Source organism: Struthio camelus, chromosome 5 (genome assembly GCF_040807025.1).
Source record: "Struthio camelus isolate bStrCam1 chromosome 5, bStrCam1.hap1, whole genome shotgun sequence".
Classification (NCBI taxonomy): Eukaryota; Metazoa; Chordata; class Aves; order Struthioniformes; family Struthionidae; genus Struthio; species Struthio camelus.
In genome coordinates this window covers 76,029,117-76,317,474 of record NC_090946.1, presented here as the reverse complement: position 1 = coordinate 76,317,474, position 288,358 = coordinate 76,029,117, and the positions used below count along the sequence as shown (strand labels likewise).

Here is a 288,358-nt window from a genome sequence, read left to right as displayed (position 1 = left end):
CATGCACCTCTTTGCAGCCACCAACACCACAGCCACTGGTACATGATAGCATGCCAAAATATTTTTAAAATATCAGACAGGGATACGTTCACTTTCCATGTATCTAGCTGCAGGATGCTTGGTTTCACTCCCATAATGTGATTTTGTGTTTACTTTTGTCACACTGATTAGTTTCTCTTTTCCATGTAGACCTACCCTATGCCATTCAACATGTCTATGTATAGTGTGAAATCGTTGATAGTGCTCAGTGTAGGGAAGATGTTTTTTGATTTTATCTCAGATTTATTTGTTCTTTGGGGATTTTGTGAGATTTTCAGTTACTTTCTCCCTCTAATGTTTTTAGATTCTGATAAAAGTAGAAGGAGGTTCATTCTTTTAATACTGAGATAATCCAAATGCTTGTTTAGAGTATATTGCTTAGTTTAGAATATATTAAACTAAACTATTTCATATTTCATATGAAAATTACCAAAATGAAGAGGGAGAGATGTCACACCTATATTATTCTTGCTTGGCCTTCCTCTTGAGAAGCATGTGATCTAGTCAGATCTGTTTGAAAGAATTTATCCTAAATTCTGGATGGTGAACAGTTGTATGGATTTCAGATACGGGAGGAAAATGAGATGCCATATATATAAGCTTATTTTCCTTAGTCTAATTTTATTTAATGCACATACTTATGGTATTTAATGCAAAAGAGCAGGCTGTACAGAGTAGTTTGATTTCAGTAGTTTGCTGAAATAGGATTTCAGCATATTCTTAAATGCTGTGCTGATTTTGACTTCATAGATAGAATTAGTCTGGAACATTTTTGATAAAATTGTGTGAATTCGCAGCTACAGCATACCGTGGAAGTGAATTGGTTTTGATGATATTTTCATTAGAGAGGAATAAAGTGTGGGAGAGACTAAGAATCCATAACCAGGAGTTAGGAAGCTGGCTGGGCTCATGGGAGACAGCTCTTCAAGTCCTTACCCTGCCTGAGTCAGAGACCTCTGATGCAAAGAGCTTGACTGTGAACCAGGCATACTCAAAGCATTGAACCTGGATCTTTCCCATTCTTGTCTGATGAATGTGAATAAGGTAGAGCTGTGTCAGGTTTACTTCTGTGGCTATATTTCAATTTAGAAAATTTCCCCTGATGGGGCTGTCTTTATCAGTGTCTTTTATCAGTGAAGATGAGTGACTCAACTTCCAGCACAGGCCCAGGTCCTGTCTTAGTGGCTTTGTGAAGTGCCTGGAGAGAAGACGTGTCCATGAGTATTTCATGGCTCATGAACCCGTATTTCCATCTGGATATTTGCATAAGAAAAGAGGGGAACTCTCCATGAAGCAGAATTGCTGTGCTCCAGATAGGTGTATTCCCAAACACGCATGAAAGGAGCAATGTCTGACGTTCTTGGTCTGTAGTGACACCCTGGAGGGAAAGGAGATTGCACTCTGCTAGGTGCATCCCTCAGGGAGGGATGTTTCCAAAACACAGTTGTGACGAGAGAAAGAAGGAGCATTGCAGCAGAGTCTGAGAAGAGCACAGGGTCCAAATAGGCCCCAAAGAGGATGGGGAGAAAAAAATTCCTTGGAATTATGGGTTTCCTGAGACTGAAATGTCGTTGGGCAACCCAAAGCCAAGCCTAGAGGCCGGAACTGGCCCTGCCAAGGTGCAATGAGAAGGTAGCTGATAAACCCTTTTTTACTTGTCTTTTACCTTTCTTGCTCATCTTTGGTTGTTCTTTCTTTAAGAAGTGTTCTGCCTTATAATCAAATAAAACCTGTCTTTTTTTTTTTTTCTTGTTCTACAAGGTGGAAAAAGCCTGGGCAGGCCCACTTCAGAGCTCTGATTCATATGGGCTTCTGTTGCAACAGTGTTGAGCTCCTGACCAAAAGCTGTCATTTTTTGATAGTGCTGAGTGTCCTGCAGCTCCGTGATTTTTTTTTTTTTGGCCTATCACTATTTTTTCAGAGCCGAACACTTTATTTTGGCCAGTCATAGAGAAGGGGACTTTCTTTATCAGTCATTTGTGTGTATATTTAGCTTCGTCTTTATCCTGCTCTTGCTCCTGCATGTTCTATAATTCCACTTTCCTCAGGCTTATGTTATATGTGGTGTTCTCTGTTTGGAGGCAGTTGTTTAGGATTTACCTAGGCTCATGTAAGCTAGGAAATCCCACCTTTTTACAGGAGCATACCTGCTGCTTTGTAAGCTTGCGAAACTTGCAAAGATCTGATTCCTACTAGCCTTCTCATTTAGAGGTGTAGACATAGGCCTGCCTGATGCTTTCCTCTCTAAAACTGCGGGTATTGAGTTGAATGAGACATACAGCGAAGGAACGATTTAAACCTGGATAGGAATTTTTGGTTGCCATTCAGATTCTTGCAATTAGACCCCCGATATATACACCTCATAGGAGCATGAGTCATCCATTTTAAGCTTGTTTGTGGCTGAAAGTCACTTCCCTGCAGGCTGATTCCGTATTGCCATAGCCATATGAGGTGAGGCAAATGCTAACTTCCTGACCAGGAGTTTGCATACATTTTTGTTCAATGAAAATAAGCTCATATTGAGCATCATTAGTAACTCCCCTGTGCATGAATTACAAATGGGTACACACTTACCCTACTCACAAACTAAACCCAAAGTATTTCTGAAATGCGATATAAACTTGTTCTGCTTCCACCACCTCCTTTACCGCCATCTCAGCAACCTCCTTCTCCAGGCAGATGGTTCCCACCCCCTCTCAGTTCCCCTTGACACCCTGCCAACACCATGCCCAATCACCCTTGTCATCTGTCTCTTGTCTGTAACCCAGTTCCCTCAGATATGACAGACTACGGTCTCCTCCTTTTCCCTAAAAAGAAACGCTGCACCAACATGCCAATACCCAGAAAATCTGGTCCAAAAAAATTGAGCTGGAGATCAGAGGGGGGGTGGAAGGTTCCCTATGGAAATTTTTTGACTTTTCAACTGATAAAACAGGAAACTGAAAATCTTTAAGCTATTTTTCCTCCTGTTCAAAAAAGCAACAACACTCCTGCACTCCTTCCCCCCTTCCCCGAGTCTAGTTAGAAATGCTGCTGAAGCAAGGCAGGGGAGCTCAGGTTAAATGCTTTGTGCATCCTTTCTCCTCTGAGACTTCCTGACCCACCTCCTCCCAAAGATCTCTGCTGAGTCACCTGAATCCAGCCTCCATTCGGCTAATCAGAAACCCAGCCCAAAGAGATGGTGAGAGCAGGTGGCGTTTGAACATCATGCTAGTCAGATGTCATTTTTTGGCTGAAATTTGAGAACTTTTCAAATTCCTAGTGCTTCAGTTTTCCATTTTCTTTAAAAACCTCTTTTTTTTTTCAAGACAAGCAGACCAGACCTCCTGTTTTTAAGGAAAAAAGCAGGAAACCCTCTCTCCTTTGGTTTCTATTGAAAATCATTTCAACAGAAAGGTTTTGATCAGCTTCAGAAACAACCTATCTGCTGCAGTGTGTAAGGCAGCCATAAAGCCTGCCCTTTCCGAAGATTTCTCTCTAAGATCTGCTCGTTCCAAGCTCGACAGGTTTTTTGTCTTCAGCACTACTGAAATTATCTGATCATAGTATTCCGGTCAAGTTTTCTTTATGCATTGAAGAACGTAGTCTTCTCATCTCCCAGCATTAAGTTTGCACATAAACCTTTGTAAGTTGGCCCCAGGAGATTCTGGGCAATTTATAATCAGAATCTTAATATATTTTCAGTAAAGCATCTTCATATAAGATTTTACATTTGAAGTTAGACGCATACCTTTCTAGTAAAAGGAAGAAAATGGCGCATCTGACCTCAAACTCACGTTTGTCAACTTTGGTCTCACACGGACTCCCCCTAGGCATGCAAATATATTGGGCTTTCAGTGATTTGTTAGGCAAGACCTTGCCCTTTCTCTCTGTTGGTCTCTTGTTTGTTTAATATATTTTGCATTCCTTAGTCCCGCAGTAATGCTTTTCCTAGGTTGTATTTGGCTTGGCGATACTGAAGGTGGCATTTTTGAGAGATACGCTTGATTTTTCCTACTCATATTTATAACACCTTGATATGGAAGTTCTGTCAATAGGATAGTGACAGTACTGCATGGGGTCGCTAGAGAAGCACTCTTAGAAACACTGTGAGGTTTTCCTATGCTTGAACTAATATATGTATGAATACACAGCCTCAGCTAAGGAAGCATAAAAAGTAAAGGCAAAAGATGCCATGGTATGTCATCACATCATATGGATACATGTAATCATCATGTGAATAGGTATATATCTGTGTCTTAAAAGCAGGCCAATCGGTGTAGAGGTGTTAAGGCACATCTCCATGGGGATGCTGACTTCTTAACATGGAATTTATTAGCTTAGGCATACCACCACATTCAGTGTGGGTTCGTTGTGGCCTCTGGCTTGTATCTGGCCAAGCTGGGACGTGAGCAAAGAAGCTGTGGTGTGCCTGTACCTATGTGTCAAAAGTGATTTGCCCAAGATGATGTGAGGATTGATAGAAACCATAACCCAGGTCTCTTGAAGCCTTTACCAGCGCTCCACATGAGTACTCTTCAGTTGCTTTCTTTCATGTAAGATAAACCTAGGAAGCCATCCCAGCTATTCTTGTTTTTCTTACAAGTTTTGATCTGTGTTTCAGGCAGACAAGGGCTGAAAAAGGGAACGAAAAGCAGAAGCTGATACTGGACACCATCAAGTCAATGTGGCATGACAAATAATCTGAAATGGTGGCACCTTTGTGCAGTGATACCTGGGTTGATGGATGATGTAGAGGGGATAGATAGCATTCTGCTTCTGTGCCAATGTGTCTCATCCATGCTTTACAAAATGAAACTAGTGAAAAGTCTCATCTTTTCACTATTTAATTCTAGCCACAAATCTCCATCTGTATTCACACTGCACTCCTCATTGTTATGTTATCTATGGGGATAGCTGTTCTCTTCTTGTGAATTTTCCTTTGCTTTTATAGCATATCCACAGAGTTATTGACGGGAAACAGGACCTTAAGTTTTGGGGTGAATCTATGCTAAGCATTTGAAAACCTCACTAATTCCATTTATAAGCTTAACCGAGGTCATAGGAATGACCATTCCTAAGGAATGGGAAACAGACTGAGAAAGTGGCTTTATTCTGAGCTGTTATCAAAACTCTATATGGCTCAAAATCCGTATAAGAATACAGATTTGCACTGCACTATTTTCAAAAGCAGCCAGGTGTCCTGGGTGACCATTGCTAGAGTGAAAATTAGTGATACTTTTGCTCCTAGGTCATTTAGACTAAGAAAAAGTCTCCATGTGTATTTCATTTGATGCTAAAACTGAAGCAGACAAAATCATGAAAGTGAAAGATGAGTCAAAGAGACAGTACTGTTGTTTCCATGAAGCTGAAACAATGATTGATTAGGCTGGGTTTCCACTTCCCCTAGAACCACTGAAGCTATGGAGAAAAGAATTGCATGAAAGGTCTTGATTTTTGGCTTTTGTGTAATTCATCCAGCAATACTTTTTAAGATGCTATTGACTTTCATTGATTTTTACCAAAACTAGATTTTTACCATCTAGTTTCATATTTCTTTCACGTTAGACAATGAAAATTACACTGACCTATTTCTAGCCACAAAAAAAAAAATTGTGGTTATCATGTAGCAGTCCAGCAATACCAGTGGAAATTGGGAAGATATTTTAATTTACAGGACTTGATAAATCTTAGCAAAAAAAACTGCTTGTATTTTATATTTGAATTGCTTGAAAGGGTACAAATCTGCCTTTCTTTAACCGAAAAAATGTCGTATTCTTAATGTAGATGTGAAGTAGAGAAGAAAATGAATAATAATAATAAATTGGAACCCATGATCAGGGTCTTTATCTTTCCTCAACCTCTTTTCTGAGCAGCTAAGCATGTAATGCTATGAAAAAGCAGGTGAATAAGCTAAATGCTGTCTTTCAGCAGCAGCTTCCTCTAGGACACAGTCTAACTAGCTTTGTTTGGAAAACTTCAGGCTCCATGATGTAATTTCAACAAAATATAAATTTAGCGTTCATATTGCAGAACAAAGAGAAAGTTGCCCCTATATAGCCAGGCTTCCCTTTTCCACGCAGAGGTGAAGATGGTGAGAGTTCTGCTCACGATGCCATGGGTAGTGTCCAGAAAAATGGTCATGACTGGAAGTGAAAACAACTCCCCATTTTCCCTCCAGTCATTCAATAAATATTTGGCCAATTAATAAGTGCTCATTATTTTCAGCAGTGGGGTTAGCATAAAAAGGGAGGATAGAAATTAATTTGTTCTGACTGGGACAGCAAACTTACTGGCTACCCAACTGTGATAAAGAGCTACTAAAAAGGGAGCAGACATTCACACTCATCCCCAGAGAGCATAAATATCACTGGACCTGTGTAGATAAAATATTCATTATTGTTCCATCTAGCAACGAAGAAGCCAGTCTGGGAATCAAGAGTTGGATAGTTCAGGTAGCCCACGCTTCCTTTCAGCCCCATCCAAAAACCTGCTAAGCAGCTTTCGAGAGAATGAGTCTACACCAACGTTAGCCACCCAGTGGTCAGTGGGGACCCTGTTTTCAGTGGAAGCTCTGCCAGTTTTTCTCCCTAACTAGCATGTTCCTATCACCCAAATGCTGTCCTCCTCACCAGAGATGGAGGAGGAGGAGCTGAGGCCATTTATTCCCACCCAGTCCTGCAGTTGCAGCCCAGACTTTGGGAGACCACAAATATTTATCCTCCTCTGTGTAGGCCTGCACAAATGGTTGAGAAAGAAAGCTTCTTCGTGCTGTCCTAACCCCAGTGTCCCCAGTGTCCCCAGTGACTGAAGCGGCCTGTGTAGTACTGAGCATCTCCTGGAATTTTGTCCTATCTGTTTTCAGAGAAGAGGCAAATGTTTGTGGTGAGACACTGAGATGCTCTGAAAGTGAGGTTTCATGATCAGTTTAAGCTGATCAAAGCCTACATTGCTGCCAAAAGCTGGGGTCTTACCCTCCTCAGTCTTTATCCCCCCCCACTGGTTTCTCAGCCTAGTCCACTGTGTGCCTGCCCAAAGGGCTGGGCAGACGCAGTGGGGCAGCAGAGGGTGGCCTGAGGGCAGAAGCAGGTAGCTGGGTGTGTGTGGATAGGTGCACCAAAGAGGTGGATGTGGTCCCCCCACAGGCCAGGCACAAGGGTGAGTGTGACCTCTGAATATCACAGGCAAGGTGCTGTCAAGTAGGAGTTGGCAGAGGTGGCGTTAGCGAGGCCATTGCTGGAATACACTGTTCAGTTCTGATGGCCATCCTAAGAATGGCTCCAAAGAAACTGTGGGATTGGTGTAGGCTTTGGGGTGGGGTGGGGGAGCTTTGGTCGACAAGCTATGAGAAGGTAGTATAAGGCTCTGAACAGTTCTGTGCTCCTCTAGAGGGGAGGTTTTGTTGGCCACAATATTTTTTCTTTACATATGTAGGGAATTTCTCTGTGTCTTCTTGGAATGAATAAAATGCTAATCTTAATGCTACGTTGTTTTTCATTTAGAATTGCAACATTTGAGAGGATTTTTTTCCCCTTAGAAACGTCCTTTTTTCTGTTTTTATAGCCTGGAGGTTTTTTTTTCTCTTTATTATTTATCATCTCATATTGCTATGGTTTGAAGATATATAGCAATGACGCAGGCTGCTGTTGAGTTTTGGTTCTTTGACTGTTTTCTATTTTTAGACCGTTCTTCGCTGCACTGAAAACTAGAAACAGCAACTGTATTGGCCCCAATATATAGCAGGATTTTTGTTAGAAGTTACATTGTGAATTATTTGCCCTATATTTGGGGACTATGCAGAATGTGACCCTTTCAAGGAACACAATCTACCTTTCTAAGTAATAGGTCCTACAGTGGCCACCCCAATCTTCCCTGGACAACAGAAACCGGAATGAATAACCTTGGCTCAGCATCCTTAGCAATGTGCAGCGCTGCAACCAGCTGCAGCATGAGCTCACCCTACAGAAATGGTGAACTATAGCTCTTCTGCTGATGCTGCTTAACTGGCCATGAGATACTTAGCAGGGGCTGGAGCGCAGATGTAACGCTTTGCAGACAGATGCACTAGCCGGCCCGGAGGATTATCCTCCCAGTCTCTTTTGCCCGCAGTTTGGTTAAAAAATGGAACATCACCTCCAAGTGGGTAAGAGTCTGGCACCTAGATCCTAAAAACAGTTAGAGACTGCAGGAGAGCCGGGATTAACTCTTTTGTCCGAGTTTGGCAGAGCAATGCCTTTCCCTCAGCCCCCCACCCTCACCCCAGCCCTGCTGCGCATCCTTCATGCAGTTAATCAGTTCTCTCCTTTTTGCCACTGGGAGAGGAATCAAAAAAATGCTGAACCCTTGGTTTCTCCCCAAGTATGATGGGAACGCTTGGGAGTTCCCAAAATTTCCGTAGGGTAAAATAAATAAATTTTTAAAATCCCTGCTTGGTACTTGTTTTAGTTCTGTATTAGTGTTTCTGCTTTAGAGAAATCAGAAATTGCCCTTTCAAGCAGCCACCTTGTATCTAGCTCAAACTCCCTACCAGAAAAACCTCCACTTGAGACAAATAAAACAAAGCAGTTTTGCCAGCAGTTTCCTGTATAAGCAGCTTTGTCTGTGAAAGACTTGTTGAAATAGATTTTCCTGATATGTGGTTTCCTTTTTTTAGCTTGAATTTCCTCTGAGGTTTCATCCCTATATTTTTGGCTGCATTATATGAAGTAAGAAAGTTTTAGCTGTGCTGCTTTTGAAGAAAGAACATTAGTATTATGAGAGAAAGATTCTGCGTGAAATTGTCATTGCTACCATAAAAAAATATTCCTCAAGTTTGGATCATCAAGGGGAAGATGTTAGTTTTGCTTAAAGACAAAGGGTTTTAAAAAGTGATTAGAAAAAAAAAAGGAGTATACATTCAACAGAAATGTATACTTAGTTGTGGTACACTTTTTGAATAGATTAGAAAAGACACCTTTTCCCTAGCAGCGTAAAAACATTGTCAGTGCCAAACATTTAATGCTACGACACAGCCCTCTTAGCTATATAAATCCCCAAACTGCCTTAGTTGGCATGATAGCCTTTTGTGTGAGCTGGATTATTTCTTGTAGTTTCACTTGATTCTTCTTTGTAGTCGTGTTCCCAGGTCTTGCAGCCCTTGCGCATGTGGCTATTTTGAAGTGCAAATTTCACCGATCACGCCACGTCCACGCTGCAAAGTGCTACCCCAAGCTCTCTCTCGAGGCCTAGCTGGTGGCGATCTGCTTGCGTACACACAGCCAGGACCCCAGTGCAGGCATCAGTCAGACACCTTGAGATTTATCAAATGGAAAAGGCTCAACCTGGACCCAAACTCCTCCACGCCACGTGGATAGATCAGACACAGTTCAGGTAGTGAAATGGAGTATCTGACAGCTCTGTCCCCAGCAGGTATCTTCATAAGCACCTGTTTTAAGTCAGTCCCACTTAAATCTGCTAAGAGCCAACAATGTGGTCAGCACATACATGGAACATGTGTCCTAGTATGTTTTATTCCACTTGACATCCTGGTGCTATCTCGCTTTCTCCATCACAGATCAAGCCCGCGGGCAGAGACTAACAAGACAGAATCTTTTTGTGTCTTATCTTCCATCTCAAATCAGACTCTCAAGGACATTTCCTTTCTGACTGTTTCTGACCTAGGTTTCTGCTTTGACCTTGCGGGATGCCGTACCTGCAGTTCACCTTCCCAGTTTTGTGCCTGTTCTTTGTTTTGCATCACTTTAGCTTCTGAGAAATTAGGGTTTGAGGTGGATGCTCCCAAGGGAAGTTACAGTGGAAAGAAGTGCCAATAGTTCTTCCTTTTTCAGGGCTTTTGCTGCAGCACAGACTTGCCTGAAATGGGAGTGACAGCCAGGGCTGGGGTGTGAATGCAGCCCTGCTGAGGAAGTTTATTTAATGCTTCCCTGGCTATAGCCTGAAGTTGTGGGTCCAGAACACCAGAGAGCAGGGTAAAAGGTCAAACACTCTGTCTCCTCCCTGGAGGCTTCATCCCTTAAGAGTCCTTACATGCTCAGGGAGATGAGGTTTGGACTTCCCTGCACCAGAAGGCTGTGAACTAAAAAGCCATAATTTAAATCCAGAAGAGGCTGTTTATAATACTCTAGTCTCAGCTCCTGCCTAACAAGGGCCAGAGAATGCCACCCGGTAATTCCTGCCTTGTGCTTTGTGTCCTAACCTCTGTTTGAGCTAGAACAGATCTCACAGGAATAAGCATTTAGTCTTGATTTAACAACGCTATGAGATGCAGAGCTTGCTACTTTCCCGGTAATCTTTCCAGTCTAATCTAGTGGGAGAATAGGCCTCAGAATATTTTCTAACAAATGGGAACTTTAAACTCTTTTATGAATTTTGCTGAAATACTTTTTGAAATAGATTTGCTGACTGTTAGGAGCTTAATCTTATTATTCTTCATTGGGAAAAAGGTCATTTGACTTCGGAAGCAGAGCTGGCACTCACTGTAAGTCTATTTCATTTTGCTTTTTTCTCTGGATAGCTAAAGAATGCTATTACTATCACGGATTGCTCCACTATCTTGAGGTTATTCTTGCAGCCATTAGCTTCTCCAGTAACACGTGTGTGTGACTGGTGTTGATGCTGTTAATTAATCATATTCATTATTTTAATCTCCATCGGTAACATGGAGTCTTGTTGCTTATGCAGATGCCAGTCAGTCAAGCAATCAGAACCCCCAACCCCGAAAGACAAGCACATGATGGATTTCAGTAGTCATTGCATATGCATTTGCTGATAAATCTGATCCTTTCCCTGCACCATTGGCCAGCAGCTTGAGTCTCCTGTTCTTTCTTCAGTAGCTGGTACAACGTCATTTTGACTTTGTTTCCTAGCTGCAGCCAAGGAGCTGGGGGAGACTTTGGCTATGCAGGTAGATGAACTGACTGCCCTGAAATTCAAGAGTAGTCATGGAAGTGAGCTGAAGTGCTAACACTGTATTCCCAGACCTGTCTGCCTAGCCACAGAGTAGCCTTCAGGGCTCTGTCAGGTGTAAAGATGCTCAGCCCAGGCCACACCAACGAGGTCCCATTTCAGTTCAAAGAATTTCACTTCTCGGTTTCACTAAGAGCGAGGTCTGGGCAGCTCCCAAGATCTCCAAATGAGTAACTGTGGTTAGCAGGTGTCCTTAGCTATCCAAGCTTTTCAGACTCTGAGCCCCAGGACAACATGCTGAAATTCCCTCTGCCTTCAAGGGGAGCAGGGTGGGGTTGAGGAGGCAGCAATTCATCAGTGTCCCAAGAGACAGCAAGAAAAAATAGGTAGGTGAAAGAGTTCCCTCAGAAGCTATTGAGCTGAGAGGGCAAGATCAAGCCTGTTGCAAAGATTTTGTGTGCCCTAAGCAGATTAGAGGTCCTTTAAAGTGCCGGACATACTTACTGAAAATGATGTTGTTGTGTGTGTGCACAGTTCAGCTGTGTGGTGCATGTGAGTACTGGGTCTGCGGTACTCGTGTGATTTATCTGTGCATTCATAGCAGCTGCTTTGGAGGCCAGATGTCCAGCAAACAGCGGCTGCTGCAAAAATTTGGGAAAACCTATGCCCCTGATACTTTTCTCAAAAGATACTGTGTTGGTGTATATAATAGGGGAAGCCTTGTATTCTTCGGAATATCTGGCAATCGAATCAATCTGAGATCTCTTTCTATCTGAAGACAAGAGCCTGAGCTCCCTGGCACTATGGCATAAAGCAGCACTGAGCCATGTGCAGAGGTTAAGTAGTCCTTGAATTGCATAAGGAAGCAGAAAACAAGGGGTGGAAGGAAATAGGGATGAGGGGCCCAAATTTCTGCACCAGGGTATTGCTCAGTGCCAGACAAGCCGAGGTGATTCTTCTTTTGGTGACATTACTAGATCCTCTGTAGTGTAGACATTGTCATATTTCAGTCCTGCAGCTGGTGCTTCACCATGAACACTGCTTTGTTGTGATTCAAAGCTGTTGGCTGCGAGTGAGGGGAGAGCTGGGAGCCCACTGACATCAGAGAACTGACTGCAGCACACCCAGGTTTTCCTTGGGAAATATGATGTCAATACCTGCAAATGTCTTTCTGCTTGAGTTATCTGCATCATTTTAAACTTCTGGCCTCACATCTGGAAATTGTCACAGTGTTCATGCCAGATTAAGATGCAGCCAGCAAGATTGCTAATGTGATCACCAACGCAAAGCGGTGAATGTTTGTTCCCAAGGATAAGAATAGGATCTGAGATGTTACCAGTAACTCTGCATATCCACTAGTAAGTTTGAACTGTTATTGTGGTGGCAATTGCACCCTGTATCTCGTTCATTTTTCCAATTTTTTAGAAACCAAACTATTTAATCACTTTTAAAGCACAGTCAGGCCTCATATCTAGTTACAGAATACACACCTGGCAAGTTCTCTGTAGAAACATGTTTCTTCCATCAGTCCTGATGAAAGCCTACCCTTCATTTCACAGAGTTAAGAATCTCTAGGGGTGCGACAGCAGAGTGAATGGCATTTGATTATTATAAACCGGAGGTGGATTGTGCAGCTGCAGTATTCACAAGGCAGAGAGGGTTTTCCAGAAGCCCGTTACATGCACTCCTATCAACTTGCGCATCTCCCCAATTCTTTCCCAGTGTATTAATGCCTCCCCAAGAATGCTCCTTAAAAACGCATTGAAATGACATTAGGGGAAGCAGACTGATGAAATAAGAGCTACTTCAGATCTTGCCCTCCCAGTGCCCCCCAACCTGTTACAGGAGTGGTAAGGTGGTCCCACTGTGTATTTGGTAAGGTGGTCCCACTGTGTATTTCCCTGTTCAGTTCTGCCTGGCCCCCTCTCAGCCTGCATGTCTATGCTATGAAAGAAAAGAGGTGCTGTTCCAGCTGAGAAATCACTTCTGCAGGATTTCTAAGCTGTATGACAGAAGTGACATGCTCTACAAGTCTTAGCGCAACATCTCAGCTTTCTAGTGATTCTGGTTCCCAGCAGCCCTCCAAAACTTTTTATATCCACTCTTTGTTAACTAGAACTAATACTCCACTTACAGTACCAAATTCACTTACTTCTTAACCTAGATGAGAGTTTCTTGTTCTCCTGTATGGAGAAGTGGTTACCAAAAAGTATGGTATGTATATCTTGGTGCTATACATATCCTGCTGTCATTCTGTAGAGTTTAAAGCAATCATAATTACCTGGTTTGGTCTCCTGTAGAGGGAAGCTTGTTCTTTTTGGAGCCTGATGCTTTATGATTGAAATAAAGCATACATATGTTTTAGTAAAACATCTGATCTTGACTTTAAAAGGCCAGATGATGTTGTATGATATTATCCCCCTTTATATTCTGCTACAGATCTTAGTTATTTTCATTGATCAAAAAGTATCTTATTCTGTATTTGAATTTTGCTGACTTTAGCCTCCAAAGCGTTGGACATTGTTATGTTTGCTGGTTTAAAGGGTCTTTTGCATGGGGCCTCTTTCCACTGTTCTTTTCTCTTGCCTTGATATGAATCACATCTTAAGTTTCTCTCTCATAAAGAAAGTAGCATAAATGCAAATTGGAATTTCTGTTCCAGAAGAGATAATGGATTGTGACATTTATTTTAATTGGGTCAGAGCACATCCTAAATTAAAATGTATTACAAAATTCAGGTGATCTGTTGGAGTAACATCAAACTGGAATGTTTTGATATGTCTCCAGTGCTTCATTCTGTGTATTTTTAAGTGAAATTTCATTTAAAATGACAAGCATATGTTGAAAACTTTTCTTATGAAGGAAAGATAATTTGGGGTGTGACATCACGCTGCTGGAAATTAGTGATTAGTCTGAGGTCCTTCTCTCGTCTTCATATTATGTCTTCAAGATATGCAGCTTTCTAACATCCTTTCCAAGGTGTGGACATTCCTTCAGTGAGTACCACTTTAAAGATACATCCAAGGACCTTTTAGGTCTTTATGTATTTTTCCTCTTAGTTATACTCCTTGCACTAGCCTCCTTTTCCATGGTGTTCCGTATTCTGTTGGTCAATTACACAAATGAGCTGCTAAGAAAGAGATTTACTCTCTCCTAATGTCATTGGTGTGCGTATCTGGACTTGCGATGCTACCTTGCTTTGAGTCTTTCTGCCACTTATTCTGTCAAACGCAACTTTAATCTATTTTTAATAAATGCGGTTTTAGTGGTCTTATCATAAGCAATTTTATTAGCCAATAAACCACTTCTCAACTACTTATTGCCTTCAGCTTTATATCATGATCCGCTTGGGAACCAAATTATTACTTCATAAACCGTTCTCATTTCTTTTATGAATTGTAGACATCTGTGTTTTCTTTGTATATTTTTACAAGTGCTTCTTACCCTTATCATTTGGTACGCAGCTGATTGTCAGTATTGGTACAAATCCACAGAGGTCAGACTATTCTCAGCATTGAGATGCTGAGTACTTGGTCCCATTAAATTTCCCCTCCAGATGTTGTACACTTTATTTTCTGCTTACCTGGCTTTAACAATGGCTCCCTCCTGAGTATGTTCTGAAATGCATTCATTTCACTGCTAATCATGCATAAACCTTTCCTGTGGAAGGAAACCTGGGGAAAAAGCCCAGTGCGAAAGGGCTGCTTTACCAGGTATGGGTGAAAGGGAAGATGGGGGCCATGCACAGCGGTTACTGTGCATGGCTGCTTCACCCAGTAGCCTCACGTGGAGACCCTAGGAAGTTGAGATGCACACCGCATCACCGTGGCGGTCTTGATAAGTTTCCCTCTGCTCTCGTGCTAGTTCTGCAGTCATCAGAGTCAATGCAGCCATGTTGGCCCTATGTACAGGTATGTTTTGGTGGGAAAACTAATGTTTCCTTTGACTATCGTATTTGCTTTTATTATTGTATTTATAACTCATGGTTAGGGACAGGAACTAGGACTGCGCCTGTCCCACTCAGGCTATGATATTTGTTCCCAGCTGGTTTACCATTCTAGATTGGACCGATGCGTACCTTGTGGACAAAAAATCCTGCTTTTCATTAAATTGGAATCTTTTGATATGCAATTGCAGCCGGTAACTGGAAAGGATCTTAGTCACAGGCAAAAGGACTCAGGATACTCAGGATAAAGCCATGTCAATGACAGGAGATTCAGAGAAAGAGCTTTTTCTTCTTTGGAGTGTATTTCTCTCTCTAGTTTCATTCCTCAGATGAATTTATTTAATTTCTAAGTGACAAATGGCTGCTTCAGGATGTTTGTTGGTTTACTTTACATATCCTGTTGTGCTGACGCACAGACTTGAACATGACTCTTCCCTATTCTTGGGGAGTGAGAGTCCTAAATGTGGGTGTGCAGAACTGCTGCCTCCCCCCGACTGTAATACAGAAGGGAATAGCTCTAACAAGAAACATGTAGAAAGAGACAGACTGTCCAAGCAGTCCCAGGGTTTGATTGTGAGGACATTTGCCTAGACTGTGGGAGAGCTGGTGATCCCGACTGATATCCAGTATACCAGTAACAGGCATACTCATATTCTTGAAGAATAACCTTGTTAACAAACGCTTTCCTTTTTGGGTGGGGTAAAACACTGTGTCCCTTTTGAATCATTGATTCTGCCCTGGCGCTAATAAACCTTACATGACCAAAGTTTTCATGAAAAGTGAAACTTCCTTGAAAGGGTTCAGCTTCAGTGAATCAGCAATTTTTGATGAAAAATAATTTAATTAAAAGAAAAAAACCCTTCCAGGCAGGTCTCCTAATTGTATGTCTAGCAGAAGATTACAAAATCTTGTTAAATATGCAGTGGGAGCAGATGGGCTCCAAACTTCCAGAGATCCTGTGTTCATCCCAATACCAGGATGTATAGCCCAGGATATTGCGTAAGTACGTAGGCTGTTGATGATAAAGATAGTACAGGATTGTGCCTAGAATAGACAGAAAAATACAGAAAATGATTTGTCAGCAAAATTATAACCAGGCATATTGGAGAATTTTCCATGAGTCATCAGGAAATCTTTGACTTAAACTCAAAAAATATTATTTTGCCTTTCATTATGAATCTTACTCACACAATGACATTTTAAGTTCACTTTAGTGGAGTCTATGCCATAAGAATGCGACATGAGTTCTCCTGTGACAGCATTAGATCAATCATGTTTTAAAGAATGCAAGTAATTGCATCTACTGTCTTCTGAGATAGTCCAAAACTGATGCTCTCAGTTCACTTCAACCTGAGTTGCTAACACAGGTTGGAAAGTGAGAGAAGTCTCCCAAAGTTGCATTTTCAATATTGTCTTTTCTTAAACAAGTTGGTTTCAAAAAAGGGGGGGGAGGAAGAAATAATATGAACAAAATGCTTTGAATTAATTTTTGAAAAATGCTGTAAGACTTGGGGACTTCACTGAACAGAAAGCCCTGTTAGCCTATCTCAAACATATGCTAAGGTTGTAATTTTAATTGGTAGGTCAGGCTATTTGAAGTTTAGATGCCTGCAGTAACCTCTGTGCACCGGGTCTGTAAAGGGAATCTTTACTACACAGATCTAGAGAACAGCAAATGCCATATGGGTGTAACTTACTGATGTATTCGTTTTGAAGCGCTAGTATACATTGTCTATGAAGAAAAAGGATTACAAGCCCAGTGAAAGAGTTTTCTCTCTATCTGTACGAGTTCCTAATAGTAATCATGATATGTGCATCTTTGCTAAACTTGCGCTTCCTCTTCATAATCTTGTATGCAGGAACTGGAAATTCAAGCCAAGCCAAATTCAAACTGGAAACAGACAGCATATTTTTCATAGTGATGGCAAGTAATCACTGGAACAAATGCAAGGAGTTCTTGTCAGCTGTCTGTTGCTGACATTTCTTAAACTGAGGGATTAGATATTTTTCTAAAACAGAGCTGTAGTTTAAATGGGGAGAAATGCCAGGAAGTTCTAGGTTCTGCAATATACAGAAAGTTAGACCAGATAATAACAGTGTTTTCTCCTGACCTTGTACTCTAAAGATGTATTACATACCACACGGTAAAGCTGTAGTACTGGAGAGGATGGCTGTGACACAGAAGCAATTGTGATGTTTTGCACTGCTATCAATCTACATTCAGAGAGCACTCCCTCAAGCTTTAATGCTAGTGTCCTGCTAACAGAAATGCCCTACATACATCTCCTTCTTGTCTCATATCCCATGAGAAGTCTTGCAGAACGAGTCAGGCAGTTTCACTGAGGAGGCCTTCTATAAGCATCCTGCACCTTCTGAAGGCTAAGCTGAGCGCTCCTGTTGGTGCAGGGGGATGAGAGACTCTATGCCAGCCATTTTATTTCCTTCCCTTTCCTCTTCTCCAGATGAAGCTTATCCAGAGCATTTTTCTCAGGCGGCAGGAGAGTGGGCACCAAAAGCAGGAAAGATTGAATCTTCGTAGTTCTTTGGGGTTTCTTGTAGGTAGCAAGTCAGGATGGCCCAGCACAAGTCCCACCACACAGAGATGGAGAGATAAAGGCCAAGGAAATGGTACAGGCACTAAACTTTCTCTTTCCCACTTCAAAATGCTCCCATTAGCCTGCTCAAGATCTGCCCACAGGAAAAGACTGATAATTGGTAGTCATGGGTAGTGACTAGACCATGAGTGTAAAATCTGTGCCAAGCCTAGAGGTACTGAGGACATATCCGAATAGTTTTGTCTCTTCTCTGTGCCTTAAACACTGCAGTTTTCTGCAAAGAAATGAGAAACAAAAGGTTATATTGATAAACTTAATCATCTGAATCTGTTTTGTGTGTGCCCTTGATACTGAAAAAATCAAAGCACTGCACTCCTGCCAGGCATTAAAATGCCAGATTTGCGGGTCATTAAATGCAGCAGCGTGCTTAATCAGGAGCCCTGTAAGAGCAGCACAAAGCTGCTCCTCCCTTTCTGTACATGATTTATCTTTTAATAAGGGTGACCAAGATGGCAGCCTCTGGAACGTAATGTGCTGTGTGAGTTGCTTTATAACAGGACATGATGATTTGCAAACTCTTTCTGTGCTGTAAATGTCTCCGTGAACAACTTTGAGAAAGCAGCGCCTTGTTATTGCTTAAATGCTTTCGCTAGTTTTATAGGCCTTTCTCATCCTGGGATAAGAAGGGAGTTGCAGGACTCATTATGCAGATATGAATTTTTAAAAGGTGTATCTTTATTACCTTCTGGTTTCCTACACAAGCTCCAATACTGGCTAACCGAAGGTACAGAAGCTCACTCCCTTGGTCTTTGGGGAGCTATCTGGCCTTCACTAGAAGGCCAGATAGTTCCCAAACTCCCTGCTAACTGGTCTTTATGGCAGGCCCAGCTTATTAGCTTCATGCTCAATAGCAAGGATATTGGATATGGGACTAGATGAATCTCAGGCTGAGTTCTTATGAGAGCAAAATACAACACGGCCAGCTGTAGCCAGCTGAAGGTTGAGCCACTGTCTTGGTTCACTGGTACTCCAGGACTCCAAGCCCTACTCTGCATGACCTGCTGTTAGGTCTTCATCCCTTCAGACAAGATTGACTGTCCCCTGTCCTCATCACCATGGCCTCCTTTCCTGGGGGCTGTGTTGTTCTTGCTGTCTCTTCTCCCCCATTGCTGCCAGCTCCAGCCTGGTTGTCCCAGAGCTCAAATTAACAAGCCCAGCAGCAGCAGCGCTTAGCTTAGGCTGGAGCCGGCAGTGAGCTTCAGTGGTTAGGGACCAGTGGTTTACACCACATGACCCTTTTACAGGTGTGCACCCAACATGACTATTTATCTGCTGGCAAAAGTGCTGCATTTAGACCAATGGTCTCAGGACATGAACCTGTCACGCATCAGGCAGAATTCTGCTAAGACACCTGGCAGGTACCAGAAGACTGCAAAGCCAGAGACTGAACCTCCTCTGTCTTCCCACCTTTCCTGCTGTGGTATAGATGGCTATTATGCTCATCTTCATGGAAAGAATGAAGTTTTAAAGTGGGACCTGTGGTTCATTTTTGTAAACTGAAGATTAATTGTGAGATTTTTTGCATGTATGAAACTATCAGAAGGGATAGAAATAGAGGGAAGAACATCTGAAAGGACAAAATAGTAGAATGGGGAGACAGAGAGAGAGAAAAAAAAGGTTGTTGGGTGAAAATTTGCACTAACGCCAGGTGAATGGATAGAATAGAGACTAGAGAGAAACCTGGAGTAGGGGTAGGCTATTTTAGGTGCATGTAAGATTTTCTAGAGAGATAACTTGGGAGAAATTATTACAAACTAGAATACAACCTTGGAAGACCCAGAGCAGACCAAACCTTAGGAGTGAGTACAACTCTCCCTCACACCCATTACAGGAATGGTGAATGGGAAGCCTTAAATGCTCAGGAGGAGAGCAGGAGGTGGAAGGAGAGGGCAGCCACAGCAGTCAATGGCAGTCAATGACATGTGAACAGCACACAGGTAAGTTAGGCACTGAAGGCATTTTCAAATGTTAAAAGTGTAATTTGGGACACCAGTTAAAAGAGACCATTGGGAGCTTTTAAAGCGGACAGCTGGTGCTTACTTACAGGCCCTTTGTCTCTCTGATCTTGGCAGCATCCAGAAGTTGTCATATTCAAATGGCTGAAGGATTAGGAGAAGAAGTCCCATATGGTGGACGAAATAAAGATCACGCTTGCCCTTTCCCTTCAGCTCTTCTTTTTTCATTCTGAGTCTTTGCTAAATGAACAAATCCTCATACTCTGAATTCCCATTTATTTGTCTGTATTTTAGACATAAACATGCCTCTGTTCTGTGGGCCGAGGAGTCCATTCTGAAACCCTGGGGAAATGCCGTTTGGTATCTAATTTCCTAGTGGCTTAAGGCAAAGGTCTTCAAACATATCTAATGACTGTGGGCAATCAATGCGAGGGAAACATAATGGGAACCTGCGACTCAGAAAATGCTGAGCCTTTTAGAAGCTATCTGCTTAGAAAGAATTTGATGGAAGGAAAAAAAGTTTGCTGCTTTTTCTTTTTTAAGCTTGCAGATGGATTTCGACTCTTGTGAGAACAGGGGATGAGTAGCATGGATATGAGCCAGACATAGGACTGGTAGGCTGTGTTGCGACTGCCCCAGATAGATGTGTTGATCCTTTGGCGTGAAGCATCCTCTGCTGTTCCCATCCCAAACAGCTCCTGATCACAGACTAACAGCTGAGCTGTGGTGTTGATTATCATAACACACAGGTTAGGTTATAAAGGAGCCTGCTTTTCATCAGAGGCTGAAATGGGAGAGTTCATTTCCCTCTAGTCAAGCCAAAGTTTTCAGACCAGTTGGGTTGTTTTAATGATCTTGTTGCACAAACTCATCCCGCTTGTATGGCCCTGACAGTGAAATGTTTGAAGATTAGCCTGTGTTTGCTAAGAATGCACGGGCTGGTTCAAAGATGAAGACAGAAGCCTGAGGTTCCTCTGCCTTTTGTGCTGAAGAACTTCCTAAGCTATAAATACCCTACACCACTGAAGTGAAGCCAATTTTAAGGTACCAGGTGGATGTCCTGATGAATGGAAGAAGCCAAGACTGAATTTTGTAATGGCTATTATCTAGTCATGGGTACACAGGTGGCTAACCAAGGGCTGGATCAAGTGGTGTCTTGATGACAAGATTTTCTGTGAAGTATGGAATGACCCACGGCACAAACAGGATTTAGCTCTTGTCTGAAAGATCAAGGATCCTTAAACACTTGGTATTCCATTTCTGTATTTGGGAATACTGAATATAGACTCTGCCAGGTTTTGAGCTTCTGCCTAAAAAGCATTAATATACTTCAAGATGTGAAGTGTTATAATGATGCAAGGTATTTTGCTGTATGTATTTCACAGTAATTAGCAGGCAGAAAACATGTTTCCACCAGCTTGGTAGTTCCTTCCCTGCCTCTTGTTTTTTTAAAAACCCTATCCTGCCCCAAAATCAATCCCAAATCTCCAATAGGCAACACTCACCACAGCATATGAAAAGCTTCCAAGGGAAATATTTTGAAAATGTTGCAATTTGTTATTGAAAAAAAGAATATTCACTGTTATTCTGCCAGAAGAGTTTGGCTTGGCTTATCTGTACTCTTCCTTCTTATGCTGGTCCATGCCAGGGAAGGGAAACTGGGACCAGACAACCCAAGCCAGCAGTTCCCCATGCTTCCCAGTCCAGGGACAGTTTGAGGGCACTGGCCCAGGGGCACTGATAGCAACACAGGCCTGAAGCGACATCTAAGGGATGGCTTGCCTGGTCCCATCACTAGCTTTCCACATTACTTTTGGCATGGAGCCTTGTCCTTCTGTCTGTATTGCCCTACTAATGCAACACAGGTAATACTTAGCAGCTTGCTTGTGAAGGGCTCTGAACATGCTGTATTTCATCATAACTGTGGAAAATGTGATTATTTTCTTCCATAGCAGAGATGAAGCTCAAGGTTGCAGTAAGGTGACAAAGGTGGTGTAGCAGATATAGGCAATGTCAGGCTCTGGCTGCCTCTCCTTGAGGAATGTGGGAAGAGGGCAGCTACATTCGTCTGTCAAGAGAAAGTGGTTTTGGAAAAGCTGAAGGTACTTTCTCCTCTCCCTCTTAGAAGCCATTAATTTCCCCCCCCCCTCCTTTTTTTCCCTAAGTTCTTTACAGTCTGGCGTATGTAATATTCAAAATGTTTAGTTGTTTTTTTTTTTAGTAAAACATAAGATAAAAGGGCAGATTGGTAATGTTGGAATAAAATAACTTCAACCATTTCAGAAGGATCTTTTGACTGTGACTAAGGTGGAAAATTTACATTTTGTTTGGAATGATCTTTTTGTTCTGTGAAGTTATTCTATCCCTCGGAACAGGAATGCTAAGAAAAACTGACAGAGCTGCGATAGGACCACAGAAAAGGCTTCCTCTGAATCAGTGCTGCTTGCGTGGCCTGAAATGGTACTAGATTTCTGTGTACTTGCATGATTAACACATAGAAGTGTCAAGGGGGATACAAACAGACCAGAATTTGACTGAACAGACATGGAAGATGCATACATCCCCTGGAAGAAAATCTCCCAGAAGGGTCTGGATGTGTATAACACGTTTTGACCATTCAATTAGCTTTAAATTTCTCCCAGACTTCTTTTACCCTAAAAATAATGCTTCTTCCTAAAGAGCCTTCTGCTGTGCTGATGAGACCATCCCAAACAGGAGCACATTAGCACTAGCTAGTCCACTTAATGAATATTCATAATTAATGAATTTTCCATAATTTGTATGCACTCTGCTGGTCCCCAGTATGGTGGCATTGAAGTGGATACAGAGGTTTTAAATGTGAAGGGTGACTAAGAGGTGAGGGGAAGGCAAATTTCACACTTTAGTTAATGCTTTTGAGTCAACGCTTCGGTTGCAGATTGCCTAACGCAATTGGCTGCTCCCCGCAGCTGCTGCTGAACATGAGAAGCAAGCCAGCTTGCCCTGAAGTCTCTGGTTAAGAGCAGAGGTCATGGGAAAGCAATATTGTGGTATTTGACAAGTTAACACTGCAATTAAAGAAAGTCTAGGAAATAAAACCCTGCTGATGGTTGGCTTGTAAACGTAGGATCTCTGCATTCTAGCTAACATTCAGGACAGACGCCTTACAAAAAGCAAATGAAATCCATCCCTTTTGCACAGCCAGCAGAAGGAATATGAGAGAGGCACAGATATGAGTCAGAGCCTCTCAAATGCACACCGCAGCCGTACCCTGGCAACACGTCGCTTTGCTGCAAGAGGTGCTCAGCATCCTGCAGTGGCCTCTGTGGACTCTCCAAAGAGGCATCTGGCCATTCGGTCTTTCCCTCTGTCCCCAGCTTCATGGTTGCAGCCTCTTTACCTCCCCCATTTTCTACCCTGTGCTCAGTTAGACATAACTCAGTGAGGAGACAGAAGGCCCAAGAAACTAGTGATTTCATAGAGGTAGAATGGGGACAGGTGAACACAATGTGCTCTGATACAGGCCACATTTGCAGCTGTCTTCAATTTGGTCCCCATAGGTCCAAAAAGGTATCACGTTGGCTTCAGGGAAGGCAGCTCACTGCAGGGGCTGGGAGGCATGCTGGGACCTCTCCTGGGGTGGCAGAAGCCTTCCAACAGCCCTTTTTGGCTTTTATACCACTGTGATGGAGAGAAAGTGCAGGGGCAGCTTAGACCTCCTTGTTGTACTATCTCCCCTCTCTCAGATGTGGCTGCATATAACAGAGCAGGCTGATTTCAGTCCAAGCCCATTTGAATCCAAGCTGATTTTCTCTGTGATGTCCAGCGGCTGGAGTGGAACAACGTGTCTTTGTGCTGCCCCAGTGTGGAGCCTTCTCGCCCTTCTCTTGGACGCACTCAGGTTGGATTGAAGTTTTAGCACTATGTGATGCTCATCTCTGGAACTCTCCGCTTTGTCCCCCAGCTGAGAAACATGCACTATTTTGAGATGTGATGTTTATCAGTAAGGGAACAAAGGAGACCGTTCAAATGCCCTTAAACTGTGCAAGCACTTGCGCGTGTTGGTGGGGAAGTGACTCCTCAAGGTAAACTCTTCATGCAGATCTCCTAGGGTGCTTCATATCCATTGCCCCCACCTCCCAGGGGGGCGCTGAGCTCATGCAGACCGCAAGTGACCACAAAAACACCTGTACTGGCTGTTTGCTGCAGCAAAACTCTTCAAAGTGCCTTGCCATGAGGTAGAGGAGCCTCATGCTGACTCTCCAAGAACAGCAGGGTCTGCTTAGGAGAGAAACGTGCTCCAAATCCATGGGTAAAGAGTGTGCCTCTAAACACAAGTTAAAATTCCTAGGGCTTTCGCTCCTCTCTTTCTCAGATACAAATCATTTCTTTTTGAATTAGCGGGAGGAATAAGATTAAGATATTTAAGTTATTGAACACAAGGACAAAACAATCATGATCCAGTCTGTCTCTGCAAATTTTTTATGAGTTTCACTGAAGCCTGCAATGGGTAAATGGGTTTCCACAACTCTATTTCCTTTCATTTCCTTCTCTTCTAGTGCTCTCTGAAAAAGGTTTCCTTTTCTTTGGTTTATTAGATTTCCTTGAACTTGGCTTTGCAACATTTTAAGTGACCAAGACTTCTCCTGAATATTATTGCTAGCTGATGCGCTGGGTGCAGCTCACTGCTGTTGCCCAGGAAGCATTCCTTAGTGCTTAAGCTGTGAGATGGAGAGGAAATATTGGCTGCACAGGGTGCCTGTAGTCTCAGTCTGCAGCATGTCTAGCTCTGCTCAGCTTTCTCTGGTAGAGGCTGTGGCTTCCTTTATTTCTTTTCAGAACTGTGCTTAAAGCCGCTGTAACAGCTAGATAGGGTAGTTTTTTGGGGTAGAGGAGATAACTTTTAGATGCTATTTCTGAAACTGCTTCTCTTGATGGAGAAGCTCCTTTCCATCTATGCTTTTTGAAGGCCAGTCATTGTTTGAATGACTTGGGTACTCTGAATGATAATCCTTTATATCACATAGGCAGAGGGACACCATTTGTGCTGATAGGGACACCTGGATGGGAAGATTGTACCCACATGGAGTTATTCACCCACCTTTGCAAGCATGGAGGCGCTCTGTAACATGAATCCTTCTCTTACTGCTAACAATCAGCTTTTCTAGGCAGGGGCATATAGCCCACCTTATTAGTATCGAAGATGCAATTTTATTAATAGCTTATCACCAGTTCTATATTAGATCACCATATATTGAAAGTATTTAGCTGAATTAAACTAGACCAAATGTAAAGCTGCTATCAGAATTTCCAAATTTTTAACTGGATTTTCCATTGTCGTCCTGTCTTTATAACCGCAATGAAATTTTCCTTAGGATGCTGCCTTCACAAAATACAAGGCTCTTACAGAGAGATAATAAATAACTTGGCACACATTTCTCCCCTGCCCCACCCTCTTCTGTATGATTGAATTTTTCAGCACCTAATAACAGTTCTTGCCAGCACAGCAATATCATTTCTAAATCTCAACACACACAAAAAAGTAAGTTTAGACAATATTGAAGTGAAGCAACTTTAAGTTGGAATGAAGTCTTGGCACTGACTGTGAAGTCTGTCATTTATTCAACTTCTAAAACATCCCAGGCTCCCTTTCAGAGCAGGCGATTGCGGACATTTTAATTCAATGTCTGGGGACTTTGTGACTTCATTTGGGGCTTTTTAAAAGTCTATTAAATGTTATTTTCCAATTACTTTTGCAGAAATCACAGTTGTCCTGTGTGACTGACTACTTTTTTATTATTGGGTGTTTTCTTTTTTTTACTCCAGCCTCAATAATTCAGACCTGTTAAGTACTGACTGATCTTTTAATGTCTTGAAGAGACAACAGCAGCCCTACGCTTTCAGCTGGATTCTGTAGCTAACTCTTTTGCACTATGAACATTCACAGGATTTCCAAAAGACCTGGCTTGTTCCCACTCATGATGAGACTGTGCCAACTGATTCTAACACTTTTGACAGAGATGCAGTGATTGGTGAAGGCAAGTGAGTGAGAGTAATGTATCACCAGAGTATAGGATCAGTCAGCTATAGCAACAACAAAATCCAGCAAAGCTGTCCTCACACTGGTGAAATAGAAAGTAATATTTTCTGAAGTAGCCACTTTCTTCTCAAATGCGAGTTGCTTGCTCCAAATGGCATGCACGCACAGTTCCACATACCTATAGGGTTATCACAATATAAGCTCGATAACAAACATTTGTGCCTTTACAACACTTACTGTTACACAAACTGTCTGCTGCACAGTGCCTCAGATATCTCTGCATGGCTTGTAACTCTGCTTGTGTCCAGAGCTTTTATTTGCTTTTCTTACCCAGGCCAGGCATTGAATTCACCTAAATGTACCAAATCAGAAATGCTGGAGTGAGATTTCCATAGGAACTTCCTATCTCTTTAGGTAGGAGGTGCAACACTGCCTTGGTGGGGGGGAGTAGGTAAGGAGTTTAAATGTGTCATCTATATTAATGGGAAGGGAAATGAATAATGAAATGACTCAATGTCTTTACTGATGAAATTAGATGCTGTGACCAGAAATGGAATGAGCTGGAAGTGAATAGACAGTTCAAGAAGTGGGCCGATATATGAAAAGAAATCTTGTCAGTTGTCTGACAAGATGTCAGTTCTGGAAGAGGCTGGGTAGTATGGCAGCCGTCCTAACGATAGACCATTAGATGCCTCAGGAAAAGGGGGCTCCTCTCACACCCAACCTGTTTAGTCAGATCTTCAGTGAGATTTATTACCACTGCTGTCATATAACCTTAATAATAATGATATGTAGGTTTCGAACTGCTGAATGGAGAAGGGTTGGCTGTTCCTGTGCAGCAAGCAGATGGAAAAGAGGGACGTGACCTGTATTACTCAGCAGGCCAGAAGCAGACCTGAAACTAGAGAGCAGATTTGTTTGTTGCTCTAACCACTACAAATTGATGCTTTCTCTTACTACATGGGATCTTGGGAGAGCTACAAATGAAAACTCTAAGAAATACTACCACAACAAATTTGCATGTTGCCTTTTTATACGGTATTATACAGTGAGTATTTAAGATGACAAAGCTGATTGTAAGTAAATCAGCTTTATATAGCTATTTCATGGCTCTTGGGATCTCACTTGTGTCTGTATCCATATGGATTAATTGACCCTTTGAGAGAATTTGCCTAAGATTTATACTGATGTAATCAAAATTAACAGCTGTCCAGTAATGCTGCATTCTTGCCTGAGTCTGTAGTGTTTGAACTGCAGAATTTTACTCCAGAATGGCCAGCTGCATGCTACTGTTGATGCAGGTTTTGCAATGTACTAAAAAATGAGCATAATTCTATTTGGCATGTGTCATATTTTGAACATAAAAATATGCAACTAGCAGCTTTGGTCCTGAATGCCATGCATTGGTTCATACCCTGATGAAAGGAAATAGCTGGGGTTAACTGCCCACTCAGACCATCTCTTTGGACAGCTAACAGCTTCTGTGCTCTTTCAACATCTGATCTGATCTCCTTCAAAATTGCAAAGATCTGTGATGGTAGAGAAGAGCTCCTGTTGGAAAATCGCACCTACACTTCTATTGCAAGACAATCTCAATTTCTTTTCCCGATAAACTGCATGACCTAGTAGAACACCTTTGTCTAATGGAACAAAGACCCTTTCTGCCTGGCAGCATTTTGATGTTCTTTCAGAAGAATCTGAATATTAGTCATAGAGATCATATCAAGCTCTTTGGTTTGCTTGGAGCTAGACTGCTAACAGTGATAAGACATTTATGTTGAAGTAGCCTTAATATGCTGATGCCGTTGCAAAGCCAGTCTCTGTTATCTTTGGTCATGGTAACTAAAAGAGGTTCTAGAGGACTGGAAGAAAGCGAATGTAATCCCTCTCTTTAAGAAGGGCAAAAGGAGGGCAGGTTGGAGTAGATGATCACCTGAGGTCCCTTCCAACCCCAACTATTCTGTGATTCTATGATATCCAGCAGTGTATGAAGCAGTGATGTCACTATAATGAATGTTCATCCAGACTCATTGACACTCAGTCCAAATGGGAATGTACCTGTTTAAGGTGGGCTCAGTTCAAGAACGGTTTTGAATTGGTCCACACAGAGGCTCAAATGCCTGGATATGTAGCATGATGTTTAGGTCACCTTTAAGATCTTTAGGTCCTGAGAGTTCATAGCATAGAACTAGAATACAGAGAGGAGAACTGGGTTTACTAGAGTAAACCACACAGGGCCAAGGCTATCACAGATTTTCTGCTTGTGGCAAAATAAAAGGTTCTGCAAATGTTATTTCACTGGAATAAAGCATCCACTCTCTAAGCAGCCCAAGAAGCAGCCTGCTCAGAGGGCAGAAAGCTGAAGGTGAGGATTGCTGAAGTTTCTTAATTTCTTTTTTCTTGGCCATTGATTAACAGACTGTTGAGGCTGTTCTTCACTTACAGCACCACAGCACTGGCAGGTATAAACAAGACAAATATTGCTTTAAATGAACTTGACTGGGGCAGTCCACAGTGACCCTCGAGAACTTGTTGGGGGTGTCGTTGCTAATGTGCTCTCAGAGCATGAGCACTTCAGTCCATTAGGGTGGTAGCCCATATCTAACAGAGGCAGGAGGCCAAGTGATTCTGTGCTAGAGGGTGTTTTCAAAGATTGGAGGCTGAATATTTTTATTCCTTGCTCATTCTGATTTGGTGACTAGCAATCTTTGGAATGTGCCATCTAGTGCGAGGAAAATAAGCTCCTTGCTGACCGTAGGTGCTAGCTGGTGGAACTAATTTTTGGAATGCTTTACAGCTTTGACTCTTCCTTTTTAAAGGAAGAATTAATGGACTGTGGTCAGACTGGATGGTTTGCTTGCAAGGCAGCCCCGGCACCGCCAGGGGTCTGCAGAGGCTGAGCACTAACATACAGTCGTGACTATTTTTCTGCTGCGTTGACTGGCATAGAGCTCAATACTGTAGGTCAGAATGACAGAAGCTGAGGAAAGTGAAGGCAGAGAGAGCCCATCTAGATGTAACCACTAGTAAGAACAAACAGCCCAAGCACAGCGTTTTCAGAGGTGTCGTTTTCAAAGTGAGTGGCTGTTCTAAAGAGAAACTGTGGTTCTTGTGTCTCTGTAGCAGTGTCTGTGACTGTGTCTCTGCCATTTATTTATTTATTTGCTTTACATTTTGTTCTGAGCTGAGCTAGGTCTAGGGTTAGATCTAATACCTTGAGCTTGAGACATGCAATAAAGAGCATTTCCCAGCCACAACTTCACACTCCTCCCTCTCCTATGACTTGCTGTGGGGCTCGGGTGTCTGTTGGCTGAAACAACAACCCGCACTCACACTGGCAAACATAAGTATTGCGGGTGAAGGTTTCCTCAAAAGGAGGGACCAACAGGGGTACAGATCCCCTCTCAGCCTCCTCCCCATGGTCATCGCCTAAGCTCTGAGCTTACTGAAGTCTGATTGTGGGCCACAGGTTTCAGCTTCAGGTCTTGATCTTGTCTCCTGAAACAGCATTGAAAATGCTCAGCGTGGTCTATATTAGCTTATAAAGAGCCATTAATATCTATCCAACAACTTTTAATGAGATCTGAATGCTCATACAGTTAATACTGTTTCCCTGTATTCCTTTCCATCAACCTGCTACTGTTATTAATTAAGTACTTCTGATTGGAAAAGTGAAAATAATATACATCTACTTTAATACCTATATTTTGACAGCTGCCCATTTAAATAGTTTGCCATGTGTTTAATGGAGAGCACATATATCCTACCATTAATATTCCAATATTGTGAAAATGGAGTACTTGACACTGACAGAGCATTGATATTTTATATGCTACAGAGCTGGCAGTTTGGAAAGAGAATTTTTGAGAAAGTAATGCCCTGGACATTGGAAAGTTTCACATACTTGCTGGATTGTGTATTACCCAACATCCAACAGCTATTCCCCTGTTAACAAATGTATCCACTGAAGTTGTGAATAGCTTCAAAATGAATTACTATGATATTTCAAGTTATCAAAATCTTTTCCTTAAAAATCTGTGGCATAAAATATGGTGTGGTAGTTTGGATATTGTTTAAAAGCAAATGAATTTGTGTCTTCTGTGTGGATGTTAGAATGTTTGTTCTATTAGCTGAAAACTTTATTGTATTACTAATTTATGCTTCTGGGAGGCTTCCACTTATGGATCATAGATGACTCTCCTAAGCGTTGGACAAAGTATAGCAGAAAAGATTTTTAGAAGATGGTTGTTGTTACTGGGAATTACTCAATATATGTGTACTGGAGTGTCACTAGACTCGCACACTGTACTGACCTCATGGAGAGAGCATATGTCCATACGTGAAGCAGAAGCAAGTGAAAATGTATCAGACTAGAAAGCCCACACTCTCACTGCAGTGTTTCTAAGTGCAAAACAAGTGAGATATTTTTCCATGCAATACTTTTCCTATTTTCAGAGGCTGGAACTGAATTGCTTATAAAGCATATTACGCAACCTGGCATTGCAGTGTTAGCCATTGTTCTAGGGAAGCTGGAAGGTAGGAGGTGGTAATCAGGATGAGTGGGCCATAAAGCCTTCCTAAAGGACTGTGGCTACTAAAAGAGTGGCTTTTTAATGACACACTTGAAATGCTGCATGAAATTGCTCTTGCATATAAGGAAACCTAATGTTCCAAGCAAAGTGCAAGGCAACTAACATCTGGACATTTCTATATAAGATTTAGCTCTCCTCCTCTGCCTTAAACCCTTGAGAATTGTGCTCATGGTGGTATCAGACTAGAATGAGTGCAAGAAAAGCTTAGCTAGGTATTATGGAGCATTTTTTAATGCATGGAGCCCAGTTTTTAAGTAGGCTCACTTGATATACTAGAATTGTCAGGTTCATTTATAGCTGCAGTATAATCTTAGCAGCATGCTAATGTTTTGTCTCATCTTGGTGGATTAGTTTTGTACATTTAATGAAGAATGAATGAAATAGAAAAACATTGGCTTGGAAGGGTCACCCAGGGCACTGAATGTGGTCTTTTGCAAGAACAGGACACGAAGCCATAGGGAGCTAATTGAGGAAAGTCCATAGAACAGCTACTCCTCATACAAGAAAGCACCATAAAATGTGTCCCATTTGTAAACAAACAATCTCAGACCTGTAGTAGGTGAGCAAGTGCCATAAGTGTATGACTGGGAGAGAACAGTACAGGATCTTGGAATCACCAGTGTCTTATGCCCCTGTGATACCAGAGTACTTGATAAACAGATTTCCCTTAAGGTTGTGGAAGAGAGATCAGACACACCAGAGGCAAGCTAGAAAAGCCTCCAAATTTCCTGTCAATCTGACCTGAAGGGAAGATTCCTTCCTAGCCCAAAACCTGGCATTCAGCTGAATGTAAACACTGCACACCTCAGAGAGCAGAATGTCATAAGGAGTCCCAGCAAACCAGTTTAATATTGAAATTTAGCTGCTCTTCAGCGCCCAGAAGAAGCAGAAAAAAACCCAGCCAACCAGAAATTAAATTCTACATCAAGAGAAGAAAAAAAAATCCTTGCTGTCCATTGTATTCAAGCAGTAGCAGCCCTCAAGTACGAGACTTGTTTCACATGGCTGTAGAGCTAAAATAGAAGTCACTAGTCACCCTGTCTCCTCACAAACCTGCTTGTACATATTAACAAATCAGATAAAATGCTTTATTCTCAGGGACAATCCAGGGTGACAAAAATGGAGCATGAAGTTTTGTCTTCTGGTGGTATAAGACAGAGAATCATTCTTGTTTGTATTTCAAGAGTGAATCTGCAAAACATTGCTGGCTTTTCTCTTTTTTTTTTGACAATGAAGTAATTGTCTTAATTGCTCTCAATTTTGCAAAGACTATAACTCCCTCAGTGCATGTGGAGTTGAGTAGTTGCTCTGCTACCTGACCAGGGCTGTCTTTCCTTTTTAGGCTGTTTTGTTCTTTCTCCCTTTAATAGGAAATGGTATGGGCCAGGTCTCCTCTGTAAGTCCAAGCAATTTGGCTGCTGGAGCTACACTTTCTAAAAATAATTGGTTGAAGATCGGTGATGGTCAGGCATAACTTGAAGCATGCTGTATACTGCTTTGCTGATCGCTTTTGGAGAATGGATTTCTGTTTAGAAAGACCTGGACCACCCATTCTTTTATCGAGGTGGTATAATTTCACAATGGACAGAACTGCATGCAGTCAGCTGAAAAGAGAGGAATTTCCATGGTGAATTGCACCCAATCTTGGGCCAGGAATGTAAGAGTGCTACTTTTATGCCCACCAAAAATCTCCCTCAGATGGAATGGGAGCCTGTAGGTATTTGTTCACAGTGGATTTTAATCCCAACATAAGGATTTGAACCATCTGTCTACCTTCACCACCAAACAGTGCAGAAGTCCAATCAAACAGATTCACTAGAGAGGAGCTTTCCCTTTTGTTGCATTGTAAGAAGGTACTTCTTCTCCATTCCTGCTGGGGTTTCCTTATAAAAAGAGTGAAGCTCAGAGCGAAAAACAGTGTTGCAGCTATGTCCTTCCAGATTTACAGTTTTCCTTTCATGCCTGACTAATAAAACCGCAACAGAGCTTCTTTCCAAGACATCATCTCCCACCCCTCCAGCAACCGCTCTACAGAGAGTGGCTTCAGTTTCTCACATCTGTCATCTTTTAACCTTTTTTCGTAACAGGGTCTGTACAAAGCACCTGCTCCTTTACTGGCTTCTGTCAATAAGCTTCAGGCAGAGCTCATGTATGCATCTGCCCAGCTTCCAAATGTGCAGATAGATTGGCAGCTATTGTATCAAATGATCCTTGGATTTCAGGATAGAAACTAGCAATCCTTGCTTTCTTCTGATCTCTGCACCTTTAACAAACCCCCTAGAAGCTGCTTTGATATACAGATGTGACTAACTGTTTTCCTTTTGCGTATGGAAGAGTTCACTAATGTTTCCTTCAAATAAGGCCTGTTTTGGGGGATATGGGGTGATAAGTGGGCAACTGAGAGATGATATTTGGGGCCAAGGAACTTGGCAGAGGCATAGTATCCAGTACATTAGCTCTTCCTGTGATCTGTCAGATAAACTGAGCCTTTCAAAATATCCATAGGTGGTTTCTCAGAAGAATTTTCTCTGCACACAGCTCCTTGCATCTCTACAGCAGCCCCCACTGCTGAGACCCATGTATAATAGCATTTCTTCTGCCAGCTTTGCCTGTAAGCAAGGAGCCAAAATAGGGAGAGATCATCCCACTGGGGTGACTAGATAAGTTACGCGGACTCTGCTTGTCCCACCCCCGAGATTGTGCATGGCAGGAGGAAGGGCACTGCTACCAGAGCAGCTATTTGGATTCATGGAGGCTTTCAAACAAAAGTCAGAGGTGTTCAGGACCCTCTTTCCTTCCACCTACCCGCTGGATGCTTTGTGCTGTTATTAACTTTACCTAACAAGATAAAGCAGCTCCCTGCTAAATAAGTTTGGCTTCAGACCTTCAGCCCAGGAATGGAGTGGACTGTGGAGAAGTCCTGAGTCAAGAAGACTGTGTGTTCTTATCAGTACCTATCTTTTGGGGCACATGTTTACTTTGGAACTTGGCTTTCCCCAAGGGGTAAAACTTTGGTGTGACTTATTTTAGCCTCAGCACTGGATGATGGCAGAAGCGCCAGAGAGTCAGCAATGGCTGTGGTGAAACAAGCCTGAGGTGCTGAAGCAGTATAGCATGGCACAAGGAGGTGCAGTGGATGGAGGCCACTACGCACCTTAATTTAAAGTGTTGACTAAAAACTGAACTAAAACTTAGGCCTCAGATTTTTTTCTTCTGGCCCAGTATTACTCACTGTTAAAACAGCCTTCGTGTTTTCAAATGAAAAATACACCTGCCGGTGTCACCTTATAAAATTTGCTTTGGAAGAGGCATGAATTCAATTTAGAGGCCTCTGGCCGAATTCATCGGTAGCCCGACCATGTGCCCAAAGCAGGCAGGGAGCCAAAGCAATATAAAATGCCTGTTCTCTCTGCTTGTGCAAGAAGATCTAAGGAGCTAAGCAGTGAGGGCTTGGAAGGGGCGTGCAAGATGGTGCTGAACCAGGTACACATATGCCACTTTCATCTCTCTAAATCTGGCCATTGGGTGGTGCTCCTACTCCGCTTCCTTCACCCCTTTCTCCCCATCTCTTCCTACTGCTTGCTGTGAAGTCTCACCTCCTCCTGCTGTCTCAGGGGTGTCATCATGTACACTCAGCATTAGGCTCAGTATCCAAATGTGGCTGCAAGGCAGCAGAGTGGCTGCTGGATCACATGCTTGCTTTCAGGGTGGATCTCTGGAAGGGAGGAAAGCATCTGAGTGGTACAGGAATTGGTCCCATCTCCCCCTCATTGAGACATGGATTTTCCTAAATGAAAATAAAAGTCCTCTGTGCTAAGAATTTTAAATGTCTTCTCGGTTTACACAAGCAATGGGCTAGATCTTAAAAGTTAATAATTTGGCTGAAAGAGAGAAAAAGAATCAGCAGCTAAAGTTTGGAAATTTTAGTGTAGTTACCAAACTGCTTGGTCACTGGGAGAAGGATGGCTGATGAGTGATTAAAAGAGAAATGAGGAATTAGGACTCAAAGGTTCAATACTCAGCTCTGACTCAACTGGTAATGTATGAAATGTTACTTAACCTCTTTATGCCTCGGGTTACCATAATGGTACACAGTAGCACTTAGTTATCTCCTGGGCATTTGGAAGATTTATGAATATGATGCTTGAAACGTACATTGCCATCACAGAATGAAGAATGTCATATACAGATGCTAAGAAGCATTTGTAGCCTCAGCACTTCTTGTGAAGGCTGAACATAGAAAACATTCAGAAACAATAACAATAAAAAAGGAGGCTGTTAGACTTTCCTGAACATCCGAAAAGATATGATGCAGTTGGTTTTTGAGACATGGACCAAAGTTTTGGTAAGTTTACCCATTGCTAATCTAAATCCTCTCATCCTTGCAAAATCTGTTTTACCACTGCTGGAGAAAAATAACCACGTGCTATTCATCAGTTGTTACGTGGTATTTACAATATAATCGCTGTGCACAGAAAGGCAGCACAAGGCTATGCATCATGTAGATTGGACTGGAGCCCTTCAAAAGAGATGGGTGAGCACCACAGAATTCTTCTTGAGACAAATTTGACCAAAACCAAACTGAACTAAAGCACTAAATGTTAAAGTCTGAAAATCTTTAAATGACCAATTGTCCCCTTAAAGCCTAGAATTTAGGGCTCTATTTTTAGGAATTTTAGGTTTAACTGACTAACCGTAGTCAGTACAATACTCCTTTTTTAGGTACTGCAGATATTGCAAGTCCCATCCTCTTCTAATACTCTCTTGCTAGGAAAGGCAGCGTTTGATTTCTGTTCAGGCCGTTCACACAGCAGTGAACAAAGTTAACCAAGATCCAAACACTCACAGAGCAGAACTTATCTGAGAAATGTTTCCTGCATTGAACTTGTGCTCTCTGTCCTTTTTTTGACTCACAGGAGTGAGGATCAAGCCTAGCTGGGGTTGTGATGGAGAAGTAGCAAGAATAACGTGTAGCTTTGATTACTGCTAGCTGAGCACTACAGATGTTGAGGTTTTTAGAGGCTTGTAGAGCAGCAGGCTGATGTCTGTGATATGAACAGTTTCTCCTCCAAGCAAGGAGCGAGATTTACTCCTAGGCCTGTAGGCAGGTAGGTGCAGAAGAATGAATTCACCTCTGAAATGGTCCTGCGGCTGTGGGAAGACAGGACTGAGTATCCGGTTGGACAATGACCCAAGATTGGTGGCAGTGGGGAAGTGCCATGGCATAGTCTGTACATCTTCCCATCCCGCCTGACTATTCTTTATTCCTAGAAGAGTTAATATTTCTCTCAATTTCTCTCGAGTGCCCAGGGAAAACTCACTGCAATGCATGACATAGATTAATGGTCTTTCAGAAATGCCATAGCAAGTGATGAAAAAGAGAGTCTAGTGAGAGATCAGGGCCTATTGGAGAGAACATGTGACCTGATAGTAAATGCATCCTCAGGAGGGACCGCAGCAACCAGGTTTTTAATTGCAAACATCCTTACATTGCTCAGGTTGAGTCCTACCATGCTGACCAAGATGCCTCAAGTTCCCACAGGCTTCTTTGTGAGGAAGGCTCACCTGTCCAAGTTAAGGCAAACAGTCGAGTAGACCACAGCCCGGCACACAGAATCTGTGTAGCGGCTGCATGAATGAAATAATCAAGGTGGAGCTTCTACTGACATTAATAATTTAATTCAGACTTGAAATTCAGAGTTAAGGGAAGCTTTTGACATACTCCTACTCATAGGTAGACACTAGAGACACGGAAATAAAAACACATATGCCAAAGTCAGAAATTGCTTGTTGCTTTAGGCTTATTTTAATTTGTTGCTCAGTGGGGAATGTATCAGCCTTTCACTTTGCTGGTGCAGCTGAAATTATTAGTTCTTCAACTTTGTTTTTTGTGGCGGCTCTGAGACTAAGAAACTCAAAATAACTAATGTGCCATCTGCCGGCAAACTTAGCTATTCTTACTTCCTAAGAAGAATCCTAACCAGGAGTGTATGTGACAAAATGAGATGGTGTTCCTAAAAAGGAAGAGTGAAAAAGTTGAGCAGATTAAAAAAAAAGGGGGAGAAAAGAAGTTGAGGACGCTCTGAGCAAGGTGAGATGCTGGAGCGTATGAACTTATTTGACTGTTTACTCACCACCTTTTCTGTGGTGCAAGGAGTGTGTCCCTGTTAGGTAACTCATGAAAGGATCTATTCCCATCACGTAAACTAAAGTGAAGGCCATGTCTCTGTCGTGTGGCTTGATGCTCATAATGCAGCAGAAGATATGCTTCCCATTTTCCTCTCCTGGGACAAGTCAGCTGGGGGCTCAGTAATCCTGAGAAAATTAGTGGTATGAGAGGGAGGAGACCGGGAAAATTAAACATTTTGTTTCTAAAATCCGGGGTCAGAAATTATGTTCTGAAGAATGTGCTTGGAAATAAGAGCATCTGTTCTGTCCCCAAATCCCTACAGGTGCAGCTCATCAGATCTCAGTTTTGCACTTCATTTCAACCTGGCAGTTCACTATTTCTAGTAGCAATCTGTCACCCTGCCATATTAGACAATGATGAACTATTCATCCAGCAGCTGTGGCTTTTGGTTCTTTGAAAATGCTAAGCCACTGTGTGCACACACTGCATCAACTCTACTTTACATGCAAGGGGAGGTTGGTGCATCAAAGTCGCTTCTCTTCTGACAGAAAGCCAACAAGTGCAAAACAGTAAGTGGGGTTAGGCTGGTTGCAAGTGCAGAGGTTGTCTGCAGCGTGTGCCTCCACAAACCTGGCATGTGTTGTGGCCAAGGTACTACTCATGAGGTTCTCCTGTGCTGATTAGTCTCGGCAGTTGCTTGTTTGGCTTTAGCTAAATCGATATCCTCCAGTGCTTCTCTTTCCAGTTTGGGAGATGGAAATCACAGTCTATATTTCTTCTTTGTGTCCTTGAGGCAGGAGATGCTTTATGTGTTATAACTGCAGAGAACCTATGGCTGACTAGCAGAATAATGAAAATGACTTGTTATAGAGCTGTCTTTTCGGGCTTTGCACTGGACTGACTAGTCATTCAGGCTAGGAAGCCAGAGATAGCTTGTTTGTCATGCAGTCCCTTCCCCTCCCTTGTGTCCTATTGGCTCCAGGACAAGTCAGACTAATGAGAGAGGTTGACTCAAAGTGACCATAGCATGTTATTAGTACTCAGTGTCATTCAGGAGGATAACACTCACGTGAACCCAAGGAAGCAGGGACTTGATGAGCTGGTATGCAGATCACTACATGATAGTTTGGGACCACCTGCCTGTCTGTTCTTTTCAGCAATAAGACCAAAAAGCCTGAACCCTCAAAACACCTTTGCAGTGAAAAAGGTGATTTGACTTTGATGTAATTCCATTTCAATGATGTTCTACCTTCTGTAATACTGAAGATGTCTCATCTGGCTGCAGTGCCTTGCTCTTAAACGTCTCTCTGAGAAATCTCATTCCTCAGAGTTTGGAATGTGTGTCTGGAATCAGAAATAAAACAAATCCAAAGGCTAGTTTGAGCCTCCGGCTCACTGGAAACCATGGTTGTCATCTCTGCTGCATATCTTCTTGATTTGTAGAAGGAAAGATCAGGGAAGTCTTAGGTGTGCACTTGTCTGTTTATTCCTTGACAAAGCCTTTCTCAAGTGTCCATTCATTTTATATTTGATGTGTTTGTTCATTTCCAGCACACTCACCCTGACTTGTCTTGTCTGGAACAGGCTTTTCAAATTCCTCTGCTGCTGCGATAATCTTTTAGAGTAAACATGGTTTCTCTGTTAATTTAGTGCACGTGGCAAATACTGCATTTTTTTTCTTTACAAGTTACATGCTCCCTTCCTGCCGCTATTAGTGGACATCCACTCTGTGTATTTTATCTTCCTGTGCTGCTGAGGGTCATAGACGTCCAAACCACTTCCATAAAAGTTAGCATAGCTGGAAATTGTTTAGTTAGATCAGGACGCTGCTTTATAGACCAGGATTCATTGGCTTGGAAACAATGCCATGGCAATGCACCTATATGTGATCCAAGCTAGCACCTCTGCATGGTGCTGCTCTGTGCCACATGGATCTAGCAGTATAAATCATCCATGTCACTTTGCCTGGTGACTGCACTGACTCTTGACACAGCCAGGTCTTGACCCTGGATGTTGGACCCTACTGCCACATATTCTCTTTATGCCTAGGTGAGGGGGTCCATTTCAGAGTCCCTTCAGCTTTGCACTGCATCTGCTAGCTACAGCTCTATTCAAGTTTCAAGCCTGGGTGTCCTTGCAGTATCTATCCCTGCGTGTTGTGAGCTCCCACAAATCCCCTTCCTTCCCCAGCCTGTCATGCCTTCCAGAACAGCCCCAGTCCTGGGAGGATCCTGGGGCATGTTAGGAATATTGGAGCTGAAAAAAAGCCCCATCAGGATTCAAAATGATCATGAAGTATCTTCACATTTATATCTAGTTATTGATTTATGCTGTCACGTCAACATACAGACTTTTTTTTTCGCTCTGCTGATCCACTGATTTTAGTAGTGCTGGGAAGCCATAAAAGAAAATGAATTCAGTTTAATATATTTGATACATTTGTTAGAAAACCCTTCGTTGAGTTTGAATAATTAGAAATAGTTCATTTTATCTCCACTGTCAGGTCCTGACTCTGCCAATATGAGCAGGTTATAGAGATCTAAAGGTAGAGCTGAAGCGAGTAACTTATTGGGCTATATTCTTATTGGAGCCAAAGCATAATAAATTGTTCATAAATCGCATCACAGAAAACTGCTTATTATGTCTTTGAGTTACATCACTGTCTCCCTAATTGGCTTTGATATTGCTCTCCTTATTTTAGGACATTTCTGATGACTGAAGGATTTTCTTTCTTCCACTTCGATATAAATGCACTGTCTGAAGTTCCTTTTTGCACCCAGTTCAAATTTTACCCTGATGTTGTTCAAGAGATTAAACCAATTGCATTGCATTAACTTCTGGCTGTGTGATTGCTGCCCCATATCCGTGGGCATCGAGTAAATCATTAGTTAGCAATAAGCTGAAGAAATTTAACATACATATTAAAATATTTACTGAATAGTGTCAGGTTCACACAGCTGCTTTGTCCTCGACTGATTCAATGGGCTCAGCTCCCCTGAACAGATCTGTGAAGTTTGGCCTTGCACCAGTTAAAGACGTAGATCTACTGACAGCATTTGATATGCAGCCCTCATGGAATGAACTTAATACCTGGAGAAGATCAAACTTGGCCAACTCGAGACCACTCATAGGCCTCTGAGTGCTCAAACGGGGGAGCTGCGGTCATTTTCCCTCTAACGTGCTCTCCTGCTGTCCTGTAATTCTTATGCTCCTGGCTACACAATGTCCCACCTTGCATGGAAAGGCGGTGAGTGTCCCCCCAGCCCACACCTCACCCAATAGCCCCATTACACTGCAGCCAGGTGGCTAAACTATTTTTTCCTGCGCAGCTGACATGGGCTGAAAGACCTATAACTGAGGCTAGTGCTGGCCAAGTCCTCTCAGTATTAGGCTGTTATGTTCAAAGGTGCTCAGCTTGCCTACAGAGACTGTGCTTTTCAGTGAGCATAAAATGCTGAGGCTTTTGAGAGTCAAGAAGAGCTCACTGATGGATTGAAGAAGAGAGAAAGGGTCTGGGAATTCCTCCCCTAAATCCAAACCACAGGAGAGTTTAGCCAAGAGAGAGTTGTCTTTTCCTGGGAAAGCTCAGGGAACTCTCTAGCAACCTCAGGGGGCATTTAAGAGATTTGGTGATTAAGCAGCACTGAAGAGTAAGCAGACTATATCAGTTCTGGGACCTGAGCAGGCTAGGCAGCCTGTGCTTCACCTGTGGGATCTGACTGAGGAGAAAAAAGAAGCAGAAGAGTGTGCTCACTGTCCATCTTCGCTCATTTCAGCAGCATGTGTCCTCTCTTGGGCCACGGGAAGAGACTGGCTGGAATTCCCACTCTGCTTTTGAATATACGGTGGTTGACTCATTATGTAGCAAATAGGTAAAACATTCAAAAATGAAAGTACCAAGTCCTAAGAAACAGAAAACAGTGATGAAACTGCTGCAGCTAAGGGGAGAAAGCTGCAGCAAACAACTCTTCAGAAAATTATAGGAAAGGAAGAAAATCCCTCTTGTGTCTGGCTGAAAATGGGGATGCTGTGGAGGGAACTTGGCCAGCTGAGCTTTACCAACAAACAGAGAGCAAGGAGGAAGCAAGGAGTCAGGAAACCTGTTAGCTCCTTAGTCTGTTGTATATCTCTTCTGTCGCATTGCTTTGATTCCCATTGTTCCATGGTTGCTGAAGGGCACAATGCCTTTATTTTCCACTGTAGTCCCCACTGCCCTCACTCTTCCCTCTGCTGATTCACTGCGGAGTCCTACATTCACTTACATTCACCTACATTCACCTACAGTCACCTACAGTCACAAGGTAACTTTAACTCCTGCATCTGGGTAGCAGTCATATTCTTCTGAGCATGAAGACCTAGTTGGCTCGGTTGCTTTGTGAAAGGATAAGAACAGGCTCCTGAATGGTTTCTTGCTACCTTTACTGTCCTTACACTGCAGATGCTGCAGCCCACAGAAGGGCTGAAGAGATGCTAAGTCACTGTCCACCAAAGGAACAAATGTGTTCTGTGGTCCAAGCCTGGCCTTGTGTGCATTTAGCCAGCTTAGTGAAATGTGAGCAGTTTTTTGAGTCACAAAAAGAGCTGGCACTTGGGAAGATGAGGAGCAAAAGGTGTGCAAAGAGAATTGTCCTGAGCAGCCAGGAAGACTATGTCTCTCAGTCCTCTTAAAGAATAGCATGTCTGTATGTTTATAGCGCTCTACTTCATTAGATGGCATCTTGGCTTTGAAACACCCTTTGTCAATTGAGTCTGCGCTCTTGTATGCCCTAGGAAAGCTCTCAGGAAAATAAATAGGTGGTTTTCAGTGATTTCTGCCCTGTAAATAGAGGCATCCTGTGTTTTCCTTCCAAAAATGATATAGAGTTCAATAGCCCACATGAATCACAGTGACACTCTCAAATTATTTCTTTCAGCAATGTGAGATGGGCTTGACACAAGATATTAATTACTGAGATCTATCTTCATGTCAAACACATAATCAGCAAAGAAATCTGACAAGGGGAAAAAGGAAACCATGATTTCCAAACTGCACCTCCTGAAGGATACCTCCCAGGGTAGATTCCAGATGTCATTTCCAGCCTGTATTTCTCATGCAGTGCAGAGCCTTCTGGCCCAAAATATTGACTACATGGAGAGTTTTGGCAGAGACTATCCCAACCAACCACCCTTTGTGGGGAGTAGTGTCTCAGAGAGGTTTGAAGGACACTTAGAGCACGTAGAAGCATGGAGTGAAGCATGGAGGGAGCAAAGGGCCCTTTCAGGCAGGTCCAGGGTCATGACCTCCCCTACTGCGCTTTAAGACATACAGAACATCGCAGCACTGTGCACGTCACCCACACTGTCACAAATCTAGTATAAGACTTCTTCCATGCTTACTGCAGATATTAGTCCATGAGAATATTGCATAGGTCACCTCCAGAGCTACAAAGATGGGCTGCAGAAAGAGAGGAGCTGGTTTCATTATGCTCCGGCTCCTAGCTTTGATGGAGCACTTCAGTTAGCTATTTATTTTAGTTTTTCTTTCTGCACTCCCATGTCACTGGAGAGACAGCCAAGACTCGTTCACTTAGATCAGCTCCCAGTGAAGCTCATGTTACAGCTGCGAGCCATTAGCTTGCTGCACACTGGAGGTCTGCGCTGTGCCATTGTGGAGTGATTAATGCGGCTCTTGGGCATGTCCAGTTCTGAAATGCTAATGGAGTTTTGCTTGGAGAGGAGGAATCTTGCAGAGTGAAACTCAGTTGTGTTTGATCAGTGCCAGGGAGAATTCTGGATGGCATTTCCTGATCTCCTATTTCCAGTAATTGACTATACATGTTGATGTGAAGCTTTGGCAAAAATTTCATGTGAAAAGTTATTAGCTAAATGTTTGGAACAGAGTTTCCACGTATCCTGAGCCCTAATGAACTACCTGTGTGTCCTCCTGATGCCTCTAGGTGGAAAATCAGAATGCATCTAGTAAATAAATTGCTTTCCACAGCTGCCTTCAAGGCTGTGAGTCCTTTAAATGAATATGGACCTGAAACACAGCTGTGAACCTATGCCACAATTTTTCATTTTAATCTGTGATTTTAACCAAAGCAACAGTCTTCTCGAAGCTGGCTTCATCACAGCTGAACTATTGCTAATACAACTAACAATTGCTAATACAACTTACGAAATTTTCAGTTTGCTGGGAGAACTGTTTGTTGCTGCTTTGCATTCAGGGTTAGCCATGTGTTGCTGTTCAAGCTCTTTCCACTTCCTCCAAGATTCATATTTAAGTGGGGTCATCTCTCAGGAGGAAGGCTAAGTTAACTTGCTGAAAAAGCAAAGAGCTTTCTTTTAATATAATGAAATTGCAGGTCTGTTTCAATCTCATTTACATTGCTGTTACACCAGTGTAGACACCCAGTTTACAATTCTGCCTGATTTACACCTCCCTGAAATCAGATTTAACCCTAAGAGTTTCCTGAGTAAATGCAAGTTGAAACACAGCTAAAAGAAAAGACAATGGAAAGGAAAATGCAGTGCAATAGCTGCTAATGATAGGAGTAATTAAGGATAATTGATGATGCAAGACACAGCATGGTGGAAGTAAAATAGCTGCACTTAGTTTTGTTAGAAGGTGAACTACGCCCAGGTGCAACAGCGGGTGGAGGAGTGCACCCACCTTCAAATGTGAGCTGTGCTGCACGCTGTGCCTAAAGCTAAGCTTGTGTGGCATCGCTTTGCTAGGCTGAGATCGAGGAAATCGGAGTTTCTCCTTCGGTGCTCTCATTTTCATGTAGTGTCATGAAGAACTTGGCAGTCAAATAGAAACCCGCTTCCTTTCAGGTTGTAAACCTGACGAGAGAAAGGAAAGCAGTGACGTGCTCTGATTCTGAAGCCCTTGACTCTAGTGATTCACTGCCTGGCTGAATCCTTTCTTTTGAAAGGTGGTTTGCCTTTTGTTGCTTAGGATTACAGTGAGTTGGCACCAAAACAATGAGGTCAGGAGTCCCAAATTAAGCAAATAGAAAATACTTCAACCATTCTCATCAACTTTTACATAATCAAGTTTTCTGCAAATATGTTTCTCTATGAGAACAGATGGTTCCATCATTTTTGCTCCTGCAGAGTGTTTTGTTTTGGTAGGATACAGTTGTTGGCACTGTCTCTATTGTTTTGCTTAAGCTCTATGTTTTATGTCAATTTTCACCATTATCACAGCTCCCTGGGTGTATTAGATCCTATCTCTGCGACAGCAACACAGAAATAGTGGCTCTACAAATCATTTTTGTAATTGCTTAAAATATTCAGGCTTTTCGTTCAGATTTGCAATGAAATACCAAAATTTCCTGCCGTTAGCAATTCTCATCAGCTTTTATGCCAAAGTGGTAGGCCAAGGGACACGATTTAAAGCACTAGATAAATAACCTGCGTGCACTCCACACATTGAAAGACGATGGATTGCATGTGCTTCCCTCTCTCACCTTTGTCTTTCAGACCATCTTGTTTGATAGACAGCCAAGCAAGGGCTGAAATGTGTTACAGATACACTTTAGTAGTTTTTTTTCCCTTCTTGACCAATGGGATTTAATTTGCAGTGTTTATTGCTCAACTATACACTCCATTTGGTGCAACTTGAAGAGCACAGTAATTACAGGAATAAGTCACCAATATCTGATCACTGTTTGTGGAAATGAAGATTATAAAGCACTAGAGAACTTCAAGCACTAGCAGCTAGAGAAGACATGCTGCAAAGTATTTTCATACTAAAGTTACCTCCCTAAGGAAGAGAGGTAATTATCATAACAATTTTCTTATTCTTTATTTTCTTTAGGGGCCAAAACATTGGAAATGGGTTAATAGATGTGTGAGACCAGAACAGAGGTGGCTCTGGGAATTGTAAAGACCAATATTATAAGTAGAGAAATCCAGAAATGCCCCCAAACATCACAAGAGTGGCGTTCAAGGCATTGCTTTTCAGAAAGAAGAACGTGGGAGAAACTTTTCTTCCTAGACTATCTCAGACACCTTTGAATGCTGACCTTTAAACATATTCTAGCTTTCAGTTCCTATGGAAAGCAATGGAGGCTAAAATGCACAGTGGGTGTTTATTTGTGCTTTGTAAAATCATTTTTATGCACTGCCGTCTTGAGGGATTCATGGCTCACCTAGATTTGTATCCAGGTTCACTATAAAACAGACAAGAGTTTGGATGGCTTAGCGTGGGATTCAGAAAACCCTCAAGCCTGACCAAGATGTCCTCGACACTAACAGTGTGCCATGAGCACACCTTTTTGTTTGCTGTTTGCCTCTGCTTTCTTTCTTGGCAAGAGCATAAGGACACCTCTCCACCTATGGGCTCTCTGATCTAGCTATACTCTGTGCTCTTTGGGACAGTCTGGCCTCTCACAGTGCCTGTACAGAGTCTTACACAAGATGGTCCCAGCATCAGTCAGAGCCACCCGAGAGCAGTACAGTACCCGAGGGAAACCAACCATCCTTTAACTTCTCCAGCTGGAGCTGCAGCAGGAGGTAGAGATAAATACCGATCAGAGATCAGATGGTACTAATCTCTTTCTACTCCACCTTCTCTTGTCCCAGTTGTAAGCATGATAACACTCAGTACTGTAGCAACTAACACCTGTAGACCCTGTCCCCAGCTGTGGCTCTATTCAGTAGATTACTCAGGAGGTCTACAGAAAACTTTCTGATTTGTATACAGTCACCCAACCTTGTTTTTTGGCTCAACATGCACTAAAGCAAGCAGGAGCTCAGCTACTGAGGAGAGGTAAGACAGTTGTTCAGATTAAATGCATCACTTCATCATACTTGAGGGTTTTTGCTTTGGAAAGACTCCAAATTTCCCCTACGCTTTTTGGAAGATTCCCCACAAAAGGATTAGATATTCTTCTTCCAACTCCAGGAGGTAGTTTGACTCCAGTGCCAGCCAAGAATTGAGGGTCAGGGTAAGAAGAGTGATAGCTGATAAGCCACAACCAATCATAAATGAGATACTTGGAGGCTTTTTAGACAGTCCAGATACATTACTCTTGGACTGTAAGGATTGTGCTTCTGCAGGCTTCAGCTGACCTACACTGAAGGAAGAGTGCTACTGCCTTATTGGTATTGATTTAGACTGTCTGGCCAAGGAAAAGCTTGTTACCCAGGTGGGAGTATATATATCCTCAAAGTAAAACATTTCATAAATGAGAGCAAGTGTCTAACATTTGTATCACTGGGCTGGCTATTTTCTTTCTATGATAAATGGCAGTGCTGAAAGGTAAATATTTCATTCAGAACAAGAAACAAAGTCTTCTCTGTTCTGTAAAAGCATGGATAAGAGACTGTGAACAATTTAAGTTTGGAACCCCTGGAATGCTAATAAACATCAAAAACAATATATTTTTAATGAATATACTTCAATATTAATACAATAAGTTATTATATTATGCAACATGTTACTATTATATTATTAATACCTATTAATACAATGCTACTCATTCATTTTGCTTCCTGATCAACATAAGAACAAATCACTTTGCTGACATTTTCAAAACAAACTGGGGCAACCTAAATAAGTCATTTATTATTTTTTTCTCTAATATTTGGTTGAAACCAGTGTCCTTTCATTTCACTTTCAATGAAACCGTAAGGAAAATGTTTTCTGGCTAAAATATTTCAGTCAGCTCTGGGATTGAAAAGTCGTGGAATAACATTTTACAGACAGTGAGATCTCTTTCCTAGGAAGATCTCCCAATGGCTGGTGAACACTGGGGGATAAAACCAACATTCACAAGTCTTAGGATAAAATTTCTGTCACCAATAAATCACTGTCCTAGAAGTACCTAAATGGAAAGTGACAGAGGAGATACTGTAGGACTATGATCATGTGAATTTATCAGAATTCAGATCTTGCTGATGTAGGAAAGATGTTCTTGAGGAACAATAATTCACATTACTTTGGACTAGATAGATTAGGAAATGTGGCATCTTGCGTTAGCTTTCAGAACTGGTATTTTATATGCATAGGAAAAGCAAAATTCGCTATGCCAGTGAAGAACAAAGCTTTAGTGGAGAGAAAATCTGAGGCTTAGCCCAGACTTTCAAAGTGAATAGTGACTCTGGATTACTTAATGGAGTCTCATTTTTGGAGGAGTTTTCTAGAAACGTCTGTGTCTCTTTAATGTATCTTGAAAATTGGGCATCCAAAAATTGAGGAACGCATCCTGATTTAATAAATTTTAGTCTTCATGATTAGTTCTAAACTCTCACTGAAAGAGAAAGCCAATGCCAATATTTCTCTGGTCAAAAATAGATTGTATGTTTGTAAGTAATTTAGCTGTTGTCAACAACGGTTTACAACAAGAGTAGAAAATCACAACAAATAAGTATTTTTATAGGATTTTTTTCATCATCTTAGTTTTTCATTTTCAGATACCTTATTCTAAGAACCTTTACGTATTGCCCAGAAGTGGTCTTCGTTAAGTTCATTTGCATGGTGTCAAGTGACATCAAGTGGTCATTTGAAAAAATCATTTCTGTATTTCCTTCAGAGCAGTAGTCGTAAACTGCTTTGCAGACCCCTGAAGGGTGAGGTGCACAGAACAGTAATAAGAGTAAGTATTGTAAGTAAGTAAGTATTGGTCCATGCTGCTGTATTAAAAACAAACATTGATAAATGTTTCCATCCTGCGCAGCTACCCTGTACACTCCACTAAAGGCTAAAGTCTTCCCAAAGTTTCACTGAACCAGATGTTTGGGAACCGAGGTTGCCCAGAGAGTTAGTGGCGTCTGCGTCTTTGGAGATATTCAAAACCCAGCTGGGCACAGTCCTGAGCAGCATGCTCTAGCTGACCCTACTTTGAGCAGGGTGGTTAGACCAGATGATCCCCAGAGGTCCTTTCCAACCTCAACTGTTGTGTGATTCTGTCATTCTGTTTGGTTGCAGTAATGAAATGCTTGTTTTTGATAACATTCTGGTCAGGTTTTTTTTTTTTCCCCCAGAAGGTCCGCATACCCACAAAATGGTTCCAATCAGTTAGAAGGTCATTTTCTGGTGTGGAAGCAGTTTTTCACAACACTTTAACTGACTCCACTTCCCAGAGCTACTAGGTGATAAAAAATTCCAAATCCATAATAATCTGCCCAGTTCTGGGGGGCACCAGTACTTGAAACACCAGTATTTGAAACGTTGCTGCCTAAACTAGTTCTAGGTTCCTAATGTCTGATATATTGTTAACTAGATTCTGTGTGTTTTTCAGGGAGGATATTATAAATGCAATGCATTTTTTTTAACACAGATTGTTACCATCTCAGAGTTCTGGTGATAATTAATTGCAGCAATTTTAACATTTTCATCTGTGCTTTTAACAAGTACTTTACATTAAACTAGTTAGTAGGTTTATTAACTTTAATCTTATTCATTTTTCTGGTTTCCCTTGTGATACTCTGGTGAGATTATGCAGCTTCAATCTTTTTCAGTGGTTAAAATTGTATCGGTAAGTATGTAATCGCACAGAAGTGAACAGTGTATTACAGGTGCTGTGAAGAAGTTGTGTATCAAAATTGTTTATTGTACCTGTTGTTTTTCTGACCTATTTGAAAGTGATTTGTTTTTCCTCAGCATTTGAATTGAGGCATGTTAAAATCATTTTAGATGTAAATATTAGGCCTGACACATCCCTCTACCTTAAGTGGCTTTTAGATAAGATGAGCTAGTTTATCTAGAAAGTGGGAATACTGACACATTCAGGCACTATTTGTGACTCCATAACGTTCATTTTTACCAAAGATTCCCTATGTGCCTGGTATGTGAAAGAAAAGAAGACAGAAATTTCCTGCAACTTTGGAGAAAATTGTGATGGAGATTAGTGCTCTGTGGTTACGGTACGCCTCCAGTCCTTGCGAGAGGGACCTCCAGCTGCGAGGGTCTAGAGAGAAGCTGTAATGCTCATAGGGTATTCCAGATAGAGTCCATTCCCATCATATCAAGCCAGATGCTGAATGGTACCATGCTATAGCAATGTAAGATCATCAAGACAGGGAGAGCCACAGTTCCCTCCCTTTCAGCACAGAGTTAGCTACAGCAGCTCTCCGAGTCCTCTTTCCCCCCTGGGCAGCAGAAGACAGGGACTGAAGTCAGCAATCCCCCTGCTGCTCTGCTACCTCTCCGTCACCAGTGGTTTACGGCAGAAAGCACACTGGGTGCAAGGAGCAAGCTCCAAACTGCTTGGGCTTAGAAAGACAAGAAAAAGTCCTCAAAAATGGAGTTGCTTTATTTTAAAAATATTGCCAGAGAAGAAAGACCTTATCCTGTAAGCATCTGTTAGCTGTGGCTCTGAGCCGAGCAGGTCTTTCTGGAGAGAGTCACTGCCTCCCTTAATTTCTAGATGTCTAACCAGCTTTCAGAAGGAAAAGTCCAGGTATTGGGATGAGTAGTTTTTGAGCTGGGCAAAAGAAGAAATGTCAGGAGGTATCTGGAGGATGTCAACAGTGTGGTGTTGCTAGTGAACAGAACTTTCCTGACTTGTAATTCTGGACTTTGGGTCAATTTTGGATCTGTCTCCTGCTTTGTTCACCCCCTCCTGTAGGAATAAAACAACTTTAAAGACTACTTGAAAGTAGCAAACTCTTTTATCATAGAATCACAGAATGGTTGAGGCTGGAGAGGACTCTGGAGATTATCTAGTCCAAACCCCCTGCTCAAGCATTTATGCTGCTCATGCTTAGACAGTGGGAAGCTTTGGAGCAGTCCCTCAATGAAGGTCTAGTCTTTGTACGATTTATCTGAATATAGGTACATCCACAATTGTAGGACAGAGAAGATAAAAGGCAAGAGAATTTGGGAAAGGAAAGAAGATGTTTTCCAGCTTCCAGTTCTTGAATATTCACAGTATTTTGCCTGGAATGGGGTATTCCAGGACTCCTCACAAACGTCTCCTGTATGTGTGGTATAAGCCTTTGGTATAGGCCACTGTTCTGCTCTGGAAGAGCATTTCCATGTGTGACTTCCTTGCTTTCTGTTCCCCTCTTCAGCACCTACAGTACAGTTTTCAGATGTCAGTATTTTAATTACAACTCATAACAATTTAACCTTGGTAACCAGCAAGTGAATCAAACCTCCATAACATTCCCCTAGAGTACTAATATTTCCATATAAAATTGTATTTGTATCTGTTATTGATCAAACACTCAAAATGTCAGTGCCATTTACTGTTTTTGCAGGAACTTTCTCGTGTCCTTTCCCTTCCCATCTTGCTCAGGCAGGAAGTCACTGAATCCTTTAGACATGTGAATTTCTTCCGGACATTTCAGCCTCTTTTAAACCTGTGGTTTTACAGCAGCTGTAGTGTATCTCCCAACAGGTAAAACTACTTCTATTCCATGTCTGTATTTGCTGAGCATTTAATAGCTAGGTCCTACAGATTGAATGAATTAGTGCTTTTTGAAAAGTAACAGAATTTTTTTCATAGGTGGGAATATGCCAGTATTTTAATTAAGTGAAAAATAATACTCATTACATCTAACAAAGACAGTAGAAAAGGTTTGTGTTTTATCCAAATAAATGAGCAAACTGCTCAAATCCCAAAAGCAATAGAAAGAAATGGAGTTAAGCTGCCTGCGATAGTTTTCCCCGCAAAATAATCATTCCCTGCTACTGTATCACAGCTGCTTCCTTTTTTCAATTTATTTCTTAATTACATTTTCCTTTCAGAATTTTCTCTCTGACTTCAAGTGCCATAATTCATCTATCTCTTTTCCTTCCTTTCTAAAAGTTACCTTAAACTCAGTCAGAAATGCAAGTGGGTGAGCAAGCTGGAACACTGATTAAAATGGAAAATGGCATCACTTCTTTATTGAAGTCCAAAATAACAAATGGAAAAGTTTCCAAAAGGTGAAGGAAAAAAAAATCAGTCAGGTATGCAGAATGCCATCAAAATTGACACAGTACCCTTTGGCTTGAATCAATTTTGTCCTATACTTTACACCACTTCCATAGAGGAGTCACCAAAAGACCTGGCATGTGGAGAGGGTTTAATGTGCTTGCAAAGCACAGCAGGACATATGACCAAGCCTTGCTGCATGGGAGTGATTAGGTGCGTGAGAAGGATGCCAGGCTCTAGGGCCAGACTCTAGGATCCGGCATGCAGGCACCTCTCCAGGGCTACAGGCAGAAGATCCACAGCCAGGAATTCACTCCTGCAAGCAGAGTCTTACAGAAGCTCCATACTATGCCTCCACCCCAGGCATAGGCCTTGCTTTCCAGCAACGCCAAGCTGCTCTGTGTTTTCAGAGCAGTGCTAGCAATGTAGCAACATCCTGCCTTTTGCCAGGCTTTTAGGGTCTATCTATGCTGTTAAATGAAAGAAAGCCAGGGAACAAGCTTAAGTGCTGAACCTCTATCTTCCACATTTCTTAGCTGTTTAGTCACTCCCTAAGTCTGCTTTAGACCTCTCCAACTCCTTTCTAGACAAATCTGGGACAGAAGTGGTTAGCTCTGAACAGCATAGATATGAACCAGCCAGTTCCACTTGGTGTAGCTCTCTGGGGCACTTTTCTTTAGCCACACGGCCACAGAGTAAGTAGCTCTCTGGAGTTGCCTGATCAGAGTCTTATTCCAAAATAACGCTTGCAATTCTGTAGGGTGGTAAGTTATCAGTACTGCATCGAGTTTAGGATCTCTGTTCATGCCAGGAGCTTCACAAAGGGGCGTGTGGAGCAGCTTCCAGTGTCAACAGGGCCTGAAGTCTTTGACATCTGTGGGAGACTTTGCCCTGGCTCCATATCTGACCATTTGCTGCAGAACTGTTCCACGGACTGCTGTTGAGACCAAAGGTAGGCTGGCTGTACATTGGTTTCCAGGAAAGATACCCACAAGGCACCCGTGTCAGCAGCAGCCTTCTGCATATGGCCTGGCTGTGTTCTGACCAGTTGAAAGAAAGCAGAGTTTTTGAGCAGTCCATCATAATGTGTTAGTGCCTTTTCTGTCCTGTTTGTACCCCACAGGCACTGTGCTCTATTGAGATGTATTTTTGCTAACAAAATCTGAAAGCCTATTAGGAGTGACTTTTGTGTCTTTATCAGCGAAAATGCAGATTTAATCTGATACGAAAACTACTAATCCACTAGGACTTGGACGTTCCATTAGTATGGAGAGAACCTTTTATTGCCTGCTCAAGCTCATAAACTTGTCTCCAACAGTAAGGGAATAGCATGTAGTTTGAAATCTCAGAGTTGGGTAGTACACGTACTCGGGTGCCATGTCAATCTCATTTCCCCCAGGCAATGCTCGTAGCACTGTACTAAGCTAACCTTAAAGGTCGTACGAGGAAAGACTGCTACTCTTCATGCTGCTCTGCAGCCAGCAGCTTTGCCTCTGCAGTTGGTATTTTGGTATTCTGGTGTTACTTGGGAAAGAGCTGTTTCAATAAGGATGTATGCAAAGCTGCCCCAATGAGCCTCTGACATCAAGGAGGCAGAGAAAAAGGAAAGGAAGAGTCATTTTTTGAGACTCATCAATGAGGACTCTGACAGACTTTCCAGCCAGCAGCATGAATTCCTTCCTTAGCGGGCTGAAATACTGGGTGACTTACTGGAAGATGTCCTGAGTCCTTTCTTCCCACTGTAGCTCGATGCTATCCCACTCATGCTCTGCTCACGCTCCCTTTGGTTCTATATTGCCCTCACCAATGCTGTGCCTCCTTTGCCCTTCTCCTGTCTCTGCCTTTGCATATGCTTTTCTGTGCTTTCTTACTCCACTATTCCTTCTTTCCCATGGTTCAGCTAGGTTTATCCTCCTTCTCCGCTTTTCCAGTCTTAGGAAGGATTCTCCTGTCTTAGCTCTCCTCCATAAGCTGTCAACAGTATAGATTGAAGAGCCTTGAATGAAGGTACCTTTTTCAAAGTGCTGCTGGAGTGGAAAGGGATGTGTAGGGATGGGTCTACTCCTGAAATGAAACCTTCCATCCACTGTTTTCTCCTCCTGACTTGATGCTTCATCTAACATTAGAAAAGACTGTGCATAGGCAAATTTCTGTCACAAACATGGTATAGATCTGTTGCAGGAAAATTCATGTATACTATTGGTTTAAAATGCTAAGAGCTGGGTTCTGCTGCATCTTTTATTACTGTTACTTAGGTCATGGAGCTGCGCTTATGGGATGTCAGGGGAAATTTGGTGAACATTGGTGCAAGTAGACCCCATCACAATCAAAATAGGGATGCTCTAAGAACCCTAAGGCTGGAAGAGGGTTATTCAAAACACCTAACATTAGGCCTCTAACCGTGGAGGTCAGCCCCGCTGTGTTGTCAGTGTTTCTGTATTGCCAATGGAGAGAGGCTGCCTCCACCAGAGAGCAATTTAGAGTACCGATATTACTTCTTCAGACCTGCCTTCCCATTTATTAATAGAATACAAGGTGAGAGTCATCTGAAGTCCCTCAGTCTCTCAGATGGCTACCTGTTAAGTTATACCTTTAACTTAACTCCTGAGCAGTCTGGTAGCTGAGATACGTTGATGAAGTAAAACTTAGTTACCTGATACAGCCAAAAAATAGCTGGTCCTGATCCAAAAAGTACATGATGCACTAACAGAAAGACAAAATAATCAGCATATTTATCTGACCACTTGAGCTGTTACACAACAGCTATTTGCAAAGCCAGGGCTGTGTCTCACAGCTGGTGCAGCCTGGCTTAGATAAATATAAAACTTGCTGTAAGGGAATAGCTCGTAATTAGGTTATGCACAATGTTTTAATTAGATTTGCGTAAATGCATACAATGCATTGCAGAAATCAATAGTTTGAAGAGCTTCTTTGGTTTTATTGTTGTTTGATTCAGCAACATCAAGTCAGCTGAATTTAATAGCATGCTTACATTTACCCCATCCCTCTAAAATGGCACTCTGAATATGACTGATGATACACTTGAAATGTTTGATGCTGTACTACATAATGAGGTCCATTGAACTAGCCCATTGTACAATGTCCTTTTATATTAGCCTGGCCGCTTGCAGATTCCTAAGGACAATACCTTGCCTGTACAAATGAAGGAGGTGAGAAGCGTTTTAATTCTAGGAAGAACTTAAGAGTTAAGCATAAGCTATGTCATCCAAAACAATACAGGCTAAGAGTAGTTAATCTGACTTGGTAGACTGACATGAGCTCATCAGCGACAGGGGATGACGCAGTTAATATCCTGCAGTGGGTAGCAATGGTAGAGAATAAAGCAAGGTATTTTGTTACGGCTAGAAGAGAAAGGCTATAAGCTATACATGTAACATCATATTTTATTCAAAAAGGTGTGATGATTTTCTGTAGACTTTTTTTACACAAAATATGTGTGAGACTTTTAGACTGGCTCGGTATTGCTTTCACTTACAGTCAAGGGAAAGCAACCGCTACGAAGTGCTTCAAAAACCTTACTTTAAGCTATCATTTGCTACAGAGAAAACTCTGACTTTCAAAGAATGTCATCAAATGCAGTGTTATGCACTCAGAAGTTAACTGTCAGGTTTATAGAGCTTACAAAAGGTCTGTTTTTACAGGCTTTTTGTGATACCATTTTTAATTGACTGATCACAGTCTAATCCTCTGCTTTCTTTGGTACTCTGAAGGACACAGATCATTTCTCCTCACTGGATAAAGCATAGTTCCAAGCCTTATTTACTGCTGCTATTGAATCCCAGCGCATTATTCCTCACTCACTGTGTTCACTGCTGTAGTAACGGATGACCAGATTTTGGGGTGTCTGAAGATGCTCAGAGAGCTGTGATGGAAATTTCTGAAGTATCATTCCTTACCCTTGGAAATTGTGACCAGATTTTTCTGCTCTTCTGTCTACAAGCCTGAGCTCTTCAGGTCTGACCCTTCAACCTATTTTTGGTCTCTTTTTCCTATTTCATTCAGTCCCATCGCATCCCTTTCTCGCAGGTTCAGACACCATCTCAACTTCTTCAACTTCCATTCTCTCACTGTGCCCTGTTCCTCTTTCCCCATCCACACTCTTGTCTCTCCTTTTGCTTGCAAAGCTTGTCCCAGCCCCTATTGCTGCCCCATAAATGCTATACTTTTTGATGTATTTCATCCCCTTCATCTTGGCTGCACGTCATTCTCGCTTTCCTCATCCAGACTTTCCACCAGCCCAGTCAACTGCTACACAGTCCTTCAGTCGGACACTGCAAAATCTTTTCAGATTGAAGCTACAGTGTTCTATAGTATCAACAATTAAAGTCAGAACATCCACTGCATTGGGCCTTATAATTTTGTGGATTTTCACAGCAACAGGAAATGGCAGAGCTATGACCCAGGAGGTAACACCTTTGCTAAACTCTAGCATGTTAGTGGTTTCTAACGAAACAAAACAAAACAAAAAGAACTGCGATATTATTTTAAGACAGCAAAGGAAAATAAGTTTCCTCTTCCCCACTTTTCTTGTTCTGAAGTTCTGAACTTTATTCTGAATCTCCTTTGGGGGGAAAAAAAAAAAAGGCCTAAAAAGCCTAAGCAATCCCTGCCTTATACCAATTCTCAGAGTAGGAAGTTGGGTTATTATGTATGGCAAAGTTATAAGCAGCTGAAAACAAGGTCTCTTAAAGGAAGTATTGGGGTTATCAGGCCTAACGTACCCACACAAACACACACCACATATTAAAATAGGTGTGAGACCATCTTGCTTTCGATGGGCGATATTCTTTATTAAGCAAGAGAAATTGATAATAATAATAAATGCATACTGTTAATTTAATTTTTTAAAAAGCCATGTAAATCCTCAGCGATGTTTGGAGCTAACACTGCTTTCTACAATCATAAAGCTAAATTTAAAGTTATTAAAAGGATGGGAATTGTCATTGCTGAGGGCTAAAGTTTTCATTCTATCTGGAGTGTAGCTAAAGAAGAGCAGTGAAGAGCAGTGGCACAGTTCACAGAATCACAGAATGGCTGAGGTTAGAAGGGACCTCTGGAGATCATCTAGTCCAACCCCCTGCTCAGGCAGGGTCATCTAGAGCACATTGCCCAGGATCGCGTCCAGACGGCTTTGGAATATCTCCAAGGAGACCCAACAACCTCTCTGGGCAACCTCTTCCACTGCTCAGTCACCCTCATAGTAAAGAAGTTTTTCCTCATATTCAGATGGAACTTTCTATGTTTCAGTTTGTGCCCGTTGCCTCTCGTCCTATTGCTGGGCACCACTGAGGAGACTCTGACAGTTACCCTTACACAGGCTAATGTATGGGCTATATGAGGTCCATGAAACCCAACACTTGTCAACAGAAGTAAAATTATTGGACCAGCTAGTTTATAAGTTTCAGTATTTGCCACTTAGTTCAGTTCATTTTTCCTTCTCTTACCTTTTTTCCTTTTGTCCTTCATATGATAGTGTTACCCACAGCCACACTGTATTTCCAGAAAAGATTCAGTGTCTGATGAGGCATCTGTTCATGCAAAACTTCTGCTAAGTGGACCAATGTCATGGCCAGAGGGATCCAGGTCAATATTGTTTTCCAGAAATACAATGGAAAAGACAGTTAAAGAAGTTCTGTTCATGTGAGTCTTCATTAGCTGTATCCTGAAAATTATCTTGGTTATCTCAATGGATTATACATTGTGATCTGGTGACCAAAAGGTGCTTTTCAGGAAGGGAGATAGAAGGTACCATTTATATCACAAGTCTTGTGCTGACCAAGAAAACTTACAGTCACTAGAGCTGTGCAGATCAGTCTTGAAAACTATCATCTCAACTAAATAGATTTAAATTGGGGGTAACATAGCTGAGATACAAGGAGTCACCTTGGTTCTATAAAGAGCAAGCAGATCACAACCTGGCCGTAGATGCAGAATTTGCACGCAACATGACGCACATCCAAACATGCCAATGAAGTATTCAAAATGAAAATAGCAACCGCTAAAATAAAAAATCCTTCAGGTCTCTGGAAGAATGTGACATAAATTGCTTTGTGGAAACCTGAAGGTATGGTAAACCAAGAAATGTATCAAAGGAAATCTGATATGAGGTGAGAACATGCATCTGCCCTACAAAAACAGTGCTTTTTATGGAATAAGATGATCTTCAATGAGATCTTTAGGAGTCATTTTAGGCAGAGAAATCCTAATGTTATTCTGTAAAGGAAGTTGCTGAGCCACAATAAGTCCAGTCTGGACCCTGTCCCATAAAGTCTGCCTAGTTAAAACAGGAGTAAGCTGATGCATTTTCATTGCCTGGATTTGAACTGTAGGCTCCCAAATAACCTGACTGGATAGCTGCCAGATAGGGAAGCAGGAAGAAAAGCTGAATCTTCAAAAGAAGTGTGTCTTGTATTCATTGGATTGGTATAGACCAGAGTAGGGCAGTTTGAAACCTGAAAAAAGAAAGACCAGGAAGAGCAGAAGATGGTCCCAATCACAAAAAGAGAGAAATTAGGATCAATGCTGTGGTGGGCTTGACAGATTCCCTGAATGAAAAAAGGAAATTGGTTCCACAGCACAACTAGGAGCCAATTACAAGTGAATGAGAAGGACAGCAGCTGCAGAAGAAAGTAGAAGAAAGAAATTTCTGGCCTAAGAACATAAAGAAGTGACACAAGGACATAGACACTGGACAATACTGCTTAGCTGTAGTTTTGCTTACTTGCAGTACGTGGTAGGTAAAAATACTGCATCCTGAAGTCTTCAAAATAAAGTCACTTTGGGTGACTGGTGGAGTGGTGTATCCCCCTCTTTGCAATTAGTTTCATACTGAGGAGAACAGCTACTTGCTCCCATTGTGAGGATTCACTAACCACCTCTGCTGAGCTCTAACCGAAGCCTAGACAAGAAGTGTTCCTTCAGCTGGCCAGTCCAGCTCGAGAGGATGAGCTTTCCCTCCATCAGCTGGCCAGGTTTGTGAGTTGTAGTGGCCCTGAACTCGTGCCTAACAGATTAAGCAATGCAAATCCTTCACTTTTTACTATCATCCTTTTCATATTTCATTACTCAGCCCTGACTTCTTCCAGCTAAAACTGTTTTGACTTTATAGTAGGGCTAGATTTTTCTGTTACAAATCTTGTGAAAATCCATAAAGCAGAATTTTCAGAAGCAATGCTGTTGGTTTTCAAAGTAGACTGCTGAGGCTCTAAATTAATCTGGGGGCAATACCCTGTGAAAAGTTGCTGAGTAAGGAGCTCACATACACCTGTACAGATAATTGATTACATTTTATTGATTTTTTTTGTTTGTTTTTCTGTTTTAAGAGCTCATACAGAAGAAAGAGTTATCAGGCTCGTCTGCATCATTGGGGTCTGATAGTAGTTATTCCTGACGTTTGTCATATCACCCAGGAATTCCCTCAAAAGATATCTTCTCCCAAACTTTCACAGTCCATGAGAACAGAATATCACCACGCTGTAGGCAGTGCTGTGGCTTGTGGCACTTCCCCAGGAGATGGGTTTGTATTGTGCCTGGCTAATGGTTGCTGATGATAGAGGTCCAAAAAGGTGGTAGTTAGAGAATGAGTTTAACAGATCTAGGCCAGAAAGAGCTATTCTGATCATCCACAGACTCACCACTTGTACAATGAAAGCCAGACTTGGGCAGTAATTTTTGTATGAAGATCATAACTACTCTCAGAGTTGCTTTAAATGATTTTAAAAGAAGTTCTGTGTGTTCTTAAAGACACCAAGGGATGCTACATCCACCCATTGCTCAGCTATCAATTTGGAAAGTTGTCACTGTCAGCGTGACGGTGGTGCTCGCTGGCTTTTGAACTATCTTTCATAACCAATACAGCAGTTACTGATTATCAGGCACACCGTTTCCAGAGCATCTTGTAGGCTATGATCTTCACAGCTTTCTCTTGGTTTAACTGAATACATTGCACCTAAGTCTCTGTGACTCTATTTGTATTGTGCAAACTTACAGGTTGCATGCCAGAATCGACAACGATTGGCAGTGGTGCCTGAGCAGATACCAGACAGGGCCCTTTCCCTCTCCCCAGTGCTGCCCTCTCACCAGAAGAAGCAGAAAAAAGTAGTTTGGAAGTAAAATATTTTAGTTCATTTCACCTTAATGTTCATATAACGTGTAATGTTTTTTAAACAAAAATAGAAATGTTCATCTACAAAAATTCTTTGAATGGTTTGATATTTTCTGCTTTCCCTTTATTTCTATTTTCTTCCAAAGATTAAAAATCAACATGATTTCAGTATTGACCCATGCTCCTATTGAACTATGGCAAGCTGCCCATGGAGTTTGCTGTAGTTACTTACATTCAGGTAGACTTTCGGAAGACTTTCAGAAAAATACAAACTTGTGTGAATTCTTTCATGGGAAAGGCTAACCACATGGTTGGGGCTGGAAGCTCCATTTGATCAATAAGGGAAATAAATTGCCACCCTTTCTGTTAAACCCTTTCTGTTAATTAAAGTGTGGTATTATTCACTTTAATTATTGCCAGTTATTTCAGTGACACTATCTGCCTGGTAAGGTACTTCTAAATGTTCAGAAGAGTGATAGAATCCAGCTCTACCTCATTACCACAGCTAGACTGAAATGGTAAAGGCAGAATAAATTGCCTGGTATAATTATGTATATGCCAGATGTTCTTAATCATTCCACTTCAAGCCTCCTTTGCTAACTGCAATTTTGAGCCTTTTCGGAATCTAAAGGAATTGGTAAACACGAGTAATTAAAAATAAATTAAATGGATTTTAGAAGTGAATTACTGTAGTTCCTGCAACACTATATAATATAATTAGCACCTCTAAAATCAATCTGGGCCAGAAGATGTGCTTTATGTGGCACGATGGATGTTTCGTTTGTTATTTTCGCTAAAAACTCAGTCGTTGTGTTAGTGTGGTTAAACATCTCTCAACAGAACCATACCAGGCAAGTAAGGAGAAATCTATTTTTACAGCTGATTCATTAAAATAGAAGCAGAAAGTCCTATCTCAGCTGGTGTAAATCACAGCATTTGCACTAACTGCTACATGCTGAACTTACACCAGCTGAGCCTATTGCCTGTCCTCTGTTTGAATTCATGCAAGTGAAAGTCTGTTGGTAGCCCTGTTCATAATAAATTTTTTGGGGGTCTATAGCGAGAACTCCTCTTTCGGATGAAATGAAGTTCCTGTGGCTTAAAGCAGGAGATGCCCTGTTATTAGTTCATTTTTACTTTTTATCCTGTTGATATTTGGAACCTTCTTTTCTTCCCCTCCAGTATTCTGAGGGAATGAAGAAAATAGTCCAACTGTAACATAGGTTGTCCCAAAGAAAATAGAGTTCAGTTCGGGAGCTAAACCCTTCTGATCTAAATTTTCCTTAGAGGCTCAAAGACACCTGTGTCGTGTCTGACCTCTGTGACATCCCACAAAAGCTGCATTTATCTCGGAGAAGGCAAGCATTATCTGACAGGAGAAGGTGGGTAAGTATGGGAGACCTGTTACAGGAATCACAGATTCATAGTGTTGGCTGAGAAGGACCACTGGAGCTCTACAGTCCAAATTTTCTGGTTGGCTATAGCTTTGTCTAGGTGTTTTTTGAAAAAGCCAAGATGGAGATTACAGCACCTCCCTGAGCAATCTTCTCCAGTTTTTCAGCACCTTCCTTGTGAAAAAGTTTCTCCTAATATCCAGCCTGAACCTCCAAAAGGGCAATTTATGGGTGTTGTCCCTTGTTTCAATAACTACCCCTACTGAGAAGAGTTTGGCTTCATCATCTTTGTAACTACCCTTCAAGTAGATATATGCTGCCACCTGACCCCCTCCCCCCTTAGCCCCCTCTCCACAGGATGAAACAAGCCCAGGTCTCTCAACATCTCACTGTGGGTCATGTGCACTTTAACTCACATTCAGCTTGGAGTTCACCATCACCCCCAATTCTTTTCAGCAGGGCTGCTGCTCAGTCAGTCAGATCCCAGCCTACACCAGTGAGTCGGGTTATTCCAGGGGCAGAACTTCACACCTCTCCATGTTGAGATTTATGAGGTTTCTATTGTCCTCGTTGAGTTTCTCAAGGTCCCTCTGGATTGAGGCTCTGAAGAGAAGCATCACAAAAGGTAAGAATCCTTCTCTGTATATTCAGTTCTAAACACAAGGCCCATCCTTAATTTACACTCATCAAATTCTTTGCTTGTACTTAACTATCTTCACTCCAAACTTTAAAGTTTTTCCTACAAATTGGGAAGGATGCAAGACTATTTCTGTTCTTTAATGCCTGGGATTTTTCAGAGGTTAGAGTACGCAACTAGTCTGCAAAAGCATTTAGTATAGATCGGGGGTATTTGCCTCCTTTCACCAGGTTGCAAGCTGACAAACTGAAAGTCACTTCGGTCATCTGTGTCCTAGAAGCGTGAGGACAGTGTGAAAGGAAGCTTCTTTCGTTATACTGGTGAGATGCTTGTCTGTGACTTTTCAAATACTGTGGACCAGAGCTGCTGCTGCTGTTGAATTGGCTTTTGCTACACTGAAGATATTGAAGATTGACAGCAGGGCCAGGGCAACAGTACTGCAATGTTTTTTGCTGTATTTAACTATTACTATTTGCTACAAGATCCATTCATTAGCTGCAGCATAAAGTACAAGTATTTTTATTGGGTTTTCAGCTTTCCTCTCCTATTAGAAGGTCCTGCTTTCAAATGAATATTAGAAGAACATTAAGGTCTTAGTTATCCCTAATCTTTATGGTTTCATTCTGGTTCAAAATGTATCTTTTGGTTTATGCTATGAGCTGGGAGCTGTCTGTTTGAGGGACTTAGTCCAAAGATACAGTATAAGCTGATAGTTTAGTTAAGCTGATTTATGCTGTTCAAGTGAGTCTAATGCACATCATGACTGGGATTATCTTTATACTTGCGGTTAAATTTGACAGAATTTGAGCAATCTCTGTATGTTGCAGGGTACATTTGGAAGAGAAAAATAGCTAGGTTAGTGGTTTATACATAAAGGATTGTTTGAACTTCCTATTGATCATCTACATTTTCATTCTTCTGTACATCAGTCAAGGAGAAAATAAATATTTTGGCAGCTTAGATCTTGTGGTAGGCAAATAAGAGACCTCATTAATTCAGGTATTTCAGATTTAACTACAGCACAAAAAGAGGGATTATGACTGCCCAATGTGATCCAGCTGGAAAAATCTAAAGCTAGACCAAGGTCAGGTACCTCACAAATGAAAGAACAAGGTAAAGTGTACTTAATTTCCTGAGAAGTGTGATGAAATCAAGATAGGCACCTTGGGAAAAGAGTCGAATGTATCACTCAGCCCTACCAAGCCTGACATGTTTACTAGGTATGTCATAGCTGATTTGAAAGGATGATTTCTAAAAAACCTGCACAATTTTCTATTTCTATTCCTTCAAGAGTTCCTATTTTCCTGAGTAGGAGCATTCATAGAGCCACATGGTACGCAGTAGTGCAATATTATTTGGCCAAAATATCTGTGCTCTTTTACCTTAACTGGGGACAAGGCTAGACAAGGCTAGACTCATAGTTCTTTAGTAAGAACTATGAGTTCTACAATGAGCTGGGTTTTCCCTCCCGTGTGCTTGCAAACCATAGCACTGCAATGTGCTTTGCAGTCAAACATTGAACCTTTGCTTTCCCTTCAGAGAACAGAATAGCTCATAGGAGAAAAGACCCTTCCTCATGAATAATGACAGCAAAAACGGGGCCTTAGGGGAGTCCTGTACTACTGCTGTTGAGAACAATTTCCTTAAGCTTAGTTTATTTTACAGAGGACAGAAAGGAGGGAGTAACACTAGGTAGTGGAGAAACAAAGGCAACAAAAACCTTACAGCTTTGCACTGCCACCTCCTTGGCAGTGGTCCTAAGCAAGCCTTTTATTCCAGTGGGTGAAAAGTTGCCATCTTCTCTTTTTTTTGTTGTTTGTTTGTCTTCTCTCTTGAGCCAATCTCTTTAATAACTTTCTTTGCATGTGGATAAGTGCGCGCGCGTGTATGTGTATGTATATATATATATATTTATACTGGGGGTAGGTACGTTGTGATTTGAACTGAAAGCACATTGCTAGTATCTCTTATAGACTAAGTGCCCTTTTCTGAACAGCAAGTGTCATAAGCATTTGTTCCCACTTGAAAATAACACCGGAGATTTTCTTAGCTCTTATTAAATCAGATTAAGGGAACACTAGGAAAGAATTTCAATTGTCCTCTAACCCATGTCTATTTTTCCTTCCTGCTTTCACAAAGGTTAGACAAATCTGTGACAGCTGATCTTTGTGTTCTGCCCACTTCTTTGTTCTCTTTACCTAGGTAATGAAAAGCCTCTGTCCCTCTCCAAAGCCCAGACTGTAAGAGCTGGCTCTTCAGCTCAAGTAACAGCAGTCAGGAGCGGAAGCATTTTTGATTGAAAGCAACAATTGATGAAAGGGGAGGATGGCAAAATACCTGTAGACCACTGAACATTTTCCAGTAGTAATTCAGCTATAATGAGCCGTGAGTGCTAATGACAGACATTGCATCATTGACCTATTATTAAAAAGAATGTGAAATGGTTCTGTTTACCTTTGTTGCATTTAGTACAGCTTGCAAAAGGAGCTGCCTCTCCAGGGCATCCGGGCTTTTGTTAAGTGTGTTGTATGTCCTATGCTGTACCTGGAGCACAGCTCAGGCAGTAAGTGAAGAATACAGTAGTGCTAGAGAGTCTTGAGGGCTCAGCGGTGAACTGAAAATTCATTTGTGCTTTGAAAAAGAAGTCGTCTTTGCTGTGAAATACAGTCATGCAGAGTTCCTCTCACGCACGCATGCATATCAAAGCCAGATTAAGTTAATGTTTAAAAAGCAAAGAAAATCAAGGTGCTTTTAGAACACCAAATTCAGTGTTTCTCCTCCATAGCAGTGTTGTTAACACTGCATAATCAAAGATCATAAGACAGGTTTCCTTCAGAGTTCATGCAGTTATAAAGGCAGTAGACACAGCGTTCTCTGTCATAACTTCATGTGCAAGTTCACATGTTTTTCTCAAAGACTGGTGGGACATAAATTTACATTAGGATATGCAAGTGATAGCTCTGATTTGTTCTTATTACTGTAGGGTCTAGCACCTTTCCAGCTCCCAGCCATCAAGAAATTTCTCATAATAATAATAATAATAATAATATAGAATCTAGTGATTTTATAACCCTTAGCCTAACCAGGTCACTAGGCTGGCCTAAGCCCTGTCTGTCCTCTGCATACCTGTGTCACATGTTTGTTCTAAGGTATAGAATTTAATTTTAAAATCTTCAGTTGTCTTCCTGTAACTATCAATTTTCTGTAATAGTAAGTCTGGAAGGGCTAAAAAAGATTTGTCACCCCAAAAGCTGTCCCTCCTTCTGCTCTCAGGCATCAGAAAAAATGAGAACAATCAGTTCTCCTTGCGTAGTGCCAGCAGTGGCGTGCAAGCGTGTGTGTGTGTGGAATAAGCCCCATCACAGCAGTTGGACACCTTCACTGTAGGGGAAGAATGACCAGGCCATCGCAACCATCCTTAGGGAGAAATTACACAGCTCTTGAGGTTTTCAGTGATCTTCTAACAGATAAGCCAAGCTCATCTTCCTTTGCTTCTCTAAGAAACATTTCTCATGGGATTTCCAGTCACAAGAGTGCCCCAATTAAGAATTTGACGTTTGTTACATCTGAGCAGAGAACAACTTGTATCTCTCAGAAATGCCAGCGTAATACAGATTTTACACAGAAAGGATCAACTGAATGTCCTGTGCTGCCTGTTTGGAAAGCACATTCTTATGTGTGCCCTGGGGAAAAATGAACCCAGGGCTTCTCTAGGACTTTGAAGGTGGCCTTTACTGGCACATGGAAAAGAGGAGGGCTGCTTCACCCATGATCCTGGCAGACTGACATGGTGTCTTGGAAACATGGTGAACGAAAGCAACTGTGTAGAGAAATAATGCAAACTGCTTCACGATGGGTTAGAAATATAAGCTGGAAATAACAAATGAGTGACTAATCACATGAAACTTGTCAAGGAAAAGATACTCACAAAGCACCAGCGCTGAAAAAGGTTCTACTGCCCACTGTTTAAACATACATTTAATATTAAGCATGTGAGCCTACCAACAGTTTAATATGAATAACCTAGGCAGTAAATGTTCTGGTAGCCAAAAGATGGAACTAAACCAAGAGAAAGAGCATGAACTCAACAGCCAGGCTGCTGTAACCAGTGACTGGGAGCACTTCTGTACTGTCTGCGGGCCTGGGGGACTGGCAGTTCACAATTATCTGCTGGTGACAGATAAATGTTTTGCCAGAGCAGAGCCTCAAAGAATGGGTGGGATATACCCATCCAGAGGCAGACACCTACACCTGCGTGAGTTCCTACCTTCTCAATTTAAACCAAGGGAGGAAGAGACACTTGTAAAGCGCTGTTCCTCTGACCTATCCAGGTCGAATGGGCAAGGCCAACGTTACGAGTCCTGCAGGGTGCAAGGCTGGGTAAGCACATGCACGTGGGTACTGATGGGCCCTGGGTGCAACTGGACATACCCTGAAACAGAAAGGGAAGCACATAGGACCCTCAGGGTGGAGCACCAGCTCAGCGGGTTCAGGGAGCGCTAGCGCCGGCTGTGCGTCAGACTCGGATGCTGGCCCCTCTTTGCAACTTCAGCCTGAAGCTCGGCATCGATTTTTAAAGCATTCGGAAGCAGTGAAAGGTTCTCTGCACCTTGCTGCTAATGAGATTTCAATGTAAGATAAAAGGAACCGTGTCTAACCCAGATTAAACTCACGCCTGAGTTATTTTTAGCTTACCTAAACTCTTTCAACTCTTTTAGTAAAACTCATCAAAATTCACCTCTACAAAAAGGATGTAACTTCAAAGAAGTCATATGCATTAAATGTCAACATGCTTTACTTATTATAAATTACAGTATCATTGAATCTAACATGAGTTAAAATGAGGAGGATTTAATTTTACCATCTTTAAAATGAGAGCTTTTTAGCTAGGGAACTAACTTTGCTTTCAAAACGATTTTTTAAAGTAAAAGTTAGTATAGAAGGTTTACTTTAAATTATCTCATATTTATATATAATAACAAAGACAAAAACACTCCACTGTTCTTATGAAGATGTGGAAATAGTAGCTCGCTTGTGCTCATTTTGCAATCCTCCTTTTGGATACACTTCTAATTTGAACTCTGGAAACGGAAAATGTTCCTTTAAAACCGGTTGTCATGGTTATAAAGTCCCAAAAGAAATGATGTGTGTCTGCATCTGCTGAGGGAAACATTTATGGCATGATTTAGCCCCCCCCCCCAAAAAAAAGGGAGAAAACAAAAAAAGCAACCACCCACCACAATGCATTTTCAGGCTTGCTTATTACATTACTTGATAGTAATTCATCTCCCCTCCTCTGAAAAAACACAGAAAGGATTCTCACATATTTTTCATTGCATGCATTTCATTAGCAAATATCATATGGTGAGGGGTTAGTTCTGTCAGGTTCTAACAGGTTGGGGTTTTTTGTTTGTTTTCCTTAGTTGTCTTTGTTTTAAGCAAGTTTATCTAGAAATATATGGTGCGCTAGACTACTAGAGTACATTTACTGTCACAATCAATGTGTTGGTTTCCCTCAGTTTCTTTCTTTCCCTACTACAGTTAGAACATCCTTTGGCCAGAATTAAAAAGCTAACCTTAACCTTGAGAGTCGAACAGGATTCTGTGAGAACAAAATCCCCCATTTTTTGATGGAGCTCAAAATAAAAAGAGGAAAAGAGGAAGCAAAAAAGAAAATGAAAAGGAAAGAAAAAAGAAAAAAAAGTTGTAACACCTTCCTATGTTCCCAAGATTGAACTTTCACAATCTTTTGGAGCTGTAGTTTGTACTAGAAATGGGTTTACATTGTGCCAGGCCATATCTCTTGCAGAGATTCAGAAGCCTGCACAAGTCTTGGGCGCTTTCATTTGGCACTTTTCATTTTTCACTCAGAATAGTTGATTATATATGTAATTAAAAAAAATAGTGCAAGACTGAGGTAGCATTCGTTTGATCTTTAGAAGGAAAGAGAAAGACAAAGGGCGGGTGATCTATTAGCTGGAGGAAATCACGGCAGCTCCTGGCTCTGCTTCACAAAGTAAATAGAAGATAAGGAGCTTGTGGGCATTTTAGATAAATAATATTGTTATCAGATAAATGTCATCAGATTGTGAAGCACAAATGGGACCCCAGGGGTCTGATTATACCTGTTTACCTGGGGATTCCCATATCCACAAGCTGGGCCTGGAAAAGAAGGTTTGGTATCCTTAGTGTGAAGCAGAAATCCTTTTGAGAAGGTTTAGAAAACCATGACAGGCTGAGCTACTTCTGAAAGACCGTGGATATTTCCAGACACATATGAAAGCATATTTGCCCCCTGGCACACACAATCCCTTTGACCTTCCCACAACCCCAAAATAAGGCATGCTATTTTTCACTGTTTCATTTCAGTGGAAAATTATTTTTAATAAGTATTTTCTATACTCCCAGAACAAGCCAACAATTTATAGCATCTGAATGGAAGAATTTAGGACACTGGAGGAGAGGGGAAGCACCAGAGATAGGAATATGCCTCTTTAATCCTCTTACCTCCCTTTTCTCCACAACAAATGCAAAAGCTTTCCATCATTCATGAATCCCTTAATGTCAGTTTGTCACTTCAGGTAGTTTATGTATATGCTGCATTTTCCTGGATTCGCCTTCCTGCGTTTTCCCTCTCTACCTGTTAGGTGAGAGATGTGCTTTCCCATGTGCACGCTATCTGGGCCTCCCTGAGGCTCCCCTCAGCTCCAACGGCTAGAACAAACCGTAGGCAAGCAGTTTTCTGTGCCTGCATCCATCCAGCTCCACACAGCGGGTCCCAGTGGTGCCTTCTGCCTCCATTACAGGTGTACTGTTGAGTTGTGATGTGGTGGAGATGGTGTCTCTGAATGTTACGACAGTATATGTATATTTAAAAAAACAGCCAAATACAGGCAAATTCTGCTGTCATGTTGAATATTGCTTGTTCTACAGTCATAGCTGTTAACATACTAATGTGGTAATTTTTGAGTAGCGTTTATATCACTGATTTGTAATATCAATCTAATGCCTACATATAAATAGATGACAGTTGATCAATCAATCAAATCTATCTGTCCATCCATCTCTGTCTATCTATCTGTCTTCCTTATTTTCCCATCTGTGCTTTATTTGCCAATCAGGCAATAAATGGATTCAGTCCTTATATAATCTCTCATCATTCCAGTGCTAATTATCAGTAAATAGATGCAACACACTCTGCGATGGTTACCCTGTGCCTTGTGCTGTGGGATAGTGCTCTCACCTGATGGCAGCTGAGACAGGCCATCAAACCATCCTGCCTCCATCAGGAAAGCATTGCTCTCTCCAGGGCCTGACAACGCTCTGCTTCACTGCAATCAGATTAATTTAGAAGTATGTTACTTTCCTTGAGAAAATGTCACAAAATTACGGAGGCTAGAGATGGAAGAGGTATATTAAACCAGCCAGTCCATCCTCCTGCCAATCAACAACCGCTCCCTACAGCACATACACTAGGCTTTGGTCCATTTTAAAAATGCCTTAGGATGTGCTGCCTACCCCTGCTCCTGAGGACTGTTCACTGCCTGCAATGTCCTATGCTCAGGAATATTTAGCTGGCTGTGTATCCTGGCTCCTTGTAGGTTGTGTTCTTGCCAATTTATTCCCATTTGTGAACTGCACAAGTGTACTCTGCAGAGCATCTCCTGGTCGTTAAAGGAGTTTTTAAGTAACATTACTTCTGGCAGCAGCGCTTGTAAAGCCAGAAGGCTCCTCTGGATATGGACACCTTGCTGTTCATCAAGGCTGTTACCTTAACACCTCAGTGGCCTGTTTCCAGCTGATATAGCAGTACTCCCCACCATGCCAATAGGAAACATGAGATGTGGTCTCAGAGCCTTTCCTATAACGTTTAACCTGTTGTAGAGTCTTTGCCTTCTAAGCCTCTCAGTGAGAACCTATTAAAAAAATTTTTTTAATTGCACTGGCCTAATTAGAAATGCACTCTTCATATGATCTGTATAAACAAGGAATTAACAAAAGTGCCTATGAGATCTGAGCAGCTTTGAAATCCAGTGGGAGCTGGGCACTTGCTTTCAGTTTTGGGAACCTTGTTTGCAATAGACACAAATTATTACTGACTTTGGCTTTCCATCCTAACCCAGCGCTGGTTTATCGCTACTGCCCAAGGACTAGTCTTATGTGTATTGCCAAGATCTGGGCTTATATGAATATGAAAGCAGTGTGTAACACCCACAATACATCATGTCACTGCCAAGACTTTATTTTGGTTTGTCCCACGGAGAAGAGTTCGTTAAAGAAAGCATACTCAGACACTCTGGGTCTTCACTGATTTTATTAAGAGCACTGTTAGAGTCAAGGCAATCTTTCCATGTCTGTTCAACACAGCTGGCCTGTCTGAACAGAAAAAGAGCTAGTGGACTTGAACTCGCCCTGCCACCCTTAAGACCCTTGGGACCAGAAAGTTAGGAGCAGTACAGAGATAACTGGATACACCTAGAGTAGGTCCAAATGCTGTCTAGACAGCTTAGCACATCTCTACACCCAAATTAAGAGGCTTTGCCGAGAACTGGGGCACCTTACCCCTACCTCAGCCCTAGGCTAACACAGCTGACTTGCACTCTGCCCTCAGCACATGAGTCCTTTTGGTGTGGGGTTTGTGATGATTTACTGACTCAGGTTTCCACAAGCTGCTGCAGAAATGGCTGGCACGGCCCATCTGAGTTGTCAAATTGCTCCTTCTTCCTAGGAGTCGCAGACTAGTCTTCCAGCAGCAGAAATCTGCCTCTTCAACTGATTTTGGTTGTTCTCATCCTTGTTTTAGCATCTATGAAAATCAGAAATGGAGCAACCAGATTTCTAGAGAAAATTCAGGTTTGGGGAATTCAAGGCTGAGGTCTTTGCAGCCACCCAAAATTACAGGCTAGCTTTAAAATTGTGCTCCAGAATATGGACTAGGTGAATACTCAGCTCTTTTTCTCTTCTGTTTAGCTCTCACAGAAATGACAGGCAGCGCTGATGGTGGCTGAAATTGTTTTGAGGTAGCCAAGTCTTCAGGAGCTGAGCTGGAACAACCAACTCGCATGCATGGAATGAAATTAAGAGACAACAGGCAGTAATGAGTGCCGTGCCTGACTGACCTCAGCCAGAGGGCTTTTGCAGACAGGAGCTGTCAAACAGATTTGTGCTTTCCTGCTGCTTTAGTTATTGGGCACTTCTAAGCAGAGAGACTTGTCATTTGTTGGGGAAGATCAGCTCACTTTCCTTTGCAGACATAAGTGTTTTCAAAAAGCCTGGGCAGAAGCATAGCTTTCTTCCCAGCATAACTCCATTTCTGATCTTCTTTTCACCAATTAAAAAAAAAAAAATCGTAGATCCTTTCTTGACCAGCCTGCTTGTGCCTGAAGACAATGATACATGAACTTATCTTAAGTGTTACTGGATGAGCAAGAAACTACTTGGGTAGACCTGGCTAGATGGGAATCATTGGTCAGGATAGGGAAGTGCCTCAGGTGGCCACCAAAGTAGCTGACGTCAGTGGCATCTCTATCTTTATCCCTTTTCTGAGCCATGCACCAGAAAGGTTCAGATAGCTTTCAAAGGCCTGGCTCAATTTGTGCTCTGAAATGAGCAGGTGTTTTATGGCTATGCAGCAAAGTCAACAGCGGAAGAATTTCCAGCATAAAAGAGCTTGCTTACTCCATCTTCATTACTTTGCCTAATCAGAGGTTCAAGATGATAATTTTAGCCTCATTCTCTTCTAAATAACATCACTGCAGACAAATTAGAAAAGAAATCGTTATAAGAAGCTGCCTGTCAAAGTGTGCACTGATGTGAGGAGCAAGGCAGAACCAAGCCAGGGTCTCTGCGCTGTGTTCCCAGCCCATGTTAGTTTGTATGCATTGCTCATTGCTGGGTACTAAATTAGTGGGAGCAGCAACCCAGGAGAATAAATTTTCAGCCTAGTGTGCTGGATGGTGGTAATCTCTCAAAGGAAATGAGATGTGCGTATATATTAACTCGTTTCCCTGCTTTTCAGGGCGTGTTTAGATAGACTTAACAGGCATAGGTATAGCTCGCTGTAATTTGCTCTGCTGCAACTTGCCAAAGGGAACTTCTTAAGTAGCAACTTAAGAACTTGCTTAAGAAGCAAGGGTGCTTCTGACCTACCTTCGGCCATTTAAGGCAGTCACTTAGACTTCCTCCAGCAGCAAGGGAAAGAGCAGGGCACCTCCAGGGAGAGATGCTGCTTTCCCACCTCAGCCCCATGCCATGGTATGGGGGGGGGACAGTCCCCAGCACAAAGTGAAACAGGCACTTCATGTCCATCGGTGCACCTCCGCCAGTGTCCTTGCAGCCTGCTGGGGCACACACCAGACTTCCAGGCCCAGGTGCCTGAAGGGGCTCTCAGGTGAGCCCACTGAGGGGCTGCTGATGCTCACTCTTGTGTAAATGAAGCCCCCGCACCCGTGCATGAAAGCCGGCAGCGGCACACACAGAGCTGTGCCTTGCAGTGCTTTGTGCTCTCAAGTCCAGCGGACGCAGGCCGTCCTCGCTCGCATGCAGCAACAACCGAGGCAGGACGCACGAGGCTGGCTGGAACGACAGCTCTGCTGTGGCCCTGGCTCCATTGCTCTGCTGGGACATTGGCAGAGCAACGACCTGACCCCATCCAGGAGGTGAAAGGAAGTTTGGGTGCTGCTGAGGACCAGTCTTGTGCGTAATGACAGAAACTGCCCGCCTGCCCACGCACAGCTGCACAACACCACGCAAACTGATGGTGGCAGCCGGTAACAAATTCGCTCCTGCAAATAAATCTGTTATTGCTTCATCCTTTGGTCTCCCGTCAAGTGGTGCTGGCAGCTCTCTGGTTCAGCATGGCTCCTGGAGCTGGGAAGCACAGCATTAACATGGTTGCAAACACCCACTTGGAAAAAGCCGCTCCACCAACGCTGCCAGCTTCCTATCTGGCCAAAACCGACCCTAATTACGATAAAAGATGAGCAGCAGGAGCAGTTTCTGCCGTCGGGTTTTCAGCGATGAAAATTACGGCCCATTCTAACAACGCCTGCCATCAGGTATTTAAGCTATCCTCTTTCCCGTGCTGAGCCCCGGTGTCTTCTCCATGCAGCTGGCGATGCCGGGGCTGCCTGACAGCCCAGCGTGTCAAAAAAAGAAAAGGTCAGTGATGGGTACTTTTCATCATAAATAGGAAACATTTTCTCCCCAGAGAGCCTGGCTCTGTAGATGGCAACACTATTTTGGGCCCTGCTGGTGCTAAGGGGAACACAGCAGCAGCCCAGGCAGGAGGGCTGTGTGCAGGGACACGGCCCTGTGTTGCTGCTGCAGCACTCACGTGTCCTCACGCTCCCACTGGAGACACTTGGAGGAAACGGCTCCTCCAGCCAGCTGGCGTGAGGGCTGGTTCTAGGTTTGCATACACTACAACTACAGGCATTTCTAAAAGGAGGATTAAAAAATGCACAAATTTAGGGTTTCTATATGTATGCTTTAAGCTGCCTGATAGCTGAGGAAGATGTAGCGTATATATTCCCTGGAGTTAATGTGTTTTTGTAGTCCTGGCTTTGGTAGGGTTTTGCCTGATGAGACAGTTTAGGCAAACAAGTCAAGCCCTGGGCTCCACGGACTGTGCTGAGCAGGTCCCATTGACTGTCACATTAATTTCGATTCTGAGCATGCATGTAGAAACCTACTTGTGGACAACTAGATTTGGCTGTCTGACGTTCAAACCAAATTCATTCCAATCTGTTTGTCGTAGCTCTAAATGCTCCTCTTCCACACCGGTACCACCATGGACTGAGACACAGCCTGTAGGCTTGGCGCCAAAGCCATGTGCAGGGCACAGAATAAACTCCACCAACTTCCATGCACTTTGGTTTTAGGGTTGAACCCCTGTCTGAGCAACCATGGGCTCAGGAACACACCTGGAATCTTCTGAGGAAACATTGGTATATTTTTTTTGGTCAGAAAAATGACTGACACCTTGGTGCAGGTGATTCCTTGGAGAATACCACTTCAGACAAAGCTAATGATGTAAGAAGTGCAGGGAGGAAATGTCTTAGAAATTACTATTTCCAAATGAAACCCTCTGCCTTCATCCCTCCCCCCACCAATAGATTTTTCATTTGAAATGCAATTAGCGTGTGGATTGTTTTTTGAAGCAAAGTTATATATTTGCACTAATTAAAATGGAATGTTTTATGAGCAGAAGGTTAAAACCAGATTCTTACAATCCACTTTCAGATAAAAGCAAAGTAATTGTTGTTTATTCTGATTTGCTAAGGGGGAAAAAATACTAGAAAAACTTTATGGATGAAACAACTGTGCCCAGCTCAGCTCTATTTATTTCCTATTGCCTGCCGGCTAGTGAGGAGGAAGTCCAAGTATTGTTCCTATTATTCAGTATTCAAGCTCTATCCTAACAATGGATTTACAATGGATTTATCCTAACAATGTGTGTCCTCTCCCCAGCCTCCTAAAAATAAGGTTATGTTTTGCTCATTAATCCCAACAAACTGCATTCTGCTTTAGCCAGGAAAACATGAGCTATTGCTTTTATGGTGCCAGAACTCAAGAGAGGTAGCGACACAGACACACAAGGTCAATAAAATGCACTTTTTATTCTGTATCAATGAAAATATAGCCACATGTAAATAAAGATGTGTGGAAAAAAAAAATCAAAGTTGATCCTCCCTGAAGAAGTACAGTTCATTGTGCTAAAACCCATAATCCTCTTGGGTTAGAAACAGTTGTCTGCCAATGCTTTTAAAGTGGACCCACATTTTCCTTGTTGTTGAATTTTAGCAAACAGAAGAGTGCAACAAGAAACTTGCTACGGATTAACCAGTTTCAATCTGTCACCCATGGAAATGTCCAAAAGTGACGCAGGAGCCATGTTTACTCAAAGCATTCCCGCACAGTCCTCCTCGGCAGTCACGTGAGTGGTCAAGGGAGCACCCACTCCGTATGAACTGATGCATGATTTTCAGTAGAAAGATGGTCCTTGCTTGATGCAGTTCATGATGGTTTTGCAAGTTTCGGATATGGTAGCAGAAGTGCATTCTTTTTATAGCTGTTCAATTTCAAATGCTTTATTTTTTTTTCTCTAGCTTTTTATAAGCTTCCTGCTGTCAAAATACAGTTCTTAATTGCTTTTGTAGAAATAATCCTGAAAGGCAGAGGCATTTAAAATCCCCCCAAATCCTCAGTATATTAACAACAGCAAAAAAGATAGCTGGGCTGTTCAAAAATGTCATCCGTAACGAGTGCCGTTTGCATTAGCTAGTGTATAAAGAGCAGCAAGTAGTAACAAAAGAAACGTTACCCCAGCAGTAGCCCACCCCCCCCCCCAATTTCTCCCTTGCAAAAACCAGTTTTCCCAGATATTTTGTTCTTCCCCCTAGTCCAGTGACCGTGAATCACATACATTCAAAAGCTGCAGGTACTTTATGGATCAGGTTTTTTTTCCCCAGTATGAGCTTTTAAAACCAGTTGTTTCAAGTGCTCCTCTATGACGGCTGCACAAAGAGGATTATACTGGCTGGTGCTTTTTCAGCTAATGGAACACCTTGAAATTTGAAATCAAAACTAAGGACCTCAGGGTAAAAAGGGGGCTTTTAAGCCCATTATACTCCTCTGACTAATCCTCGCTGGGGAAGGAAGTCCTGCTAATTTTAGTGGAACGGTTCGCACAAACAGGGACTAGCGTCGCAGGACTGGCCTTGTTAGGTGCTCAAGGATGCAGAGCGAGAAGTCACAGCACAAACGCTGGCCAGCGAGTGCTGGCCTAGCAATACAAGGCTGCCTGGTCCCGGAGAAAAATTAGTTGCATCTTGGCCATACAACTGCATTTTAGCAGAGAAAGAGGAAGAGAAGGCAGGTTACGCCTAGGACCGGCGCTCAGCATAGACTGTGTGGGTATCTAGTGCGGGTGGGCTGGGGTGGTTTTTGGCTTCTGACTTTACCTACGCGTGCTGCTGGTCTAGCAGCTCCTGGCTCAATTCAGTTTCAAGTTGTCATTGTGGGTGTAGGGGAAGCCTAGGAAAAAAGGCTGGAAAAACAGTACAATGTGTTGATTGTAATGAGGTCATCTACAACGAGGATGATCAGTTTTGAAAAATAGCCACCGGCCACTAATCATGCTATTCGCCTGAGCATGCTATTACATGGATACTGTCACCGTACCTCATTTGGGAGCTGGGGGATGCCCAGAGACAAATGCAAGGTCATGCCCACCCCTCGTGCCCCTCTCTCCACGTTAAAGCATGTTCCCCAGAATCTTTTTTGTACAAGTTACATTAGGCTATGAAGACCACACTACACCCCTTCCTTCTCCTGCCTTTTCAGCTGAGCTGCCTGCACCGAGAGCCTAGGAGGACTAGTTGCCAAAGCAAGAGTGGGAGCTCACAGGTGTTTTTAAGGGTTGGATGAGGGGGGAGGAATCCTAACACCGGTACCGAATTCCCGTGGCCTTCACAGAGCCGGGAATCCTGGTCATGGGGCTATGCTTCATGAAGTCCTGTGCAAGCTGCTGCCTCTCCATGTGCTGCTCTGCTCTACACCAGACATCAGGAAACATAAACAGGGCTCAGAAGACCAACATTTCAGTGCTTGGATGCAGAGGTGGCCGGGCAGGATTCAAATTCTTACAATACCTGGTGCACACCCCCCGTCTTTGTCATTTGCTCTCTCTGCGGTAGTAATAATAAATAACTTTATTTTTAACCATGCTTCTCCCCAGAGAGAGTTTACACAGCTGATGTACGTATCTGGCTCGTACAAGAATATTCTAGGCAGTCATGAATTTTGAGCAGTTAATTTGGATGGAGATTACTGACAGTTCAGACATCGAGAATAAGTCATTTGTATTCAAATATGTATTAATTAAAAAGTGCCCCCTTTCCCTGATCAGTTCAGCTGATTTTATGGCAATTTACCTAGCTGTCCCAATCTTCAAACACATACTCTACACTTCTGCCTGCATTTGGCATGCAGCGTTTTGTAAATCATGAAATCTTGGACCCATTTGCATTTAGAAAAGGGCCTGAAATTAAAAATCTGGCTCCAACAGTTCTTTGTTTTGAGAAAGCTCAGCGCGCCCAGGTACTCCTTGCTTTGGTCCCACTGCAAGAACCTGGGTTAACGTTGAAGTCATAGAAAGATTCCCTGTAAACGGGAACGTTTACACAAGATGCTCAGAGTCTGAAAATATTCATCTTCAAAATGAAGAAAACACTTCAGAAGATAGGCTTTTCTGAACCACTTGGTCACTGGCTGGTATTTAAGCAGAACATTAACAAATCAGCCCTAACCACAATTCCTATTTGTATATTATTTCTTCTGAACACAAATAGCAAAGCAGATCATTATGTCATTAAATCTGCTAGTGCAGCTTTACTTAATCCATCTTCCTGTTTCTGCAAGTTGCTAGCCTTATAATTTCAGCAAGAAATCATGCAAGAAGTCAAGAAAGAAAGAAGTCAAAAAAGAAAGGGAAGGATGGAAGGAAGGATGGACAGAAGGAAGGATGGACAGAAGGGAGGAAACCACTGCTTTTCAGCAAGGAAAATAGTCTTCGTATGACGTAGCTTTCAAAACACGCAGAAAGCATCACGAGATATGCAGCTACACCTGCATGCAAGAGCCCCAGTCAGATGTGCGGGTTTTTTTTTGTTTTTGTTTTTTTCCAAGTGTAACAGCAGTAAATAGATATGTAAAGTTTATGAAGCGTATCATGGCCTAATTCATGTGCAACGGTTCGCCACATGCCCCCCAGCAAAACCAATGGGATTCTGGCACAAAAGCTGCGCACACAGTCATTGGAGCTTTGGACAGCTAGCAAGCGTGTTTTTACTGCTGGCACGTTTATTTAAAAACATGGTGAACCCTCAGCTCCCCTGCATCCCTGAAAGCTGTAGGTTTATCGGTTGCTCCCTTATGGGGTCACAGTTTCCCTAAAGGGCAAATAATAGGCAATCGGCAATAAGCAAGGAAGGGAAGGAACATGCCCTACGAGAAATACTGCAGCACAAGCTTCAGGGATACCTCTGAATCACTGTAAAACTACTGACAGGAGAAATAAATACACTGAGGTCAGCCGGGAAATGTGTCCCTCCTGTAAAACAGTGGTTAACTACCACGTTTGGGGAGAGAGATTTTGCTTGCTAGTTTTCTGAGAAAGCTGATTTGCCAGTTCTGTGCTCCACAGAAACAAGCTTTCCTTTCCCTAGTCTGAGTACAGGGATTTTATTGGGACAGCTGAAAGGTGCATTTACAGAGTTGCTTTGCACTTTAACGCTAATGAGCTTTTTCATTGGTATCAATAAATTCTCCCGCTTTCACGTTTAGCATTCCTTTGGCATGCAGCGCACTGCCAGATAAATCCTTTATTGTCTTTCTGGTAGCTTGCCCAATTCCCGCAAGGCAGATATTTTTAAACCCCAAATCCTGCCTTATTGCTAACTATTGCCTCTCCCACTCGATAAATTGAATTTACCACTTGATAGAATTATGCAGTTTGTGGCCCTCAGCCCTTCCCTGAAGTCAAGAAAGGTGGCTGGGAGCCCCCCAGCACATCCAGGGGCAGCCGGAGGAGCTGGGAGGTGCCATCACATCCTTGCAGCCACTGCCTAGCGATGCCGGGAGGAGGAAGCCCTCACTGATGTCCCGACGGCCCTGAAGCCTTGAGCTCTCAACATGCAGAGATTGCAGTGGAGCTGCTGGTGCTCAAAACGCTTTAGGCTACTAGTTTAAGGGACATTTCAGCTCTGTAGTTTTTAAGCACCACCTGACTGAACTTGTTTGTAATACCAGGACTCGTTATAATATATTTTAAAAAAAAAGTGGCTGTGGCCTAACAACACCTGATGATACTTGTGGAGAAGGCGGTAATTAACTCTGCAGGGACAACAGAGGACTAATTAGCAGTGGAGAGCAAATTTTGTTTTGATCTGAAAAAAAAAAATCTTTTTCCATGAGAGCTCGGGTAAGACACCCAATTTACAAAATGAACTGCAACTTTGGCTAATGGTCTTGAAAGCAGCCTTGAATGCAACTGGATTCCCCGCTGACCAGGCAAAAAGCACAGCATCCCGCACAGCTCCTGGCCTTCTTACAGTGAGTCATGCACGTCTTTTCCTGCACCACCAGCTGGAGGAGGTGTGCACCAGCACAAAAGATTTCTTCTCTAAGAAAACAACGGGGTGACAGAGAAAAAAGGTACAACAACTTGGGAAATTCTTCTGAAACCAAGCCCAGGACGGGAAAGTGCCTGAGTGTCCTGGCATAACATACATGGAAATGTTGAGCAAAACCCTAGGGTCTGCCAGAGGAAATGAAAAGGACTTTTACTAGCGCTGGATGGCATGAGTTCAAAGTGCTGCCTGTGCTAAACTTCTTCTCGGGTGCAACTGCAGGAAGAAATCAGATGAAACGGTCACACGTGGTAGATGCTAGCCCAAGTTTGAGACCGATTCCTCTCTTGAGCTCCACTTCTCAAACCAGATAATTCAAAAAAGTAAATACGCCAGTCCTGGCTATTCCTACCACACACTATAATATTCAGGATTGTACAAAAGGACCCCAAATAAAATAAAAACTAAAGTTTACTTACTAAAATAATGCCCTGAGAATGGTAGAAGGTTTGCCCTCGTAGCCTTGATTTATTTGGAGACTTGCTGCTAAGCCACAATTTGAAGAAGATTTTTTTTGACTAACCCTGTGAGGCATCATGGATATGTAGAGGTTATAGCGTCTGGACAAAAACAGCTTTTCAGTTAAACCTAATATGGCAGAGAGCAAAGCTTGGCATGTGCCTGTAATATCACCCTCGAAAAATAGGGAAGGTGAGCCTGGGAATGGGGCTGGCACTCTACGGATGTGCACAGGCCCCAGGGATGTACTGGACCCTACGGACAAGCCCAGGCAGTCTGAGCCGTGGTGGCAGCACACTGGCAATGAAAGGCCAGAGTGGAAATGAATGAATGAAACCAGAGTGGAAAGCACAACCCACAAATCCAGCTGCTAAAGAGAAACCTACTTGTCACTGCCCTTCACACATTTCCCATGGTCTTGGATGTGCACATCTGCTAGTGCGACACTGAAAAGCAGCTCAAACGCCATGTGATTTCTGAAAGCATTTTCAAACACCCAATTCACCTTGCACTGGAATGGTCACTGAGACTTTTTTTTTTTCAGCCTTTGGCATGAATTGTGGATGTTAGCTGATGCCCGTTAGCTGATGCCCAGTGAAGGGCTTCATTTATTTATATGCTGTAGCTTCAGAATATGCCAAATTTCTCTGGTGTCTACTTGATAAGTATCAGCTCTTAGAAACATGTTTTAACTTGAAAATGGACACCAGATACCTCAGTGTCACATTTAAGCAGAAAACCAACAAATAATGACACATAACTAAGAACCTTTGAATCCTATCTCCTCTCTATCTGTGCTATTAAAACCTCATTGCCAAATGGTATAATAACAAAGGTTGGAAGGGACCTTTGGAGGTCATTTGGTCCAATCCCCTGCTCAAAGCAGGGCCAACCTCAAATATAGTGTCCATACATTATAATGAAAAACAGGTTTTACAGGTCTTTAGAAAGTCTTTCCTGAAGCCAGACTGCATTTTTCCTCTGGGCATCTATATTTGATTTTCCTCAAAGAACTTTGCCTGTCCCACAGGTGTCATCCCCAGAGATGGCAGCCAGCCTCATCTTCAAATGCTGCCTGTGGGAAAGACAATTCTGCCAACTTCCAGAAAAATTAATTATAAATGCACGAACAGCCGCTACACAAAAAGTAAATACTGACATCAGTGGAAGATTTTCACCATTTTCAGACCCTCATTCTTTATATACTTTCACCTCCCTCTTCTTTCTCCCACCCTTGCACAGCACAGCCCCAGAGCTCCACTGCCCTCTAGACAATCACCTGACAGCCGGTCACTCTCTAGCTAACTTGGAAGCTCTCCACTACATTTCTTCCCTTTGCCGGACATTTCCAAGTCTTGGCCTCTTTCCAATGCAAGAGACAGTTAAGCTATGAGGCCTCCTAACACCTTTTAATACTCCAGGAGAGCCAAGGATCCCAAATAGATGGCAGTCCTTCACTGGCCAAAATGATAAGTGACAGGTGGCTTCACACAGTACTTTGGCATTGCACGTTGCGATGAAGAGCATCACAACTGCTACATACCTGTGAAAATGGGCATCCAAGTCCCTGGACTATCATGTCATGGCACTGGGGCCAGAAGTTAAAAACCTCATCACCGCAGGCCAAGAACTAGGCATCTAACGTCTTTATGGATCTATCTTGAGTGGTTTAGGAGCTGAACACTTTGTCTCTAGCTGCATGCTAAGACCTTTCCATTTTCCCTGTACTGCTAGTAATATCAGTATAACAGTGCTTCTGTGCTGGAAAGGTGGTAAGTGGTCCCTTTCAGTGGCATCTTTTTAAACAAATGGGACCAGGCTAGACGTTTGGGTTATGGGTTAGATTCACTTCATTCATTTACTTGCTAGCAGCCTTCAAATCAAGTGCCTAATCTAAAGTTTTACTCTACAGTAAAGGTTGAGACACTGACACCTCCAGAGCACAATTTATCCCATCTGTCTGAAACAGCTCTCTTAAAATGGGTCAGATCTGTTTTCATTCCAAATGGGTAGCTAAACCTATATATATGCATACATATCTATGTATACATGCATGCATATACATATGTATACATAAACACCTCGTAGCATGTCTCTACATCCTTTGCAAGCAGGCCTAAGTACACCCAGCCATTGCTTGGCACTGACCTGAATTAAATCTGCTCTGGACATGATAGTGCACAGCTGTATCACTGTGGGGCTAAGCCTGAACTAATACAGACGCCTTTTCTTAGGGCTTTTTATTAAGGGTTAGCGCCACATCAGTGGCAGAAAGCCAGATATAGAGCTGGTGAACACCAATAGTCTCAGACTGTGGGCCAAACAAGCTTATATTTCCAAGCAGAAAATTACGAAGACATACACTTAATTGCTTTATAGACAGTGGATAAATAGGCTTGTGAGAGTAGTACCCCAGATGCCTGATTCCACCCTCTTTGCATCAAGCAGCTGATTAATATAACATAATAAATTAATATAATTGATTTATCATGGCCTGGTCAAGGGCTTTTTGAATCATGGTATCATTTGAGTATTCAAAATTAATGTATGCTTTCTTGTCACACTGTACAATACAAGGTCAATTTTCTGTACCACTAAATGAACCAACAGTAAGGATGATTTTATTTCATTTGTCATTTGTTAGGTATCACAAAGCTGATATCGTTGCACAGTATTCTTCACAACAGTAAGAAAATATGCTGCTTTTCTGCCAGAAATAATATGCACTTCTTGTCTATTTTAGCTCCATTCAGCATTTTGTTTTAAGAATGTATTTGGCTTTGAAATGCATTATAACGTATTAAAAACAAGAAAACATCTAGAAAACATCTAGAGATTTGGTCAAATGTTTGTACCAAAAAAGTAAGGGTAAAATTATATAAAATATTGTCAGAGGTGGAAATCTAGCTGTGAACTCAGCCTGATCAAACCTTCCCTCCCTGTGGACTCCACAGAGGAGGAGAACGGACACAGGCGAACGACTGGGGCCATCCAGGAAAAAGAACAGTGTCAATTGTTCTACTTCCTTCCCTCAATTCCCTGTAGGAATTCAGTGTAGATCCAGAATTGGCAAGGAAAATGCAAACTACTGCTGTTTAATGCTCAGAGTGCTCACTCCAGCTCAGCGTTAGGGACTTATAGAGCCCCGTTTACCATGAAGAAATGCCCTTCTCCAAAGGAACCCCAGACCCACCACTTCTCAAATGCTCTCTAACAAGTATTTTAGCAGCAAGACTACAAGCCTATAGACCTGAAGATATTTGTTTGCACAGGTGCTTCTGCAAAAAAAAAAAAAAAACCAAAAAATCAAAAAAAAAGTAAAAGAAGCCTTTAGATGCAGCCTATTAAAAACAACTGTAACAAACTGTTAAAACGCTTTTCCATAGGAAAATGGTACTTCAACACTTTTTTTTTTAAATAGGTATCATTTTGATGTCCCCTCACTTAGGAAAAAAAAAAAGAGATTTATTTTAACAAACGATCTGTTTAATTGTGACATACAAAGATAGGGTTGGGTTTTCTAAATGCTCAAAATCCAAGTAAAAAAGTGTTAAGTTACCATAATATCTCCCATTAGCTTCTCACTCCCAAATTGCATATTAAACTTCTGACTTTTCTTTTTCTCCCTCCTCCCCCTTTTTTTTCAGTTCAGGACTTCTTTTCCCCCTAAAAATCTCCAAGCCATTTTATGGACACATCATCTGTTTTCTGACCCATGCCCATGGTGAGATCCATATAATGGTCTCAGTCACTTCTCGAGGGACTGCCCATAGCTTACAACTAGCACAGGGTTATTTCTGCAGCTGCCAGTTCTCTAAAATTGCCCTGCAATCCAAAATATACTTTAAGGTCCAATATGCTCATCAGGTTCAACCTCAGTTCGCACCTGTATAACAGGGTTGCTTTCAACCTGGTTGTAAATGAGGGCTGAATTTGGATCTAGCGATTAAATGAGACTTCAATGCCAGTAGCACTGAGTCCCTATAGTTGTGCTACTTCTGCAGAACAGGGAATAGAAAAATAGGCAAAGCTTAAGTTTGTCGCTTACAGAGTCAGTTCTGCTCTAACCCCTATCCCCTGGCAAAGACAGAAAGATGGGGAAGAAAAAAAAAAAAAAAGACTTACAAATACAAAACCAGAAGAATTGAGAGAGAACTCCCTTCTAAATTTTCACTACAATAGTTAATTTTTTTCAGCTATTATCCTGAAGTGCTGCTCTATCTTGTACTTGCAACATTACACAAAAAAGGTACTGTAGTTGATCTGCTTTGGAAAGAGCTTACTATTCTGTACACGTTTTATTTCTATTAGTATCTTGTCCAGAAAGATAAAATCCACTTGGTGTGTTGGTAAAAATGCTTTGAACACATAAAGCGCGAGGTAAGTGCTACGAACACTTACCAGCATGCGGCAGGACCGTTTGTACAGGTAGACAGCTCTTGAAAGGAACTAAAAGCATGCAGCTGAGCGCTCCCTCTGCATGGGATGTAACTGCTTGAGCGCTGACTTAGGTAGCTCGGACACATTTGTTTCCTTATTGCACTTACTAGGGATAGGTGCTTGCTTTCAGCCACGTCTGAACATTACGACTCATGCGTTAACAAAATGGGAATGCTCCGGTTGGCAGCGCACTCGATCGCATCATGCACAACCACAGAAGGACGAGGGAACGGGAAAGCGGAACAAGCACCCTGGTAGCAACTCCATGAAACAACGTGTAATCTGATCACAAAACGTAGAGGCAAAGAATTGTACAAGCCGAATTTTCAGAGCAGTAGTCACCACAGTTCATCCTGCAAACTGGGTTCGCAACGGTCCCCGGCAGTGGATAAGGCCTGGGATAGCCTATCTGCAGGCTCCATTTAGCACGCTTGCGAGATACCCACTGCACGACTGCCTTGTGCGAGGTACAGCTGGTTCCACTGAACTGGTGAGGAACAACATTGGAACAGCAGAGTCAAAGCAGCACTAGGACAAGTGAACCCGGAAACACTGTGTTTGTTTCATGAACTTGCTATTTTACACTATGTATAGTGTAAAACAAAACTTTTAGCCAGTATGCATTTTCACCAGGCTAGTTGTACTTGAACTGTAATAGACACGCTGGGCTCAAATGGTTTTCAAGGTCAGATTAATCCTCTTACATGTGCTCTCATTGTCAAGCGGCACAAAGTTACACCTGACTTGCAAGATAAATCAAAATAAAAATCCCTTTGCATGCCATGCAATTCTATCTAGAATTAATATCAGTTACAGAGAAAATAAAAAAAGTCCTTCGTAAAGGCAGAAGAATGCCACTAAGGCTTTCTAACAAAGTCACCCCCATTGCCCTGCTGGCTGTGTTGCAGCATCACATAACAGCGCAGTCATGCATTCAAGAAACTTTCTCATCAAGACTCCAGCCCCAAGACAGCCTGAGTAACTCAGCTATTCACTGGACAGTTCCGGTCACAGAGAGGAAGACAAATTCTCCCTGTTAAGTTAACGATGCAGTTCTGAAAGTATCCCTGGGAGGGTAAGAGACGATCTGGGAAGCAGCCAGCGATCACCTTTGCAGGCCCTACCACATTCTCAGTCCTATCATCTAGGCCAAAAAGCAAAGAGAGCTGACTGGGTGGTGCACGGACAGATTGGCCGGGGGGGGGAGGGGGGGGGGACGCAACAAAACTTGCCCCCGTGCCCCATCCTGGATGTGCCATTCATCCCTGTGCTGCCATTTCTTCCTGCACTGCAAAAATCAGACAGGTTCATGTGCAGCCAAGCCCAGGTTCATGGGCAGCCAAGCCCAGAAGGCTACAGCCAAAAGTACAGCTGTTGCTGGGCATATTAATTACCAACCTGGAAAAGGCTAGGCACGTTGTACGTCCACTGTGGGAAAGGAGGCTGCTGTGTGTCTGTCTTAACTAATAATTCAAACTGGGCAAGAGGGGTTAAATCTTCAAAATTTGGCACTTAAGTTGTACCCATAAGATCTGTGCAAACACCAGCAGCCTGCAGAAAGCCTGTTAACTCCTTCACATATAAACTCTACAATCATTTCAGAGTTGCAGGGTAGGATTTAGCGTAGGACCTTGTAGGTCCTTCTGTTCTGCAAGCACAGCTTGTCCCAGCAGACCAAAGCGTGGTTGCACACTTAAGGATTTGCACTTGTGTCAGAAAAGCAGCTGCAAAATAGAGCTGCAAGTCCTGCCAGCAGCAACTGCAGCTGCAGAGGAGGAAGGAGGGAATTGCCCTAGGTGAGCTGGCAGCATAGCCACCAGTCTTTGGGACTTGTCCCTTTCCCTAACCTAAATGGAGCCTTTTTATTATTCCTTCTTTGTCTATGATTTCCTAAAGGAAGGGACTGGAGGAGGGGCAGAAAAGGGTTTGGAAAGCACCAACAACTAAGACAGACCAGTGTTTTCTAAAAAGCCTTCATGAATTGACGCAACAAAAGCAATGACTTCTTTGGCTTTCTTATGATCTTTTTGGGGACTAGAGGTTTGGATTTCACACTAGGAGACGTTCACCCTGGGATGCAGGTTCCCAGTCGCCACTACTGCCAGTGATGGCTTTTTGGCTTTTCAGGAAGTGCTTTAGAGTAGCTCAGTTTCCTGATGCAAAGCAATGGGTCTGGTATTGGTATTTACTAAGGATGCCCACTAATTATAAACATGCCTTTTATTTACCTGATGGAGAGCGATGCCTTGTAGTACATATATATTTTACTCCAGGCACTTTTAAAAACATGGGATCTTGATGCAAGAGGTCATTTACGCGTGGTGGGGAAATCCTTCGCTGAAGGAGCCACTACAGCCTGGTGTGTCAGTCTCGAGCCACAGCGCTGCTCTGAAGCCACGATGGCCATTTCTGCTGGGAGTCGTGTATGCCTGGACTCTCACCTGGTGCAAACTTAGAGGCAGGAGAAAAAAAAAAATCCTACCACGCTCAAGCACAGGCTCAGGCAGACTCCAAAAAAATCTCAGTTTGCATAAGCAGAAGAAAGAGGATCTAGTGCAAGCACCTGCCCTGCTGCAGCCGCAGCACAGCAAAGAGAGGGCTGCTGTAGGCTGGTCGGTGGAGGTGTGATCTGAGCATGGGTCAAGGCTGGGAGATGCCGAAGGGGGTGGGCTAAGAGAAGGGCCAGAGCATCTGACGCAGACCTAATGCCCTTAATATGGCCTAATGATTCACTGTGAGCACTGCAGTCCTGACTGGCAGGATGACCCCTAGTCCACTGAGCCTATCTCCGAGTCCAACGGCAAGAGTAGCAGGCACCTGAGGAGGGATTTCATCCCCCTAGCAGACATACACACCGTCCCCCGATGCTATGGGGTGAAGGGATTGCCACCATTACCAGCTACACATCCAGACTCGGCCTTTCTCTGTTTCTCAAAGGCAGTTTCAGATTGATAAACATCCTCAGAAAAGGGAGTGGACGGGGATTAACTGCAACCATTTGGCTTCAGGCTTTGAAATCTGTTCACACAGCTCCCAAGGAGCTGAACAAAAATTTCTCTCTCCCTTGCTAAGACCTCGTGCAAAGCCTTTCTGCCAGGAGCAATGGGGGAGGATGGAGGAAAGCAATGCTCAACCCTGCAAAACCTGGACTTCCTAATGAAGATCCTGACAGACTGAGACGCTGTCTCTGAGTGTTGTGAAGAGAATCTACGTAATGTTGCCCTAACAGCTCAGTACAAATGGCATCAATAACAGGAGGCTTTCAAGAAACAGATTACCCCCGTAAATACACAGGGAGTGCAGCTGCGTTTGTTTGTTCCACTTTGTTACATAAATCATCATTATTATTGTTTCTTACTTAGGATGTTAAAAGAGCAGGAGGATACTTGAAATAAAAGGCTGTGCATGCACAATACCCACACTAACAATTCCAGTGATCTACCCAGGCGCCTGCCACAGCACCCTTCCCTGTTAACTGAGCTGGACCCTCCCTTTACGGAGGAGGAGGGAAATCTATCACCAAATATACAGTATATTGTAATGGAATGATACCAGGAAACAGTAGTAATCAGAGTCTGAACGTGTGCTCCACATCATGTTAATCTATTGTTTAACTCGGCAGAAAAGACAGTGAGGAAATAAAAGCTCAATTCACCCAGCCTGAGATCAAATCTGTCATGGCAATATTGGCAGGTGAGACCCTGATTCTTTAAATAGTACATTGCCTTTGTTAAACAAAAGTCATTCTTTTATTTCATAATAGAGATTATAAATAAATGTAAAGTGTGCATGCAGTCAACTGCATATTATACAAGCAATATCTATGTTAATAATTGTTTTCTTTGGCAGGCCAGAATCCAGCTGGACATGCAATATTTACATATCAAAACCCTTGGTGTGTTCAAGTCATATTGGATGCAAGTGAAAATATATATGTATATATATTTACCGTATACACACACACACATATATATGTATAAAGGTATATATACACCGCTGCATATATACTGTATACATATATAAATATAGGTATATGCTAAAAGTGGATTTCATCTTTTTCTGATTCGGGTGATGCAGGCCTTGAAACACTAAAAATATCCTGACAGGGTATCTGGGAGGGTAACTGGGGTGATAAATGAGACTTGGGGGAAGAGATCTGGGGTACGTTCTTTTCAGACAATATTTTTAAAATTTCTGCCACCTGTTTCTCAAGGGCAGCCATCCTGCTGCTTAGCAGCTGGATATCTTCTTTGAGTTCGTGTTTGACTTCCTGGAGGGTGGTTTGTAAGGCCTGCTCAGGAATAGGGTAGAAAGGATGCCTAGCATCAGCCTGAATGGGGCTATGCTCCAGGGGGCTGCGAGTCTCACCAGCTTTATCCAAACGAAGGTCACTTTTTGTTATTCCACTGTCACAAGAGTCTGTTTTCCTCAGTGGGTTTTTATTTACACCGTTCTCCGAGTCATTGCACTTGGGGTCCTCAGACAGCAAACCCATGGACTCAGCCTTTGTGACATTATTCCAGTCTTCCTTTTTCTCCTCATGGGTCCCCATGGTGTTCTTTAGTCGAAGCCACCCTTTACCATTCCCATTTTTCATCCGCATGGGACTGTTCACTCTGAGACACTTCTGGTCTCCGTTTCCATTTGGCTTGAGCTCCATGGCATCCCGGTTGTTCTGCTTCACAGCCTCACTGGTTTTCACGTAGGCTAGGGAAGTCTGGATCGGCGTGATCTGAGACACAGTGACCACGCTCGTGCCTGTGATGGAAGCCCCATTCTGCATGGTACGGCTTTCCACTTGAAGCTGGTTCCTCTCTGGGTCAATGTGGGTTGAGCCTTGATTACGCATCTCCTTTTGCTGCTTGAACTTCTGAAAGAGTTTCCGCACAGGATGGTCCACAGGGATGCTCAGCGTCACCTCGTTCTTCTGGCGCAGGCGTTCCTCTTCTTCCTTCTTGACATCACTGATTTTCCGGAAGATGATCTACAGGGGATAAATCCAAAACAGAGTCAGTACCCAAAGGACGTCGCATACAGGACTGTGGCTAAGGTCACTGGAAGATGAGGATACAGAATGGCCCTCATGGGGGAACAGCCACTTCTCCTTCCTTTCTATCACAGTTTCCTTGTAGCGAAGTCAAACGAAGTGGCTCAAAACATCATAACCTTAGATGTATGCCACTGCCTAGATGGTGTACATACAGGCACATACTTTCTTAAAAGTATAGATTAAAAGTGAGTTTCACCTTTATTTTTGATGCAGAAGATATAGCCCTGAAGAACTAAAAATATCCTGACAATGAGAGAAGGAAAGAAACTAAACAAAGAGAAAACAGAAAGCGAACAAGAACCCAAACACAGTGATACATATCTACCCATTACTCACATTCATACCTGCTCAACTACCATCTTTAGGGTAGATCAGAAAGAAACAGTAATTCAGTGGAGACTACACTACTGCAACTTTAACTCAATGTACACACCGTTCTGGAGATTTGAAAAATTCGAATGTGTGCACTCCTGTTGTAGCACTGCTTATTACTAGTTTGTAGCAGTGGCTGGAGGGTGCAATTAGGTTCCCTGTGTGCTGTGTAGCGTGGCTTCATATAGCAGCACAGGCATTTCCTCAAGAGTTTATACGTCTAATACGTGGGTGTACTGGGAGCACCACGGAAAAATACCGTAACAGGAATGTGTGATTATAAAAACTAGCAATATCCACCCTTTCATGATGCCACGTCACTCAAAAGAGGAAGGTATTTCGTGCTGCAGAGATTTTGCCCTGCAGCATCTCCTGGGCCTCTGCAGCAAAAGGAATCTAAGCCTTAAGCTGTGGCAGGTTCCACAGAGTTAAAACCTTTATGTTGATTTTATGCATGTTACTTGTAAGAAATCTCTCCTTTTTTTTTTTTTTTTTTCCACCTCTATTTAGGTTTGTGCAGTTTTCTTGAATGTGGGATTGGGGCAGGATGGGGAAACTCTGGATGATGATAGTAAGATGAAAAGGAGCATGTGGTTAGCTGCAAATACAGATCGTATAGGGATAGTGTTGGTAAGAAAAATAAATGAAAGCCCCTGGAACACACAGAAGAAAAGGCTGTGACAGTCAGATGTAGGTTTTGAAGTATCTGTTTGAGTATCTATATTTCAGTATCTATTTATTTTTCAAATAAAGGCTTTTCACGCCTGTCCATATTTGCAAAGAAGGAGTTGCTTTCAAGGCCCATACCTTCCAAAGACAGTGGAGGAGGGCCATAACAGCTACATCTAGTCTCCTGCATGAATCTAGAACAACCTGGACTTCAAAGCTTCATTAGAGGGCTTTCAGATGCAGTAAATATATTCTTATGTGTTCCCGATAGATGCAGTTGCTTGTAATAATTTGGAAAGTTAATATGTTTATTAGAAGCCCAGTTAAAAAAACAGAGAAACATGGAAGATGCTTTCATCTGACTCCTCTGACCTAGATGCAGCTACATATATATTCATTTGGAAGCTCCCCTTCATTAGTGCCTACCCTCATGTAGTAACTGTCTCTCTCTCAGGCAAGTCACAGGGGACAGCAAATAAATGTGACAGAAGTTGCCCTTGATTCAAATAGGGAAGTAATTACATTTAATTGAAGCCATACCCTAAATGAAGATTCAGAAGGTGGGTCGTGTAGCTTTGTTTGTGCGTTTTTTTCCCAGGAGGGAAGCGTGGCACCTTTGGCAGATCTCGCAACACTGAAAATGCCCAGCCGCTAAGTGCCGAGCAGAGAACACGTCTCCCAGAAAGACAGCAGGTCCCTCCCGTGGGCTTGCTGGCCAGCTGTGCACCTTCTGCGCCGTGCAGGGCGCGGGAGGACTCTGCTCCAGAGTGACAACACCACAGACCACAGCAGCACTTTCTCATTTGCTCTTTATTCCTCCTCACCAAACACTTACACCTCACTGAAAACTATCCTCAGCTCCTTTTTTTTCAAGCACAGAATACAATTAATCGTGGTCGCTGCTTGCTTTCTACAGAAGAAAAGCCATGACTTGGCTGATTTGACACGGACCATAGCACGTACCCAGCACTCCTGAAGTGGGCCTTACCCAAAGCTAGGAAATCAGCACGTTTTTCTATACCGGAAGCTTCATTCCAGAACCACTTAGCCAGATGCCACTCAGATTAGCTAAATCCAGCAGCAAGGGGGTCTGAAGTCCGAGTGTGCTGCACTACCGGCTCTCAGCATGCAGGCAACGCGAGGTCTGGGGAGCCTGAACGCATCCACACTGCAGGGACAGGCAACCACAGCGCGGGATGCTGTGACAAATGCCATCGGATTTGCAATGCAAACCAGCCTCGTCCAGGCAGGGACACAGGTGTCCGTATGCCAACTTTGATTGTTTTGCCTTTTGTTGAGGAAAGTCATCCCCAGAGTTAAACCTCTACCTCATAAGCTGCAAGACCTGAGCTCACGTCTCTGCTGTGTTCCAACTTATGTGACCAAAGGCTCTGTACTACATGTCCCTGCCTGCAGGATGGCACTCCCCAGCCTCCCAGGGACACCATGATGGTAAATACATTAGAGGGTGTGAAAATCCCAAGTGTCAGAGCACCAGCTGCAGATAAAATTATTGCCCAGCTTGCGTCACTCTGCAGGGAAGCAGGACTTCTGAGCTGCTGACTCCACAAATGGTGTTGGTAAGATTCACGTAGTACCAGCGGAGGACGTCCCCGCAGACCTCTCACTGAGGTCAGTGCTAGATTTCAGCCAGAGGGGCTTAGGTCTGATGCTCACTGCAGAGCTCTGGCCGAGACCAAGGACCCAATAACCTCGCGCAGCCATGGGCTTTCCGCCATCTCAGGCCCACGTGGTGGAGAAGGCACACTCCCCAAGACCTGCTATCGCCCATCCTCTGCCACTGTCCCCAGGGAGAGAAACTCCTGCCACCTCTTCCGAGCCCCCATCAAGAGTCTGGCAGAGTGTGGTTCTTCGATAAATCCTTCCCTCTTTTTCCGCCTGCTTCAAAAAGTGCTAAATCCTGCAATGATTACAGGGAGCTTCTTTAAAGAAGAAAGATTCCTGCATGCACAGAATTAGAGCAGAAAATGCATAGGGAACTAAGAAATTCAGGATTACTTGGGAATCCAGAACTCTGTTGATCTATCTTGGTGGAGTCATATTTCCTACAGAGACATATTTTCAAGGGGGCAAAGGCTGGCAGAAACATATCCCCTGCACCCACCCTCCCCTCAGCTTTCTCATGAAAAGTGGATGTGTCCATAGGCCTTTGCTGTTTACAGTTTGGCTCTGAAATGCATAACCAGACATGACCAGTGCTGAAATGCATAACCAGTGGCATGTACAGCACTTCTCAGGGAGTAAAGAACCACACTCCTGTCTCGTGGCAAGTGCTGAATCCAATAACATGATGAGGATTTGGTGTCAGAATTCATTTCCTTTATGGAAGGGATTGTGAAAGACTGTGCCGTGTGACACACAACCTGTTCCATGAGACCAGGTTGCTGTTTTTCTTTCTTTTAATGTATTTATTTTGGGAAGGAGGAGGAGTGGGGGGTGACGTGAATTATTGAGCTGGCAAAGGTTAAGTAAAGGTTAACTGATTGTCAGCCCAGGGAACTGAAGTATTTGGTTTATCTAGAAGGCAGGCACAGAAGAGAAGAGTAACGTGAGATTCCTCGCTTTGGTATTAACCCTGTTCATCTTTCCTTCCCCAGTGCACTGAGAGATAACTTGGTCCAACCATGAATCTAGCCCAGTGCTGTGCCACTCCCAAAGAGAGACCCTACCTAAGGCCACAAAGTTTAAGCAACTGCTACACTACATCCCTTTGAGGTGCCAACTCGTGCAACCAAACCCAAAGCTCATCCAGATATAAGCCACAGGAACGAGAGGTGGAGAAGCCAGTTCAAGGCTGAGACATGCAGTTTGCCCATTTCCTTCTCTTGCCAAATTATTCAGTAAAAAGTGATGACCTTTTCAGCCACTTTGAAATGCATCCCTTGCCTGTGGCCTTTTTTTGGATCAGTACTGTGAAAGTCATCAATCCATGACCTTGTTCTGTTTGCAAAGACCCCCTAATATGTGTTTCCAAGGAAAAAAACGTGGGTGGATTGAAGAACTCGCAAACGTCTTGAAGACGTTTGAAGAAAATTAAAATTAAATTGAAGAATTATAGTTTGTTCATAAAAGTGGCATATATTTGACCACAGATCATCCTGTCCTATTCCTAGAATGTCTCACTGTTGTTACTGGTGTTCAATACATGCCTGCCCCTCACCATGGAAATTCATGGAAATATATTACTGTATAACAAAAGGGCGCTCAGTTGTCAAGGTGACGAATACAGCTGGTGTGCATTGACTGAGAGAGGTAAAGCTAGATAAGACCATCAAGGCAAAGATTTCCAAAGTGACTAATAAATCCTGGGTGCCCAAACGGAGACATCATATATAAATGTGCCCGATTTCCAAGGGAGGCTGAACTCCTAAACCAAGTGCAGAGCCTGTACTGGGCGAATTCACCCAACTGAGCTCCCAGCGCATTTCAGCAGCTCCAGAAGCTGAACCTGGGAAAGCTTGGGTTAACACTCATCATTCATGCTTCCTAATTGCTCACTGTGAAGGCCTCTGGCCACAGTCAGACTCAAGCCCAGAGTAAACACAACAGTTCAGCACCTCCAGCTATTTTGTTTCCCACTGCCACGTAAAGCAGAATGGGAAGCCCTGCTGGACTGGATAACCATAAAAACTCTGTTATTCACCATTGCTGGATAACCCTAATAATTCCCCTGTGCCCTCCCACAGAGCAGCCAAGCTGCATACTGAGATTGTGCAGGACTATGTATATGGCCAGGAGATGCCCATTGACCAGCTGCTACCAACAGGCTGCAGAGCAGTTCAGATCTGTAAAGTTTTCCTTAATTATGGCACTAATTTAGATATGTATCCAGTAATAGACTTTTCAGGAATTTAATTATCTTTGAAATTTCCTTCCTCAAAGCTGGCAAATAGGTTCAAAAGTTTTTGGGTGATGCGATGAAGAAACCGACCAGACAGACAAACACTGCAATCACACATACATCATTTTTCTAGGGAAAAGGCTAAAAAAAAACCCCAATAAGTGCAATTGAAAGAAAGGAAAGTTTAATTCATGTCCAAGCCGAACAATATAAAGCAAACTTTTGTAAAGATGTTTGCAAAAATACTATTAATTTGCATATCTCAGAGCGCACTGTACAAGAGCAATTGCCATTTTCCTTACATTAATGAGGGAGACGAATTTGTGTAAGACTCAATCCCAAATCCATGCCATGCTCAGACTACTGCATTCTTTTTCTGATTCCAAGAACACACTGCAAAAAATACAGCCAATTTTCAGAGCTCAGCCACTCAGAACAGGGTTCACCTACAAAGCAGATGTCTGCATCTGAACTCATCCTCTAGGAGCCACGTACAGTCAAGGAAGAGGAAAAAAAGCACTTGGAGGGTGACTCATTTCACCTGCAGCGAGATGTTAAAGGAGGTCAGAAGAGCGGTGCCCTGAGCTGCCTGTTTGTCTCCTGCGGCTATAAAGGGAGCTTTGTGCAAATCATGTAGATGCAGACATCCTCAGCACGACCATGGAGAAGAAGAACCCAAATCTCTCTCACAGTACAAGTATCAAGGTTTGGAGCAGATCATGCAAAAAGCCTTCCCTTAAAGCTTTTATATATGTGTGCGTGCATTCTTGCCTTCACCTGATGCTATTTTTATTCCCTCCGACATGCTGGGCTTTTGCCAGTTCCCAGCTGGGAGGTATTCCCTACCCAGCCTCAGAGACCAGTTAGTCCTTTCAGGTAAACACTATTATCTTAAAAGGTGCAGAGGGAGAACACAGAAGAGCTGCACAGAAGACCATGCCAGGCTGGTGGGTCCGAGAGAGAGCTTATGAAAAAACAGACATTTTGGCTGCCTGAGGAATCAGATGACCCCCTAACGTGGTGGCCAAAGGCTCCCTATTCTCACCCTCTTCCCGAGGGAAACCCTCCCCGGGGGTGCTGAGGCCTCAGACACCCAGCAGGTCAATGGGGAACTCGGCCAGCCGCCCAGCAGCTCCTGGGAAACTGCCAACAAAACAGGGCATATTTGGGGACTCTCCTGTTTGATATTCTTAGAACTAGGCCAAATCAAGCCCAGTACCTCACAGGTAACCTTTCATAGATAGGCTTGCTCCAAACCCCAAGTGTTTTTTAAACCTAAGCAGGTCACACAGAACATGATTCACTGTTGGTACTTGGTTGTTAAAATGTTCACAAATCTTATTCTTTTCAGTTGTTAAATAATTACCAAACATTTTAATTTTTAACACGTTAAGAAGCTTTCATTTTAAAATACGTGAATTAAAATGTACTCAAATTTAATATGTTAAACCATTGAAAAAAATGGATAGAAATGAATGAATAGGTAATTACATTTACATAACACTAGGCTTTGCAATTAGGCAGCAGCTGGAGCCCTGGGACTTGGGCTAACAGAGCTGTGAAACATTGTGCAGTCTAGTATAAGAGCCATGGGCTTTCTCTATTTGTTCTTCACCTGAAAGCCTGGCCTGTGAGCCTCAGAGTGAACCAGAGAAACGTGAACGCTCAGTGTTAATTCAAACCTTCCTTTGGGAAGGATATAAAAACGCTGCTGAAATGCACTATGGACAAACTCACTGTGTCTGGACTAGTTCCCTGCTCCTAAAGTTTGTTTCTGGGCAGTTTTCCTACCCTTCCAAAATGGAGCGGGCAATGGTAGCATCCCTCACAAGATGCAATTTTGGCTCTTAACCCCAAGAGAGTGTTTGGAGTAAGGCCCCCTCCTCGGTCAGGGCATGGCAAGGGGGTAGGAAGAGACAGCCTAGGACGTGAAGACGAAGCCAGCAAGACCAGCAAACGCCAGCAAGGAACCAGCAAGGAGCACTGGCTCCAACCTAGCTGCCATTAACAGCTTTTCGGTAGGGCTTGTGAGCAGAAGCAGCCTCCGACCGTGGTGCCCTGTGTTGGCAGGACCTCTGCAGCCAACAGCTCAGCTGGACACTCTCTCCTTTCCCTAATAGGGCAGCACAGAGAGTCTGGCAGAAAAGGGAGGCAGCAGAAGCCACAAGAAGTAAAAGCGAGCAGAGAGACTAAAGCCAGGGTGCCTCTTTCCAAATGCAAATGGCATGTAGGCTGCTTCACCTAATTTACCCCTGTAAATCTTCACTCTCTTTATTAATCTGCACTCTGAGGATGCAGAATAGATGGTCTGGGATGATTTATTGTTCTCCTGCACTACGCTCTCTGCAGATATCTTTACTTTGATGTGAAATTCAGCCTCAAAACCAAACTGTTCTAACAACTATTTTAATTGCTCTCTAGTAAATTCTGCTTAATCCTCCTGTCCCAAGAACTGTTTTGTGTTAAAGCACTGCTCCAGCTGCGTGTGGGAAAGGAATCACTGTCCTTTGCTGTGCAGTGAAAATGACTGACTGCTGAGCAATTAGTTAATCTCTGAGATAGGAATGTTTCACTAAACAGTCTTTCATGCTGGATTTTGGAAGAAAAGAAGATTTCTGTAGGTTAGTCTGCTGGCTGCTTGAAAGAAACAGTAAATAATAGCCTTTCTGCAAATTTTCATTGATCTTGACTTCACAGATACAGCAGCATGCAAAGGCAAAAGCTTCCTACCAAGCACATTTTAATTTTGCTGTGGAGAAACTGTACTCATGTAGTTTCTTCCTAAGCTATTACAGAATTGACTTGTAAGAGATGCAGAGATTTCCAATAGAAATGACAAAGATATGTCATTTCAGGGCAAGGAGAATTATTTCTGTGAGGCTGAAAAAGCCCTTTTAAGGGAAATTTAATCATATTTTTATGGGCAAGAGAGGGGTTAATGCTTTCATCATCACTTAATACTGATCTATATCCCTGAGTTGCTCATCTAAAGAAAAAGCCGGGCATGCGGCATGTGAAGGAGAGACAGCTCAGAAGATCTCCACTACATCCTACGAGCAATTTCCCAGAGCCCAGAGCTTCCATCACCTTGCTACTGCTTGTGCTGTGTGTTAGAAATTGGATACGGTAGGTCAAATTTTAATCTGGTTCCATTTTGTGTTAGCAATCAATTTGCACAGCACCCAACTACTCTTACAGAGAGACATCTGTGCATACTGACAGTCAATTAGGCTGATCTGCGTTTGCGAACAAGCATGCCTATTAAAAAGAGAGTGCTTGTGGATTCGCCTCATCTATTTTATACTTGATATGGACCTGAAGTTATTCTGCATTACTTTAAAACATGTCTAGATTGAAGAAGAACAAGATGAAGAGAAGCAGGCAGAGATCCAAGTCACATCTGTCACATCCTGAAAGCATCATGGCCCATCACCTACATACAGCACTAGACTGGGATTCAGGAGAATGGATTTTACTGCTGGCCCTGCCTTTGAGCACGTGCGAGGTCTTGTGCAAATCACACTATCTCTTCATGTCTCCATCGCTCCACGTATAAGATAGAATAATAATATTGCCCTGCTTTCGGCAAGTAATTGGAAATCCCTATGACTAACCAACTATTTGCAACTAGGAAACCAGGAGACTAGGACCCGTGGCTGATAGCAGAGAAGGGCTAATATTTTGGCTTAATGCCAAAACTGAGATAGTTTATTTAAAAAAAAAATCACAAAAAATACATAAACCTGTTTATAAATTCAGCTCAAGACTAAGGTCTCAAGTCTGCTGTGCTGAGACAGCTAGGCCAGTGCACAGTGGATGCGCAATGCTGAATGAAGGCCTTTCCTGATGCCCTGATACATCAGTCAGACCCTGACAAACGGTGGCTTTCCCACTCACTTTGCAAGGAAGCATCAGTCGAGACCCTCAGCTCAAGCGAAGGGCACTGACTCTCCAAAGTGCTGCGAGAGCAAGTTTAACTAAGGGCATGCTGTACTTTGATGCTAAGGAGTTAGACTTCCAAAAGAAATGCCAAAGCCCCTTCCCCCGTTTGCACAATTGCACACTTTTAGACCCAGCCTCAAGGCATTTTGTGAGAGCAGGTAAGTCCCTGAATCAGCAGCTCTGACTTAGGCACTTGGTCAAGCTCTCTCCAGACGAGCTCCTCTGCTGTTCACAGGCTCTTCTGCTATTCCAGTCACCCAGAATATGAGCACCTTCTGGCCATACATCAAGCACTTATGGAGGCCTCCCTGTCTTGGCACCCCAGGGGAAGACAATGAACGCATTTTCTCTTGGTGCTGGCCTAGCCGCTCTATCTGATGTCTGCTGGGCTCTGCATCTCTGTCGGTAAAGGGATGCTGAAGGGCACTGCGTGGTTTGGGAAGTGGAGAGCTTTGCCACGGTTTTTAAACAAGACTCGGGAATTGAAACTAATCACTTTTTTTCCTGTTTTCGCTTCATGGTTTTCTGTTTTGTTTTAACCAAACAGCAGATGCCTTAGCACATTCCAGAATAGCCCAGTTTGGACCTATTTCTCCACTACTGTCAAAGACAGCAAAATGCACATTCCACATACAAACACAGTTATTTTAGCCAATAAACCAGCAAAGCTACTTTTTTTTATGAATTTATGGGATGCTTAATTAGAGTACATTTCAGGTTGGTCTAGTTTAGGGTCAGTCCATTACAGAGGGCAGCATTAATTTGTGCTGCCTGAGCAGAGACTAAACTGTGCCCATGAGCCAAAGAGGCACAGTTTCTTCTCTGTTACACCCCAGGGGGTACAATGAAACCCAGCTTTAGACTCCCAGTTCCTATTAAGGACCCTAAGTCTTAAAATTGAACTCAACATGAAGACTAAATTGGACTAGAGGACCGAAATACTTTGTTGAATCGGGGCCTATTTCATTTTCTTTATGCAAAATAAAGATGGTTAAACATGGGGCAGTTGAGCAGAGTAGATCTTTTGTGGTATCTACTTTATGAAACTATTACCAACTAATGCCTCATGGGGACCTGCGTTCCCTCTCACAACTTGGATGTATCCACTGTGGGAATTTAACCCACTACCTCCCTTTACTCCATAATAACTCTCCCGTGTAAACAAGTCCAGCCTTAGCCAGTCAGTCCGTTGTTGAGCAAATGAAAAGGCTCCTCCTACTTTCTGCCTCCTTCTACAGATCTTTTCTTGCAGACGTCCTGTCAATGCAGAGCATCAGGTATTTATTTCTCGCTCACCTCCTTTTCTCCTTCTGTTCATCACTGAAGCAGAGGGAGCACAGGGCAGGGGGAATCTTTCTCCTCTTTATTTCTTTGCCCGGCCTTAGGGCAGAGAGAAGAGCAGATTTTTCACCCCCTTTTCTTTCCTCCCATCTTGAGGATGTTTCCTGCTCTGTATAGCACAGAGCTCCTGTAAGAATGAAAGTTGAGGTACTTGTAGAGAGCTTGGTGGATTTTCAACCCCCGGGAAACAGCAGCCCCACAGACGGCAGCACTGCAGAAGTTTTACCACTGACCTCAGTGGACCCAAGCTTTTCCACAGGATCTAGAAGACACAAACAAGACTGCCTCTGCCCACAGTAACAAAACTACCTCTTGACTTTTAGGAATCCACCTGACCCTAAGCAGCTGATGCCGTGGTTCACCAAGCCACACGCTCAGACCATGCTGCAGCCACCAGTCCGGCAGGCGTTTCACCCAGGGCTCCATAATTAATGGGACCATCCCATTCCTTCCTAGTCTGACAGGAGGACGATGTGCTTTGCTTCTTGCGAAGCAATGCCCGTTCATGAGGACAGGTTCAAGCTAGATCAGGCAGGCCTGGTACTTGCAAACTTATACTGGTCACTGGATCAATCTCTGCTATTGGCATTGGCCTAACGAAACGTCACTGGCAACGGCAGCGTGGAGCACTGCCAATTGATTAGGGCTTTGCTGTGGTGCAGAAGTGGTATGGTCTGTCCGTTTTAGTAACAGATGATTAAAAAAAGATACTCCTCAAAGAAAGCAGCCCTTGTTTTGCCCAGTGCAGTATATTTCTTAGAGTGACAGACTTCTGAGCATAAACAGGGAAGGATACTTCAAAGCCTCCACATGACAGCACACTGGTTTGAGCTTGGGGCAGGCTGCAGTAATGGTGCTCTCTGTGACAGGGAAAAGTGCCAAAAGACTTTTCAAGCTGCTCTTCAGCCTGATTTAACTTGGAGCAGTAAATCAATCTTCAATAATAATATGCAGCACTAATCTAGCACGCTTCTTTCCCCATACTGCAATGCTTTGGAGAAAGCTGGATTCACGTCAATGCCTCTTTCGCCAAATGTCAACACCAGGGCACAGAGAGGTCGTATTACTTGGCCAGGGTCTTTGAGATGCTTAGTGGAAAAGCTAGGGATGGAATTAAGGTTTCCAGGCTCCCAGCCCAGAGCCCCCACAGCAGCAAAAGCCATAGTGCAAAAAGATTAAATACATAAATATAAAGGCATATAATAAATAAAAAGTTATATTAATATAATGATAGGCTTTCTTCTCACTGCTGCTCAGTATACTGGAAGTGTAGTGAGATTTCAAACAGCTCAAAGCTGGAAGGGTTCAACTGTAATTGCAGTTAATTGCTGAAATTAAATCTGGTCCAGCACAACTTTACTGCTCTACAGGTTTGTGTTTGGGGGGGGGGGAGGGGGTCTGGGTAGGGGGGCAGCATCATCTCTGGTTCTTAATGAAAATTTTCAGAAGGTCTTTGCTTTATTCCAATGCAAAATGGCATAATTCTCACTGGTTAGCCTTACCTGTGACAGATCCAGTATTCCTGCATATCCCTAGCATAAAGCCACAGCAAATCTGGGCCCAGAGGATTTGCAGGAATCTTGTTTTGTTCTTTGCATTCATGCCTCTTACTGGTTTCTATCTGAAGACTGAATGGGGTCAGTGAATGCCTGACAGCAACTCTCAACTGCAAAGTAATACACCCGCAAAAGAATTTCAAATAGTTGCCCAAAAGAACTATTCTCTCCTCTCTACTTTAAGCAGAAATTTAAATTAATTTTAATCATTATGGCTTTTTTCCTTAAAAATTACTGTACCAGACTATAAAGCACCTGAAATTTAATCTGAAATCTTCAGTTCTGAAGACGGGCTTTGCAACTGAAAAGCTTGTTGTTTTTTTTTTTCCAGTTATATCAACAGATCTGACAAAAGATACTACCTCTCTCTATACACCTTGCTTCTGACATTAAAGACATTCTAATTGGCTTTAAGAAACTCCAGTTTTAAATAGAATATGCTACAAGTTACTCTGTTTGTTCACTTAGTCATTTTCAAGGTTTCATTAATTTATTGCAAAGCTTTTATATCAGGAGCTTAAATTAAAATAATGCATTTCCAGTGCCACGCAATGTAGAACATAATTAGTTTTGTTTGGAAATGATGAGTCAGAAATGAAGAAATTATTTTAACGGGCAGTACATATGAACAATAGACCCAATTAAAAAGGGACAACGAACATCAAATCTGCCTTTGCTCTAATCCAAGGCACCAAAACTTGTTTTAGCTTTCCATGTTACAAAACAGAGAGGTCGAACTTGCGCTGCTCTGTCAGTCAGACGTTCCCGACCCAAATAAGTCCAATAGCAATGACTAGTTTAGTGGGGAGGGCCCCCAGGTACAGACGGTAGTCAAGCTAATTCAAGACCACGGTAATATTATTGGGTGGAGCAGATTTAGGGATCCAGGTCAAGGACCTGATCTTTTAAATGCTCGTGGGATTGAAAGTGAGGGCATGTCTATGCCACACCACAGAGTAGGGCACAAAGATCTCTGCTGTAGTATTATAATAGTATGTCCCTGCAGAAAGGCAGAATTAATTAGCCTCCGTGCACTAACTTGACCGTGCTGCTTTTCAGGTCCTATGTTCTTATGGCTGCATGGTTCTGCTTTTAGCCATACGGACGTGCCTGAGGTACTTCAGAGTTACTTCTCTTCCTTTTTGATCCATAAATACAGCCTATGCACATACCAAAGAGGAGAGAACTTTTCTGGACCAGCTTTTGCGGTACTGGAAGATAAGTGCTGCCAGTGCTCCCTCCCTTTCTACAGCTCTTTTGGATGAAGCCCAAGCTTAAACTACCACTGGGCATATCATTGTGCCTACCTTCCCATGAGACATCCCACAATCAAAGCCAAAGGAACTCCGTGAGGGAGAATGAGTTGGGGTAATTCAGCAACTCACTTCTCAGCTTCTCAATTCAGAGATGCAAGAACAAAATCCACTGGCAGTGTGACCTTATACTTCTTTTACAATGAAATCAAGACCCAGCAAATCACGAACACCTGTAGCAGATTGCTCATTGACTGAAAGACAATGGTTAGCCCACTGCATGATAGACACAAAATAAGTTAGTTCAGCCATTAGCAAATCCCAATTTAACAGGAAAAAGGACTGAAAAGTTATTTAAACTTTTAATATCTACCTCACTGAGATATAAAAAGTTCTGTGAAATAACCTTAACAAGTATCCCTGGGATTCTTCAAGGGAAACATCTTGCCCAGTAGGGGCTAAATTTTTCCCTACTGAGAGCTCTCAGTTGGCAGCCTGAAAGTAAGGAGTACTGGTTGTTGAAACTACTGTAATCTCCTTTAATATGATTACAGCCACTAGCACAGCAGGGAAGAATCCCCTAGGGACAGAAAGAGACCCAAGATATAAGCACGCAAAGACTGAAGAGTAACAAGTCAAGAAAAAATATTCTATGAAAAGGACATGCAACCTCCACCTAAAGATGAAGCCTCCTTTCAACCAAGAGCGGTCGGTGTAGAGCTGCCACTGTGTATTGTAGCTCAGAGACTGAAAGATATACAGTTTTTCAGAGGCATCAGTAATTGTCAGCTGAACAGGAGCCTTCAATTTATGACATACATAAATGAAACCTTTTTAGAGAGCAAAGAGTTCATTTCAGTGATTTTGGTAATGTCTTCTTGCACCTGATTCAGCGCCAGCTACCACCTCGCCCTTTCTAGGGGCAGAAACTGCAAGGGAAAGGATGCAAAGACTTAGTTCATACTCACTATTCTTTGACCAAAATTGCCCAGAAAAGCCTGCAGAAGGAGAGTTTTATCAATCAACTAGACAGCTACCTGTGACAGCAAGGAAATACTACAATAGCCATGAAAAATTTAAACGGCAAAGTCTACTGTCCCCTGAAGCTTGCTTTCTGAGGAAATGAAGCTGTTAATGACAGTTGTATCAGAGCTTCTCTAGGGCAAAGTCAGTGGGCTGCCTATGTGACGAAGACCCTCCCCAAAGGGACTGTTGCATGTTTTTTCTAACCTGAGAAGACGTGACTGAAGAACTCAGCAAGTGGGCAACTCTACAGACCTTTGTATTTACTTATGAAGGGTATTAGCAAGAGGAAGAGCCAGCACAAAAGGGTTAACCAGTGGGGATATGGGGATGGCATAAACAGATGGTGTGGTGAAGAGCCATTTCCTTCCTATTTAAATGCTGCCTGCATTAAAACAATCCCTGGGCTTCCATGCCAATAAACTAAGGCTCTGTTAGGGAGGATTTTAGTGATCTGGCTATATTCTAGGTGCGGGTATCATTCTATTGTATGCTGGCATTTCACCTACTCTCAGGGAAAATGGGCCTTCATATTTCTCTACGTGATTCTTGGAGATCTTCCCTGATACCAATATTGCAGTGACTGCCTTTTCTCTAGATGTGGATCTCTGTAAAGCTCATCAGCACTGCTTTATGTTCCTATCCATGCATTTAGGCACTAACACAGGATGCTCCTCAGGGGCTGAGCCTGCTGTTTTTGCAACCTTAGCTTATCTCATTGCTCCAGACCCAAACAAATTAGTTTATAATCCTCAGTACTGTATACTTTGGCAAATCTGGCTTTAAAAGTGATCACAAATGACCTCCTGATGTAAAATTGGAGTCAGTTCAGCTGATTTGTCCCTTTTTTTTGTCTGGGACCAGTAAGAAAACCCTGTACCTTCAAACTTAACAGGTCTTTGCAATCTATACAATTGACGATTTTGTAGTTTCCCATTTCTGACTCTGCTGCACCCTGTTCACACACTATTAGTATCCTTTCTACCATTCTCTGAGCACACACAATTAACAAAACATCAGCTGGTACAGGATAAAAGCTGCTGCAAGGACGCTGAGCAGCTCCAGATGGAACGAGTACAGATCTCTACCTCTGGCTCCGCTACCTTTTTGTCTCAGATACCCCGTTAGCTTCCAAGCGTTCCTTTCGACCTCCAGGGGTTTGGCTAGAGCATCCTCTCTGGTTTTCTCTGGCTCAATTTTTCACTACACCTCAAAGTACAGCAGAGGTTATCTGGTGTCCAAAAAAATCAAACTATAGGTCCTGACCCTCCCACACCAGACGGGCAGTTCTTCAGTCACCTTTTTGCAGAAATGTCTTGCCCAGGCCCTCCAAGGAGTCTGACTTTCCACAGTGCAGTGCAGCACCTTCCTTAGATGCTGGAGGATGCCTGCAGATGTGCAGCTATGCCAGATGTTCCACCCATGGGGCAGCATTGAGAAGGATCTGTGGGACAAGAGCATCTGCCTGTAAGAAGCCTAGCAAGGTTAAAGGTGGCTGCCGGGGATTTTGTAAGGTCAATCTCTGTCTCAGCAGAGTCTTTATCTGCTCCGTTAGCAGCTATCCGACATGCTGGACTGAATTTCGGACAGTTGGTCTGACAAGAAGTTCTTCATGGGACGCATTACTCATGGATCACAAGGCAAACAGTGCCTTCGTTCAAACTTGTTGACAAATGCTTTAAATTAGGACTGATGTGGATCAGCCTCGTGTCTGTTTGCTATATTCTTGTATGGCTGGATTGTGCTTGGAAATTACTATATTATTTCTATTATTATTTATATACTTTTGTAGAACATCTTGAGGTTACTGGAGTAAGTCCTTCCATAAATGGGGACAATGACACATGAAAAACATGTATGATTCAGTTCATCCATTTACTTTTCTACTGTAGCCTTCTTTGGCAGGAGGGCTAATATAGCCTAAGAAGCAGGAGGCTAGGAGAAGGATGGCGGTCATTCATAATTTAGCTGCTTTGAACTGCCAACAACTGTCTACTTAAAAATGGACTTGCCGTAGACACATAATGGAGATGGACATTCATTACATCTGTCATTTCATAATGACAGAAAGTCAAGGAAGGCAGAACAGGTGGAAATAGGGAGTTAGACCTAGAAATAAAGTGCTGAGGTGTGAGGATGCTCTGGTAAGAACTCTGCTGCCCGGGTGAGGGAAATGGAGAAGGAAATCTGGACATGTGCACGCTGAAGGGCAAGCAACGAAAAGGAAAACTAACCTTAATGAAAACGCTGCATTTCAGCTGACTAGAGAAATAACTGGCTTAGAAATGGCTGTTCTTTCCCTTTATGAGCATCTGCTGGTTGCTGAGGTCCCCATCTTCATGTTTTGCAAGGGACAGTAAAGCGTTCCAGACACTCAGAAAAAGCCAAAGGCTGTTCTTCTGGAAACAGAAGTGCTCTTCATAATAAAAAAGCAGAGGACATACACTGTATCGAAAAGGGATATGTTCTCAGAGTGAGCTTAGAGGTAAAGCTCCCCCTAGCCACAGATATACAGTGACTGATGGAAATATCTAGATAAGATGCGTTATACAAAATCTTTTTGGCAGCTGAGACATTATCTGCGAAGTATCTAACTTTCAGCTAGAAGTCCAAGGGGAGGCTTCAAAGTTCAAAAGGTCACTGACAGTTTAACTAATGAAGTTAGGAGAATCAGAGACTCTTTTAGAACTCCTTACACTATGCTCTTTTTTTAACAGTAACTTACCTCTGGAAACTATATTCTGCTTTTGTTATCTTTAGGAAGGGAAATAAATTAAGATTAAGGGCTGTGGAGATTGAGAAGTAAAAAGATGAGGAAAATACATGGTTTAATAATAAATATTCCTTCCTTAATGCACTAAAGTGTTTTGCCTTTCACCATGTTGCTCAGAAATGTAATAATAGGGGCCTCAGATTATTTTGGGTGCTTCCCAGAATCCCCTTGTTCCTCCTGACAGCTATTCCCACACCTCTGGCATATATGTAAATCAGCTACTCAAAAAATTGCTCTTCCAGACCTTCCTTTCATGGGACCTAAACTGAGGCAGCTTGCTAATCACAGCAACTGGCTGACAATTAAAAAAGGCACAGTCAATCAGCTATCATTAAGTTAGAAGTGACAGGCTGGGTTTTATTTTTAACTAAAACTAGTGGGATCCATACTAACTTTTCCACAAAGTTTCTTTTGCCCTTTGTGCACAATTTCACACTTTCCTACAAGCACAATTTCTTTGCTGTAGCACGCAGCCCAAAAATAGCATTCAATGTAAGGTAATTTTTTCAGGATTTGTACTACTGCAATAATTATCCCATGCTGATCCAGCATGTTTGGTATTTTTGCATCTGTGAAGCGTGTGCTGCAAAACAGTAGATGGATGGATTTACACTTGCAGAAAAAAACCTCATGCAGGGAGTTTTATTTAGCATTGTATAGGTTTATGGTATATAGCTGCCGAGGAGCCTCTCTGTGCAAGCCAAGCAAAAGAACTGTTGGGAGAGGAGGTGCAAGGATAAAATCAGAGCCCTCTACAGACTAAAACAGCTATGAAACTGTTTGTGATCTTTCTACGCTGCACAAAACTGATCCCATTTTGGGCAGAGCCAGAAAGCTCCCACGTGGGTGAATGCTAAAGCTCTGATAGCTCCTTGTGAAGCCTATGAGAGTTCATTTAGATGATCCCAGTAAACTGGCAAGGGTTCCTTTTCCCCAGTCATGGTTCAGGGTGCATTCCAGCTGGCATCCCCAGTCTTGCAGAAGTAAGGTTTGGACGAGTAAGAAGTCAGGTGTGAAAACTCATTTTTATACTTGAAAGTCATGCTGAGTTACTAAAACGTCTAGAGTTCGGGTCCAAGAATCAATGACAGGAAGCAATGAGGGAACTTGGAATTGATCATCTCAGCTTTGTAACATTTCCCTCTTTTTCTGTGGTAATTCTGTTGGAAAAGTTGTAGCTCTACCTGGTAATTAGGCCCCACAGTCCATGCAAGAAAAAATCTATTGCTCTGGGCTAAATGTTTGGAGCAGCATTGGAGAACCTTTTCTGTGCAAATCCTGCCTGTTAGGATGCCTGTGGCCTTGGAGTTAGTAGGAGTTTTGCTCAAGCAGAGATGGGCCACAAGCAGAGAACCACCCGTAGCAGTGGCACGTCCTGGGAACGGCTAAGGACATCACAAAATAAACTGGCTACCGTCAACTGTAATACAAATAAATGCATTTGTAATTCTCTTGGAATCCTCTTGACATCCTGGGCTTGGCAGAGAGGTGGCAGCCATAGGGGGGAGCTTTAGTAAGTCCTGTTTTCATACACCAACAGTGCAGCTCTTCAGCAACATCAGCATACAGTACCCGGACGAGACGCCAGGCTCTGAAAAACCCTTTCAGATACTTTTGATGAAGGGACTAACTGGCATGTTTCCAAACTCAGAAATTGATGGGTGCTGAAGAGCAGATTTAGAGGGAGGAGGTGAAGGTAAAGGGATTGTAGCTGGTTTCTACCTCCTACCCAGCAGTAGTAATGCCCAAAACATGGTTCCTCTCTCTAGAATTGATTAGCCATCTCACTTCTGCAGGCAATAGAGAGAGAAGCAACTCAGAAAACAATCAATTCCACCAATCTCACACCCATCTTAAAGAAGGATGTGTCACCATCTCAAGTCCCTCTCAAGGGGCAGGATGCAGCGTGAGCACAACCTGTATCAGATACCGGAGCATCTACACAGCAGAGCACTGCAGGAATTGCTCCAGCTGCAGGAGAGGCTGTAACTGGGACTCACAGCTTAGGAGGCACTGGAGGAGCCACACCCTATGGCAAATCCAGCTTCATTAGGACAGTTGCTCAAGAGATGACCCATCGGAGAACTAAGCCTGGCAGAAATAACAAGCCATGAGAGAGCCTCGGGGCGCTCCAGCAGTAGCATCAGCTCTGCTGCCGGCTGAGCTGCCGGTGCCAGTGTTCATCATAACTTTAAAACACAGTGCTACCCACGACAAGAGGCTTTTCAACTGACAGTCAAAAATGAAATGGCAATGTTGCTTCCCATAGCACCATGCACTTTCTCTCCCCTTCTTTAGCAGTTGGAAGAGAGTAAAAGCATCAGTTCTGTGGGGAGGTGAACACAAAATATATTTTTTTAATATTTACAAGATTAAAAACATTAAACCTTTGATTTTTTTTATCAATATTCAAATCATGCGCAAGAAACACTGCCCTGAAGCAATATGAACAGATAGCCTGCAGAAGGGTTTTTTGAGTGAACTAAAAAGACTACCTTAATTATGACAGTTTTTAAAAAAGGAAAATAATATTAATTCACAAAGAGCACATCAGCAAATCACCCTCAGTCTGGATCTTCCCTCTAACATAGCTTTTGTTTTTGTTTGTTTTCCTATAGAGGCTGCCCATCTCTGATGTTTCCTGATCAGTATCTTGTCCACAAACAAATAAATCACGCAGTTTACCTTTCCCTGGCTAGCTGAAGAAGAGATACCTGTACCTTTAGCTGAAGTAAACTAGCAGAGCTTCTTTTATGACAGTTGCTGACCTGAGTCTCTGCGTGCAGAAAACAGCGCACATGATTTTCTTCTGCAAGCATTTTTTTTTTCTGCAGCCATATCATGCTGTTCAAAGATCCTTGAATGACAACTATGCTAAATTGCCTTGCATTTCTCAGCAAAAACCAACAGCAAAATAAAGGCCTGACAAATGACATCAAATGCCCTTTTGATTTAGATTTAGACAGAAGCTATGTGTCCATGAAAAAAATAAATCTACTCTTGTAATGCCAAAGGATTATAAGGATTGGGCTCAGTCCTACTCTTAACAGAGTTGGTGGTGTTCTGCCTCTCACTCTTCAAGAAACAAGATCAGGACCCTCAGGGGAAGGTATTTAACTTAGAGACTATTCAAAACAGAATAGCAGTCTGTGTTACCCAGCAGGATTAATGTGGCTCTGAAACGCTATTAAAGATAACAGTGCATTTGTTAATCTCTGCATCTGTCTGCAGTCTAAAGGCAAAATATAGATCCAGGCTGTGCTGGGAATCTGCACTACACAAGGCCTTCCAAAGACCTCTGAGAATATACAGTGCCCTATTTTTCAGGTACGTATTTATACCCTCAGTAAGGTACCCAAGTGCTTGAGGTGACAAGGAGAGGAGAGATTTCAGGCTTATCATCCACTCCACCACCAGTGCATGAACATGGTCGCAGCCACAGGAACATACTCTGCTGCTGGGTGCAGGTAAAAGCCCCTGTGCTCCCACTGTGCCTCCAGGGAGGGCTTTGGAGGTACAGTTGCTCCCACATTCCCATATCGTCAATTCCCTGATGACCCGAATGTAGCACAGAAGAGACCACTGTAAGGGAGAAGATAAAGGGAGGTTGTAAAAATGAGGAGGAAGAGAGGGAGGGAGTCACATGGAAAAGAGTCAGCTACCAATAAAAGTGAGAAAGAAAACCTACTGACAGCTTTTGCAGCAGGCACTCTGCTTAGAGGCAGCTGTCCCATGTTGTCTTGCAGAGAGGAACAAAGGGGTGAAGATAATGCTGATGTAGCTTTCTCTTTGAATTTTTATGCTGCTCTTCTACCTAGTAAAGTCATGAAGCACCCTCCAAGGACTTCTTCCTGGCTTTGACTGCCTCACACTCAAATCCTTGTGCCCCAGAAGAGGAGCAAAGCCACAAGGAGTTGCTCAGGGGAACGGGAGACTAGAGAAAAGAGTTACAGAAAAACTCTAACTTCAAATCTGTAATCGTTACTCACATGGCAGCACATGGGCCTCAGTGGAAGTAAGCGTAGCATGGACTACGCTGGGCTCTCTGGAGTCACACAGCTACGAATACACTACTCCAGCCTCTGTATTCATAAATTCCTCACATGGATTTGGCTCAAGCCCATTAGCACTCCCTCCAAATTGTTGGGCACAGCTAAAAACACAGGGACTGTCAGGGACCATTGTCGACACGCGCTTTGGATGAGGCCACGTTGTGTTAAATGTTGGAAAGTTGAATGGTATGGAAGTAGGTTCTCCTGCCTCATCCACATTTAATATACAAGTCTAGGCACCATCAGATATGTTACCAGATCTAAACTAGTGAAATAGGCCTTAAGGAAACACCACAATGGAATATTAAGATATCGTACTGCCATTTAGTCTGAGGATCCCTGAGAGTACATCTGATGATCCTGCTTCTCAAAGGCTGCTCTGAAGTCAAGAGCTGCATGGCATGAAGGGACCTATAGCAGGAATCTGAAGATAGCTGGGAATACAATGAGATAACAATAAAAAACATTTCGTCTTAAGTGAAAGCTTCTTAGAACATAATAGAAGCTGCAGGGTCTGCTAAGATGTGAACAAAATGAAACCATATTGATTTTTGAGGGTATAATTTATCTGCTGTGTAATCTTGCTAAAGTGTAGCTACAGCTAAACTGCAACTATTGGACTTTATTTTCTGGGACAACACACTCATATAAAAAGAAGAAAAAACCCAGACAACTAAAGACCAGAGAGAGAGACACGAAAGGGCAGGAGCATCCCGAGGTGAAGTAAAACTATCTTTCCTTTCTCACATGGAGATGAAGAAAGGAATTTGATGAAATTCAAGGCAAGGCTAGTCTGTGAGCTCTACTATCTCTTTGAGCCATGGAGCCAGAGGAGGTAAATTCCACCTTTACGCCCAAATTGCTCTGACTTTATAGGAAAAAATAACAGCAACAACAATAACAACGACCTAAAACCCATGAGTAAGAAATTGTTTTGCTTCTGCTAGAGTGATGGGTGAGCAGAGAGTGAGGAAGACAATGAACAGGGGACACCTTTGGCTAACACAGCTGAGAAAGGTGTCCTTTGCCGTGATCACAGGTGAGTTGCCCGTTACTGCCATAACAAAGCAAGAAAGACTGTAAATACCTAAACACAGTGCGACGGGGAGCACAGCTGGGGGCTGTGGCTCTGTTTTGCCCTGGGCGAGGAACCCTCTGTGCCCCCTTGCCCTAGCTAGGGACAGCAAGCAGCGAGATTTATCAACCTGCAGATGCTTCCCTAAAAGCCACAGACAGGGAAAGTAAACAAGTCATACACTTTTTCTGGTATTTCTGTGGAACAAATAACAGCAAGAAGTAGATCTAATTAATTTCCTGTAGGCTTAAGCAAGCCACTGAGTTGCAAACAAACTCCGAATTAAAAGTCAGGCCAAAAGCCTGCTGGCCATATAAGCCATAATATAAATTGATCTGCTGGATCTGCCCTTCCGGAGGTTTGATCCTGCACTCACTGGGATCCTGGCCACTGGCTTTAACCAGCAAAGGAATAAGCTGTGCATGCAGAAGAGCAGTATGGAGAGCGAGAGATGGACAAGAAAGGAGTGGCAGCGTGGGAGCGGGCACAGTCTCCCTCACAGAACGAGAACCATGGACCCCGCTGGAGCCTCCTCCACTGATTGATCTACGTTACTAGTCACAGCTACCCCCTAAGCAGCATGGTTCTTGTCATTAACAATGCTGAAGAAACTTGTTTTGCCCAGATAGGTTTTGCCATCATCACTATCCCAGAGGGAGAAAGCTCCCAGTGAGAGTCACTATTGAGAAAAAGGGTCACTGAAGATGGACCACTGGGAAGAGGAGGTGCCCAGCATGTCCTGCTCCACAGTTTCTCCCACAGCTTGCAGAGTTACACAAGGACCATGGTCTGATCCATTTCTGTGCAGGCAAACCTCTCCCCAAAAGTGAACAGGACTGAGTGTGAGTAACAGCTTGCAAAACAGAAACAGCTCTGACTTAAGCTGCCATAATAGTGAAAGGCTTTCAGATCTCAAAACCTGCAAAAGTCTACAGAATCACCAGAATACCAGAACATTCAGGAGCAATGGCCAATGCACAGAGCTACGCTTTCTGCCCAATATCTTTTCTACATCTGGATACTTGCTAATGTGGCCTGCTTACCAGAGAGTCTTAAACATGAAAAGAAAGGGGATCCTAAACAAACAAACACGGGTACGATCTTCATTTTTAGGAGATACTAACACAATTCAAATTAAAATAAAGCTTTTCTAAAAATTCTATGCCATAGAAATGATGTGTGATTCAGTCAAAAAACAACATACGCTTCATAAAACCTCAAGCAAAAAACAGAAAACCAGTTTGAAAAGAAATTATTTTGACCTGAAATAGAAAGAAAACCAGGACTGCAGCGTTAAGACAGTCTGATGGCCTTGCCTTCTAAAAAGCCTCAGAGCTTCACACTGTGTTGGAGGAATTACATAACATCAGTCACTCACAGTATTGTCCCTGGCCTCCAGAGCTTCACAGAGATCAGAACCAAACTTTTCTGGATGATGTTTCACTGCTTTAAAGGTACTTGTTTTTCTTTGCACTTCCGTGACTTCCAGGAGCAAATGTCCCAGAGATTCTATATGGACACTTGCCCTCTTCACTGGACGTTCCGGGTTCATTTCTTTAATACAGCTCATTTTGCTCTTGGTAGAAAACAGCAGTATGTGACTGTGCACCTTAAAAGCTGTAGAAGAAATCTTTGCTTTACTGAGATGGAGGAGAATTTTAGTGTTTATTTCAGAAGGGCCAGAATTTCACTTTGACTTTTCTTGCACATACACAAACTGTGACAGTCTAACAGTTATCTGGAGATGGTGGATCAGCTGGTGCAGACGAACCAACCACGAGAAAAGGAAAAAAAAGCATTACAAATATTTCAGCTAAATGTTTGTTCTCCATAAGAATGCATTAGATAACGCAGTGCAGGCCCTCCTTTCTGAATTTTGACCATCAATAAAATACATTCACTCATACGTGTCTGAGTCTCCTAGAAACTTGTCTCGCTCCCTTCCTTGAGCCAGACTCCATGGCTGAAGCTTACAGGGGAGGTCCTCACTCTAGCTGGGCAAAATCTTGAAAGGCACTTAATGAATTAGACATTATTAATATTCCCTTCTAACATCAGAAATCAGTAATTAACTCTTTGAAGACTCATCCCAAGCACTTGCTTTATAACTTTCAGTCCTCAGAGGAGGCTATGTAATCTCATTGTGATTTCAAAGAATAACTTTCCAGATTAATTATTTTCCCTACTTGGAAAAAAAGTTGAAAGTCCTGGTTCTGCCTTGGAGTGCGCATTAGCGATGTTAGGTGTGCCATAAAGATTTCAGTGCACGAAACAAGATGCACTGCAATAGTTTGCAACTACAGATTAAAAGTCACTTTGCCACCCTGAGCAGGAGAGATGACTGCAGGTTGAAAAGCTAGCAAGCACTCTCATTTCATGGGCTCATAAATGCAGCACAATGTCTGAGCTACCTTACACACAGAAAAAGAAAACAAAAATCCAGAGTTGATAATAGCATGCTGAGCAGATGCCTTAAGTAGGTCATTTGATATGCCAGGCCTCTAAATGTTATTTGGGAGTGAGAAAACATTATTTTCCCACTTCAGTGAGATTGTCTCTTTCCTGTCATGTGGAACTAACCTTTTGTGCTCAGTACTATTATTAATTTATTAGCTTTCTGAACATCTAAATTGTTACACAGTCTACGGACTACATCTTAGTGCTTGCTGAGGAAGAACGCTTTAGCAGTACAAATATGTGTGTGTGTGTGCGTGTGTATGTACATACCCACATACCGCATATTTCGAACAGCAGACCTGATGGAAAATGCAATTCTATCTATGTATTTTTGACAGCGAGAACAAGCAGCCGTTTTCTCGAGTACAGAATCACAAGGAGTGTATTTTTGTTATAATTAAAAGCCAAACCTTACAAGTGATTACTAAATAGAAAAAGTGCTAAGTATATTTCCATTGAAATCAATTAAAGGAGATAATGATTTTCTTTCAGTTTAGATTACATGACTCCAGCACAAACTCCTGCAGTACGGTGCTGCTCTGTCAGCCCCGTCTCATTACCTGAACAACAGCTTTCTGTTCACCTGATGGAATGGTGCGCTGGATGATGCTACGTTTCCTAAGAGATGAACTCAGAGTCAAATACTTCCGTGCCCAACGGGGAATCACATATGCTTTTGACAGATGTGAGGTCTGAGACAATCTCCTGAATACTTTTATGCAACAGGACTTGGGTTGTGTCCCTGGTGTTGAAGGTAAGGTTATCTATTTTGGGCCTAGGAACAATACACAGAATTTTTGCAATGCAGGCTCTGGTTTAGCAAAAGTTACTGCAATACTAGGAATAAGCCTTCTTTTCCCGAAATGACTCTTGAGTAAAACTGTAGGAGCCATCATAGGTGCAGATCATCGGCTGTACCTGTATTTAAAAGTTAGTGATCAAGGACTCTCTCTAAAGTCAGCAAAGACAGGACAATTTTTCCCTTTCTAGACTAGGCACACAAGAACAGGGGGATGATTGCCCTCTGGAGGTACCATTTTTCATGGACTATGAAGGTGACTGGTGACTAGCTTGGTGCAGGTGAAATAAATTCCACCCTGTGCGTACCATGTTGATGCAATCTTTCTTTGACTGTCCATCTGCTCTCTATGTCTCACCTAATGCTAACACAAGCACCCAACAGATACATCACTCTTCTTCTGCAAAATCCAGCCTTTCTTTAGAAGTGCTGTTCAGGTCCTGCTTGCTTTCAGTCGCTGCCACTGTGGAAAAACGCATGTTTCTAACACTGAGCTATGCAGTGGGTGACCTGAGCTCCCCAAGCATCGCCACCGGAGCGAGCAGTGACTCCCTATGCCAGAGCCCTGCAGGGGAACCAATTTGGCTGAAAGCAGGCATGAGGGAGAGAAGAGTCCACAAAAAACATCCAGGAGACTATTCCCCGTATGCACCCCAGAACTGCTGAATTGCAAGCCAGAACATTGCCCTGTCAGGAAAAGATCTGTGTGTGCTTTTCCTGTACACAACCTTGTCACGGCTAATGGCAGGTAGAAGGGTCCTACGAAGCTAGCTGAAGTGACAGTTTCACTGTTTTAAGAAGCAGAGAATATTTTGACAGAGTGTATGTTGTTTTATCTTGTCCCATGAAATCACCTTCCAGAAGCTCGAGCAGAATTTTCCTCTCGGGACCTGCAGCTCGCGGCACATTGCAAGTAGGCGAGACTGGCAGGGGAGGGATGCTTGGAGGACATCTTATCAATAGATAACTGAAAAGCTGGAAACCCCAAACCAGCTTTCAAGCCCAAAAGCCCTTCTTCAAGTCTGAAGCAGAGTTAACATGCTTCAAGCCAGAGGTAAGCTGACAAGCTGGAACCAAACCCGATTATAGCTCAGCTCTTTCAGGCTCCCACACAGACAGAGGAGGTCTGCAATCCTATTGCAACTGCTTTTTGCCAAGGGTGTTTCATGCCACATTTGGTATATTAATGAGCACAAGGAAAGCACTAAAAATTAAATCTCCTTTAAAAGAAGTATTTAGAGACTAGACGCAGAGAAATAAAATTCTAGTTGTGTTAAACTCCTGCTTCCACAGAGCCTGAAATTGTCTTGTAAAATATTGAGGTAGCTTCAATACAGTTTCAGGTGAGATTTCTTAGGTACAGCTACAGGGGAAAAAAAAGTGTTTCTGCAGCTAAAGCATCTCCGTTAACGCTCAGTAATCTATAAATCATTGTTATGAGATTTCTCTATGCAAATGAAATTTATATAACCCTCATCAATCTTAAAAAAAAAAAATCATAAAGATTAAAATTTGCAGCCGCAATGCGAATTAAAGAATCCCTGAACCTGTTTTCAAGATACATCTTTATAGCTAATTAATTTTTAGATGAAGGGTTCTTTGAAAGGCCTAATGGAGAGTGAGCATTGCTGATTGATTATAAAATGGACAGGAGGGTTTAAAAAGTGAGCTGTGAATGTAAAATCAGTACCAAGCTTTATTAAGCTTGCCATATTAAAATTCTAAACTACGTAAGTGAGAGAAGCAGGTATTAAAATAATACTTCTGCTGCGTACCATTTTTTTTATTTAACATCAATAAATTTCTCTTAGTTGGCCTATGCCAGGCTGATTTACCAGGCTGGACCTCTGGCTTATATTTAGGCAGGTGAGAGCTGAAACTTTACCTCAGAGGAATTCAGAATTCGTATTCTATAAAATTTAACTTCATACATTACGCAGTGGGAAAAAAACCCAGTAACTGTAAAGAGAAGGAAAAGAAAAAGTAATTCCTATGTCATCCTGCTAGAGCTGCTACTCAGAGCTGCAAATCCATGGGTAGCTTCTACTGAGACATCATTAACAAACAGCTACAGCATTTATTGAAAGGCCAGTTAATCTGCAATGACCTGAAAACATCAAGAGTCAACTGGGGATTGTTAAACACTGCAAGCAGTCTGCAAGAGTTTCCAATCTTTTGTTACTTAAGAAAGATGAAAACAAGACCAGCTGCCTTACCCGTTTCCTCAGATTGCAGGTGAGTGTGAGATTCCTTGAGAATGAGTTTGCAAAAGCAGTATAAAAGTCCAACACTTTAAGCAAGGCTTCTCGTTTAATAATATGTAAATCGCAGTATGTCAGAGCCCGTACATTGGCACATGCGTGGGCTAGACTAGTTTCCTTCCAGAAGATATCACCAAACACATCCCCTTTACCTGAAAAACAGCAGGAAAAATCTGTTAAGGGTTAATGCTTATACAGTGTTCTTCAGCAAACAAATGAATTCTTCCCAAAATATTTTCCGATTCCAATTATTCAATCATCAGCTTCCATCTCTGAAAACTAGTAAGGATAGAACTTTAAAAACTACCTGAGGTACTTGAGTCGCCTTAGCAGTAGCCCCAGGCTTTCAAGATATTTATAGGTTGCTCTGTGAAGTGCCACAAACCATGAAAGCCAGACTGTAAAGGTCTCACTGTAGCTGAAGATGCAGGTAATGGATTTTTCAAAAGCTTCTGAACATAATAAGCACTAAACTAATGTCAAATTTATTTTCAGGTGACTGAATATTTCTATGGGTTTGTCCCTACGTTGACTTAGGAGCCCCAATCTCACTGAAAGTCCATGTTGTTTAGGTTCCTACATCACCACAGCTTTGCAGTGCTGACTGTGTTAAGGGCTGGTTTGCAGGGCCCAAGGACCACATTTTAAAGGATGTTTAAACATTTCCAACTCGATGAGAGCAGCAACTTTTTCTGAAAACCCACCAAAATCCTTCCTGACACTTTTAACTTCTAAATATCTGGCTCTAAATCAAAATAGATCCAGAAGTCTAGCTCTAAATCCAAACGCAAGTATTTAAGTAGAGTCTAACACTTAATCCTCTATTTAAATGTTTGCTGAATAAGGGTTTGACCCCTTAAACACCTGCACATGTGAAAAACTTCAACTAGACGTGAAAATTTTACACAGAGGCTAAGTCTACCTTGGCAGACAGTGCAGACAAACAACAGATGCTGAGGACCTGACATTCACTCTGCACATTTGGAGGACTTAGGACTCACTCTGGTCTGGTCCCACGGACAGGATAGCTACAAGTGGCAGAAGTGCCTTAGGTGCTTCTCCGCATCCTCTGGTTTGGTGATGATGATGGACATCACCTTCAAAAACACACTCCTGACCCCACTAAAACAGCAACGTAGACACAGACACCTGATGCATTTTCAGGTTTTGACCCTGAGAACAAGTAGCAGCAGCAGCAGCAGAAAGCCCATTTAAGGATCCAAAAGCTGTCCCTTCCTGCCAGGCTGCTTCTGGGCAACGTGCTGGGCTACCACCATGACAGGCAGTTCATGGCTGACAGCTCAGGTTCTGAAGTAGACGCCATGGCACAAAGGGAAGCTACAAAATAAGGTTGCTTCCAATTCTAATAATATCCAAGCTCTTTATTTTAGCAGTTATTAAAAGGAAATTAAAATGAATTGAACAGCGGTGGTATCTCCATTGATTCTCAGTACCTCTAGTAGCCCCTTGTTGAAGGTTAGTGATTTTATAGTCTTGGGACAGAAAAGGCAATATGTTTCAACGCTTCCTTCTTTTAAGAACTTGCAGCATTTCACTCAGCTCTATTTTGGGAACACAAACCAGAGTCATATTTTATCTGATCTTATTACTCTTCGTGGTCAGAGACTCTACTTCTGCCTTAGGTATTGCATCCAGTAAAACCATTACGAACATTTCTCATGTAGAGTGAAATAAAATTTGCGAGTACTTAATTTCCTTGTTTTTATTTTCCAAGAAATAAAATAAAATCTATAATGTAGAATCATCCCTTAGAAAGGTTATAACTGCATTCTTATTGAATTGCTTTTAAACAATGCTATGTGTTTTGAAGTAATTAACTGCAACACATAATACACCTGATATACTTTATAAAACAAGTTGCCTTAAAATGCTCTCCTTATCACAGAGTAACATATCCTTTATCTAACGTACTGTTTGAAATTACCCTTTACAGTTAATTGTCCTTGCCTATAACCACAATTCAAAACCTGGTTTACAGACATACTCGGCACAGTTACATAATTTACAGAAAATAGACCATTTCTGAAATGCACAAAATTGCTTAATGGATTTGTTCTCTGAGGTGGATGCTGGACAGAATTGAGTTCTGCTTTCAGCAGCTGCAGACTGCAGTTAAAAAGCCAGAATTCAGTAATAGGGGCTATTATGGTTTTCCCATTGAAATGTGAGCAAAATACCTGTTTTCTTTGTAAATGTAAGGTAATACATAGCTAATTTAAGCCAAGAGGTTGAATGCAGAGGATGCTCCCTCAGAAACCCTGCATGATGTTCTTTGTGTTACAGAGAGTATCCAAATGAGATATAAATAAAATCACCATTCACAATCTTGAGAAGATCTTTTCGTTGTCTTTGGTTCAGCGAGATAGCAATTATACCAGGTTCCTCCAAAAGGGGCTGAGACATGCTAAACACTGAATTTATTCACTTCCTCATGAGTCACCAGCCATCTGATTTCAATGGTGAAGCGGTTACTTGGAGAAGGAGACAATTTAAAAGGTAAAGTTGCTATCTGTCCACTGCCAGTGCTCACCGTTTCTCAGAAGGTAAACAGAAGTGGGACATTAGCTCCTGAGTATTGTGGTTTATCCTCTTCAGAAAGTATAAAATCTTGGAGGTGTTTAAGAGCTTTTGAATGTGCTATTTACACACACACACACACACACACTCTTCTGAGTCTCATTTGTCCGTTATAAATACACCAAGGAACGTACTGAAAGAAAACAAAACCTAACAAATCCTCTAAAACAACGTATGTTTTCTCATAAATCCGGAGATTAATGTATTATACTTTGGCCCTATTAACTGTAGTTCGCAGCATACAGAGTAGTAATTATCCATTCAAGTTTTATTTTAGACAGCATAACTAACTGAAAAAACTCTTTCACAACAGACAATTTAACCGGTAGGTCTCAAACACCAGCTACTTAAAGCAGCAGTCTTTATATCCCTGCTGAATGGGCGGCAAAGCTCTGCGTGCCCAGTCTTTTCGGGGAAGTCCTCTTCTCCCTGCTCTGACAGTGCCCTAAGCATGCATGAAAAAGGGAAAGCAGTAAAACGAGACCGGGAACCTTTTACATACTTTTTCTGCTTGATACGAAGAATTACACAGAGGAGAGGGTAGAGGAGAGTCAGGAACTGGGTGTTACTGGAATAAAGCTGGCAGGCCCACGGGTGTATGGATTTGGGGGCTGACAGAACCATGGAAACCTGGAGTACCCATGCAGAGATACTGGTCATGGGTATAGCTTGTACTGAAATAGCTACGCTGGAATCATCCTCAAGGAGAACAACCATGTGCTGGTACAATAGGTACATATGCCTGCATATAAACATACACATGCATCCTTGCCTGTATGCATGTATGTACATAGAATATATATATGTGCATATATGCATAGCGTATGTGTGTGTAGGCATATGTATAGTACATGTTTACGGAGAGAGATCTACACAGTATAGAACTATGTACTAGATAATTACATGATACACAAGCTTCTCTCCTATATAGAAGCAGCGATGCTGCTAAAAAGCTTCGTCCCCAGGCACCTACTCTGCAGCCAGGCAGCTCTGTAACGTGCATAGCACTGCGTGCTTTTATAAGGGTTGTATGTACACTCTCGAAATATTTAAAATTCTAAGTTAAAAGTTAAATTTAAAACTTAGAAACTCTTTCTTCTTTTTCATCACCCATCACTCCTTCATCCCCAGACAGAGATTTAACTGGTAGCAGGGGTATGACTGAAAATGTCAGGAAACGGGGGGATTTCTGGGGCCAGATATTCTCCACAGCTTTACTCAATGGACTGACTTGCCAGTTCGTGAGACTCTGCATTTCACGCTTGGACTGCTCAAGCAGACCTAATCTTAAAGGCCTAATGAATCCCCAGGGGCCTGCAAAGGGAATGAAAAAGTCCTTGGATTCACAGAGGGGAAAGACTCTCATTAAACAGCGTCTCAGAACCTGTATATATCTATAAAAAGACAAAATTTACTGTTCTATAGCTGGGGACAGAAACTGAGCCAAGAAATATCCTAGTAGACGTAAGAACCTGATGGGGCCTTTGGGAAAACGTTTGGACAAGCAATTTTTTCATTATAATAAATATAAATATAATAAATTCCAGGTGGAAAACAGCTCTGAGAAGAAAAACTCATAGAAGGGGCCAATACTCTGTCTCAAGGTGACAGGTCTTGGGAATGGGAATAAATTTGGAAAATATATGCTGTGCAGTCTTAGCTAAAAGACTAACTATCCCTTCCTCCATTTTCAAAACATCTCCCAAGACCCATCAGCCACACTAGCAAGGCCAAATGTTTTGGATAAGTAGGCTTTCCATCATGATATGCTCAAATGTTGCGTCGCTTAGGAAAAGCATAGGCAACACATGCTTTTTTTATTGTAGCAACCAGTTGCTTTTTCAGATGCCCGGGCATCCAGGAAGCAGCTCGTGCGTGCACTCAGACACATCTCAGATGGACCGTGAAGTTGCTTTACCTGAATGCAGCCAATCCCACATTCACATTTACTGCACAAGCACAGAGCGGCCCTATTGGTCATTTGAAATGTGCTGTGATCTCTGGGCCTGCTGATGCCCCAAATAAGCATATTATTACTAGCATATGCTAACCAGGACCTTCTAAATACCATGGTTAGTCCCCATTGTAAACATGAAAAGCTGGACCTGGGGCAGGACTAAGAGTAAAACTGAATTACAAAAACTGTACAAAACTGTATCAATACAGATACAAAACTGTATCAATACAGAGAAAAACTGATACAAAACTGTATCAATACAGAGAAAATGTTCATCTAATTAGCTCTGGTACCAAAAGCAATGAAGTGATGGCAGCATGCACAGATGTGGAGGACAGTGATCAAATATCAAGTCCCTGCAGCCATAATCACACCGCTACTGATACGTATGTGGCTGCATGTGACTATGTATCTACAATCAAACCTCTGGCTGCAGGACAGATATATCCCAAATTAATGGATGAACCCAATGAGCAAGGAAGGAACCCTCTCCTTTTACTCACAGGGCCTCTGTGATGGTTTGGCAATAAGTAAGCTGTGCAACTCCTTGCCTGGAAGCTAGCTGCAACGATTCATAAAATGATGGGATGAATTCATGGAAGAAAATCCATCTATGGTTATTAAATACAAAGCTCTCCTTTTGGGTGAGGAAGATCCCGAGACACAATTTACTGGAGGGTAGGAGAATATTCTCGGGAAGTATCACTGTATGCTTTATCTTTCTACTTTCTCCTATGCATCCATTACTGGTCATTTTTGGAGATTCATTCAGGCTACTGGGCTGGCTGGGTTTGTGGACCTAGCTGTTGGTGTCCAAAGAGGCAATTTGGAAATGAGCAATATGTGCTGAAATGACTACTAGATTGTGAGAAAGGGCTCCTTGCCTCTGTCAGTGTTTTAGTCAAAACCTCCCTAGGGTATCCAGAACTTCCTTGAAAATCACTTCAGAGCTGGGCACTGAACAGTCAGAAATTCCACTCTACACAACTGCACATAAAGTTCAGAATGATGGGAAAAAACAGCATTTCTAGCATTTGAAACATTTTCCAAGTGGCCAGTAAAGAAATCAGTAACAAGAGACTGTCAAAGCTCCCAGTCCATGCTGGCAAAGCTGCTTTGCGTTATTTAATACAGTGTAACCTTCCCCACCAGCACCTAAAACAAACAAAAAAACCTTTCTTCATACAAAGAGGACCAAATGACTACTCCAAGGAGAGCAAAAGGTCTATACAGACACTCCTCTATTAGTGAAGGCTTTATGATCCCCACCTCTCACACTTTCACTGCACGTCTCCCATTACTTCATATTTTCCTGAAAGCCCTAGCTCCTGGAGACAGTGAATCTCAGTTTTGATTTTATATAAAATTAAGTTTCTATCCTTCCTGGCCGAAGAAATAAATTTGAAAGTATCATTCCCACCAAATTCAAAACTCATAAGGCAAATCAGATTGCCTCAAACTGTTAGCCTGATTTAAAAGAAATATATCACATGATTTTTAATAACTTTCCTTTTCTTGGGCTGCCAAGACTTTTTTGGCTTTGGCAATGAAGCGTGCAGGTCTAATTCAAAAACACCTCAGTTCAGGGGAAGGAATCTTTCTGACATTAGAGGGTGCAGATCACATCTATAATACAGAAGCTGGCATTAAATTAAGATTGATGCCTCTTTTTATATTTAACTATTGTGCAGATAGAGATGAAAACATTCTAAACTTACAAAATAATCTGAAAAATAGAGCATTCTCTTCAACTTTGTCAGTAAGAGCTAACAACACCTCGAAACAAGCATCAGGAGGACTAAATCTTAGGTGGTACTATGTATGCTAACCTGGACCTGCAAGATGGGACAGCTCATTATTATAAGGAACATGCTTAATAAGAATTGCATGTCACAGAGCCACAAGCCATTGGTTCTGAAATTAGCCCTCATTCAAGCATCGTACAAAACATTTTAGAAGGTTCAGCACTTAAAAAACAACCTACATCACCTTAATTATTGCAGTCCTGCTAACTTTAAAAAAAAATTCTTTCTTTTATAGATCATTTTCTTCTTAGTTAATTTACAGCTTTAATTCACTGGAACAGAATGGACTCTTCCTACAGCTGAAATGGGACAGAGGCTGTTCCATAAATTACTGCCAGGTGCATATTGCTCACCTGGGGAAACTCTCACAACTAGTTTGTCTTGTCTTACTTTACATGAAAAACAACAACAACAAGAAATATCAGGAGCTGATTTTACATAGGGGCAAACTGTGCTGCCTTCATTCCATTTGTAAAGTAACCCATGCTGGCAGCTAAACTAATTAAAACTATAGAATTAGCTGCTAATACTGTGAGATGGCATCAGACTGGCAGTTTTTAATGCCATACTGTGTATCACACAGAGTTAGTCTTGTCTTGTGCAAAGCGTAAGCCCACCTGTGAAACATCAAGGAAATTCAAAGTTTTGACGCACAGATTCCTAATACTGCATTACTAATACCCACGGACGAGAGCTATGGAGCGCCTGAGTTTCCTGCTCACGTATGGCAGTTGTTACTTCCTCAGCCCCTAAAAGAACTTTCCCCTGTGTGATTGGGTTAATCTTCTGACCTCCAAATACATGTAAAATTAAGAGTGGAAAAAGGTTAATCCCTACTTTCAACTATGTTGCCAAAAATCAAGAAGCTATCCCACTTGTTCTCTTGCTTTCCTGAATGTCCCTAATAAAGGGTAATATTCCCTTTCCAGGCCAAACAATTAGAAGTAATTCATGGAGCAGTGCTTTCCTAAGTGAAACTCTGGCTCCTCTAAAAATAATAAATCCAATAAACACCATGGTTGCACTGGGACTATATGCAGAACATGCTTAGAATTAACATAAATCACATAATGGAAAGGAACAACCTAACTGAATGCATATGGGAGCAGGCCCCTAAGCGTGGCTAAAACATGAGCTATTAGATCTGAATTCACCCTGGTGTGACTATCAAAATTCAATTCATGGAGCAGCAGCCCCCACTAGGAGGCTCAATATATTTTTATTGCTATGCCGTTTGAGCAATATTTTTGATCAATTCCTACAATCAACGTTTGAACGTAGTGGGTCATTAGTTTTCTGCTGGCAAAAAGACTTCTTTAAGCCTCGTTAATCAATCTTCATGGTTTAAGTTACTCTACAACTTATGCAGTCAGCAGTGCTACCACAAGAAGCTGGAAAGCAGCTTCCAGAAATAGGTGGTTGGCACTGCCACTTACACAAAATGCCTTGCCAGGAGCAAATTCAGGTTAATTGCAGCAGGGTGGATTGCTATCTGCCCTATGCTAGCAGATGCCTGCTTTCATTAGCCTGAGGGGCTTCGAGCCCTCTGTCCTTCCTAAGACTTCCCCACTGATAATACTTCCCCATACAGAGCAGCGCTAGTTAAATTGTTTACTCCTACTTGAGCCAGTGGAAAACTACTGATGTGGCTTCTCAGGGTCACCTTGCTTTTGCTAGCAAAGTTTTGGGAATTAGAGCCAAGACTCTTTGTCCTTCCCCGTCATCCTGGCAACTGCAGACAAGCTATGTTAAAATGGCTGGACCTTGTTTTCTCCAGCAAAGTAGCTCCCCTTTGCACCAGCTCCAAATGCAGTGCCTTCTCTGTTGGACCAGCAGTTAGGGCACGGGAAAGGTAGGAGACTGTCCCCGAGAAATGAAGATAAGGCATGTAACAGGGCACCTGGGTACCTTCATTAATGAATCCTACAAACTGCAGATCTCTAGGCCCAATTAGAATCATCCTCCTATTTGACTGATTTCTGTAATGTTTATTACTGCAGCAGCTGGGCATCTGGATTACATACAAACGAGAAAAAATTCAAACCAGGGGAGAACAAAACGTCACAGCACTGCAAGCTGCCCTGTCAGTCACTGGGTTTCACCTGTGTTCAAGGCCAAGAAAGGCCAAAGCTGGGGCCTTTGAGCCAAGAAAACTGCTGCTAAACAAAGAGAGGGTTTTCTCAATGATATAGACTGCTGAAAGCACCTGGCTGGGATGGTAAGCCTACTGCGGACAGAGTCTCAGCAGGCAAGGAGGTCAGTCAGTGTCTCTGGCCATGAGGGTTCATTTCCCCTTATCTCCCCGCTTTTCCTTGTCCGCTCTGAGCCACACTGGTCCGTGCTCCTCTGGTACTAGTCCTGGCAGTTGCTGGATCCCTCCATGAGCCAATTTAACACATGAAAATGGCAGAAAATTGTCCTGTTGCAATATAGGTGGTTCCTTTGCCGTTTTCACACATTAAATCAACTCCCAGAAGGGCCTGAGAAACACCAGGGAGGGCAGAAGGATGGGATTGCAGCCGAGAGTATCTTCCCTCTATGGGTGAGCACGGTGAAGAAACAACAATACCCTCGGATGAAAAACACTATTAAGAATAACAAGTACTGTTAACAAGTTGCAAAGTACTAAGTCCTAAGCAAGCTCAAGAGGCCGAAATGGATGGCTCTCTGGGGAGTGCAGGCTGGCGTACGGCATGTCCGACAGTGGCAGCAGTTCCTTGGTGGGGGGAGAGGGAGGCACGCGGCAACTGGGGAGAAGGGGCAGCAGCAGGAACAGCAGACAGCCCCATATGGATCATGAAATGCCAGCCACACTTCTGCTGTGACCTGACGCGTTAACTGGGACCAGTTTCCAATGGATACGTATCCTACTTCCATTCTAGGTTATTGCTGCGGGATGGGGAAGATTGACAGTATAACTCTGTAAGTTGACTTTTCCTTGGAAAAACAGTGCAAAAGCAGATGCTCGGAGTATTCAAGACACACTACACAGGTTTTCGTGCCTGGCAGAAGTTTTCAAACCTGGACTTCCTCTTACGCAGATTCACTCTCCTTGTGCCTGAACTTCTCAAGATGGAAGCAATCAATAGCAATGATGTTCTCAAACATTTGATCTGCGGTCCCTATTTCAGATGCCATAGCTGTCTCTATAAATGTCTTCATAAATACATCTGAAAGGCATTTTCTTCCGCAAGTGAATTTTTGGATAGGACATCTCATAATTACTCAATTTACTATTGTTTTAAATAACGTTAGAGCATGGGAAAACTCCTCAGTTTGCCTATTACTAGCAGTGGCAGTTTATCTTGCTTTAAGTCAGATTTATACCTTCTACCAGTCCGTGTATCACATAATAAATGTAACTCTGAGTCAGTGAATTGGCTGTCAGCCGTCATAGCAGAATCGAAGGCACTTGGGGTAATTAAAGCCAATTCACTTTAGATACAGTTAAAAGTCTCCCCAGTCAAATGGAGAATATCATAAATACTAAATTCACAATATCTATCAGGTAGGAACAACAAATTCTCACTGTTATTCCAAACACACAATATTCATTAATAAATGCAATAGTTTTGCATGTAATCCACTTAGTGATGGTTTCCAGTTTAGTAAATTGCACATTTACTCTTTATTTTCATTTTAACACCCTGAAAACCATTTATTTAGTTAAATGCTGCTACTTATTTTTAAAGCTTTTCTTTTTTTTAAATCGCTGTAAGCCAACATAAGAGATCCTGTCGTGACTAAGATTAATAATGAAAATGAAATGGCCTAGTGAGCTGAAGTACAAGGAATATTTTACTATGGAAACTGCAGATTTAGGAGCTTTCAGCATAATGACTTCACATCTCAATAAGATAACATATTCATTCTTACATCAAATCTCTCTTTTTAAAGCCCATAATATATTCTAGAGTACAGAAAACTGCACCAGGTATTTCAAAAGAGTGTGGATGTGCATCTTCCTGAGTTCATACTCTCCAGTTGGGAAGACTTGGGTATATGCCCTTAGGAAGCTGTCTCCATGCAGTCCCATCCACACACCTGCACATGCAACCTGTCACACACTAGCGCAGCGCACGTGTACACAAACTTGTATGGCAACACATCAGGAATCTACTTTGGCTACATGCTTGTCCAAATTTCTGCTTTCCTCCCTCTTGCTGCCAGCCGAGGAGGATCTGAAGCATTGATTCATGACCAGTAACGACTCCCAAGATCTTCCCTTCTTTTTCCACATGCCAAAACAACGCACAAGTGTAATTACCCACCCTCATCTCCCCAGGCAACTGTCCCCATGAGATACAAGAGGAAGCCACAGAGTCCTCCAGAGCCACCCCACTGAGCTGCCCTTAAAGAGAAGAAACAGTATGGAGACTCAGTGAGGATGTAAGTGGTCCCCAAGGACAAGACTGCCCAGAGGATGTGCCTTCAAAGAGCCACAGCTCTAATTTAAGAGAAGTTAATATTCAGCAGGAGACCAGTTCTGCTGTCTAGGAATCTATTTTAAACAGCCAAGACAGGTTTTGGCCAATTTTCAAGGAGAGCCACCAGCTCTTCATCACATTGCTCTGGTGACTAAGGATGATTCCTGCCTCAAAGCTACTGCTGACCACTCAGTCCTGCCATCAGCTACACCAGTCCCAATCTCACAAAGGTTAGTGAAAAGTCTGCATTAGGCTCTTTCCCACCCACTGCTGGCAAACCAGACAACACAGTGGAGTGACTTGGTGACTGACCTGGAACTTCCTCCATTTTGGGGATTTCTCCCTCCCTACTGTGGCACTGGCTGGAACAGATGGTACATTCCTGTCTTGGCATGGTCAAATCCCACTGTTTATTTTCTCTGAAGCCAGTTCACTAAAAGTGACAATTCTGCTACCCTGAGGAGACTGCACGTGTTAGTCTGGGCTAGAGTACAGACAAATGAAAAGGCCAGGGTGAAGGTTAACATGGAAATCCTGAGACTGATATAAAACAATGGGCATTTCTTCTGGTAGGATATTCAAAGAATTTCAAGCACATTCTCTTCTGCCCAGAGACTCTGTAACTGTGACCAGTAAGCCATACTGGGCAGGAAGAGCATTCTCAGTGGAATAAAAGATGAAGGGTTTGTGGCTCCAGTAGTATCTCTGGAGACATCACATCTCCATCTTATGACAACCACTAGTCTCCTGTAGTCCCAATTGACACTAGTTATTATTTGAAGCTATGCAAAAGGAAAATATATCCAAATGACACTGGTCAGACCGCTTCTGCTTAGATAAAGCTCATTCCACACAGAATATGCTGATACTGCTCTGTTCCCTGAGTTCCTAGCTACTATTCTAGGAGCAAACTGGTCACAAGGTAAAACTATAATTAGAGTGATCCAAGGCTTTCAATGTCTATTTTTTTTTCATAGAGAAAGAGCCTTTTTTCTTTCCTCATGTGGCTGCTCTGAGTTACTAAAGCTGTGTATCATAATTTCATTAGTGAAAAAGTGTGGGGCAGGGAGAGATTTCTAAAAGTTATACATGAAATAATCGTAAACTAATAACCTGTGAAATGCAGGGAGCAGAGCATATTTTCCCTCTTCAATAGCACGGCCTCCCTTCCACAGTAATGAGATTTACATTTTTTCCTTTAAAGTTGCCACCCGAACACTGTTGGCTTTTGTGGCAAACTGGAAGTTCCTTCATGAGTATGTTTTCTCCTCCCTTCCTGCGGTGCTGGCTCTAGCAATTTGTTCCTACTACTTTATGTTCGAAAAGAAAACTCTGTTGCTAACTCCTTTATTCCCTACAGAAATACACGTCCTATTTGTCTCCTCCTACTATTACCTCTACTTCAAGGTTTACCATACACTCCGTAAGATGCTTCAACTGAAACAGAATGAAATAAGACACCAAACTGCTGGACAACACCGCATTGATGTCTTTACAGCTGTAGACCATCTTACCAGAGGACCATTAGCCTGACCTTGATATATCTGTTTCAGTAGAAGACCTATCCCCTGGTATAGGGAAACAGACCTATCCTCTTTTTTCAGTCACAGTCTAGCAATAGCATATTCTTAGGCCAAACAAAAACTGGGGAGACCAGAGAAAGAGACAGCATGAAAGGAAAGGGAGAAGGAAAAAAAGAATGGAACAGAATGAAATTCAACTAATGCACATGCAGGGCACAAGTGAAACTGTGAGGATGCTGCTGCTCAGACTGTATTCAAGTACAGCCTCAATGGCTGTGCAGAGCTTGGATACATGGTGACAAGCACATCCTGTTGAGATGGACCATTAGATATTGCCAGGTAACCTTCACATCACGCAGGATGATCAGATGAACCTGACAAAACAGCCGACCCATTACTCAGAGAGTTAAGAAGCGTTTCAGTAGAGAAAACAGTACCTAAAATAGCCACCACCTCGTCGTCCTGGATGACTTCTAGAGATCCTGAGACCACAAAGCAAAGAGCATCAACGCTTTCCCCGGCATGATAGATGAGGTCTCCTGGGGCGCAATGGATTGTCTGAAACTCCACAGCCAGGGCTCGCAGGCAGCCATCACTAGCCAGCCGAAAGGCAGGGTGTTCATTAAAAACTTTCCGGTTTAGGTGTACACAAATATCTGCTCTCATGTCCTTTGGGCAAATTGAGAGAACCTGAATAAAAGAAAGATGAAAAATAATCAGCTGGGACTATGACGGTGGGTCAGTGCGTGCTTTACGAAATAACTGAATGCATCGTTTCACCTGTGTTGATCTCAAGCTTCTGGCAGGAGTTTTATCTTGAATGGGGGTAGTATTACTCATCTACCTATCTCTTACTTTGAGAATTGCTGGCAAAAGGGTGATGTAGAAGAGAAGGACTACTCTGTTATTCTATTCTTAACACTCCTTACACTTGTTTTCCAGAATTGCAAGTGGCACTACCTTGACCCTTTTATGGTTATCTCTTTAGACCCAGCACCCAGACTATCTGCCACTGCTATGTTCAGTCACTGCAGGAGCAAAGAACGGATGCTCAGAGCTACAGCAATCTGAAGACATGCAGAGATGAACCATTCGCAACGCAACCATGGTATTTTGCTCACACACTGAAACTCGAGTCTTCAAAAATTTCAGTGACGCTTACCAATGTGTATCTAAACACACCTAGGGTTTAGTTTCAGTACTGTACAGACTTACAATAAGATACCTGCCCTGGAGGGCTTACAGACTAGAAAAGAGTTTGAGACTAGAGGAAAAAGAAAGTATTATGAAACTTTATGCAAAGTAAAGGTGAGTGAAAAATTGCCCTGTGAAAGATGTCTTCTTAGCAGACCAATTAAATAAGACCTTCAATTAAATTCTTACCTTAAGAAGCTTTCCCTATTGAAATAGTATCACAAATACATCTGAAGAAAGAAACTGAAGACCTGTGGGTCCTTGTAAACTGCATGTTTAATATTTGCACATCCTTCTAAATCCACTAATTTCTTATAATCCTAAAATACATGTCCCCCTCTGCATGACAGCTAATTGCACTGAGAATCACAAAAAATCTTTTAAAGTTTTGCTAGCATAAAAAACCAAAAAAAGCGTAACATTGATTGCACTCTGGAAGTCTCCTATAAAGGAGACTACAGATCAATAGCACTGGCTAATTTCTCATTGTATGGAATTAAGCTGGCAGCTTGCTCTGGAGACAACGCAAATAGGTGTTCACACATGGATGTACAGATTCTCAGGCAGGGGTAACTGTAAGCATCTACAGTAACCTCTTGCACTATGGATCAAGTCATAACTTTCGTATTAATTCCAGAATATCTAGTAGAACTGTAGCTTTGCTTTTAAAAGACCTTGATTTCACATTTTCAAATGATAGAGGTTAGTTCTTCCAATAGATAGCTACTCTCTCAGTCTAACACTGTGAAGCGCTGGATGTCCTTGGTCCATCCACATAGCATGAGGTCTTCTCTCTTACAACCTTCTGAGATCAAGCAGCTAATTAGTTTTTATTCCACTTGATACAGACTAAGTCCATTTTGTCTAGTGCTGTTTTCTTTACTAAAACATTACATAGAACAGGTTCAAATCCCTTGCCTAACTCTATTTTATCATAACAACTAATAATAAATGTTTGGCATGACATATTTTTCATAAACCATAATTTTGCATGCCTTGCCTGAGCCTCTGCAGCCCATGTCCCATATCACCTTTTCCATGATTTTATTAGGGGTAGAGGTCAAATTTACTAACTTATACTTACCTAAATTATTCCATTTACCATTTGAAATAGGGACATACAATAGTTTTTCCAGTTTAAAAAAAAAAACAAAAAAGTTACTTTTGAGGGTGATTGTTTCATCTCAGCCCCACTTCTGGGTCATACAGAAAGCTTATCTTTATTACAATAAAATAGGAAGATGCCATCTTTCTTCTTTTCAATAACAACTTCATGAAAAATTCTGCTTTCATTTGCATCATGATTGATGATTTTTAACATTCTTATCTACTATTGGGCCTAAATCTTTGTTAGGCGTTTTTTATGTCCCTTTAATGCTTTCAATAACATAAGTGCTTCTGACCTTAAAAGGCCATGAGCTGTGAATTCTCAAACACTGCTCTTACAGAAAAGCGTGTGTATTCATATATGATTTTGATTTCCAAATGTTATGTTTTAAGCTTTCAAATTTCAGGAAAAACAACTGAAGATTTTTTTTAAATGCATCCAAAAAGTGGTTAAACTACTGCAGAGGATGCTGGGGTTAGGACCCAGAGAGATTCCCAAAATTACGGGACCCTTTGCTTTTGTACTGTAAATGAACTGTGTTCCTCCAGAACACAGCATGCAAAGACGCATATTATTTCCTCACAAATGCAGAGTTAAATATAGATATTAAAAGTGAGCACTCCAAGAGTTACTCTTTTTATAGTCACAACACCGTATCTATCATCACACATTGCAATCCAAAGAGACAGTAAAGACTCCACTGCGTTGAAAAAGCCAGGCTTAAAAATCGTAATTCAGGCATTTACTGATGTCATGATAAAGTGACTCTCCTAACGACATATTACTGTATATAAACGGAGAGGGACATTCATTTACAAGTACAACAGTAAAAGAGTTAGCTAGGGATGAATATTCTTTATTCCAGGTCTATTGTATGCTACTCTGCTAGTACTGAGAACAGAGAAGAAAACAGATGACAACCAAAATAAATAGTCATTATTAAAAGATTTGACAAAAGTGCTTTCTATGTAGATATATCTACAGAAAAAAAAAGGAGCAACAAGACAGATAACCTCAATATTCAGCTATGTGTTTACTATATGCTCCAGGTAAAGGACTACACCAGCTCTGACTTGGCTTTATGGATCTTCTTTTTGAGTTTACTAAAAACAATGTCATGAATCCAGAAGGATTCTCGCAGAGGCCACCAACTTCTCTTAGGTAAGTAGTAGTTGTACTTTAATAAGGGCATGGTGGTGGCACAGCTCAGAATCTGTAGTGATTTTCTTGCTCCCGTAAGAGACACATAATATGATACAGGATCACAGAGAAGCATTTGGAAGCTAATGATAAATCTTTCAAAGATCCTACAAGCAGAAAGAGATGCAGAAGCTGAGCACTTCACTTTCAGACAAAAATTCTTCTGGAAATGATCCTCTATTGCTAAAACATAAATTGGACACTTCTACTGTGAAATTCTCTTACTGACATCGCAGCATTTTTAAGATAGCATGTACCTAAATTGGATACCAATTAGTAGCAACATGTTTGCATTTGAGTCCAAAAGGTCATATAAACGCATGTACATAGGTGTAAGACAGAGAAATTCAATTTAAGGGCGAAAATATCCTGTAACGCTCAAGCTATTGTTTCACTATTAGAAAAATGCCTTCCAGCACTTCATGTTGGTAGAATTAAAGTTCATCTGGAAAACTTGTTCTATTCTGTGCACTATTTCAGCAGCCTAGCAAAAAAAACATCAGGACAAATTTCCAAAGAGGAAATTTCCTTGGAGATTTCAAGATCCTTCTCGGTGAAATCTGCAGTTTATAAACAAGGCAGGATGTTACGGTTGCTGACTCTGGTGCTTTACTAACTGATAGCTTTGGAACACACAACTCAGAGCAGCCGGTCTGCGGGGACCAGATGCTTTGTGCTTCTGCAAAAGTTGCTCTGTAATAAATCTGTAGCCACAGACTTCGCAGTCAGCTTTTCCTTATGCATCCAAGCATCATAAAAGAAGAGAACTTGCTACGTTTCAGTGCAAAATCAGAGGAGAAAGTTGCATTCTCCCTAAAGAAAAATCTTCGCTGAGTGAATAAGCTGTGTTTCTAACAGAAAAGAAGCCAGGCTCCATGTCACACATGAACAGCGCATATTTGTGCATGAAGACCCGAGCTACTATAAAGTTGAGAGAGGAGAAAGAAAAGCACAGATTAACATGTATCACTTCCCTTCTCTGTACAGAAAATTAAACCTGCTCAAAGTCATTATCAAACAACTGCTCGTTTCTGCTGTCATTGCCCCGTACTGATCAGCAACCAGCCAACACAAACCCTAAGACAACAGCAGTTAACGGAGAGATTCGACACGTGCAGTCACCTAGAGCAGAACATGCCAGGTCCCACCCCACAGCGTGCGGGAAATGTCGGTGGCAAGTGAAAAGTCTGTGGTTGCTGCTAGAGATCCAGGACAGCGGTAACCTGCTCTGGAAGGCTCAGAGGGAATTGGCACACCACATCTGTCCATCTCTTCTATTTGAGGTCTGGGAGGGGAGAATACAATTCCCTGGGAGGTTCGATCTGATTATTTCCTCTCCCGTTCCTTTCCCCCACACGCTCAGGCACTTTAAGATAAGCCCCCAGAATGGTCCAAAGAGCTCTACAGGGCGCAGAGATTATGAAGAACTCAAGGAAGAGCAAATGTATTGAAACAAAAACTGTATGGATTAAGAGTGTGTCCAAATAATAGCCTTTAGGAAGAGTTTAAATATTTTTTTTTAATCTTCCTCAGCTTGAAAACACTGCAGGACGGCTTAGCAAATATTACAGAATCTGTTAAGATTTGTTTACAAAGAGTACAGAGGCTAGTGAATGATGAATGATATCTATTTGCAATTCCTGTTCAGCACACACAATTCTCACTTTCTCAGGGTTGTAGCTAGAGGATATATTGACTGCTGTTAGAGGAAAGGGCTTAAACAGTCTTAGTGGTGGAATAACAAGGACCATTTGCTGGGTGAATAACAGTAATGAGTATCGGAGATATTCAGAAATGTCAGTCAACTTTGACACTAAATAAAATAAACTCCTCCAACTGCTAACCAGTTACAGTTCACAGAACCATTCTTTTTATTTCATTGGGAAAGGCCACTCTAGGCTTCAGACTTTCTCAGCAGTGATAATCAAGGTCAGATTTCTCCCAAGAGCACAACGCCCGCGAGACACCTGACCCAGTTATCTGGTTTTTTAGAAGGATTTGGCTTTGAGTGTTGAAGACTTTTGCTGACCTGCTAAAAGTGTTACATTTGGCGCTGGAGTGGGGCCAAAGAGACAAAGGTAAGAAAACAGATGATGGACAAATCACAGAGCATTTTCCTATAATAATCAGATAATTTTGTAAGTAGCTCAAAGGTGATGTATAGAGCTGATCAGTTATTAACCCTACATGCATTAGGGTAATCTTTAATATATCATATTGAATGTCTTGGCACTAAAAATTTAATTGAAGCAGGGATGGTATGCTACCTTTAACCGCCCTGACTAAAATCCAAGGTCACTGGGATTTAAATCCTTTTTTTAAATGCTCAGAAACTGAGATTCTGAAAATCGAGTCTAATTAACTGAGTTTGGTTTATTTTTTATTAGCAATATATGAGCTGAATCAGTGTTCAAAATGCCTAGATTTAGTGCTACATTAACAAAAATAACTACTTTTTAACTGAGTAACAATAACCAGCATTGAAGATTTTCAAAAATCCCTAAATACAGGGTTTAGATTACACTAAATTCAGTATTGTCAACACAGCTCAAATACAGCTAAATGCCTGAAAAACATAGTAAGGATATGTCACACCATCATGTGTTTTAGGGAAACAATTGGCTCACCAGTGCAAGGTCTGCTGGTTTGTCTGATATCATTTAATGCACTGAAAAGCACAGCAGGAAGTACACTAATGGCATCCACTGATGACACAAAGTAGAAGACCCTAGGTTGTCTAAGGGTTGTAAAAGTTTCAGAACAGTAGGTTTCAACATTTTCAGTTTTGCTATATATCTATCAAAAACACAGTCATTACATGATCATCTGATGGGGTGAAAGATAGCATACTACAGGGATTTCTATCATTACAAATCAGCTTTTTAGCTAATAGAAATAAAACATCAGAAAAAGTATAGTTTACATTAAAGAATCTCTCAAGTCACAACATTGTTTGGACTGCCAACTTCCGGCACAAATTATCATCCCTGGAAAGACGGAGTTGATCAATGCGTTATTTTAGCTTGTGCTTTTGCTGGTGGTGGCTTTATTAAGCATGCAGCATTAAGTAAAGAAGTCACTGAAAGGTGAAAGAATTAAGAAAAGAGATCTGGAGAACACCTTCCCCTAGATGTGGTCTCTGGAATTACAGTCCCTCTGTAAACTACATCACCTTGGTGGCAGAGCTCAGGAAAACACATGGCTCATCTAGGTAGGTACTTCCTCCCCTAAGAAACAAGTTTAAGAGCTGTTCTACAGCTGCGGTTTATAGAGATGGCTCTTTTACCTCAAGCATTAGAGACTCATACTTTCATTTGCGGCAATCCCAAATTCAACGCATCTTAGAGGCAAGATAACCGTGGGCCTAATCTTTCCTGGTTCTGCACAGTGAATTCAGGAGGTAAATAATCCATGCCCTCCATTAAGATGAAAGAGAAGGCCCCACTGGTGCACAGGCCCTGCTTTTGGACCTGTGTGAAAGACAGCGAGTCCATGACCGTCTCTCCTGCATCCCGCTCTCCAAAGAACCGTGGATTGCAACTGTACCTGGTCCTAGCTCAGCTCTGTGAGGTGAGGGGAGACTTCTGGTTCACCTGTTCCATCTGCAAGGAACGACCAACAACCCAGCCTCTACAATAAAACAAAAACACTTGTCCAAACGATTTTTACCTTCCCTCTTCAACAGGGAATTGTATGTAGCTGTCACATCTAATTTTGCAGATGTTCTCTTTGGCCACGAAGCTTGAAAGCCTTCCACCTCCGGTCATCCAGGATGAAATCCAGCCAGCACATATAGAAACATCTTTGTGATGGGACAGTGTAGGAACAGCAGCCTGATTCCTCTATTGGTGTTAGGATATCACTAATACTTTCTATAGCTCTTGAAGACCTTATTAATAGCAAACAGGACTAAAAGGTACTGTACTCTCACAGAATAAGGTTTAATAGAGTTATAACCTGGGTCTATTTACCATAAATCCATCTCTCCTGTATGGAAGCCTAGTGGGCCAGTAATGAATAGTTTTATACCGTGTTATTTTCCTATGATTTCCATTTCAGTCATTGCAACTTGGAATTGGCTCAAATTATTTGACTCTCCATTGATGCTCGGGTCGAGGCTAAATAGAAGCCTTCTTTTCTTTCAACCTATGGCTTTTCTGAAGGAATTGACTGTTAAGACATGATAGACATTTATTCAATTGCTTTCTGAGCAAATCCTAAGCCATACAACAGCATAGAGGTCAAGAAGAGAAAATCTTTGGGCTTTACTGACATTTCAGAATGTTATCATTAGATGAGAGACCTTGAGACATTTGCATGTAAGTTAATGGTTGTTCTGCTTTCATGTATAATGACCTATTTCTTACAGGAGAGCTAGTATCTATAAATTTTTCATTCGCTGCCTAGCAGATTTCAGTAAAAACTAAGAAGTTTGATTTCAGGGTGTATGTTTCATATATCAGATTATTACTGTAGATATTTTTTTAATTGCTTTAAAAGACTATACACAGAGAAGGCTCTGGGTCCTTTTTCCTCTCTCACAAAGCCCCAGATTTTGCTGGGTGAGTGATACTGTTTAAGTATATAACTGCTTCTTAGCTTTTGCATGCTTTTACCTGTGCTTACTCCTAGATGAATAACCCAGAAACCTGTACCTTTAAACATAAAAGTGAATTCCATCTTATGTTTGAGCCACTGTTACTACACAAGATAGAGGCCATGTGCTTGTATTACATGTATCATCCTAGTTGTCAAAGGAGGGCTCTAATGTTTAAGTGATTTAAGATCATGGATCACAGGTCGCTTGCTTCCCCTTAAGCACTAATAATAAATACACTCGTGCTTTTAGTGTCATTGTTAATTCCTTATTTGTGAACATTTAAAGACAGGCTGAAGTGTTTTGAAGACAGCATTTGCAGATGAACCATTTCCAAGGAGCACAGTGAAGCCTTAACTCTGTGTTTAATGCACCATCTCTTCAGTATGGGAGAACAAGACTTCTTCCACACATACTGAGGACAACAGACTGGGGCCTTAAACCAAAGCTTTGCTTAGGACAGCTTGCTTGCACAAGCCAGCATGAACTAGAACTTCATTAAATCTTCTCTATGCCAACTTCCACTTTGCTTCCACTGCACATCTAAAACAGGACCTATCCTTCTCAGTTTTAGGCAAGCTCTGCTCTTTTGGAGGACTAAACACTGAATCTGTCATTCAAGGATAGATACTTGAACTTTGAAGCAGCAAAACTACGCAGTAATTCCAATCAAGCTTATATCAAAATTTATATTTTAATTTCAATCATATGGATTTAAAATCTTTAGTTATGCACATGTGTTTATTTTTTACTACGTCAAGTTGTTAGGATTGTTCATCACCACAGGAACCTACAGTAACACTCAAATAAGAAACCTCGTTCTTTGTTAGCACATGAACCTTCTTGTCCTTTGAATTTTGCTTTCAAAACAAAGCCATTTCAAAATGCTGAATGACTGAAAGAAATGTACTCTATTTGTGGCATATGATGTTGTAAAACACATTCCAGTGTGATAATGCAGATATACTTGGAACAGCAGAGGATGTAATAATGTATGTTTGGAAGAAAAACATCTCTGGATGATGGAAACTGTCAAAGTTTAGAAATTCACCACTAATTGTCATCTGTCATCAGCACGTGCCTTTTGCTGGATAATAAGAAGCTTATTGAAAGGTTCATAAAAATTAAGGAGAATGGGAAATAATGTGACACAAAGATATCCAGACTACTGACTGGTCAGAATCTCACTACTGCAGCTTTTAAAACTAGACTGGAAGGAACAGCTAGGGCCATGTCCAGGCTGTCAGATGGAAGCACTGCACAGAAGCTAGTGAAGGCCTGAGGCAGTAATTGCCTATTCCAACATATATGTTGGAGCACTATCTGGATTTAGCAGCTCAGCTGCAGGTGCAGTGTAGTCCCATTAGCCCCACTGCATTTAAGATAATAAATCTGACGTAAGTCTGTATATTTTGGAGGCCCCTATAGCGTCCTCTCCTCCAGTTGCTGCTCTACGGTTAGTACAGACGGAGAGAGCTCAGTCAGTCTGTGCACCCCACAACGGACATTTCCTCATCATTCTTGGGAACTACTGTATTGTGGCCTGCAGACTAATCACAGATACCGCCATTCTTCCCTCTCTCTTCTGCGGCACGGTTTAACATCTCATGACCAAGAGATGGAATATTTTTCAGGGCAGAAAGGGTATCGGGCCACAAAGAAAAGGCATCAGGCCCTACTAAGATATTGACCTCTCAGCTCCCAAGCAGCTTATTGAAATACCTCCGTGTCTTCATTGTGACTGTTACGTTACACATCCACCAGGCAAAAAATACCAGAATGGCGTGCCAGATGATTTACTCAATATTCAGTGTATATGCAGAAGGTCCTACAACTCCTTCTTTGTGCCGTACAGGGCTTGAAAGGGTAATGAAAGAACTAACACAACAGGAACAATCCACTCTACGTGACTAGTCTCTGGGACTGCAGCACTGTTCCTATCATTTGTTAGCTCAGCTTTGCACCATTTTCTCATTTGTTTTGGTGAAGCATATCATAACACCTTCCAGAGTGGAGGTAAGGGTAGGAAGGCTGCCTGGCCACCAGAAAACCTTCCACTCTTTCCCAAAAACAAATCTTCGCTTTGGCTAAGACCCGGCGGCTGAAAGCACGCTGCCAGCTCCTTACACATGTACAGACTCAATGACGCTCAATGCAGGCACTACAGGCCGCTGGTGCTGACTTGCAGACTTGCAGGCTGTAGGGGATACAAAATACCAAAATATTCAAACCGGTGCCCAAGTTCTTATGTTTATCTTGTCTCTGGTCTTCTATAACACTGGCTTGGGAAATTCAATTATATGCAACTGTTAATGTCCTGATCCAGAGGTTACTGAAATTCTTCCACTGGTTTAAACAGGTTTTGGATCCAGGCCTAAGATTTGGCAAGTCTTTACCAAGGGAAACCTGATAAAAATTCACAGATTTAACAGACATATTAATTATCTAGCTAAGCAGCCACTACTACCTTACAGACCAGAGAACACTGCTTAATATCAACCAATGATTATAGCTCTAACTGCATTTTTATAATCCATAAAACCGGACTTGCAGAAACTATGGAAGGAAATTTCAGTAATTAAAGCAAAAGTTCTTCTAATTAACTGCAAAGCATCATTAAATCTAATGAAACTGTAGAAGAATAATACAGGATTCTGGCTTAATTGCAAGAAAATAAATATAAATACAAACAAAATTTGAATTTTCACATGTTTTTTGGTTTACGCAATAGGATCAAATGCATTTACAGTAATTAACAGCAACAAAACTTATTTTTAACACTGTATGGATCACCGTTTGGAAGTTAGGATATTAGTGTTAAAGAAATTAACATATTAAAGAATGTGGCATATTGAGGCAGAAGAATCCAAGAAATACAAATCCTTATCAATTACAATAGTCACATTTGGGATAGTTAACCAAATTTCACAGCAGGTGATTAATGTGATAACTCTTGTTGCACAAGCATGACGTAAGTCAAAATTTTTCAGTGCAGAATTTTTATCATGGCATATGTGAACAAGGTGCATCATCACATACCATGCAATAGATGAAGAAGAAGCAAGACCTTCAAAGCTCTGTAAGTGCGGTATGCTGTAAGACACTATTCTGCCATTACACTTCCTTGCCCTCCCTGGGACAATTGCCTTTAAAGCTCTTGGGAGAAAAATCTTCATGAAAAGCTTGAAGGCCTAATTCCAGTCAACGTATATTATCTCCAGAGAAGTCAAAAGAGCATAACAATGTTTACTGAACAAAGATTTAGGCCGTAAATTACACTGCTGTATTTTACTTACGGTCAAGGTATTACAGCTGGCATTGCTCCCATCTGACTTCAGCCCTCTGAAGTTTCCAATCAAAGGCTATACAGACTTACTGTACATACCACGGAAAAAGATAGACCTAAAGGACAATTCAGCTGGTCTGCCTTAGCATAGGACACATCACTCTTTGAAGGTGACCTCGCTCTTGAAGGAACCCAAGTGACCAGTCCTTTCTGGGGGCTAGTTAGGCAGGATTTCCATCCAGAACGGCTACCACCAGGACCGCTTTTTTGTATCTCCCTACTAAAAAACTTAAGTTCTAGCTGAGAGAATTTAGCTCAAGGAGGCCAATCTCTACTGCCATTAAATCCTATACTAATCGTGCTGATGGATAAATGGATGGCCTGTGCATCAGCAGAAGGTATGAGCCAATCAAACTCATGCAATTGTAACTCACAGGTGCCAACACTTTTCAGACTAATACTGATGTAGGTTAGATACTAAATGATAACCTAGGATTAATCTGAAGATCAATTTCTAATTGATGTCAATGGTTAAATGCATTAAGAGTATTTAGTATTTTAGTAAAGTAAGACTGGAAAGCATACAACGTTGACCATAATGAAAAATATAAGCATATTTCCAAAATGGTAAAATAGTCCTTTTTTAAAAAATCCAAATTTAAACCCAAATGCAACCATAATAATAGAGTAGCATGCAGTTAAGAAGTTTTTAGCAAGTTATTTGCTTTTGTACAGTTCCTGTTTCTAAGAAAGCATACAATGTGTACAGACTCTTGCTGTCTACATTGTTATCTCATGTACTCATACCTTCTCTGTGTCAATTCCTTTAGACATGGACCAGGTTGAGACAATATAATCCATGACTCGTTCACTAAGGCCTTTTGGGACTTGATACAATTTTAGGAAATCCCGCACATTGTTCAGCATCTCATGGTATCGGTTGGTGTTGGCATACATTTGCTGGAAAATGGTGGTGACGTTTCCAAAAATAGTTGCATAAAGAAGAGCTGAAAAAAATGAAAGGTAATTAAAAATAAATACATACGCTGTAGTAAAATGCTACTCATGATTCAAGAATAACGTCAAAGAAAGTGACATACAGTTACAAACTACTTCAAATGCATAGGTGTAAATTGAAAATTTCTAGTTATACACACACACATACATGCATGTGTACAGCGTGATTTGTTGAATTTACCCATATAATTCATATAGTCACTCAAGGTGCATTAATTTACAAAATCATTCATACAGAGAATGTCCATGCACAGAGTTATTCAAAAATAGCCACTATGGATTAACCTTTTATGATACATTAATTCAAACTAATTTTTTAGCGTAGCTGTAACCTACCACTAAACCTTGAAGGCACTATCCAAGGAATCATACAGATTTCATGTAAGGATCAGCTCAATAAACTCGTGCTATGAATAGAGAATGGGTCAGTCCCAAAGAAGAGATGGATTGGAGGAGAAACGAGCCTGGGCAGTCTAGCAAGAAGATATCTAATTTAAATGGGGCCCTGCAAGAGTGGCCAAGGTATACACAATATAGATCAAGTGCTGTCTTTCACAATCCTATTTTACAGTCAGCCACAGCTGCAGACTTGGCTATGTCGTATCAACTCTAGGTACCAGTTGCTAATGATTTCAAAGAGAGAAAAGGGGATGAGCAGTGCAATGCCCCAAATTTATTGCATTGCTTTGGGCATACCCCAGGGCAGGAGGAGGACACAGCAGAGTAGGAAGCACTAGCCCAGACACACTCCTGCAGTTACCTTCTCTTCTGGTTTGATTCTCCCCTTTCCAAGCACGCCACCGTGACTGTCAACCTCAGGCAATCAACTTTTGCAACACCAAAGAAGCACATTCCATATTTCAGAAAATCACACTTTTTCAGTAAGCCTTTCCAACTGAAAAGGGCATCCAATTCAGTATACTATTACGTGTGATACAGCGAAAAGCTATTTGATGGAGAACAACTAATTTCTCAAGCCTAAATTCAGTAAAGCATTTAAGCAAAAGCATAAATGTATACCTGTGCTAGTGCTTTCTTGAATAGTGGTGGATTGAAAGGTGTTCTTAAGTTAAGCAAGTTTAAGGTGCCATACTGAGTCACAATCTAACTACCCTTGCAAGAAAGCCCAAAATGACATTCTTCCACTAGGCATTACAGATTCTGCAGAAAAGAAAACTATTCTGATTTCTCATAACACCAGTGCGCTGCACTTTACTTCTGCTCTTGACGTTATCAAATACACAGAAACGTGCCTGTCATTTTTAGTAATCTTTGCTTGGAGGTACTGTATAGGAGAGTGCAGCTATGCATTTCCATACTGCTTTTTTTAAAAAACAGCCGCAGCCTACAAATGGCAAACAATAACCCATTGTGAAAGGATAAATGCCTTCCATCTCAATGCATAATGTCTTCCCTCTACACCACACACTTCTCCCTCATTCCAGAAAACTGACTTTGTTTCATACTCATTTACTATCATCTATCACCCTTATCTGAGAGGTGGCACTTCTAAAGAAATACAGTGTTGTCTTAAAACCTAAATAATTGAAAAATTGTACTTCCATTTCTCATTATGCCTTTTACTATGTCAATGTAAAAATGAGAAGTTGAAGTTCATCAGAAACAGGATGTTCATTTCATCAAAGACTGGGCTTTCTGAATCCCAGCAGACAAGATTGTATCAAACAAGGTCACACAGTGGGTAGCGCAGATGAACACAAGGTTTCAATTTTAGAAAGCTTAGTAATGTTCTACATGTTGTCCAGAAATAAAACTCTGTGCAAACAGAGGTTTTTTTCCCCTTGATTTACTGATCGTTGTATCATGTCTCCTAGCTACTATTAAAAGGTTTTCTATATCTCTGTGCCCACTGAGATATATATCAACACTATAAAGATTATAGAAGCATGTAGATTTTAAAAAAGTCTAGATGGATGAATGTCACCTGACTTTTTGTTTGTTTGTTTTCTCTGCTCCTCTGGACTTTTGATGTTGGTCAAACCTGATGAATTGTCACTTCTTGTAAATGCAACATCCCTCATTGCTCTCAAGAACATTTGCCAATTTATCATGAACTTAGTTTATCAGATATGTGAGTGCAGACTGTTTCCCGTCTTGCTTTCTGATGTCAAATACACCTGAAGCTGATTGTGACCAACTATAAATGTAAAGAAAAATCGTAAAAATCGCAACTGTTCCAGCAACCCTGCCCTGCAGCATTTCTGCACCAATAAAATCTGTGCAAACCTATAACTACATCTACACTGCGTAGGCAATTGCAATGCATGCAATTCAACTGCAAACCTGCGCAGAAGATACAGAGGCTGACGGAAAATTGTGACATAATACCCTGTTAGATAGGAAAGAAGAGATTCAACTCTCACACCTGCCAGGTTGGAAAAAGCTAAGAATGTCATGGTGAAAATAGCTTGTCTGAAGCAACTGGTATTTATTTCCTCCTCTGCAAAATACGACTCTTTGGCAGAGACAATTTGTAGAAAATATGCAGCCAGCAGGGAAACTCTGTCCCCGGTTATACATCTCTTAAGAGATGGACTTGGAAAGTTGCACTGAAAAAGAAAATGTCTGTTCAAGAAATTAAGGATAGAATAAATCATTGGAACAAGCCTGCAAAATTGCTGGAAACATTACCCAATAGTACCTCGCTAAACCAGAATTCATTAGCCTACAGGCCATAGAGTCTGCACAGGCAAAAATGGCATTAGCCTTTGTTTGAAATCAAAGTTTTCCTTCGACTCATATTTTAAATGATAAAGATACATGGCTGAGCTCATCTAAATACTCCATTTCTCTTACAGCTTCATGCAGTGTGGGCCTCTGGCAAACATCTCAAGGGAACCTACTTAGATGTCAGCAGCTTTGAAGCTGTGCCTCAAGGACTCTCCTTGCTTGTGGATCTTCCCTACTTCAGCGCTGGCCACTAGTGGGCCTGGTTAGCTGGGTTTCAAGGGGGAGCACATTTTTCATAATTTGGCACAGAAAAATCCACCTCTTTCTGGAAATGAGCTCCCCATCTCTGTTTTCTATATGATACCTAGCAAAGAGGGTCATTTGAAAAAGCTAGTGTTTATTGCTCGGCAGGTCCTGGTATGCAACCCAGTAAGTTTCTGCTGATAAAGAAATCATTTGCATCACATTTGTTAAACATGTTGTGACACTGTCTTCTACAGGGAAGAGTCTGCTTGGGAGGGTTTAATGCCAAGAGGTTTAATTTATCTTAAAAATACAAGTTACCTGGCTTTGCTCTTCCCTGCCCAATACCAGGCTGGCGTGATTTCATCAACAGAAAATACAAAGGAAGTTGGACTGGAGTAAGTATCTAGACAGATGACCTGGTCAGCTCCTTAGCTGGCATAAACGATACTATAATAAATAACACAACACCACTTAGGGTATTTTGCTTTTGTTGTATTTGAATTATTTTTGGCGGGGGAAACTGGCAGCAAAAATCATTTGCAAAAGGTTTTGAAAGATGTAAAATACTGTGCCTCTCCTGACAGTAAGACAATTTAAACAATCTATGAAGAAACCTCTGAAAATATACATGCACCTGAGGATTTCAGTTTGGTCTCTCCTTTTACAAGAAGTTCAGGGCAAAGGGAGAGATTGTGCTACATGCACTGAAGGGGAGATTACTTTATCCAATTTCTTGATTTGACTAGTTAGGTCAGACGGCATTTATTCATCTTCTCTTCAATGATTCTCTATCTCTTCAGATTTCTTCTGCTATGTACCTAAAGCCATACAATGCTCACTTTTTATTTGCGCTGTGTATGTAAATCTTGAGTGGTCTTCACTAGATTTTATACAGATCAACTTAAAATAATGATGCAGAAATATTTTTTCACAGCCCTGAACATGAGGTAGGTCATTCAACTATTATTTGAATTTCTTTTTTTACTTTTCAGTGTTGAACAGTCTCCTCCAAATTACATACAGGGATTTAAGCCCTATATACATGTATATATATAAAATGTATATTGCTGCATTTGTACATATATATTTTTGAATGATTTAGTAATCATGTTACATAAATCTTTATGTCTGCTTAAAAACAAGCAATTTTCTTACAAAATATGACTCAGAATTACCTAAATTACCCAAATATTTTCTATTATTACTTTCCTCCCTACCTTAATACATCTGATTATACCACAAAACGTTTGCAGGCCCTATTCGGTGCAACACCTTGGCGTACAGTTCAGTCTCCATTTCCCAAATGCGATCGCCTCACTGAAGTGCAGCAGCGATAGGCTGCCACTGCTACAGTAAACAGCTTTCCCCAAACCCATCAGCATCACTGCAGAAACCCCCCACTGCCACAGTGTAAGATCATTAGCGGAGGGCTACATGTACCCTAGCAGCCCGCACCGGTCAGTCACGTAGAACATTCCAGAAGGAAGGCGAGTCTGCACGGCCGTCTGCCAACAGGGCATCTGCATTACAGTTAGGGATCGAACCGGACCCCTAAGAGCGGGGGTCTAGACAACTTTAACCCATCGCTTGTCTGCGGTCCCAAAGTGGGACAGGGATAAAAGGGGCACACGCGAGCCCAGCAGCGGCTTTTGCGGTGGCGGCGGAGAGAAGAAGAGAGCTGAACACACTGAAGAAGCAGCGGCGGCGGGGAAGCAGCAGCCTCGGCGGCCTTTTCCAAGGCTCCAGGACACCAGGCAGCCTTGTCCAAGGCTCCCCCCGCCCCACCGAGGGAAGCTCTTCGCCCCGGCAGGCTGCGGGCAGCCAGCGCCGCCGTGCCCCCTGATCCAGGACGCCGGGTCAGGCAGCTGGAGATCCCCCCACCGCTACTGACACCGGCGGACTCGGCTGCGGCCTGCTGGCCTTCAGAGCGCGCATGGCGGTGGCACGTTGCGCCCGGTGCGGCCGGCTCAGTAATCCCCGGGCTTGAAGCAGCAACAACCCCCCCCCGCACCCCCGCCGTGGCTTGCTTGTCCCTTCCTCCTCCTCCTCCTCTTCCTCCTTCCCCCACCCCGCATCTTCCAGTGTAACCACCAGGTACCTTCACCTCACTGGTTTGTGTTTGTCACGACTGTCATTGTTCCTGTCCTGTGTTGTGTGGGGAGTTCAATGTGTGGTTACTGACTGATTAACGGGGTGTTGTTACTATTGTTGTTGTTATCACTAGCTTTTAATTGTTATTGTTACCAGTGATACATATTAAACTTTGTTATCTGTTTCTGGCCGTTAATTGCGAACTCCTTCATAAGCCACAGGGACACCTGTACCGCCGCCCGAACCTTTCCTGCAGCGTGGAGCGCCGAGGGGACCGGAGCGTGAGGGTGCTCTGCGGTCGGCTCTGCCGCCCCTCCAGGGCCTCCCGTGACAGGTATCAGCATCAGACCCTACCAGCTTTCAAATTTTACTTCCCAAAATGCCCAGTCCAAAGCAAAAAAATCCCTTTCTGTCACACCTGCAGCCAAATCACTGTAATATCCAAGTGCCACACAATCCGACATATTAATCCCCCCAGAAGCCCTCCCAAAGCACGCTTACCTCCACATGACAGAGGAGAAGCTAATGGCCAAAGGCCTAGCTTCAGCAGCAAATTTCAGCTCTGAACTTCTCCCTGCAATCATCTGAACTGCTAAAAACAGGAGGGACCTCAGTGTTTTGTTGGATCTGAGTCAGAAGGATGAGTACATGAGGGTCCGAGTTCTTACACTTCCCACTTTGCCTAAGCGGATTTGCCTTCACGCAGAAAATTCAAAGCATCCAGAATGTGCCAGGTTTAGCAGGCACACATTGGTCAGCCTGGATCCATCCACCCATGGCTCACACACTCCGTATACAGGGCCTGCATCCGGGCGCATGTCCCATACTGCCCACAAAGCCCGCGGGAGCCCTTTGTGCACCCCGATACCTCGCGCCGCACAGCTCCTCCTCAGCTCCAGGTGACATTCACCCCTCTTCTCCTGATGCAACACCCTCTGTATGCTCTTGTAACACAAACATTAAATTAAGAGGATAATGATAATAATGATAGATCTGTACAATCCCTGTTCACTCTGATGGCATATTTGTCTGGTGAGTACTAAAAAGTAATGCAATTAAGAGATCATCATCAGTAAACTGCAGGAATTCACACTCACTATTCTTCCCTTTATAGGGGATATTGTTGGCATAACAGAGTGGAACAGCTGCTTTGGATGCAATTAGGCATTTTGCATACTTTATGCATAAATCCTTACAAAAATAAGGGCACTTATTCATTGCACTTGTTCAGTCACTGATTTTTAAATGGTGAAACTGGGAGCATTTTTTTTTCCATAAGAGCACTCAAATAATGGAAAATATTTACTTTACAGCTCCAGTGCCCCTCCACCATGGAAATGTGATGCAGCCGACTAGCTAGAGTTTTTGCACACAGTCGCAATCCAAGACTAGCTCAGTTGGTATTGCAAGACACTACACCATGCTTTACTAGACAGTCCATAACTATTAGTGTGTTTGGCTTCCAGTCATGATGAAGTGATGGACGTGGGCTGAAGATGACTAAGGTTACTCAGCAGCATAGACAAAATACCACACATTTTCACCCTGAGGATGCAGAGCCAAGGGCTGCCTGGCTCTGACAACATATATGCCTAAGAAGCTTGAAATCACAGTATGCACACAAACACAATTTTACCTGCTCAACATCCACTGCCATGGCCACCCCATGTTATATGATTATTTTGTTTGTTCACCTGAAAAATGGGGCTAGCCAGAAGAGATATACGCTTGCACTAGTTCAGTGGTCTCCTGTTGGCATTTCGATGCAATTTCCCGCATTTTCTTTCCTCTGAAAAGCCTTAAGTGTCCTGGGTCTGCTGAGGTCTGCTTATCCCTCATCATCTTATTCAAGGGTGGTGAGCACCACATGGGAAGGCACGGCTTCAAAGGAGAAAGAGCTGCCACTATATCGTAACATGCAGCAGGGCAAATACCACTACCCTGTGTTAATCAAGTGGCAAAACCTTGCCTTCCCTGGCAAATCCACAACTCGCCGTGAAGGGCCTTAATTTTGGAGACGTTTTCCCTAAGAGTCCTGAAGGCCTATGGCTAGGGGTTTTTCTCTGTATTTCGCATCCACTGGAAGGTGGGTCTAGTGAAATGCAGCCTTTCAGGGAGGACTGGGTTGGTATTAGGGCTCTGTCCATTCCTGGAAGGACACATGTACACATTTATTCTTGCTTCCTAACACAATGCAAAGAGGTGCCACATATAAATGCAAATACAAAGGTAATATTTAAGTTTGAAATAAAAAGAGTATAATGTAAACACAGAAAATAATTAATTAGTAAAAGGAGCAACCAAATCATTTCCTATGCTAATGCTTCTGCATCATTCTTGTCTCTCCAGAAAGGTGTCACCTCCTTACCAAATGCCATACGTAACATTTGACACGCTGCATAAAGTCCTGTGCCATGGTACATGGTAATTGCAATGCAATTGCTTCACTGAAGGAATTACAGTGAGTGGAGAAAGAAAGCAGAAAAGCAGAAGATGGCCAGATTTCATGGGAATTATGTTCACCATGAATGCCAGCAACTCCTTGTCTCTAGCACTTTGCTCCCTTTCTTATTTTTTTTCTCCATTTTGAATATTACTCCTTATGTTGCCTCATTTCCATGCAAATTTCTCCTGTATTTCAAAAAAGTCTTGGCTGTGTCTGTCAAACAACCATCTATCCGTCATACACATCTTTCTCATTCCTTTCTCCATCAAAGAAAGAAAAAACTGCTTTTCCAGAACGCTCAGGCTTTGGTGTTCTTATTGGTCAGTGCTGACATCTGTGGATCAAAACCGTACCACGTTCCCTCCTCTGTGCGCATCACTGTGTCAAAAACATCAGCTGTAACAAGCACAAGATGCAAAGGATCTCCAGCACTGGTGCATGGAAGCATGGAAACCAACAGTGGCTCAAAAGCGATCATTTACCAAAAAAAGTTATCTCAGTAAAGTTGACAGATGTCACTTTTACGGTATGAAACAGCTTGACAGCCTGTTCCTGGATTTGGGCTGTGTCTTTTTTTCTCTCCCTCCTGCTTTTCTTTTCTTTAATATTTTTAAAGGAATTTTTCAGTGGGACATCAAGTTCTTGTCACATTAAGATGAAGCCAGGATAGCAATGTTGCTCAAGGCAGGATACCAAAACAGCACTTGCATCCTGTGGAACACCACCTAAATTTTGTATCTTGTTAAAATATAATAGGAATTTTGTAAACACATCTTCAAAATATTGGACATGTACTGGAAGATGCTTCTAGCTCTCTGCTCCTGGGATATTATTTTCTACCTATGCCAATGGAAATTTTTCACTGTAAACATCTGCATGTGTTGGTGTGTTTTAGATACACACAAATATAGGTATACATAAATATATGTACACGCACATACATCTATACGGGACTGTGAACGTGAACATACAGTACGAATGGAATCAGATTTTCTGCAGTTCCTAATTTTCCTTTCACATGTCTAATTTGCTCTTTCTCTCTAGTGTACAGTCCAAGTTTGCTTATTCGTTTAATTAAATATTCAATTTTATCTCCATAGAATTAATGAGAATGGATTTCGGACAATTAGACAAATGATTCCCACCACAAAACGCAGGACATGTATGTCCTTGAGAGATACGAAAAACACAAATGTTAGCGTAACAGTGCACCAGTTATAAAATATCTACCTGAAAATATTAGTGAGATAGAGTGGAGTTAAAACAATGTTGCTTTCATTTTGTAAAACTGACCTCTGCGTGATAATCGATTTTGTTTGTAACTACTAGGGCATTTTTAGAAGGAAGAAAATAATATACTTAATAAAACTGTTAAAATTTAAACCCTCAGATTTGGAGACAACCTTCATATCCCCCTATTTTCAGAATAATTCTGTTTCACAAGATAACCACAAGACTGGCTTCATGGAATTGAACAGTAATGTCTCCTACTCACCTAAACCATCTGTAAAAACAGCTTCTGTCTAACAGTCCTGCAAATTTAGCCTCTGCTCTGGACAGAGCTGAGCAAAATTTGGTATTCCAAGTTTTCTGTGGTGATTCCAAAATTCTATCTCAAATTAAATTTGCTGTCTCTGAAGTGTTTGCACAAAAAGTAAAGAGAAAAACAGTTCATAAAAAGTTGATACAATTTATCTCAGGGTTTTATAAAACTAAAAGAATTTGTAGCAAAACATTTTTCTTCTGTTTTTTTGACTGCATGAAATCTGAGCAATGGAAGAAAATGTCATTTTTAATCTAATAAGTGCGTTTACAGCAAAAGAAAAACAGAATGTTTGTTACCTGCACACAAGCCCCAGATTTATAATATTCAAGACTGATTCAAAGTGTCTTTCAGGAAGGTCCATGAAATGCAGACCCTGAGTTCCTAGCCCACTGCTCACCATCAGGGCCAACCTGAACCCCTTTCTGTCTAATTTATTGGCACCAGGTTTTAGCAAAGCATTTGTGCATGGGATTGACGTGACGCCTGCTCTTCACTTCCGTTAAAGTAACGCTTATATAGATGGCTGAACAGGGTTGGACTTCAGCATGTTTAGCACTTGCTAAAATGGTGCAGTTTTTGTCTAAAAATTTCACATACTCATTTTGAGACTTTAAAGGGGGATTTACTTTACTCTGCATTGATTATACACTTAGGGAACCTGTCTTTCATCGTGCTACTGGCTTAGCTCTGATGGATGTTGAACTGTTACTGGGCCTGACGGCTTTTTCCACCGTTATCTTGTAAAAAAGAGTCGCGTAAAACAGCTGATAGACAAGTGAAACCTAACTGCAAAAAAGAGCACGTATTCCACACGTATAGTCTACGCAATCGTGTCTGCTACTTTGCACTGCATCCTTCCACAGGAGGAAAAAAATTAAAGTTGGTTTCTTCATTTAGCACTGAGTGTTAACAAATTAACCTTTCATGTATTCAGAGTACATTCACCTGCTGAGTCCTAAACCAGCAGTGGGCAGAGCTGTCAGCCCTAGGAAAGCCCCCTGCGTGGCATTGGTAACATTCACCCCCTCTCCAAAGCCACTTCTCACCAGTGGAGAAGGGGTTATGAGGAGAGGCGTCAGTGTGAACGTGCTCAGCAGGAGGGGAAGGGCTTTGCCACAGTTCATTTTCTCCACAGTGCCAGTCACAATCCCAGTTTGGGGTAGTTTTTAGGACACCTGAGAGCACATCTGCAGCCGAGGAAGCTGCTTTCCACATTCTTCTTTGCAAGTGTCACAATCTCTTCTGCTGAAGAACAAAGGCACGGTAAGATGGTGGGCAATATCCCAAATACATTTTCGTATTTTCTATCGGAAGATCATAAAACCTGATAGCAAAAGGTATGTAAGAGCTGGACATAGCACAATAAATTACTTTCAGACAAAACAGAAGTTGTCTCAATACTGCCTCACAGCACCCGGCCTCCACCTCTTTCCACCAGCCCTTCCGCTCTCCAGCGCTCCCTTCTCCATACCACCAAGAACACTGACAATGCTGGAAATAATTTTAGCCATTCTTGTTGCCCTGCTGCAAGGGTTTTGAGAACATTCAGCAGAATAACAAAAGATTGCATAACCTCTGATGGCTAATTAAAACAAACAAAAAAAGCCCGGCTCTTCACTTCTGCCTCTGTGCACGCACTGGCAACCTCCACATGACTATGTGAGACGGGAAAAGCATCTTCTCTTTCCTCGCAGCAGCTCTTGGAGCTCTCCTCCCCCATTTCCAATTCCTTCGGATCAGCACTTGTTTCTATCCAATTACCTCCCCACTTTCTTACTCACTATTCCAGGAAGGAGATGCTGGAATTAGATTTGTTTCATTTCCATTCCTACATTAACACTAATTTCACTGAAGTCAATGAAATTATACTGATGTCTGGAGAGTATCAGAGGAGAATAATTGAGTGTATTTTACCACTTTCCTTTGACTTTTTTGTAGTTGCTTCATAGCATTTTCAAACGTCCTGTTTCACTAAAGTCCATTTATTCCTCTCCTGGATCCTGTGATAAAGTTATTCACTTTGGGACAAGACCATTCCTGCTACGAAGCCCCAGAGGCTATGTGAAAGATGCTTGGGATGCACGTGGCCCACTGAGCTGCCTACAGCAAAAGAAGCAACACTCAGCATCCGATCAACTGCCCATGTAGGCCAAAATCCTTCCTCCGACTGCAGCCACTTATGGGTACTTTATGGTAAGAGTACAAGAAATAGGCCTTATAGAATATCCTGCCCTTAGCCATTACCTCCAGATTTCCAGGAACCCAGAGTTCAGGGACTTTCTAAGCCACACCCTGCACGCAGACCATTGTATTTATTACTTACCACCTAGAACTCTGCACTGATAATGTCTAATTCCTTCCAAAAATCCATTTCTGCTTTTGTTCTCCACAACATTATCTGACAAAGTATTTCCCTGGGCTATTCTGCAAGGCCTGCTGTCCAAGCCCCTCACATCGGCCACCCCCAGCTCCCCTTGCGGGGAACAGTGAGCAATCGCTCCTCCTCACCTTCTGTGCATCGCTCCTGATTTTTGTAAGCCTTCCTTCAGTGTTTTTTCTCTATCGTGAAGAGCCCTCACCTATTTGATCTTTCCTTCTGAGGAAGTCATTGCATACTTCACTCTCGTCACCTTTCCAGATACCTTTTTTAAACCTACAAAATCTTGTAGAACAGTGCAGTGTGGTGCAATGATGGTTTCTGCTTTCGTTTCAATTACTAGCCTAGAAATCCCATTTGCCTTTTTGATTGGTATTGAATATTGCACTGATATTTTCATGGAACAATCAGATTTCTTTCCTGAGTGGTAACTGCTAAATTAGAACCAGTTATTTTATAGGTGTAGCCCACTATTTTTTGCCTTCATGTATTAATTTGCAGGTACTGATGCTGAATTTCATCTGTCCTTTCACAACTGCTTCTACAGTGAGGCTGATATATCAAACCAGCAACCCTGATTTCAGGATTATGCAGAAAAAGGACCTGCAGAACAAAGCAAAAAAAGCCTCACTTAAAAACAACCTGGAGGTAAAGAATAAAAAAAAAAAATCAGTGCAAAATTAAATCATTTCTTAAATTTTTTAGGTTTATGGCAGTATCATGGCTTAGGTCCCAATACTTGGGAAGATTTTATCTTTCTCCTATAGGCAGGATTGGCTATTTCTCAGAGTAGGGCAAATATGGTTTGGATTTTATCCAGGAATGACTAAGCCAACTCTAAACTCCAGTGAAAATATACAAGAAATTTGACAGAGTACAAACTTCAAGATATGACCTAACACTTTTAGCTGTTACAAGATCTCTCTTGAACATTAACTCTTTAGCAGCAAGAGTAAGCACTAGTATCTAAAATTTTTGTTTAACCGTCCAGTTTTGCAGTCTCGTTGCCATTCCATTATACGTGCCACTAATGAAAGACACTAAACAGCTATGGTCTTTATTCAAATCATAGTGATACTAGCTGTGAATGCAACAGGTAAATTTAAGTGATCCTAATGTCTTCATCATTTTTGTTCATATGCTGATGGCTGCATGAAATATTTATTACTTCAGGGTCTCTCCCCTGCACCCCTGCATATTTTGCCAAAACATGAAGCATTCTCAGGTACTTTCAGCTGTTATAAGGCATTAATAGCTAGGCATGTATTCCGCTAATTTCCTTTGTTAGGAGGAATAGCATTTTAAATTGTACATAGAATAGGGAATATAAGCACAATGGGGAGCTGGACAGTATTTTCAGGTTTTTTGGTCCCTCTGTGTTAATAACTTAACCCTGTTGGTGTTATTAGTACCTGCAGCTATCATTCACGTTAAATTGTCCCATTGACTACTTGTGTGAGCACGAAATTACTGTGTCTCTGGCTGGGTGAAGTCTTCAAACACAATGAATGTGAAGGTCAATAACTCATTTGTTAGCACATCTTCCCAACCCTTCGAGCCTGCTTGTTCCCAAGCCTTTGCAGTGTGCTACAATAATTTTAGACTGAACTATTAATTGTGGTTGACATTGCAAAGCTGTTTTCTTTACATTTTTTTATTCAGCTTTACAAAACCAGTCCCAATAGATTCCGTTTTATTCCCCACAGTTTGTTTGATCCAACTGCAAATATTTTCTTTAATCTTATAAGACATCCAGATTTATTATCTGTGGAGCATAGCCTCTTCATCTCCTCTACTGATGGTTTGAGAGAAACAATCTTTCAGATATTTCTCTTATTATGCAAGTATTTATTCTTGCATATATTTATTGATAAGCATAACAGTAAAAAACATTTACCTAACCTAAATAAAAACACTTTGAACAAAATTTGCAAACTAATCTGCCTTGGTTCTTAATGATATTAATCTGAACACTTTTTCCCAGAAGATGTGATCTAAAATTCACTGAGGTCAATGGAAAGTATCTGTTGAGGTCTGTGAGTTTTAGGATCAGCAATAAAGAGGTAGGTATCTTTTCCTTTGAGACTGCGTGCGTGCAGTTCAAGGCATGGCAGAAGGCCTTTGGGAAACTATTTGCATTCTTTTAGAGTCAATTCACTGTAAGTTTTCTGCAGCATAGACACTGCACATACAGAAAGATAGATATTGTAACTAAACAGATAATAAAGACGAGAAGTGTCTTTTTTCCAGTTTCTTTCTAGCATTAAAAAAAAGAACTGAAAAGGACAGAAACTGAACAAGAGAAAGAACTTTTATGTTATTTTGAAACCAACTACTTCACAAATACCAAAGACATATATAGTTGGGAAGTAAAAAAAGAAAAAAAAATCTTGCATATATTAATTCTCTTCTTCAAAATAAGTATCAATAAAAATCTATTTTTCATCACAATTAAGGTTTTGCCTAAACACTTTCAATGTTACCGGAATAAGTTTTTACTACAAATTTCTTTCATTATCTTGTAAATTCCTTCCACTTCTCCTTCCCCTCCAAGTCTCCTTTCAGCCTCTGCTGAAGTCTTCCAGAAGTGACAGAGCTCATTTTTTAATTTTGTTTAGAAGCTTAACTGCCTCCCATCTGACATTATTCTAAGCTGTTTTACCTCACTTTACTCAATGTTATTCCTAATTATTTAATGAAATTGCTAAGACATCTCCTCTGGGTAGAACTTGTTGCCATGACACCACAAGAAATGACTCCATATTTCTCCTTCCCTGGACCTTTCTGAAGAATTTATACAGAACATCTTGCTTTCATCAACTCCCCAGCTTCACACATATCCTTAAAAGGATAATTAATGATCTAATCTTTGCAGCCAGGTTTTATCGGAGTTTTATCGGTGGGCTAAAAATAGTCTTTTCATAAATAAATTTTTTCCTGGTAATACTGACCAAGATCCTCCAGCTCTAGCACTCTGCCATAGTACTCCACACCCTTGTCATACAAAGCACTGTTAGTTCAGCTGCCAAATGGCTAGGTCTTATCACAGGGAGTCATTTCATCAAAGTAACCATAATTATCAGCCTCATCAGCTTATGTCCTGTAGCTCCTGCTGTAATTTCTAGAAACGCTGAAGGCTCAGGGCTGTCGAAGGACAGAGCTCCACAAGATCACCTATCCCAACCTCCTGCATCTCTTGGGACCCCACATCTCAGCCCTGCCTGGACTTCCACAACTTTGCTTTGGTCTAAGACAAGAGGACACATGGCTTCACCTGGAAAGCACCCTGGGGGTGTTATCCCAGCTGCAACAACATGCCTATAGATGACTCACACATTCCCACAACCTATGTGTTTCTCCTCAAATTCAAACAAAACAGAGAGAGGCAAAGAACACACCTTTCTGCATCTGCAGTCATCTTCCGCTTGCCCACCGCCATCACTCATCCCGCTGAGCAAAATGGGCTGCTCCCATGGCACAACAGCTACGTGACTGCCCTAATGCCACTTCCTATTCAGGTCATATCTGTATCTAAAACATAAGAGTAGGGGCACTGCAAGGAAGAGATACTTCTGCTCCATGACTTTCCAGATAGGAAAGCACAAGGGAACAATGAGACTGCAATGATTAACCGAATAGACAACTTCCTCCCAAAAGACAGGTTTTGAATGCATCCATGAAAAAGGGAAGTTTCCAGGCATTTTTATTTTAAAGGTGGATAATGAGGTACCTTTTTGGCCACATGTAAAACTCTTCCTTCAAAACAGGAGGAACAACATGGAAGATGGTACTTATTTGAAAGTTTAGCACGTGTCTGCTACAGGCAGAGGTATCACAGGCTGCTTCAGAGGTAGGAGCTGGCTTCCTGACAGCAGAGGGCTTCTGATAGCTACACTGGCAATGCAAAGGTTATACTTGATGTGATAAAGCAAATGCAGCCGGCTAAAAACAACCACCAGTGAGGTGGCACAGGTATAATACCAGACTCGATAAATGAGCTACTGATGTCATTGAGCTCTGTTTACAATAAGCTAAATAGACTCAGAATACAATAGCTGAGAGGATATACCCCTATTGTCACACTCCTTTTTTGCGCTGCTTGCTGAGATGGGTCTTCAAAAGCACTTGACTATAACATCATGAGGCTGGTACTGATATGACTTTGGTGGAAGCTGAGCTGGGTTACAGCTGAATGCTTTTGAAAATCCCGCCCACTCTATTTAAATCACTACAAAGTGGTGTGCTCTTGAAAACATGGAGGAAGGAAGATACAGTTTACAATACCTTTGCATCCAACAAGTTGGAGTCTCTCACTAAAGGCTCAGGCGATGTCTAATTACAGCGACATGCTTTGAGCTGGTGCACCACAGAGCAGATGTTAATGGCTTGAGATATGTTAGCGGCTCTGTGACTCACTAAGAGCTTTACAGTCACAGAAGAAGGAGCGTAATGAAAGAAACTTTGGATGAACAGGACTTCCATAGGAAAGGCCTCACACTGTTTATCAGCCACGCTGTTGAGGCAGTTTCTGCGCAGTTGAATTCAAGTGATCAAATGGCAAGAGAGACTTCAAGTCTGGATGAACACAGGCTTGGTGAAGATGCCTAAAGAGAAAGCACCATTATTCACACCGGCCAGAAATGCCTACAGGTAGGTAGAAGATATTTAAAACATAGGCTCCTGGGCTGAAGCTCACTCTTTTTATCTCTGTTGGTATAGCACTTAGCACCACAAGGTCCTGGGCCCTTGACAGGGACTTTTGTGCGTTATCATGATGCGAAAAAGACAGCTACGTTTTATGCCATGGAATAATCTCAACTGAAATTTTGCAGCTTGTTTTCTGGAATGTTGGAAAAGGTGAGTCAATTATGCATCTGTCACCAGGGAGGTTTAAAAATAAACTCTTCCCAAACGATTGTTCCCACTGAAAGCAGCCCACATGATTAATGCTTGAGCCCACCCCCGTCCCCATGCACTAAGTGGCTATGGCTCTTCCACATGCCCCTGCCCTGCCCTTCTCCCACGTGGTAGTTTTCCTTCTTCCTTGGCTCTTCCCAAAAGGGTAGTGTCCTACAACTCCCCAGGCACAGCCGGTTACTGTTAAAACTTGCCCAGGTGGGTCTATGTGGGTGGGAAAGAAGGACACATCCTGGGAAAGCAGTTACAGGATACCTGTATGAAAGTACATGAACTGTTTCAGCATGGGAACGTAGGTAGGAAAACACTATCCTACAATGATTACCATCTGCACGTTTGATCACACAAATTCCATGGAGCATGTCCTTTGCAGTTAACACACGCTGATACACTAATGCAAGCTTCATTCCCTTGTTTCGGAAGTATATTTGGCACATTTAAACATATATCTAATGACTGGGTTGTAGAAAGTTCTGAAAAGCCCCACATTAATTTGAAAGCATGAAATGAAGCAAAAGCATGTTAAGTATAAACAAGTAGCATTAATGGCTTGATCTTCAGAGGCCAGGATGCTGGCTGTCATCTCCACAGTCTGTTTTAGGTTAGTTTTAGACAGTAATCATTCTGCCTACATTACACTGCTCCGGAAAATTAGGTACAATTTAGAGGACCACGGTTAGTATCTAAGGCAGTCTGAAATAAACAGCATGAATAACCCTTATAAGTGTATTTGTTCCTCTGAAAGCTGTTAGTGAAATAAAATATTAGCCATATCAACTTTTTGTTATTTATATATACCACCAGAGTTCCCTTGCTTTTTAAAAGTATGTATTTAACACTGCAGAACTAATATAAATTGGGAAGAGCCAAGCTTTTTATGCTGTGAAAATATTCATTTGTTTTCATTTTTGCATTATTATGAACCTTGCTGGGTAAAACCTGCTTTCATTGATGTTGACAACAATTTATCAACAGGGCTGGGATAAGAATTGTGGCAGAAGCTAAAGAAATCTTAACTAACCAGTCAGCAGTAATAATAAATTTGTTACTGAAGTCCTTGATGCTATTTCCATATCGCACTTTAGAGAGGTAAGGCTATTCCTAAACTTCAACCTTTTATTATTTTGGGTAGATTCACACCATATTCAAGGACTGTGCTTCATCAGCCTAATGTATTTATTTTCATTTGTGAAAGGCGTTTGCAAGTGCTCTGACCAAAATAACGACAAATTAAAATTCTCAAGATCTAGTTTCCTCAATTATAATTAGTAAGAACTTGTCCATTTACTATCCCATTTACACAAAACTAATATTCAGTCCACTTCCAGGTTCATCCTATATCACTAATTAGCCAAAAACTAAACACTTCAGAGAAAACAAACTGAGGGGGACTGAGCACGGGATGAGAAACGATCCTTTGAACCCTACTGAGAGTCCACAGGTAATTTAAGCAAATTATAGCACACCGATACTACGCTCAAAGAAGAATACCCCTCCTTGCAAGTCAGCTCTTTCTTCTGATACAGAGTGACCTCGATACGTCATTTAGACCAGTTAGAGAGAACTACATTTAAAAGAAAGTACTCGCCTTAACCCACTGAGTAGGACTTAGTCCCCCTGCAGTCAGTGATAACTCTCTCCATGCCTTCAGTGGCACATAAGACAGGCGCTCACTAAATAACAAACGTTTGCATATTAATCTAGCACAACCTACCCAGCCTAGGGAAAACAAAATATACTTTAAATATGCTGTCCAGCAATTTCCATACATGCCATCTCTAAAACGGCTTGTATGACCAGCGGGATACATTCCACAGGTATACAAAGCAAAAAGGTTGAAAGCTACAGCTGTTGTAGCAGGCTCAGCTACAAGGAAGCCCTCCCAGCTAACCTGCGGCCCTGTGGCTTCCTCATTTTATTCTCTCCTGCTTCTCCCGCTTTCACCGCCTGGGAGACACGACTGCCTTGATCGCCGCTGGCCCATGCCCACCCGTGAACCCATCCCAGCCTCATGCAGGCACAGAGCCACGAACTGCTCCACAACCAGGTGAGACACAAGAAACGCATGTCACCGAGCACGGCCAGTGACCCAAGAAATGTGAATACACATGCTAGTATTAGCAGCATCAAATGAGTCAACATACCATACACTCACTGGAAAAATAAGCCAATATATGAAAGAGAACGAGTATGTTTTCTTTATCTGTGGCCCAAAAGATATTACTTCTGCGCGCCACAGCTGTGGGGGGTTTTCCCATTCCCGAGCCACTGGCCAGGCTGTTAGTCTACAGTTTTCACATATTACTGGAACTACATATTTTGTCACACTCTTTCCCAGAACCATTTAGAAATTCAGAATTTGACCTCTATCACCATCAGGCTTTACCTTTAACCCCTTTGTCCTCAAAAAACATGTAGAGCTGCATATGGCTCAGATGATTGTTTCTTTCTCAGGAAACTCTATTTATGAGGTCAACATGGAAGGAAGAATAATTTTTAGATGTAAACATTCTGGAAAAAAAGAAGTAAGTTGGGGTGAAAGGAAATAAAATTAAATCATTTTGCACTATTTTATATTTCTTTATGTAACATTCAAGAATAAAAAACTGAAATCAAAAGATATTTCACGACAAAAATGATAGGTCAGTTTGTCCCATACTGAATTTATCAGGACATGGTGGAAGGAAGAGGACGTACAGTGCTAACAGTCTTTTTAAAATGTTTTGGCAAGATCAGTTAAATGCTTTCTTTCTGATAAATTAGCATTTTCTATTGGAATAATATTCTCCTTCAAAATTTTTAATTAGCTTTAACAATATACCAAATTACTTGCTAGCAGGGTCTTCTACAATACTCCAATAGTGTTTGCATTCAGGGTATTCACACTTATAAGGGCCAAATTGAGTATCTTTGTATTTAAACTCATAGAGATGCCCAGACAAGTTACCATAGCAGCTCAATCTAGTACTAAATTATTACAAACAGTTTGAGGGTAACTATTCATAAAGTATCTTGATTTTTGCTTAATTACTGGAAGAAGAAAAGGCTTTATTTTGAATCTGACAATCCTTACATAGGCTGAGCTGACATCTGGGAAAGACTATGCAACACATTGACCATGGCAGATGTTCCACATGATGTCCTACGTTTTCCTTCAGAGAAAAATTAAAAATGCTATTTTTCAGTATCGACTACTAAAAAAAAATGATAGTCCTTCAGAGGCGAGTCTACTTCTCGCTATGTTTCACCTATTTTATTTCAAGTAGAAACTAAATCATTCAAATTCCCTTTTGTTAAAATCATTCCAAGGGCAGTACAACCTGCCCATTTAGAAATGGTGACTTTGTCCTCTTCATGGATCTAAAGTATGACTTAATACCATATTGTCAACAGTGAACTAGTGGCTCTGTAGGCTTTTCGCTAGCTCTTAACCATAACCAGCAGTTGATTGGATCACTATTTTGGACAGATGTTTTCTTCAGGACAGATCAGACTAGTGGGAACTTGGGAGTGAGAATCAGGACATGCCAGACCTTCTGGTAATTTTGCTAGCCAGGAAAGGTAGGGATCCTCACTATTGAGGAAATAAGGATCTGTTCTGCAAGAAAATTAATTTTTTCCCATGAAAATATCCTGACTCTATTTGTGGGCTTGATATGAATAAACAGAATGAGGCTTTTGTGAGGAACTCTCCTGTAAGCCTGTAGCACAACCACAAGCTAAGTAACAGCAGGGCAGTCTTGTAAGAATTTTAATTAGTCTGGTAATATCACGCACTGCCAATAATTTGCAAAAGAAAAGCCTTAAAAAAAACCCAGCTACTTTAAATCTTCTTCGAACAGAGACAGAAGGGGGAAAAAAGAGAACATTACCCAGCACTTTATTTTCATAACTAAAAATAATTTGTAACAGGATCTAAATTTATGGTTAGTATATTTAAATGACAAAAAGATAAAAAGAATCTACATTAGATGTAATGTCTTCTATTTAGAGAAAAGTGACAATAGAAGTTCTGGAGATGTACATTATATAAAACTGGCATCAGAAAATCAGGTTCCAAAGACTGCAGTAGTCAGTCCCTATAAGCTGAGAGAACTTCATTTCGACAATGCCTTGAAATGGCAGAAAGGAAAGCAAAGGGGAAAAAAAAATGAGAAATGAGGATGCAGGTTTCATTGGCAATATATAATCAATTTTCAAGTTGTTGGTAAAATAATGCTTGTTTAGAATTCTGTTACCTTGATTACATGAACATTGCATGATCCACTTGAAATCAATGCAGAAAAGCTGCCATCTATTTTAAGAAACAGGAACCTGTCTAAATCCAGACTGTTTCACATTTTCTGCATTATTGGAGGTGCTGAATTAACATTGTTCTGACAGTAAACCTGTAAACTGATTCCTTTGCCTCAGGCAACTGCAGAGACGTATTTGTGAGATGTCTATTGATTTGATCACGAGGAAAAGAAAAAAGAATTTAAGCACTGCTTTGCATTGCTACCCAAACACGATTTTTGATTGAAAAAAGAAATGAAAGATTTGGGTGATCTTCAGACTCCAGCACATCTAAAATTCAGTAATTTGGACACTAGCCTAACCCAAATGCCACATCTCGGCCTCAGCTCCACCACAAAAATGCCACAGCCCCCTTACTGCAGACCACAGTGGAGGTAACCGAAATAAGGATCTACGTTCTGTCCTCTGCCTTAATCCAAAGACAAAATAAAACAACAACAAAAATATGTTACCTAAAGCATTTAGAAAGGAAACTCAATTAAAAATGCAGTGATGTGCTCTTAGTTGTCTATAAGACTGACAGGTACTTTTAATGAATCGGCTACCCTGGGATTGTAAATACAGGTGGAACTTTCTCCTCTCTGCCCAGATCCCAAAATAACTACCTGACAGCTGCCTATTTTCAGCTAGTCATCTCAAGAAAGATACTATAGTTGCTGCTTCTTCCACTCATCAGATGGCAGCGATATCAACTCCAACTCAGCTCTTCTCTGTATTCCTGCCCTATGTCCCTGATACCAGCCTTGGCTATACGCTCTCCCCATTAGCATCGATGGCTCTTTCTAACAGCTTCTTCACTCTGTGAACATGCACTAATGCATACGTCGTCTTTACTTTGGAAATGATGTAGGGAATTCCTGAAGGTTTTGCACATAAGCTAAAAAAGAAACCGAAAATACTCTCATGCAGTAAACCTACAGTCAGAGTCATTTGAGATGTAAAAGCCCATTACGTATGCCAAAAAGAATATATTTTCTAAACTCAGTACTTTCATCATTTTGTTCTCTTTATACAGACAATAAAATGAAGTTTGAGGTGTATTACAACATTTTCACACATTAATGCATCCAATAGTTTTTTAAAAAATTGAAAAAATCTCAAAGCAAGTATTTGTGTGAAAAAAATCTTAATTATTTCAAATTTTCAAGAAGTAAAATCTCTTTTAAAATCACAGTTTTGGGAAAAGCACTCCATTGAAAAATGCACTTTACATAACACAATTATGTAATTGCATTGAATGCAATCAGTCATTGAAATCTTCGAAAAAATAATGCAAGACGATGTACAGCAGATTAAACTGGTCTGTACACACAACTTCACCTGAATGCCAAAGTATTCCAGCATAATCATTCAGAATAGAGAATTTCACTTGGACGAATGCCTCACAAAGTGAAAAGTTGATCTTTGTTAGGAATACATCCAAACAAGAAACATAAGCATAAAATAGAGGTTGAGCAACTTCAGATGCCTGCATCTTTGTGTTGCAATAAGGACTGACCTTGGAGTTACTCAAAATCATCAGCTGCTTCTCCTTTTAATGTTAAGTACACCCAAGCCACCTTCAGTGCTGCTTCTGTGAATGCCCAGAAGCAAACAGTTTCATACACTATGTCACTACTCTCCTGCCCAAGCTGTACTGGGATCTAGGCAGTCTCTGTGGGGCCAGAGATGTGCCACAGGAATATATGTCACACTAACGGGACACTTGCCCATGCAAGATGCAGGGGAGCAGCATACATAGACGGGCAAAAAAGAAACACAGGTGAACCCCTCTTGAGACTAGTCTTGTAGTCGGAGGAAGCAGGGACCTGATTTCAGCTCCAGAGAGCTCAAACCCATGTCTCTGAGCTTCCATCAGACCATCCTCCCAAGCTATGAGTCTCGGCAGAGAGCAGAAAAGGACTAAAGACTCATAGGACTGGAGGGAGAAAGCAAACGGCAGAGTGTGACTGCGTATCCTGACAACTAGGATATTCCACTGGGAGAGGGAATTTTGGTTCCTGTGCCCAATTTTGCCCATTTGTCCCAGGTCCTAGGCAAACTTTCTGATATTCTGATCACCAGCTTCTCTTCTAATACTCAGGTAACAGCAGCCACACTGAACTCTTTGTTGGCTTGTTTTGAAGAGTAATTACTGGCTCCAATCACATTTGCAGCCACAGGTTTCAGATGGACAGCGTATCCTGCTAGCCAGCCTGCGTTATAGGCTTCTCTTCCAGGGATTTTCCGACACTCAGATAGATATCCGTTGTGTCAACGAGCTCTAGGTGCTGAAACAAGTGTCCCGGTAGACTATGGCCAACTCATTTGGCAATTTCCATATTGTTCCTACCCACCACTCCTACCCAGGAAGCAGAGAAAAGGCACCTGGAATATAAGGAGGTCTTAGCGTAAAGGAGTCTGTAGCTTCAGCCAGTGCTTTGAGGATTTGTTACTAGAGCTGGGGTATTTTTCTGATCTCTGGTGTTCATCATCAAAAACAAAACCTAGGAGAAAATCCTATGGATCCACTTCAGCTGTGCATGTTTACTCACACTTGGAACAGAAAAGCAGGTATTTATTTTCTGTGTTCAGACAATACTTCCTTTCACTAATATATCTCTATTAAATTTCTCTGCTACTTAAAGAAGCCAAGGCCATAGCTGAGGAACTGGAAAGTGCTCTAATGGAATTACAACTCTGAGGTGGCTTGAATGTCATCATTTTCTTCTCCAACACAGCAAAATCTTGACAATCACATTAAAGAAGAAAAGCTAGAATAAATGCTGCTGGCTTTTTCAAAGGAAACATCATTATAGATATTAACACCTTCTGTGTTAACAGTAATACATGCATTAAATATAGCAGCTTGAGTGACTGAAATGCCTGTAAAGCATCTGCCACAAGATAAAGCGTAAAGAAAACTCCGGGCTGAGAAACACCCTGGAGAACTGGAATTAAAGCAAAATCCTAAACATACCTACATTGTGGCTTCCATCAGACTAGAAATACAGTCCATCTCAATTCATTTAAGAAATTGTCTGAAGTATTTTGAGGTTATGCAGCATTTATGGTTTTGTCATAAAAAAGCTCTATCTTCCTTTTACTGTAAATACCCCTGTGCTCCCAGAGACAGTCTTTTCATTTTCTATCACACAATTTTAAGGAAGAAGTTAAATATTCTCTCTCCTTTCACTTGCGGACAACCTTCCCATCAGGCCAAGGAACGCAAGCCAAGAGTCAATCTCGTTGCAGGCACATGCGGAAGGTGCTGGATCTGACACCCCTACGAGGACAGGCAGTCCAGCCCTCCTCCCACAAGCCTGTCTCTACCAGGGCCTATGGCTATGCATACACAGTTGTCCTTACCCTGGGACAGCCTCAGTGTCAGCACTGGGGCAGACGATAGCTGCAGAAGACAGCACAAGATTCCCATGAACTTCAAGCATCTTCTAAATATTATCTTTCCTACTTCAGCCTTTGCATACACATGGGACCTCCTCTGACCTCAGTTTCTTCATTACCATTCTCCCAACACAGATACTGCTATTTTTCCGCTCAAGCCTTCTCAGCCTGGCAATTTAGAAACTGCCAAACAAACTGAGCACCCATACTGCGTAACTTTGCCAAGCCCCAGCTATGACACAACTGAGCCGTCTGTATTTGCTTGTCACACAGCAGAACACGGGACTTTATCCCAGAGCTCGCTGCACCTACAGTAACATCAGAAACACATGGGTGGTTCTGCCAGCAGTTGAGACCTCTGACATCGGACAACAGACTTGGGCTTTTGTTATCTCTGATGCCACCATCGCTTTTGCATTTAACAAATGTAACACAACTAAGATTGCTGCTAAAACCGAGAAAGTGCAGACATCCCGGTTTTTGGCTAGCCTAACCAAGTCTTTTGCATTACAGCTGTTCCAATGCATCATCTTGGTAAGCAAATGTACTGTGTTAAGTATTTAATATTTAAATTGCTGAGACTGGTGAGTGGATCCAGAGCTGACATTTAATTTCTAAAAAAGGGGAGGAAAGAAAGGGAGAGGCAGAGGCACAGCAGAAAGAATCTTCTTTTTAATTAAATGGTGTTATTTAAATAATAATGGTAATGATAATTTGCACTGATGAGTTTTAGTCCAGGATGGGAGAGTTAGCTACTTGGGAACTGAGTCACTCAAAAATAGTGGAAAGGAAGGAGAAAAAGGTGTTCAAGAACCATTTTGACAATATATTCCCTCCTCTTTTCTGTTTGATATTCCTCATGACCTTTTTGTCAGCCTTTTTACCAAGTAGCTCTACCACCGATCGAAAGTTGGGACAAACAAACAGAAAACACCATAAAACAGTCACCCGTCATTTTTCCGGACAAAGCGTTAGTATAAAATAAATCAGCATTTGAAAAACGCCTTCTTGGCACCTGTAGGAATAATTCCTCAGCGGTAGTTGTGCATAAAATCTTACCTTTATCAGAGGAACCTTTTCCATCTACATCTCACCCAGAAGGGGGAACCTTCCTTTTCCAACACGGACCAGATTGTACAGAGCTTAGAAAACACGCAGCTGCAATGTGCTTAGCTCAAGGCTATCCCAAAAAACATCTCTGAGCCACAGCTGCAAAACAGCACATTGTCGCAACATCGCTAATGGGGACTTTGGGAGTCAACACCATTCCCAGCTGCACGCGCTTCACTTTGTCCTTGGAAAATCGAGTCTAACTGTCAAGCACACAAGGATATACTAGTACCTAAATGCCTTACTGAACCTGTCTGTAAAAGACTTGCCACAGAAGAAAACAAGCAACTTTCAAATGAACTTTCCAAATAACATACGATTATTTTTGTAGAGGGACAGACAGAAGGGAACAAGAAGAATAAAGAAAGGGAAGGAGTACTTAAAGTGACAAAATGTAAACAGCAGATGGCTTTACATAACTGGACAGACTATGCTGAGGCAAAAAGGAAAGAGTAAAGGAAAAAAACTTTCCATGAAAAGGGCTGAAATGTTGTCGATTAAAGTCTCAGTTTAAAAATTAATGCACTGCGGGAAGCTGAATAGTTCAAAAAAGGAAAAAAAATAGCATGCAAAGTCTTGCATCTTTAGATCCTTGGCCTGCGCTAAGTGCTGGTCAGCAACTTTATATTCCTTGCTGGGTTCAAATGCAGGCAAAGCACACTCAAACAAACCCAAACCCTCCCGTTATTCTGCGAGCCAGGAGACACCTGAACAGCCAGCTCATTTACTGATCCTCGTAACTCAAATCTTCCCAGGGGACCTAATTGCAATGATACGGTAATTAAGTTCACAAGACTCATCTTTGAGTAGTTTAATGTTTATCTAAGCAGCTGACACTCCTATTAAGGTAACTTCTAACTGCCTGTCTACATTTCCTAGTCTACATCTCTCACAAGTAATTTCTGGGCCCAGAAACAGTTGGCTACCCCTTGGAATATATTTTGATATGTACGTAAGCAGCATCTTCTACTTCTCTTCCAACTATTTCAGCCTTTAACCAGAATTAAGGCAAGAAGACACAATAATAGAGGTCCACCACTGACTTGAAAGTGCCAAATTCAAAACTGTGCTCACACAAAACTCCACTCCACCGAGAGCTCGGGCATGGAATTAGCAAAGGGATTAAAACCAGGACGTCAGGGAATAAAATTTGTGATGGGATTAGAACCAAGAGGTTAAGGAATGAAATTCTCAAGGAGATTAAAAGTAAGGGGTCAAAGAACAGAAGAATTAGCGAAGGGATTAAGATTGTTCCCTGGCCATTGCTAGAGAGTCTTCTTTATCAAAACACTTTCTCTTGTGCAGTTTAAAATAAGACTGCCACAAAGAAAGCAGATAGCAAGAAAATCTGAGCAGTGGCAGTAGCAAATATACTCTGATACAGAGGCAGAACTGACTCCTACAAAATAAGGCCAAGGCTGTACAGAAGGCACCAAGAGATTGACTCTTCTTGCTCAGAATGCAGTAAAAGCATCCCCCATATGTTCTTCGGCTTATCTGCTGCATTTACCCAGATCATCGTTTCGTTTCGTTCACAAGGCAACTTCATTTCTCCTTTAGATAGGTGTTTTCTTCACCTACCAAGGTGCTGAAAACATTTGAAAATACCACTTTTCTTTACTGATTGGAGAAAACATGTCTTTTTTTTTTTAAACAGCTGACATTTTCAGGATACTCAAGCATTCGACATTTGAGATGCCACTGTTTTGAAACGAGACAGTGTGTTAGTTACTTTAACCAACAGCTCTTCCCATTGCCTTCTTGCGGCTGGAGGCATGAAGGATGTCCCACCCAGGCAGCTGCCATGAAGACAGTGCTGTAGTAGCACCGTATGCCATGGTGAGGAGTGCCCCTTACACGTTACCTTCAGGCGGCAGAAAGTCTGAAGTGACACAACACTCTCCAAAAGCAATTTTACTTATTCTCTATGGGGATTCAGCTAATCCTCATTTTCCATATTGCATCTCAACACATGAAGGGAAAAAAAAGGTAAATTCAGTCCTGCAGTGGGCAGCTACTCGGTATGGATCCCATCACCTCTCCATCAAAGGCTGGCTATTGCTCTGATAACTCAGCATCATCACAACCTGATTACACCTCAGATATCCTCTCTTTCAAAGACCACTTTAGACATAAAAGGGTCTGTGTTGCAAATCACCATGATGATAGTCCTCCAATTTTATGACTGGAATATATTTATGACAAAAATCCTGAAATTACAGAATGGGTTAGTTGCTTAGAGGAAATGAACTGTCCAATAGGCTAGAGTCTCCTGAATCAATTTTTATTTTTCCTCTCTTTTTTGATTAATTGTCAAACACATTTGGCATTGGCAGGCTGAAAAATGAGTTGGTGGCAGGGAAGCACTCCTGTACTCAGTCTATTATATGTCAGATAACAAAAAAAAATCATGTTTTCTATTTGTAATTTTATTGCTATTGAAAATACGCAAACGTTTGCAGGGAACTAGCCATAATATTTGTACAAATAGTGATGTTTTATGTTCATTGCTGCAATGCAATATAATATGCACTGTAATATGTTGCTACATGAATAACGACATTCAGATAAGTAAAACATAATTACATTTCTTACAGTGGAACAAAGCATATAAAATACCAGGAAAGTGACCTACGTTGTTTGACATTTCATGGCTCGATTTATACTGAAAAAGAACATTTTTAATTTTAGTTGAAAACAAGCAAGTTTTGCTGGATTATGATTCTGTTGGTTGAGTCTACTGAAGGCGCACCCCAGAGCACAACCACAGGTACTCCCTCCGCAAGAGGCAAACCATGCTTACTCCTAAATGTACTTATTGCAGGTTGCATGCCTCCATTCTCTGCTGAGTGTACTTATATAACAATTTAATCAAAGGGTTCCCTACTTCCATAATTTTAAACTCTATTCTAACATATTTTGTGCCAAGTCGGTACGTGAGACTGACTGTGGCTATTATATGATCTATTATATAAGCACAGTTAACAAACCCTAACAAAGTGATGCTATTGAATACTAGAGAAGCTACCCACCGACATCAAGTGCCAAATATATACCAAATTTCCATGTAACCCAGAAAACTAAATATTTTTTCAAAGAGAGAAATCAACTAGCCAGCACATGAACAAATTACGAGTAACTGTGTACTGCGTCTGCACAGAGCAGCGTAAGAAAGATACCAACAGTCAGCACTGACTAAACCAATGGGGGTTTGGGAGCAGCATTATTTGAGCTGCTCTGCTGAATCAAAATGATATTATCAATTTTGCATTCACTCTCAAGGTACTTAACAGTTTCCTCATAAGCTGTTTTTCTCCCAACAACGCAGCAATTCCGACTGTCCCACTTCCCTGCCGGAATTAGGCTGGTGGTTATTGTGTAAAGCAGCATGCTCAGCCCTCAGTCATATTTACCATTTCTTAGGAGATTACCAAATAACAAAGGAAAACATAGGCAAGGCAGGAATTTATCACCGTTCCACAAATCTGCTAAAAGAGTCCAACAGCAGCTCTTAATTTCTGTGCATGACTTATACGATATGGTCAAAATGAAGCTATTGATTAAGAAGGTGCTATCAGCAGACTGCACTGTGCAATTTGGTGCATCTTTTCAAAAGAGGATAAAATGAAGTAGGTTTTCAGAGACACGAAACTACTTCAATTTTAAAGTTTCTGAATGCTCAGAGTAATCTCTCCGGATCACATACTCAGAATAAATAACTCTCATCCAACCTAAACTGTTGCAACTGCAGACTGCTCTGGTACATGTCAAGTAAGCATATTTCAGATGTGGCCAAGCTGGATTCATTTTTCTTGATAGTTTAAAAAATTTTAGATGAAGCACTTTCATAAGAAAACAATTACACTTATTAATAGAGCCCACTAGTGGTGATAGGCTGCAAACAAATACACAGAATGGTAAGAGAAAGATTTGCCTGCGATTGAAGGAATGGCAAAAGTAGAGCAATTGTAAAAACAAAGCATTCAGACTCACACATGAGCACTGAGTTTATATATAAATTCAGACCTACCCACATTCACTCAATAAACCTATAAAGAGAAACTTCCTCCTTCCTTTTTCCATAAAAATATGCCATTTCAGGTCCATAAACTTTTATGGCAAAATATATACTGGCAAAGTGCTAACTCCCATGTTTCCTCATGTGACTTTCTTTAAGCACAGCTGCATTGCTCCTACAAAGGTGGTATTTGGGTTTCAAAGGAACTGTACGATAAAGATATCTACAATTCAGTTAGTCATTTTTATAATCACCCTCTTTTAGGACATAGTTTCATCTCATTTTAAAGTAGACACCTAAAATGGTGTGGATAGATTGCACCTGGAAAGTGCCCATTTCCTTCCATTGAATATAAAAGAAACCTAAAGGGGGGCTAGCAAAGATAGACATTTTTTATATCATATATGTCGTAAGTTAGGTGAGATGAATTCCAGCCAAAAGGACTATTTTTAAAATATTCTGGACCATGCACTAAAATTAATACGCCATTACAAGAAACAATGTGCTTTTTTAAGATGACAGAGAATCCATGTTAATACACCCCCTCCCACCACCACGATACTATCTTTTACTAGGAAAGTATGGCTGCTAAAATAAGAAAAGTCCCATAGGACACTGAAAAACTATAGCCTGAGGTCAAAAAAGAAAATCACACAGCTTTAATTAAAAAGATTAGTCTTGTTGATGAATTATGGATATCCTTTCAGCCTGTTAAGGGACAGACTCACTTCATACCTCTACCTAACCTCATCCTTATATGACATCTGTAAGTTAAGTACCTGGACCCTGAGTTAGCCTACAAAACACCACTGGGACAGTACAGAAGCACTGATACGATAATTTTTTCCAGGGCATAGACCAAAATGAAGGTCAAGTTTTTTGCTGGGAGTAGAAATGATCATATACAGCTATTACCATAATACATCAGCAACACCGTTCTTTTCTTGAGCTGCTCAGCTTATAAGGCATTAAGTAAAAGAAGTTTCTCATTAAGGGCACCTTAGAAATGGCACTGTGGCTTTCACCACAAGGTTTAATCAGGTCTGTAAATCCCCAGGGAAACAATCGTGTTGAATAAAATTCAACAGTGTTTTGACAAAGTTTTGGCAAAGTTGGCTCTAAAAAGAAAAACAAAAGGCAAGAGAATGAAGATCCAAATCCATTTTATTCTGGTTATTCTACAAGGACCTACTAACCACACAGATGCCTCGAAATTTCCTTCCTCTATGCTGCAAAGGGAGGATTGCCCACGACCCTCTTCCTCCATAAATTCTGGGGGAGGAGAAACACACCCGTCTGCCATTTTTACCTTCAACAATCTCGGCTTCCCTTTTGCTCCCATAGCCTTTTTAAGATAGTTCCTTTGCAGAGGTGAAATCTTTGGGATCCCCCAAAGACCGCGCACAGAAATGAGCTCTGCCGAGGCAATCAGCGGAAGGAGGAAGCAAGCAAAATCCTCCTGCTCGGAGAATTTAGCGCAGCTATTTGGTACTTTTTGTACTTCCTTAATCCTGAGAGATTTGTCAAGTGGGACACTTCACTTTTTGAAGTAATTTACTGCTGCACTAAGTGCATTATGAATGGACAGCTGTATACACACTCATTATGGAAAGGTGGGAGTCCATACTTTTTGGTGGGAAAAGCGTGCACCAGACTTTACAGTGAAGTAATGGGCAAGATTAAAGCACAAACAAACAGAATGACTCCTGTAAATGGGCCCAAAGTGCTTTTTGAATATACTTTTTAACATCTCCAATATTCTGTACTTAAAGACTTTGACAACATAATTCTCCAAAAAAGCTTATTTATCCTGCACCAAGAACACAGAGCACTAACCTCCCAGAGGAAAGAAAATACTCACGTCTGTTGCTGTGATAAGTGTTTCAGCAGACAGCAGAAAATCTCCTTTCTAGCAGCGCAGAGAAACACAGAGAATAAAACTCATTGCCAACCCTTATCCCAGTCCATTTATATACTCAGGGTTGGAAAAGAGACAGCAAAATTCCTGAGTGTACTTAATTTCAGTCTTTTCTAATTTCAGCATGATCCAGGCTTATAAACATTTTCATTAACCATCCCATACAACACTCAGCTACATACTTAGCCTAATTAGATTATGGAAATGGTTTTCAATCAGGAAGGTTTAATTAGCAGCAATTATTTCATATGCTATTTCCACTACGCTTATGGGATGGCATGGGTAATTTCATAATGAAGCAAACAAAAAAAATTTTCTTACAATTTCATATTCTACCGTGATATACAACACACGCTTCACCTTTGGGATACACAAATAGAGGCTGCTAACGGCCACAAATAATAACTCTGAGTTGTAAGTGTTTATTTGCACGTCCCAACTTCATAAGAACACCCTGATTCAACCCAGCTGGGCTTTTAAAATAAAATAAAATAAAATAAAATAAAATAAAATAAGAAAGAGGGGGTGGTTGAAGTTTCCACCTTTTTAATGAGAAAATCCAACATAAAATACCACTTCCAAGATACCATGCTCTGTCTTACTGCAAAAACTGAGCTGAAATCAGTACCAGCAAGACATATCATTGCATATTCAAGCCTACGGATTCTGTAGATCTTATTTCCCTGTCAAAACAACAGGGGTAAAATTCTGTTTGCACTGAAATAAACAGCAAAAGAATGTGAGGATTTTACTCTTGAACAGCATAGATGGCCTTATTCCAATTACCAAGCCATACGCTAGGTCAACAGAGTAGTGCCACTTCAGAGACCTTTTGGGGAAAGATTAGGAAAAGAATTGAATTTCCATTTTCAGGGAAACTGTTTCAAGAAAAAAACAGTATATGAGGATAGAATCCCTGTGGATAGCAATGGGATAATTGTCAAAACATCTTTATCCTATACATCAGACTTCCAGACAGCACAAACACAATTCAGCACAGTCCACTGTTTGATATCTGGTTTCAAAATTAAGAAAGAAGATCAAAACCTAAGAAACGGACTCGTCAAAAATTACCTGTGTCCTCATTTTGTGACATTTTTCAACCAAAACTTCTGCCTATGATCTTAACTTTCTTGATATTTTTGGTAAGATTTTTTGAACAGGAAAAGACTACAAAACAAAGAAAAGAGTATATTACAAATATAAAACTGACCATAAAATTTTACTTGGGGCCAGCAATGAAAGTAAGGTAATACCACATCTCACAAATGTATATTCAGTGGGTTTTACCAAAATAGGATACTTATCTTGGAGGAAGAAAGGGAATTAAAATATTATTTGCTGAGTGAACAGTGCATTCCACAGTCAAGACGGAGCTTCACCTCCCACTCTAAACTTCCTTCCTTTCGTCAGATTAATTTGTTTTGGCCTGATATTTCTCAACCTTAAGGTGAATGTTTTTAGGAAATTTAGGGAAATTGAGTTCGGCTGTTTTTCAATTTTTGTAGCTGTGTATGAAAAATAAATTTCATTCCTGGAAATACATGCAAGAATGACAGCAATTACAGGCAGAAGTATCAAATTCTGTATAATTATTGATGACATTAGGATAAATCTTACAGAGACTTTGAAAATATCCTTTCAGTATTATAAGCATTCAAATAAGATAAATTTTCCTCATCTACAGTAGAACTGCATTTATTACTCTTTTTTCTTAGGTTACGCCAAAATTTTTCAAACAGAAGCAGGTCGAAAAAACAAGAAAGCACGGTAACCTGGTGCAGAAAGCTCAAGTCAAAGACAGTTCATCAAACTTTCCAATAAAAAAAATAAGTGAATAGTTATACTGGTTATCTTGTTCTTTAAGGAAAAAAATATATATATGTTATATATAATGTTAATCTGCTATTAAGATGTAGCACTCAAAGGCCTAGTACTTGAAGGTGAGTGAATTCAGAGTAAAGGCTAGATGGTTAATCTTAACCTTGCCTGTTGTTTAGCTGCTTTGACTTTTTCGGGGGGGGGGGCTTCCAAAGCTGTTGTAGAGTTATAATACATACCTAAGGTGACTTTGTCATTTCAGCCACATATGTCTTGCCATTCTACTGAATATTTACTCTATCTTTAATAAACTACTGTAACAATTTAAAAGATTAAGATGTTGGACTACTGTATTTATGGCTGCACAATTTCATCATAATCTTATCAGAGCACGATGCGGACACTAATTTCACAATAAATCTGTACTGTGTCCACATACCTGGGCTATGTTAACCCTGGAAATAGTTACCATTGAACATACTGCTCATTGCAGGAAGAACTGCTTCCAGTCCTATATGGTAGGCTGCCTGCTCTAAAGTAAAAAAGTATATACGTATATTTTCAATCAGGATGAAGTACAAGGTTCATCCACTTTCTTCTCAAATATAGTGTGGCTTGGACCTGCATGAGCTGGCTATCACAGAATATCCAGAATGCAGGACATTACAGTGGCAGTGGATGAAATTCTGAATTTACCTCTGACCTCACCTCAGCTTTTAAAAAGTGGATGGGTAAAACCAAGACATCTCCTCTAAACCCAGGCACCACTCCCTGAATTTGACCTGAGGTCTGAACAGCCCACCAGAATTGTGAACTGAAGTCAACTGCAGAAACTCAGACTAATTTTCAGCGGAGTCATACTCCTTTTTTTGCAACTCCTGTAACATTTCCATTTGTTTTTGTTGGCTCCACAGAACTTGGAGCACGGTTTGGTAGGCACTGTACAAAAACATGGGGAGTTCCTGCCCCTAACCTTTTAACATTTAAACCAATAAATCAGGCATAGGTTTGAAGAGGAAAAAAGAATCACAAAATTTACTGAATGCCGAAGTTCACTATTCTGCCAAATGTCAGAGCTAGAAATGAAACTAAAGCTTTTACATTCCTCCGTGAGTGCCCTAACCTTTTGATGTCTCTACCCAAAAGCTCTTGGTCCTCTATTAGGTGCTACCAATTAAAAGAAACCACAACTGGTCCCATCTCCTTTTCATGTATAGACGAAAATGCCATCGGTTAGCAACTTCCACGTGCTTCTATTATGCAGGCACATAAAGATGCTTTGTTCCTATAATTATAACCTGAAAGCAATAAACTATGAGAAAGTCTGATTCATTCTGACATTCTTATTGTAATAACATGGAAACAATTTAAAATGTCATGCCACTGCAGATGTCTGTGTCATATTGACAAAACGAAATGCCTTTATCCACAACATACATTTGGTTAGAAGTATTTGCATAGCACGCAAAGGAAGAAAGGAATAAATATCTGACACTGAGATAAAGAATACAGAACTCTGCTTGTTCCCTTTGAATTTATGATCACAAAGTGATATATTTAAGCAAACATGCCCTTTGTTGCTTTTCAGCTGGCTGAAAATGGATTAAAAGGTGAGGATGCATAACTCCTCTACGGTCCATTATTTCTTATTATCATCCAGATGGAGTGTGGCTATTAGAGTACCACTAAAAACTGTAATGAACAGCAATGTTTTAGATTACTAACTCTTCACCAGTCTGTTTGTATATCAATAACAGACTGCAAGAACAACAGCAACAATCTGACTAATTAGTCTGGATCAAATCTGCTCAACTCCGTTACCTGTCCCTCCTCTTCTGTGCGTTTGTGTGGGTGTTCACTACTGATGCAGTCTCCATTAAACCCCTTCCAAAGCCTCTCATCATCCCTTACAATACTGCAAACATTTAGAAGTCTTTAATGGCTTCTCTTGCTTGTAGGAAGCATTCAGATAGAAACACATTAGTGCTTAAACCTTATGAATAATTTTCTAGGCGTTCCATCTGTAATGCAGGAGTTTAAATCTAACTGCTTCCTAAGCTAGAAATAGAGTTTTTTATTTGTGAGGGCCCAATATTTATCATTAAGGCCTCAGTATATCATTCATTTACACTTTATAATATTCCTGTTTTTTTTCAGTAGGTTACTCAGAAACTTAAGTTAAGCATGCACTTTCGTGAATTAGCCGTTCAGCAGTTGACAGAACATGCAATCCAGTCGCAATGCTGGTTCCCACTCCGAAGCTTGAAAAAAATCTTTTTTCCCCCCCTCACAAAAAGCCAAAGCAGACTGTGGGATCTATGAAGTCACCAGCTTCCTAAAATTGTAATCCAGCTCAAAACCCTGTCAATGCAGCACAGATGATGCGCATCTGTTATGGTCCATGAAAAACACTAAGGAAATTTGCCAAAGAAAATGTATTATTTTGAAATCAAGACTAATGCTTCAGATAAATCTCTCTAATTCTGCTGTAAAAAATCTTACCTAACAGCAAATGCAACCATTCAGCTTCCCAAAAGAGATAGCAGAGCAACTTCAGCATAGGTACAACCTTAGGCACCTGCCTGCTCTGCCGTGAGGGACAGAGGGCAGATGAGGACCTAAGTGGTCCAACCCAATCAGAGCTCACAAGGTCCCACAAAACACCGGCAGGGTAATCTTTGTTTCGCTTCTCCTCAGGATCAGCATTCACCTCCTGCTAGACGCAGATGTGATAGCGAGCTTCAGGACTCAACATCACTCACACACAACCACACGCATACAGTGTCTCACACATCACTTAACGGACCTGTTTGCTGAAATGATCTGGTGCACAGGGCAAAGGGAAGGTTGGCCAAGGGATCCTCCAGGGGCTCTGACCAGGCAGCATGCGCTGCAGGTACCTAACACACTTGTCTTCCCCTCCTTCCTCTCTCCTCCTTGCCCTCATTCCGTCTGCAGCCAAGGAGGTTTGATTACACGCTCTTTCTTGCGTGATCTATCTTCACTCATGTTTAAACACGTAAGACTTATATTTTCCAGCACTTTCAAATTTTCTGACACAGCACTAATGCCAACAGCTTTTTCTGAGCTTCTTTCTTACCTTATTGACTTGCTTTCTCTTTTTTTCTTTTATGTGTTAATGCAGAAAGACCAAGTTTGATTAACTAGAAAGTTACATTTCCTTTAGGTAAGGTGGACTATCCATTTGGGCAGGAAATGCCTGCATTAATGAGTCACAGTAGCAACATTACGCCTCAACTTCCTAATCAAAAATAATGCAGTGAAAGCATCCATCTGATTTTGTAAAATACTTTAAAATGTTACTGTACAAGGAGAAACAAGAAGGCGAAACGAAGCTAGTCCCTTCACTGTATACAGCAGTGACAGTGTTCCCCTGTCTTTTCCAAACAGATGATCATTCTAATATGTCATGTTAAAAAATAATTTTCATATGTGGGACCTCGCTGAAATGGATGGCATGGGTTTACAACATGCCTACATGAATTGGAGGCACGAGTCCTCCTGACCTTCAAACAGGTCTTACGCTCCTAATTCTCTCTCAACTATATTTAGAACTTCCACCTACAAACCTCAAACACCGGAAATGTTCCTTTCATTATGGCTTGGGTCCAGAAAAACACTTAAAGATAAGCTTGCACTAAGCAACAATGAGGTCAGTGGGACTATTCGTGAGCTTAAAACAGACAGCATGCTTCAGGTCCCAGTTCAGGAAAGCACCAAAGGACCTGATTACATGCTCTTATAAAATCGGTAAGGTTCATCACACCTGGCTCTGGCCAGCCAACACCTAATCTAGTCCCATTCGATCACCTAAGCCCACTCTAGAGCCAAGAGAGATAAGACTTCAAAACTTCAATATCCCTTCCTAAAGCAGGTGATACTGTCTGCCCATGCGAAGACTGACAATGCTTTCAGGCTCTTCCACCCTGCCAAGACAGCACGAGAATTACAGTTTCTCCCCAGCCACCACCGTTACTGCACATGCACACCCACAAACACACAGTTTGATATGACTTCTATTTCAAACATTCAAACTTTAGGAAACAGCCAACTTAAGGATCTTTTCAGATAACGGCCAAAAAAATCTGTTTGGTACTTAATTACAAAGAGGAATAAACAGTCTTTCTTCTAAAGAGTTTGTAATCTGAAAAAACAATAATGAGATGAGAAATGAGGGAAAAAACATTAGTGTAAGAGGGAGTGGGGGGGGGGGGAATGAAGCACTTAGTTAGTTCTAAATCTGTTGATTATAATTTTGGGGATGACTATGATGAACCAGGTATAGCAGAAAAGGTCTTAAAAATCACAGACCTCGTGGAGATCTGTCTGAAAATACTTGTTGGCTTTTTTAACCTCTGAGCACCTCTGAGTCTTTTAAAACTGAGCACCTTCCACTGAGAAAAAACTGATAAAGAACTGAAGAAGATGCCATTTCTACACAGCTGGGCTTTCTTCCTACAGAGGAATTCAGCCTCCAAGCTATCTCTAATTGCCATATCACCATGCAGAAATTAATGGCAAATATTTGCAAGCCCTTTTCCATCAACTCCATCCTATTTCAATTCTGGTTAAGTTTCACAATAGAGCTCTGAAACATGTTTTAATTTTCACAACACAATTTAAAAGAAATTAAAATATTCTGCTCTATTAGAAAAGCGTTCATATTTGTAAGCAACAAAAATGAAGATAAAATTAGGTAAGTGCACATTTTTCTTTCATTTTGAAATTTAAAGAGTATCTTTTTTTTTCTGCTGGCCTCCTTGTTTTTACTTGCTTGCTTACTTCCCCCTGGAAAAACAGAGAAATTCTTAAAAATGAGAAAAATTCCCAAAATTCTCTTTTTCTCTCCTTTTTTAAGTATTAAGGAAGACTTTTCTACAATCATTCCCATGAGCAGTGTAAAAAGGTATCAAAAGGATTTTTAAAAATATTTTGAATGAATAAAGACAGGAAAAAAGAGGGAACACATAAAATTGCCAAGATAAAATTAATATTTTCTCTTTCTGTAGGGAAGGCTTTATTTTCTTTATGAAGAAATCCTGAAGAAAACATTTGTGCAAGAACATTCCATTAAGCTGAGAACTATATTTCAGTAACTGAATCTTTTAAAGAAAAGTCAAACTGCTCTACTGAAATTAATTTCTCTCTGTTTCCTGCAGATGCGCTTGATTTAGACCCCTCAGTCGAAACAGGTTCTTCTTCCAAAAATAACTGAATCAAAAGTCATCTCCAAAAACGCCTTGCAAAGATTTTAGAGAATATGAATAATATCATGCAGCCCCTGAACCCAAGAAAACATCTCACTAAAACTTTTAGTGTTGGGCATCCCTGTTCACCTTTCAGTGCCTTGCATATTTGCATGATAACAACATTTCTGCAGGCAGCAGAACTTCTGCAGACCTTACACTAGATAGTTGTACACCAGAGCATACATGAACTCTTTATAGTTAAAATATGAAAATTACATAGTGTGAATATGAAGCGCAGACACTTAGCCGATACATCATGGACCATGAAACATCAATCAGCATTCAAGAATGGTCAGCTATCTACAGAAAATGAGCTTTGCACCGCTTAACATGTAACTGAGATTTTCAACTGTACCTTTTTCTCACCGCAAAATCATAGAGATGTAGGGTAGGAAGGGACTTCAAGAGATTGCCTTAGTCCCATTGCCACATGGAGGCAAGAGCAAGGATACCTTCACCAAGCCTGACAGATACTCGTCAATGAAATAGGGTCTACTACATCTGGTGGCAGCTTTCCCTAGGGTAAAAATCCTCCCACAGCCCAGTTGTTCTGTCCAGTTTCCAACATCAGTCTTTCATTCCCTCTTAACTAATCTGGCTATACTTCAGAAAATTTTCATTGATCTCCTCTGTCTCCAGTGGGTTTATGGCTTTCTCAAAACCCTGCAGTAAAAAAAAAGATGTCTCACCAGCGCTATTCCAGACAGAATAATTGTCTTCCTCAACTTACCTACAACACTGCTCCTCATACTTCCCAGAGTGAGATTTACTATTTTTGGCCCATTGTTGAGTTACATTCAGTTTGTAGTTCTCTATCACTCTTTCCCCTCCCTTTTCTTCCAAGATCCTTTCCTACCTCACAGCAGCATAGCCAGTAACTCCCTATATTGTGCTTAAGCTTTCAATTTCCCCTTCCTGCATGCAGTGCAGCGCACTTGCCTTTATTGACATTCACCTTGCTGGTGTCAGGCTGCCTTCTCAATTTCTCCAGATCATTATGAATTCTGATCCTGTCATCTAAATTGCTGACAACCTTTCCCATAACCCCTACCAGCGCGCTGTCACTCTGCTCTGCTAATGAAAGTGTTGAGCAGAAGCACACGCAGGGCAAAGACTTCCCCTGCCATTCCCCCCAGGTTTGACAGTGAAGCCCTTGATTACTTTTGGAGACAGATTTTTCCGTGAGTTATGAATTCGCTTTGTTATGATTATGCCTAGATCATCCTTCATTCGTTTGCTGTGAGACCCTCATGCAGAAAACTGTCAGAGCCTTTTAAAACATTCAAATACGCTGCATCTGCTAAATTCTTATTCACCAAGCAGTTATCTGGTCAAACAAAGAAATCAGACTAATTTGCCATGAACTGTTCTCGACAAATCCATGCTGGCTACTAGCCAGCAGAAGAAAACTAGTTTTAATCATTCATGACTAGAATATTCCTACTAAAGCAGAGTTGGATTTTTTGACTGGCTGGGATGCAGGACAGGTACCCGGGGAGAGATGCCATTTTGGTTGCTTTCAAGCTGATTAGGGAGCTGATAACCTCCAAGCAGAAGCGAAAGGGGTAAACCCACGAAATCAGGAATCTGCCATTGTACCCCCATGCTGGGTACACTGCTACCAGTAGAAAATATTTCCAGATTGTATCATTTGTTTGCAGAAAAGGCTGCAGGAAAGATGAATGTAGAAGACTGGTTCAGCCTTCAGTATTTTCAACAGAAACATGAGACTGTACTACGTCAGACCTACAGAAACGAAGCAATTTGAAACCACGGACAAGGACTTGTCATCTTTTATCCGATATCTGATCTCTCTTAGCACCACTAAACACGTTACATTATCACAAGCAGCAGTGCAATAACGATACCTCCCAGAGATTCGGACCTTTTGTTTTTCTTAACAAAAATCAGATCTTTCAGCCTGTCCGGTCGTGCAAAGTGTTGAACTGCTGGAGTTCACTCTGACAAAAAGGAACTTTTTTCACTTCTGCAGTTCAACCTGATAAAATTTGGGCAGGAAATCTCTTGATTGATATGCAAGATTAATATCACCGTAAAGCACAATTCTCTCGTTGGGAGTCAATTTTTCTGTAATGAGACACTTCTTAAAACAACTTTGTCTCTTCAATCCACCGCTCTTCCTAACAACCTCCTGTACATTCTGCCTGAAAAATCACAGCTCTTGGCTGCAAGAAAAGTGAGGTGAGCATTAAGGAGTTTTAACTGAAAATGCCTGTTTTACCCACTGAAAAGCAGTGCATACCGAGGGGAACAGCTCCATTGAAATTAGAAAGGATCTGCATGGATAAATGGCCTGAAACCTCACAGCAAAGCACTTCCAGCAGCTCTCCCTTCTGAATGCCTACCAAGCACATGTATTGCCTCAGAGATGGAGAAAATGGAGCCCTGCAGGTTTCAAAGGATCTCTGCACAGGTACAGGCCTAGATCGCTCACTTGCTGTCCCAAGACTTCAGAAAAAAATGCAACCAATCTCTCTAGCCCCTTTTATCCAAGGGGTATAATGCCTTGGTGGTTATCTTTTACCTAAGATTTGTTTATCGCTCAAGCACAACATGCTATGAAGCTGTGATGCATTATGATCTAGTCAGATATGTTAGCCGATCTAGCTGGATTAATTAAAACTTTTTACTTCCTGAAAAATACAGAGGTTATGAGTAATCTGGGAAAAATCTGATAATCCCCCTGGGTGGTTAACCCCATAATCCAACAACCTCACCCCAGGTGGTTGCTTGCACTGTGTGTGAGTTAGAAAAAGCTCCACGTAAAGATTGGCTTTCCACATTTAAGTATCATTTCTTTTATAACAATTTTTGGTTGTTTTAAATAACATAGCTCAATAGCACTAAAGAACATTTCTTCAGTCTTACCTCTCCCACTCCCTGCCCCTTCTCTCTTGATACCACAAATTCATTTAAACGTACCAAGTCAATGATAATAAAAGTAAAGCTTATATAAACGTATGCTAGATATAACCTTGCAAGAATTCCGATAAAGCTTCCCCAAAGAGGCTGTTTTACAGTTTTAAAGCTGTTTGAGACATGTATGAGACACATGTTTTTGCTACAGACTAGATGCCTGAGTATCTTAAAATCTACTGCCACGTCAGAGTAAAAGCAAAACAAGGCGCGCGCGTAAACCCCCCGCAGTGCTTCTGCCAATTAACCTCTTTGTATCCACCCCAATCTCTCTCCAGGACTGAAGTTTCACGAGAAAGTGTCGCACAACGCTCGACCTTTTACTTCAGTTCTTCTGACCCCTAGGAGTAACTGGTGATTTTTGCTGTAGGCGACCAATGCTTTTCTAACTGTAAGCCTTGCCATGCAGTTGTTTGGAGAATGTTAAGATCGCAAGTTCAGCAGGCTGCACTGAAACCATTACCATGCCTGGAAACACTTTATCTGCTGCTGCCGAGAGAAACAACTGAGATTGCTAATAATTAAAAGAAATCACAGAAAAATTTTGATGTTCTTGCTTTGTAGAGCTGGTAGCACTTGGACTGTGGTCCAGCAACCCAAAAGTGTCAAAACGCTTTTTCACTCCTACTCAAAAGGGGAAATTTCCACTGTAAGGCAACTTCATTTAACTTTCTGTGTCATTTCATTCTGCAAGTGCCAGAGGGTAAATGTGGGTGAATGGAGTTTTACGCTCTTCTGATCTAGCTGTTAAAGAATTTATCACCTTTCTCATTGCTTCATCTGAAACAACAACTAAGCTAATTTATCCCTATTTTCCCTTATACCTTTCGCCACTGACGTAATTGTTCCGAAAGCCTTACCCCTAGTCCCCCAGGTGACTTGCAGCTTTCTGAAAGCCCTTCTTGAAGCTCTGAAAAATAAAGATATGCTAAGTTCAAAGACAGGGGTAGGGGTGATGCACATATTTACTTCTGGCGTTTAGTCCAGCAGGACAGTTGTGATCAGGCCTCATGCCAACCCCCCCAAAACAAGACAGCTAGAAACACAAGCACATCAGCCCTCCTAGGAAACTTTTTGGCACATGGCCTTAACAAGGGGCTTAAAAAGAAGTTAGGTCACCTTTACTGTCAAGGTGTTTGAGATGTAGTTCCCAGTACCACTGCATCAGATGTAGATACACAACTGTGTCATCTGTTCAAGACGTACCAGCCTGGATCAAGCAGTTCTTTACCACAAGGCCGTCCCAAAATCAACACCTCCCGCCAAGTTCAGTCCCACCTTTCTCATAAGTTCAATCAGAAACTACTGACTTCATCCAGATAACCTCCACCTTCCCTGAGGAAAATGGTCTCTCTTTGAGATGCAGTCATTAACACACAGATGAGTTTGCAGCCTTCCTGGGTGAATGCACACTCCTACAGAGGAGCAGCAGGAAAGCAGTCCTTGCACAGGGAGGGGCTCCTAGTCTGGGAACCTCCTTGTGCCTTCCTCCAAGTTGGCACCCATTAAGGGCAGTTTGCCCAACCATATAGTAGATTCATCTCCCACAATACAGGAGACCACGAAGAAGTGAGAACCTGCTCCTCCCTCCCTCACTGGACCAAATTCTGCAGGACTTCAAACCATGCTAAGGGAGAAAGTCAACCCTGACCACAATCTGCAAGCTCTCCCTCGAAGGCGTCCCAGCTGGCACCGAGCTCTCCAGCTACCTCGTATCGACTCATGGTCAGTGTTCTTCTGCCCACCTGCCAAAGGCAATTTGGGGGTGACATATATATGTAGCCAAAGCAATTAGAGCTCCCTGAAAGGGGCCTGCTCTTGCCCAAAGAAACCACTTTTTCACTCAGTGGTCTACATGTCACACAGTTCAAGGAACCATAAGGAGCAGCTCAGAAATTGGCACAAGTCCTCTGCATCTGAAGAGGACAAATCCTTCTGCTGTCCCTGGACAGGCAGTGCAAAGTCATGTCTCTCCCAGGTCCCACATTCCTCCAGGAAGAGAAAATGCCCTTACACAGGACTGACACTTGTAGGACACTCTTAAAGTACGGCTGGAATTAAATCATAGTTAAACACTTAATCCTATAAATTCCTACAGATGTCCTACCTTCTCACAGTACTATCTACTGCTGTGCAAAATATGATTTAGCCTACATTACTGCTAGTGATTTTTGCTAGAAGGTGATATGTTACATATACATTTTCCTAGGGATTAAAAATCAAATCCTATGGACCCTTGGGATTGCTTGTCTGGAAGCCTGCCAGACAAGTGCTCTCCTACAATTACACACTGTTGTGTCGGTGCGTGGGTTTAGCCACTGCTTAACAAATTTACTAGATAAACCTTCATGATTCATACAAACAGCACTCAAGTGGCTAACTGCAGTATATTGGCAGGGAACTGACTAATGTTAGCTGAACAATAAAAGAACACACTTGAATAATGAATTAGGTTTTGGCAGATCAATGAAGAGATGACTGACAATCAGTGGCAGTCCATGTCACAACTCTAAAACAAGAGAGCTGAGAAAAAGCAAGCGAGGGTGCCGTGAGCAACCAGCAGCCTTCACAAAAGCCCTTCAGCTTTCAGCCATTCACTCATTGCACAACATGGAAGGGTTTTACAACGAAAGATGTGTCAGATGAAAGCATCTCACCCATTCTCAACAGCAAAGAGCGCGTTCTGTTCTCTCCACTTAGGAAAATTAAGAGAGCAGAACAAGGTATCAAGAGGAACCCACCCACGCTCTTCTTCTTCTTCTTCAGCTCTCCCCTGAACAATAACAACTCTGGGTCAAAGTTACAGCAATCAAATCTGTTTTCTTTTCCAACCTGCAAATCACCATCCTGTGTATTTTTAAGATGAAAACAAGAAGTCAGCATTTCAAGTCGTGAAATTAGCAGCTGAGTTTTGGAAAGAGTTCTCTAGAAGCTGCTCCAGTAGCTGGCACAAATGACCAATTTTCCAGAAAAGGTGTCCTGTGAAATCATAACAACCAATTCTTCTGCTCATAAAAAAAAAAAAAACAAACTAATTTGAATTAACAAACCTGTCTTCCCTGTACTTTAAAATCAGTCACTGAAAAGTAATAACAATTACCCCAAAACCACCTCTCCATAAATCTGAAGGTAAACAGAAGCCAAAGCAAGCTACGTAAATAAGAGATACAAGAATCTTCCTAGAGCAAGAACAACAAAGCACCATTTCAAAACTCTTCTGGGGACTCATGAATGACTAGAAGATTGTTTTGGACTTTCACATTCTGCAAAACAGTGAAGTAGTCAACATCCATTGCCATCTTTGCCTTCAATATCGTACGACCTTCCCTTGCAGAGATAATCACTGCAGCATTTCAATCACTGCAGAACTGAATATTCTGAATTTCGATTGCTGCGTAGGTGAAATATGTGGTGAGTTGGGCCCACTCAGCTGGGTAAATAAACCTATCTAAATGCCATATTTATGCAGCTAGACTGATTCTATCTGCACTAAGTCATTCAGAGCTATTTCACTGTATTATTGCATGCAGACAGGACCGAACTGATTGTTCCAGTTTACGCCAGAAGCATGCAGAAGGATAACAGAGACCTCCTGAGTTGCAAACTGGAAATCTGGCCACTCTTGTCCCACTGGAAGCACAGAAGGGAAGAAGGAATAAAGCAGTACTTGGATTCTTGTGGCCCAGACATTCACACTTGTTCATTCTGGAAAACACATCCCTCCTCAATACTGCACACTCTTTCCCCCTGCCATATTACCGGCTTCCTCAAGTCCCTTTTCCCTTTCACAGTCTCACTCCTCACTGAAGTCCTTGCCGTGCTGAGCTGGAGGATATTAATGGCCTATAAACCAAAAGTTTCCTTCTGAAACTTTAACTATGTTCCAATATCTCTGGCTTCCTCTCTAACACATTCATTTTTGTGAAAGGCATGAAAGCAGTTAGTTTTACTTCTGCATTTATGACTATACTGCAGAAACCATAATGGCTGCCTGCGGCCTGAGCTCGAGCAACACGCAGCAAAAGGGGCTGAACTTCCTGCCAGAGAGTGTGAGCTGACCGACGCTAATGGGAGGTTTACAAGAAAGATTTCTCCGGAAGGATAAACTGTCCATGGTCCATTCAAAAGGTCTGACAGAACTACCTATTTATTCTATCCTGTGCAGCAGAGGGGATGAAATGACCAATATCAACACAAAATGTGCTACAATAAGTCGAAACTTCAATGCACATTCAGCACCACTAGGCAGGAAATGCAGAACAGGTATTTAAACAGTGGTCCTTGGAGAAAGCTTCCTCCTTCGACACAGGATGCTTTACATTTGTCGTGGTTTATCTTTCAAAAGTGTCAAAAAGCAACAAACGAAAATACTGTTGAATAGCACTGGACACCACGAAGGAGCGAGTGAGGTGAAAACAAACCCAAAGTAAGCTCCACAGGATGAGGTAAAATTATTCAAAGCCCTCAGTGAACAACCGAGTGACAACGTGCCAATCAAACTGAAAAGCGTACACATTCATCTTGGTTTTTTTCCCTCGTCCCACGTTGAGCAAGGGTTTATCAGCAGCTACAGAATCTTAATTTGGCTATTTTTAACAAGTATACCATTTTTGCAATCCTGCCCACCCGAAGGATTTGTGAATCTCTCCAAACACTCCTCCCAGGTCCAGATAACTTTGCCAGCGTGAATAGAAAACTTCTGGCTCGCAGAACAAGTCAATGCTAGCTGACAATCCAGCAAATTTCTTTCATATCTGAAGTCTGCATGAGTAGGCAGCTGGGATTGTGATGAATTACTATCTCTGGTTTCAGCGCTAAGCTTAAGACATTTCTTTGGCAGAGTCTGTTAGAAAAAACACTGCCAATATCAACTACTGGTATTAGCAAACGTCTTCAGGAAAACTATCAAAGGTGTTTCACAATGTCTCTCTGCTTGTAATAAGAGTTAGTGCAGGGACAAATATTTATCACTGATTGAACCTCAATTCAATTTTGCTAAATTTTATCTCAAAATACTGTTTCAAAAAGAAAAACCCAAAACATTTTGTTTTGAAAGAAACCTGAAATGAACAATTTTCAGTTCCTAGCCGCCTGTTTTCTTGGGGCCAAATCCCTTTTCCAAGCTCAATGGCCACTCTTATGTTTTTCGTAAGCTATTCGTTGTGCTTTCCTGCCCCTTTTCGGTGTTCCTGCTGTCATATTTTCAGCAGCTGGCACTCCCAAGTGTGTTTGCACAATCCTACAGGGCTAATTGCTCTGCAGAAATATTGCAAGTATAAAGTCCAAGCCTGATACCTATTTGCAAGCTGGCATATTTTCTAACCATCACTCAACTGATCAAGCAAAAATTTTAGATTTCAGGAGCAGCCACAGTACTGACATGTATGAATTCAAAATCCTCAAATCTTCATTGTTATGTGGGCAAAACATTCAACTATTTAATCACATTTGGGCATTTTTATACTCGTAAATAAACCAAAAAAAAATTCTGCTCTCCGTACCTTTTTTCCATGCCCAAAACGGTCTTCACCCTACTCACAAGAGGAGCCACGCTCATTGTGATGGCATTATTTATATGGAATAAGCAGCCTGGATTTAGTCCTCAACTGTCCGTTTGCCCTGCTTCTTAAATTTCACACTCTAATTCTACCAGACTTTGCCCAGATGCCTTAAATCTGCTCAAGATTTTCCAATTACTAAGCTCCCAGGTACCGCTTATAAACTGGACATGTGCAAGGTTCAACAATTTCATAGGTAATGCTTACGACAACATTAAATCAGCCAGTGGCATGTATACAGGCTGTTGTCAGTGTCAACTTTGATACTGGTATGTGTATCCCCCATCTCCAGCATGCTTTTCAGAGATGAAAACAAGAGGGCAATCTACCTAGAGCAAATGCAAAGCAGATTACAAGCTCCATTTCCTTTTCATTTACTGATGCCACGCATCCATTTTATTATTACTATTATTATTACCATTCATTCTTCTGTTATTGCTCTCACCCAACCCCAAATCTTTTATCACTGCTGTTTAGCGCCTTCTGCAGGACCTTCCTCTGCAGGACAATAAAACTTCCCAGAAAAGCCACGCAAAGTAAATATCACAATATTTAAAATGTTCTGACTCTGCTTTATTCTCCAAATCCCAGGACTTCTGCAAATACCACAGAGCAGCTTAAACAAATAGCTAATCAGCACCTGTATGTTCTCTATGGCCTAGCCGCAATAGCTCATTAATACTCTAGCTTGGGAATTTGTTTTTTCCAGACTCAGAAATGTTTTGAAGCACATCAACGCATCATGTAAAGATGCTATTCAGCACAAATTTCATTGCCCCATGCTACAAGCAGAGTCCTAAAACTGCAACTTTTTCTTAAGCATTTAAAAATCTCCAAACAAATGGTTTTAATCTTCTAAAGATCTAGAAAGGCTTTAGAAAGAAGCTTGCTTTTTATAGTTCAGTATTTCTCTGAGATGAGCTCAAAGTGTTAGCTGAAACAATTATCAGGGAGATTATTGAGATCTTATTTTCAAAAGGTTTTGTTTGCTCTCTTGTTACCTAATTGCTTAGGGTTGTATGGAGCTTAGAAAATAGAAAGCATTAGAGAAATATCAAGCACTATTTATTTAACAGAAAAAAAATTTCCCCAAATGATATTAATATTTTTGGCATTCTTTTCTGTATTTTGAAGATTTTGCTTACCCTAGGCAGTGTGTGAAATAAGAAATACACCTTTCCACTGTTGTTTTTAGACTATTTCAGAGGAGCTGTGAAACAGCAGGAAACAAAGAAAAGGGGCAATATAGTGTCTCGCAATGACCTTCGTCCCTCCCAGCTCCCCTGCAGTAAAGGTTACGCAGGAGATTAAAAACAGGACCTGCTGTAAGTCAAACCAGTACCATAAAGCGCACAGTCACCTTATGGAATCATTGCATGTTTTGAAAAGTGGATAAAACCACTTCAAGAAGCAGTTTTAAGTCTCTGCAAGTTTGTAAGCAAAACTCAGTCGGACTGCATGAATTTGACTGCACTTTGCAACATTTAGCCAAATTCCAGTCCAGATCGTTCCAACATGATCAAAATTGTCTTCGAAGTGTAAAAAAAAAGCCCTAAACTCAACATGCAATTGTGAACAGACACACTTGTGTACCACAGTGCTGCAACAAGTTACAAACTACAGCAATTGCATAGCTTCAGTTCTTGAGGTCAATTATAATTCTGAGGTCTTTTCATGATTACTTACAGGTAATTCAATTTAGGCTGTCAAGAATGCTCACAGCAAGGGGTGCACCCGTCACACTGGCTATGCAGCTCTGGTTTAAACACGACAAAATCAAATTCTACTTACAGCCAACCATCATCATGGCCACCGAAAAAATCTTCTCCCCGTCAGTGGTTGGTGCTATGTTTCCAAATCCTATTGTTGTAAGGCTTGTCATGGTAAAGTAGAGAGAGGATATGTACAAGGAGTCTTTACTGGGTCCTCCTTCCCACTGCCCTGAGCCAGTGGTGTTGTACCGATATGGTGTCCCGATACTCAGTGCCAACTGGTAGAGCCAGCTATCTGTTTTGATTGTGTTAGTGACTTCATCTATAACTTCGTAGTCCCCAATGCTGTACCATATGCAGGCTAGCCAGTGGGCCACCAGTCCAAATACACACACCAACAGCACCAGTACAGCAGCACCATATTCCAGATAATGGTCCAATTTCCTGGCGACTCGCCCGAGTCGGAGAAGACGCACCACTTTTAAGGAACTGAAGAGGCTACTGATCCCCTGGAAAAGAATAAAAGTCGTTATTTTCTCTGAAATATCCCGCTGGTTAACACAGAATGTTGTGCAGTGATTCCTGGGTTTGCTCTAAATACTCCCATACAATTTTGTTTAATGTCCCAGATGACAAAAGACAAGATCAAGCCCTCCTCCCCCCTCCAGTATGTTTGCTCTCGTTAGGGTAATTCTAGTTTGGCACTTAGTAGGTGCATAAATTAGTTGGTTCAAGCTGAGTCTTGCAAAGGTAACAAGAGAGTCCTATGAAATCCAAAGCGAGAAATAGCATATGTTTATGACAACAAGGAGGGAATCAATGCTCTGTCAATTTGAGGTTAATGCGAGATTCTGCTTTGACCTCAATGAAAGTGGCAGAGGAGCGGTCACATATTTAAATGTACAGTCCAGGTGGAGTCTCCTCAAAGCTTCTCAGAGAACAACAGTAACATATTAAATCTATGCCAAGGATTGCCATTTTTGACCAAACTGGACAGTCCATCTAGTTCAGCGTTCTGGAGCACTACGGGATGCTTAAGTAAAAGGTCAGAAAGTAATTGTAATGGGTAATTACAGAAAAAGCTGTCCATTGCTCCTCTCATCCATCGGAGAGTAGCTGGATAACTGATGCTGGTCCAACAGGCACCATTTCCTACTACTACTAGCTCCATCTAATACAAATCTAGAAATTTGTCTATCTGTAAAGATGCCTCACTGACAGAACAAGTAACAACTGAGGGCAAACTACCCTTTTGAGTGATTGCCATACTGACCACGAGGCACTGGCAAGAAAGCCACGTGCCTTTCCTTTAAGGGTTAATTTCATTGCTGATCAACAGGCATTGCAGATACTTTCCTAAAGCAAGTAGTTTTTTTTTTTTTTTTAATCAAGCTAAATGAAATACAAATAAATGGCAGTACAAATATTTAGGGAATAAAAGCACAGGGAATATCAAAAAGCTAATGGAAACATCCGAGAGGAAACAGGAAATGTATATGTCCCCCTCAATGCACAAATGATTTGCAGTGGATTTTAATAGAGCTTATAGATGCAGAAAGGGAAGAAGATTATGTTCCTGATCTATTGCAGTCCCATGATATACCTAACTTATACATTAAATTAATTAGTGACTCAAAATAGAAGCTTTGCAAAGGAAAGTTTCTAATATAAAACATTCAGAAGCGGAAGACATTTAATTTAAAGTAGAAATTAAGACATAGAAAGCAATGAGGCAAACATGCCTAGCTACTGTGCCAAGATTAAATTGCCATTTTCTATGCATCATTATCGAATCAGTCTAGTCAAAACACTGGCTAATTATATTATCAAAAAGTAAAAGACTGGCGTTTCTGGAGTTTTCCGTAGCAGAAAAACATTCATCCCTGTTGCACCTCTGTTTCTTTTCACAACTAATGTTTGAAGGGTAACATGCACCTGGTGTTTCGAGGTGTAATCTGTTCAACAAAGTTCTTGTGAGCTTTTCAAAGCCTGCTGGAATTTGCTTCAGATCCCCAAATCCTTAATAAATTGAAGTTCTGTATTTGCATTCAGGCTCTCTTGATGACTAACACCAAGGAGGGAAGTGGAATTTTTCCATTTTGATTTCTGTATTTTGCGTTTGCACAAGACACCGCTCTAGTTTACTGTTTGTATTTCTAACTAAACAGCTGCCGGCTCATTTGCTTCGGGATATACGGCTCCTGAGCCACAGCGCATGGCCAACTTGCCCCAAAAACGGGACGGTTTTTTATTGTACTCGCTATGCAATGGGCTGGGGCCAGTGGACAACGATCTCGGTGTCAAGACAGCACGCAGCAACACACATAAAAAAGAAAACTACAGAGTGTTTTGCAGTATACTGCACTAAATTAACCCACAGTGCACGCCTGTGAAAAGGAGCGGTTTACCAATGAAATGCCTGGTTCTGAAAGTTTACAAAATCTTCCTGCCAAATCAGAGGGAGAAAAGGGCAGGGTATTTTTTGAAGGATTGGCTCCTATTACTTTTGTCAAGGAGGTACGTGTTGTTTCTGTTTTACTTACAGAGACACTGCTCATTCCCAAGATTAAGGTTGGGAAGGAGTTAGAGAGCTGTAAACTCAGGAGTCCCCTTTTCGCACCTAGCCGTTTACACGTGTGTCCCAGCAGCCAGGCTCCCGCAGTGCTTCCTACTGTGCAAACCAGAGTCAATCCCTGATTAGAAGAGTTTACAGCCTGACACTCAGTCCTCCATCTCTTCTACATCTTCTCTTTCTAAGTTACGTGGGCAGTTCTGCACTAATATAAACTAACATGAAACAAGTTGCACTAACAGAAAATAAGTTTTGCAACTAATATAAAAGTACATAATTTATTTCAAAATCTGGGAGAAAGTCTGTGCTGCAATTTATTTCTTTATTTTTTCTTCTAAGCACAGATAATAACCATATATGTATATATTACGTATAAAACAGAGAAATGTTTCACTTTAGCTGATGCTGAAATAGATTCTTCCTAAATAGTATTTCAACAAAACTTACTTAAACGTCCTGCAAGTCTTAAAGCCAGTTCCATCCAACCCACTGGTTTAAGACCAAATCATCAGAGATATATTCACTAAGCATTTACATTTCATTTATCATCTTGCAAAAAATAAGAACAATGTTGGGAGCTTTATGTCTCTTCCACAGAGCACTACCTAGGGAAAAGCAATTAAGCACATACTGAATGAATGTGATGCGTCCTACTGAAGGTACTGCAACTTTCTGTGTTTAAGTACTGGGCTGGGTCAAGCTGGTACCCCGATAATTACAACTATCTCCTGATAATAAGGGTGTAACGGTTAAAACACAAAGCTTTGCCCAAGATTCAGCAGTGACCTCTTCGATGAAACTCATTCTAAAGAGTAGCTGCCTTGAATTACATTTTTACTGTTAAGAATTGCAGTGTTTTTAATTCAACTGATTATGGGCTGCCTTTAATTTTATTTTCCTTTTAACTGTATTCATTCCCTATAATGATGACTTATAGACACTTATTAAAAGATACATTTTGGAAACCCTTCTGCTAAGCAGTGAATGTCTTGCTCTAAATGAAGTAACCTCAGCACTCAAGGAACGGAAAGGCGATTAGACACCCTGAATAGAGTGTATAATCCGGTTTGGTGCTAGCATCATTTAGCCAATGTACGTTTTTTGAGGCTGAAGATGCAACCTTCAGCGAGGGTCACTTGTCTCTCTATCAGCACATTTAGTCAGTTGTTTGCAGTATCTGCTGCTCTGTGCACTCTCTGAGTGAGAACATCTGATTATGTTATGAACCATTCAAATCTGCCCCTTGGGAAATGAACAGGTTTTGGCCAGTGTATTTGACCATGTCTTAATCAGACGAAGGCTTTCATTCACATCTTGCTCTTCTCAGTCATCCGAGCTGCAGAAATTCCTACATGAAAAATCATTTACTCCAAAACTGTATTTTATGTGTCAGATTTGAAACTTTAAATCCAAAAATAGCTTTGGATCAGATTCCTATCTGACACATATCTTCAGCTTAAAAGTTCATAGTGTGAGTCATAGGTCACTGGAATCAATGGCGACTTTCCCAGTGATTTCAAAGGCCAGTGGAACCAGAGAGGACACAAACAGTAGCTCTGATGAGACCCAGCCCTTTTCAGAACACCATTTCTATTTATTAGACAGCTGACGCCACCATAAAGGAAGTAGACAATGTCAAATTTATCTAGAAGGCTATTTTTGTGGAAAGGATGTTTAAGTTTGGAATTAATTTAGCCATTCATCATTTTAAAAAGCCCAGGTTGATTGACTTAAGTGTCTTGCAAAGTCTGTCTTCTCAAATTTTCTCTACATACTTAGAAAGGAAGTTCAGTTTGATAGAGCGGGGACACAAGCGATGCTGGTACTCGGCATGAAACGCAGAGGGGACCGCTCCCTATTATTAAAGTTACCTGAATCTTCCTATTTCAGACCCTACCTACCACATTGTCAGACTTTAGTCTTTTAGGATGAAAAAAGTCTCTAAAGCTATATTTCTGCATCTGGCTGAACTTTTCCAGCCAAAAGACTGGACAAGACATTTCTTACATTTGCGATACAAGCAGTTCGAACAGATCTCTCTCTGCACCCCAAGCAAGAAGTGGGTGCTAAGTTCTCCTGCATCTTAATGAACCCCCGATAAGCCATGCAATTGGAAGGATGAAGCTGTAAAATTCATGTTATAGAGGGGTCAAGAGCCAGACATACAAGAGGATAAAGGGATCGCTGTCACCAAAGGAAAATGAAAGGGAAGAAGCGCAGGAAATCATGCTAGTGCCACAGATGTCCTCCTAAAACATGAGCGAGAACAATGGTGTCTGCTTTACACTAAAAAGGAGTAATTCACAGAGTAGCAGAGCTGCATATTTGCAAAAGACGTGAAATTCAATGACCTGGTTACTTGCTAACCTAATAAGTCTTTTCTGAAGTAGGAAATTATCACATAATCATTTTAAAAAGTAAAATAAAAACAGTAACAGCCATAAATTTCTACCAGCTAAATATACTTTTACTCTGCTCAAACCTCAAAATCAAATCCCAGGACACTGAAACAGTAAATTGTTGCATAATTTTTTTCTATTAGAGAAGAATGTGTTTTTAACTCCAGGCACTTTTGCAATTAGATTTCACTCCATGATTTTTTATTTATTTGTTATTAGCTGTAGGCAAATATGCCACAGCAACAAATAAAATAAAACATGCAAACTAAATGTGTTCTAAAACTGAAATTCTGCCAGCTCTGAAAATGGGGATTGGTACTGCATCACTTAACAGAAAACACTGTCTCAGAAAAGACAAGAGGAAAAAGAAAAAGAAAGAGCAAAAGAGGAGCTTTTCACTATGCCTTGACATGCAGCACATGATGGTTTTGAAGAATTTATGGTGCAGCCAGGAACCAGAGCTGAGCCCCTTTCTACGAAACACTTTAGGGCAGGCTGCCATTGCAGTCAGACGTGTGACCACCGTGTATGCAGACCTTCTCAAGCTAATTTAATAAGCTTAGAGCTGCTGGATGCAAAGCAATTACAGCAGCCTGCGTTCAACAAAACTAACCATCAAAGTCTGATCAAACTCTCAGAGGAGCCCACAGCCCAGGCTGAGCTCCTTATCTCCGCGCATGAGCAGAAGGCTTTAAGAAGCTGATGGCTGTCCCTTACACAGCTCAAAGGAGGAGAAATTAAACCCATCCTTGAAATCTGTACAGCCAAGATCTAGGCAGCATCCTAACCTGTATGAGAGAGATGGATATTATGAAGCACTGCATCACAACGCAAGACCTCAACTTTCACAGTAGCAGCTGGAGAATAAATGCTATTAGTAACAACAGGAAGAGATTTTCTGCAGACGCAATAGCATTCCTGTTTCTTCACTGAATAGCCAGTTACTCCACAGAAAGCAATGCTACGCTACATTTGGTTCTGATACGTAACGAGGATTTTGCAGAAGTCTCCATTGGTTTGAAGAGAGAAATCAATCAGTTCATAAAAAAACAAACAATCACAAAGGAAGTTGGAACTGGGGTTCTTGATTTCAAAAGGGCACAACCTGATAAATGATACAATGAATTATAAACAAAAATAAGTGAAGTCACCTGGACTGAGGGAGACAGAGGAGTCACGGACCTGAGAGTAGAGGACACCTGGAACACCCGTAGGTCAAAAAATGCAAACCTAGAAGTTGTATCTCAAAATGGAAAAAAGCTTATGAAACTGGGCATCAGTTCTAAATGGATGAATAATCATCCCAAGAAAGAAAACAAAAAGAGAGAACTTGCAATATATAGGAAATAAAAACTGATTGACAAAGAAAGCTGTGCCTTAGAGGGTAAAAAGAGTAGGGATAAAGTGAGAATTGTCAAATGTCAGGTTGAACTTTTCCTTGCAAAAAGCACTGAAATGAATACGCCAAGATACTTCACACTTATAAAGGAGAAAAGAACAACAAAAGTGATCAGGCTGCAATGAAGTAAAGACAAACCAGGCCTGCGCTAAAAATTGAATTAATACTTGGCTTTAGCTTTCAATGATGATGTTGATGTTTCCCAGAAAACCAAAAGCGTCAAGAAGGAAATAGAGAGATGCATTTCCTGAAGAAATGCTAATGGAAAAAATAATTAGAAACATTGAGATAAATGAAAATACAATCAATGCAAGGCTAAGGTTAGGTTAACTGGGTTCTCACTAAGTTTTGATAGCTTTCTTTGATCACATATCAGATTTTCTAGAGAAAGAAAACGCAGTATTTCAGCAAAGCAATGCGTGAAATCATTAGCAAACATGGAGGAAAACAGGAACTACCATAGGAATTGTAAAGCGACTGAAGCACTTCTGAAAAGGATGGCAAAATGGATACCATTAAAAGGGAATTTAGTAAGCAGCATGAAGATTACAAGTGGAGATTGTCAGTGATTTCATTGCTTTATTAATGACGTAGGCAGAACGTTGTAATACGGTCATGAAATTTGCTGATGACACAAGTTTAGAACATACTGTCAGGACAAAGGAGGAGAGGGAATAATTGGACGGGAATAAAAACAATACAAAGTTGCAATACATTCATTACAGGGCAATTAACAAAAAATTCTGCTACTAAAGGGACGTTCTTTAGCTCAAAATGACTTGAAAATTGTTAAATGATGAGAAAGAAATGTATTTGGAACTATTGGTTAATCCCGTATTGATTCCGAGTAGCCAGTAGGATGCACTCACATAAAAGGTAAAACCAATTCTAGCACGCGCTAGGTGAGTGTTTCCGCTGGCGCGAGGAGAAGCCTAACCTCATTTACCAGGCAAGGACGAATTCTCCCCCCTGGAATAATATATGTACAGCTCCGCTCTAAAGAGATGCATTCAAACTTAACTCTGTGCAGAGAAATGCTGCTGGAAAGGCCAAGAAAATAGAAGACCTTTCATAAAAGAGGCTTCTAGACAAGATTAGACTATGGGGGATATGACTGTCCTTTCTAAGCACAGCACGGACATAAACATGAGGAAAGAAAAAGAAATATTTAAAGTAACAGAGAAGGTTAGCACAGGGACAAATGAATAGAAATTTTCAGACACCACAGGTTAGGGCAGATTTGGACCAGTTTATGAGAAGGGTGATGTGATGAACCTGCCTGCCAAAGCCATGACTCAGGGACCCAGGCGGGCTCTGCGAGTTTTGCTCCTGTTTTTGTTTTTATCCTTTTAAAAGTTGAAGTGAGGCAAAAATGGTCTCAAAGGCAGGTTGTATTTCATCTTCATCTAACCTGTACCATGGAGGAGTCACATCTGAACTAGTCACCATAGGCTGTCATTACAGTCAATGGTGAGAAACAGGCCTTTTAGGGTGGGATTACTCTCAGACCTATTTCAGACATGTATCAAAACATGAGGAATCATACCCTGAAAGTGTCTGCTTCTTTTTGTCTATATTGCCTGTTTCATCTGATAAATCCCATACTTAGTACATTTTGAAATAGGGTCCAAATAGTTTAAATAAACACGCAGGGGCAAAACCTTCATTACTTTTCTCTCATCAGAAGCATTTATATTAAATAAATAAATAAATAAATAAACGACCTAAACTAATCACTTAGTTTTCTGCGAACACAGCATATAGCTCAGCATTTGGGATCAAAACAGTGAAAAAGGCATCGTTGTTGTGAACCGCTTTCCGCCAAGAGGTTTTTGCATGGTGGTACACAATGGATAAGGAAGATAAAGCGCCTATAGATTTTGGAAACAACTGAAATGGTGAGCTCTTGCCAAATTAAGCCAGTAAACCTGCAGGCACGTTCCCAGAAGCAATACGTAGGCATAGTGCAAGAGAAGCATTCCAGCATGACATATTGGTTGTTTGAAATTTTACCAGCAAATCATTCCCAAAAGAAATTTTTGTGTTGAGCTACTTAAATAGAGCTTAGCTCTAAAATCCCTAGTTAGCTCCTTAATGCTTCTTTACTGGAGCTAATGTTAAAATAAATCTTCCAACGTTATCTCAGGCCTTTACAGACCTTTTTTTTTTTTTTTTAAAGGTAATCAATTAATGTAATAAAGTCGCATAGGTCCAAAGCAAAATGCTGGAACAAGAAAAATTAAAAAAAAACTTTTCTGATTTATTACCACTTTAAGAACTAAATTTAGGGTTGGATTCAATTATTTAAGTCCACAGGGAAGTATGGGGCATTACTTCTGCACAAGCTATCCAGATCCTGGGTCCAGATACAAGCAGAGCCCATTTAATGCTTGAACCTGCACCACTGACAGCAAGGGGAGACTGACTGTAGTGAGCACGTAATTGAGTCCTTACTGCACAATGAAAGTAAGTATGTTTTCACATGCAGTCCCCAAAAGCACCTCCAAATTTATTGCTCAAGACTATTTTTGTCGTCGGGATGGAGGGCTTTTTGTTTTTTGTTTTCCTCTAATACAAATGTGAACAAATGGTAACGTATATAACTATAAATAAACTTCCAATGAGTTGCTTATGGCACAACTACAAAATACAAATACATTTCTAACAGTCAACAACTGAAACTATAAAAAGAAGGAAGAGTTCAAAATATTTGTTTTAGCTCCAAAGTAGGGGGGATGTGGCATTTTGGATTTTTTATTTGCTAATGCAATGGGGTACTCCACTGAGGAAGGATAATATCATAAAATCTGTTAATTTGCACTTCCCTTAGAGAAGATGGATAGAGGATGAAAGAGGAGGGAGAGGAAGGTATGGAAATGGTTTGGGACAACTTCTAAGCAGGATGGTGAACTAAGCAGCAATGCTGAACATGGCAGCAATGAGCTACTAATTACAGGAAGGGAAAGAAAAGAAGTGTCTGCAGAGGTTTATCCAAGCTGCAGTGTTTCCGGAGGTACTTCTGAAGCCCTCTACAGACCTGCTGCCCAGGGATGCGTGTAACACCAAGCTGGTCTGTGGCATTTAATAAAGTAAAGACTCATACCAAGTTACAACATTCTCTCTCTAGGAAAACAGTGATGTTTCTTAATACTGATACCAGCCGTGCAGTTAGCTCCTCCGAGGCTAGGCAGCTAGGCTCCATTTTGCACAGAGCAGTCACCTGTCCCTAATCCTGCAAGATCCTTTTCCACTCATGCTTGTGCAGGGAAATCCAAATAATGTGCATTTGTGCTACTCCCATCCACATTATACTAGTCAGCATCTGACCGGATTACGTCATTCGCCTTGTCCCCTTCGTAAGCCTTCTCTGCCTTTGTGAGAGAAGGAGGCATGCAGGACTCGAAGCTTCCCCCGAAAGTATCCAACACAGGATTTGCCCTAAATATACTCTGCTTTACTTAATACATCTCTGTCTGAAGATTTGATTTAAACAGCTTGTATTCAACATCTGCTTCCTGCTAATGTACAGAATGCATGAAGGGGGGGGGGGGGAAGAGACCACTGAAACATATAACTAAAACCGGGTATTCCATAATCTGAATCGCAGCAGTCCAGTCTGAGGCTCCCAGGCCACGTCCAGCTCACAAGACAGTCCTGTCTGGCCTTCCACCACCCTGAGCATTTACTCAGGCCGAGGCACTTTGTATCACAAGTTGCCCCTCAACTGAAGGCAGGCATTTATGTGTGGTCTCCAGGGAGGAACTTCTGGAAATGTCCCAGAACGGCCATCCCTCTTACAGTTTTAAAAGTTGGGTTAACCTGGTGATTGCAAAGTGCAAGAACTTGAGTAAAATCTGAGCTTGAATAAAAATTAAAAATACATAGTGCAATTTCGTACCATAATTGCAGGGACATAAGCAATAGCGGTGAAGAGAGTTGACCATCTATATAATGTATGCCTAAAAAGGCTAAATTTATATTTGGACAACCTAACCAAGCCATCTTCCTTATTATGTTGTGTGCTTTGCTGCACACTACAGCAGGAGGACAGTATTTTTCATATTTAATTGCCTTCTGACTGCATGACAAAGGGGAAATGCCAGTTCCCAGTCTCGGCGCTGCTATCGTTATGCTGCTAGGAGTCTTTGTCATAGCTTAACACTTGGCTGCAGCAGGGATTTAGTTCTGGGAATTATTTTCTCCATGTCAGCCACCTGGATTTAAAAAATGTAGCTAGCAATAGACTTAATTTTAGAGCTAAAGCTACATTCTTGAAATACACCCATTTATCTTCACCTTGCTTACACCACGAGACTAGGTTCCATAACCCTTCTTCAAGTAGCTTTGGAAAGGGTAACATTTGCAGTAAAGTACTGCAGATGTAATCATTGCCAAATGGGTTGTACCAGCTTTTATTCACTTTCAGTTTACAGACTTTGCTAGTTTAGCTAATAACAGTGATGCAAAGACGTTTCTATCATCACTGAAATAGATCGATAATAGTAATTAAAACTAGATTACACTTATAAGGATTCCATGCCTTAATATGTCCTGCACAGATCACTAAATTTCAAAGGCCATTGGGTCATGTAGTCTTACATTATTAAACAATGGACATAGAATTTTAGAGTTTTAGCTCATTTAAATTTGTCTGGTTTTGCTTCCAGCTAGCGGTTCATGAAAATTAATTCTTGCAGAAAGGATGTTCTTTTATAGAACTCATATGAAACCCATCTATTTGACTCTCTGTATGTACCACCCTGTACATCCTGTGCCATTCCTTACAATATTTGCCATGTCATTCTAGGGCCATGTTTTTGGTAGAAAGGAGCTAAAAGCTTCTAGCTTTTGTTTCATTGTGAACTCAGAAATTCACGAATCTAGGCAAAAATTCCCAGAGGAAAAAAAAAAGTGCACCAATCTTTTTTTCCAAATAACAAGAAAATACGCTGAGAGGGTTTCAGCTGTCTTTAACACTTCATTTGAGGAAGCATCTTCCATTCTGCCAGGAGCCCTTCTGTCCGACTACTCTAGGGATGATCTGTTCTCTGTACTAATTCACACAGGCGCTAATGCTGCCCTTGGCACCACGTTATCTGGGAGCTAGTACCTAAAGTGGAGGGAAATGGTGAGATAACTTCCAGCTCCAAGGTACTCTCCCCATTGCCTCCTCCACGCAAGGAAGGGAGGCAAGCACACAACATCCTCCCTGCACAACAATATCCTGCTTTCCCTGGGAAGTAAATCCATGCATTTGGTCCAGAAGGGAGTTGTGGCATGGTTTGGCCATATCTAGGCAAGCAAGGGACCAGCACCCTAGGGCACCCTGTAAACCCTGCTGCTGGCAATTTCAGCACAGCTTGATTCTGATAAAATATTGTACCTTCCAGGAAATTCATGGTTACCCATGCTATCAGCAGCCTTTTCATGGCCCAGACCAATAGAGCTTGGATATTTATCTTTCTCTAATGGGCAGGACACATATAGAGGCTATGCCTCAAGGTAAGATAGTTCTCTGTCTTCAGAAGTGGGGGGTGATGATTTTAGAAATATAAATCGTCATGCATACACCAATGAAGAGAATCGTTACATATAGTTAAGTGCTCCAGGGGAAAAATAATAAAAAAAGAAAAATCTAGAAATGCTTCAAGTGATACGGAGCTGTAAAACAAAACCAAACTTCCAGTTGCTACAGGACTTTAACTAGCCTAATAACAGGAACTTTATGTGACCAAAATCTTTGGATCCAAAACTCATATCCTCACATTACTCCGTATTTTTTTTTTAACTTTTAAAAAAAGGGAGGAGGGAGGCAAAACAGACAGAAAATGTGCTTTTGGACTAGATCGGAAGTTTCAGGTAATCTTATCTTTTTATTTTAACACAAAAATACAGCCTGATTTCAGAGATTCTGAGCACACACCCCTCCCTTCTGGTCTCAATACCCTGAAAATTACTTGGTTCTTTAGTGTGTTTTATAGTGTCCGTTCTTACACTCCTGTGCTTGAAGGATTTGCTGCATGGCTTTGGCTTAGCCAGCCTGAATTTCAGCACATATAATGCTTCCCAGTTAGAAAAGATGCCATGCATTTTTCTGACTTCTGGGCCTGTATCAACCTACCAATTTTCTTTAATACGGTCTGTATCCCACTAAGTATTCCTCTTTCCTCTTTCTTAGTTCATTTTTCTCAAACCTATTTTGCCTTGTTTTCCTACTCTCTCAATACCACTTAGCCACTTAATTCCTCATCCATCACATCCATTTAGCTCACTCTAAGCTGTGCAAGGTATCTCGCTCTCATTATCTTACCCATCCCCGTCCTTGTCATATCATACAAATCCCTCTCAGCAGATTGTAACTGCCTGGCTCCATACCTCTACCCATGTACACCTGCACCTCTAAATCTGCATCAAATCATCTTAATCCCCTCCCCGTTCTGAATTTTTGTATCATAATACTTTCCATAATATCATTCTAGTGAGGCTCTACCTCCACTCAACGACAAAATAACTTTGATTTGCAGTCAAGTTTGCCATAGGTGGGAATTTCACAAAGCTCCAGCCTTGACCTAATTAATGTTGCTCATGATGGAAATGACACTGTCTCTAGTTTGGCCAATACTGACTGCATTTGAAGAACTCCAACTCAGTGAAAAAACCTCACATATCCGTATTGCAGGTTCCTTGGTTCAATCTTTTCGTATCTTTCCTTAATTCTGACTTTATAGAACAGCACTCAAGCGCACGAGGCATGTTCTGCAATGACTCAGTCTCTGGGAAAGAACCTACAAGCACCTATACCACATACGTGATATAAAACTCTACATGCGCAAGAGCGTGCGTCGATATACAGGTATGGCGAGCAACTACTATAGGGCACAGGCTAGCCAACAGGTATTCTGAAGCAGGTGATACTGGGCTGGCAAGTTACATTTTACTATGTCTGGTCCCCAGCCAGATCCACTTGTGCTGTAAATTGAGAACCGGTCACACCAGAGAGCCACAAACCTAAATCCCCTTGCTGTATCCTTCCTCATCCATGGGAAACCATCATGCCCACAGAGAGGAAAAGAAGCTGCCTGCAATGGTTTCCTCCCACCCGCCCAGTCCCTTAACAACTAACAATGTACATTTGATGCTTTACGTGAAAAAAGGAGGGGTTGGAGGTAGGATACATGAGGGGAGCAAATCTGGAAAGTCATCTTTCACTCAGCTGGCTTTCAGGGCAATTCACTGCAATTTGGGTCCATCCTTCACCATCTCACCAGGAACTCAAAAGGTACCAGAACTACTCCCTGTGGGCTTTACCATTAACCTCTGATTTTCTCATAATTTTTTCTGAAATGCCACAAACACCAACTTTGATGCTAAAGACATATTCCTTTCCCAACCCCCAGAACCAAGAAGAGGAGCTAATAACTGCCAGAATCAAAAGCTGGAAACATTTCTCTCTCTCCTACTTGCCTTAAGGAGGAAATGCTCCCCCACTAATGATAAATACTCTCCTTTAAAACAACCAGAATATTTCTCACAAATCTTCCAAATTAAGCTTATCGGTTTACTTATTCCCTGAAGAGCATTTGAGCAAACTACTGCTAGTGGGCCAAAAAGTTATATCCCAGAAAAGAAGTATCAATTCAAAAAAAGTTAAAAGCCAAATGAAGACAAAGAGCATTAATAACTACAACCACCTAAAACACACAGACCAGCTCAAAAGACTTAAATGTCATAAATGAAGACACACTACCAGAAAAGACTTCCCTAGAAAACAGAGAAAAGGGAAAATTTAAATGTAAGGAGGAAAGACCGTCTGTTTACATACCTGGTTGCAAAAACACTTCAATTCTTTTCAGGTGCTAGGCAAAGCCGCAGTTAAAGGGGCTTTGAAATCAAGGATATTAAGCAGTTATAGTCCAGTCTCAGCTAGAGGTTCCAGGGCCGTAACACATAATTTCATGAGAGAAAAGTGCTACTATTGGTTCTCTTATTACAAAGGAGTTGATATTTCATTTGTTTGAAGGTCAATCATAACCCTGTAGCTCATGCTACTTTTTTATTGTTATTGCATCTTGGGTCAAGTTTGCTACTTTAAGCCTGCCTCAATTGTAATGCACTATACCAATGATTTTTTTACTGTCATAAATACTGCAGATGGTTTACTTCCTATGTATGTGCTAGCGAAAGAGTTTAATTTCTTTGTTTAAATCTGTACTGCTTGGACATGGAAATATTTTCTGTTTGTTTTACATACTAAAGCATGAAAATCTGAAGATAATGCTGCATTTCTATAAAAATCAGGTTTCTCTTACTCTGAAAACAGTATCTTAGAAAGCTATATTATATTTACAACCTTGATAATACCACCTCCTTACACAGCCTGACTGTACAACCTGACTCCAGACGGGCAGCCCTCATATGATCTTGAATTTAAGCTGCAAGTATTATCACTTCTGTCATGTTTGCTATAAATAAAATGGAACAATGTCAAAAGATGGCACTCAGCACAGAGACAGGGATGGCATCTAAAAAGAGTGCGACAAAACCTGTAGCAAAATCTGCATTAAAAAAATAAGCATATCAATTTTATAAAGTAACGATGCATAACTGCAGAATATCTTTTAAGAATTAAAAAAAACACCCCACAATGCTCTAAGAGACAACTGTTAAAATGTTAAAAAATGAACAGAGACTTTTCATCTGTTTAGGGTCCTAAAGATAAAAGGCTCTAGAGGAAAATTAAAATGAGTTCTAATGCCATTATAGTTGCATTTTAATAATGAATTTTGTCTACACTGACTTGTGCATGTATTATTTTTCATAGTTATTGCTTGTTTTCCCCGTTATCTTAGGCTGCAAGCTTGATTTCTTAAACATTAAAATGTTTAGCAGTTAAAAAGCTTTAATTCAGTATCCCTTTAAGATTTGTACCTTTTCTTTCCGCAACCGTTTCCTAAAATTCCAGCAGCAACTCAAGAACTGCTTTAAAAAAAATGGAGACAAACCTCCCTCTCAATCAGACGTTTAAAAACACATCACAAGAAAAAGAAAATTACAGCACGGTTCAAAATGTAATCCTAGGACAGGTTTTTTAAAATGCTCATTCAGAGGCATTCTCCACTTTCACATAAGTCAGCGGGAAATTTGCCACTGGCTTCAGCTGGAGCAGAGTCGGAGTTGTGATTATTTACGTAAACCTGTACCAGCCTGCCCTGGAAGGGATTAGGAGCGCTTAAAGGCAATCACTGGTCTGAGCTGAAGAGGGAGGCTGCGGAGGGGAGACATCCAAGAGGGTTCAGCTCATTTGGAAGTGAACATGAGACCATTGTTTTAGATGAACAGCAAGTGATTCTAAAAACCTCCATTAACGAACGTGTCTGCACGACCACACACAGGCACCGCAATCACGACACCCCTCTGCTCCTCTGACATCAGAAAGCCCTTTGGATAATGCTCAACACCTTAACGCCATCTTCATACGCTTGCACAGAGCTTCAGTTACCTCAAATTAAGACAATCCAGTGCATTGCATTCCAGAGAGGCCAAAAAATCGCTTACCTCATCCACGTTCTCGAAGGCATTGATGATGTCATAAGGTAAACAGGACAGAAGGTCAATCACAAACCACGTTTTCAAGTAGTTCATCCTTATGAGTTTGGGATCAGATATAACCTCTCCACCAGGGCCGACAAAGGTCGTATGAAAGTTCAAAACAATGTCAACCAGAAAAATAACGTCCACAACACTGTCCAGCACAAGCCAGGCAATGTTGTTCTGTTTCGTCTTGAAGGAGACGTTATATGGAACCATAATCGCTGTGTAGAAGGTTAGAATTAAGATGACCCAGTCCCAGGTGGTCTTAAAAGCACAATAATGTAGTATAATGTGTGGTGGAGTCTTTGGAGCTTCTTGCTTGTACTGAGGAAGAATATCAGATCCCAGCTGGAGAACCTATAAAGACAGAAGAAGAAATGTCACTCTTTCCAATTAACACGTTCTAATTAGGGGTCTAATGGACTTCTGTAGGAAACAGTGCAAAGAAGGGATTGTATCTATTATACATTGGACATTCCAAGTCAACCTGCAGTTTTCTAATTATTTTATTTATTAATCTCATGAGCTCATCAACAAGTAAGTTTCATAAGAATGAGTGAAGGCAACTAACACTCAACGAATGGGAACAGCATAATATATAAGGGTAATCTTACATAAAAAGAGGTCTTCTGCACGTGGACTGAAGGAAGACCATGCCAACAGCGAGGGCAGAGAGGCTCAAAGCATAGTGCCCTGCCAACCAACACGCTGTGGGTACTGCTGTGCCAGGTCATGCCTTGCAGTTATGAACATGAGCGTTCATTCATATTTGTAAGCGTTACAAAATCAATCCTTTGTGCATGACCTCTGTTTTGAAACCGCTGCTTAGCCAGAACAATACCCTATCAAAGGTAAACTAGACTTCAGCCTTGCTCGCTGACCTCCTTATAAAATGAAATATTACGTGCACAACTTCTGCCCTAACCCCCTGACAATATTATGCTTCCTTCCCATTTTCTTCAGAAAGTTGTTGCTCTTACGAGCTCAATATCACCAACATGTTGTTTTTTATTTCTTACAGTTAACTTTTTTTTTTAAGTTGTATATGACTATAATCTCCTGCTTGAGGGCTTTTGCAAAATCTGGAAATGGAAATACTGTAAAAGAACAAAGTCAAAGTCACTAAAGACATTCTTCTTACCTAACCTAATTACCTCTTATCTCAGTCCAACACAAGAAACAAAAGCAGAAAGGAACATACATAATGTGGTAATATAGTCAGCTGACAACTGATTCATGTGTATTTTGGAAATAAAAACACATTTTAGATTTTTGGATCGCGAGTACATGTGGGATAAAATAAATATTTCCAGCAACTCTGAAATTCATTTCAGCACTGCAGCTGCCCCATACTGGAGGTGATGCACCATCTTTGCTGGGACAGTTAAGACTGCAAATAGCAACCCCACATGGCTAAAAATGATCAAATGCACAACGTTTGCTTGAAGAAAAGGAGTAAATGGCTCTGAACGAACAGATCAACATGAACTCAAATATCACAATACAAATTCTCCATTAATTCTTTTCATTCTTATTTTTAAGGTAAAAAAAAAAAAAACATTACTGAGAACAGACAATAAAAGTCTTCCACTCCATGCCAAGAAGGATGTGGTGTTCCATGACATCTAATCTGGCCCAGCGTCAGGCTGTAACCTAAAGGGATGCAAATCTGCTTGTGCCTACCGATTCCCACCCCTCTTCATGTCAGATTTAGCAATGATTACCTGTATGGAAAGTCAATTAAGCTCACTGCTTTGACGGAAAACTAACCCATCATTACGTTAGTTAGCTATTTGTTTTCCACAGAATCAACTGAGTCGAACAAACTCATCCTGTGACCAGAAAATCACTAGACCCAGTACAGGGGAAAAGCAGCAAGAACGTGCAGCAGAGACATCCAGGAGACCACGTCTACCCCCTTTATCGGCAGCCTTGAATTAGACCAGCTTCGGTGCACCATAAAACCAATCCCTGAATTCTCGCCCACCAGCAATGCACACTGAGCAGCCAGTTCCTGACAGCACGTGCCAGAGACACCTAAAGATACCATCCTCCAGGAGTGACAGTTAAAGATACCAACCTCCTGGTGTCCTTCCCCAGGACAAACCTTACAAACAGCTTTCCTACAAGAAACCAACTAGCAAGGCTCAGCTGCCTCTGCGGCACTCCGAACTGTCATGCAGCCCCAGGGGACCTCCACGGAGTAAAAGTAACACCCAGCAGACTCACTTTTTCACAATAGCCTCCTTTATGCAAATCCATGAAAATTCTTTCGACGCCAATATCATCCCCAGTACGTAACACAATTTTAGCTTGGGCTTACAACTCCTAATCTCATGACTATCTCCAGTTATCTCCCTTCTGTGGAATCATCTGTGGACAACGTAGCTCTGCACTTTACTGTCTCATAAATCAGAACTGGTACTCCTTTCCTTGGCTTCTTCAGGCCTCTTTGCTCCATGCCCTGTTAGCTGGGACAGGAGCTGGAAGCAGTCTTACTCTTGTTAGTGTAATAAGTTTCCTAGGGCTAAAGCAGAATGCAATGTAAATATGCTTGATAGCTCCCTATGCCGCTGATGGTGGAGTGCTTAGGGGCTCCCATAATACTGTAAAGGCATAATTATTATTCTTAACATAATATCATGCTGAGTTTGACATGGTGTGTGGGTGGCAAGTGGCTGTGGAGACCACTGAACTATAATGATTATTTCTTTCATGCTGCATAAATTTTTAATTTTAAACCACTAAAGAATACACAATATCTTATTAGTCAGCTGCATTCATCACAAACCTTCTGAATTATTCTTGTATACAACTAACAAAGATGGCTGATAACAGTTAAGCCTGGTAACGGTGGGCAGGATGCTCTGCCCACATGGATAAGCTGCCAGGATAACGTTCCTCCTCAGACACAGAGGCAAGGAAAACGGGCTGGGCAGGCCATGACGTACCTCCACCCAGGAACAGCAACCAAATCTGTATTCCTGACGGCACTTTGTGTAAGCAGCTCGTAACAACTTTTAAGGGAGGAGATCCCACACTCCTCAGGCAGTCCATTCCAGGGTGCCACCTCCTCCCCAACCAGAGGTTTTCCTAACGCCTACCCTAAATCTTCCTTGCCGTGACTTAAGCCGTTACGTTTTTCTAGCTTGAGTGGACACGGTGAACGCTTTACTGCCTCCTTCTTTGCAGCTACCTCAGATACGTTTGAATATTGTTACGGTATCTTCCTCTGTCTTTCCTTCTCTAGACTAAACCATTAATGGATATAACTGGATCGACAACACTGAAATGTCACGAGTCAGAAAAGCAGTAAGCGAAAGTAACTCAGCAGTCGTCCAAGCTGCTATACTGCATTGCTATGGGATAATTCATGGAAAAAGTCACGCTGCCAACTCCTGAAAACTAGGTTTCAATTCTGATCTGATTTTAAGCAGCGTCTTTACTATAGAAGTGCACTAAACCCAGAAGGCGAATAAAAAACATTTAAAGCTGCTACCAGATCTTAGCATCAAACTCAGGACTTGTGCCTTCTGGCACAAAGTGGCTAGGGCTCTCATTTTTAGTAGCCCATATATTTTGACAGTTTCATTACCAAACGGACATGAAGATGAAAGCAATACCTCTGTTTGATCAGTTAACCTGAAGGCATTCACTTGTTGCAACATCTGTACCATTGAGGAGATATTTGCAACCTGCCAAAGAGTTCATTTCATCAGTTTTAAAGAAAAAAAGAAAAAAGGATGAGCAAAATACTGCAGGAATGACTGTTGCAAGAAAGTCGAGAATAAAGCGTACATGTAGTCACTGTGCCTGTGCAACCCCAGAGACCCAGGCAGGGATATTTCCAAAGAAGGGGATGTGGTTTCTCAAGCAATCTCATTTATTACGCTCTAAATCCCAGAAGAGTAAGTGGCCATCCACCAGGCACAGGGATATCCAGTGCAGTTCTGTGCAGCTGTGAGAGACCAAGAAAACGAGCAAACTGCACACCCTAAAAGCAACGGCAACAAACTGAGAATTACAGGCACAGAATTAGGGCCGTGTAAGTAAAAATGACCCACACAGACCATTTCTACAAGTGAAAGAGCATGGTCTATCCAGAATACGTGGGCTTGGCACACAGTGCTTCCTCAGGATGAGCAAAGGACGCATTGAAAATAGCAGTCAGGAAAATATTTCCCTCCAAAAATATTATTTATAAGTGGGAGTGGGTTTTCCCCCCTATCTCTTCCGGCCAGGCTGGTGTCTTTCCCACTTACTTCAGCTAACCGGGAGTGTTTGTGCACCACCTCGGCTTTGTTCATCGGCGTTAGCTGCTGCAGAACGCTGCGACTGTTCGTCAGGGCTCGCGTCAACCGAGCAAACTTCGTCCAACCTGCAAGAAACAAGGAAATCGGGTCAGAAGTACCTACCCCTCATGCATTCCTAGTAAATCTCCTTTGTATTCACTCATATTAAGCCTCGGATATGAGTAGTTTCTCTTTAAATCGCTGCACAGAACAGCTTTAGGCTCCAGTCTTAAAGATCTTGCCAAAGAGGAAAAATACCACTGCTTCAAGGCAACTAAGCGTAAACCTGAGCAAAATCAAAATGCTCTGGCTTGATCTTTCTTCTGCATTTTGGAGACACTGTCAGAGGAATCACATTGTGCTTTCAACCTTCTGGGGAACTACTCCACTGCTGAAGGCTAATTCTAAACCACTGAAGTTAATGTAAAGGCTCCCACTCAACTCCAAGGCTGCAAGTCCGGCAGAAGTCACATCCTGCCCAACGGCAGAACAGCTATGGCTGATTCAGGGCCGCAGGAGCAGGCCCCAAAGTCCTATCCTTAATTCCTTACCGGTTCTTGCTTCACCTGGAATTTCAGGAACAAAACTAAAAATCATATAAAAAAAATCTGAACAACAATCAGACTAAAAAAAAAAAGTAAGATTTTAAAGACAGATTAAGCATGAGTTTTTAAAAGGCATTAAGAAATACACTTAGTCATTAAACTAATGATAAACATTTGCCTTAACAGTAGCTTGAAACCCACACACGGGGCCACCCCTGGGGAATTTTTCTTCAACATTCAGAAAGGAGCAAACACAGTTTATTACCGACAGCAGTGCAAACCTGGAAACGTGTCATTAAGTCATTTCTATTGGAAAAACGCCCGTGTGTGACAGCTGGTGCGTATGCGTCAATGGATGAGGTAGATCAGTGGCAACAAAGAAAAGGTTGGGGTTTGAAGCAACACAGCACCTCAGGGTTAACCAGCAAAATTAAAAATTCGTACACTCGCACAAAGGAAACACCTCCCCATGAGCACTAAAGTATATTTTCTTTCATGACTTTAATCCTTGTTTCAGCATGAGCTTTTCTGCACTGTGGTATTTCCCACAAATTCCACCTGCTCAACATGCAGTTTAGGCAACTTGACATATATATTCTACACACACACACACACACACACACACACACACACTTCAGTACAGAGCGAGAGAATTCAATATACACATGGTAAACTATCAAACGTGCTATGGACAGGTAAGAAACTCAGGTGCAGGTTTTACTCTTACCTAACTTGAATGCTGAGCAGGTGAAAATTGTGGGGAAAGGTCATATTTGAGAAAAAACAACATTTCTATGTTACCTTAGTTTATTTTTAAATGTCTATTGCCTAATAGGAGCCAGGGACTTGGAAAGTTAGGGGAGGCCCTAGGATAGATAAAAAAAAGGGCAGAGAGCAGACAAGACACTAAACCTGCAAGAAAAAAATCATTTATCGCTTAGCTTTGCAACTTACTACATAGATATCACGTTCATACAAATATAAATCCATTGTCCATCATTCACAATCAGAACAGATCTGAATATCGTAATACATTACCGGCACAGCACAAACCATTCATATCTGACTACTTAAGTATCGCTATCTCAAAAATACACAGTAAAATGCACTGTGAAAAGATAAAAAAGTAAAATACTTCATTCACTTTTCAAATCCAAACCTTAAATGTGAATTTCTCATATGCTCACAGGGCTATTCAATTAGGAATATGCACTTTCTGTATTAAATAATGCCAAACTACAGTGATCCAAGTATGACCTATTATCTTGCGGTTTTCTTTCTCCTAATCATCTTATAAAACTCTGCCAAGGAGGGAGCAGCAAGAATTAGTTTACAAATAAAAGTCAGAAGTACTTTATCTTTCTCAAGCAGCGATTTCAAAGAGCAAGTGAGCATGGCAACACCGTTGCGGCAGCTCGGCCCAGACGTTTCTCCTAATTGCTGGAGGCCACAAAGCATCAGGCCGACCGCTTTCGGCACACAGCGATCACGCTGCAGGAACTGGAGACGGAGAGCAGCCGTACGTGAGGCGATGTCTCACCTGCATAGCCCAGGCAGCTACCTACACACACACACACACACACACACACACCCCTTCCCTGTGGTCCAAGGGGACGGGTTCGGGCCAGTCCTCGAGCTCCAGTTTGTTACCCTTCCCCACCGCGCCGGTATGACAGGAACGGGGAGGTCACCAGCAAAGCCAAAACTACAGGCAAACTTCTGGATTAATCCAGAACACCTTCACTTGCCAGATCTCAGCTCTGCCAGCTATGCAGACCTTTCTGACGGCAGGGGTTGTTCAGTCAAGGTTTACTTTATTTCCTGAAGTTTTGGTCACTGAGCTGTACACTGATCAGGTGAAGATTTGGACAAAAGTTGGGTGCTGGCGATGGCAGGAGATGGCCTCTCGCAACCCCTTCCCACAGTGCTTCACAGGCTGAGGGACTGCACTCACAGAAATGCGTGTTGTTTTAAAAACACTTCTCCTCTTATAAAAGCAAAACTGGTGAGAATTCCCTTAATATCAGGTAAGAAAAACATGTGTTCTGCATTCACCACAAATAAATAAAGCCTGGGGAAGTTGGGGAAGATACCGTAAGGTGTTGGAAGGACAGGTTCCAAACAACAGTGACCCTTTTTCTGTTAAAAAAAAAGAAAAAAAAGAAAAAAGAAAAGAAAAAAAGAATGGAAGAACTATGACTTCTTCAAATACTTCTTTTCCATCTTGGTAAGATCACCAATGTCATATGAAAGAAAGATGCCACATGTTTTAACATTCAGAGTTACCACTCTGCTTATCTGGTCTGACCCCTTCTTCTCACAGGGCAAACCCTTTCATCATGTCTTTTCTGCACCAAGACTAAGGCTCTCGGTTAGGCTAGAAACCAACCTCTTACCTTCTACAAAAACCTTTCCAGCCTCATTAGAGACTTCACATTTTTACATTTATTTCTGCCGTGTGAAGCCAATGACTCTGGCTGTTGGAAGTGCAGAATAGGCTAACGTGACCTTATTCTAATTCAGCACAAAGTCCAGCATTATTCTGCCTACTCCGATCTATCTGTCTGCAACAGCATGAAAAAACACCAAGTTCTTTTGTTTCCCATTTGCAGCCCAACAGAATTAAAGACATAGCAACAGCAAGGTGCTGAAGTATGAGTGGGAAGGTGAAAATGAATACAGGCTGCCTTGCGTCTTAAATAATCCGCACAGGGTACATTTCTGTGTTTCTTGACCTTGTTGTAGACTAGCTAAGTTCAGAATTATATTTAAAACCAATTTGTATGTTTAAATAGACCAGGCACGATTTGCATAGCTGCCTACTGCTGTCGATGTTTCTTCAGACGATACCCTCCTTTCTCTTCCTCTATACATGTATTAGCGACCTCCTGTCCCCATAGATATTTTCAGTTCAGAAGGAGTAAAGGAGCTGCACAAATAGCAGGTGTAAGAGGGAGAAAAGCTACTTGTAAGGAAAAAGCAACACTTCTGATGCTCTCTTCAACTCAGCTGGATTGTGTCTTTCTTCCGTGGCATCACTTGAAAAATAATACCCTGAACTTGCACAGTTGCATTCAAATTCTTAAGAACAAAGACAACACGGTACCAGATCACACCAGCAGCTGCTTCTGTTTGAAAAAAAGCCAGACTGGGTATTTCAACAAGAAATGAACTACCCTGAATGGAAAATTCTGCAATCACATACACATTTTTTTTCTCCTATCTCTCTTTAATTACTTTCTAATTCATAGACAAAATAGAGTAATTCACACTCCAGCCTTTCAAATAACTCACATGATGCATGTTCATTCCATGACCCAAACTAAGGATCTGTCACTGAACAGGAACCTAGCAGTGTACTTCCTTGTTCCTGATCATTACTCAAATTAACTTCTTTACCTACTCAGGAATGCAAAAATGCAGATTTAACAACTCCATACAGTTGTGAAGACATGACATGAACAAGAAGACCAATATGCCAATGAAAGATAAGTTTACTTTGAAGTACACTCTTCTCTGCCTTGGCCCAGCTGTACTGTTTTCCTTCCAAGCTGCAGCTTGCTCTCAGCCCCATGGCTTCAGTCCTTTAGCCATGTGCTTGAGGGAGCGCAGGACGTAAAGGGTTGTAGACACCAGTCAAGTGAAGCAGGCAGAGAGCTCGAACACCTTCTGGCCTTTGGGTGAGGGGGAAAGCTTTTGCAGATGGGTCCAGCATGCTCACTCAACCACCCTCTAGATGCCTACAACACTACAGAAATGATGTGGTACTTGAGGAGGAGACAGTATTTCCAGCTTTCTTCTTAATGAGCCCATATGCAAGGTAAGATACCTTGCAAAGGAGTAATATGTTAATCCCCTTAGTCCTTCCTATAGTCCTTCCACAGTCAGAAAGTCCAGGCTGCTTTTTACCTGAATCCTATTACTCACTATAGTGCATGCCTTTATCAGCTACCACTCTAACAAGAGTAGTGTTACGCCCACACTTCTTTCTCCCTGAGATGTTGAATCAATCACTGTGGTTTACATTGGACAGATGGCATGGGAACAACCTTGTGGCAGCTGCTCTCGTGACAGCTCTGCTCCACCGCCGTACGCTGTAGTCTGGGACCTTCTGCTGCTGCATTCTTGCATTGCCATAGGGGCTTCTCTCCCTGCCCCTCTGGCCACCAATTTTCTTCCCATTAATACACTCCACAGATCAATTCAGTACACAAGCACTCTCGTCCATCTCTAACAGACACAGTTCTTCTCTACGCTGTTCAGTAAGTTAGGAAAATTTCATCTACGTTGAAGACCTACAGTATATGGCAGAGCATGAAAAGGACCAAGGTAAAAGCTGTCCAAAAGAAGAGCAGCAAAGGAAGCTGCCTCAAGCACTCTGCCTTTGGACATGGCAGCCTAAGGTTCATGAACCATATTATATTAGTTTAAAGCTAAATTTATATGTCAGAGTTTATGAAGAGTTTACAAATCTCAAGGCAAGATGTTAATGTTGTTTAGAGTGCACTTGCTCTGAAAAATCTAGACTTGACTAGGTGTCCCTAATAAAACATTAGTGTGACCCTATTGGGTACCAATTAACCTCTTTGTCAAGGTTTATCTGATCTTAAAAGGAAAAGAAATAATGAAATAATACATCAGTGTATGCATCTGAGAACTATCCAATATCTTAGACTGCAGTGAAAATAAGCTTAAGTTTAGAATAATAGTCTGTGTGAAAAACAACTCTGAAGGGTAATTATTGCAATTCTAATGGTGATTCCTGCCCTCAGCAGTGTAACCCCTCCAAATCCTGAAAAGGTCATTCTTTTCCTCTTGCAGTGGAGCATGAAACAGCTAACTTACTACAAAGCTTAGCTAATAAATACTCTATGACTTACAGACAAAGGCAAAGAAGTAGCAATGCTTGGAGTTAGGCAGACTAGAATTGGATTTGATAATATGCACGATAATATTTGCATCAGTAGTTAGCATCTTCAAATCTACACCATTTAAGATCATTACAATAGCTGGCAGTTTGCTCTTTGTTGGAGGTAAATTATGACTGAAACAGCTGATTGTCTCTACAGAAAGCTTTATCATCCTGCTGTTGCTTTGCCAGAGAGAGAAGAATAAATGAGCCTCCTGAATGAATAGAATAATAGTCAAACAAAGCTCAGTTACCTCTGTGATCCAGTAAACCTATTTATTGATCCAAAAAACACACAGTCTATGCAAATGTGATCCATAATTTTAGGATAAATTTCCTGATTACCGCAACGTAATTTTGGGCATATCTACCTCTCTGAGCTCCAGTTTCTTCTCCATAAATTGGAGATAATGCTAATGACCTATTTTGCAAGTCATTTTGAGATGTACTGATGAAAAGGTCTAAGATTCATTACACCACTAGACTACATTTGTACACAACGTATTTTAAAACTTGATTCTGACATAGCTGTGACTCTACAGTACACATTTTCTTAAATTTCATGTTTCTGCATTCAAAACTGAACTTGATACGCACACACAAACACATAAGGCAGCTGAGGAGCTTATTCTCCACAAGTATATACAAATAATAGCCAATTTGGGGAGAAAAAAAGGCTAAATAACGTAAAGGTAAGTCACCTGTCTTTTAGAAGGAGTCTATCAGATAGCAAAATGGTGCCATTCAATGGTCAAGGAAAAGGACCACACCAGTCAAAGGCTCAGAGTCGAAAGGAAGGCGGCAGATAGAAATGAAAAGGCAATATACTACAAAGCAGATGGGGCTGGGGAGAGAGAGAGAACAAGCATGTGAATGAGAAATTATGGCTTATGACAATGGATATGGAAAGCTAAAGACACAAGGAAAAGGCCTTCTCTGGCTGGATTTATTACACTAACAATGGAGTTTTTAAAGAGCTTCCAGAGGACATCCAAAAGGCTTTCTGTGCCCATATGCAGAAAGGGCAAACAGGATGACCCAAGTAATTACAGCTTGTTTAGCTTGATCTCAGTGCCAGGCAAAATGAGAGAAAAGCTGATGCGGGTTTCAATACGTTTAATAAAGAAGAAAAGGAAAGGACTATAATGAATGGCTGTCAATACAGAGTGATGTAAAACGTCCCACAGTGCTAATTTCATTATTTGATAAGAGTATAAATTTGGTTCAGGAAGATGGCCAAACGTCTTGACAGGACCAGCTGCACGCCAAACTCAACAGATGGCCAGAGCCATGCCTGCCATATTATGTACTCTGGAGAGACACAAGCCAGGGGACCTCCATGTACCAGCACTCATTCGTGTCAGGGCCAGACTGGGCAACAACTGGGCAACTATCTTGCCAATGGCCTCGGCAGCTGCCACTGGTTTGCTGCCTCCCCAGCAAAGCAGCTTCCTCCCTCCCAACAGCTCTCAGCTTTCGGTATGTAACATTGCTTTATCATCATGCTGCATTCGAATCACCCAAGAGCCAAAGGTTGGCCAAACCCTCTTGTATAGCAATTGTCACTGAATTGACACTGCATGATACCCTTGACGAACTATTACAACTGTTCAATAAATTACCAGTTAAATGGAGGAAGAACCTGCTACCTGGCAGATATCAAACAAAGCATTGAAATTAGTGGAAAACAGTAAAAAAATTATTACTGAGAGTCTTTTGGACCCCAGTGGTAGGTCCCCTTCTATTCAGCATTTTTCTCTATGGTTTGAAAGTCATCATAAAATCACTGGTAAAATGCCCAGATGACAAGAAGATTAGAGGAATGTTAAACAGTAGTGAGGGCACAGGATGATGTGCTTGATAACTGGGCATGTGCCAGTAAATGTGTTTTAAATGCAAAACAGATGTCTAGGAGAAAAGCAATGCAAATTATATATCCAGAGGGGTATCTAAATTATATCTAAAGGAGAAAAGTACCTTAGAAAAGAATAGTTCTGAAGAGGATCCAGAGGTTTTAGTAAATGAGCGATTCAGCAGGTGGTTTGCTTTGGTGAACCTACTCCTTGGATATACAATAGTCAGAATTCATCTTGAGAGGCTGAGCAAAGGACGATACTGAGGAATTAGCTATGAACGAACCTGGCGAAGGTACTGGCTGCAGAAACTTATTTTGGGCCTGGGAGGCTGAAATCCATGCCAACACAGTTTCATCCCTATTACTACCAACTAGCTGGAATAAGGTGTAGCTGAAATGCCTGTATTTGCCATAGCAAGGCCTCCAACTTCAGACTAGACAGAGCTTTAAAGAGCTCAATTTATTTAAGTTTATCAAAAGAAGGTTGAGCAAGGATTTGATTGTCTGTAAGTACCTTAAGGGGACTTTTTAGTATAGTGGAAAAAAAAAAGCATAAGAAGATGCCACAGCAAGAAGCTGAAGCCAGGTTAATTTAAATATGGCACTTCTTTTCTTTTAAAGCCATTAAGTGTAATGAACCACTGGGAAAAAATACAAAGGGATGTGGAGGATCCTCAGTCTCTTCAGGTTTCTAAATCAATACTGGATGTTTGCCTGGAAGAAATGCTTTAGTTAAACAGGTTCACAGGTTCAGCACAGGGGTAACTTAGTGAAATGCAATGGCCTGTGATATACAGAAGATTAGACTGCTAAGCTCTATTATATTTATACTTATTATTTTAAATATTTTGTCATGAGCATTCAGCTTTCTGCATAGAAAGTGTACCCATTTACAAAGAATTTCTGCTTTAAAAATCAACTTGCAGTTTAATTCACTCTCTCTTCTCTCTTTAATCCACTTTATTTCAATAGGATTTCTTTTTCATTGCATATTAAACTTCTAGAAAGTTACAGGCTGGTAATGTGTTTTCTGAGTTATTGATCGAGTGCATACTTTCACGCTTCAGAAGGCAATACCAGATTCAGAAATATACTGATTTCTATGAAAGAAACTAAACAGCCCTGGAAATTGAAAGTCTCTGTTCTTCATCTCAGGGGTCTCTGACAGCAGCAAAGCAAGGACAGGTGGCCCGAAATTTGTCTCTCATATACTCCTTGGAAGGAGCAAGGAAAGAACTACTTCTCCACGATTTTTCAGCCCGTGCAGCGCCTGCTAAGAGTGCCACCACAGCGCCACAGCAGACAGTAACAGGGATACCTGTCCTGTGCGAACAGAGGCAAGGCCAGAACTCAGAAGCTCTTCCTGGCTACCACCAAGCTGGGTCCATCCCAAGTGGGTGGCTTCAAACACCGAGAGGCTTTGTCTTAGCACTGTTCTTCAAGGCATCGGCTGTTCCCACTGAAAGTCCAGGCAGTGTCCTGGCAAACGACAAACTTGTCTTGACATCCCTCACAGTCCTTTCTTAACGCTGAAGTGTTCCTGGACCCTGGACCCAGGGGAGATGGAGCCGATCTGGATCAGCCCTGCGGCCACGAGATCAGGCTGGTCTCCTAAATATCTGCAGGTATTTGGGGAGAGAACCTCTGTGGACCAGAGCAATGGGAATCAGTGCCAGAAAACAGCTGCAACTAGGTCGCTGTAGCACCAATATCCTTGTTACTGGGTATCTCTGTGGCAATAAAAACGGGGGAAGGATATCCAAATTGTGACCTGTTAAATTACTGTTATGGATTACTGTCAAGGCAAAGTATGCAGTAGGGTACACTGTGCTTCAGCTGAAGGTAGAAGCCTCATTTTCATGACTTGAATCCCTCCACCCACTTCTTCTATTATCACCAGGATTGATATCCCCTCGAGGAAAAAAAAAATTCCCATGTGCAACTAGCTATATATGCTTAATAACTTGCACTTATTAAAGATAAAAAAGGATCAGAATTATAGACTTAGCAAGGATTAGCAAGCATAAGTGCATATTTCTGCAACTGCTACACTTTTTATAGCCCTGTCACACTCCGAGACAGAGTTGTATCATTATATAGTTATATAACCATAGAGTTATGTCACCTGAAGCATTATAGCATTGTCCCAGACAGTCTTGATTATCAAAGTCTGGCTATGTCAAATGAAAAAAAAACTTCAGGATACCTCTGTGCAGACTCCTGATCCCATTCGTTAATGGCACACATGTAGGGGCCTCATTCGCAAGTCTTTGCATCCTAATACAACATCCTGTTGGTATTCACCAGAACTTCCCAACCACTTACAGCAGCTGGTGAGCTTGATATTTCACTCATAAAAAAAAAAAACTCAGGACAACCAATCCTGAGCAAACAAAACTGTCAAGTTTCCTGGGAGGGCACACTTCTTCACTGATGATAAAAAAGAAAATAAAGCCATTGCATAACTACGTGAACTCCACTATCAGCCTAAAAGTGCTTATCTTTCTTCCATCCTTAAACTTTCAGTTTAATATAATCTACAGCACTCCTGGTTTTAAATGTTGTTAAAAATTAAAGGCAGCCCAATTGCCTTTGCTCCTTCAGAAAAATGGCTTCATTTTTCTTTCCCTGACAAATAAACTTAAAATTATTATCACTGTGTCTTTGGCCTGACTGAATGTCTTCAGATGGTTTTAAAAGGCCATTGGTTAAAGAGAGAATAAAAGCACAGCAAGCTGATAAAGCATCTAGCTGTGACCCTACAACGGTACTGAGCATAAAAGGAAAGATTCTTTGGTTTTTATTCTCTGGAAAAAAAAATACATAATAAGATATTTCATACACTTGTAATGGCCTTCCACCTCTGCTATGTAAGGCATTCAGCCAGGACACCTGCAGATCTGGCCCTCAACCACCATTGATATGACCTGTTGCCTGCTACTGGACACAGATCAGACAAAAGTTCGTATTACCAAACAGGAACAGGACAAGGAAAGGAAGAAAGTGCAGACAAAACACAGTACAGCTCCTTGCCTGGGGAATGAGGCATTGTCCCAGTAACCACCGATGGCAACACCCTCAGCTCCTGCAACGCCTCCTGCTCCATCACTAAGTCCCACACCATCTCCTCCACGCTGCTACAGCCCACAGTTAACACAGTCGTTGACAGCTCAGGATTTGGGGCGGTGTGAACCATAAATCAAGCAAACGGGCCCCACATCTGCACGGGGCATCTTTACCCAGGCGTGAACATACCAAGCACACCACATGGTGGTCCCTTCCATCATCACAGTCTTCAGTGCTTCTACTTCAGTTGCCAGTTTTGCACTGTTAGGCACTTTTTAAGTAATCCTTCATTTACAAGGATACAAAGGCACTTCTGTCCACTGGCTAACACATTGTTTGGGCTTTTTAGGTTTGTTGGCACTTCTTGTAACTCTTTAGAGGGATATGCGCACTTTTAGAGGTTGGGGGAGAGGAAACCAAGAAGAACCCAGGGCACTTAATAGCTCAGGTTCAAACAAATTAAAGGAAGAGTAAATAAACTGTTCTGTAATTTATCTCAGCACCCCACGTCACAGGTCTCCTGTACCTCAGCCAGCAGTAATAGACAACAGTGTGAAATAAGGAGACAAGTTAGTCAGATCTGCGGTGTGGAACTGCCTGTACCTTCTCTTAAACTGAGCACGCCGAGACACCAGAAAGGCTTCTGATCTCTAAAACTGTATTTTACTAGAGGAAGGTAAAACTCAAATATTCTTCAAATCTAAGGTGGGTCCTTTCCTCCAGTCCTGATCTCAGTCCAGCAACTATCATCAGCTTTCCAGACTGCAACAAATTCAATCTCCTGGATTACCAGGGGAAAATCTTTCATTACTTTTGCTCCCTCCTGCAGGCACACCCCCCTCTCCTCCTCCTCTATTTTGACAGCAGTAGCGCATAGTAAATGGTGAGCATGCAAATAACAAGCCAGATACACTGGCTGCCACAGTGCCCAGGAGCTCTCTAATTCCCCTTGCTCACACCAGCCTAGTCCCTGCAATGACAAGCATATTTTTTCCACTGAGCCTGTAAACAAGCATGTTTTGAGCCTGTGCTGGGCAAAAATCCTGCCTCTACCTTGCAGATGCGCTTTGTAATGATACAATTATTTTCTTCTCACGTCCTGCACCATCGCTGCTCTTGTTGTGCTCCGACAACACCGTGAGCACAGGCGGGATGAGTTCATCCCACAGTGCCGAAACCCTGGGCTAGCACTGCAGGATGGACTCAGGAGGAGAACTGCAGAGTTGGAAGTGCCTGGGGGAAATGGGCTGGTGATCGCCTACGGCTTAGGAAAAGAAAAGACAAGGTCTCTCACCAAAAATAAAATAAAATAAAATAAAACAATTCCTAAAGCAACTCTAGCTCCCACTAACTATGCAAGATGCACACCACTGTGGCCAGCCAGACCACCATTACGGATGTGGGGGGATACATCCAGATTACATATGGCCCTGCGCTAGCATGCGTGCAAGCGGGTCTGGCAAATGTTACCATGTATTTACAGCAGCCAGGACACACAGATGCTCCACAGCATAGATCTATCCTTTGTTATGATCTTAAATACCATATCCTTGTACCTCGTAGGAGCATGATATACTGAAGCTTCACAACAAAGCAATATACCTTCCAACAGTGCAAAATATACTAGTATGGAGAGATTATTGCATAATGGCATCAATATTTTATTTCTGTTGAATTTTTTATCTCAAATTTACTGCTCCCATAAGTAATAGTAACTCATCTGCACGATAGTTACTTATGTATTATGTACTGCATGGTCCTGGCAGAATTTCTGAAGAAAATTCCTTCCCCCACTTTTTTACCCCTTCGTTTCTTTTTTTTTTTTTTAAATAGCCTTGTAAATGACAAATTCCAGCACTCAACAACAGTATTTTACTGAAATGCTTTTTACAAAAGTTAAAAAAATCTATGCTAAATTGTAATGTATATGTCTATCAATCTCATAATTCAAAAAGAAAGTGGCCTGACAGCTTCTAAGCATATTGTAATGTTATCTGCAAGGACAATGAATTATGCATATCTCATAGCACTACGTCTGACAAAACAACACCGTGATCCCAGTGCAGTGGGACCCTGCAGATCCACTCATTTGAGTTGCAGAGGATAATGCAACGGTCCTGTTCTCACATCCTTGCAGTAAGATGCTGCAAAATATTCAAATATGATTTTATTTATGAAAGACATAAGAGATAAGCTCTAATTTATGCAAAAGGAGAGAAAAAAAAATCAGGTCAATGACTTGTAATTATGGAGCCTGTTGGATATATTGATCAATCCTGATCAATGCCCTAATCAAAGCACTCTGACAAAATTCTCTTGGCCTCCAAACATATGCCTTAATGGTGCTTTAAAAAAGAAAAAAAAAAGAAAAAAAAAGAAGAAAAATAAAAGGCACAAGACTACAGCCCCCATCTCCTAAGCACGGCTTTGACAGAAGTAAGCGCTCTTTAAACATGTAGTCAAACCTCTCAGGCTGCTGACGACGATATTTTGCAACGTTCGTACGTAATAACTGGCATTTCAAGTAATGGGGTACTCTTCACTGGAGAACAGCAGCATACTTGTTACGCATTTTGCAGCTATCGCTCTTTCCCATAGGTTGTCCGAAGAGATGCCAGGAGGACTCTGCGTCCCCTCAGCGCCCAGCACATTCCTCCCAGCCCAGGGAAGGCAGCACCGGCAGGGCAAGCTCTCCCCGGCCAACAAACCAAGAGATGCAACATCCATCATTTCTCCATATGGGAACCACTTTTGCTAGCTTCACTAAGTTTTCCCTAGCCTGCCGCAGCCACACAAGGCCTTGGCACTACAACCACTTGCTGCAGAAAGTGGGGCAGAGGCCGTGAAGGAGGCGGTTTTGAGGGCTGATCCCATGCAACATATGTCTCAGTCTGCCAAAAGAGCATCAGGAAGGAAATCCTAAAAGAGGATCCTTGCAAAGATTGGCCCTCTCCTTGCTGAACTCCCACTACAAATTATATATACGCTGGGGCAAGGAGCCAGTCCCATGCCTTCAGACCTGCAGAATTAAATTCCTTTCAATTAAGTGACATTTATCCTTAAAAGGTCAGGTTATTTTCCAGGAAGAAGGACTCTACACTTTGGAGTTGACCGTGAAACAAAGGAACATTTGCAAGATGCAACTAAATTGTAGAGATAGTAACACAGTTATGACGGGTGAGAAGGTATTCCTATATAAGAATAACTTACAACTTTGCAAATAATATTCCTTAGGAAAAAAAGCCCTCATATTTGGTGTTAGCTCAAAGACAAGCCTTTCCATTTATTTTATTTTTAAGTCTGACTTTATACACTTACTTTTCAGTTATCCAAACATGCATAATAAGTGTTATTTACACTGTAAGAAAGTAGTTTAAATCCTGTTTGCATTCAAATGGCACCAAGCTTTATTCTTGAGAAGACAGCTTAGGGTGCACATGGTTCTCAGTGAGAAATCAAGCCTTCGCCAAGTGTGAAAAGAAAAATATAGCAAGGAATTAACCATCAGAAGGCAAGTTGCAAGAGAATACGGGATATGGATGCCACAGCATATCACTGCTGGTCTTTATATAAGTGTGCGCCATGTTACCCAACGCAATACGCACCTGAACTTGACGCAAGACAATGCATCTTAGGATCAAAGTCAGGGATATTCTGAGATGCTTTGCCCCTTCCCCCAGCAGTTCACTCCGGACAAGGCTGCGGATCAGGCCAATGCAAGAGCATCGTACATCCGAATCAATGCTATCGCCAGCAACAGCTGGCCAGCAAGCACAACAGCCTTCGCTATGCAAACACGATTGCTGGCAAGTAAGAGAGGACCCAAATTGGTCGTTTTATTGGCACGTCATCTCCAGGAGAGAGAGGGGAGGAAATGTCAACATGGCAGCACCCAGGAGTTGAAAATACCTTCTGCTCAAAAGAGGGTGCCAGTCCCTTAAGGGGAAGGTCTCCCAAAACAACACAGCATTAGAATGACTTTAAATTATCTAATTTTAAGCAAATAACAGTGAAGTAGTATCATACACAGAGCAAGGAAGACTTGTGGTTGGGGCAAAACACTGTTAGGAAATGTTCCGTTCATGGTGCTTCATCTTTCAATTTTAAGCAATAATTTAGGAGAGTGGTATCAAAACTCTGATAGGTCACATAGCATTTCCTGAAATCAAGACACAGATCGCAGGCATGACAAGTCCCTGGCAAAGGTCTCAGCTTGGGTATGTATTTTATCATCTACAAAAAATAATAGTGTATTTCATGTTTACCTTTTGTTGAATCATCTTCAATTGGTTGCTTGAACAAAGTGATATCTTTAAAAGTGCACAGGAACAAAACAACTTTTTCATGCTCGTTTCTTATGGGTGCAATTTGCATGTAGAACCAAACTGGGGTTCCTGAAACAGAGAAAAAGGTGACATTGAACTGTGGTGTAGCACAAACCTTCCCCAATCTGTACACAGAATACTTTATATAAATGTTTCATAATACACATGTATTTTAAGACCACTTCTAGCTATTTCTACAACTTCCAGATCTTTAATTTCCCCTCCCTAAGGGAAAATAACACATTCCCATTTTTACAGATAGATTAAAAGGAGGAAGTGCTACCAACCTAATTAGCTGATAACCGGAGACAGAAGGCTAAATAAATCTCTACCCTGAAATAAAATATATTATTCTTCCCCTCTTGGTCTTGATCTTTCCCACTACGTTTCTCACAAACTTAAGTGTCTGCAGGGTACCTAGTTTAAAAAAAAAAAAAAGTATGGAGGATATCTTTGAATCCTTCTTCACACAATATGGAGCTATGAAAAACAAAACTCCATCTCCTCATTGTGCAGGCCAGTGGAGCACCCTGCAATGCATGTATCTGCTGTTTAGCTCTGGAATTAAAGGCAAAATAATTTTCAAATCCTACCAGTCACCAAATAAACAATGAACAAAACGTGTTGAGGTGTTTAGAAAGGCTTTTGGTAAACCCTCGCTGTTCACAGGGAGCTCTCACAAGCGCTCCGGAGCCTGAGACTGGTCTTTCCTGCTAGGCTGAAACTCATACCTGTGCAGAAAAACAGCACATAGCACTCCTCTAGGCACAAGCAGGTCTGCTCTATAAGGGGAAGAATAGTAAACGCACACACACAATTTGCTTAGAAACACCCCATTCCCCTGCAGGGATGTGAACGTCAGAGCAGCTTTCCATCAGACAAAGCCTCGTGTCCACAGCTGTGTCCCCTACGTACCAAGCTAGCGACACCTACACACCCCGCACTACAAATGCCTTCACAGCAAGCTAATTACCTGCTGCATTTGATGTGCTTTTAGCCAGGCGACATAACCGTTTTTCTCCTGAGCTGCTTGAATGCCAGCCTGAACGTTGACACTTTAAGACAACCTGCCTGCCCACTGCTACCCCACGGGCACCGCCAGCCCCTCCACATCTCCTCTAACGCACGACGTCTGGGAGCTGTGCCAGCCACTGCGGGAGGGATGCCCAGAGGGCAAAGAAACCCATTTGGAAGAGGACTGTTGTGGGGAAGGTCAAAATCCACAAGGGTTAGCGACAATATTCAGCGATGCTCAGTTGGACTTGCTGGGATTAAACCAATAACTCACTAGCAGTAAACTGGAGAGACGGGGAAGAGGGGGCACTGTTTTTGTGATAACTCCAGGGCCATTATGTGGATTACTTGATAATGTCAATTCCTGGTTGCTAACCCAAGATAAAAGACTCTTTTTATAACTTCTAAGTAAAGTGTTGCAGCTCCCTGGAGTAATACTGTACTTTCACACTTAAACTCAGCAACTAATCAGCACCCTTTACAAGGCCCTGAAAGTAGCTAGGCAAGATGCCTGCACTATATGACAGCACAGATAAAAATCAAAGGGAGAGGCAAGGTGGCTACTGCCGTAGAAGTGGCAGTCTGGGTAGAGGCTCAAAAGCGCGTAGAGAAGGTCCCTCATATGAACTTCCCTATTACCCATACATACATACATATATATGAATGTATCTGCATATAAAGTATATTTATGCATATGTCTACATGGGCGCTGAATAGCTAGGGAGCTTAGAGCTGAAGGGTATATACAAGGGAATGCAGTAAAACAGAAGAAATTTGCAGTAAACTCTTCAGGTCTGAAATAGCTGACCTGCTAGCTAGGTTAAAAAGCTACAGTGAAGTCAACAGTCATACAGATACTGCCTGAGAATAACAGCTCTTAAGACCATTTCTTGTGCTGAGAGAAAGGAAGAAGGGAAATCAACTCTAAATCTCAAAATCTCCCTTTGCCAAAAGCAACTTCTGAGAAAGAAAAGGTAGTGCCACATAATCAAGAATGCACAGCACCCCTGGACCTATAGTTTGAAAATGAGGGTGGGAGGGTTCTCCAAAAGTATAGCGAGTTCCAAGCAGGAGAGAGGCAACACGCAATGTCTCCGCTCACAGTAAACATAAGACCTTCCACAGAGCAATAGCTTACGTTTTGCAGAACTACATTCACATCAAAAGATACTATTCTCTATTTCTTTATGTTTATTTAGTTTGGAGGATAACACCGTTTCCTGAAGAGTCTTCTCTTGCAAGGCTCAGACTATGACAAGTGGAAGCAAACACTGGGCAAACCAGTTGCTGAACAGGACCCAGAAGGTTAGTCTACCAGTGTTAAGAGAAAGCTGAAGTTCTGGGCGTTGGATAATGGAGAAGAAAGCTAGCAACAGAACTTCTGGTCGGGAACTGCCTCCAGACTGGAAAGAAAAATGAATATTTTTCCATAAAGTCCTTCTGGTATCCTGCATATCTCACAAACTAGAAACTTGGAGGTCTGGGCACAGGTGAAGGAAACTGCAGCTCAATAAATCTTCAAAACACAATCAAGCTCAAGCAGGCAATCTCCAAACCAAAGCAAAAAGCTACGGGCTTGCTACAAGGACATCACACACCAGGTTAATACACCCCAACTTGCAGGTTTTGCCTAATATACGTACCATCCATGCACATGGCAAGACAGGAAGTCTGAATAGGCTGGCTGCTAGTTAAGACAAACTGAAGAAAATTTTTCTTACTGTTACAGGTTACAGGTAACTTGCTGTAAATCAGAATGCTGCCAAGAGGAAAGAACTTAGGTTTCAGATCTCAGGAAATTACAAGATTCCCCAGTTTTCTAATTAATTCCTAGTTATGGTGCCAAATTTAGTAGTGCCACCAAAGTTCGTTCGGGTTAGCTCACACATCACAAATGCATCTCAGCACTGCTGGGAGTAACTGTTCACGGAAATTAGGGGTACAGGTTTTCAATTGTGGAGATTTGGGGGTGCTGGGGTGTCAAGACTAACGTGAGGGGACTTCATTCAGGATTTCTTTTTGTGCAACCCAGTCAGATTCCCTTCAGGGACACAATCCACAAAAGCAAATATATTTTGGAAAGAAGGATTCAAAGGAGAGATATCGGAAACCAGCTACTCCTTCTTGGCAATCTGAACACTTGTCCTGAAAAAAGAGCTCTAGGTATGCATATAAAACCCGTGGTGACCAAAACACCAGTTTCTTCTCCAAATCTTGCCCCAAGCTCATCCATATATCAAAATGAACATTTATTTTAGTCAATTATATAATTTCAATATGCACTATCACTCCCAACACCATAGGCAAATATATACATACTGTTTTTCTTGTAGAGGAGAATTTCAAAGCAGTTTGACTCATAGTTGTCAAAAGTCTGTCGGACTTTTTCAATGGTCTTCTTGTCTGTCAGTTCACCGTACATAAAACTGAAAAAGAAAAAGAAATTTCTCCTTTATCTAGACAAGTAGCAACTTTGTTACAGTCATTTTAAACTGCATTGGAGATGCTATTAACTGTCATTTACCAAAGTTTAACTATGATTTACACTTCATTTAAATATTTACAGTGTTTCAGGATTTTTATGAAACCTTTACTTTATGAAAAGTAAGTAACCATGGCTGTCTTTTTACTGGAAAGCAGATTTATTCCCTGTCATCTCACGTTTCATTAAGTGCTTTTTTGTTTGTTAAAAAAGAGCTGGTAACATATAAAGTCATTATTGCCGTGACTGTAGGCCATAAGAATACTGCTGTTAAAATGGGGAAAATTGAACAAAACCTTCCAAATTTTCTTCAATCCTCTTGAAAAGGCTTCTGGTGGAATAATGGAGCCTACTGCAGTTAAAGGTTGTTCGCTAAATTGATGGCTACAAATCTAACACTGTCCAGATGCATGCTAGACAATATGAAAACTGGAATCCTTTCACTGCATACTGATAGCAAACTAAGGCAGGATTTAACCAGTGGACTTAAAGACTGCAATTCTCTGAAAATTCAGCACAGCCTAAGCATGAGCTGTCCCACTGTAGTTACGTCTGCACTGCTGACAAATACAACCAAATTCATCCCCATTTTTCTCATTGAATACTACATTTCTTTAATCTACCAGTGAAAATATGAAAAATACTAAAATGCTTTTGAAGACTCCCCCCTCTCCAGACTGACATTACAAAAACGTAATTTTAATTCTGCTATTTCTTGCCATTTGACCATGTCCCCTTTGCATTCTATCCCAGGTCAGATTTTCAGCCGGTATAAGTGAACCCAGCCCTGTTGACCTGACTTCTGAAAGCCTTTGTAACAAAACATCCCGGCTTTTATAGTCCTGCTTCCTTGGATTAAAAATAGGTGAAGGCTGCTCTGTGCAAATTTGCAATTACAGAATTGAGGGAGAACAGAACATAGGATAAAAGCTTTCAAACACTTAGATGGATATACTTTTAATTGACCAGGCATTTTTTTTCCCCCATTTTCTTCGTTCACAAACAGTTTAAGCTTCAACTGAAACCCACAACAGACAACCCCAAGAATCTGAAAGAGAAAAGAAAAGCTATCAGTGCCTCTGTGGTTTAAATATAGTTTCTCTTTTATTGATCAACAGACCTCCAAAGGTTCAATAAACATTTATTTTACGCTTACTGTTCTGAAACAATAAAACAGTGCAGTGGTTAGTGACTTGGCAAGCATTGAAATACTCAATGAAGGCCAGACCGTGGATCTCTTCTGCAGGCGCAACGGGGCTGCTCCCGGAAAAAGGCACTTTGCAGCGCAAGTCACGGAAGCAGAAGTGGGTCATCGGGGAAACCATGTCACTCGCATGTCGCTACAGGCAAATCCTCGCCAGTGACGTCCGGAGAGCTATTGATACTTGACATGTCATAACTGGTACCCTCGGGATAGCACAGTAATGGAGATGCTGCTGCGGCGAGCGACATCGGGAAATGGTTTTTACCAGGGCACGAGGCTTCGCTAAGGTATCGCTCCGTCTCAGCATACACTGCTGCCACAGAGCTTACGGCTCGTTTTCAAGGGACCTGTCTTTCTTTCTCGAGTCCAGCTGATAATGTTTTATACTTGAGGTAACAACAAACAAAAGTTTGAATGCTTTGTTTTGTTTTTTTTCATCTGTCCCTTTCAGCGCACTGATGAGGCAAAGCAGATTGCTAATGTCTCCAAGGCAAAATAAGAGCTCACAGGTTTTACACAGCCCCTTGTGCAACTGAACTTTCGTTTGCGTTGTCTTGAGGTTTAAAACAATGCTCCTCTCAGTCCCTCAATGAAAGAATAACATGAAACTGCTGAAGCACTTGACATTACATGGCTTCTAATACAGCAAGTCATTATTAATTAGTATTAAAATGACAAATCATACTTGGCATTCTGAGCTCTGGACATACTTATTAACTAGTTGCTGAACATAATCAATCAACTTTATGTTTTAAATTAAAGCCAGTTTATTACTGCAGTGAACCTGTAAAACTCAACTCTTGCATTATTTTCCCACATAAAAAGATATTTTAAAGGCTTGTGCTAGAATAAAAACATTTTTCAGAAGGCAGTTTTTAATACTGAGGCACTGAAGGAGCCTCAGAGCAACTCCACTGTAAAAGTTACGTAAGATTTCTGCTTATCACAGTTTTAATCTACTTTCCTCTGTCCTATTTTGTACACATGGAGGGACTCCTACTTCTCCAGTCAATCACTCTGTCTTTTTCTGCCTCATGTTTTTGTTATTTACTGCTTGTCAAGTGCCTTCAGTGCAAACTGTACAAGACAATATCAAAACCACCCTGCTACTGAGGAACTCACTACCTAGAAAATAGACTTATCAAAGAGAGACAAGGACAGGACTCAGTGAAATACTCTCCAAGTATTTCAGAAGAAAGGCACAATCTGAGATAATTTTCCCCATCTCTGAAACAGACTGCCCGTCTTTTAAGGTGTCTGCATTCCCGCCTCCCTCTGAAAGCATCCCTTGACACAGAAAAGCCACATATAAAGCTTTTCATTGTGTTCTTCTGTCCTTTGTCAGGATCCAACACCTCTACTGGTGTCATCAGGATCGTTCCAGGTCTACAGGGCTTGCCAGGTCAGTTTTTAATGGCTCCTCGTAAGGAATTATCAAGGTTAGACGAGAGGTAAAGCATGGAAGGCCTATGATCCTACATCCAATTTACAGCTCTGCTTATCTGAAAGCATTGGATGAAAAAGATCAGTTCCAATGGGCAAACACCTACCCAGAAGGAAGAGCAAACACTGATCTACACATCAATAGCTTCAAGAGTCGGAGAGTTAAAGAACAGGCATCATTTCTGAATATAATCGTTAAAGCTCCCCGGATCCAATGGCTGCTCTTGGGCAGATGTCTTCGCAAGGCTTTGACAGCACTGGGGTCCTTCGCATGCACAAAAATCAGGCCACTGACATAATCTCCCAGTAACAAATCTAGCTTTCTTTGAACGGTAAGTCCAACACTTTGTACACACCAGGCAAAATCCTGGTTCTTTGAACTTGGCGGGAATGCTGCCATGAGCTCCACTGCAGCCAGGATTTCACTCACAGACGTTTTACTCCACTTGAAATGGCAGCAGCTCAAAACAAGAGAGAACAGAGATGTTGACTGGAGCACTGCAAGCACTTCGGTGGAAACACTACCTGTAAACAACCACTTCAGCAAGGAGATCCAATTCCCTCCTGCTGTACCGCTGGGAGACAACATGCACAGAGGGCCCAAGAGCAGCCTTCCTTCTTAAAAACAAACAAGCACCCAGCTATTTCCAGCCCTGCGCTCGGCTCTCAGGTGCAATGAGAGAAAGCAAAGCAAAGCCTGGAGCAAATGCCAAGTGTAAAATGCCACGGTAGGTCTACTAACAAGCCACTCAATAGGTGCCTGCTTTTCTGAAAGCTTGCCTAGAATACTAAATTAACTGATAAGCAATAACATTGAGGAGAAACTGATATTAATTGCAACATGAAACAGGGTTTTAATGTTTTGCAATTGTTTATTCTAAGTAAATTTTCATGCATTTTGGCAACGGGGCATGAAACAATTAGTTTTCCTACATAACAGCTAATCTATTGGTGCAACTGGAAGGCAGGGATTTTTGCATAGTTACTTGAAGGTCAGAGATGTTGGAAGGGCAGCTGCCCATCCACCTTATGGACTATCGGCTCATTCAGGAGAGCAATGCTTCACCAGCACACAAGTCCTTCCAGCTAAAAATCCTGTGCATTTTAGCACTCGCTTATACCAACTCTTCTGTACATCTGCCCCAGTTACACGCGCAATTTCTGGTGTCATGTGGACCTAGAAAGAATGCACGTTGATTCCCATCATGCAGTGTTCAGCTAGTGTTGCATCCCCAGCGCCTTCAGTTTATCCACCCTTCCTTATGACCAGTATCAGCTAAGACTTCCTGAGATTTGATATAATGATGACACATGAGCAGCTTCAATATAGGGTATAGGTTGTGACAGACAGAAATGGGTTATAGGAAATACCAGGCGGGGGCAAACTCACTCAATGCTGAAAACAATTGTTCGTCCTTTATCACACTTACATTCAGTAACAATTTAAATGGGGCCCCTAAGAAATAGGTGCTCGATTTCCCCTGATAGCTTATATTTGTCCATTTTTCTTTGGTGGGATTTTTGGCACTAAAAGCCCTTCCAAAACCTGTAATAAAGGTGGGGCACCACAACGCTTTTACCCCGTAGCATTTGCCTTATAGCATTAAAGTAAACATTATATATAAAATAATTTTATGTATAATATAACATAACCTGGGCAGAATGTCTCAAATCTAGACTGAGAGCCTGACTGAAAAAATAAAATAAAATAAATAATGGTTCCAGAAATCAAAAAAAAAAACCCTGCAGTCACATTCTATCGAGTAAACCTGAAAAGGCATAATTGACCTTGAAACTATTTTGCATTCCACACTGCTGCAAAGCTCTTCATTAGAGAAGCTCCAAAGACATTTCTCTTTGGTAGGGGATATGCCGCATGTCAGACCAAGTTGAAAACCTTCCCAGCTCTCCATTTACCTGCAAAGGCTGGGATGTCGTGTAAGAAGCAGAAAAGATCTCACTGCATATTTAACTCCACCAGCTAAGACCCAGATACAACAAAACGAGCTGGCCATGCTTTCAGTGTAGAGAGGTCACCCCAAAATCCAGAGATGGATGTAGACAATGAAGACAAAAGGAAAAAAAAAAATCTTTGCTAGCAGCAACATTTTCTAAAATAATTCCTCCTTGGATCCACATACAGGTAGAATTCAGCTCTACGACTCACTCGAATGTGACCAGAATAGGATCCTTACAGACGTAATGAGAGCCCATCACATTCATAGAGAGCACCCAGATGGAATAACCCTTTTCAGGTCCCCTCTGTTTTTCAGGCACAGGGGTATTACCAAGAGAGGAGTATTGCTAAACTGGTATTTTCCCAACATTTTCCTACAATCCCATTCCGTATTTGTAATGATTTTAACACACTGGCACATGAGTTAGCTCACAGTGAAACAGATCAAGTTCAATACAGAGAAAGCAGAGATGATAACAGAGAGCAAAAGGAGAATTGTGTAAGCATATTTGGGAAGGCTGCGATAAGGCTGCTTCTTTCAGCCCCACTGAGTATATTGACTTTGTTGCTATTGCGTGAATTAATATTTCATGGCAGCAGCATATGCCCATTTCTTTTCTGTCGTCCATTAGAGTACACCTGGCTGCACAGAGGAGCCTCGTGCTCCCAAGGTCTCCTCTTCTGTCTGGCAAAGGAGAGCAGAGACCACACACAAGTGTGTCAGTGCCTACGCTGCCTTCTGATGTACGCAACAGTTGACCTGGGGACAACAGCCTTGCTGCTTGCCCTGCTCCTGCTAGCTGCAGCACCAGTCCGTTGTCTGTCCCAAAATTATCCGCGTAGATACCCAGCCCCCCTGGAGTTGGGCACTCTCCAAAGCTATCAAGGGAGAACCTATGTGAATGTGCATCTTGGCCATTCCTTGTTCCACCTCTGTCCTCGGTTCATTTTGCTCTCACACACACAAACACATGGGATTCAGTCTTCTCCCAAACCATCTCTTTTTTAACGAATGCAGCAGAGCAGGCACAGGTGCACATCTAACCATAAGTCACAGCTGCCTGCTCCAGAAAGACCACCAACGAAAGGAAACAGCCATAAAGCTGCAACGCTCAGAGTAAAAACATCAGCAGCTTCATCGCCCTCTTGGGAACAAAGATGCAGTTTGCACATTACTGCGCTCAGTGTGTGCGCGCGCACGTGTGCGTACACAAGGGTCCGTGTTTAACAACAGGGATGGACACTGGGCATAGAATTGCCCACCACAGAGCACCTGGCACGATAACAGGAGAACTAGAGAAAAGCCAGCAAAAGAAATCTTTGAAATACATACTCCACTTTCTTTATTGGATCATTAGGCAGAGCTTATTCATACTGTGATTAGTCAGGATAAATTCCAAATTAGAGAATAAGAAAGGTCTAAAGTCCTCAAAATATTTACGTCTTCCTTTGGGAGCACCTGTAGTTCATCTTCATTCATCACTAAAGCTTTTCCATTAGACAGTCTTAATTTCTGCGGTTTTCATTGCATTTATGCAGTTACCAGAGGATGACATAAATTTCAGAACTGGGCAGGTTTAGCTCACTTTCAGAAAGATTTGGGGTGAGATATTTAATCTGTAGATGTTCAAAATTAAAAAAAAATCTGTACAACTGGAAATTAGCTTTCTTTTATTTAGGACTAAATCTTTCAGGATCTATCCTGAACACTACCCCAGATTTAGCAAAGGACTTACCATGAAGTATGTGAGTAGTTTATTCATCCGGATGGAACTAAGCATTGATTTTACTGGAAGTTAGTCAACCATGTGCTTAACTGAATACATACGGTTAAGTGCTTTACCATGACCTGGATAAGTTGCCGGTTTCATTCATTTTAAAGCTGGTTTTTGTATTTCAGTTTCACTTTAATTTCTGCAAAACAAATCTTTTCATGTATCAATCCCTTCTTCAAACGCTAATTTTTCTTCCCAGCAGATTACAATTTTACAAGTGCGTTGAGTGAAAACGAACAGACAGTGCACGTACCTGCAAGTGCTACTTTTCTGCATGACGTCGGCTCGATGGTATCCAGAGAGTTTACAAAAACCGTCATTACTATAAACTACAGGCCAGTCCACAATCTGGGCATTTCCCAACAAAAAACTGGATTCTAAAAAGAAAAAGAGAAGAGGGAGAAAGGGCTGTTGTCAGTGGTCAAGTACCTTTCGGTCCTCCTTGTGTTACACAGGAGATGCAGAGAGTTTTGTATGCTGACAGCTCCTATCACGCAGAAAATTGAGAAAACTCAAATCAAAATGAGGTATTAAGAAGGAAATATTAGCTCCTGATGAAACAGTATGGCTTCTAGTAAAGTAAGTAGCTTCTTTCACTCCAAAATACTGATATAGACACCAACTCCTTAACAATTTAGAAAGGATTCATTTTTTCTCAATATCCGGCCAGGATATCATTTGATTTGGTTGTTATACGCATGTCTCAAATTTAGCCTTACACTGCCTTGCAAACTGAGCTTTCAGCGCTGAACTGTACATGCGCCTACCACCAACGACATCTCCGCCGGGCAGGACCAGCAAAGCCTGTGCTTTTCCCCACAGCTCCTCGGGTGTTTTGCAGAACGACCCCACGTCGCAGCCCCAGGACGCCGGACAGGGCGAGCTGCGGGGCGAGAGGGAAGATGCGCCCAGCGATGGGTGACCCACGGCATGCCTAGGTGAGCCGGTATTAGGCAACCCACAGGGAAATTCAGGATGATCGGGGAAGCAACGAACGCCAAAGGGTCTCACAAGCTCAAGTAACGCAAAGCAAACGTCAAATGACAGTTGCAGCCTGGCCAAAAAATGCCATTTTGGTTCATCCTAGTAGTGTGTATTGATTGCTGTAAACATACAAATATGGGCAGGGAGTATTCTTAGGAGGCTGAACTCAGGTTTAAATATTGCTTCAATCATCTGTTCTTTCAGTCAGTGCCTGCAGTTTACACACACGGACTGGCACCAGCATGCTCCAAGTTAGTCCTAAAATAGTTTTATTCACTAGTTTGGAATGATTCCTCCGACACCGTTTTTAGCAAGGCGCTTCTGAAGAAGGAAATATCCATTTTCCTTAAACGCAGCGTTGGGGTATTTTAAGTTCATCAACACCACACACGTTCCTAATTGGGTTTCACAAGTAGTATTCTCCCTTAGCGTATCGGCGAGTAGAGATTCCAAATTGTAGTCTCTGATGATCTTCTGAGCTTTGTTTATTTGTACTTTTAATTTACAGCTTCCTTTTTGACTGTAGCTGTGGAAGTAGCAGGTAACTTCGGCCCATGCACTGCTAAAAAGCTATTAAACTATAGCCGCTAAAAAGCTATTAAAATGAGCTATTAAAGATCACTGCTGTAAGGAAATAATAGTAGAGGTCTCTCTCATCAGTTTTTGTCAGAAAATTTGAAAGATAATTTTTATAAATTCTCTTACTACCTGAAGAACGGTTATGCCAATTGCTTTTACAGACATATATTCAGGTATACCTATTCATTTTCATACGAAAATAACACTGGGTTTGTATGAGCTATATGCTGCTTCTCACCTTATTTATAATACTCCAACTAGAGTGTACATCATACACACATTATGCTATTCAACAAGGAAAATGTACTGAAAGATACTATTTATTTTCATTTTTTGCTTTATAAGCACATATTTAGAAAAAAAATAACCTGGAAGTTATTGGATTTTCTACAGAAAAGTAGATTTAAAAATATTTGAAAGCTAATGGAAGTGAGAAATAGAAGCCTGGATTTTGTGAAACCTGACGCTGAAGTTCAAATCACTGATTTGAATTCACCACAGTTTTACAGTGAAATGCCAGTTTTAAAATTTTGCTTTTCCACCCAAAGGGAAGGAGATGGACGCTCTACAACCACCAGGAGACACTGAGGAAAGCGTCTGCCTGAGCATTACATAAAATCACCGTTTTGTTCTGCCTTCCTACAGACCTTGCTACATTGGGGGCTTGGCACAGATTTCCTCGGCACCAGCACAGTAGAAATACCACATACAGACGAAATCCTCATTCCCTGGAAATCGGAGCGTTCGATGGCCTGAGCTCCCACAGTCAAATATTTCTGTGCCTTTCACTTTTGCAGAGGTATTGGTCTTGCTTTCCACGCTATTTGCGCCCAGCTCTTTAAGTAGTAAATTTAATCTTTGCCCTGTTTGCTCGTTCTCTCGCTGCCTGAGCGGACTGCGATTTTGAACCCGCAGCACTTGGCGGGGGGCAAGACATGAATCCGCCCACAATTACTATGGTTATTTTAAAAAAAAAAAAAAAAGCACCGTCGAGGGTGGCATAATAAAGACAGTAACGCACAGACCCGAGGATTTCGGAGGACGGCTCAACTCGAGAGCTGCCTCCCCATGGCCAGGTCGGACCCAGGGCGGTGGGAGAGGACCCAAGTCCCGCTGTGTCACCCTCAGCCCCGGGCAGCGCCGCCACCTGCCCGGCCCTCACTTGCCATCGTCACTGCACCCTCCGGGCGCCCGGAGCCAGCCGTCCCTCGCGCATCTGGGCCGCTCTTTGCAGGACGATACCCCAGGAAACAGCAAACATTACAAGCCCTCTGGTCAAAACCAGGCTTGATTTGGGAGGAGGAAAAAGAGATGTTTATTTACAGAATTATGTTTCCCAAAAGCTTGGGTGCTCTCATATAGATAAAATGGAGTGGAAACCTCTGCGACTACTTCTTTCCAGTGGAGAGTCTCGCAGTACCTGATAAGGCATTCATTACACCAACCAAACCCACCAAATACTTGGAGGGAAAAAAAAGTTAAACTATTTATCTTTCACAAAACCATAAAATTAGGAAAAAAATAAAGACACTAGAAGTATCTTGACAGACACTGGTATGTGTTAATAGATTAGCTCAGATACATAGTATGTGTACCAATAACTTGATAAGATATATTATAACATATACATTTTCCTTTGTCCTCATAAATTTTCCTTTATGTAATTGTCTTTTTTACCCTTGTTTCCTAAGCAAGTAAGGCTTATTTGCCCATGCTCAGCACATGAATACATATGTGTGTCTTATTCCAATTGAACAAAAAGCTTGAATCAATGTTTGCATCTTGTTAGACACGAATGAATCTTAACTGCAGGCACAAAGCCATAGCAATCCATGTTTCATTAATGCCGCTGCTCAGTGAACAGCTTGCTAAAATTTAAGGAAGAACAGGTGAGAGTCTGACCCCGGGGTGGGGGCACAACGGCTCCCAACACAATCTAAAAAGCATTAGCTTGCCAATGGTATAGTATACAGGCCCTTTTACTGTGCCCCCACATCTCAGCATCCATCTGACACCACGACCACCCTACATTTTATCAGTAATCATGTTATTTTCTCCAGCCAAGACACACACAACAATTCTTCATTATTTCTATGATTTCTCCAGATCAAAACTCCAGATAGGTTTAACTTAACATTAGCCAGTCTATATCTAGCTGTGGACATCCAAATTCAGCATTAGAGACATGACACTATGAAAGAACTGCCTTTTTTTTTTGGCCATAAATTCTAAAAATAAAATAAAATACAGTATATGTCAAAACCTGACAGTTATTCCAAATACAATAAAAACTGATGACAGTGTAGGAGCTATGCGTCATACTTAAGAAAACGTAAGCAAAGGTATGGGTGGAGTGGGCTCCACATGAGCACTGCCCATGCTGTGGGGACACACTGACTACGCTTGTACAACTGCAAGATGCTCCCTCTTCTCTCCATCAGCTGAAAGCTACTATAAAGTATTTCACTTTATGCCTAAAGTGGATTTACTGCTCACACACTGCTGGAGAAACCAAAGCACAGTTACCTGAGGGCGCAAATTTGTACCTCAAAACTCTAGCATGGTGCAAAGGGATGTGGACGAGTTTTTGCTTCAAATCCTCTGCTGAGAGTCCTACTATAATCTAACATGTCTCGGCTTTGTCGTTCTTTTTTGTTTCTTTTGGACTTTAATCTTGGTCAACAACAGAGACTCCTCAGCGGAGGACAGAACTTTAGAGTTGCTGACTTTCGTGTGGCTTGCGAAGACACTGTGTTATATCACCTCATCAGCAATAATCACTTGTGAAAGAACATTGCTGCAATTACTTCCACAAAGACTGGGTCCTGACAGCCAAACCTGGACTAAAACGATCCGCATGTCCTATATCTATCCTTCTACAACTCATTTGCCTGGTTTCTTTGCTAAGAAAGGTCCCTCACAGAGGTGTCTCAGATTAAGATTTCTGTCAAACTGACCGTGGCAAATTCTGCTCTCTGTGCGATTTCTAGCTGGTTGTTTGAACTTGGTGCAAGAGACAAGGACTGGCTTTAATTCCCTAAGACTGAAGATGAGTCACGTTCCCTGTTCCAAGCACAAACACGTGTTCCCCTGGGCTCCTTCACCAGCAGCTCCAAAGCAAGGAGCTCTTGGTCAAGGACACCTTGACGGCCTCCTGCGCCCTGTTGTGGTGACCCTGCAGCACACAGTGAAGTCTGGCTGCAGCAAAGCACCTTGTGCAGGCTCTCCAGGTGTCCAGGCTGCCCACACTGCCCTGTGTCCTGCTGCTCCTACACCTCCACCCCATCCAGCAACGCCTCCTTCTCCCTCCTAAACAGGTCAGTGACACCTCCCAGGTCAGCCAGCAGCTGTACTCCTCTGCTCCTATGAGAAGGAACTGTTTCCTAGTTCTAAGAAAACCCCTTCATGACACTTCAGCTCTTCATGAAGAAATTAAAGGATGAGAACTCCCACTTATCTCTAATTTTGTCTAGTTCAGTCTGTACTGGCAGGGAAGCAGGACCCAACTCCATTAGCAGGCTCAGACCTGCTTACAGTCCCCAAGGTCTTAGCATCTTTGCACAAGCCCAACTCTTGGTTCAAGTAGATCAGCTATGGAAAAAGACAAGCATGCTCCAGCACTGCTTCCAGGCTGCCTACTGACTTCCTTCTTCCTGAGCTGTATCTGTGCTCATTGCAAGCAGCAGGAGGAAAAGCATCCAGATCACAGCCTATGCCCCTCACAGCAGCCCGGGGACAGCATCCCACCTGTGCTGCTGCAGGCAGGTATGGACCTCTCAGGGTGCATCTCCATCATCAAAACCCCAGGTTCACTCCTGTTCCTCAAGGTCCCCCAATCACCCACACTCTGCATTGGTTCGTTCATACCCAGGCTCTTTTTTGGAGTGAGCCAGAGGAGATCTACACAGCAAGTCTCTCCTACAGCCTGGGCAGGAGCCCTGTGCTGCCCCATCAAGGATTGCCCCCAGGGCACGTGTCTCCTGCAAGACAGATGCAATCTCAGACTCCCTCCATGGGAGAGGCAAGCCACCCCAGCCTGCTCAAGTCTTTAACAGAGAAGAATGGCACTTTGTACTGTCTTCAGAAGAAAAGACAAAGGAGGCAACAAGAGATCTGCAAACTGCAGGACGATGAGCATAGCAAGGAGGCTGGCACCAGCGATCTCAGCGCAGTGCTGTGCTCTGGGATTCAATACAAAGGAGCCTTATCCTGCAAGCTCTTTTTTTTTTTTTTTTTAAGAGCATATTATATTGGAGGTGTTCTCAAGGATAAGCATTTGTAAATGGAGTTCAGCTACTTATAACTGGACAACACAGAATTCACCCACTATGCCTACGCCTGAACAGCTGAAGTTACCCACTTTCTAAGTGTAGCACGACTTTTCTGAAAGAGTGGTATCACAGCAGGTGTTGTCAAGGACAGCTGAAGTTATAGATGGCAATGCATAAATACAGCTCATGTTCTGCAATAAGATATTGGTAATTTCAGCCTGTGTAAAATGAGTGCTATGGCCCAGAAAGGAAAGTCTTTTCTTTCCATGTACAACAGTGCACAGCTTCCCAAATACTTTACTGTGGAGGCTGGGAACGTCTACCCCTGGCCCATCTGATATTGGCTGTAGCTGAATGCAGGAGAGTAAATCTGATGGACCAACGATCTGATCCAGTGTATGAAATTCTCTGCACCTGTGATCCAAATTACCACGAGGCAACACTTCATAGTCTGGAAGGATTAACATGCAGCTGACTGCAAAACTTCCATAACGATTAGCCTGAAATGTGTAGTAATGCACTCAATTCCTGCTTGGATTTTTTTGATGCACTGAAAATGCATCTCCACTTTCCATTTCCTTAGAGATAAAAGTCAATTCATTTTATTTCTAAGGTTGTCCTGATGCCTTTTCCTCCACCAATTATTTTCTCCACCCCCATCTTTCCGATAAATTGCAGAAAGCCCCAAGCACACCTCTGGAGGATGTATACATTTTTTGACTAGACAGATCTAAACCACCAGTGTCTGTCTATAAGGGAGCAGGGAAGCAGGGCTCAGAGAGTGGACATGCCTGTCTCAGAGCTGCTAGATTCATCCTAGGAAGTCAGCAGGCATTTAATTAGCTAATACAATTCACCTCTTTGCAAAGTTTCATATAGATGGCAAATTTTCATATAGATGGCAGGGAACTGTGATATCAAATGCATACAGTTAGCAAAATTGCAGATTTGGAAAACATAATTGAGATAAACGGTTGTGAAAGACAATGCATTTGCCATTTCCTGGGCTTCTATTTTGCACAAAGGCTCTTTTGTACAAAGATGCGATAGAGCAGCAAGCTCTATGCGATAGAGCAGCAAGCCTTTAATCTTACTCTATCTTGCTGTAGCTAATATTCAACACAGTACTGAGCCTTGTTTTGCTGTTAAAAAGAAATGACCACAGGGTGCAAGCAGTTTTTTTAACCAACAAAATGCCCAAAGCAGTGTAAAATTCACGTTATGCAATCACAGGAGAGCAAGAACAGCTAAATCATTTTAGGAGATATGTTTAGCCAAGTGAGAAACACTGTCTCTAATCATCTTTTTCCTCAAGAACACTTGGGTATCACTTATAAACAAAATTGTTGAAATATCCATTTCAGAATTCCATCTCTTCCCAAGAAAATATGCAACTAATTTTTTTAAGCCACCTTTGAGAAGATGTTTAAAAAGAAATGAAGCAGTAGTAAAACAGAATTAAGAAAAAAAAGCAACATTTCCACATAGGAGTAAATTCCTAACCCAAGCGATTTTACACAGAGCTGTCCCTCAGAATTACTGCCCTTCCTACATGGAGCAAGTGCAGCACAGACCTGACAGGCTGCGTGAAACGCCTGGAATTTGCCTTTCTTGCTAATGCCTTCTTATAAAAGTCCCAAAACACTTCAGCTGCTGGCAGCTGACTTTGCCTGTAACTACACAGGGATCAGCATATTCCCAAAATCTTCCTGGAAAACTCATGGGGCTCTTGGCGGGGGAGGGCGAGAATCCTGAAAGAAAATTTCTTGTTCTCGATCTCCTTTTAGCTTTCCTAAGCAAGTCTGCGCCCTGATAATAAATACTTCTACTGATGTCTATATACGGTGAATCCAACCACATACTTAAGACACTCTACTCCTGACAGAATACAGCAGAAAATCCTAAATCCACGGGCAGATCTGCACGGGCACTACCACCCAAAATCCAGCCTCAGCAGACGCCAGCGTCCCTGCAGCTTTGGGGTTGTCTGTAGGCAAACCGCTGTGCTTGAAGCAGCAGCCTCCACTGGCACTTTCGACTCCTTGCTATAAAACCACATTGCTGTCTAGCAAAGCTATTATTTCCCTTGTGTCTTTAAAGCATGTAAAACATTAGTGTCATCCAATTTATCCAGGACATTAAGCTTTGGTTGCCCGAAAAAAAAATCCCTCACAGAACAAACTCTCTATTTCACCTTTCCGTACCACCGTTGTATTTATTTAATATTATACTACAAAAACGCATGGAGGGCTAAGCCCAGAGCAAGGTACCACCATACCGACCATGCTAAAATGATCTAATTCCTGCCCCAAACAAGCGCTCCTCCAGTAAAGCAAAAGATAAGTAATCCAGTGTTGGCTGAAATATTAAATCCACGTGTAAGTCACTTAGCTGGGAACACAGCAGCTTTCAGCAATTTAGAGAGCAAGCACAAGAAGAAAGATTACAGTCTGCCTGGAATTTACCTGCTAAAAACTTTAAAATTTAACTTTAATCATTCTCAATGCGAAACTGTGAAATCCCACGAGCAGCTTGGTCCTCAGTAAAGACTGCAGCACAACTTCACTGACCTCAGGAAGAGTTCGAAGTCAATAAGTACAAGGGAACGTCGCCAGGAGTTGCCCGAGAAGTGACATTTTATACAGTTCTGATCATAAGTTTTCCCCTACACGTTCATTTATCCTAGAGTTAAACTAATCCTAACCTATCCCGGTTATCTTGTAAATGCTGCCATTGAGTTTGTTCCCTGTTAAAACAATGCAGGGTGCAACATATATGTAGTTAGACGTAAATTCAAACTGCAGCACTCTCATCAAAGGCAACAGGCACACTTGGGAAGCACTGACAAAAATCAGATATATATCTAAACAAGGGTGCTAACTTCACATTCCCAGGTGATTAAACTGTGGTAACGGTAGTTGCTCGAACACGGGGTTGCATCTTGCAAACACTCTGCCCATACTAGCCACGGCTGCAGCTTCACAGAGCTTGGCTGTATTTCCAGAAACCTGTTTTAACAGAGAATCGCCTGCCTCTCCCGTGCTCCACTACTCCTGCGAATGACTGGCAAGTGGCTGAAGGAAAACACCATAATCGGGACATACCACAGCCCAGGACTGAGCTCCTGCTTCAGCCAAGGCTTCAAAGGGACAACTCACAAGTCCGACTCCCTCCCAGCACCAAGCGGGGATGCAGAATTGGGACCCAGGTGTCTGGGGTACGCAGGGTTTCGCATCCCCGATAGCCAGTCATTCTCTGAGCATGCTGATTACACAAATATGAGACCCTCTTCTGAAAAGCATTTTAGTAGAATACTAACTCCAAAGTGTTGTTCCATTACTTAATAATATCAAACGGGAAAATACTGCTTTCTTAGCTTACCAGGTGAAAACCTGAAAATCCAGGTTAACCACCAAACAGCACCCTGATAGAATAGACTAATTAAATGTATATCCGCAGCTCACTTAACTTCCTGGCATTACTCTTTAGCCATGTATTTCTTCCAACAGTAATAAGAAAACTGGATGTTTACCCTAAAAATCAATAATTTCATTATTTCTGTTCTCCATCAGATTTAAACATTAACCTGGGGATGCAACAACACTTACAGTGACCTCTTGTGGCAAGCGCTCGGCTTGCGTTCAAACATCGCCCAGAACAGAAGGACGTCTCTCCTACCACCACATCCCACTGCCAGGGATACGCACAGGAAAAAACAATTCTAAAAGCATAAGACCACTATTTTATAAAGCAGCTGATCAGATCTCGGCAAAATCCAGCTACTCCTTTACCTAACAATATGGTATTATTTGGGCTTCTAAATTAATACAGTGGTATAGAGTTTTCATAATTAGTTTTTAATAAAGAGCATAATAAAGCAAAAGTTCTAAGCCTTCTAAAACTGCCCCGATTTCAGCGGGAGTCAGATATGCTTAACGTCTCAGGATTCAGCCAAATCAACCAAAAACAATGGAAGAGGACGGAAAGGAGGACGCTTGGCATTGTAAACGTCTCACAGATGTCATCTAATAATGCTTCTTGGTGTAAGAATTCACTTTGCATTGATTTACATATCAGTATGCCCCCTGCTGTCATCAAAATTTTAAAAGCACCCCTGTGCCTCCAAACACCAAAGAAAGCCCTAAAAATACCAATCTCCTTAGTCATCCCTTCAGTAACTTCCCGATAACCAACAGCACTGGAGAACAGAAATATTTGGCCAGGGGTTTATAGGTTCTTTAAATAGAGATTTAGGCAACTGCAGATGTCCAGAATCCTGCAGAAGATCCATCCTGCATCCCACAAACTTCAGGTAACTTCTTTTAAAGAGCCTTCTCTCTGCAGCAAATGTTACTTAATTTGGATCCGATGAAAATCCAGCTTGTTTTAATCTGGGGGAAGAAGAGCCTCCATAATTCATGTCCAGTAACAATAAGAAACTATGTTTTGTAACACTGCGTATAAGAAATCAGGTATACTACAGGGGCTACTAGGAGGGATGGGAGAAGACAGTAGACTTATTTTATTTATAATACCAGTGTAATAAAAATGAAAAGGTGTCTAGGTGCTACAGATCTGATCATATGCGCTTCCCTCCCTCTTCCTGGCTTACTCAATCCTTTCGCCCATCAAAGTCATCAGTATCCAGCAGGTCATAAAGCTCTGTCTTATGGAGTCAACTTGCGTGAACGTAGCATTAAACTGTAAAAGATCAGGAATTAAATCTTAGTTCCATTAAAGCTCATGGTAAAATTCACAAAGATGCCTAATCGAGCAAAGATTTCAACCCCAAATGTCAAAATACACTTGTACAAGACCTGAAAGACTCTTTTTCCCACAGAAACTTTCTCAGAGCTATCGCAGTAGAAACAGTAACCAATAATGAAGACTGTTATCAAATTTATCTTTCACGAATGTACACCCTTCTTCTAGGCTGTCAGTGCTTTTTAGTGCATACTATCGCAAAGTCCCAGAGCCACCTTTTTTCCAAATTCAACCTCTACCATAAAAGCAGATTATGCAGTTAACACAAACTTAATGCTTTGCTGCTAGAATATGTGAGAGGTGAAGGTGGACAGGCAGACGGAAACGTTTCTCCTCCCCTGCCCACGCAGCTCAACTCCTTGGGTCTCTCTGCATGTGGACCAGGACCACAAAGCCAAGCCCTGTACTAGAGACTTGCCAAAATCTGCACCCACTTCCACCTCTGCAATGCTGACCTGAGGTCAATACCAGCAGGAGTTCTGAATGTACACAAGAAGCAACCAATAACAACAGTAAAAACAGGAATGTACTGATGAGACCGTCTTAGGAGGAGAGAACATTGCCCTAAGGAAGGCCCTTATTAAAAGCCCAAAATACTAATGGTAGTAAAAGGCAGCCACCTTGACGTAATATAATCTGGTACTCTCACAAAACATCTCTTCCTTCAGCTTTGCAAAACACCTAGCAAACTTAAGAATTAGGGCACACTGCAGCAAGACCATATCAGTCTTTTGCGAGCCTTGGATCAGGCCTTTACTGCAGGCATTTTAACTCTGCGCCTAAGGAAAAAGCGCACAGGGTGCACTAAGATTACCCTGAAGACGGGCCTGAGTACCCCCAGGGCTCGTCCCTTCTCTCCAACCGCAGCAGTTGCTCTAACAACGGACTGCGCGTATCCCTACAGACTTGGTCTCTCCTGACAGCAGAGCATGGCCGCTGGGTGGGAGAACAACCCATGGAGCAACGTGGCGTCGCCATCTGCCAAGACACGCTTTGGAAACCACCTGGAAGAGCAATGCGGTACTGCCCAGAAAGCAAAGTGAGGTGCTGCTCTAAAATACTTCCCAAGCTCCAAGGTGTGAACTTACCTCTGATAGGGACCCCCCAGAGCAGAGGGACCTGAGAGTCCCACCAGCACCTCTGACTCTTTATGAGCACTTCTCTAACGTAACCTAATTTGTAGCCAAACCTGGGGTGAAAAGGAAAGGTTCATAAGATGTCTAAACAAAAGACATCTAGTTTGTGCTGAAAAGCAAATATACGGTTGTTTTTCAACACCAGGTCTAGGTACCGCACTCAGCCTGTGCACACAGTATTCGCCACGCCGGTTTCAACTTTACAGATTTAAAAATAAGGTAATTTTGTATGTAAACATTTTGTTGTTCAGCTCCATCTCTAGCAACTCTGACTAAGGTGGTCTCCACCTGTATTTCATTTTGAAATCTGTGGCTTCCATTTCAGACTTGAAGAACAATGTATGTGCCCAAATACCTGTCTAATTTTTTCCAGGTGTACCTAACAAATGATATTACCTCTATCTACAAACCTTCTCCTGGTTGTTGAGAAGAGATTTATGGCCAAGAAGTGTGATGGGATTGTATAAGTGTGAGAAATCTCAAATTAGGATATTCTTTAACTAAGAAGGAAGAAATAAGGGCTTTTGGTGAGTAAGCTGAAGATGTGTTCTAAAAAGCAATCATCAGTCTTTTCTTTATGCCGTTCCTCAACTTGACTACGAAAAATCTCTTCAAAACCAGTGAATCCAAATATAAAAAACGAAGAACAGTGCTGCTTTACTGTACACAGGCAGTAGACCAAATCCTTGTCTTTTACTGAGTACTGGCAGGAGATCCTTGAGCCAGATTTGCTCTACTGAATACCATTAAGTTCGGATTAGGCAGTGCTGACTCCAATGAAAATTACTGTTTCTAAAAAGCACAAATGAGGTTATGCCCTGGATGACAAAAATAAGGTCAAAATCATGTTTTAGGGCACAACCCTGACCATTTACACGAATTAGAAACAAATTCCCAATCCATTCTTCACTTTGTTGTCCAGTGGAGCATTTCTGACTCTCTGTAGCATCATGCTTAGGCATCATCACGGGCAGAGAAAAAGAAGAATCAGTGATCAGATCAGCATGATTTCAACGCTCCCAAATCAGGCCAGATTAAAAATTGGAGGGGATGTTTTTAAAGTATAACTTTCAAAAGCCTTCTAAGCTTTTCCAGTTTTTAACATCTCAAAGCTTTCCTGAGCTTTCACCAGGGAGGACATGTGATTTATTTAGAGCATGATACAAAAGTCTGACACTCCCAAATTATGCTCCCAGTTCTGCCACCGACTCACTGCATGACCTTGGGAAAACAACCAAGATGCTGGACCTTCAGTTTATGCCACAGTTTTAAGAACAGGTTGAGAATGCCTCTCCATGTCCTCCTCTACAGGGAGCTGTGAAGTGTAATTAAATTCCAGCCAGGGCTTTGAAGCTGTCAGAGGCAAAAGTGCTATATAAACCCCTATTAATTAGGCTTACATTTAATATTCTGGTAAATATATACACTATTACAAGAAACTTTAGCTTCTAGCAATCCTGCAGCCATAGAGCTTGACAGAGAGCCAGAGCCAACCACAGAACTGATACAGGCAACATCAGAGGGAAGAAGCCCCCAAAAATGGTTGATGGCGCAATTCAAGCCTGGCATCTTAATATTCAACATTTTAAAACAAATTCCAGGTTCAGTGGTGCTAGTCCCACTCCTGCTCTCTTGTGGAAATCAATGAATCACTAATTCAATACCTGACGTCAAAATCAAGCCATCACAGCAGACCACTTTAGTATCAATGTGAGGTAAATCCAGAACTGTACCATAGAAAGGTGGAAGGAAATACTTTTCAGGAGGATTTCACATCACATTAGTGTCTTGGTTAATAATACATAGGGCAACTTTTTAAAAAGCTCTGTTCTGCCCACCTTTCTGATTTATGTCACTAGATGCATGCTGACATAGCAGCACTCTGGCATTGCAAGGCTTCTCTTAACTCGTGCTGTCCGAGGAGAAATCTCTCAGCAGATGTGAAGTTGAGCTCCTTTACCAGACTTTATTTTGTGCAAATGCTCGTATGCTTCAGCACATCCATGCCAGCGCAAAGACGACATAGAAAAGGAACGCAAGTAGCACAAGACTTGGCCAAGGTAGCATCTGTATTAATACACCGAGAGGGATGGTCTGCAATCATATCGTAACTTTAACGCAGCTGTGTACAGTGCTCTTGACCAGCACTTTGCAACGGACCGAAAGGGTAAAACGAATAATTTTACGTCCACGCAGTCCTGAAACAGTCCTGTAACTACTCGCCTCACAGCAGAGCTGCAGATGTGCAGCTGCAGACAGCTCTTGACATATTTGTTTAGCCAGAGGATTACCATCACCCAAGCCCCACTCACGCCCTTACCCTCTCCCTGGTACCTTTGCCACGCACTTAAAGTGCCACAGCAGTGTAACGCCGAACGACAACGGTCGCAAGCCCAATTAACGGACAACAAGAAGGCGGAAAAAACGAACTCAAGAGTGAGGGCAGAGAGGCATACGCGATGCCTGCCACAAACGCGTTAAACGTAGTCACGATAGCGATGCAAGAAGAAGTTAGGGCAGACACGGAAAGCACCAGGGAGGGCAGGCAACCGCGGCAGAGCGCAGGCTGGGCAGAGCAGCCCCGCGCACCCACAGGTAGACCGGGCTCCCGGCGGGCAGGGCAGCGGGGGAGGCTCCGCGCCCGGGGTGCGGACCGACCGACCGACGGACGGACGGACGGAGGCAGGGAGGGCTGGATGGAGGGGATCTCTCACCACTTGAGCGCCGGACGATGTTCTCCAGGAAGGTGTTCTGCGGTGCCACCAGCCCTCTCTTGCCCCCCGGCATCCTGCAGAGCCGGGCTCGGGGGCCGGCGGAGCGCGGCGGCGGCGGCGGCAGCGGCGGCGGAGGCGGCGGCGGGGGGGGGCCGGCGGCGGCTCCTGCGCCCGGTGCCCGTGAGTCGCGCAGGGGCGGCCGCGGCCGCTCATGGTAGTGGCGCCCCCGCGGCGGCTGCAGCGCGGACTGGGGCCGCGCCGCGCAGCGCACGGCGCTCGCCGCGCCGCCGCCCGCGCCCCCTGCGCCTGCGCGCCCGCCCCGCCGCGGAGCCGGCCGCCCCGGGCCGGGGGGCGGAGCGGGGCGAGGGGTCCCGCCGGGCTTCACCCCCCCCCCACCACCACCCTTCGCTTTCCCTAACTCTCCGGGTTTGGCTTTTTTTTTTTTATTCCCCGAGCCGCTCTGAAGTTTTGTCGTGGCCTCCTGGGGGAAAAAATATCAAAAACCCAGTATTATCATCGTATGTTTGAAGACAGGATTCTCACGTTTGCAGCAGCTAGGTTTTCGGGGCGAGGGGGCAGGGGGAAGCATCACAAAATGCCCCTTGCCATCATGGACGCTGGCTGCGCTGGCAATTGTTTTGCCCACAAATAACTAACATGAAGTGCAGTGAGTCTTCTAGTTGGAGCAGGTGAGACAGCTAGACACCAAGAGGCAGCTTTGGGGGCCAAAGCCCTGTGTTCTGTCATGTCATTCTGGGCCCCAGCTCTACCATGTCTGTCCTGTGCCAGGGCCCCAAAGGACTGGATGAGTCAGTGCAGTGAGAGACCCAGCACGCTGATTCCCACCAATGCGCTTGCATACTCCTGACCCTGCCACATCTCTCCAGCCAGCCAGGTCATTACTTGGACAGTGTCTTTAAAGGTATGGACAGTAAAATCCTGGATGGTAGCTCTCCACCCGGCCCTTCTGCCTCTTCTAGTTTTCCACCCAGTTAGAAAGTAGAAAGGATCGTAGAAAGAAAGACAAAATAGCTATTAGTTTGTCTCGGCAACCCTTGCCGGTGCGGCAGAACACGTCCCAGGGCGCTGCCCGCCCCTGCTGACTACTTAAGCACAGTAGCACTTCCCCTGGAGGAGATTATTCCACGTGCTGTAGAAAAAAAATTTTTTTTCAGCCTTTCACTGTTTTCAGCATCCCCCACTTCCTATGGTTAGGCCTTGGTCAAGCAAATCACACTGAGCTCCTCTGCTTAAAGTTAAGCACACATTTAAAAGCTTTGCCGCACTAGGATCTTTTGCAAGAGGAGCAGCTCTTTTAGCTAGAGTGCCAGCCTGCCAGCCCCAGCTCAGCAGACAGCTGCTGAAAAGAAGAGGTCTGGTTCTGTTTTCGTTTAAACAAATGCAAATCATGAGCAATTCCATTACAATCAGCTTGTGAATGCTGATATAAAACTAGCTGGAGACTCGACCAGACCCTATTTGTCAAACGCTTATTGTTTCCCCACCAGCTCTGAAATTTGACCAGCTCTGAGATTTGCAGGCCTTTCCAAAGAGCAGCGTGGTTTAAAAGATGCTCCTGCTGAGCTCTGCCCCAGATACAGGAAAACTTGGCTTCTGGTAAGTGGCATGTGGAGTGCAACACCTTCACTTCTTTCAAGTGAGCGATAGCTATTTAGGAACATCTGTGCATAGGAAAATGCTATGTGACTGATCTGTCTGGATAGCATTGCCAGGTCCTCCGCTCCTAGGCCAGTTCAACCCCATTTGAATTCTTCTGCTCATCTCCTGTCCTTGTTCTGAAATCTAGAATTGCCTACATAAAACTCCGCACACACATCTTCTGAATACTGCAACAAAACCCTTTCTTGTTCATCCTTTTTCTACATAGCATCTCTGTCTTACAGCAGCAGTCACGTCAAAGAGTCAATCCATCCTCCCTGCTTCACGTCCTCAACTCCAAATCTCACTTTTACATTTTGCTACTGCAGTTCCAGTGGCACCAAGTAAACAATGAGTTATGGAGAGGCACAAGCTGCAAAAAATAGGTCTTTAAATGTCACAGCTGTCTGGCAGGATAGAGAGAGGGCAGGATGTGTCGTGGGGTGCTTGCCTCCATTCAAGCACCTACATTAATGTAGCAAAAAAACCTCACCTTTTCCTGAAATGCTAGATGAGGATAACATTGAAAAGAAGAATTTGGCAGAGAAGAAAGTAAGCTGGGAACTGCAAAGAGGCTCTTCTTGTGGGAGTCTTCAAATTATACTTGGAAACAGCATCAAACTGTCGTGCAGGAAAGCGTCAGAAAGGTTTGAGGTCAGCGTAAGTGGGAAAGAATCAGCTAAACAGTTTCTTCCCAGATCAAAAATGCCCCACTCTCAGTCAGCTATTCTTAAATGGGGCACAAAATCCACTGCGGTTCCTAATACATTGTCTTGCCCAGAATAGGTAAGACAGCGCCAGCGTCAGACACTGACACAGTCCGCGTTTTAAGGAATTAATTGTTAAAATATAAAAAGGGTCTAGCCTAAACATAACAACATTCCTGAGGGAAGATCAGACAGCCTGAATTCCTAGTCCTTTCCCTCCACCCCTAGTTCTCAAGCTTGATTTCTTCAAGCAAAGAAACAAGATTTCCTAAGTGATGCTAAAATGGAATGAGTACTTTGGTGTATCAGGGTAGCGGAGTGGTCACCATTCCCTCCTCTTCTACTTCACCGTTTCTTTTCCTCTGAAATTTAATATATATGCTTGGGGTGCCTTACCACTTTAATAGTATTTCTAGAACAAGCACAATTCCCTATATCCACTGAGCTGTGGGCAAACATTGACTTCCACAGCAAGTGGAGACAGCGTGTGTTATAAAGTTTAACTGTGTCAGGTGAAGAGCTGACCCTTTGAATCTAAACCTATAGGAGTGGGTTATTTTACTTCGGGGAGTTTTAAAAATTTTAGAACTGGTTCTTATTCACAGCACAGACCTTTAAGTGTGTCTTCAATGAATTTTATGAATTAAAGAATCATCATCTTGGACTCAAGGGGCTCCTAGAACAGGAGGAAGCCATAGAAAGTCACATAAACAGGTCATACACTGTTCTTTGATGATCTACTCAAATGGCCTGAGTCATTAAAACATACAAGCTGCTGAACTTACTCACAACATTGCCTTTACTTTCCATGTTTGTATGTAATAAGGTGAGTCAGGTTCCCTAGGAGCAGTATGGGCACCAGGCAAGAACCACCCACATCGGTTTTATAAATATTCTTTTGTGAGCAGGACTGAGTGACAGGATGCGCTTGGCAATGCTCAAAGCCGTTTTGTTACCCAGCAGCACACAGAAGACTTCCCATTCTGAAAATAATAATCAAGGTGACCACAAGTTATTGTTATAAATAACACTGTTAGTTCAAGTCGCTCTATGGACACCAAAACTAGCATCGCTTGATTTCCAATGGATTTTTGTCTCGCAACTTATGGATTTTATAGACTGTTGAAACAAAAGCTCAAATGGGAGACAAACGTCAGATGTTCAAATGGGAGATGTTCAAAGCAACCTACTGCAGGAAACACAGGTAGTTTATTCCCTAAAGCCAAGAGGATCTACACAGAACTGTGACAAAAGAGTTTTCTGGTAACAAGACACAAGCTTCTTAATCAATCTTTCTCTGTGGTTCCTGCTGTCACACACTGGAATGGGACAACAGGGGAGCTTGCACTGTAACTTTCTGGTCTCCAGCAGGGACAAGTATAAGGTCATTCTCTTCTGTTGGGTCCAAAAAAAACACTCAAGAGGTGTGCAGACTTGTTGAAAATCTGTAGGATGCAAAGATCTCTGAGCCCGTTGTCCCTTCCACAGTCCGATGAAATCAATAACGGGTTCAATACCGGGTTCACAGGTTACTAGGGGGATGTCAGCTGATAGCCTTGTACATGTGACAGCATTTCTCCACTTCTTTGGACAATAGCCTTCAGAAAGAAGTACAAACCCTTGCACATGGTAACAACTTGATAATACCAAGAGCATGAGATGCAGAATATAGGGTCATGTTCTGCAGTCCTCATCCAGAGCTCCCATGAAACCAGACGCCCACCTGGTGGATGTTAATATGGCTTCATTGATTTCAGCTGGTACTTTTGACTTCCAGCAAGTTTGCCTGTACTGATGTAACAGTGAGTTTTCCTATAGCTGCCTTTCACAGACTGTCCTCAGAGAAACATGTCCTGGAGTATTAGTGACAAAGAAATACAAGTCCTTTTCTCATAATCAGTTAGTAACTAAGAATACTGTGACAGCTTCCAGTGAAGATATCAAAATGAATGGAAGGAAGTTGTAAAGAGTCTTTTCTCCACAGAAATGCAATGCAGAGGTGACTTGAGACCATCTCTGAGTCCGGGAAGGGAAGCAGAGGTCCGTACCTAACATGGACAAGACAGGCAAAAGCAGCATTTTTCCAGGTAGAGTTCTAGGAGTAGTAGTCAAAAAAAAAGGTTTAAATACTTATGAAAATTAATTGTCACATATTCCACATGAATTGCTCATGATTGGTTATGATACATCAGAAATGCAGTTATTCACATTCTTTGAAAAAAGGGGGCGGGGAGAATAAGTTACACTTTCTTTCCTATTTCTTTATTTTTTATTTTCTACCCCATTAGAAATTTGAAAGAGTGGCTTGATGAACAAGAAGACAATAAAAACCTGACAAAAGTTGTTGGGCTTAATGTAAAAACAAAAGTTGATGGAAAATGTCAATGAAGCCTTACAACCAAAGTACTTAGTGGTATCTGAATTGGTACCAATGTATTCTGGTACCAATTGGTACCAGAGTTTAGGGCTCTGTTCGTTCTCCAACGCTGACATGTTGTGCAAGTAAGTCAGCACAACTAGACCCACACGTTATACCTCTCCTGTCCCTGAGGCAGTCCAAAACAAAGGGATACCGAACTTGCATAAAGAGGCAACATTTGGAAAAGGTTAGATAGTCACACACTTTAGAATTGGGGAGAATGAGGGCTTCTTGTGTATCGTGCATCCCAGATGCGCTCACAACAGTGCTCAGTGAACGGGTAACTACTTAGTATTTCCCTTTTATACTTCTCATTCAGCTTATGGCCCTGTGCCATATTCCCGGGACGCCAGCCAAACTCCACTCCAAGTATGGAACGATTAGGTTCTTCATGGGGCTCATCGCTAATCTCCTAGTGTTTCATATGCATCAATGGACATCTCCGTTTTACCCTGTCATACAGGGATCAGACAAGAAACTGGGGCGCAATGAGATTAAGGTCAAAATCATCTGGTAATTCAGAGTGCCCAACCTGGGACATCTGGGATCCAGAGGAGTCCTGCATTTGTAGACGATTACGTGTTCGGTGTCCACAGACTTCAGCTGTAGCACTGACAGAAAAGTGCTTTTCTATGCATTTCCCGCAAGCTTATGGAAAAGGAAAAAAAAAGCCACAGTAGAAAGAGTGGGTACTGGGGAGGTGTTTGGTGTGAGTGACTTGCGTAGCTTCAGGCAAGAGACCTGTAGCAGATTTAACTATGCCAAGTTGTCTTTTGCTTTTAACATGAGACTTTTTTTTATAGACCTTGCCTTATTGCTTCATATCTTTCATTTTCTCTAAAAAGTACACCAAAACCACTACAGGCTGTAACTTCTCTTCTGTGCTACCGAAGTTGTACAGAAGCTGCAAACAAGTAGGGGAGGTGTATATACACACCCACACACATATACGTGAAATATTATGTGGAACATAACTGAAGACTGTTTCACAATGCATATGTATAAAGGGCAGAAGCAACCATCGTTTCAGCATTGCCTTGCTTTGGAGCACTTGACTTTGTAACCCTAACTTTCGTTTTTCACAGGCTCTTTTTAGGCCAGAGTCTGATGCTTGGAACAAAGGCTTTAAAATGTTGTCATATTATTAATGTTGTTTTTCATATTCCTTTACCTGAAAAGTCTGTGCTTCAGTTACCATCAGTCCAGCTGTGCAGACATCACAGGGAGCCATAAAACCTTCTGAAATGACCTAAAATGAGATTTATAATGTAACAATGCTGCAACTTTCAAAGTCCATTATCACAGCATCAGCCAGCTGCTGCAAGGCCCAAACCAAAACTCCTGCAGACTCTGGCTACGCCTCACTGAAAAGCAGAGAATTTCCTTATTTCCAGGGGAACAAAGTTGCTATTCCTAATTCTGCAAGGAAAACAGATTACAGATGCTGCAGTGTATTTATAGGTAGAGGAACAAATATGGTGACAGGAGTAAAAGTTTTCCCTCTCTTTGAGACTTTCAGGAGCACAGAGGTGGGAGGAGAGGGAAGTCCTCTGGGAGTTAAACACCCACAAACCCAATGTACCAGTGTCACGGGGTGGCAGCTTGCAGCTGCTCAAGAGGTGAGGCTGGGGACCAGCGCAGATTGGAGTCGGTCACAGGAGTCAGTGCTGTAAATGGCTAGCCGTCAGCAAGTCAAAAGGGTACCTGAAATAACAGAGGAAAAGTGATTCCGATATAAGGAGATCAAATGTCAGCGGTGAAGTTAATCACTAAGAGCTCTGATGGGCTTGTGCCCATTCCCCATTCCAGGGTTTCTTCCTGAGAAATAAGGTGATCAGAACCAGTAATGTCTGTCAGACTTTTACAGAGATAAATGACCAGATTAATTACAGAAAGCCAAGAAAAACAGACTGATATCCTTCTCCACTTTTTTTTTTTTTTAAGGGAAATATTTCTATTCACAAACAGGTAATGCCTGAAATAACAACCATGTGAAGGTAGGATCTCAGAAAGAATTCCTGTCCTTCAAAAATCATACTCTTTAGGTTATTTCTGCCAATAACTGAATCAGCACAGAAAAGATTCAGAGCAGGGAACAATCGCCAGTTGCTACCTTAGAAAGGACACTTTCTGTCCAAAGTACTGTCCAGCTAAAGGCACCTCATGGAAGCATCTTCCGTTTCTCTTGCCCTTTCTGACCAAATAGGGCCTGAACCCTAAGTCACGCTGCTGGTGGCAAAGGCTATGGTGGGCAGCACAGCCCAAGACAAATGCTCTCTCCTTTTTCCTTCCCAGAACAGGCACAGGTTATTCCCACCTTTGGCACCGCTTCTGGCCCCTTCTCTGTGCGAGACTCACGTTGAGGTTCCGGAGTCTCTTCCGAAATGGGCAGGAACTACAGCAAAACCTCCCCTGGGGCTGGAAGTCCACTAGTTTCGTCGCACTTGAATGCTGTAGGAATGCCTCCGAGAGCTTGAGGACCGTGCTTCAAGTACACTAGAAAAATCTCAACACTTTTGCAGCGGAGGCATCGACATAAATGGATGACATGAAATTGCCCTGAAAATTATACACTTAAACAAGAAGTGCTTTAAACACTGCATTTACTTCTAAGGTAGACAGTCTAAGTTAAGCTTTTTCTGTGTTGTGGCTAAAATGTTATAATAGCAGTGATGCAGTGGAGAACAAAGTTTTTTCAATTTTAAACCCATTTATACACACTTGTTTAAGAAAATTGCCTTTGGGAAAGAAATTACTTACACTGGAGCTTAGCTCAGCAGTGAATTTTTGCAGAAATTTTCATTAAAACTCAGGAGGGGGCTAAATTTTGAATTTAAACATACTTGTTATTAAAATTTGTATTATTGAAAAGCCAGAAAGTCTCAGCAGTGCAGGTACTGTACTTACAAGTGTAAAGAACTTTTGGCTCAGAGTTTGAGCTAGACCAAAGACAGGGGAAAAATGCTGTTCTCCCAAGTGGACACAGCAGTTAGGGTAGAAAATATTTGGGAAAGAAACCACGATTGGACTCAAATCCTCTTAATGCCAGCCTGATGCTTCCTGCACCTGCCTCAAACTCCTTTTCAGATAAAGACAAAGATGGTACCGGTTGCAGGTCAGCAGCAACCTTGCTTGCATGCTCTTTCTCGTCACAGGCGGAAGTCTAACATGGAAATCTTCATTTCCAGTGTATGAGAAGGCAAAAATCAATCTCCCTTGGTAGCATCACATAACAGAGGAACAGATAATTCATTCTGGAAGGCGTTGAATATTGACTCTACCACTCATACTCTTATTCGAGTTACAGCTAACTACAGTACAAGAGTAGATTAGTGGCTCCCATTTCCTAACTCCTAAGCCAAAGATCTGCAGGATGACAATATAGATTCTCCGATAAGCATCTAATTCAGCAAAATAGGTTTGTACCAATAAAGTTTTCCACTGAGCCCAGTGCGAATGTGGCCTATGCACAATTCAGCTCTATGGGCCTGGGATGGGTGTTACATGATTCTCTTCTTTTTCTTCTTTACATTAATTCTGTGCAAGTTTTCACATTGATTTTCACTGAAGCAGAAAGAAGTCATTAAATTGGTATGATTTTAGTATTGACTCTTCAGAGAAGTTAAGATACAGTACGGAATTGCCTTTTTTTTGGTGCAGTTAATCTCAACCCATCTACTCACTCGCAATGTTTTCTTGCATTAACTTTTATTAGGATTTGCTGCTGGCTCTGCAGAAAACATAGCATAGACACAGAAGCTGCTGACACACAAACCTTTTATAGCAAGTAACACGACTGCTACTCCAGCACTTCTTTAGAAAACAGTAGCATCTTACCTGACTAATTGATTAGCATGGAAAAGGTGTCCTGAATTTGCTGTTCTGTTGGATACACAGAATAACACAGCTTTTCACTAGCACAAGCAGGTCCAACAGATGCAATACTATTTAAAATGCAGTTCAGGCTGAGTTAAGTAAGTATTGAAGTGCATTCAACTCTGCTTTACAGGAAGGAAGGATGTGCCAGGCCATTGACCAAGCAAGTTTCAAAAATCTTTCCAGGTGATCTGGTTGCTTCCCTTAAGACTACAAATATGAGAAGTAAGAAACGTAAGATAAAGCACACTTCTGTTTTTATAGCGAGTGGCCAAACTGAAGCGGGCAGACCTCTAACCGCCTGCAGAGCCTTTGTAACCCATTTAGTGGCATTGCACGACCATGCTTTGGAAATCCTGGTCAAGACCTTTAAAATGTACTAGCCCGTACCCACAGCAAACGTTCAGGTTTTGAAATTTTACAAGCAAGTTGCACTCCAGCAACACCAGCTCACTGGTGTGAGTGTTATGCAGCAAGAGATTAGCAAAAGGTCATGCAGACTACAGAAACTGTGGAAAGGCAGAGGCAAAACTTGCTCCATGATTAGCAAGTAACTCAGCATGCACATTTAAAAAGCAGATGATGGGGAGGAAGACGTGAGGACCCCCACCTCGCTCCTACTTAACTACTCTTCTTTTCCAAATTACAAAGTGCTCCTGTGTTGAAGTAGCTCCTGTGCTGGGAACCTCACCTTTTAGCTTTAGCTGCAAACAGTCACTGTAGAGGTTAAGCAGATAGGCCGATACATGCAGAGGCAGAAGCAGATTTCAAGGGGAAGCTATGGAGCTATTACCTTTTAGAAACTCAGCCTTTGACATCTGTAAGCATTTCATTTACTCATGAGGGCAAAACTACAATCTGAGACAAGCAATTAAAACTAAGTCTGCTACAAGCAGTTCAGACTAAGCCTGCTTTCAGTGTACTGCACTGAAAGGAGTCTGGCCTGTCCTTCAGTTTCTGATATTACCCTTAAAGGAGTCATCTCCGAGTGCCTGCTCTGGGATGTCTCCCACGACCTATGCAGTAATGCAGAGTTGTCTGCTAAGATCCAACACACAAACTGAGCGAAGAGGCTGAGGTCCAAAACACCAGGCAGCAGCAGACACACAAGTGTCCGTGCCTTCCTCGTGATTCCTTCCAGCCCAGGAGGGTGAGAAATGCTCTGTCGCCCTCTCTGACCCACTGTCATGCAGGGAACCCAAAAGGAGCTAAGCCACAGGACCTAAAGGCCACGGAGGCCGGTACCTCAGAGCAACCCCGGCATTGCAGAAATGCTACTGGTAAGAATTCCCATTTCCAACAGATCAGTTTTGGACTGAACACTAGGGAAGACACTGATTGAATGCACATATTACTTCCCATGAGGACAGGTGCTTGGAAAGCATTTGACTCTCTTTGCTTCAGGCACCATCTAAAGAGAGCTGCCAAAAACTTTTCCTTCCACTATCACTTTCAGGTTTGCAAAGTTATGCCCGTTTTTCTTCAGCCAACATTGTGCTTTACTTTAAAAGCCAACTGCTGCTACAGAACTGGTAGTGGGCACCAGTGTCCACTAGATAAAACCAACCAGACTCCCCTTGCCTTTTTTTTTTTTTTTTTTATTGTAGGGGTATTAAGAGGCTCTGGGGAATGGAAATATTACGTGCCAATATTCCAGTCAAAATTTCTTATTTGACCATAGCGGAAAAAAGCGTGACTGTTAGTTCACCTTGAAAGAAACTAAAGTTATTTAGGTTATTTAAAAACTATTTTAACATAAGGCAGGTAATTAAATCAACTCTTCAAAACTTAGAGTGTCTGTGCATTTTCGGCCAATAATGTATTTTGACATTGCTTTATGGCAGCAGTTCTCCTCAGCTGTATCACCTAACTGTGTTTTAACATCTACTTCCAAAACCTAGTATTAGATATTATCAAATACAGCTCAAGTTAACCATAAACTCTAGAAAACAATTCACCTAAAACAGCTATCCAGCTGCTTGAATGTGACAGGAGCAAAGATCAGGCTACAGTTCTCCAAATTAAAGTGTGAAGAAAAAGAGAGTTCCTTCCTGTAAAACCAGTGCTATAAATACCGAAAACCATATCTCACAGAGAACGTGTGTGTGAATAGTGCCCCACATGGGAACGAGTACAAGTGAGAGGTTATAGCCACAATAATTATCACTGTAATAAATATTACTTTCATGCTCAGACAGTGCCAGTTGTTTGTGCTGTGGCTCCCTTACTAAAGTCCTTTATATTCAGTAATCAAAGAACTCAGGGCAAGGTTTCTTCCACAATGAAGAGCAGCAGTTGGCTGCTGCTGAAGTTAATTTCTGTCACAAAAATATAATTGCAGCCTTACTTTAATTTCTTGCCAGAAGACTGGAAATCGTCAAGACCAACCAATCTGCACCAGAAACACTTATGTTTTTGTAAGCTCCAGATCACATAAAAATCACGCGGATCTATCAGTCTCACATATCTTCATCTTAAAACAGACAAAAGCTACACTTAAAGAAAGTAGAATAGGCTTATACAGGTACTAATTATAAACCTTTTGGAAGAGCAGAGCCTAGTCCTACTCCTTTGTAAGGTATTAGGATTCCAATCTTGCTATTTTCAATCAAGCAATTTGAAGATTTTTTCTCTGCTAAGAGTAGAAATACACGTTTAATAAGCATAAACCTAATGCCCCCTATTGGTTACATATAGCTAAAGAAAATAGCCACGTGCACATAGGGATTCATAGGCCCAAGGAGGACAAAATAAACTGTGTGTGAAACGACAGAAGATGAAAATGCAGGGGGACGCCAGGAGGCGTTTTGTGACTGCTGGTAGCCGAGTAAATGCTGATTGCTTCATAAATGCGGCTGTGCCTCAGGTTCTTCCTTCGCTCTTTCTAAGGAAATAAAAAAAAGCAGTCACATGAAATAAATACCCAGACCAGCCTCATCTCCCTCAGTCATACCACACGCAGCGTAAACCACTGCTTTTGGCTTGCTCTGTTTTAAGGACAGCAGAGTCATTCCTTGCTGCTGGTTGCCTTGACCCTCCACAGCTGGCTGGCGGAGCCGCTCCTACGAAGAGAGTCACACCTTGGCCTCTCTCTGCCCTAAGGAACTAGAATTATTATTATTAATTCTAATAATAATGGGAGGTGCCTCCCAGCCTTAGCGAGGCCCATGCTCCAGCAGCTCCCGGAGCCATCCAGGGCCATGCATGCTGCGTTGGGAAGAGGGGCAGCTGGCACCACCTCTGATGTTGCATCTTGGGGGAAAATACCTGAAAGCAAAACCTCAGATCACTGACCCTCCAGACACCTTGGTCCACCACTAGATTTGGCCAAAGCCAGGCTTTGAGCCTGAAGTCTCCCAGTTCCCCATCTCTGGAACAGCTGGGCGAGAACAGAATAGCTCCCTCCTTTGAAAAATGAGTGATAAAACATAGGGTTTCCTTAATTATATCAGCAGAACATTGAGAAAGATGGCATGACTAGAATTATGGTATAAAACATAGGCAACTTATAACCAAGCTTTAAGCAGTCCTTTTAATCAAATCCAGTAGAGTCTATTACATAATAAGAGCCATCACTGAAACAACTTTACAATATCCATATTTTCCTTCACCAAAATTGAATGTAGTTTCCTCTCTGCACTTTAGCGGAAAGCATCCTTCATTAGATGGTTCCTTGGACATTCATTAATGTCACCTGAAGTTTGAAGATTTTTTCCTGCATTCCCTCTACTGATATTTTGAAATACATTCAAGAAATGTCAGTATTGGTAAAAGACAAGCAAGACACTGAGAAGAGTATCTGGATTTATTTGTTAAAGCGTTTTGTGTAATCCAGTCTGACTTTATTCTGTACTGGGGAACCTGATGTTAATCCTCAATTGCAGTCCTTTGTGACCCCTGTGACCATGAAGATAAGAAGAGCAAAGCTTTTAAAATAATGCAATGTCGTATCTTTAAAGGATTCCTGCAAATCTGCCCTTCAGACTGGGGGGAGGGAGGGAGAATCCAATTGAACAAAAGCTTTGAAAAAAAACACATGTGATACACTGCGAATCCATGTGTCTGCTCAGCGGATCTGAAAGAAAAAGAGCAGAGAAACACCTGCAGAGTCGGATTGCAATCGGCATGTGATGCAAGCAAAAAATAGAGAAACTTTTGCAGCCTTTAAGGGCACCAAGTGAAATGCAGAATGCTCAAAGTTACTTTGTCTTGCTTTCCACTTGATTTGAATCTCAAGCTCTGATGTACAAATAAATTTGTCTCAATACATTGTTTTGAAGTCCTGCAGGACTGACTGTCTGGATGCCTTTGCTTTGATGCTCTCTAAAACCTCCCGTCATCGCTGTTTCACATTAAAATATATATTCTCCATTGCAGGACTTAGCAAAGAGATATTTCAACTGTTCTATTTTTTTCTCCAGTCAGTGTTTTCTTCCAGCTCCAAGAATATGCAGATTTAATGGAGAGATCTTTAAAAAATAATGCTTTGTTCACAGACAACAATAAGTTAAAAGCCATTTGTTGTCTCCTGCTGACAGATTTTTAGAAACTAGAAAACATTATAATCAGAATGATCTATGCCATGAAGTAAAGTTGTCTGCCTCTTCTAAACCTCCAGCTTTCTTTTGCCCTGGTTGTGTCCTTTCCTCACCTTTAAGTGTTTCCATTCACCGGTTTCAGCCGCCTTCCAGTCCAAGCCCATTCCCATGGACTCAGCAGAAGATACTGCATGCACATGAGGGTTAACAGCGTCGGACTCTGCTGCTTCCTTGAGCCCTGCGTTTCAGGTCCCATCCCTCCTCACCTGAGATCAGACTCCAGTGGCCTCTGTGCTCTCCCGGTTCTTTTTCCTCTCAGCTTCTCCTGTGTTTTCTTTTCCTTCACTCCATCCACTTGCTTTTCTTGCCATGTCCACCAGCTCTGAGTCACCTTTATGCTCTGGAACTAAGGCTGATCCTGCAGCAATCATAACAATAACCCCAGAAACCCAGCCTCACCTAATTTCCCTTGGGGACTGCAGCTGAAGAGGCAAGTAATCACACTGCAGCACCCCAGATTGGATGGGGCTCCCCCTTCTCGAGGCATTTGACACACTAGCTTCACAATATGGTTTTTTTGCTATCCGCTCCACTTGCTCAGTTGTCATGTACACTCTCAATTTCCAGTTGCTTCCCCTGTCATTCCTTCTCCCGTCCTCTCCTATAATCCTGGAAATACCTCTTTGTTGCTGGCAGGCTGTGCCACCGTTTTGAACACAACATTCCCGTATTCTCCTTCTCCAACAGCAGCTCTTGGTAGAAATCATTTGAGCAGCTCTGTTTCACATCCTTCTGAGTTTTCTTAAACTGCTTCCCAGCTTTGATTAACTTGTCAAGCCCCCAGATTTTCTGTATTACTCCCTATTCCCTTGTTAACGCAGCTCACTTAGTGTTGCTATTTTTTGACAGCTGCTTTGCATTGTGGAGACATTTTCACTAGGTTCACAAGGATATCCGAAGATTTTCCCTTCAGCTAGGAGGCCCCAGATAACTCAGACCCTGTGTGCAAGGGTGACACTGGTCTATGCTGATTTTCAATTTCCTCCGGTTTTCTTAGCGCAGAGCCTCTCAAATGGCAGATTTCAAAGAATTAATATGAATCTGGACCATAAGTAAATTTTGCCGGAAACTCACCAAGCTCCAAGATGCATGATGTCTTCCACATTCCTGCAGGACATCTCATATTTCTTACTGCTTTCCCAGGCTCTGAGGGAGCAGCATGTCAAAGACAGCATGCAATCCTGCCTGGTCTGTCAGAGACAGAGGCTGAGTACTGCTTCCTGCTGAGAGGATCTCTATAAAAGAGCCCTTAATAAATAATAGGAAAATTAATAAAATCACTTGGAGGGTGCTGGTAAAAAATAGGAGTAGCTTATTTTACATCCTTCTGGGATTGCTCAAGCAGCTGCCCAGTTCTAGCTTAAGACGTTTGTTAAGGCAACACATTTTTTCATGTTGCTGTTTCCCCTTTGAAAGGTGAATTGGTTAAATGTTTTTTCACTTATCAAACGTGAAAATTTGACTATAAAAGTTAGAAGACAAAAATTGGAGCAATTTATAGCCTTATCTAATCATCTGGATATTTGCCAGCCAGACTGACAGAAGACGGTGTACAAACATACCGCTCCAGTTCCACCGAAGCTAACAGGACTACGCATATTGCATGACGTAAAGATAAGGGCCTCTCAGTGTAGTTACACGGGGTTACTTGGCCATCTCCAGGGAGGTCTTTTCTTTCCTAACAAACAGTGAAGGCCTTTATTGGCATTGGATGCAAGAGTCCATAGGCTGACCCAGTATTGTGGCTCTTTCCAGACCCATGTCCATCTTACCGTTTCCACAGACAGTACAATGCTTCTGCTGCTGCAAATGCTGAGCAAAGGCTTGTGAGCTTTATCCCAAGCATTTTGCACTCCAGTGATTTGCATCATCAGTTCCATGCTACCTGTTGTATCTACTTATTTGCTGTTACTAACAGAGACAAATCTGTAGCAGGCAAAGATCGCTCTGTTTTATTGTGCTGCCTGATGCTCCCCCTCTTTGCTGGTGCACCTCTGGGGCTCTGCTGCCATAACAAGGCGGGGATCAGGCCCCTGAAATGCACCCATTAGATGAAACGTTCAGCTCAGGACAGAGCAGGGTTTCTTTTACGCTCCCGCAAAGGATGCCGGCAAGGTCTCAGAGTAAATTTCATCACCAGCCCAGTGCTAGGGGACCTCTTGGCTGCTGCTAAGTGTCTAATTTTTCCTTTAAGTAAGGAGCACAGTTAAGACAAGATCTGACAGAATTTCTTCTTCATGAAGCTTCTCACAGATTTTTGTCTGTAAATGAGCTACAGATACTTCTTGGCAGTGTCCAGACCTCTGCGCCAAGGGGCGGGCTACCTCCTTAGCCAAAATCAAACACCCGCGGAAGCGTTACCTGAGAAGACTACCAGTCACAAAAAATTGGAGTAACACTGAGATGTCTTTTGGGCCAAGGGAGCATAACCTCAGAGGATCCCCCGGGTATTTCTCATATGAAGCTTTGTAAGACTCATTAACTTATATCGTCAGGTGACCCTGTGTAAGGGCTCAGGTGGTCTGAGCCATTTCCTTAAGCCTTCCTCTGGACTACTGCTGCCATTGACTCTTTTACACTTAAATGCAGTGCATGCCAGAATGATGCCTGGGAATGGGGAGAAGATATAGAGATGGTTCTGATTACCTGGAAGCATGAAAAATGATAATTTGAGCAATCAGTTAAAAATCAGATATATGAAACTAACCCATTCGTTTTTCGGTCTTTGAGAATAGCTCTTGAAAGAATTCCATCAAGAGAAAGTTAAGCCACAAATGAGTGCACATGTCCAGAACCAGCCACAAATGGTTTACTGATCTGGTTGTTATTTAAGGAATTATGTGAACCAGTATTAGGCTTTTAAAGGGGTTTTCCTGAGGTTTTATGGCATGTCCTTTTAATTTTTAATGGTTGATTTCAAAATATGTAAGCAATGTGATGTCCCTTACTGCACCATGTTTCTTTCCATTTCAATACAGCCTATTCTTTTCGTGGTTCACGTACAACCTTTGGCATGCAGGTTATCAGATCAACAAGTTAGCCAGGCAGTTTTATTTTCTGTCATGACGGGGAGCCTTTGTATCTCCAAAAATCAGACTTGTGACTAGTGAGAAAGGTGTTAGAAGCAGCAACGCTATTGGTTTTTTGTGACCTGGGATAAGACCATAAGGACAAAAACCTGGGATGCCACCTCAGATGCAAGGCCCAGTGTCCTGCTTCCGATGCTGGCAAAGGACAGATGTATAAGAAAGAATACAAGACCGCAGCAGGTATATGAAGATACAGTCATAGGATACCCTCCAAGCTTGTGGTAACTTGCAGTTCAGGAGCTTCCTAAGCCAGAGTCCTGTTCTTTGTACTTAATAACCACTGACAGGTTCTTCTTCCGTAAGTTTGTCTAGCTGCTTTTTGAATCCGAAGCCAAATAGCTCAACCAAAAGTTCTGTTTGTTTGCAATAGCTAATCTGAGGGCAGCAGCTGCAATCAAGCCTGATTCTAAGAAAGAATACCATGTAATAAATCTCATTATTGATGGACTTGGCTTTCAGGAAAACAAAACAAAAACAAATTGCATCAAACAATAAACATTTCTCCAAGAGCTAACCTTTATACATATAATTAGCAAGGCGGAAATAACAAGGCCCTTTTCAATAGGCCCCACTGGCAATTTCCAATAATAGCCCTTGAGCTTAACAGGGGGAAAAAAACTTGAAAATTCTAGTTGTGGATAGTATACTCTTTTTTTAGTTTCAACAAAATAAGCATCCCATTTCAATCAGCACTACCCAGCTTCTTCTCAGAGGACAAAAATATCCCATAGAAATGAGGGCTGTAAGAGATATAACATTGATTTATATTTCTGGATCCTGCATCGTTATTTCTGAAACTTGTGTTCCCAAAATGAATTAATTTTGTCTCAGTGTTTGTGGAGCTCTAAAATCCAGGTAACCCATAACTGCTGACTTCTCCTGGAATATCCACCATACCGCAAGGAAATGTTCACAAACAGCTGAGCATACCCATACCTCTATGGGGTATATTCTCTCTTGGTCTATATTTAACCACAGAAGCATATTTCTCCATGAACATCAGTACATTGGTGCTGCCACAAGCTTTCTCATTATTGCTCCAAAAGCTTATCGTCAGACCCACCTGCAGCTTTTCCTATATGAGCGCTCCCAACAAGACATAGACAGCCCTCACTGTATGGTATGGCATACATCCCTTTCAATCTGTGCATTGTTTACTTCTGCAAATGCAAAACTTCTGAAGGAATAAACAACTGGTTTCCCCCTCTTGCAGCTGTATGATGCCGAGCCTTTGCACAGATGCATCCTTTACGTCTTATTTCAAATGAACTGGCAAACCTTGAAGGGAAACAATGCTTTCAGCCTCTCTGAGTCATGATGAATACTTCTTTCAGACACGTGAGGCTTTCTGATAACTTTAAAGATCATCATGGTTCACTCTTTGATCACACACAAAGCGCAGACATAAACTTGGGGTAAGAGTTCGTGTATCAACCATGTAAGGAAAGGGGCCACCCATAAGGGCCGGATGAGCCCTGAGCCCCAGTTTTGGTGGGCAAAAGAAAGGCCCTTCATATTATATTATATCATATTTTATTGTATTGCATCATATCATATCATATCATATCATACTTTTACCTTCATCTCCCTGGAACCTCTATTTCACGCTGCTAAAGGATCAAGCTAGGATCAAGCTACAGTTTTAATGAGACTGTTTTTTCTTCATATTATAATAATATTACATTCTTATTCAATGCTTTCTTCAAACTCTCTATTGTATTAGTCAAGCTGTCATTGTTTGGAAGATACTAGGTTATTGGGTCTTCCTTTTGAAGGAAGACACATCGAGGGATTTGTTTCTTTTGTCATTGCAGTGAGCTGTGTGTTAGAAACTATTTGCTGCTGCCTCTGATGCGCAGCCCTTCCTGCAGGGACAGGGCTGCATGATTTCTGCAAGCAGGAATTTCCACAGGGCTTCCATGGCCTTAAAATTCACTTCCTTTCTGGTTTTCCTCTTTGTTCTCTTTCATCTTGGTTTTGATGCCTTTTAAGTTCTCAAAGACACCCGCTAAGTGAGATGAAATCAGATGGAGAGCACCCCCCGAAATATTCAGCAGGCCATTTCTGCAAATGACTGCTTGAATCAGGACAGAAGCAAGTTGGCTCCCCAATGGTTTAAACACTCATTTTAATATAAGATCCTATAGTAGTAACTCCTGAGCGTGATCCTGAGCCCCATAAAGGCCATCTGTGGCGAGGAGGAAAGCCAGTTGCCCAGCTCCTTCCATTTAGCAAAGATCTCACTGATGGAAACGTTCCCACCTCTTTACCTGACAGCAGCTGTTAACACAACAGCACGAAGGGACGACAAGCTCTGGTAATGGAAGAGGCTTGACACTGTGGTGTGGCTCATGAAGCACTGGGTCCCTTTATTTGTTCAGCAGTTTGAATCCCATAGGAAGTAAGTCTTGACTAACCGAAAGGACTGTCGACACAGCCCGGGGAGGGGACAGCTCCTCAAACCATGTTAGCAGTTCATCTGCACAGTCTCCTTGGAAACTTTTCCATCACATCCTGGTGTTTTTCCCACCCAAAAGACCTTCTTTTTCCATGTCAGTGGCAGGTAATCTTCCTGCACGTCCCTCCACAGCTGCAGAAGAGCATAATCTCTGCCCCAGCAAGGGCTTCCCTCAAGATCCACCCTTGAGGGATGAGGAGTCGAAAGAACCAAGTCTGATATTTTGAAGGTTCAGTGAATAATATCTGACTTCAGGCTCCCCCAAGGTTCATAGCTGGAGAAGACCTTGGGGAATGTGGCCAATGTCCCATTCCAGCATTTTCACAGGTCAAGAAGGCCAGCAAATAGTGATTGGCACTGGCTGTAGCACGGAAACATACCCCAGAAGTCATCAGGAGGGCAAACAATACCCAGAAATGGTGGAAATTTCAACCATTTTGTGCTGTTCTCCAAAAAAATCTCTTCAGTGATTTTTGTTTGTGAATGTGTCTACCTTAAGCTCTCACCTAGAGCACCCCAATTAGGGAGCTAAGTTATGTTGTATGCAATCTAACTATGAGACAAAGCATACTCAGCACTGCGACTGAAGAGCTTGATTTTGAAAAATTTGCCCATACAGACATAATTCTATTTCGGGAGATTCAAAAACAGCCATGGGAAAAAGATAAGCAAGCATATGTTATAGGATATGGGGGAAAAAAATCATGCAAATTGCTTGTTGGGCACAGAATATTGCACTTTACCATCTTGCTAAGGTAAATTTTTTTTAAGTTTTCCCATACAACCACAGTGGAGCTGTCTGTGCAGTTTTATACAGATCCCCAGCTGGTGTAAGACACTGTGATCTCCAATAACTGTATTTATGTAAATGGAGGATTTGGCCCAAGGTGTTAAAATATTTACTGTGGAGAGACTCACAGGTCTGTTATAATTACGTTTTATCTACTGATCAAACCTCTTACTGTTCCCAGTGCCTTAATTACAAAACCTGGATTTCTTCCAGGAAGAGATAAACAGCAATAGACAGATGGGCAAAAAAAGAATAATTTAACATTTCCCTGGAGAAATGACAGAGGAAAAATCATTTAGCAATAACCAGAATTAAACAAAGATTAAGATGTTCAGCGGTCATTGTTCAAGAATAAAATCAGACACACTGGAACGGGGCACAAGCCACGTTACATGCCCATGTACTGGGCTGGTTCCTGGTGCCTGCTTTCTGAGGTCCCTCTCACCCAGTTTCAAATAATGCTTTCTATTTGGCTTTTGCCACTTTTTACATATGCTGTTCAAGGGCCTAGTACAACACACCACTGGGAAACATTTCTTGTTATTCCACCCAAGGTTTTACTCTCTGATCATTACGATCTTGCCTTTAAAAGCTCTATGGCCTGCTGATTATACGGCTGCTACATTATAGGAGTTTTCTAGTCTCCTTGCAATAATTTGTTCCATTATTCAACTAGGGACAGAACTTAAACTAAAAGTAACATGCAGGTAACTCATATTAATCAACAGAACTTCCTAAAATTACAAAAGACCATGCTGAACTTTCCTGTAAACTAGCATCAGGAAAGCAAAAAAGGCATCCAGGAATTTTGCAAAGCAGAGTTTCCACTGATCCCTTCTTTCTGTGGGAAGGGTGTTCGGGGTCCATGAGCAAGCGCACCAGGAAATCGTGTTGAAAGACCCTTTCCTTTGTATTGCAATCCCTATAATTCATGGAGGTGTGCAATGCGCGCACGCGCGTCCATGCATGCACGCAGAGGCGGAGGAGCTTTCCGTGTAGACCACACACACGTGCACACACACACACACACACAGACACACACACATACACACAGACTCGCGCACACACATTACAAAACCCCACTGAAACTATACACTACTCTGCCCACACAGTTTTCCTGCCTGAAGAGAGGCTGGGAGAGCAAATCCCACACGAACAGCGGTCATGATACTTCCTGCTATGCTGGAAGGTGCTCGGAGATGAGAAGATGGACATACCAACCTTGCAGACACTACGTTGTGGCTGACAGCTTCAAACATTTTGGTATGGTATATACTCCGGGTGGTGACTCTCAGTTTGCTGCCCGCAGTCTGCCAGGGCCTGCAGATTAGTTTTTTAGGGGTCACAAAAGATAACAAAAGAGAACAAGGTTATCGTCAGTAGTTTTAAATTCAGTCTCACAGAAAAATTTCAGCTATCTGTATATGAAGAGCGCTGGAAAAAAACCCTGCCCTTGAAGGGTGATGTGAGAGCATTCCCCACCCCGTTACGGACCCCCAGAATGAGCCTGAAGGAAGGAAGACGAGGGTGTGTTACTCCTGCAGTATCATCTTTTCTGCTCACCGGGCCCCCCCATCCCAGGGGAACCATCTGTTCAAACTCAGTAAGCTGAGAGGAAGTTCAGCCTGAATATTACCAAGACCCCAAGCACCAGCCAAGAACACGATGTGCATGTAGAAAACAGAAAACCGAAAAGGAAAAATCCCACTGTACAGTCGTCAGTGGGCAGGCTGTGTCGAGAGTTCAGTTCGTTTGTATGAACTGTTGGGAAACTTGCCAAATAACATGGAAGACAGCGATGTCACTGCTAAAATGACAGTTCCCTTCAGTGTGAAGCAATTAACCAAATCTGGACCCTGTCCCTGCACAGCACCCATGACTGCCTCTCCCTAAAGTCAGTCAGTCTCTCATTGGGTATTACTGGTGCACAATATACAACTGTAAATCACATCTCCTGGAACATCAGACATATCCTAGTTATCATAAGTGACAATGCAGCCACAATTCAAATGCAGAGTTAACTATGAAACCATCTGGAACTTTAAAATGAGCACAGATTTTCCAGTCATATCATTATAGTTTTAAAAATAGTCCTCTACATCAGATGCAAAACAATTTACCTGCATTATTAGTCTTTATCAGTTATATTAGTAAACCACTCAGGAGCTGTAGTTGTGAGTGGCAACCACAGTGGGCAAGGCTCTGTACAAATAAAATAGATTAATGTCTTTTGACTTGGTTTTGTCATTTACAGAACTTGAGCCAAATTCATTTCAGGAGCGACACAGCAGCAGCCAATGAAATGGCAGCCCGGATTAGTTTAGTCCTCCCTCCCAAATCTTCAACCAATATCCGTTTATTTTCCTAGATACATTTCCCGTTTTCCCTTTTTAAACAGATTTCTGGCTCAGACACCATCCAACTAGCATTTTAATGCATTCTAGAATTTCATTTTAAAACGTGTCCTATTAGTCTTCAAAATGATACCAACTCCTTCAGAGAGGACCAAAGTGAAGCAAAGCCCCAGCAGACAGCTGGCTGCCTCCCTTTGAGAGGTGTCTAATGGATAGCCATCCTCTGGCAAAGGAGAGGGCTGCCGTTTTAGTGTCCTGTGTCGGTTTTTGTGGGGCCGTGCACTTCCATGTCTCCAGGAGACCATGCCAGCAACCTGCCAGCCTGGCTTGTAGGCGACCTGGCTACTCAACATCCCTTAACCAGGCTTTATTTTAAAGATTAATTTTAAGGATCAGGGCAAACGAGACGATTTAACAACAGGAAAAAAACAAAAACAAAACGAAAAAGTAACTATTCCTCAGATCCTCAATGTCATTGATTGAGGATCTGAGCAGAGACTTTCTCCCATGTAGGAAAGACTGCAGAAAGTCCAGCTTTTTGGATGTCGTCTTTTATAAGGCATAATTTGATCAGTCTCTTTTCCCTCTGGGCTGGCGCGGTCAGTCCAGCATCTGGGAGTGATGATCCATGGCTGATTTCCATTATTTATCTGATGGTTCATCTTATCGGGCTCAGGTGCTTTCCTGAGTCCTTAGAGAAACCGTATGTTCTGTTGCACCACCAAATTAGTGAGGGCAGGTAACAAAATAGAGTATTCCCTTCACCATAAGCTATTTAACACCTCTAGGATATTCCATAAATCCCAGTGCTGTCTGTGCCACAACAGCAACACTCCTGCTATTGCCCAGGCAAGCCTGGGAATGACTGCACAACCTCACTTTCATCTACATACACTCTTAGGGAGCAAGGCTTTATTTCCTCAGTTAGGGCTATTTTATCAGCCACAAAAGAAAAAGTGATTGCATATTTTATCTAGATGCATTCATAACTATGATTGGTTAAAAGTTGAACTAGATCTTACTACGATCACAGTCATTTCTATCCAGAAGGACTTGTGTCACTTCTCCATTATCAGTAAACAGCAGAACATAGATTAAGTGAATTAATTTTGCTGCACTTACTTACCTTTAGGTCACTTCCACATGAGCAAAGGTGTACATATTTTGCAGCTGGGCCTCCAAGTATTCACATATCGCACACTCAGTTGTCTTCATAGATGTTTTCCAAATGGCTTTCCTTTCTCAGTACTTCCAGTGACCCAGCACTCAGATCTTCCATTTTTAAGCACTTTTAAAGGGGGAAAAGTAACCAAGCTGCAGTCTCTCCCGTAAGACTCATTGTTTCAGATATTCTATGAATTTGGCTACAGTTGCTGTTCATTACAACTGCAGACACTTGACTGAGTGCTCTCTGTAATGGAAATATTTGCAAACTGGGCTTTTTGACCATCACATTTTTCTGCTGACTTAGTTTCTGCTGACAAAATACCAAAGGAACCAAAAAGATATCTGTTTTAAATAATTGGGATATTTCACTTGGGAACATGATGCAGCTGCTTTAGTACTGAGAAAGCACAGTAGTTTTAAATGCTTTTTTTCTGTAGTGTGGAAAAGCAGTGCAGAAATGCAGGAGGAAAAGAAAGATAAATGTCATCAGTGCAGGCTACTTAAAACTCACAGTGCAAAGGAAAGATGACAAATTAAATGAAGGCTTTGATTAGGTAGTCTCACTTTTCTTTCATCGTTGGCTTATACACTTTACTGTCAGTTCATTCGCCTCTTGGTTCATCACCTCAAACAAAGTCCACAGGCAATCCGACCCAACAAGCTCTGAAACACTCCTGCCGGGCAGCTCTCAGGAGGAGAGGAGCTTTACGTGCAGAGCAGCCGTGGGGCAAAGCTGGCCGGCGGGGTGCTAGTCGTGGAGGGGCACAGCCACAGCCAGGCACCAAAAGGGGATGGCTGGGGGGGAAAAGGAGACAGGGCCCAGCCTCAGCCAGCTCAGTGTCAAAGCTGAGCTGAGTGCGATGAGTGAGGAGGGAGACAGGTCTTCAGCTCGCGTGAAACAGCCCAGGTGCACGGGCTTCAGCACAACCGTGGCTCACCAGACCAGAGTCAAGCAGGCGGAGACTTGGCCCAAAGTACTCTTCCATGCATGAAGCAGGACTGCAAATTTACCAGTGACAATAAGAACAGAACAAACCATGAGCAGCCTCTCCAGAGTCACCTTGTCTGTGCCAAAAAGATAGCAATTTTTCTGTTTGTCATGCAAAACTGTGCTGTAACCAGACACGGAATAGCAAAAAATAAGGTTATGTTCTTAAAAGTATTGGTATGAAAGCAGGTATGAACTCCTTTCTGATTAGTGCAATAAGTAAGAAAACGGGAATCCAGGTTCAGCTTGGAGATGGAAGATTTCTCCTGTGGTCATTGTCGCATTGTTCGCATAAAACTGATAATTACAAGTTGCAATGTCTTTTCTATATTTTCCTTCACTGTGCAGGCAGTAACCCAACACACTAGAATGTGTGTAATGTAGTCAGCAATGCTAACATGTTAATTTTTAGTGGAGAAGGACAATGTTAAATTAAGGGGTTGATCCTGCGAACACTTGAATGTGCCCTCACCTTCAGGAATTCAGTCATCCCTTTGGCTCCTTTAGTATGATTTGTATGTCTGTAAACAAGACCTAAATTCCATAACAAGAGGCTAAGGTGGAACCACATTTCTTCTTCCTCAACTCAAGAACAATTGAAATACCATCACAAAGTCTGCTTAATGTTAAGTGAACAAGTATTTCATGTGATGTCACACGTCATGGGTGTTAGGACCTGAAATTCATTATCAACTGATTGGCAGGGTTTCCCTGCACTTTCTTCTTCTAAGCTGTGAGAAACAGACTCTATAAACACAGACTGGTACCCTCGGATTAAAGCATTTTCTCTCTGAAGTGCAAAGACAGAGAATGAGAAGACTCTGAAGTTATTATCAATAAAGGTATCTTCTGGATTCTGTTATTTTGGCTTGTGCTGTCGTGTTCTGAATAATAAAAAATGATGTAGTTACCAACAGCAAGTACAAAATAGTATCCTTCAGGGATATTTGTGCCTAACAGAGCTCATCACGAAAGCCTATATGAGCGGCACGTCCCAGTACCTAATTCCCCAAAACAGGTCAGTATACTAATGCTAGAAAAAATAAAGTTTTTTTTTAATAAACTTTTGGGAAATTAATTCATTTTTTATTAAATTACAGGATTCTTTCCCTTTTTTGGAAAACCAGGGATTAATGAGGATAGGATTGAAGCTACAAGTCGTATGCTAGCCCTTCAGTTCTTTCAGGCCACCACTGTGTGCTGGAAATGGAAAGTTCAGCTTTTCCGTGCTGGGAGATGGACCGAGAGAGAGTGCACCAAGCTAATGTTGGGTGGGGAGCGCAGAGGAGAGGGTCGTGGCAACACCATGCCCAGCGCTCTCGGGTACAGGGTGAACTCCCCAGAGACCTGCCTTCCAGTCTAGTGGCTATTACCTTGCTGCTTTCCAAATGCTCTGAATGGTCAGGTCCTGTCGCTGGCGTTGTTTCTGATTAATTCGTGCGACGACTCAGAATAGTTGTCACAATGCAATATCATTTTGTTTCTTCTTCACATGAAATCACTTGCACCACATAATAGGAGGGTAAACAGAGTACCTCTCCCTTTTAAAGGTGGAAAATGAGAATCTGGGGAACCATAAACCTGTCAGTGTGGAAAGAGACTAGAGCAAATTATTAAACAATCTGTTTATAAACACCAGGAGGATAATAAAGTGATTTTAAAAAGCCAGAGTGGATGCATCAGGAACACATTGTATCAAGCCCAAACTCATTTCCTTCTTCAACAGGATTACTGGGAAAGAGGGAGGTAGTAAATGTCAGATACCTTGACTTCAGTCGTGACAAATGAGGAAAGCAGGGTTTCCAAGGGCACCTGCCTGCAAAAGCATGTCTAAACAAGTTATTGTTAAACTGAGAGTACACGTTGAACTCGGGATCTTGAATAGGTCTGTCCTGCACTCAACTGCACCCAATATTTTTGCTCTTCATGTGGACGATGGAAAGCAGAATTTCAAGAACATGCAGATGGCATCAACCAAGAAGGCTACATCCATCGGGGAGGCCAAGACGTGACTGCAGTGACCGGCTAACCAGAGGCCACAGACACAGCTGGACCGAGCTGTGGCCTGGGCAGCAGCAGGGACTTGGGGCAGAATGCTAATGGGGAAGGGGACAGTCTCCCCGACGGTGCCTATAAACCTACTCCTGCCCACTGATGCGTCAACAAGTTCCTACCCCCCATATAGATACCGTCTACGTATCAAGGCGTAAATCATTGTTAGCTATCAGCCTAACCTATTGTGAGACTAACTAATTAACTAGTTTCCCTTTGACTACCTTCCCTGGCACACTCTGAAAAGAAAATAACCACTGAAAATGGAAAAAAAAAAGGTGTCTGACATTTGACTCTCGCTAAGATTTTATTTAGGTAAGACAATATGCCCACAGCCCTCTCTCATGCCATTATTTACGTTAGAAAAGTAAACAATAGTAATAACTGACATGCATATGGCTATATGTTTAAAGAAAGCATTGCCAGCTCTTAACATTGACAAGTAAGCTCTGGTTTTACAGTTACCAATTGTGTATAAATGTATTGACAAGAGAGCTAGAGGGAAAACACATTTCTCTCCGTCTGCTTTATTATGCCACTGAAAGACAGTAAGGCAGAGAATGAAAGGTCTCTGTAAAGTTCAAGTGGAGAAAATAATAATTAGGTGTGAGAAGAAGAAATTTCACTCCTGCTTCCTCCATTCCAAACTCATCCAACTGTATCTTTCAAAAAGACGATGTGGTGCATGACAAACCTCTGTCAGACTTCTCTCTCCTCCTCCTTATGGCTGAGCCATAAGACAATCAGATGCCTTCTCATGTGGCACTGGGTTTTCAGCTGTCCTTCAGATATGGGACTTATGAAAATCAAACTCAATCTGATAGATAAGGCAGTCCGTGAGCAATGGGAACCCCCTTTCTAACAGGGGAAAATCTATGTCCTCTCCGGGGAGGCTTGTCCCAAACTGCTGAGGCCCAGAGTGGTTCACATCTCAGTCAAAAGGCACTGGATCAGCCTCTTGTATGGATTATAGATTTGGGGAATTATAAGAAGTCTCACCCAGACAGGAGCCATTAAAAGCTCGCTCACTCGAGCTGAGGTCCATGTGGGGCAGGGGAGACCTGTCAGCATGAGCTGAATCGGGACCTCCCTGGGGCGATCTGGGCGAGCAGCACTATCAGCTCACCCTCAGGCCCCTGCTGCCCTGCAGCCTGGCTCCTGGGAGGGCACCAAGACATGCAACTCCTCTGACAAAATTAGGAAACACTGACTATTTGCCTTTCTACAAGAAATGCTCCTCAGCATCACACAAGAGCCTGTAGCATTTATAGGCCAAGCCACATTCAGTAAAAAAGCCAGAATGACCCTAGATCCAGGCCCTCTCCCTGCGTTTGAGCTCTGCTTGTGGCATGAAACGTGCGGACACTGTGTGTCCTTTCCCTGCAGAGGAGGCATGTGAACGAGGGAGCGCGGTCCCTGGAGGTGGGGCTGGCAGATACAGGGGGATGCAGCATGTAGGATGTGCCTAAGCCCCACAGCATAGAGATCTTCCGGAATTATTTTAGCTTTCGTTTTCCAGGGTTTTTTCCTACAGAAATGTCATAATCTTCATTTTATAGTTATAGAAGAATAAAAATTTCAGTGATGCACTGGAGAAGAGCGCAACAAGTCATCTAGCCTAGCCTACACTGAGGCAGGTCCTGGAGGAGAAACTGAGGCAGGGAGCTATAGTTGAGCGACCCAAAGTCACAGTGAGGCAGCCCTGGGGCTGGGGGTACACCTGGCCCTTCTGTTTGCTGTGCTTCAGACCACTCTATAAGGGGAGCAGCAAAAAAGCACTGCTTCGCCAAAAAGGACCGCTCTCCATCTAACAGCCTCGCGTGCTCTGTTTATATGAATAGTCTTGAAGAAGGTAATGGAATGTCTTGTGCTAATATTGCAACCGCATTTTTGCCTTTTATATATATATTTTTTCCCCTGTTACTGATAACACCTTGAGTGACTGGAACGGGAAGAATTCAGACAGCTACATTTCTTTTCACTACTTACCCTCTCTGCTCCCTTCTTCGTATTTAGACAAGTCAGTATCAGCTTTGCTTAATATCCATTTTAATTCACTTGAATTTCTTCTCCTTTAGCCCAGTGCCACGTTGTTTGCAGAAAGAATTATCAATAACCAGGCCAAATAAGCTGTCAAGCGATGAAGATATTCCCATTCCTGTCACATTTAAAACTTGCTCTCACTCACTGCAAAACCCACAGCAGGCAGATCATGGGAAGAAGAAATGTTAGTGGCCACTGCTCAATCATTTGCTATAGTCATTACCTACCATCTGCTCAGCTTCTTACCCTCATCATATTTTGATTAAGTGTGTGTGCTGGAAACAAAGGGAATCCTCCAGAAGACCTCATCTCTGCTTTCATCTCAGCTACTTTCTAGATACGAACACAGAGAGCAACCATCTCCTCCCAGTGCTAGCACAAAAAAAAATGCAATAGGCATCTCTCCCAGGGAGTTGTCCTAATGACCCTCCCGTTTAAACTCATGCTCTCTTAAAAGTCTCTCACTGACCACTAGGTGGGGAGAGAAACTTATTGTCCTTAAATCTATGTGTAGATGTGTAAGCCAGCACAGTGCTTTCTCACTCCAAATCCACGTTTTCCAAACTGACCTTTTCCCGCCCTAAGCTGCAAATGAGCAGTGGAGGCCATAAACTGGATGTGACCAGAGAGAATATGATCTGCAAGTTTCATTTAAGATCTGTGGATTTTCTGAGCTCTGTTGCAATCCCTGAGATATCAGATCTTAAACTTGTTAGCAGTGCAGGAATGAACTTAATAATGCACACGGGAAAGGTTGGGCCACAGTAATTTTTAGGGGTAAGTTCCTTACTGAGAGATTTATTTGGCAGAGGGTTTTGGCTGTTGTTAGTTTCTTTGGTTATTAAATAGCAGATATTTAAAGAAAGACTTGGTTTTGAAATGTAAGAGTCCCAGGAGAGAAGGATCTAATGCAGAAAGTTTAAGGAAGATGACTGAAGAGACATAAAACATGAATTACCTCTCATGGTATCTTAGAGATGCTAATATTATCCATTTCCAAAGACTCAGACATCTAAGCTCTCGCTAGATAAATACTTCCAGAGAGAGTATGAGGTCTTTGGAGGGCTGGATTTCCAAAGAAGCTACCAGTTGTTCTCCATACGCTACAGCACAGCTCGATACCCAGCTCAGGCACTTTTATGAATTGCATCATGCTAGTTGACTTGAATCTGGGCCATGCTTTCATTGCAGAGTACAGTAGACCCTACCAGTGTCAGCTCTAGACAACAAATACAGGCAACTTCAGGCTTCAAAACTTTCCCTTGAAGACAGACACACGAGCAGTTAGCTCAGGATGGTGCTCTGTACTGTGGTGGGTAATCTCTACCCACTCTCCAGCTGGCTACTTTGAGCTAGATTGGGTCTATCTCTACCACTCTGCAGTCACAGAACTGGCTACAGCATAAACATGTCCTCGGAAACCCCAGCCCATGGTGCTTGGTTTAGAGACAGAACCAGAAGTTCTCCTTCTCGCTTGCAATCTTAGCTGAGAATTGCAACAGCACCCATAAAGAACTGTGATTGCTATAAAAACTATATCAGCCTCTTACTCACCTTTCAGTAACAAATACCTTGAAAGCATTTGGCTTCAGTTACTGCAAGTTTCTCACTTCATGCCTGGTAGTAAACAACATCATCCTTCAAACAAGACGTGAAGGTTGCCATGGAGCTCCAGAATCTCTCTGATCCAGGAGAAGTTAATGTCTCAACTGTATATTTTGAGGAGGATTTTCTGTGTGGTCTTTTTCTTTTTCCTCCACATTCCCTGACAGAGGGATCATTACCTATGACCAAATAAGAGGCGTACTTGGCAGCTACAGCGTTCCTCTGCCAAGTTCAGTGTGATGTACTTCCAGGAGGAACATCTGGCTCTATAATTTTGGCCCTTGGCGATGCAGCTGTTATCTCTATGGCTGGCTACCCCTCTCTGCTGGCAGCAGTGAAACTGCATGAGGGTATGCTTTGAACATGGGTTGCTGCTTTATGCTGTCTGGATGTTCTTTGTCCTTTCCTGCATCTCTGATTTGCCTACCCTTACAGCAAAACGCTTTCTGCTTTGCAAATGTGGGCAAGGTGCAGGCCCTCAGATTAACACCTCACAGCAAATGGAAGCAACCAGCAAAGAATAACAGTATGATCCTATTTACCAGCTCACCAGTGGTAGTAGCATGTGTTAGTACATGAGCTAAAGACCACTGCAAGACCACAACGCTTGCCAGTTAACAGGCACACATAATCATGCATGCTGTCCCGATAGGAAATGAGGTGTGAAGGAGAAAGGAGCTCCTGTCTCAAGCACAAGCACAATTTTATAGAAGCTTCACTGGGCTCTTGAGTTGAACTGAAATAGAAACTAATGAGTTTTCAAGAGAATCTCAACAGGAGATTTATCTGTTAAACAACATTAACAATCTAGGACGTATAGATTGAAGCCTGAGAGCAAGACAGCAACACAAACAAATTAAGCTTTTAAAAAATCTACAAAAAGCACAAAATATTACTGACCCAGTGAATCTTTAGTTGTTTCTTCTTCAAGCACATTCTGGGAGTTTTTAACACACTGTTTCCCGTTCAAATTCTGAGCCACTGCTGTTAAATCTGAGCAGAGCGACTGCAGCATTAAGAACTATGATCCTTCTTAAAAACACAGACAGATTACTGGCATGGTGTGTCACCTACCATCCAGTGCATCATAGGCTTTCTAGAAACCACCAAAGTTTTATTCAAGATTCAGAGGATAAACATTATGGAGCGATGTCCTGAGGCTAAAGGAATTAGAGGTTTTAACTTCTGCTGGAGGAGAAATTCCTAGGCAGAAGAATCAAGGTTTTATCCAAGAATAGTTGAAAATGTGAGTAGCACATTTTGTACCTTAAAGACAACTTCAGCAGGTGAGTGGGAAAAACAAGCCTTGCAAGGGATGTTTGAAACAAATTGGCTGATATTATTTAATATCCACCGTCGGGTAGAGGTTCCTACTATACAACACTGAGCAATTACATGATACTAAATGATGCCTTGATTTTAAATAATTGCAGAACAACACGTGGCATCAACTATCTTAGGGGAACTATCAGCACCCGTCCGGAGGGGAACACCGGAGTAGCTAATAGCCCCATCTTCACCGATAATTTCTGGAAAAGCAACAACAACTAGAAGAGATTTAAACAGCATTTCTTTTGGATTCTGTAAGCAACGTTGCCCATCCTAAAGGAAGACAGGTAGGAGTCAGCCTTATTTCTGGCAGGAAAAAATGTGACGTTTATAATATTTTCCACTTACGTCAGACCAAGGTGGCTAACAATAAAACAATAGACAGGCCTTTGAGGAGCACTGCATTCCACATGGAAGGGGAAGCAGATGAGTGTGGTGTTTGTAAACAGTGCAATAAAAAAGAGAAAAGACAGAAGAGTTTGTAAATTCACTAAGACTGAAGAGTCAGTCTGGCACTGCGGGGGGTCCTGGCGCCTTGACTGTAGCAAGCAGAGCACGACTGATCTGTAGGATAGAGTAAGGAACAATTTCAACCTGTGCATCCAGAATTATCTTTTGACAGGGCAATTCAAGTTTTTCAAGGAGAGGAAGTCACTCAGCCAAGACAGGCTTTGTGTTCGTGAACACTGCCGCCAAATTCTATTAGAGGAAAAGACCCTGAGGCAAAGGCCCACCTGAAACCAAAAGTTCACAGAAAACAATACCCACACTTGCCTATGCTGCGGTCATCATCACATTGCCTGGCTCAAAAAACAATCTGAGGAGTTGGAACATTACTACGCAAGAGCCTGTTTGTGCCAGAAGTGGGCACAGCAGGAGAGAAGGGATCACCACAGCACTGAGAGGAGTTTTTCATGGAAAATCTCGCTCCAGAAGATGAAGAAATTCTCCATCAGGTATCAAATGAAAAATCCCTTAATTTTAAGTTGGCTTCCAGGTCTCAAGGCAGCGTGACATCAGGAACAGAGAAATTAGTGTGAGCACAGTCGGTGTTAGAAGTCTCCTACCTGCCTGCTCCCCAAGGGATGGGAGTTTTGATAGACCACAACAACAGAGCTCAGTAGCTCAAGGTGACACAACTCCTGCTTTTAAATTATAATGCTCCCACTTTAATTCTCCATGGTGTTTGCATCAAACAGTTGGAGCGTTCTCCTGGATTCAAAGTACAGTTGGCTTCTGACGCTCGGTATAACCTTTTACACGCATAAACCAACCATTTTCCATCAGGTGCAGTTGAATGTTTGTTACAACTCCCTGATGAGCGACTATGAAATCTAGTATCAAATTAATAAAAGCCCTAGCAAAAAATGTCAGAGGGTCAGACAGCGCTCCATGTTTGGGGCTATTAATTACAGAACAACACGAGAGGCAGTGATATCACCTGCTGGCACTTTCTTCAACAGTGCTCTAAAAAACTAGAAAATGCCTTCGCTGCTGGATGCGGAGGTCAGCTGCATGAGAAGACAGAGAAAGCAAAGTAAATAGAGCGTTAGGATTTGGAAGTCCACGTTTCCCCCTACCCCGTAAAAATGAAGCCGTGTATATCCACAGTGGGAAACAGCAGCTGTGAGCAGCTGTGCATTGCAAGAGGTAACCGCATGGTTATGTGAGGTTGCTACCCTGATGAGCTCCATCCTGCTCAGAAATAAACACAGTGTTTGTGCACTGGAGGGCAGAGAGAAGAGGTTGGACTGGGTTGTTCACCTGAGAAGATCTCATAGTTATCTCTATATTCATATCGTCTTGGGATTCAAGCTCATGTTGAGTCTGCTCTCCTCAAAACCCAAATCTTGTCCACCTCTTGGCTCCCAAGCTGACTTGCATGTGCCAGGAGCCAAGTGACTTGCCAGGCGAGGAAACTCAGTCACAGGGAAGGGTCTGGACTTGCACGTTGCCCCTCAGCCTCGCTGCAGCTAGCAAAAGCCATGCAATGCAGCAAGTTCAAACCCAAACTCAAGCCCAGCCAGCGAGGATGGTCTAAACACAAAGGGGCAACAACAGGAGGATGAGACAGCAGGCTAAGAAAAGACATCGCTCTCATCCTATTTTCATTGCCAATGTCCATACAGTCTTTGTTTCAGCAAAGTAGGGAGCAGAAGTATACTTTTCAGTGACATTTCCAAGCAAACATCTCTCTATTATGAAGAAATTCAGAGGAGTCTCCACCTGCACCTGCAGCTTGTCTTTGCTGCAGCTAAGTAGCACCCGGAGGACAATTTGAGCACCTTGCACATAGTCCGCATTGCTGAATGCCCGCAGAGTGACAGCAGGTAGCTGGTCCAGCAGCAGAAAATTCGTGAAAACGAGCAGCTAGTCTGGCCCCGAGGTTGCCTTTGAAGCAACATACTGTAGACACAGCACATGACTCCAAGGCATTTAGCTTGGACGATAACCACTGATTAAAGAGTCAAGGACACAGGTTGCTATTTCTAGCAATACCACTGCTTAACACATGGACTGGACAGCCACTTCACTTCTAACTCCCCTCCTATCATTTGCATCTTTAGTCTGTTAGTGCCACGAGGTTAAGTCTGCTGAGTTTCACTGCACCTTTTTACAATGTTTAGTATAATGGCAGCGTGTTGCCATTGGGGTTTTCTGAGTGCTGCTGAACGCAAATCAGAAACGCCAGCACGGAGCAGCCAGAGCAGGGGGCACAATAAATGGAGGTCAATTAAATTAAGATAGTGCGCAAACTCTGAATGACGACACAAACCAAACCCTTTTCCTGAGATAAAAAGTGCTAGTTAACTTCATTCCTTATTTCCAAAAGCATGCACTCACCCCAATTCCATCAAAAGCAACGCAGGCAGTGCCACGGTTGAGTGCTGAAAGGCTGTTGCTCTGCTATTCATGGCATGACAAGTTGCAGAAAGATCTGTCACATGAACCCACTCTCGTGAGATTTCCCAGTGGACTGTGTATAATCCCCGTTACCTCTGCAAATCTGGAAAAGAACTGAGAACTGAATCTGGTCAAAAAAGTTGGGAAATCTCATGGGGACAGATTTTCTGAGGAGAAAATCTGAGGAGAACATTTCTTTTTCTTTCTTTTTTTTTATTGCCAAAGACCAAATATGGCCCAGGTTTGTCTAGGTGAAATTGAGAAAGGTATTGAAATGTCTGGTGGCAATCTGACCTGTACTTCCAATCGGCCTGCTTTGTTATGGCAGTACTCTTTATTTGTGTATATATCACTAGATAGTCCCTAGACCAACAACTATTAGATAGACTTTATGTAAATTTAGATTATTTCCAGAGCGTGGCAAGAGTTTTCCTTTGGCTCCTTTACATCAACAGATGTTTGCAAAATGCTAGTCAGCACATGATAGGATGGGAGCAACGAAAAGATAAAAATATAACAATGCTCAGCCCTTCAGAATGACGAGAAATGAATAAGCACCATGCCACTATTCAGATTTTTAGCGAATGACTTCAACTGGTGATTCTTATTTATCCAATAACTAACAAATTGAAATTGTTCCCAGTGACCGCTTTGAAAAAGGATCAAGCTCTGAGGATGATCTACAGGGAGGATTTAAAGTTGTTGGAGCATTTCAAATGGTATAATGGTAACTAGCTGAAATGGTGCATCTTATTCCTGACGTTCATTTGCTGCCAAAGGACAGGACTCTTACCTGTGACCAGTTCTGGGATATTTCCCAGAACTCCAGCACTTTCCCTCGTCAGAGACACAGCTGACAGACCTGCAGAGAGGACAGGCAGGAGGTGAAATGGCTTTGGGAGCCCTCAGTTATGATTCAATGACCTTCTCCCCACAGCATTGGGTGTGATCTCTCCAAGATCACATTCTCCCTTAGCAGCCCATCTGTACCTGTAAAAGATGTCTGAGTAATGGATGAGACCCCTGACTACACTGGGATGACCCCTCATCCTGCCACCAGCCCTGTCACTGGCAAGAGTATGTGACTGCAAGGACACTTCCCTGTCCTTATTGTCCATCCCACCACTGAATGCGGGCACGCTGAATTTTTATTTCATGCCAGTTTTCTTTACTGTTGTGTGGGTAAATAGCACCTGGCCCTGTGGGGCTCTCATCTCAGCAGACTATTGTGACGAGGGTTAGCAGGCTCAGGACTGAACGTGGGAGCATGGTTGCACTTCGCATAAGGTCCGTAGCCAAGGCACTAAAAACAAATTGGTCTAAAGGGTATAATTATGGAGCGATTCTTGTAGCAGTGTGCTCTTGGGCTGCTTGGAAGCCTAAGTGGAAAAAGGAAAAGTCAGTCTGTGACAAAAGGAAGGCTTCACAGCTGTGTCCCCTGACAAAAGCCAGTGCAACATGTGGTCACAGGGCTCAGCTGAACACGGCCGGCCCAGGGCTTTGGGAAATGCTTTTCCAAGGAAAAGTCCCACTGGGTGATGCAGGCTGTGTCTCCAGATCACCTGCATTTGTTAAAGCACGTGAATTGGGGCTCTTCTGCTCCTGTTACTGGTTAGGGAAGTCTATCAAAGAAATCTGAAGTTTAGAAGATGCTTATCAACTGCTTTCTATTTTCAAGTCAGTTCCTCTAGTGTTTTGCTTCATATGTTAAATACATCCACTTGTTTCAAGAAGTCTGTTCATCACTGTACCGTACTGGTCCCAGACCTCTGGAGAGAGGACACAGCAAACTGCACCCAAAAGCCGTTGTCACAGGCAAGGAGGAGAAGGTATGTGCTTCTCTAAACACGTGCAAACATAGAGTTCGTTCCAACGCAAGCAAAAGGATCAGGCCTGATATCCGCAGGGTGCAAATTAGAGAGAGAAGAAAGAAAGATATCGCTAGCATCTCAGCACCTCCTACACATTACTCACCAGCGTAACAAACAGTAACCTGAATTTGACAATGACCAAATATATCACGAAGACAGCTAAGAAATTATTTTGGAGTCAAGCTCAATGAATAATAGTTGGAAATGTCCACAGTGCAGAATACCTCAGAATACCTCAGTTGTGGTCTACAGTATATTTGTTGTGAAAGAAACAAAGATATACATGAGATCCTAATGAGAGAAAAACAGGGATTTCTGAGGCAACTAGCGGATTCTGTACCAATTCTTGAAAGGCCCTGCAGTTCTAATCCTCAGAGATGCATGTGGGAAGAGGCATGCAAAATACATACAGATAGTACTTCACTGTATGGTGGGACAAAGGAAGAGGTCAAGCTATATGGTGCATCTGATATACTATAGGACCTTTGACTCCAATAAAGACAAACCAAATTGGAAGTTCTCACGGGTCATCCTTGCCCACTAAATCTCTTGACCTATCACCATTGCAAAAATACACTTTCACGAAGACAACATGATCTCATACGCTTCTGAACTGGGGAAAACCATCCCTGGGGGATCCTGACCTTCAATGGCAGATGCCAGAAGCAATTCAAGGCAGCTCTGAGAAGGTGGCAAATGTGCAGCCAGGTTCATTTCACATAGATGTGTCGCTGTGGCAGAAGGGGAGCAGGGAAAGGAACACCTGATGCATAAACTTCATGTGGCTGCATCACTAGTTTGCAGCACAGTGCAGAGCACAGGACGATAGTGCAGCGTTTGACAGTCACGGTTCCACGATGATACACTATACCTAAATTTCACAAATGGCCACCATTAATTAAGGTTACTCTGCAGTGCTATTGCACTTACTACTGAGGGATGTCCGCGCCTTCTCGGAGGAGGAGGCGCCTTGTCTTGGACACTGACAAGGAAGAGGAGGCACAGATGGGTGAAAGGGTTTTTAAATCAGACAGAGAGAGCCAGGAACTGCTACTATAGCATGTCTACGCTGCAACCCAAAGCTGCAACTGCAGCTTATGACACACACAGGCCACATATTTTGGGGCAAGTACATGAACAGCTGTACCACCTGCAGCAAAAGCTCTGCTGATCATTACAAAGCCTGCACAGACCTCTTGGAAAGCACAGGGTGTACGCTTTAGCGAGTATACAAACACACTGCCACGTCATGAGCTCAGAGAGCCTGGCCTGTGGCCCTGGAGCTAGGAGCAATTCATACACCATTCACATGCTGCTCCCAGGCTGAGGGAAGGATGCAGACTGGGCTGGTGCAGGGGGGGCGGTAGCCTGAGCATTCACCATGGGAAGAGAATGAGCCACCAGGACCTGCCATTCCAGGAGGTGATAGCGTGTGGGTGCCCATGCTGCAGTGAGCTGTGGGGAGGTCACTGTGCTCTCCCAGGAGCTCTCATCAACACCTCCCCAACACTCCAAGGCACTAGGTATGTGTCTGGTGGCCTTTGACCCCAAGAAGATCTTGGTATGCAGTTCCTTAGGGCAGAAAGATTGCCAGCCACTGAGCTGAATTATCAGCCCACACATAGACTCTTACCCGTCTCTCCCCAAGTCGTGAGCTGCCAGGAAGCCTCTTGCATTCACTGTTGCTGCAAAAGTTACCTCTGAGTAGCCAGCAGACTCTGTAAGTTAAGACCTTAATTTTTTTTTTCCACCTCTCCCTTCCATTACATGCTTAGGTGCCTGTAGGTTTCAAGGCATTGATTTCATGCTCTAACATTAGGCCTCATGCAATTTTGAGGTGCGAAAAGTTTCAGCAGCCTAGGTAGGTTGCACACATTCCTCACTTGTTTCTCCACCCCATTCAGATGCCTCTGGAGCAAGAGGGTGGTTTGGCAATACCAAAAAACCCTCCAGCTGCTACCAAAAGGAGCAACATAACCTGTTGCTGCCAGAACCCCTTCCATTGTGCTGGCACTGGTGGAGAGCTGAGCTGTCCCTGTAGTGAGTACGGGCAGTTCAGCCAGCCAAAACCCAAAAGCCCAAACTCAGAACAGTTTTCTACAAGTTTGCACCTTAACACAGCTCACTGTGAGGCCAGGCCAAACATTTCCTTGGTGAAAGCTAGCAAATAGGTTGGCTTAGCTTTGTCATGGACCCATACCCTTCACACTCTGCAGGAACCAGTCTCTGCCCTGAAGGGTTAGCTGTATAAATAGACATTCCTGGCTTAGAAACAAGATAAGAGCATAACTTCAAGCGATCTACTCCACTTGTGCAAGTTGCAGCACCAGCTTTGGAAACCAGCTTCTCCTGGGTCTCGTTCCAGAGCCTCTTCCACAAACTTCTGCCCAGAATAGGCTCTTGAAAGGAGACATAGCAGAGAAACCGCCCATCGTGGTCTTTACATCCCTGTACTTTCCACCTTGGTCCTCATCCCATCTGCCTGCTCCGGGAATGTGGAGACAGCGCCAGCCTTCTGCTTATTTTTATGTGGTGGCGGAAAGATCACATGAAGCACAAAAGCACATTCTCTCCCTGGAAGCAGCCCGCTCCCTTTTTTCCAAGAGTGTAAAAACTCTGCATGAATGTTTTATGAATCAGCTGTGTGTTCATTTCAATGATAAAGCCAGCTTGGCAATTTGGCCAGAAAATGGGGAAGCTGAAAACCTACAGAGTCCAACTGACATGTTTTTAGACATGAACTTGTTACCCTCCCCCTTCTCCTGCCCCCCTTCCCCCACTTTGGAGACATTACTTTCAGTCACATCTAACACAGAGAAGTTTCTCTGCTTTTAAATAAATTGCAAATGATGTCCCAAGCCTTACTCAGAGGTGAACAAAACAGATTTATCCTTTAACGACTTTATTGAATATATGCACGAACTCTGCTAATTTGTCACAGTTTTGGTGCCCTGATTTCCTGATTGCAGCCCTTTTACATTCCCAGCAGTCCACCATCAGCAAATGCCATTTCATGATGCAGAAGAGGCACAGATGAGGTCCCCTGTTATTTAACCTCCTGCTGTATTACTCAAACTAAAATAAATGTAATTTAGAGAAAAAAAAAATCCTGTGTGGAAAACACAACAGGTAGGGAGGAAGAAATTGCCTAAAGTGGTATTTTTCCTGCTCTGCTAATCCCAAGGTGAACACATGCCTCGTTCACTTTGCTCCATTGTCTTGCAGCATAGGGCAAGGGTTAAACAGCTTTTGTCATATATCCACTGTACAGAGAGGGAGAGGGAGTAGAAGATGAATGGAAATGGAGATGAGACAGCCATGCAAGAGGGAAATCAGGAGAGAAAGCACTGGTGACAGCCAGCTCTTTTCTGGAAGGAAACCAGAGAATTCTGCTGCAAATTGGAGGGGCGCATCAGACCTCCAGATGCATGGGTGCCACCATCGTTTCACATCTCCAAGGAAAACTCACCCCCTAAGTCCAAATGCAAACGGCTATAAACAAATCTGCTGGACATACAGATACCGGACAAGAACCACGCGCTGCACTGATGGGTAAGTAACACAGTACTGCCCACAGTCACCACGATGCAGCATAAATTAACAAGCCGAACACCACCCTTCCCAGCTAAAAAGAATCGTCCGTCACTCGCACACACACAAACACACCACGTACAATTTTCATTATACAGCAGCTTTGGAAGCAAGTTCACAGATGAGGGTACTCCGATGGGCAGGACTTGAATCACTCTTTGCTTGACCTCATCTCCCAAAAGTCATTTGTTTTACAAACTCGTCTTTCAGAAGGGAAACCCAATGACACTAATTATATCCATGGCAGCAGCCTGAAACAGGAAACCCCCTGCTGCTCACATGGACCACCATGGTGGCGGTGGTAGTGGTGGCAGCATGACTGATGGCGTGTGATGGCTGTAGAGAGGCCTGCTCTCACTCAACACGCCTCAAAGCCAACCCTCAGCACCTGCCCTTCAGCAAACTGCCTCTGCTTCACACAGAGTACTTCCATCCCGCCTGTGGTTAACGTTAAACTGTTATTTTACCTCCCTCATTTACTGCTTCTGCTTTTCAACATATCAAATTCACTTGAGGTCTCAATGGTCATTTCATCTGGGTGGGAGGTTGACAGATGGAGCTGCCAGCAAGAAAGGGGAGCAGATGAAGGAAGGAATAGGGACAGGGTCCTCATTTCAGTTATTCTCAGCACAATGTGGAGGGACATACAGGCAACTCAAGCAGAAAGAGGAGCCAACACAAGGCTGCCTCAAATAAGACTAGGGTCCACAATGGCACCCTGAGAATATGGTCAATGTGAGGATGGCTTAAAATCAGTTTTGTCTCCCTCTCTCAGTTCCTATATGGAGCACCAGTATGGAACCACCAAGCAGCAAGTGTTAGGAGACACTAAGTACACTGGTCTAGAATTTGTTTAACTGCACAGGGTCTGGCTCTTACTATATCATCGTGCAGAAAAGGTCCTGAATCTGATGGCCAGGGAAACCTGGTTTGGAACCTCACAGTGATAATTAAGCTTTGCAGTCCCATTTTGTTAATCTGCCTCTCAAAGACTCTGACTGACATGAAAAAAGATTTTTCTCTGATGCAGGATGCAAATCTGAATGCATGGAAAATTTTCTTCACATTACAAGTAGGCAAGGGATCATTGTGAAAATATCTCATTTCTGAGGAAATTGAGACTGTGGAGAACTAAGAACCCTTGTTTCTGATGAATGCTCTTAGATAAATTTTTCCTCTTTGCCTAAATATGGAGGAAGTAATAAAGGAAGGCACAATGTAAGAGTTTCTTCAAAGTTTGGAGGCATGGAAGCAAAATGACATTAATTTATCAAATTCCTATGAAAACAAATCCACTCATTGTAACAGAGTCCGTGGCAGCCCCCTGCAAATATATTGTATATCTGAGAATCTAGTTAGACTATACAAAAACAGCTCTGATTTCCACAGTAGAAGTGTTTTGTTAATAAACAGTTTGGAGATCTTCATGACCACTATCCTAAAACTGTGGTTCCTTCATCTTATGATGTCATCTAGAAGATTTAGAAGATGGGGTTCTGTTAAGCTCACTTCAATACCCATAGGGTCACTGCACTAAAAAGTTCTGACAGTCTAAATAGATTAGACAAAGGGTAGGAAAAAATGTGAGATGATTTGCCTAAAGTCAATTTACAGTTCATTAGCGGTGCCAGAAACTTAATTCCCACATCTGTGCTCTCTTTTCTAGGCTGCAGTGACTCTCTCCAGAGCATAGGACCTGCTGCAGTCACCTATGCAGTACCATTTTTCCTCCTTCTGTAGATCTGGTCCCACTATCATTTCCAGAGA

At 42.1% G+C, this 288,358-nt stretch overlaps 1 protein-coding gene across 1 annotated transcript; it reads right to left on the bottom strand.

Moving 5' to 3' along the window:
- Positions 1-86,012: 86,012 nt before the first annotated feature.
- KCNH5 (potassium voltage-gated channel subfamily H member 5) lies at positions 86,013-247,304 on the bottom strand. The gene is given in 12 exon segments (XM_068947353.1): positions 86,013-87,264; positions 114,721-114,917; positions 127,513-127,765; positions 139,268-139,467; positions 187,895-188,324; positions 203,741-204,133; positions 208,039-208,154; positions 222,709-222,837; positions 226,102-226,208; positions 232,897-233,020; positions 247,092-247,239; positions 247,242-247,304. Coding segments are annotated over 12 exon segments (3,108 nt in total). The 3' UTR covers positions 86,013-86,316.
- Between the last annotated feature and the right edge of the window lie 41,054 nt (positions 247,305-288,358).